Here is a 288358-nt window from a genome sequence, read left to right on the forward strand (position 1 = left end):
TATGTTACTTTTTAAAGGATAAAGGGTAACTTAAGTCCTTATTGTTTTGGAAATGAACTTGCAGTATACAGTATACCACAGTATATTTTCATGTGTTGACTCAGTGTTTGTGTTGCAGCACTCATGGTACTTCTTTGAAGCTCTGGTGAAATCAATGGCTCAACATCTGATAGAGAGTGGAAAGGTCAAGGTAGGGCTTGTTTTGCTCTCTCCTCTCCTCCCCTCCCCTCCCCTCTCCTCCCCTCTCCTCCTTTCTCCTCTCCTCTCCTCTCCTCCCCTCCTCTCCCATCCCCTCCCCTCTCCTCTCCTCTCCTCTCCTCTCCTCTCCTCTCCTCTCCTCTCCTCTCCTCCCCTCTCCTCTCCTCCTTTCTCCTCTCCTCTCCTCCTCCTTTCTCCTCTCCTCTCCTCCCCTCCCCTCCCCTCTCCTCTCCTCTCCTCTCCTCTCCTCCCCTCATCTCTCCTCTCCTCTCCTCTCCTCTCCTCCTTTCCCCTCTCCTCCCCTCTCCTCCCCTCTCCTCTCCTCTCCTCTCCTCTCCTCTCCTCCAAGCTTTAATCCTCTCTTCCCCTTTTCTCTTTTCTCGCCCAGCTCTCGAGGAACCAGCGTTTTTCAGCATCGTTCTACCATGCAGTGGAGACCTTGGTCAATATGCTGATGCCACACATCACTCAGAAATACAAGGACAACCTGGATGCGGCTCGCAATGCCAACCACAGCCTGGCAGTTTTCATTAAGGTTGGCACTCCTCCCAGTACCTGCAATGCAGTATTGTGCTTTAATATTTAGATGAGCTTGAAAAATTGCTCTGTGGTCTGGGCAAACGTGAAAATGTGAAACATTATGGTGTTAGGAATAAACCATCTCTACAACAGATTGAATACGATTAAAAAAAACAATAATTCAGTTAAATTCTTTAATTTCCCACAAGCATAATTTGGTTTGCAGACTGGGTTTAAAAATAAATCACCACATCTGTTATGTTAGATTTATAATGCTGTTGTTCTGTATCTGTCCACTCACTACATTTGTTCACTTTTCACCCAGCGCTGCTTCACCTTCATGGACAGAGGCTTCGTCTTCAAACAGATCAACAACTATATGAACTGCTTTGTACCCGGAGACCCCAAGGTGAACAGGCTGAAGTTAAAGCTAATTTAAAGCCGTATACTGTACTTTAAGCCTCTTACGGGTTACACAGCACTTAATTTGTCAATGGAGATAGGTGGAGAAAAGGTATTACAGTAATGTTGGTTTTTCATAGTTTTTTGTGTTTTCTTTTCTTCCAGACTCTGTATGAGTTTAAGTTTGAGTTCCTGCGGGTCGTATGCAACCATGAACACTATGTCCCTCTCAATCTGCCCATGCCCTTCGGAAAAGGCAGAATCCAGAGGTTCCAAGGTAAAACTGCAGAACGTCACTTTTCATCTAAGCGGAGCACATCTCATATTCTCTGCATCCCATTCTCTTATCCCCTCTGCTTTGATGGCGTCCTATCTTTAATACAATGTTAATCCTATTGATTGATTGATTGATGCCCGCTACAGATCTTCAGCTGGACTATTCTCTGACGGATGACTTCTGTCGAAACCACTTCTTGGTGGGGCTGCTGCTGAGGGAGGTGGGCGGGGCTCTCCAGGAGTTCAGAGAGATCCGCCAGATCGCCATTCAGGTGCTCAAGAGCCTGATGATCAAACACACTTTCGACGACCGCTACGCTGCTAAAGTGAGTTTCTTCAGCTCCCAGCCGCCCTACTGTTCTGTTAAAGTCCTTTCTTTTTTATCAGAGCATATGTCAGATGTAGTATACATGGGAAGAGAAAGCCATTTGGCACATCATAGCTCATTCCTTGGCAGCCTTGTATATGCCACGGCCCAACGGGTATTTTCATATGGCACAGGTTTTGGATCAGTCTCTCTGAGTTTAAAAGGAATTGAGCCTGGTAAATTCTTTATTGGTTGGATTTAAGTTTGAAATCTATCTGAATTTCATAGTTTTATGACTCTATGACTCATGAACACCTATGTAATTCCAGAGCCAGCAGGCCAGACTTGCCACCCTCTACCTCCCGCTGTTCGGCCTGCTCCAGGAGAATGTCTACAGGCTCAACGTCAAGGAGTCCGCCCCCCTCGGCAACCACAGTGTAAGCCTGACACCTAGTGGTTCAATACTGAATAGCAGCTTGCATTCCTGGTGCCTGCGTAGTTAAACAAAATGACCTGCTGCCTCTCTGAATCTGTAATTATGTCCTGTACTGGATTAATCTGCCAGCTTGACTTGCCACTCTCTTTAATGTTTGCCAAGCACTATTAGCATCCTCACTTGAACTGGAAACCTGAATACTTTCTCACTCATACCTTGTTGCTGCCGCTTGCTTTCCGTCACCAGAACACCAGGGAAGACTCTCTGGTGCCGAACTCCATGGTGACTCCTCAGAAACCCGGGAGCTGCCTAGAAAACGCTCTTCACAAAGATGTGTTTGGGGTCATCTCCGGAACAGGTACAACCCCTCTCCTCTACCTCCACACAGAGACGGTACTTTAACCTCACTGGAGACCTTATGCCTCATCCTTACCTTGAAGGTGACCAAACGCCGTGAACCCAAGCTTATTTAACTTTAGAGGGGACTCATTTTACGAAAAATGTTCAACCAAAATGCACTTTTTGATTCAATAATTAATAATTGAGATACTACTACTACTACTACTAATGTTAGGTCACAAATGATAAATAAATAATTTCAAACATAGAGCAGGTGCGCCTCCTCTTGTGGCCCTTTTGGCTGGGTGCTCTGCTATCACTAAAACTAATAAATAATGAATAAATCATTTTTGCCATTACATAGGAACTTTTGACTAAACCCACACTTTATCGAACGTGTTAATATTGCATGTACTGAATGTGTTTTGTTCCATGTATGCTTGTGCTCTGTAGATTCTCCCTTGAGAGCGGTGAGTGATTCAGTTGTGTATGTCCTCCCCTGCGCTGACCTACAACAATGTGTGTGTTTGGTTATGCGTCCCTCTGTCCCTGCAGCCTCCCCCCACACTTCCACTCCCAACGTCAGCTCGGTTCACCACGCCGACTCCAGAGGCTCCCTGGTCTCCACCGACTCCGGCAACAGCCTGCTGGACAAGAGCAGCGACAAGACCAACTCCCTGGAGAAGGTAGAAGGACGGATGGATGGCTGGCTGAGTGACTGCTTCATTTACAATATTAATGAATCACTCCATTATTTAATAAAGGGTGTCTAAAGATGGTTGCACTCAGAGGAAATATAGAGTGTGTGGAATATTAAAATGTATGACTGGACTTCATGTTGCCTGCTCTTATAAGGTATTGCATCATTTCTGAGATACTGGAGGAAATGTGTATGTTTGTGTTCATTCTGTATGCGTCCATGTATCTGCTGCTGAGTTACTGTATGGTTTGTTACTGTTTGGTTTCATATCTGAGTTTCTCTACGCTAAAGGTTGAGAGTGTGTGACAGAGGCGTGACCAAGTCAACTTTGCTCGAGTCCCAAGTCAGTCTCAAGTCTTGAGGCACAAGTCTCAAATCAAGTCTCAAGTCTAAATGTAGATTACCAAGTCAACACCAAGTCAAGTCCAGTCCAGTATCAATTTAATATCTTAAAGAAAACTAAATATCTCGGATTTTTCAATGCAATATGGTTTTAATAGGATAAAAACTTGGTAAGAGCATCATGAGTTTGATTTCTATAATCAGTTTCAACTTCAATAAACTCAATCATTCCATACAAAATCAGAAAACAGAATTTAAATTCAGTCGTCTGGAACAAATCTCATCACTTTCAATCTAAGTCATTTACACAAACACAAGATCTTTTGTCAAGACTTTAGAAACCTTTTCAAGTCATCAAAGTACAAGTCAGAGTCAAGTCCCAAGTCACCAGAACCCAAGTCAAGTCAAGTCTCAAATATTCTCTTCATGCATCAAGTCAAGTCTCAAGCAATTAAAACTGTGACTCGAGTCTGACTTGAGTCCCCATCTCTGGTGTGTGAGTGAATCAAGTTTGCTCTCGAGGTTAAACGTTATTGAGGTAGTATGATTGCACAGCACACCCACCGACTTTCATCCTAAGTGTTTCCATTAACTGCACCCTCGGGAACCCATCCTCTCCTCCCACACCCCTCCTCCCTGCTCTATAACTCCCAACCCCAGCCGAGGGAGAGGTTTACCAGGAGGCACTCGGTCAACGTGCCCCCCCTCCCCCTGGACCCCGAGGAGCGAGGCCCACCTCTGAACCGCGCCGCCAAGCGGGTCACCATGGACTTCTCCCTCCTCACCGTGCCGCTGCCTGACCTGCCGCAGGACACTGACAATGATAACGACAAGCCAGCTGCGGGCCAGGCTGCTCCAGCTGTAGGGGTGGATGGAAATAATGAGGAAAACATTCCTATCCAAGTATTCTGTTTGACCCCCAACCCCTCCATCCCACTCTGACCACCTTTCCCGGAATTGTACAGAGTTCAGCAAACTGCCCTTTAGAATATTCAGGAAAACAGTCTATATGCAAATATTGGCTGCTGTTTACCTCATAAGACAATACAGTAAGTGCCAGAAAGCTTAGACAATCACAGGAAAGTGTTTGAAAGTTAATGTGGTATCATTTTCTGTGATTGAAAACCTTCCTGGCTTTATGAGAATGATCAAGATTCAGTAAACCCCACCCGTCTGGTGCTCCAAGCAGTTTCAAACAAATGCAAAGACACATTTTTACTTTTTTTTTTTTTACCCAGGTTGGATTCATTGGCTGTGGTCACTTTGTTTGTTTGAATGGAAGCTGAAGGGGGTTTTGTTGGATTCAAATTTGCGGTCGGGACATAAAGTACACTGTGGTTTGCAGATATCTGTACAGTACATCCAAAATCCAACTCCTCCTCTCCAGAGTGAGTGTCCCACATGAGGGAGTGTGTGTGTGCTGTGCTCTCCTGTTTTTTTTTTACTGATGGGTCTTTCCCATTTACTGTATCTCCTGTAATGTAACTGTAAATGTGTTTCTTCAAAGCTGCTATAGATGTTGCAGTCTCAAAGCACAGAGCTGCTGCAACAACTGTACTTTTTTTTTTTTTGTCTCTTGTGCGCATTCCCCAAAGAAAATACTTGACATTTCTCATCTCTGAAGTTTGGGTTTTGCAGTGATGTTTTTTGATGTTTGGATTCTGGGTTTTTCTATGACTCTTCTATGCCAGCCACTTCGGGTGACTCATCCTGTTTCTCTTTCATTTGTTCTCTCTCTCTTCGTCTCCCTCTCTACCTCCCATCACCAGAACCAGTGCGCATCGGCTCTGGGCAGCACTGTACTGCGCTGTGACAAACTGGACCGGGACGAGATCAAGAACCTGCTCATGTGCTTTCTGCATATCCTCAAGAGCATGTCAGAGGGTAAGACAGCCTGTCTCACTCTCTGCGTTTAGGAGTCTATCCCAGTTTAAGAAGGAAAATAAGTAAATGTACAAAACAGAATTATGGTTTTAGAGCCTTAAAAAGAAGGTTCAAAATGTTTTGATTTTTAGAGGCATGTCCCATTGATCTGAAAAGCTTTCACTCATGCCACAGTTTTATGTCTGAGAAATGGATGGAATTCGTGAGCAATGCTAGTGCAAGTCAATGGAGAATTGAACCATTACTCTCAATATTTCATACATGCTGTCACACAATTTAGTTACTTTTTCTTACTATTGCTATCATGTCTTATTTTTTTGTTTATTTCCCTCAGAGGCCCTGTTCACATACTGGAACAAAGCAGCTCCCACTGAACTAATGGACTTTTTCACATTAATAGAGTAAGTACATAGCTATACAGCATTTTTGTGAATAGATATGCATATGGTTCAGACCTGGGTCAAATCATAACTAGAAATAATTCTTAGCATTTGTTTTAACCCACTTAGAGTACCAGATGGGTAGAGTGTGTCACCTAAAAATACAATGAATGCCAAAAGGTGTGGAGTATTCGGTAACATTTATTTCACTCTTTTAAGAGAGATGAAGAGTGTTCAGCTAGCTCTTTTTCTATAGTCTATCATTGCCAATAGTCGGCACCTCTTTGGGTGTGCGTTCTACTATTTTTTGATGATACACCAATACCTCTAAGACTAATTTTTTTGTGGTTTTTCGTAGTTTTTAGTAGTTTAACAACTTTAAAACAACTAATAAGGTGCACAGAGAATGAATAAATAAGGAATAAAAAATACTAATGGTGATTGGTATGGTTGTAGTAATAGCTAAGTTTGAACTGAATGTAAGGTGATGAGTCTAGTGATGTTCTCTTGCTGAGCTCCACTTGTTGTGTTTGTCCCACAGAGTCTGCCTTCATCAGTTCAGATACATGGGGAAGAGATTCATCGCCAGGTACAGTGAATGTTGCTCTGTTGAAGGAAATATTGTAGCTTGAAGTGAGATGTCATCTCATATCTCCAATTTCCAATCTATATATTAATTCTTGAACTGAAACTAACCGTGTTGATAATCTGCATTGAAGAACTGACTCACACCCACGCACAGACTCACAAACACCGGATCCTTACTGAGTCTTTTAACCCTTGCTTTTGGTGTGTTCTCTTGGCTGTAATGCTGCTGGCAAGTTGTTTTGTGGTTAATGCCGCGGCCCCAGGCCCCTCCTGCATGGGTAAGAGCTTTCTCTCTCCCTCACTTTGCTGCCATTTTTCCCTCATTACCACGGCCCAGACTTTCTCAGTGTGTCCCCGGCCATTCATTTGTCTGCTCTGTGTTTTGTCTGACTTCTTTCCGTTTTCGTTTGATCCATACATCCCCAGTGAGGCATCATTATATTGCCCTAAACCCTTTGCAGTGTCATCTTGAATGATATTTGAAAAGTGCGTTAAAGTTTTCCACGGATGACGGTGTTGTTGATCAAAGTGTTCATCCGATCCTTTTGTGTTTTTTCATAAACATCCTGTCCTGTGACGATAGTTCAGTTGACATACCAGTAACTGTGTCTTCTGTTTCTCCTTGCCCAACAGGAGCCAAGAGGGGGCGGGGCCTGTGGCTCCAGACAGGAAGTCTCTGACTCTGCCTGTGTCTCGTAACAGGGCGGGGATCCTGCATGCCCGCCTGCAGCAGCTGGGCACTCTGGAGAACGCTCACACCTTCAACAACAGTAAGCCCCTTTGTGGTTACTGATGACTTTCATATGACAAATAGTGGAATCATTTCAGTTTCCTCAAGTGTTTTCTTGAGCCTGTACCTGGAATGTGAGATGAGCTGGATCGACTCAGTTTCCCCCCCTTGTTCCAGGCAAAATGAATCACAGAGGCACATTGGGAGGATTTTAAATGCTCTTATAAGTCTAGTTTTGTTACATAGTAAAGAATGAACAGCATTTCTAAAGCCAAAGATTTTATGTATGAGCACTGAGCACTGAGGGCTTATACGTGGTGTTTCAATCTAAAATTAGATTTGTAAAAAAAAAATACATCTCCTCTTGCTGGCATGGCAATTAAAACTCATTTTGTAAAAACATTTACATTTTAAAGCCTTTGCCTACTAAATTCTAATATTTTGAGGATATAATCATCTATATTTTTGAATGACTGAGTTCCCTCATTTGCCAACTTTTTCTTTATTTGCATGCATAGTTGTTTTTGTAATGAAGCCCTTAAAAGGGGAATTAGGTAATCTGTGACCTTAACAACCTCTACTGGCAGCCAGTAGGAACTGCAACAACATTGACTGGGCTGGAAAGTAAGTTTTGAAAGCCAGAAATCTCAGCAAAAAAACGAACTTATTGCCCCTTTAAATTGATATCAATAACATGGAGCTTGTGTGTGTGCTTTATGTGCAGTGTACTCTCATACGGACGCAGACGTGAGCAGCCAGTGTCTGCTGGAGGCCAACGTGGCGACAGAGGTCTGTCTGACTGTGCTGGACACACTCAGCATCTTCATCATGGGATTCAAGGTATTGCTCTAACAGCCCGCAATTGATTCACAGTATGGATTTGGCGTGTTGCAGTTTGATGTCTGTCTGTCTCTTTCTTTAACTGTTGTTCATGCTCGGTAGTTTTCCTCCATAGTGATGTGTGCTTGTTGACATCCTCCTGTGTCCTCAGACCCAGTTGAGTTCGGACCTGGGCCACAACCCCCTGATGAAGAAGGTTTTCCAGGTGCACCTGTGCTTCCTGCAGATCCCCCAGTCTGAGGCCGCCCTCAAACAGGTCTTCACCTCGCTCAGGACCTTCATCTACAAGGTGAAAGGATCGTGAAGAAGTGATTTTACTTAAGGAGTTGCTAGAGAAATTAGGATTGGGATTTTGTGATGAATTCATAAGATGTTCATACATATCTTGTCTTCTTAGCTTTTACTTGATTACCTCTTCTCTTCTTGACATTGTCTTTGTTGTTTTGCCCCATGCTCTATTTCCTTATTTCCCATGTCCTGATCATATTTCCCTTACACCTCTCATTTCCCTCTATCATCCACCTCACCCTGTCTCTCTCCATGTTTCCCTCCAGTTCCCCTGTACGTTCTTTGACGGCCGTGCAGACATGTGTGCCTCTCTGTGCTATGAAATCCTGAAGTGCTGTAACTCCAAGCTGAGCTCCATCCGCAATGACGCAGCCCACCTTCTCTACTTCCTCATGAAGAGCAACTTCGACTGCACCGGCCGCAAGTCTTTCGTACGAACACACCTGCAGGTGTGTGTGTGTGTGTGTGTGTGTGTGTCTGTTTGAGTGTGTCTAAAGATGTGTACATGTTTTTTTTTCTCTGTTTGCATGTAGCGTGTGTCTATGTGTCTCTGACTGTGTTTGTCTGTGTATGTAACCATGTCCTTGTGTGTTGTAAGTCATAGATTAGTGCAGTGTTGATTCTGTGTGTCCCTCTTCTCCACCCATCCAGGTGGTAATTGCTGTCAGTCAGCTGATTGCTGATGTCATCGGCATCGGAGGAACCCGTTTCCAGCAGTCCCTCTCCATCATCAACAACTGTGCCAACAGCGACAAGAACATCAAGGTGAGAGGAGGCCACCGCCTCGCAGTGAAAGCAAATACACTTGATCAGGCCATTAGCTTTCCCAGTTTTGCTACTCTCTATCACTGATAGTGATTCAACTTATACCCTGTTCCTCAGTAACTAAAAAACAAGATGAATCCTACATTAATACAAGCCTCAGTACTTTTTGAGTTCATAAAATTATGACTGTGACCATTTCCACCTGTCTCTCCGTAGCACACGGCGTTTCCCTCGGATGTGAAGGACCTGATGAAGCGCATCAGGACGGTGCTGATGGCCACGGAGCAGATGAAGGAGCACGAGAACGACCCGGAGATGCTGGTGGACCTGCAGTACAGCCTGGCCAAGTCCTACACCAGCACCCCCGAGCTCCGCAAGACCTGGCTGGACAGCATGGCGCGCATCCACAACAAGAACGGAGATCTGTCAGAGGTTAGCGGCAGGAACGCGGTCAACAGCTTAACTTTCAATTGGATGGAAGTCAAAATATAAAGTGAAAACTGCTACTGAATGGTCAACGATAAAGAATCCAGTCCAAATTATTTAATTCAAGATACTATGTTTAATCCTCTTTGAAAATTACGTTTTTGCATTTAAAAAAGAATCAAAGAATCAACTGGGAACAAGTCAACCTAAACAGTGAGGCAATGTCTTTAAGATAGCCAGTTTTTAAAGGAACATTTCACTTGATAAGGCATTGTCATGCTAACCATCTGAATTGTCTATTTTATCTGCAGGCAGCCATGTGCTATGTGCATGTTGCTGCTCTGGTGGCTGAGTACCTGTGGAGAAAAGGTGAGTTTGAGGATAGAGGAGTGTCTGTGTGTGTGTGTGTGTGTGTGTGTGGGGGGGGGGGTGTCCACTGGTAGCAGTATGCTGCCTCTACAAAAATAGCTACTGAACATTTGACCTCTGTTCCAACACTTTTTATGATCCTCATTAACAGACATCATATAACAAGTTACTGGGAAAGGTTTACACAGTTGGCATAAGATGAGCTCAGAATAATCGTTTAATGAACTAAGTGAAGACTGATTTGACTGATTTGTGGTGTATAATGCAATATTCTGGGCAATAAAATAAGATATATGTGAAAGTTATTGATCCTACATCTTATGAAAGTATAGATTTTCCCTTACAGTTTGATGATTTATTGTATTCTCTTGTAAAGCGTAATCTGAAATATTTCCTGGCTTTTATGACTCTTTTAGTTTGTTTTCCCATACTGCTCAGTTCATTGAGTGGGAATAATTAAGTGAGCACATCCACACATTTTGCTGTGGCCATATTCCACTCTCTCTCTCTCTCTCTCTGTCTCTCTCTCACACACACACACACACCCACACACACACCCCTAATGCCACCTAAGCACTTGTCCAAGGGTCATCTGTTCATTTCGATATTGAAGACACACTGCATTCTCTAGATAAGATCCCTTGTTAGGTTTCTTCACACATTAATACTGTGGAGCTGGACAGGACGTGGAGGTTATGTGACAGGCTTTTATGATATCTAGTCTCAGCCAACAGTTCAGCACTTCATTGTCAGGATAGAGTGTTAAGAGTGGGTTGAGCTCCCTCTTACATCCCTACTTTAAAGCCTATGGCATAACACAGGGCATATGAGGCATCTTACCTGACTTTATAGCCCTTACTGTTATCCTTATAGTGAATTGTTGGTGGGTGTGGTGTTGGCAGGCATCACATGTTGGAGTTTAAGGGTTTAATATGCAATATAATATAATAGATTGCTATTTTCCTCCCAATCTCTAAGAGCAACAGACATTCCAGCAGATCCCAACAGTCTCAAACACAGTGTGGTTCTCCAAGCACAGTGTCATCCTTCTTGTTACATAGAACTACTCTTATTTATTCTAATAAGAGTGGGTGCTAGCTTTTTTTTTCTTTATGAATTATCAAGCACCAAATAGTCAAGATAGGGGTGATCTGCAAAAGTGCATCAGATAAAACTTATACTGTGGGTTTTTAATCAAAGATCACCCCTATTTTATACATTTAAGGGTAAAAATGTAAAGGCATAGCAAACATGGATGTGTGATTTCTTAATTTTTTTGTTTTTTTGTTACTTTTAGGGGCAAAATAAACATCTTTTTCACTGTTTTTTTTCCACTCATGCTGTGTCTGTGTCCCTCTGCTTGCGTATGTTAGGTATGTTCAGGCAGGGCTGCTCGGCTTTCCGTGTCATCACTCCAAACATCGACGAGGAGGCGGCCATGATGGAGGATGTAGGAATGCAGGATGTTCACTTCAATGAGGTAAGGCCTTCTATTCTATTCTATTCTATTCTGTTGTATCTGTTAACCCAGCTGCATTGAACAAGCATTTAGGATGGCATTTTGATTTCCTCATTGGGATCATGCGCAACACATAATGACTGTCAAGGAGAGCTCTTATCTCTGTAATGAGTATCAATTGCTCTTTACAGTTAGAAAATGAACTAAAAAATATTGCATACTCTAGACTTTGGCATGGGGCTTGGCACATCTGTTGTTTCTGTAGAAAATAACTGAGCCAGCAGCAGTAAAAACTTGAGAAATCCGGCAGGGGTTCAGTGTCTTGCTCAGCGACACTTCAGCAGGTGCAGATATTTGCCAACACAGAGGCTTGAGTCCAGGTACTCTTTCAAAATTTCAGCCATCAAAGATAACCCCATGAAATTGAAAGTGAGCAACAGAAGAAGCTGTAACTTGTAAGCTTTTATGAGTTGGTCAACAGATCTTTAGGCAGCGCGATACGCTTTTACCCTCCATCTGTTCTGAACACCTTTCGTTTTTATGAGCCACACTCGGTGTCATCCCCTCGTAAAAGGGAGGAACATGACAGGTCCATTTCCTCCCCCCATCTGCTGTCTCTGCCGGAAGCTGTATTTACAGTTCAACATCACTAAAGCAAGTGAAATGTCCCTCTTTGGGTCCGTTCAGTTCTCTAAGCTGAGGCTGCAAAGGAGAGAGGAGGGGAAAGTTTAATGAGGTTTATGGAGTTTAATAGGTTCACCGTTATTGTGTGTGTGTGTGTGTGTGTGTGTGTGTGTGTGTTCAGGAGGTGCTGATGGAGCTGCTGGAGGAGTGTGCTGATGGCCTGTGGAAGGCGGAGCGGTACGAGCTCATCGCTGATGTCTACCGGCTCATCATTCCCATCTACGAACAGCGCAGGGACTTTGAGGTAAAAACTGTGGACTGGAAATGGGTCATGGGATGATTTATGAGGTGTCTCTACATGACAAGAGTGGTGTTATCATTATAGCAGCCTGCCAGGAAAATTTGGCGTGTATCCCAGATTGACAAAGTTATAAGAATCGCTCCAATAGATTATACAGTACATGATATCTATCCAACATATCACTGTTGTGGGATGAAAACCAAAATGTCAGCTTTTCAGGACCTAAGAAAAGCAGCTTTTAGCTTCACCACCATGCATTTTTCAGTTTATCTAATTGGTTTTGAAAAGGTTTCATGAACCAAAGGGTTATAGAAATTTCTCAACCCATAGAGCAGCATGTAATCCTTCATCTGTTAGTTCAGTCGCTAACATTACTGTATTCTTCATAGAAAATATGAAGGCAGCTGATCAACTAGGGAGCCAGAGAACTGAGATCACATTCAAATAAACTGATCATTCATTAGATCTATACATCATCGCCACAAATACACCATAAATTGTCCAGAATCTGTACTTGTTCCTGTCCTATAACTTTGTTATGAGTTTGATGGTACTTACTATGATGTATACTATGAATTTACATTACATTATGATTCATGCCAGTCTAAAAAGTGGGTAACCTGGGTTTAGGTGAGTTTACCCTATCTCAAAGTGATTAAAAACACTTCTTAGATCTTCTAATCTCTTGTATATCTGTGTTTTTTGTGTACCAGAAACTGACCCATCTGTATGATACGCTGCACCGTGCCTACACTAAAGTGATGGAGGTGATGCATTCTGGCAAGAGACTGCTGGGCACATACTTCAGAGTGGCCTTCTTTGGACAGGTAAGGTGACAAGGCTCCCACATTGATGTCCACTCCTCCCACTGTGACACCAGTGCAACACAACACATTGTTATTATGTCTTCATTAATGCAGTAGAGGTAACTAACAGTTTTTGCATAACATGAATGCTAATTCAATCCATAATGTTGATAAAAGCATGATTGTCATCTTAACTCGCCTCTTGCATGCATGCATATACACACTACCTCTCTCACACACATACATACATATATCAGAACTCTCTTTTTTAATATTCATTTCTCTGCTTCTCTCTTCCCCCTCCAAGGCTGCGGTAAGTGTGTGCAGGTTCTGGCTGTGTGTGTGTTGGTCTGACATGCTCTTCCCTGTCCTTAACATTTTGCACTACTTTGAGCTTGACAATAAAGCTAGAATTTGCTGGTGTCTTTAATTTTGCTTCAAAAGCTGCTCCCATAATTCCAGTCTTGGGGACCTACTGAGTGGCAAATTTTTCCTCTAGCATCCTTGATTCAACCAATCAATGGCTTGATGATTAGTTGAACTATGTACAGCAGGTGGGAAGAATTTGGGTCCCCAAGATGGCAGAATAAAAATAGTTTTACTCTGCATACTCTGCATACTCTGCATAGATTGTTGTGTTTCACTAAAAAGTGAAACACAACAATCTGCAGTCTTGGACCAGCTGTATTTTATGCATCATTACTCCTCTTCTTTGCTGCTTTTGACTTTTTTTCTTCTAGCCAAGGCAGTTGCCAAAGGCTTCTCTGTATAAAGTGTGTTACCATTCGCAAATGCAGATGCCAAAGACAAAGAGCTGCAGCTTACTAAGAATAGCACAGGCTGGCACATACGGTAGATGTTATTTTTCACTGTGACCATATGTGTTGCTCTTGTTAACCTGCCCATTAACCTTTCCCTTAATCAGCCATTTTACCTCTGGGATCTCCTTTTAATGATCATGCTGCCTGTCAGTTTCCACCCACACACTCGTCCCTGCACCTTTCCGCACATACTTCCGGGCATCTGCCATTTTCATTTGGTATGACTGATTAGCTGTTACGTATGCTCGAATATCAATCTATAGGTTGATATTCAAGCATACATAACAGCATGTTTGAAGTATACTTGATACTTTCTTTCCCTCTTTGCTGCATTGTATAAAGTTGTTTTTAACCACATTAGCTTATATATGATTATAGTTTATCCAACGTCATATCCCTAAGTTCTTCTCTTCCTTTTGATTGGTTTCCTTTTCAGGAGCTTTTGCTTTAAGTAGCTTACTCAAATCTCTCACACAGTATGTGTTCTCTTTGACAAATTATGGATAATAATTACCAGATAATGTGTAATTTTTCCATATGCCGAGGCTGCACATACTGTGTAAGACACTCGCAATCGCATTTTTAGCTCTATAGGGATTATCAGTCAAAACTTGAAAAAGAATTCCCTTTGCACACTAATGTTGCTTATTTTCAGCACTATGGGTTTTGGCTTTTAAATACATTGGCACAAAATGAACAATGTAGCAGGTGTAAAGCATCTTTTTCAAGGTCTGACTTCTGTCTTACTCTGAGAACCTAAAGCTCAAAGCTCAAGATGTGAAAAGAGCTTTTTTTTTTAAAATAGCTACAGATTGCAGCGCAGCTCAGAATGAAAGAGTTAATTGTTATCGCTCTCGTCTCTGACCGCTCTCCTCTCCTCTCTTCTCCTCTGCAGGGGTTCTTTGAGGATGAGGACGGGAAGGAGTACATCTACAAGGAGCCAAAGTTCACTCCGCTGTCTGAGATTTCCCAGAGGCTCCTGAAGCTCTACTCCGACAAGTTTGGTCAGGAGAACGTCAAGATGATTCAGGACTCTGGCAGGGTGGGGTCGAATTTGTGTGTGTGTGTGTGTGTGTGTGTGTGTGTGTGCATACGTGTTTATATGGCAACGGCAGACCCTGTCAGTTGTGCAATGCTCTTGAAAACATGTTATTGTAGGTTTGTAGTGCAGAGTTCAGGGACAGCGTGCAGAACCTCACGGTTATGTAGAAGCGTGGAAAAGTACGCTTCTACTGTTACAACATTTTCCGCTGTGATAAAATTCCTTTTAAGTTAATCTTTATGTGTTAAATTGTTTCCTAGTAGTACTTTATTATAGTCCTTTATTATAGTAGCTAGCTGAAAACTTCCTGCATGGATTTACTTGTAGATTTATACACTTTGAGGCACAATTAGAGGCAGAGTCACTTTAAATGCATACAATAAATATAAAGGAAATTTACATAGAATACGCATACAGTAGGCAGTAGACTACACATATCACAACAAAAAAGCATTACTTCTATCACTATCACTATATGCATTGTTGCATACACTCAGCATATACTTTCATGTACTTGTTGTATAATGACTCCACACATATCATAAAAAGGTTGGGTGGAAACATGGAAACAACATGGAAATATCTCCAGAATATCAACATTTCAGGAACTAAGTAAAGCAGCCTTAATTTAAGCTTGACCAATGTGCAATTTAGAGTTTGTCCAATGGGGTTTGGAAAGGGTTGAAAGGTTGAAAATGTAAAATCTAAACTGAAGTTGCAAGGTTTTCACACGACAACAACAATATCTTGATACTGTCCATGTTTGGGTCAAACCAAAGCATCTTTGTTTCCTCTGCACCCGCAGGTGAACCCGAAGGACCTGGACTCGAAGTACGCCTACATCCAGGTGACCCACGTCACGCCCTACCTGGAGGACAAGGAGCTGGAGGACCGGAAGACCGACTTCGAGAAGAGCCACAACATCCGGCGCTTCGTGTTCGAGACGCCCTTCACCGTGTCGGGCAAGAAGCAGGGAGGGGTGGAGGAGCAGTGCAAACGGAGAACAGTTCTCACCAGTAGGTCTCACAGCGCCGGCAGTGATTTGTTATGAGAGCAGTTTAGACTCCTTCTCAGCGGGAGGTTTTATAGTCGTGTTCCTCTACCAGTGAATACCACCCTGCATCAAGGAGCTGCTACCCTGCCTGAAGCAATTTCACTCATAGAGGGAGGAGAGGGAAAAAGTACTGCAGACATACAGTAGACTTAATGAAATGAATAACAGCCATTTTCAAGCCAAGTGTGGACACATGGTGATGTGAGCTCATAAAACCAGAATCAGATCTAAAGAATCAGATCAAAATGACAAGAATAACCATAGCCTTGTGTTCATTGAGGAGTTTTAGTGTCACATGGTCTGTATGCTGTTTCAGCGATCTATCCGCCCCAAAAACAATTCTGAGGGGAAAACATGCTACATAGGGCTCAAATTTTGGGAAATAAATGTTATTTAGGCCTACAATCTTTACTCATGCATTTTGAAAGGTTGCTTTACTCTGTTTTACTCAGTCCCACATGACGCAGGTGTTTATCAGTGAACCCACTCAAGTCTAGTCAGCCAGTCTTATCTTATCAGTTGCAATATCAGGAAACACAGAACAAAAATATCTTCCTGTCAGAAAAATCTTCCTGGTAGCTGTCTGTTATTGTTGATTAGAATGACCTTCCATAGGTGTCTCTCTTTAATGTTAGTGAGCTGAAGTGTTAATCAGCTCAGCCTTAACAAGGCGGGGTTTATTACCGTCCCGTCCACCTCATCCCAAAGTTCAGCCGTTATCTTGCCTTGTTAATAATCATGCTGACTGATAGTGACTTGGCTGTATGACAGAAGGACTCACTCATTGATTGTGTTTAAATGTCCTGGATAAGGTATTATTTGCAGTAAGCAAATACGCATTGGCATATTTTCTAAATATCTCTGTATACATGAAAAAACAGAATATTCTGAAGATTACCATGGAAACAGAACTCACATAGACCACAAAACCAGCAGTAAACAGGAAAAGATGTTTACATGCCTCAGTATGCAAGCTAATACCAGCATATTCCTGCTATCATATTTTGTGTTTTGCATTATTGGGATGTGTGTTTATCTGCCTATCGTGAACAAGCTATAGTGTTTGTAAGCATTAGTTCTTAAATGATTGAATATCCTGAATAACATAATACAGAGTATCCTTCATATCTGAATATTAATGTGCATGTAAAACCACTCATTATTCCATCATTTCTTGCAGGATTGTCTCTTGCAGGATTTTCCACATTTGTATAAGGTTTTTCCCAAGGTTTACATATTTGTTGTTGATTTCACTGTCCTTTTTCTGCAACATTTTCCTTCTGCTCCATTTTTCTCTCCTTTACCCCTCTGATACAATTTCTCTTCACTCTCTCTCCTCTACTTTCTCCAATTCCTACCTTTGACCCCGTTGACCACACCCTGTTCCTCTCTGTCCTCCCCTTCCTCCTTTTCTCTCCCCATCTCCCTCCAGCCACCCACTGTTTCCCGTACGTGAAGAAGCGCATAGCGGTGATGTACCAGCACCAGACGGACCTGAGCCCCATAGAGGTGGCCATAGACGAGATGAGCGCCAAGGTGGCCGAGCTGCGGCTGCTGTGTTCGGCCTCTGAGGTGGACATGATCCGTCTGCAGCTCAAACTGCAAGGGAGCATCAGTGTTCAGGTACAGATGACCAGGTTATACTCCATCCAGTCAGAATAGAGTCCTCCTGACCCAATAAAATATCACATTGTTATTTAAAGGGTTGCAAATCTTATATACATTAAGGACTCATTACATGCATTTTTGGCAATAATATCATCCTCAACAAGTACAACAAACAAACCTCCAAACTATGTATTTCCTCCTATAGTGAAAAGGTATCCGAATGTATTCATGATAACTTGTCATGTTTGAATCATTTCAATGCTTATAAACCAATGTGTTGCATGATCTTTGACCTCCATTGTCTTCCAGGTGAATGCCGGTCCGCTAGCCTATGCCAGAGCCTTCCTAGACGACAGCAGTGCCAAGAAATACCCCGACAACAAGGTCAAACAGCTCAAAGAGGTCTTCAGGTACTGATCATGGACGGAAGCATCCGCATATAAAAAAACCTCCTTCCTTCCACTCCACATCAGCTTTGCCTCTTCCTTTGTCTAACAGAGACCTGAAATCAATTTGAGTCCAATGTAGTTGTCATAGCCTCCCATTCTAAACTATGATGCTGATGCTTGTTTTTTTGTTTTGACCTACATGTATCGATTGTACATGTAACAGAGACTTGCTGTTTTGAATTTAGAAGTTGTTTCATTGCCTGTCAGTGTAGTGTCTATGGAGATCTGCACTTGCAGATCTACTTCAGTTACATTACACGTGGTTTATGAGCTCTCCTACCACTTTATCTCCCTGTTGACTGTATATTGCTCCAGATACGCTTTTACTTAAAGGTCCAGTGCAATGAGAATTGCATTTCTCTATTTCATGGTATAATTTAATAAAGAATCTGTTAATGTGAAGTTACCCAAATTATTTTATCTGTCAGCATTGTGGAAATTTGACTAACAGCCTTTTGAAAATATCACCATCTGGTTGTCAACAGAATCAAACAGATTTAGAATTCCAATCTTCTTCCTGGTGTAAATGATGTCACCTACACCCAGGTTTTGATGAATGCTGTGATTGGTCAACAGTATGCATAGTTAATCAGGTGTCCCATAGTCTGTCTGACAATATCCAGTCAGCTACTTGCCAAAGTAGCCAAAATCGCTGTGCCTCCATTGAGACTCTCTCACTCAGTCCTGCAAGCTTTCTACCATCTAACCATCAAAACCTGAAAAAAATTATGCTCAATGTGTTAGAAATCAACATCAAACTTTTCCTGACTGAGTTGAAATCATTGCACTGGATCTTAAATAATATTCTAATATTAAAATGTTTGTGTATTTCTCTTTAGACAGTTTGTGGACGCCTGCGGCCAGGCGCTGGGGGTGAATGAGCGGCTGATCAAGGAGGACCAGCAGGAGTATCATGATGAGATGAAGGCCAACTACAGGGACCTGGCCAGGGAGCTGTCCAACATCATGCATGAACAGGTGGGGCAACAAGCAAGGCAACATACAGGACCATAACCTGCTTTGAGTACCAGGTGAATGTGGTTTAACACATCTGCGCTATTCAGATAGTGTCAGGTAAGTTTTCAGTCACAGAAAAGTCACAGAAAAGTATGCTAAGTTATCTGGTTTCTGACACACATTGTATAAGCCCCGCCCACCTGGCACCTAGGTAGGCTAAAACAAGCTATAAAAATATATAGTATTTGAACCAGGTCTGATGTGAATATATAGAGCTTTTTAAGTCCTCAAAAGAATTTGTGTAGCTTTGTTATAACACACCTCTGCTAGTATATCTAGCTGCCAAGTGATACTCAGACTAAGCCTGAGCAAGACTTACTAACATTACACACAAACATGCTGGGCAGGATGGTGCCCAAACAGATGGAATCCTGTCTAACCGATTCAACTAATAATTTGAATCACTGAGAGCTTACATTCATGTGAATGTGAATGCCTACAAAAAGTAAAACTAACCTTGCTCTCCCACACCAGTAAATCATCTTGTCTATGTGAGACACCCGTATGCTACAAAATAGAACAAAAAACACAGGACAGGAATACATTTAGGAGCATCATACTTTGAATTTTGTCACATATAGCTCATAACACTGCCAGGATTAGGGGTTTGGTTCCTTCGGGGACCATCCAGGCTGGAAATGCATGCTCTCATGTTCCTGTAAGGTGCTTTGGATATGCCACATGTTTAAAAAAAATGCTGTTTTTCAGTATTTTTGGTGGCATAATTCTTCTTTTAGGAAATGGTAGCACTGTAGGAAACTGTACTCTACTGTAATCCTCTACATGTTGTCACTAACCACCTTGTCGTCTCCTGCTCTCTTTGTGCTGGCCTGAGCAGATCGGATGGTAATGCTGCTTTTGTCCACTTTTGGTCATACTTTACATAGAAACAGAAATAGTAAACTTAAATTAACATGTATGTGTGCATTTCACTTTTAGAGAGGATACATATCTTTCCTAATCTTTCTAACGTCCCTTTCTCATCATCTTTTTTTGTATAGATTAACCCAGTGGAAGACGGCACAAGGAGCTCTCTGTCCGACTCTATGGGCATCTTTAATGCCATCAGCGGCACGCCGACCAGTGCCAACCCACATGGCTCGACCACCATACTCTGATCCGGACCCTTCACCCCTGACTCACCCCCTTGACCACAAAGAATTGGCTAAATTACCTGCCAGTCAAGGGCTTTGCATCAGTCTGGACATATTTCATGTACCTTAACATAAACTGAAGCCATCAACCACTGGCATTTTTTTCTCCTGCTACTTCCATACATCCTATGCTCATTGAGACAGTTGGAAAATGTGATATTCACCCCCTGTATCAGTTGGCCCATTGCTCTTGTTTCCTATGGAGACTCCAGTGAATACTATTGACTTTAAAGACTTTGAGAACAGTACAGGCATGACACCATAGGCTTATTGTCAGACTTGGGTCAAGTAATATTTGCATATCCTTTTTTATCGTTTGTTTTATCCTATTTAGCTATCAGATGGTTTAACACACAGGATGAGTCAATATTAATGAGTGGCAGAAAAATAAGACAATCACAGGAAAATAACTGAAAGTGAACTTAGTATACTAGTATCCTATACTGTGATTGACAACTTACCTGACATTATCTGAATCGTCCTGGTGCGTTAAACCCCACCCATCTGATGCTCCCTGTAGGTTAAAACAAACATGAGGAGTTCCAGTATTTGCAAATCCTATTTGACCCAAGTCTGCTCTTTACAGGGATCCTACCCCTCCTTCCTTTTATCTTTTTTTACTGTAGGGCTCCCATCCATGTACAGTGTTTGTCAGAGAGTGTTTCAAGAAGGCAGAAGTTTTTATTGGAAATAAATGCCACCACTGTAACCACAGATACATTCTTCTGCTGAGGCACAGTATTTTTTCATCTCATTTTTCTATTGCTATCCACTGAGGCCGTGTTACAGCAGATGCATTTTTTTATGTGCAGTATAAGCATCAGATTTAGTCTTTTCTGTTCCCTTGGATGTGGACATTTTAAAGAAATATTCACTCTATTTTAGACCGATGGACTTAAGGCGACATGTTTAGGAACTGACTAAGGCCAAGTGAACCACAATGTTCTAACCTTTTTTTCTGTAAAGAAAAGTGTGTGCAATATTTTCTATTGTTACCAAGGCTACCTACTACACAGAAAACCACTCTTGCCAAAGACATAAAAGAGAGACTGTGCAATGCAAGACAAGGGTGTGACAATGTGTGTTTTCTACCCCTTTGTTTCTTTGTCTGTCCAGTAGATGCCTTTTTATTATCTCTGAGGTAAAAAAACAAAAACATTTTTATCTAATAACTGCTCTTGTAAATATGTTCGAAACTTTTAAATAAATAAAATCTGTGATAATGTCTCGTTCCTTATACCTCATTTTAGTTTTTTCATGTATGAAACATTGACACAGATCTACATATCCAGACACAAATAAGAAAAGAAAACTTGAGAAAATCATTTCCTACAAATCATCTCTGTATATCTGATTTTCAGCCAATTTAAAATTTACTTGAATTGTGTTGCTGGAGTGTGGTGACCCAAAAACATCTAAATACAAATATCATCGTTTTGGCTGGTGCAGTTTTTAATTTTGTCACAGCCATTGCTATTACCATTGCTATTTTTCACTCTTAATATTTTCACTTTCCTGTATTTTTCCTTTTGAAATTGTAGATGCCCTAGGCGTCATTTCTTAAGCAGTTCATCAGGACCAAAAGTTAAGGGCCCACTTGTGGTGGCTCCCCACTTGATGTCTCATAGTATCATTATGTTATGGGACCCCAGGGTGAGCCGACACAAATGCTGAACTAAAAAAAGTTAACAGATCTTAAGGAAATGGGGAAAAAATCTAATTGTCTTGAAAAATTTAACTGAAGTATCACTTTGCTGAGCTTTTGGGAAGCCCATTCTGGAAGTTTGCAATGTGAAGAAGGGTAAAAGCGTTTGTCTCCTTAGTTGGGTTTTGCAGAGCAGATGGGATTGTAGCCCCCTAAGCCCCTGTCTTGTTTCAGATCCAGCCTGAGACGTCTCTTATCTATGAGGCAGCAGCTACCGATCCCAACTGTCACTCTAAATAAGGCCTACAGCAAGTCCTGCTGGAGCACTGCAAGAGAGGAGTGTAGATAAAAACCCTCTAACAGTCAGAGGAGCACTTCTGTTTAGTCCTGAAAATGATTGACTCATGATGGACATGGATGGAGGGGCAGTATGTGTTATTATTGGTAAGCTGAAAATATTGGGTGCATGTTGAAATTGTTTGGAAAGCTAACTGATATACTGCGATAGATTTTGTTCTCTTTTCAGCAACCTCAGCAGAAGAAGGCAACCAGTTGTTTGAGCGACACAAATGCAGTATGTGTTACAATATGCCCTCTCATCTCCTGTTAACAGTGAGTGATGAAAGGCTCTGGTAGCCACTGCAGCACAAATAGAGTGTAGATGCAGGACATAAGGGAACTCAATGGTTTCTAGTGTGGAGGAAACACAGCAATGGACAGTTAAGAAAGAGGCATCTGCTAGTATCTGCTAGTGAAGGTCGGCTGAAGAAGCCGGTAACAGCGGATAATGTGATAACTTATCAAAAAGTAATAAAAACGTCCCTTTAAATGTGCCGAAAATATAATAAAACCTGTTAGTGATTAAATTACAATACATTATTACTTCAGCTGATGATTATCACTTCAAAAGGGGTGTAACATATTTCTAACCGATGATGCAATAATGATATTGACTAATAATTTAACATCTTGGGTGATGACATTGCATTATTCTCTATTCTATTACGAGGCATTATATTAATAGTCATCATCATCAGTTAAAAATTAATAGTAGATAAAATAGTTTTGAACTGCTGCCCCAGAGCCTTATCAGCTCTATGAGTGAACACTTTATACTGTTTATTTGATGTGTCTCGCTTCTTATAAATATATATATGTCTTATATTGTATGTATGTTGTGTGCATATGCTTTGTTTTACACCTTGCTGCACACAAGTTTCCCATCTGGGACAAACAAATCCTTGAAATTGTACTTTGTTGCACCATCAGGCTCTTTGTTGCAGCCTGAAGCTGAGCAGAGGGCGATGATGTGCTTGTATTGCAGATACAGTGACTTTAATCTTTTACAATGGTCAAGCATTAAGGTTTTATTGCTGTCCTCTGCTGTTCTGATCTGAATTATGATTAATAACCTCTTGACAGCATAGAATATTTGCGAGTGTGTGTACGTGTGCAAGTGCCCCTTTGTGTCTGTGTGTTTGATTTATGTGTGAATGACAGAACTGAGCTTGGCACTGTAGATCGCACTGAGCCGCACACTTGTTGTTGTTGTTAATAACATGCAGACTTGTGTGTGCGGTGGAGGCCCAGAGAAAGACGGGCGTGAAAGCGGGATGCTGACTCCTATAAAAATCCGCACAGCGCTCTGTGTCATGTAAAACAGCAGCTAATCCCCAGGACCACCCCACACCCCCACCCCACCTTGGGGTGCTCATCCTGTTGGTCCCTGTGTCATTTTGGCTGCTAAACATCATGTATCTGATGTGAGTGCCGCCGGTGTTTCATGCTGTGTGCTTTGTGTGTGTTGTGTGTCTTTATCAGGTGTGATGTAGCACACCGAGAGGCTTATGTTTATGGTTTATGTGATTGGAGGCTTTACAGTTTTGATGGAAAAGTATTTTACTTTGCTTTCATTGTGGTCACTGGTGTTAACATGTGTTTTACTGTCAGCATTTGAATGTTAATATGTGTTTGGTACATGTACAGTTCAAGCAATGTGAAAATAATGGCACTGTAACATTAACATTGACTGTAGAACTGCCAAACAAAGATTGAGGACACACATACGGACACATAGACAAATGGACACACACACTCACATGTATATATACACGTGTTATAATCTAAATTCTCACAGCCATGTCACTATTATCTGCTAATTGATAAATCATCTACTAGATGTGCGTGTCGCAGGGAGTCTGTAGCTTGAGTTTGCACTTTCAGTTTGAACAAAACAAATAGAAGAAAGTTCTGAGGACTGCGTTAGTTAACTCCATTAGCAGCCAGTGTGTTCATGGATTTTGGATCCAGTGCAGTAGTACAAACACACACACACACACACACACACACACACACACACCCATATACAGAGAGAGAGAGAGAGAGAGAGAGAGAGAGAGAGAGAGAGAGAGATATGCATGCATGTGTATATATACCAAAAGTAGGCATACAATTTTTAATAACAATAATAATAATAGTAATAATAATAATGATGAAAAACAAAGCTGTATAATTTTCATACATTTTAATGTATTTCGACAAAATAATTCAGCATTCAATCTAAGCCTTTATTAATACTACAAATTACACTTATAGAACTTTAACACTAGAAAATAACACATTAGTAAGACTTCTGTCCTCACTTGTGTTCAGATTGTTTCCCATCGTTGTTAACACATTCTTCCATTCTCTCTGCATAGCTGTCACACACTGTCTTGCGAATACACACAAAAATATTAAAATAATTTCTGAAATTAATTATTAATTGAAAAGCAATAGGAAATATATCACTGTCATAGCAACTTGTTGGCAAGGGTCCTTTATCAACTAACCTTAACAATCCTCTCTCTTTATCTGTAAGACAAGACCCTTTCATTTCCCTTGACTTCCCTGAGTCATAAAGTAATCACTGACTGACACACACACACACACACACACACACACATGCAACAGGCCCATTCACCTGTGTTTATGATGCAGAAAATGTGCTGGGAGGTAGGAATGGTGAGCTGCAGGCTGGGAGGTGTGTGCAATTTTGTTGCCAATTATGCATGTTTGTGCTTGAGTGTGTGTGAGTGCGTGCACATGTGCGTGTGTGTGTGTGTGCAGCCCAGCATCCATGGGCATTGTGGGAGGTGTAGTGAGACCTGCGGCCTGGTGGCAGGCTATATAAGAAGCTTGGGATGGATTGAGCTCGGTCTCAGTGTTTTAGTCTCTGTCTCTTTGCTGAAGGATTCAGGTGAAGAAAGGACCGGAGGTCGACACACACAGCAGCCATGGCAGGTGGGTCCCGCTCTGGATGGGGGTCCTGGGAACGGGTGGCTCCTGGTCGGCAGTAGCACACATCCAGGAACCCCTCTTCACATTGGATTGGACTGGAATCTGACATATAACTTTGCCAATCCAGATATATTGAAGTTATTCCATGCATTACAGTTTCTTGATGTTCACATACAGTCTAAAAGTTACTCAAGGGAGACTATAAGTGACTTGCTCAATCCTCTAATGCACAAAGTACTATTTATTTATTTGTAATATTTGAAAAGAAAACATTTGTACTAAAACAGTGTAATTTATCCTTTGCACAGTGATTATTGCATTTGTTCACTTGATTATTGGCTATTATTATTGGCTATTATAAGTTTTAAAAGGCAAACTGCAATGTTAATATATGATATGTGACTCATGGATATTTATGTCTGCAGACAAAGACGAGTTGAAGAAGCCCAAGAAAATGGTGAGTCCAAACACATGCTAAATAGTTTTGTGTTGTTGCTGTTATTTCTTATTGATTTGACTGTTTTATGGCAAGCTTTATGACAGTTATTGTATTATCTGTAGTATTTGCTCTGCTTCCGTGAAACAAAACCACAGGTCTAGCAGCATGTGCTGAACAAACACACCACCAGTCATTGTACCCTGAGGAGTTAGCAGTGTAATACCTCTTACTGTCCTTTTCCTCTCACAGGCAACTGTCTGTGGCTACCCAATAAGTATATTTTTCATTGTGGTCAATGAGTTCTGCGAGCGTTTCTCCTACTATGGCATGCGAGGTGAGTTGGTCTTAATCCACCATATAAGAATTCCTTTTTTAGTAATGAATATTGTTTCCTTTTTTTTGCCATTTTATTAGAGGTCGTACTGTTCAGTCTTTTTACTTCACCTCCACCTCTCCTTTCTCTCTGCATCCCTCTCCATTCTCTCCCCTATCTTTCTCCCTTTTTCTTTCCCCTATCCTTTCCCCCCCTCTCACCTCCCTCTCTCCAGCTGTACTGGTGTTGTACTTCAGGTACTTCCTCAGGTGGGACGATGACATGGCCACCTCCATCTACCATACCTTTGTGGCTCTCTGCTACCTGACACCCATCCTGGGAGCCATTGTGGCTGACTCATGGCTTGGCAAGTACAAGTGAGTTGCCAAATCAATTTGAAAAATAGGGAATTCAAGTCCTTTTGCCAACGACAGAATAAAAATGTATTTTTTCTTGTGACTTGTTTATATAAAGACAAAACCCTTCAACTGTAACTGCAGTAATTTACTGTACTTATTGTAGTCGTAACAGTGCTATAATATGTTGCTTTTATTGAAAACAGCAATCAGACCACAACTAAATTAACATAAGTAGATGAAATTCTGAGTTTGTCTATCTTTGGCTAGATAGACAAAAGGATCTTTGAACCATGTCTATCTTATCTCTATTTGTACCTGAGGTAAACCTGTCCCCCCCCCCCGCCCCCCTCATCCTCCTCCTCCTCCTCCTCCTCCCTCCTCTCTACAGGACCATCGTCTACCTGTCCATCGTTTACACGTTGGGGCAGGTCGTCATGGCGATAAGCGCTATCCATGACATCACGGACACAAACAGGGACGGGACCCCCGACAACATGACCTTCCATGTGTGAGCTGAACACACTCTGTACTGTACAACAGCAACACAACTGATACATACACACAAACACACACTCACAGACACAGACCTCCGTTCATTTTGTTGTGTTCTGCCCACAGTGCCTTGTCCATGGTGGGTCTGGCCCTCATTGCCTTGGGAACAGGAGGCATCAAACCCTGCGTGGCTGCCTTTGGTGGAGACCAGTTTGAAGAGCATCAGGTTAGATGAGGCACAAGCACACACACATACATGTAGAATACATGCATACATATATACTAAACACACATATTTGCACACATAATTATACACGTACCAATATAAACACATACATGCATTATACACAAATACGTACACGTATACAAACACATATGCACTAACATATACACACACACGCACGCACACACACACACACTTTCACAGATGCCTCGTTCAGCTATCAGTGTCCTCTTGTCTGAATTAGCAGATCTTGTATCTCAGTTTCATTCCAAGCAGTTGTTTATTAACTATTAACCACAGGAACATCTGTCTTAGTGTCTTTATTACACTGTTCAAGGTCTGGCACAAAGATTACTCCATAATATTGATGACTCTGGGGAAACATGGTGTTATATAAGAAACAGCTAGTGTGTGGAAAAAATGCTCTGGTCTAATCTAATCTAATTGGAAAAAACTGCCTGTTTGCTACAGTTAAACACAGTGCATATAGTAAGTAGTAAACACACAAGAATATGCGTCAGTGCTTCTTGTCTAAGGCTTGTTGTTTAACCTCCTGTGTCCAACAGGAGAAGCAGAGAAGCACCTTCTTCTCCATCTTCTACCTGTCCATCAACGCTGGCAGTCTGCTGTCCACTGTCATCACCCCCATCCTCAGAGGTACGGCTGGACACTGCAGCAGAGCACACAGCATCACTGAATATTAGCTCTTTTTAGCCATGGATGGATAAATACCTTTCAGTCTGTCAGATGGCTCAGTGCACCAAGCAAAACAATAACAACTGCATGAATGACTGACAAACTCAATTAAAAATGTGTGTGTGTGCGTTCTGGTCTCCAGCCCAGGATTGTGGCATTCACACCCAGCAGAAGTGTTACCCGCTGGCCTTCGGTGTCCCTGCCGCCCTCATGGTGGTCGCTCTGCGTAAGAACTGCTGTTCTCATTTTATTTCTCTGTTAATTCACTGCAGAACACAAAAGCATGGCACAAAATGTTGGCATTTCTTAGAATAACTACACACACACACTGCAAAAAACGGTCCATCTTAAGTCATGTAGTCTCTATTCAGTTTTATTTTTCTTAAAACAACAAAAATTCTGCCTATAGGGATGAGATAATTCCACTTGTTTTCAATGCATTGTCACTTGTTTAATTTTCTAGTGTCAAAAACAGGCAGAATAAAGCAGGTTGCTCCACTAGTGTGAAGAAAATTATCCTTCTTGATAGAAGTTGCTTTGCATTGGAAACAAGACTCAATACTAAATCGAATGACTTAAGACAAACATTTTTGCAGTGTCTATAAGATAATTTTAATATAGCATTGACCTCCTTCGCTTCCTCTGCAATTATCTGATGCTCTCGTGAAAAATGGAAATGTTGATAATTTGTGTGTGTGTGTGTCTACAGTTGTGTTCATTGTTGGGAGCGGCATGTACGTCAAGGCTGACCCTAAAGGCAACATCACACTGGAGGTCTGCAAGTGCATCTGGGTAAGAGGCTCCTCACAGACGTCCCTTTGACCCAACAGGTCACAGGAGTTCTGCAAATTAACATATAAATCACCGCTGTTGGATGAAAACCTTGTTTCTCCAAAAAGTCAGTTCTGAAATTAGGAAAAACAGCCTTAATTTCAGAGGGATGCTGTTTTGAAAGTCTACAAAGGGATTTCTATAGCTTTAAATAGACCATCAAACTTACTCAAACCCTAAGGGGCTTTGCAATTCAGGTAAAAAAACAAAACAAAATGCAACCTAATTACAGGTATGAGGTTTTCCCCTGACAGCAGCAAAACATAGATTGCCACAGTAGAATTTCCCACAATGATAAAATGCGTATGTGAATGTTGTCTCTACCCTCTGTAGTTTGCTATCAAAAATCGCTTCAGACATCGTAGCTCTGCGTACCCCAAGAAGGCTCACTGGATGGACTGGGCTGAGGACAAATATGATGTAAGAACAGGACACACACACACACACACACACACAAACACACCAAGAAACATGCATGCACACAAAGAAAAAAAAACATGCACATGCAAATACAAAGCCCTCACAGACATAACAAGCCTAATTCTTCGCTTTGTTTCGGTCCAGAAACTTCTGATCGCCCAGGTGAAGATGGTGGTGAAGGTGCTGTTCCTCTACATCCCTCTGCCCATGTTCTGGGCTCTCTTTGACCAGCAGGTAACAAACACATTTCTCCTCCACAGATAGGTGTGACACTGCCTGTGATATTGTACCCCTAAATATCTACCATGGCCACTGATAGATGATTCATTTCTTAAGCGAAGGAGCTGGGTTTCCATCTGGGTTGTGATACTTAAACAGACAGACAATGAACAGAATATGAATCAGAAAACTTTTTTATTGTTATTGTTATTACTCTTCAAAAAAACAAATGATGGTACTTTTTAAAGGATAGTAAGTAACTACATTCCTTGGCTGACAAATTGATTTTCCCCCCAAAATGGATACAATTTTGGAACAGAACTCTTTTATTCACAATAATAGATCATAAAGCACTGTGTAAAACAGATGGAAAATGCATATGCAGAACAGCACTGATGTGATATAAAGACAGTGTAAAAAAGAGCTGTGTCTCCTCCACAGGGATCAAGATGGACCCTGCAGGCGACCACCATGGACGGCAACTTTGTAAGTGTGTTGTGGATTCACCCATTGAATTGGCCATGCATACACACTATGGGCCTCTTTTATGAACGTGCTCTTAGGCGATTCATTGTACAACGATTTCAAAGACTACGATAAAAGAAAACAAAAGTCAATTGTATCTATAGAATGTATACTTGGATAATGATAGAAAATAGTGTTATCTTTTGGTATGTAAGCACAGATTTTGTTCTTAAGACTGTTTTAGAAATGAGATCCTATGTTTTTTTCTTCTTCACAGGGAGCCCTGACAATCCAGCCCGATCAAATGCAGGTGAGACCCTTGTGTTGCTTTTACATTCCAAGACGTAAACCTATCAAACACAAACGTCACATACTTTGTCACTGTGTTGATGATGTGGCGTCAGTGAACAGAAATTGATAGAATAGACTTTAGGAGAGAGATACTAATACTTTTCTTCTCCCCACCAGACTGTCAACCCCATCTTGATCCTGATTTTGGTGCCAATAGTGGATAGCGTTATCTACCCACTGATTGCCAAGTGCATCAAATTCACGTGAGTTCTCGTCCTTGTTCTGTTTTGGGACTGTAGACTGGGGAACATGTTTTGACCTACTGGGAAAGCAATTGTTCCATGCTATTGACCTGTGTGTGTGTGTGTGTGTGTGTGTGTGTGTGTGTGTGTGTGTGTGTGTGTTGCAGTCCCTTAAAGAGGATGACCGTGGGGATGTTCATGGCTGCTCTCGCTTTCATTGCTGCTGGCCTGGTCCAGCTACAGATCGATGTGAGTGTAACACACACACACACACACAAAATTCACACTTGCTTTCCTTTTTGCCACCTAACCCCTCTCTGCCCTCTCCTCCCTCTTCTAGGAAACACTTCCCAAGTTCCCATCTAGCACCCAAGGCCAAGTGAAGTTCATCAACATGATCAATGCACAGATGAACATCACGGCCGGGCCTGAGAGCTTGACCATGGAACCTTTCTTGGTACTCCATCACCCAATATAAGCCGCAGCGCAGATACACAAACCAAGTAGACAGCCAGTAGAAGCATTAGAAATGGTTGTGAATATATGAAGATAATCATACTGATATTGACAATTCTGGCAATCCTTTTCTCCCATAGTCCTCTGGGGAATACCTGACATTTGATGGACCGTTTGATCTGACTCTGGGACCTAGCATGACTAACAGAGTGGAGCTGGAGAAAGGCAATCGGAGCACCAAAATCATCTATAACGATGGGGCCGGTGTCACCACCAGAACGGTAAGCGAACGGTAACCAGATATGGTTCCTTCAGAATGTGTTCCATTGATTTTAACGATTTTGGAGAGCAAGGCTTTGAAGTATCTTTTCTTTGCTTTCTATCTCCAGTTCCTTGACATCACATCAAAGCCGGAGCAGGGCGCTAATGCTATCAGGCAAGTTACAAATAGTCTCAGTGTTACCAGAGGCTGTTCAAATGCCTGAAAAATGAAATCAAATTTGACTAGTAACTCTTTTAGATATCAAACAATTTCAAGTAGTTTTGCAAAGTTTGATTCTCAGTTAAGAGCTGTCATTGGGTTTGGCAAATAGTCTTGATACAGCAAGCGTATGGAATATGAGCTGTTGGTTTACTTACTGTACATATTGTGTGTTGAATGCTCTTTTCCCAGATTTGTGAATGGCTTTGCTGCAGATTTGAATGTGACAGTGGGAGGGCTGGACTTTGGGAGCATTGAAACGTACAACATGTCAGGCTATGAACTGGTACCACAGGGCAAGTAAGTTTGATGTTTCATTGTTTATGTGAGCTTCAACCATAATGCTGTATATGAGAGAGAGGCAGACAGACAGACAAATTGGTGTAATACTGGTCATTTTCTTGTGTCTGTCAGTGCGCAGTTCATTATCAGTGATGGAAGTGATCAGTGTGTCTACACCCAGAAGCTGGGCTTTGGCAGCTCGTACACCTTGATCATCCCCACAAATTTCATATTTGGACCAAATGTGAGTCAACTACCTGACTTTATTCTATGATAGACTTCATTTGTGTCACTTCACTTGACAAGACATGGACATGCGTTTGTTTGATTTAAAGGGAAGTGGCCATTTTGATCAACACAACAGATGTATATAACCATAACTGGTGCTGTCCTAGAAATTTGGAGATGCATATCACATGTACACAATGAGTCCCAGTGTTGCTTGAATTGAACATTTTCATTGCCCCTACATTATGTTTGACACATCTGGGTTCCTGTCTGTGTCCTTCAGTGCGAGCAGAGCATTCGGGCAGTGTTGGACATCAACCCTAACACCATCCACATGGCCTGGCAGATTCCTCAGTACTTCCTCATTACAGCAGGGGAGGTGGTCTTCTCCGTCACCGGCCTGGAGTTCTCCTACTCACAGGTGGGGGGCATCACACTTTATACCCTCTGTCTCTCTCTCTTGTCTTGTACTTCAAACAATATTGTAAAAGCAGTTTGGAAGTGGATCATCCATTATACTCAACTCTCTCCTAAAGTCAGATGGGCAATTTCTGATTCAGATAGATCCGTCTTTGTTTAATTCACAGTGGTATGAATTGATCTCTTTCAGAATTTGATACAGTATATGTAGTTGTATCAAATTATCAATGATACTACTAATACATATGGTGTGTGTATATATATAATATATATGATATAACATATATATATAACTCTCTCTGTTCTCCAGGCACCTAGCAACATGAAGTCTGTGCTGCAGGCTGGTTGGCTGTTAACCGTTGCTGTGGGTAACATCATTGTACTCATTGTCGCTGAGGCAGCGCAGCTCCCAGATCAGGTTGGTGGATTACATCTGACCACAAGTAGACACATACTACAGTGTCCTCACTGGAATTTGACCAGTTCATATGTGATATAATTACTAAAACATACTTATGAATCTGGAATTCATATTTGTATAACATAACAAAGGCCATTTGGTGGAGGCTTTTATCCAAACACCTTACAGTATTTTTTTAGCACGGGCGGCCCAAGTGGGAACTGAACTAATAACTGTAGTGTTAGTTGGACATCAAATTCAAGGACCTTTCAATGGCTATCAAAGTTTTGTTTGGTGAAATTCAAGGACTCAAAGTTTCTATGGGGTAAGAAATGACTTTGGCCAAAAATAGACATCACAGAGGCCTCATTTTGTACTTCTGAACTTGTGAAGTCAAGAAATCATGGTGAAATCACTGATTTGCACAAGTGTTGATCCTAGTACAGAGAGAGGTGAGGCATACTGATGAATTTGGGTGTGATTTTTAAATTTTAAAAAGTACTTCAGCCATGGATGGCCTTAAAAGCCATCCATTCAAGAGCTTTTAAGGCCTTATTTTATTTTTCTCAAATCCAGAAGCTTTCAAGGATTGTCAAGGCCTCTGAGCTCTAAAGTAACAGTGTGTGTGTCTCTGCTCACCAGTGGGCCGAGTACATCCTCTTCGCCTCTCTGCTGGTGGTAGTGTGCGTCATCTTCGCCATCATGGCCTACTTCTACACCTACGTGGACCCGGCCCAGATAGAGGCCCAGTTTGCCCAGCATGAGCCCGAGGACAAGGAGAGGAAGAAGAGTTTGGAGATGCAGAAGAAGGTCTCAGTCGAGCACCACGACGAGAAGAGGAGGGGCTCCATTTCCAGCTCCGGTTCCAGCTCCGACGACGAGGAAGTCAAGACCAAGATGTAAAGAGACCCTTCTTCACCGCTCTTCGGTCTTTCTTATACGACTGCTGCTTGGTTCTGTGTTTCATGTCTGAGGGTGTCGGTGCCATTAGGATGAGAATTCGGTGGTCGTTCTGAAGTTGGAGGAACACAGAAATAGGGCTTAGATGGCTAAGCTCTTGAGGGACAGTATTAGTGAAGGATCTTGGCAGGGATAAACCTTCAAACTTACCCGAGAGAACATTGTATATTTCAGCCATTTCGGCTCAGAATCTTGAGAGAATATCCTTTTTTTTTAGTCATCAAAAAATTAGAATCCCTGGATCCAGCTTTATTGGTTAGTAATTTGTTCCTTCGATATTGTAAATGTATTTTTTTACAATGATTTATTTTTTTGCACTGTGTAGCAAAAGAAACATCTTTATGCATTTTTTTTTGTTTTGTAATGTACAGGAGTACACAAACAAAGAAACCATTCCAGGATTTGTATTTATTTCCAAGCACAGTGTTGTATGTATTGTAATATAGATATTGTCTGTTTTATACATGATGTTGTCATCTGTTCCAGGATAAAATGTAACACCAAGTGCTGGTTTTTCAGACATAAAACATGTAACTCATGATCCACATTAAAGCTCAGATAGAGTTCATTTTGGGAGAATCCTGCCCTATGTAAGTGCCCGTTCATCAAGTTCTTCAGTTCAATAAAGAGACTAGCAATGTGTGGGCTACTGTTCGAGTCGTAACTATAAGATACACATGAGGCATTGTCAGGAAACATGTGACCTTTTAACCTTCATAAACATGGGCATATATTTAAATGAACTGCACATTTCTGAAAAAAGTCCTTACCGGCTTCGCCAAGTGTACAAAATATTAGCAACATCTATTCTTTCAATGAAATACACTCATCAGGTGAAAGCTATGATCCTTTAATAATTTCACCCATTAACTCCAGTTTAGCCATGAAGGGGAAATACAGATCAAATGGAAGAGACGGGTTAAAGAGCCATTTTTAAGCCGTCAGACAATTAAGATGAGGATTGTGCAAGAGGGCTCAATCTAATCTTTGGTGGGTGTTCCTAACATTTTGTACATTCAGTGTATTCTTATCGAATCGAAACCATCATCAACAACTGATAATGATTTGGCAGCTTATACAGCTTGTTTCCACACATGCATCCATGCATGACACAAAGACAAAGTCGTCAGTTAGCATTAGATCTTTATTTCTCATGTCACTTTGAAAGCTTACAAGGAGCTTACATTTAACTTGGGAATTCTCAAATGACACAAGCAAAGATTATATACAGTACTATAAACTGTCAGCTATGATAAAGGAGACCAAATGTACACATTTTGTAGTTCTTTCCGTAGCATATGTTTTCTGTAAGGTATAGTTTTTTTTGCCGGAGGCAGGTGCCCATATCCATAAAGCATTCCTTATTTCCATACTTAACTCTTTGCAATTACAAAAATATCAGATATTTCTTAATTCTTTCAATCCCTGTGTTGACAAGTGCGTCTTGATGCAACTCCTCAACATTATTGCTGCATTAGCACAGTAGTAAATTCTGGAACTCTTAAGTAAACATATATAGTAAAACATGGCTATTAGCGACTTTTTTCTTTTGTTTTTTTCCTCTTACAGGTTCTTTAAATACTCAACACACTTTCAAAGTGCAAAAAACAGATCCGAAATTAGAAAAAAGGTGCAAATCATACTACAAAAATCTGGTGAGAGCATAAAAGAGGACATGGCACTTCTAGCATGGTGTGGAAGTGTGAACAGAAATGTCTGGAGTGAGGAAAGAAGAATGGCATTTATTTCTGCCCAATGTGTCACGGTAAAGAGTCAACATGAGCTTGGCTTGTCCTGATCTACGGTGCTAATTTGGCCTTGGTTTTGTCAATGCATTGAGCAAGTGTCAGGATTCGATTGCCTACAATGGTTCATCCCTTGTTTTTTTTCCTTGCCTCCACTTAAGTCTCTAAGTAATGCTAAGGATAAATTACAAGCGAAGGAATAATTGTTCGCAAGATATCAGCATTCAATTGCCCGCAATGGTCCCCCCTTGTAATTTTCCTTGCCTCCACTTCATTTCATAAATTATGTTTGGGGTAAATCACAAGTAAATTAATAAGGTTGCATTTTCTAGACAATCTGAGAGCCACCACTGACACAGAATCTGATCTCCCTTCATTCTTGGCCTTGACCACATCTAAACAAAATGTAAAAACTGACTTAATAAGTTGTCTAAACATAAGTAAAGGTAGGAGTTTTTCCTCTGACTACAAAAACAAAGGAAAAGCTTCTGCCCCTAAACAAAGTAGCTTAGTATCATCCCAGTTAGTTAAATGATTCAGCAGGGACACTGTGATTGAAATGGAAGATTGGAACTCAGTCACTTAGAAAGGAGAGAAAATATTGATGAATACTGAATTGAATTTCACTCACTGAGGGGTAACAAAAAAAACTAGGAACAAAATCTGATGAAATGAAAGATGCCAGAACATAAACGTATGCATCTCAAAAAGGCAAGGCATTTTCAGTTCTTTCTGTTGGAGTGACTTTTGAATCTTTAAATATCTACTTTTTGTTTTAAACATCATCAATATCTACAAAATGCGCATGACCATTTTGTACACAGTGATTCATTTTCCGCAACGTCAATGACAACTTGTAATCATGTACAGCATGGCGCCCCCCCCACTGCCTCGGAGGACAAAGTCCACTTAAAGCACTTTACCTGAGGTTTCATTTAAGAATGCTGCAATTTGCCTAAACAGGGAGTCGTAGAACATACGCGAGAGCACACGTGCACGCACACAAACACACTCGCAGGTGCCCGCACACATGTTGTGCGGATAAGCACGCATACACGCAGCGTACACGCTTGCACACAAAGATATATCCCCGCAGGTTCATCAAGCATGCTTTCAGAGGTTCTGGGGATATGACGCCTGCATTAAGTGGGGGGATAGAAAAGTCTCGTCTGGATTGGGGAGGATTTTCGGCTCCTCTTCTAGCGGACGCCGTGTAGAGACTCCGTGGTGTGAGGCCGGGGGAGTCCCACGCACAGAGAGCCCAGAGTCTGACGAGGCTGCTGCTGTTTTTCTGGTGGGCTGCTCTGCTTTAGTGAGTCTTGCCCGGCGCTTTAGGGGTTTTTTGCCCCCTGCCAGAGTCAACACCAGACGTTTCAATGGGTTCTGCTGCCCCCCGATGTTCTCCACTGGTAAGTGACTAAAAGAGGCTCTCCAGAGTGTCTCTCTCTCTTCCTCCACAGAGCGTTTGGAGTTCAGTGATTTTTTTTTTTTTTTTTACAGGCTAGGTAAGCCCCCCCCCCCCGCCCCCAGGGGAGGTCAAATGTGGTCAGCTGGTGTTGAATGACTTGACCCCTGACTTTTAACCCTCTGACCTGGCTGTGGTGTTGGAGGGGGGGGGGAGTGGGGCCTGGGAGAGCAGGGCCGGGGCAGGCAGCCAATCACTAGGGGGATGAGGAGGAAGATGTCCTGCCTGTGGAGAAACTGTAAAAGAGAGGAGACAACAATAAGAGATCAACTCTGGCTTTTCTGGCATCTACTGCACAAAATTGGAAAAAATAATAACGTTTATAAACTGCTTTAATATTGAATAAAAGCAGACATCATACTCATAAAATAAATTAAAACAAGTAAACACAACAAGGCACTGCAAGATAACAAGATAAGAATGAATCATAAAACAGTAATAATAATACTAGAATAAAAGACATCACATAAAAGCAAGACTATAAATATAACTTTTAGGAAGTGATAAAAGATGATAGTTATTCTGCTAGCCTAAGCTAAAGCTTAAATAAATGTAACCCGATGATTATGGCATCAGATCAACTTTTCATAATTTACAACTTCGCCGTGGATTCTGTTGCGCATAAAATCGGTGTGTCTAAGAAGCCTTTGTGAATTTGGCCCCAGGGCCGAGACCTTACCTCTGCAGCCTGTGGACCATGTGAGCCACCAGGGAGTCGGAGATGCCGGGGTAGGCCTCCTCGGCCAGCAGGATGGCCGTCCTCAGCTCGTCCAGGGCCATGGGGTTCCCGTTCACCTGCTCCTGCCTCGCCTTCAGCTGGGAGCGAGGAAGGAAGGAGAGGGTGAAGGTGAGAGTGGCGGTGAGTGAGGGGGCCGATTTTTAGTCATGGATTTGAGAGACGGGTTCCCAAACGAGCTCCAAATAGATACGCATTAGACCACAGACCCCCCATTTGATAACATGGTGTCCCAAGTAACTCATCTGAGAATAGTTTTGGCATTTGATTTGACTCAGAACAGACCTACATAACTGTCTGTACTGTAGAAACCTCTGATCAGAATAGTCATCCTTTTGGGTCTTATACACTCTCATTGTTCTGACCTCTAGGGAGAGAAATAATGGTGAAACTAAACCAGTCCACTAACCCTAACCCTTTTGTTGGGGGCCACCTGGACTCCTCTTAAGGACCCCAGGTGGTCCCTGGACACCACTTTGACAACCACTGCTTTGGCTATCTGGTTATTTCTGCAAGTTGCAAGATGGGGAACTTTCTGTGGAATAGTACCTACTGGAACTGATCTTGGGCCCAAGGGTGAACCTGGGTCTCAGAACCAAAATGTCCCCCTACATCTACAAAACATTCAGCCAGAAACACATAACATAATATATTACAAGTAGGCCAATTAAGCGAGTGAGGGAGAGGATTTTGTGGCCAACCTGTCCTTTGGTTATCCAGAGGGAGCTTCTTACCTCAGCCAGTGCAGGAGAGATGACTGTGGCCAGGCTCTGTGAATAAGGCCTCTTTGGAATGTCTTTTGTCTGCAGAAAGATACAGAGATCTGAGAACGGGGGCTGAGGGAAATAAAAGTAGCACAGCTTTGCCTTGGGGGGGATTTTTAAATCACCGCGGCATGCATATTTCCCAAATAACATCACACCTTTTTATCATGGATTACGTCTTGCATAACGGTCCGCATTATTGGCACACAAAACCTGTTCTATCAGAGTAGGGTGCAGAAGCCAAAAGGAGCTGATAGTGGGTCGGTTTTAGCAACTGTTAAGGTCAGGATTCAGGGAGGGAATCGGATCCCACGTTGTGCTGAGGACCGCATTAGCCAGGAACACAACAAAGCAGGAAAACAGCAGTCTCCCATTTGAAATGAATAGGAAGCTGTATGCTAAAAGAATCCTGCAACATCTCACCTGCTCTGTCGCCCCTGACTGTCCCTCCCCGTTCTGCAGCTTCTTGGGGTCTTTCTCTCGGATGGTGAAGATCCAGTCGTCGCTGCCAAAGTCGTTCCCGCCCGACGCCTGGCCATCTTGCTCTCTGATTGGACAGATATTACAGAGGCTTTTAATATTTATTGGGCCGAGTAATTAAGTCATGCATATTAAGTGCTTAACAACTGCGAATAAGTAAATTTGTGCTGATCATAATAAACGTGGGAGGACAAGTGGGACAGAGTGAAGCCAGAGAGAGAGAGAGATTTTTCTCCCCCTCAGTAGGATCTGGTATAAACTTAATAAAATTCTAGATAGCATAAAATAGCATTAAAAAGTGCTTTAGGCGAAATAAAATAGTATAAAAGCAAACAGATAAGCAATAAATATACCAGACATGGCTTACAAACAGGGTTACAGAAGAAATATAAGCACAGTGTACATTTTCACAAGACAACAGAAAAAAACAGAATAACCATTGTTAGGCAGACGGCAACAGATCTTTGTAATAGTTCAGACTTACGAGTCTGACTCGTCAGAACTGGACTCTGTGGTTCTAGACTGTTCTGCCTTCCACCGCTTGTACTTGTCCACCAGTTCAGTCAGGTAGGAGGTCTTCTTCGCGTGGCGAACGATCAGCTTATGCTTCAACAGCTCTTTGGCAGTGGGCCTCTGTGGTGATGAGGGATGACAAAAGGGAGAAGGAGGTGAGATGAAATGAGAGAAAACGAAACCAGTCTTTACAAGCCTGAGAGAGTTATCTGTAGAAACACAAACAAACAAATCTTCAAATACAATCCTCAGTGCTCACCTTAGTCTGGTTGAATTTGACAGGTGAAATAAACCTTTCTGCAAATATATGTATCTACGCATAAGAATATCAAAATCGCCACCTGTTGAGGTGCAACATACTTACAAAACTGGGCTCTTTGTTGAGGCAGGCCTCGACAAACTCCTTGAGTGGTTTGCTGTAGTTGCCCTCCAGCGTGGGCGGGTTGTTCTTTGGGATGAGGAATAAAACCTTCATGGGATGGAGCTCTGAGTGGGGCGGCTCGCCTTTAGCCAGCTCGATGGCTGTGATGCCCAGAGACCAGATATCAGCCTGGAACGCACATGGAGACACAGAAAGAACTATGCATAACGCTGATACAAGTGCAAAGCAAAGGCTAACCAATAATCAGTGCTGCCAAGAATTTAAGCTTATTCTGTTCTGTTGCAGTCATTGTAAATCGCTCCAGATAAGAGATTCAGCTAAATGCCTAGAAGGTGAAATGAAAATGCAATTCATGCCTTTCAAGGAACCAACATAACTAACCTCTACCAGGCTCAATTTACTACTTTCATGCTTCCTTTGAACCTCAGCACAGATAACGAGACACACTAGCAACCTCTGCAGATATCCTTGACCTTTGACCTCACCTTAGAGTCGTAGGCCGACTGTTTGATGACCTCGGGGGCCATCCAGAAGGGCGTGCCAACAAAGGTGTTGCGTTTGATCTGGGTGTCGGTGAGCTGGCCGGCCACGCCGAAGTCTGCCAGCTTCACCTCTCCTTGCTCGGACAGCAGCACGTTGGCAGCTGGGGAGGACAGATGAAAGGTTGATGTGATCCAGCTCGGGGCTTAGGAAATCTCGTAACACACACACACACAGTGAGTAAGAGTCCATCTCTTCAGGCACTTCTAAAGCATTTGTCAGTGCCATCTATCTGAGCTGCCAATGCATTTGATAAAGGGGAAACAACTGTCAGAAGCCTTTTAGCGAACCGCCGCATGCATTCGCCTCAATTCCCCGATGAGATACAAACTATATAATGAATGAATCCAGAAGTGGATGTCAATACCATTAACGTGTTATATGATCTTAGTGTGTGCTCACTGATGCCATTTAGTCAACTGAAACCCAAGTGTTCTCTAATAGCGGCACTGTCAATCAGTACCTTTGATGTCCCTGTGGATCTTCTTCTCAGAGTGCAGGTACTCCAGGCCCTTGAGGATCTCTCTCAGGATTGTGGCGATCTGAGTCTCGTCCAGAGCGCCGGGCTCCAACTACAGGAAAGAAGAAAAAAAAATACAACAACCATGAGTCGTGGTTAGCCTAGAGACAGAGAGGCAGAGAGTCTGACTGATAAAAGTTGTTGATTCAATTCCTGGCACTGACAGGAAGAAGTATTTTCGGTGGATGGTATGACATCTATAGGGCGGTCAGCTGAACAGTAGCCTTGAGAAACTTCCATCTAGCCATAAATATAGCTTTTATTCAGTTTAAAATATGCCATAAGGGATACTCAGAATGCAGAACAACCCAAAAACATTGGCAACAATTTTTGGTGTAAGATTTTGGGAAAAATAACATCTAGGAATCTGTCAGCGCAGCATGTTTGTTAATACAAAGAGGCACCGATCACAAGTACAGAGCTCAATGCAGCAGTGATGGGCAGGCATGAATCACTTACCAAATCTAATGCTGAGCCTCCACCTAAATACTCCATGATGATCCATAACTTTGTGTCCTGGAACAGTGTTGAAAGACAGAGAAGAGAATGAGCTGCTGGTGGTGAGAATAAGGGGTCATTAAGTACTTAGCGAGTTATATTCTGGATAAATATTCACAGCTCACTTATTAAGCTGGGTACTGGCTTATTGCGAGGTGTCAAGAGTCTGGCGCATTCCTAAACAAGCCATGATGACACTAATAAGCACTTGGTGGGTGTCTGAAGTCCTCTCAGGCTAATCCCCATTTAATTTGGGATTTCAGGGAAAAAGTGGGTAGAGGAAGAGAAATCCTTTTATGTCTCATCCCATTTGCTCAGCTGGAGGTTTGACTTATGGCGAAAACAGATGCAAAAAACATTCAAGTAAACAAAATTAAAGATGAGAGCCTGCCGTTACCGTCACCCTAGGAATTCTCAATGCATATTATATTCACTGGCACCTTGTCCTGTATGATATTAAAGCAACAATCAAGTGCATGCTTACATTTACATAGTGGAATAAAACACATATGCCTGTGTATTTGAAATGGATCAACTGAGTCGCATTTAAGTCAATGGCCTATACTGACTCAGAGTTCTATTGCAGTAGGACAATAGAGACCATTTACTTGATGGTGATAATCTGCTGTGTGTGTATGTATGAGTGTGTGTGTGTGTGTGTGTAACCAGTGTCACCTTCAGGTATGAGCCGTAGTACTTGGTGACAAAGGGGCTGTCACACTGGCTCAGCACTGTGATCTCTTGCTGAATGTCTTCGATCTCGTCCTCGGCTTCCTCCAGGTCTATGATCTTGATGGCCACTACCTTCTGGGTGCGATTGTCGATGCCTTTGAACACCTCGCCAAACGAACCCTTGCCAATCCGCTCCAGCTTGGTGAACAGCTCCTCCGGATCCGCTTTGACATTCTGGCAGGGAGGGGGGGGAACAAAGCAGGGGAGGAAAGGGAAGGCCGGGAGAGAAAAAGGAATGTTTGAAAAGAACAAAACGTCGGGGAGTAAAACAAAACACCAGCAGGGTGCCATTCTTAGAGGATGGCGCTGCTAAATGCGCGCTCCATTGCAAATAAGTCCTTTATACTGAACGATTTATTCACCTCTAAAGGCTTGGATTTTCTGTTTCTGACCGAGACTTGGCAGAGGAGCATGGAATACGGCCCCCTAATCGAACTGTGCCCACCGGATTGTTCTTTCATCAGCACTCCCAGGGCCTCGGGCTGGGGTGGGGGACTCGCAGTGATTTTCAGGAACTGCTTTCCAAATCGGACGGTGAGCACTGGGGCTTTCTCCTCCTTTGAACTGCAGATAACCAAAGTTGGTCGTTCAAGTCCGTTTTATTGTATTTTAGTTTACCGTCCCCCTGGTTCTAATAGCTCGTTTTTGCTTGAATTCAGTGACTTTTTATCCTCTATTATTGGCTTGGACAGAGTTATTATGGTTGGTGATTTTAATATTCACGTCGATAACGTCTCTTGCAGCAACACGTGTCTGGTCCCACACACATTAGGGGTCATACCCTGGACCTTGTTTTTACGCTTGGTTTAAATATTGATTGTATTTGCTCTGAGGAGCTACATGTTACTGACCATGAATGTGTTTTATTCAACTTGTCTTTTAATTTAGATTCTCTGCCCAGTAAACGTGTAAGTTGCTCTCGCATCATAAATCGCCTCTCAGCTGAGAAGTTCTCTGCAGCTTTTGACCCAAGCGCAGTGTTGTCTTCTCATGCTGACGTTAATAGTCTGGTCCACTCCTTTAATACACAGTGCTCCGCCGTTTTGGATAAAGTGGCTCCTAGTAAAATGAGACTTGTTCCCTCCGTAAATTCATCCCCCTGGTTAAATGACGATATTCGTTGTTGCCCGCGTAAATGTCGGAGGGCGGAGCGACTGTGGAAATCCACCAAGCTCAATGTTCATCGTCTTTATTACAAAGACCTTATAACTGAGTTTAACAACATGGTTAAGGATGCAAGGGCTTCTTACTTTGCTAAACTAATTTCCTCCAGTAAACGCAACCCTAAAGTCCTGTTTGACACCATAAACAACATTGTCACTCCTGCACCTCCTGATGTGCCTGTCATTTCAAATAAGGATTGCAGTAACTTTCTCTTTTTGGGAAATTCCCTTTTCACCAGCCTCAGCAAGTCGTCTCTGGACCGTCTACAAATGGTCCAGAATGCCGCTGCAAGGCTGTTGACCAGGTCCAGCAGGATGACTCACATCACACCCATCTTAGTTTCATTACATTGGCTTCCCATCAAGTTCAGGATTCATTTTAAGGTTCTTGTTTTCACATATAGAGCCCTGCATGGTCAGGCACTGGTGTACATTTCTGACCTGCTCCATCCTTATATTACCAGTAGGTCACTTAGGTCCTCTGACCAGGTCTTACTGGCTGTCCCTCGCGCCCGGCTGAAAACAAAAGGTGATCGTGCCTTTGAAGTGGTGGCTCCGACACTGTGGAACGCTCTTCCTATAGACATACGATCTGAGGTCTCTGTTGATGCCTTTAAAAAGCAGCTGAAGACTCATTTATTCAAACTGGCCTTTGTCTCGCCTCGTGCTGTCTAGTGTTTGTATTTTGTGTGTTAAAGTCGAGATGAAACGGCATTTCGAGAGTATCTAACTTCCGTATTGTGACGTATTTCCGAGTGAAACAGGAAAGACAGGCGGGACATAACGTTGGGAGGAATTTGATTTGAACGTTGAAAAGTGGGTGTGTCATAACACCCGAAGACACACCGAAGTACCATGCTGTTGCTAGCTAGCTAACTAATGAATCTTAGCCTCTTAGCTCTGTGCGCTAAAAGTTGAAGATTGATTGATGGGTGGATGTCATGATATTATTGGTTGAAATTAGTTACGGGCATGCTTACGTAAGCACACGGCATGTTTTGTTTTACAGGAAGAAAACATGATTGAATTTTGATATAAGAATACAATGAAATTGATTTTTGGTATTTTTTTTGGCATATATTGTTAAATAGGTGCACAGTATGACCGGGGATGTGATCTAAAAGGGTTAAAAAGGCATTTTTCATTTCATCTCGTCTTTAAGTTTTATTGTTCGTTTCTTTTTACTGTATTTATGGTCTTATTTTTATTTTTTAACAATTTTACTCTTGTGAAGCACTTTGTGACCTTGCTCTGTGAAAGGTGCTATACTAAATAAACTTTTACTTACTTACTTATCATTAATTCACCCAATGCCACTCTTTGTATGTGTCTGAGTGTGTGTGTGTGGATACAGAAAGAGAGACTTAGTGCAAGGGAATTAGTGTAAACATTGGATAATAGGCACATCAATTAAAGAATAATAATAATTTAAATAACACAAAACATGGGCCTAGCTTACATTTTATTTCTCACAATAAAATGTCTACAATTTACAAGTCCTTTCAAGACACAGCTGCACCTTAAGGGATAATTATTGTTATGTTATTGTTATTATTATGTGATATCCATTTTGCAGTGTCAATGTGATACTTTTTTTTTATTTATCTGAAATTCATCTATGGACTTTGCCTAGAACCATTTACATATGACCTGATAAGAACGAAAATCATCCTTTAGAATGTTTTCACCTATACATGATTTCCAGATTTTCTGGCTTTTGGACAGACTTAGTTGCTATAGCTGTCAGATGAGTTGTTTTGTGCTGATTACCTAAGATCATACAACAACCTTTATGGGCAAAAATGACAATGTTGACACAATTCGAACTCATTCTGAGGCCATAAGGAAAGCAAAGACACAAGGTATTCTGCATGAGCTGTGTTCGGGTGGTCGGAAAAAAAAGCTTAGGTGGGCCTCCCAAAAGTTAATTAGTCAGGCAGAACCCTGTATTTGGTCGGCGATTCCAATGACAAGGCAAACGTCCAATAATTCCAGGGCTGCATGTCTATCTGAGGGTGGAATGAATAACCTACTTGAACGCCACAGGAAGTGGACTAAAATGACTGAATTCTCCGGCTGTTATGTGGGAAACACAAGAGCAGGCGCTGACAAAAACAACTTCCTTTTATGACCTCTTTTGAGCAGAGAAAGGGTCAATATGTTCGTTTTGAGACAGCTAAAAATGAAACAGCTGCCTTCCGTAATTAGGGATCCTTTTGGCTTAAGCTGGCCGCCCTTAAAGAGATTTATCCAAGAAACCAAACATTGGTTTCGCTAATGGATATTAGTGCAGTGCAGAACTGATGGAAAAGTGGTTAAGTGACAATGTTATTTTTGAATAAAACAAGATGTTTTTATTTGGGATGGGCTTCAAATTGGAACAACAGCCTCCAGTCAAAATGGTGGCTAACTGTGAATGTGGCTGCCAAGTTTACAATTTACTTTGGCGGGTAACAAACCTGTGTTAAATCACTCCTTTCAATTTTTAACATTACAGCTAAGAAATTAAATTGGCAAGGTAAACACTGATTCCACTTGCCACTGTGTCCTGTAGTTTCATGCCCTGGTTGGAACAATCCTCACCTGACAGACAGCAAAACCTGCCTTATAACCTAGGATGAGTTATCATGTTCTTAATTGACTAAAGCATTTATTGTAGCCGAGTCCCAGCGGGTTGTATATCTCTAATGCATCCTCCCCCATATTCTGCATTCCATTTCTTCACAGCCAGCTATGAATCCAGACCATGGAAATCTGCTAACAAGCCTGTACAGGGAATATAATCTGGTGCATGAGGTAGTTGACATCACGAACAGTTATCTACTCAAGTTATCTACTCAACACAATTATCCCCCATAGGCAGAATCCTAAAGATAGTAGCAGTACCACGAACAAGGCTCGTGCGTGCATGACAGTCACTTTGCACAGGGAGGCTGGATGTGCCTGCAACATGCCTACAGCACTGAGGAGTCGGGTCAGTGTGCTGTACACGGTGCTGTGCAAACCCACAGCAGGGAGTGAGCACTGGGTTGCAGTGTGTACATTTTGTTCCAGCAATGACTAAAAACAGTTAATTACGGAACAAATTCAAAAGACAACTAGCTTACCTGCATCCCCGGCAGGTTACCCTGAACAGGAGAATGGGCCATGATGTTGACTAGATTTGCGCCTCGTCCAACAACGCAGTGTTGTGTTCTCCTTGGCTTGGCTTATGTTTACACTCCGGCTGAGGTAACGTTAACAATCCTTCTGGACACCTATCCGCCCAGCCGTACTGTAAAGTCTCACTGTCTCGGTAACGTTACTTTAATGAAGAGAGAAAAACGTCCTTCCTACACGCGCTGGTATACCTTTCCTGTATCGGAACAACCCCAAGTCTCCCAAACAGCTGAGCAAGCTAACAGACGTTTGCTAATGCTAACTCTGAAGCTGGGGAAATCTCCTGCAACTGCAAGCCAGAATTCCGCAATGTTAGCTTGCTAGCCAGTTGGCTAAGCGTTAACTAGCAAATCCGATTTCCTCCGCAGTCGAGCTACGCTGCTACGACAAATTTGAGTTCCAGGAGATGAAGAAGAATTTAGCAATATATTTCACCGTTTACTTACTGACACTTTCTGAAACCGTATTCTCTCGCTAACGGTGTTGTCAGCTAGCTAACATGGTTAGCTTGCTAGCCAACGCAGACGACCTGACGAACGTTCTGTCAGCAAGCTGGCTAGGAGCACATTTGTCTGCATACCGCAAATGTCGCCCACAGAGGAGTCTTGAATAAACCGATTACCCAGCTCTTATCTTTTTACTACTTGTTTTCCGGAGCTCTAAAGGTCTGCCATTTGTGGAAATGATCAGCTCGCCAATATTTTTGTTTTCTCCCTCACTTTCGTCCCGTACTCTCGGCCATCTTGTCGGTGCTGTGACGCCTGGGCGGATCCGGATCCGGATCAACAACAACATCCTCACCGCGACTCTCCACCACCTACAGCCCAGGTGATGCTACCAGGTGGGTGGACCAGGGGCTCCCAAACTTTTTCAAGTCAAAGACACCTAAATAGATCTACATTAAACCACGGCCCCCTGTTTGGCATAACTGTGCCCCAAGGAACCCCATCAGATTCAGGAGGTATGATTTAGTCCAGAACTTCATAGCTATCTGTAGCCTACTGTAGGTAGGTGGGGTGATGCACAGTCGGGGGGAGCGAAACCCATTATCAAAACAGTCATCCTTACACATGTTCTTATTGTGTACTGAATGAAATAATAGTGAAATTAAACTATTTCTCATTTTGCTGGGGGTGGCCGTGGAATCCCCTCAGGGATCCCCGGAGGTCCCCGGACCAGACTTTGTGAACACTGCTCTAAACATCATAAATAGTACACTAAAATGCACTTTACATCATTTTACATAAATTTAGCATAGGCTATGTGTGTATGTGTATGTTTTTGCAAATTGCAAAATACTTGCCAAACATTATCCTTGGCCGTTTAGATCCATAGTGCCAGATTAGATATTAATTTAAAAGCACTTCAGTAGGCCTATGAATTCAGGCAAGCTTTTTGCATTAACAATAAATCAAAATCTAATAATTTCCGACCAATGATTTGCGCTGCAGCGACACCTACCAACGCTAATTGGACTATAGGCCTAATTGGCATTGTATAGATTCCACCAGATGAGGGCGCCAGTGTATAAATTTCATGACAACAGCAGTCTTGTATAAGCTGGATGCTGCTGCCGGTGCATCAATGCGTGCTGAAACTGGAAACAATGATGGGATGGACAAAGCTTTTCTGCAGCTGACATTTTTGTTGTTCGGGATATAGTCGTTATGAAAATCTTGTAGGTTCAATAAGAACTGAAGCGGCCAGAATCTGACCATAACAAGACGATACGGTCTTACTGCGTTGGTTTCTACCAATCATACCGTCTTCTAGCCTAATTGGAGGAACATAGGCCGTATGGCGCAGGCCAGTGCTTGAGCAAATCCACGTGTAACCTCAACAATACACTGCCTACATTAAACTGAGATGAATGCAGCCTATATCCTGGATTTTATTGTCAAGAGGGAAGGGTTTGGCCTCTGTTACAATAAATGCCCAAGGAGACCATCTAGCGAATATTGTCCTTACTAATCTTACCATACATTATAGAAGGATAGCCTACTATACAACTATAACAGCAAAAGCCCAAATCCCTATAGGAGTGTAATAGGAATATTATAGGGATACCATAGGCGATAGAAACGTCATTTATTACGATAAAGCCACTACAAACTCACTATTAAGTCCTACCACTATACTGCAAGTCCCTGTTGGAGCATTATAGGAATATTATAGGAATATTATAGTGATTTTCCGTTAGGGAGCCTCCACTCATTTAGGCTGCTGTGGAATCAAATATTTATTCTTTGTAAGCCTGTTGGTAATGGGCTGTATGAAGGAGGAATTGCCCTCACAAATTAATTCCTGGATGAAAGTACACGCGCAGTGCAGCGGCTCCGCGTCTCACATGTGCGCCTCGTCCTCGCCGCGTCCAGGCTTTAACGCGTCTGTTGGGAAGCACTACCTCCCCCCTCCACGCGTAAATTATGTAGGGCAGAACGGGAATGCTTACCTCCATTTGAGAAAACCCGGCCGGTGTATGAGAGAAAAAGATCACAAAAATCACCCTCGTTTCCAGCCAGAATTTGACAGAAGCAGAGCACAGTAGTAGCGCATCACGACTTGCCTATTGTGAAACCAAGGAGAAGAAAAGATGGACATCACGGATCAAGGGGCTCAAATGGAGCCGCTATTACCAACGGTAAGAATAAATACACACGCTATCACTATTTCTGTGAAATTTAATGTAGCTATGAATATTCAATATGTACCCAAGCATGTGGATTGTTGGTTCTCAGCTTGCTTTATTTCTCTTTAGAATAAAGCAGGCATAGTCATGATAAAACGTCCTATCAATGTAGGAATTGCATTAAATGCCTGGTGTTTCAAATGACCTATATTTTTCCAGTTTTATTGGTTGTGTGTCGCCTGACAATCATAACAACGTTTTTTTTTCATTGAAACAAAAAAATATTGCGCAGTCTAGACGGACCAAATACATAATTCCATCCTGTGCACAATTCATATTCGAGCAGATGATTATATATGCTTTATATAGTTATAGCCTATGCAGTACACACAGCTGGCGTCTGTGATGTTGGACATGTTGTAAAAATGTTACAGAAGCTGCAGTTAAGATTAATTTGTATTATCCAAATGGAAAAGCGCCAAATAATCTTGCCTCTCAACTAAATCATATGGTTTACCCCGTCGACCCAATTTTTTGCGACTCTTTATGAAACCTGCTATCAAGCTGTTGCTTTAAGTATACTGCGGTTCCAAGATGCTACAGTGAGATGTGTCACTTCAGCTGGAAAGCCTAGAGTACTATTTGATCTCAGACACATCCGAACAGTAAAGAGACAGAGGGGGTTATGTGCCTCATCAGTGGTATTTAATGAGCTCCCTTTCTCTCCATCTCTCCATGTGGGTAATTACCAACTGCTGCATAACCCACTGTTCCTGATCTATTTGAGTAAACCCCACACAGAAAAGCATGAAAAAAGTCCTTTCTCATCTGTATATGAAGGTCTTATGAACTCAAGACACTCAGTTATCCCTCCCCTCTGATGAATTCACCATCCACTGACCTGAGAGGAGGAAGAGACAGAATAGCCTATTGTGTACTGAAAGCTGTCCTGACGTGTTATTTTTTTCAATGAGAAATCATCAATACTCTCCCCTGGTAGGCTACAGTGTGGGGTGAGATTGTGTCATGTGTTAGTGGAATACCAAACAGCGGACATACAGGCAGAACCTCAGCCCACTGAGGTCAGAACCCTTTGAGCCCACTGGCAAAATATCAAGTGAGCAGCAGGTCATCGAACCACCTCTGTTACATGAAGGCAGAGCTTACACATCTGCGGTCAGCTTCAGCCTCATTAGCATTCAGGTGAGACTCCGCTGAGAAGAAAAAAAATATGTCCGCTGCTCCAGATCCTTTCTCAAGGCTAGTGGAGAGAGAAGAAGAAGAAATATTGCTTTTTGTTTCACTTAAAAACAACAGTTGCTCTTGAGAGAAATCAATATTTCCCATGTTTGAGCTGATCAGATATACGCCCAGTTTTATTTATAGATGTATAGCGTGGTCTTGATTTCCCGGGGCTGTGCAGTGTACAGTGGAGCCAGGCAGGACTGATGTGGAGTGGGATGGCTGCTCTGTTTCCCCTGCAGTCTCAATGCAGTGTGGTTCCCTGTCATCGTAACTCACTGCTGCTTCCTCTGGCCCTCCTCCTACACGCTGCATGCCAATGCGTTGTCATGGTTGCGAAAGGATGTGTATGGGTATGTGAGGTGTTAGCATGGTGAGAATCCCTGGGACTCCTCGGTATATGACAAAACAGGATAGCTACCCATTGAAAAAACACAGAAGAAGAAGGAGGGACTCTATTCTATCCTATTAAGAGGTTACCAGGTTTCCAAGGTCAGGCAAGGGGGTATGTTTGATTTACAGTGCCATGTTGCACCTGACTGCAGCATCGCTGATACCGTAATTCTCAGCTGACATTTTCTTAGTGAATGAGTGCTGTTGTCATTGAACTGAGGTGACAATTTCTTTACACACAGATAGCGCATCTGGCATGACATAATATACTGAACCCGCATGCTGTGCTTTTGTCCTATTTTGTGGCAGTGTTCTGCAGATTGATTTATTGCTGTTCTTCTCTGACTTTGTTTTTGCAGGAACAAAGTTCCCAAGAAAGCAAAGATGTGGTGAGTACATCTTCTCATTCTCTTCATTTGACCTACAAAACATATAATTTTTGCCCAATAATAACTACTATTACTACTACTACTACCACTAATAATAATCTTTATGTATGTAGCACTGGTCAAAACATAGTTACAAAGTGCTTTACAAAGGATAAAAACACATAAAATCAACAGCAAAAGCAGTACAACTGTAAAATAAAATATAAGGGCAAGATAAGAGTCATAAAAGGGAGGTCAAAACAATATATTAAAGGTCATTACATAAAAGCAAGTCTATAAAAATGTTTTTTAAAAGGTGTATTAGAAGATGATACAGATTTATCCAGCTCCTCAGGCAGGTCGGTCTAAAGTCTTGGAGCACTGATGGCAAAAGTCTGATCACCTCTTGTTTTTACATACATTTTCTGTATCTACAGTAATATGGGGCATCTTTTTTGGTTTATATTTTTAATTAGCCAGCTTGTTTAGCAGATGTCTGGTATATTTTTAGACCACAATGATCACTGAGAATTCATCTGGTGACCACGCAAGGCCGAGAACATGCTGGGTGAATGCAAAGGGTTTTTTCATAGTAGATAATGGCAACTAAGTGGAGTTAAGGCTTTCAACATGTGGAATGGCTCTGAGAGCTTGTAAAGAGAATAAATGAGTGAAGCCGACAATGGAGTCAGCCATACAGAGTTTTGATGCAGTCATGGCATCTGTTCTGACAAAGTATTGCTTATGCAACCATGGATACTGGCCACTGGCAGACACTTTGTGCTCAGTCTTGTCCTCAGTCTCGCTCAAATTGTGAATCCTCCGCTCACTTGCACCAATTGGTCACTAAATATTTTTTAATACACTCTGTCACTTGAAAGGGGTCCATATCAAATGCAAAGCAGGTGTATTTTTTACTAGAATTTAATACGGTCACACAGTATTAACTATGTTACACTTACAAAAGCACGGACAGACATACACAGGGTGACTTATAGTGCGATTCATGATAAAGGACAGGAATGACCTGGTGGCAGGTATTGATGAGTTCCTGGACCAAGTGACAGTCTTGTCCCCTTGGGAGTGGGACCCCTCCATCAGAATATAGAACTGCCTAAAAACATCTCAGGTAACTCCCTATATACATACAAAAAAAGAGAGAAAAAACCTGCCTGGCTTTTATTTCTTTCCCTCAGACTTCTCCATTATTAATAAATATTCTAAGGATGCAGGGATATTTGTCACCTCTATTGTTTGAGCACTGTGGTGTTGACCTTTGTACCCTTTAATATTGGTTACTTTTACTCTCACTCTGGGTAAGAGTGAGAGTAGATGTGCGTGTGTGCATAGACACACATAGGGTGATGTATTGAGCAATTTGTGATAAATCGTGACTAGTAATGAGCATGATAGACAATTACACAGGGGACAAAAAGGAGGAAAGCCTGATGTCACTGTTTTGGAAGTAGTTGGAGGTGGAATGTCTCAAATCTCCTTGTTTCCAGGATCAGATCTTCTTGTGGGTCGGATCATAGCTCCCATTACAATCTCAGAGCTGACTTTGTAAATCAATGGAACAAACATTATCTTGGAGCGGAATTGGTTGGCTCGTGAGCGTCTCTTGAACATCCCTATAGCACAGTGTAAAGTGCAGTGTTAACATAATAGAATCATTACCTTGTATGGCTCTGGATTATACAAGACTAGTGGTGATAATGATGGAAAATATGGATGTGGTAAATGATCATTGGTTATCTACATCATTGTTTTATAGGCTATAAAGCTGCTTATCAGCAGCATTATTCTGCCTACTTTCTTAGTTAGGACTATATAGCATCACAATAGAGAGAAAATTGAAAGTGACCTTTAGCAGTTTTAGTCAAAGAGGAATATTTTGATACCAGTTTTTCCAGAATTATTTGTGGACCCCTTTTATAGCTCCCTAATGACCCACCTTTGGGTCCAGACCAAGACTTGGCAAAACACTGGTTCAGATGGGTAGACACAGCGCTTTAGTGCTGGAGTCTGATCTTGGTCTTGAGTCCGATCACAAGAATGCTTTCACTTCTCGTGCCTATTTTGGCTCTGACTTTTCTTGGTCTCGGCCATTATTGGAATTTGACTTGACTTTTTCCTGCCTATCTAAAAATGGGTAATTTTATTGATGTTCGGTTTCATTTCGCCCCAACACTACAAACAGTTTAAGGGATTTAACCAGTAGGAACCTGTGTATGTAATGGACCTCAAACTTTTATGCATTGACTAGTCAAAATCCTATGCTTTAATTTGTTGGATGTTGAAGGGTATAGTAGAGAGCAGATCTACAGATAGACCTTGGTCCTTTCAACCTAATCTTGATTGGAACCCAAACCCGACTGGACCTGGTCTTGGACTTGACTTGGACTTGTCTAAGGTGGTCTTGCCTACAGTCCTGGGTAGACATGGTAGGGGTCTCTCTGCCAAGCTGGTTGATTGGCCAGGCTAAAGAGGATCAGAGGGAACAGACGGGGGAAGTCTACTGAAGTTGCCTGGGCTTGTTCTTTTGAACATGCTGTTCTTGGATCAGTATGAAATCTCTGTATGACTTGGTGATCCAACTGTGTAAAGCTGGCAGGCAGGCAGGCAGGCAGGAAGCCTCCCCACCGCAGCTAGGAGCCCACGCCGGCTGTGCTCCTTTCTACGTTTAATTATAGCAGTGGTAGTGGAAGGCAGGGTGAAGAGGGCATTGAGGGAGATGGAGGGAGAGGGTGCAGAGATAGATGGAGAACGTGAGATGGAGCGATGGTGAGGTGAAGATGAGGAAAGAGAGACATGGAGAAAGCAAGATTAAGTGTCTTGTTCAAAGCATGATTTGGGAGGCTATGAACAATCAGGTGCAACTGAAAGAGATATCTTCTGCTGTGAGCAATGCAAGTGCCGTCTTTACTAATGAGAACTTCAAGGAATATCAGATGACATAAACCGCAGAGAGAGCATTATTACAATTTAACATTGTCATCACAGGCAGAGCAGCAGTGATAGTTGCTTGTTACACTGGATCTATTTCTAGTGCACTATGCCTCGATCACAGTTTCGCTGACAATGCACTACAGCCAGAGAGCAGCTTCTTTGCCTCAGGTAGGGTGTGCAAGCACTCGCACACACACAGAGATGTACAGATACAGTATAACTGCAATCCCAGCCCTGCTCGCTGCCTCTCCCACTTGAGGTGTGTGACGACCATGGCACGTGAAGTTGTGAGGAGTACCGGGTCTTTGCTCACTGGATGGAGCCCCTCATACAGAATGTTGCTGTTTGGCTCGCCATGACTTAAGCCAAGCCTCTCTTAGGTAACAGGGCTACAGGGCTTGGCGGCTCAGCAGAGCACAACTGTGCACAGCACAGCATTGGTGATGTCAGCGCGCTAATCTCTCTGGGGGGATTGGCGGATGGACGCTTGTCAGAAACATTTGATGCTACCTCTGGATGAAAGCCGTTGGAGGCAGAAGCAGAGTCAGAGCCGGAGCTGAGCTGAGCTCCCTGTTTTTGTTTTATGTTGTGTTCACGGGGCTTTCGGAGGGAGCTTGCTGCCATATTCTGGCATGGGAAGAGCGGGTGAGAAGAGTGGCTGAGGAGAGGAGAGTGTGGGTACGACCAGGCTCCCAACAGACAAGCTGACTCTCTCTCTCTCTCTCTTTCGCTCCCATTCTCTCTCTCTCACTCTCATACACAATCACAAACACACGCTCAGCCCTCAGCGGGGCTCGGGCCCTGAGCCTTAGCCTCTCATCTTTCAACTGCCGCAAGCACAAGGGGAGTTAGCGGGCATCCTGCCCCAACCTTATAGGAGTCAAGCCATGCTCTCAGTGGACCACAATAATGGATTTATTTACCAGGTAAGTTACTCTGACTTTGCTCTTGGGCTCGAAAAGGTTCATACAGTAAGATGGGCGTGCATTTTTTTATATTTTCATAGTTCAAACTATAATTCCTCAGTTTTGGGGTTGGTCAACACTGTTTTGTTGCTTTCAGCATCATGCATTAGTCTCCGATCAAACTTAAGGTTGATTCTGGGAGCTCTCTTGTCGTGACATTAAGTTTATACAGTGGTTAGATTGATGCTGGACAGTATCAGCTGGAGGCATCATCCCTGTTAAGCCTGCTTGTGATCTTCTTACTCTTTGACTTGAGTGAATGAACACTGATACCATTACAGGATAGTGTTAGTTGCAATCAGAGTCCTGCTACCAACTGCACAGGGTTAATGTATGTATAGTTAATGGGCTGCGGGAGGCTCGCCTCCTGTGCTGCAGAGAGGGCCAGTTGTGCTGATCTGCATGTGAAAGGCCCTGAGGATGCTGCCTGACAGATGGGACTGTCATTCTGGGGAGAGAGAGGAGCTTATACCCGCTGTACTGACCCCAGTGATCTCTGAGGGAAGCCATGGTGAACAAAAGCCAGAATCAGTGCATTTGTTTGTGTGTGAGCACTTTGTCAGGTGTATCCCATAGCTGGAAAATTTTTCAGGACTCTTCCTCTTGATCGTTAACCAAGGCTCCCTTCAGGACACGCACAAAGTTTTTCTGCCAGCGTTTTTGTTTTGGGGTAATTACCTGTCACCTCCTGGAAGTTTTGTCAGTTTTTGTCAGCAGGAGTTTTAGTTAGTGGTCAGTACGGCAGGTTTTTTAAAAAAATGTTGAACCTACCTGCTGTTTGTGAGAGGCACTGTACGCACTTTGAGTCTGTCCATGTTACACAAGGTTAGGGAGAGGTGATGATGTAGAGATGCCCACGGTGTACTTAGCATATTCTTCCCTGTGATGCTGCTGATGCTGTTCCTGCTTCCATTGCCACGGTAACCGTGGCCATCTGTAGGGCTCAGAGCCACGACAACAGAAGCTGTCAGCCAATCACAGGGCTTGTACAGCCACTGTTAATCCACCTCCCCTCTTAGCTAGCCACAAGCTATAGAATCATCCTGGCTCTGAGCGCATGTAGAAAGTCCACTCCACTAAAGCAGATTGAAAGTAAATAGACAGATTTACATTAAGACCCAACCTTATGGATTTTGCTTGAAACGCCACCTGCTTGGCTGTTTTTCTGGGCTTACTGTGGAGCATGAATGTATTCTGCAAACCTTTTCTTTATTTACTAGGTCTAATTTTTAATGTACAACTCCTGGCCTAGATATCAAGCTAATGTAAACATCCATCATACCTGCTGTTCTGTGCGTCACCGAAACCCTCAGGAGAGATCATCGAGGAACGTGGAAATGAGGTCGCATATCTGCTTCCCAGAGAGCGGTGCGATAATGTACACAGTTTCCTGAAAAGGGGCTTGTGTGAATCAATAGATCTGTGATTTGTACTGGCTAAGAAAGTGGAACATGAGCCCTCAGGCAAATCTTGTGTCGACACGTGAAGACATCTTCTGTGTTGTTTTATAACGAGTTACCCCTGAAGGATAACATCACTGGATAGCTAATATGCCCTGCTAGTGTTACAATTACTCATGTTATTGTTTCCATCACCTCCTGTGATATCATTCTCATGTGCTGGGGGAAAACAAGTTGTGAGAAGATGAAGAGAATTTAACTTTCACTTTCATTTTTGTCTTGCAGACTAATCCTTAATCCAAATGTAATGAAAACAGTGCTTCTGACACCATTAGATTGGAGGCGTTTTTCATCCTCGTGTCAATTGCTCAAGCTCTTGTAAAATGAATGTGTAGTAGCTGAGAGCTAAATCTGAAGCTGTAATGTTTGTCTCTGGGAAAGTAGTGAGAGGATTATCTTTGTGAAAGTTATGTTTGGCAAAAGTTTATGTGAGCAGCCATAATTGGAATACGCAAAATGATCTTAGAATAGGGCTTCATACTCTGTCTTAACATAATACTGTTGCCTCTTCCATAACTAGTAATGAAGATACTTTTTTGTCCAACTCCTGCTCCTACTTAGTGAAGACTAAATGTGGTTTAGCCATCTTTTCTTATTGGTCAGATAGGGTTTACCCACTTTTATAAACTAATATAAATCTCTGTGATGTCAATCCAGAGTGTACAATCTTGTAAATAGTATCAGACTGATGTCACATGAAAATAGGATCTTTATAACAAAATAAAACAAATAAATGAAGATATAATTGCTTCTCTTTTTTCATATATTGGTAGTTGTTTGCCTTATCACACACTGGAGTTCATAGAGTTTGCCCACTTGTTAATCTACCACTATATCACTGGCCATATCAATAGATAGGTCAACATAAAGTTAATACAGATGATCATGATAATACCAAAATAATATTCTGAGGATAAGGTTGCACTCACTCAAACAATGTGAGTCGACGATGTCAGTCTCCCATTAATGTACTGTACACTGGTATGACATGCCACATTAGAGTCATACAGTCATTCTCTGGTTTATATCTTTGGTTGACAGGTCTTCATGTTAACGAATGCTGACTGGGCTGTCATAAGAGAGCATGTGTGAAAGTTTAAATTGAGTGGCATTTCCCTTAACTGCACTATCAAAGCTCAGACTCAGAAAATTCGGAACACCTTGTATAGTAATAATTATGCTTCATACAGCATTTAAATCAGTAGTAATATATGTAAAGGATTTGGATTTGTAAATGCATCAGTAAGGTGAAATCACTGTGGAAAATGTTAATTAAGCATTGCTAGACTGGACTTTTCTTTTGGAGGGCAATTTTCGGGAAGCATCCTATGAGCTAGAGAGACACATTTCAGGTCACTTTCACTGTTGGCTGTGTTTATTTTTGGATTGTATCAGTTGAAAATACACCACAGCAACCCAAGGGCAAACACAAGATGCTGCGTACCGGGTTGCGTTGAAAGTACAGCAAAAGTTTTTGTCATGCTTTGTCCCATTCCAGATCAAAAGGGTTACACTGAACATTCAGCAGAATTGTTGGCATTATTGTTGTTAAGATTATAATCCAGTGGGTGACTGTGCATAAATGTGCGTGTGTGTGTGCATGTGCGTGTGTGTACATGTGTAGGTGTCTTCAGGCATAGAAGGAAAGGTTGTCCTATTTGAGCATTTTTTTCCGTGCTTGGTTTCCCAGGCTGTTGGTTCTTTTTGTACTTACCTAGTGGCCGCCAGATGTGATTACCAAATCTAGGGCAGTGGCTGCCTGGTGGTCCCCAGCACACACTGGCTTTGTGGCCCTCTTGGGTCAAACACTCGATCCTCTTGGGGCACCGTTAAACAATGTCAGACATGAAACTCATTAGAAAGAGTGGTCGGGACACAGACAGCACGTGTTTCAGCCTGGGGTGCAGAATCAGGACTTGATATGGGGCAATGGTGCACAGATGGTGATTGGTTTAGAAACGCATCACCTGCCCGGAAAACTGTAATTCTAGATTCAGTACTTTCAGGGACACCTGCTGTTCAGAGGGGAAAATTGTTGGTAATCCTGTGAGGGATTTTGATTCTCAGGCTATTGTTGTGATTCTTTTGTCATTTGTTATGCATTGTGGCTGCCAAGGGATGAAATGGAGGGTTTTGTAGGTGATAGATTGGAGAGTTAGGTCAAAGTGCCCCTAGGAAAATTGCCTTAAATGTTTGTAAGGCTGAAATAACTGACTGCCGTTATTTGGACAATGGGACTGGGCATATGTATGTTTTCATTTGAAGCAACAGTTTTATACATTTTGGACAATTGGAACTGACTTTTCAAGTAAAATCCACTCTATATAACCTATATAGCAAGTCCTACTTGTGCTGTGACTTGAACCATTTATGATATTTCCCCCACCTCTATTATTCCACAAATAATATCTGCAGAACATGGAATTAGATTTACACCACATTAAAAGTCAATAGTCCTTTAAGCTTAAGAGATCATGCTGTGATGAGTTGCGAATGTATAGTTTGCGCTTGTGTGTCTGCATGCATTAATGCCTGTGTGCGACAACCAAACACTGATTGCCAACTGTAGATTGTACAGTGAGAATATCCATGATAGTGCCAGATATTGACTAGGAAGCTCTACTACATCTACAGAATGTGTGTATTGCATCGAAATCAGATGGAGCCCAATGTCAAGCCTGTCTCATCAAGGTCATGATGCTCTACTTAGCATCTCTACACAGATGCTTGCAGTACGCGCATGCACACACACACACATACACACTCACACACAGAATACTATATGACACCAGAACATCCTCTGATCCCCTGTTCGTGTCCCGGCCTGAAGCCTTATGCCCTCTTCCCCTATGTGTTGCTCATTCATCCACACTGCTCATCCCCTTCACACCACCGCCTGCAGAGGATCTGTATGCATTTGTTGGCATATGTATGGTGTGCGGTCATGTGTGTACAGTACATGTGTGGCATGTGCTTGTCTGAATCTGTACATGGTATTTGCCATATTTGTATATGGATTAGCATGTGTTTTTCATTTTTTTCATGATATTATTATTTTTTCAATAACCTACTTATGATGGATCTGTGCTGGTGTGTTTAGATAGTTTATGCTTATTTTATGTCCGCGTGTATAGGCCTGTGTACATATCAAAAGAAAAATGAACCTGCATACTGTAAAAAAAATCTCCACACAGAGGCTTATGATTGGAAAAAAAACCTAGGAAATAAGTACAAAAAATAATGCATCAATTGCCAAGGCGAACAAAAGTGTGTGTGAATGTACACATCATATATGCTGATGTGTTTGCGTGTGTGCCTGCTCATGATGCCTGGTCACGTGCCGGTGCGTGGGAGTGTACCACCCCTCCTCCCTCTCTCCCATCCCAACTCCCCTTGAGTCTTGGTCACGTGATTTCTGCTCCGGTCCCCCCGAAGCCTTCCTCACCAACCAACACACCAACCGACTGAGAGACGGTTGATTTAACTGTCTTCACCATACAGGTCCTCCTATCACTAATCCCACCGTGAGAGACAAGGTTTTATCCTGCCATAAAGGCTGGGAGATTAATCTAAACCTGGATTGGTAAACGGGGATGCGACTCTCTCTCTGGGCTGATCTGGGGTCAGCATGCCTGAGGTAGAGAAACCAGTGGCTATAAATAGAAGCAGGGACCTGCAGGTGGGAGATTCTGGCTCATCTGTCTTACTGAGCTGGGTAAGATTGGATTGGGACAGAACAAGGTATCAGGCTTAGATATATCAGATATGAGATATATCAGATAAATTGTTGTCACTGGGGAAATAGTAATAGATACTTAGGCTTCCCTTTTGTTTCAAGCACCTGGAGATGCATACACTCCCTCCTTGCTATATTAATATTATTATTATTAAACAACTCCATAGCTAACAGTGAATAGTTCTCAGTATAGAAGAATATGGAATGTATATGGTAGAAAGAAATAATCCCCAATAATACTCTTCTTTTCAGCCTTTATTTTATTGGCTAATGCATAGGCTGGGATGAAAAAGCACACCAACGTGTTGCAGTACAGACAGCATTTCCTGAGGGTGCAAACAGTGCAAAATCACAACTTACAATTTGATTCGATATTTGTAACACATAGTTATCCCGTGCTAGATATTAACCTTGAAAATAAAGGCTGCATAGATTTTTTTTCTATCATGTATTGACCCCCCCAGTGTAAAATGAGCACCTCTCTATGAGATGCTGAAGCCGAAGCAATGTTCTTCCTCTGCTAATTTATAGAATGGAATAATATATGGATGCTATATCTGGCGCTGGCCGTGGTATTGCAAAAATGGGCAGTGTGAATGTATGAAGAGAATAGTTTCCAATGTAAAGAATCTCAAAGATGTTGAGAATGACTTCAATTTCCGTTTTATTGAACCTTATATGAATAGAGAGTGCCTTTATGTAATGAAATGCAAATACAGTTGTTGGAAGGGTGATGGTGTAAAACTAGATTGGGTATTTAGTAATGCTGTGTTTGAGTAAGCAACTTACATTTCTAAGGTTTGGTCTAGAAGTCCAGCAGAATTGTTTCATATTCATGTTCTAGTTATGCATTTGTGTTCTGCTAGTATACAGTATAATATAAAAAAAATTGTTTCCAAATGCCCCATTTGCGACAAATGCTTCTCATATAGTGTGGTGTTTTGTAAGCCTACCAATAATGCATGGCACTTTGGAACAAATCTACAATCAATTGATCAGTCAATCATCAATCACTACATTGCTGAGGGTTATTTTGCTGTTTCTCAGCAGCAAGCATAATCAGATGTAGCGATTGTTGAAGTCTGACTTTTTCTGCATGTAATAGTGAACAACTGCTGCACTATTTCTCTTCCTCAGAGAGGGAAATCAGAAAATGTGTTATAGTCTGCCTATTATGTGCTGCAGTGGCCACTGCAGTGCTAATGCAGTGCAGATGCAGGATAGATAGACTTGAGCGATGGCGACCACAGGAGGTGTTAGACATGAATTGGATATATGGAACAGGTCTGAAGCAGTTAGTTTTATTTGATATAAACCAAGAGTGATTTTAAATCCTCATCCTATTGCCATCAGGCTTCAGTGTTTCCTCTAGGATTTTTTTTAGCAGCGGGGGGAAAGGGTTTTGTTGTACCTGGGTGGTGCGCGCGCGTAGTACGCCGGCGGTCAGAGTGAATATCAATAGGTAATTAAAAAATATGAAATAAAGTGACACTTGACTGCAAAACAAACTTTAGAACATACTCTCCTCACTTTCTGCCCTCTCTCCTGCTTCACTCTGCTCTCCTGCTCCACTACTCCTGCCTGCCTGTCTATTTGTCTAATAAGGTTACATTTGAGAATGAGTAACGTTAGATAATTCTCTCACATCAAAAATATTTGATCACGCAACCAGTAAGAACATAAAAATATTGTAGTAGCCACCACTAACGTTACATATTTTAGAACCAGAAGGCATTTCTTTCCCTTCAAAACTTCGGGGCAGAGCTAAGAACCTTGAGCCCCTCCCTAGCTAAAGTAACGTTACCTGACTATCTTCCTCATAGACATCAGGCATCTTTCTCTTCTTGGAGAAATATTTTAACAAACTCATCTGAAAATGCAATCAAGAATATTTTAATACATAGCTTATATAAACATCGTTGGCAATTATTTTACCGACGTTTATTGAAGTAAGTCTGCGTTCACACACAGCGTTTTTTCCCCAACTGCCAGCGCCCTTTTCTCATTAAAAGTAATGGGAAGCGGCCGCAAGGCGCACAAAAGGCCCACCGCTGCAAAAATTTTGCAGCGGTGGGCCGCCGCTGCAAAATGTATATAACGGAAACTCTGGGCTTTATTGATGCTGGGGCTCTGAACTCTAAAATGACACCAGCCTGATTTAGATGTATGCGGTTCTCATGGGTTGGGGACAGGGAGAGGGAGCACGTTAGACTGAGGGAGTTTCCCAGGGGGCCGTTCTCCAGGGGACCTGTCTGGCCAGCCAGCAGTGCCAGCCTCAAGTCAACCCCCTGCTCCTCTCCCAGGCTTGTCACTAACACTTACATCTCTGCTGCCGTCACTGCCATGAGCACAGATATCAAGAGCAGAGTGTTTTAAAATGACTACTAGGGTAAAGGCTGTTAGTAGGTTACTCTGTCTGTTCTGTCTTTCTTTCTTTCTCTTTTTTGCAGCTCTGAAATGTTGATATTACTTCTCTGCTCCGCGTTAGAGTAGTGCTGATTATGTCCGATTCCTTTCACAGTAGTGTGTGCAGTGGTCAGTCTAAATCTGCGGAGGGCCGGATCAGAGTGAATTGAAATGCAGAGGCATGGACATTCACAAAATTAATACATTAGGAAAATGTCAAAGTCTTTCAGATTACCATTAACCATCTGCCAGGGGAAATCTGGGGAAGTCTGAAGTCTGTCCAGTGGGACTTGCTAATGAATCCTCATCTGGGCCCTTCTGTGTGTGTGTGTGTGTGTGTGTGTGTGTGTGTGTGTGTGTGTGTGTGTGTGTGTGTGTGTGTGCATGTGTGTATGTGCTTGTATGTCTATGAGTATGTGAGCGAGAGAGCTTGCTATGTGCATGTCCCACCAACCCAACTCTCAGCATCTGTCCACCACACTCCCTTGATGCCTTGGGTTGTCTCACATGGCTGTCCATGTGTGTGTGTGTGTGAGTGTGTGTGTGAGAGAGAGAGAGAGAGAGAGTGTCTGCACACCACCAGCACACTTGCTTAATCTCTTCAGGATCAGTGACCAAAGACCAGCATCAGCCCCCTTTGACTTGACTGGCCACCGGTCACAGTATGCCACATGGCCACCTGTGCAAAACAGAGCTGCTGCGTGGTTTACACACACTAAAACCACAATGTCATATGATTAAAACATAGTTTGATGAAGTTAGTCATTTACAGTGTAGCCCTCAGTTCTTGAGGGACAGAATTATCTTAATGCCATTTTTTAAACCACTATTTGCTGCAGCGATGAGTTTAGAGAAGAATGCTGTTGACTGGAAGGCTGCTGGGTTGGGAAAGTGAATTAAAACTGCTTTCTCCTCCATCAGCCACTACCACTGAACTGCCCCGGAGCTGCTCAGTGGCAAACCAGCGGAGGACTCTGGTTGAACTGGGCAGCTGGGTGTGAATGTGTGGAGCAATATGAATATGAATGAGAGTGGTGCCGAAAAAGAGCATGGTGCTCAGTCAACTTTTCCTGCATAGATAAAAGGTTAAAAGAAAATCAGATAACCTCATTGAGATTGTAAATGTTTGTATGAAGCCTGCAGCATTATTTGATTATTATTTGGATCGCTTTTCATCTTCATTAGCAAAGCAATACATGCACATCCTAATTTCTAACTGAATGTTTTTATACCTGGTTCACAAAAACTAAATATGTTCTGCCTTTTCTCATTTTAAACTAATGCTATGGGCCCACCGTTTTACGTCTTCTTCTTCCTATGCACTGTTTGTGTTTTTCAATCATATTAAGTGCTGAGGACATCCTAGTCGGATTATGCAGCCATGCAATATGGGAAAAAATCAGCGGTTCTCTGAACATATGTAGCACGGCAGACATTGAGTTTATGTTTATTGCAGCTTATTGTGAGTGTGAAAGTGTGTTTGTGTGAAAAGGTTTCAGTTCATTTTAGGTGTTTGCCAAGAGCATGGTGCCAAGGCTGGCTTTAACCAGTATTAAGAGGGCACTGTAGCATGGCCGGGACAGTTATCTCTCTTAAGCTTACTACTGACCACTCACCACCACATATACTGTATGTACATTACATTTTAGGAGTTCAGCTGACTCTGAGCAGTATCTGTAACAGTAACAGTAGAATAAGCTTCAGTTCAGTATAATATAACAGTGTAACAAAAACCAGCCGCAAAGAATACAAGGGTAAATAGCACTGCATCGACAGAATAGATGTAACAAATCTCTCTGTGTCCCTAAAATATTAATGTATAATAAACAGGTGCAAGGAAAGTTTTTCTCTTCACAAGACAGGAGCACGATCCTGTGCAAATAGAGGAGAACGATAGGGGGGAGCGGAGTGTGAAGTGTTTGTTGAAGAGATGAATTTTCAATTTAAACTGGAAGTTAGGGAGTAAGCGACTCTCCTGTCCACTAATGGAGAGCCAGGAGGGAGTCGAACCGAGGCTGGGTAGCTTTTGAGGTGAGATGTTTTTATAAGCACCTTGGGTTTTTTTTAAAACTCACCTATACACACATCACTGATTGCATCTCTTCTTTTTATGTTTTCTTTTATCATTGTGTTTTATCACTTTTTTTTACTACTCTGCTGCTATGTTTTATCACTTTGTAACTCAAAACCAGTAGCAGGTATTGGAGTACAGCTCCCTTGGTGGCAAATTACATCAGTACCACGGTTTTGAATTTGATACCAACAACCACAGGGAGCCACCTCCCCATAAGAGAAACCGTCTATATCACTATCCATTGGCTGCAGTGGTTATGACTGGGCTACATGCTGTATCATGTTGTTACACAGCAAATCCTCCAGTCTTAATAAGTGTTGATTTTCAGTGACAGTAACTTTGAGTTGATAAGAGTTGACTAGAGAGTTGTTTGTCCTCTCATAGAGCTGATATGGCTTTGGGGTGGGTGTTCAAAACTATCTAAAAGTATTAAATTAACTTTAATGGGTGTGGGCTGATAGAAAAACTGCCATAGTGTTGATTTTTACACTCTCAGAGCGGAAGATTTTGCTGTGTAGCAGCGTTTCCTGTAGAACTCTCTGTACATTTTGGGAGTGGGTGTCATTTTTGTTCTGAGACCTGAGTTCGCTTGTGGGCCCATTCCAGGATCAATTGTAGTCGGTGTTGCAGTTTAAGAATGGCTTCTACTTGGATAGCATATTTATATGATGATATATGAACAATTGTCCTGTAATTGCAGTTTTTGAGGTCAGGCTGAACAATAAGGCCAGATGAATGCTTCATTGTATTTACATGTTTCAAACTGTGGGAGCAATTTCCAGCTGTGGGCGGTCACCACAGCTAAATGAATGTAAAGGAAACTAATAGTCATTAATATTGTAATATCTATAAAAAGACTTTTTAGGTACTGTTTGTTCTGAAATACATCTGCTATATGAGCACTCCGTGGAGGTGGTGCTGATTCATCTTCAAAAGGCATTTTTTTCAAGTCGTGAAGTTATCATCCTTGTGAAAAACAACGGAAAACAACATGAATAACAATCCAACCTTTTCATTAAATATTCACGGGCAGAGTAAGCATTCAAAGACCCCTCCCTCCTCCGTTTTTCGAGGTCAGCGCTATTTATAGCAAGAAATAACCAGAAAAGAGCTATGTTGCATCCTTCAGCACCAGTCCCTCTCCTCTGTACTCTAGGCAACCGCTTCAAGCGTCTGCGGTCGCTCTAGTTCACGAGGAGTTCGTCTTGCCAGAGGTGTGGGTGGTGATGCATTTATATGATTTAAGGCTTACGCACAATGAAGCATTCTTGTTAAAACCATGACTCAAAAAAATGGTGTAATCTGGCACTCAGGAGATGAGCGTGGCTCTTTCAAATTGCGATTGGCTGCCTTTTGTTGCCATGGCGACTGTCGGTGGAAGTTAGCCTTATAATGCTGAGTTTCTGTGTGTGTGTGTGTGTGTGTGTGTGTGTGTGTGTGTCTGTCTGTGAGTCTGTGTATTTATTTCGGGACACATCCTCCCACTAGGCAGGGGGGCAGTGTGCTCTTACGTAACAACTTGTAGCATTTGGATGAAATGTGGATTTTGCCTTAACATGGACAAAAAGGCTTCTGTTAAGTGAAATTATGGTGGTATGATGGATGTTTGCCAGGAGGCCGGTCTGGTCATGACATGGCATTGGGGATCCTCACTGTAAAATCTACTTAGAGTATTATAAACCCTTATTTATTACTGTATTAGGCTATGTTGTTTCTTATGTACTGAATATTTATGTTATTCTGTGTGTGTGCATGTGTTATATGTGTATGTGTGTGCCTGTATAAGGATAATAGGTGTATTGTAAATATGGGTGTGTAAGTGAAATTTACATACACTGAACTAAGAGTGTTACACCTGAATGTGTGAGTGTGTGTGTTGTGCCCAGTGAGTAACAAGGCTCTTCTGTGTGTGTGTCTCTTGTAGAGAACTGATGAGGAGGCGGTGGTGGACCGCGGCGGCACGCGCTCCATGCTCAACACCAACTTTGAGAAGGAGGAGCTAGAAGGTAACACCGGTGATATTCAATGTGTATTGTGTATTTTATCTGAGATCAGTGGTTCACAGTGAGTAAGTGTAACGTTGTGGCAGCACTCCACATTTCCAACACAGAGGATTAAAGGAAAAATCCACCCTAAAACACTTTAACACTGTTTTATAAAACAGCTATTGGGGTTGTACCTTGCATTTCTGGGGTAGTTTTCTTATTCCTGTGGATAACTGGCCAAATATAGACAACATGACATCAGGTTGAGGTATTTCCAGAGCAGCTACAATGGAGTTTGATAGCAGAAAAAATTACAACAATCTAAAACACATCAACGTTGACCTTCAGGTTTTGGGGTCAGTCCCTCAGAATCAAAGGGCTTCTTTCTAGACTCACCATTTTGCCCCGACATTCAACAATCATACAGGGAGAAATCCATCATAGAAGAGGCAGGGAGACCAATTTCTCCACCGACAGAAGCCTCAATAGACCACAGTGCATTGCAGCCATAGGCATGTTGTGTTTTGAGTAAGGGGCGAAACTCTCGTTCTTAGTATCGAAACTGCTATCAGCTGCACGTAACCCACAGCTGAATGGAACAAGTTCAGGCACGTTTTCTGGGTGTTGCTGCAAGGCATTCTGGGAAATGTACCACCACTGGGTTCTCTTTCACAAATTCCCAGTCCACATACAGAAAGAAGGTTCCCACACACACACATAAACACACCCCTTGTCTTTTATTGTGTTCTCAACGTTTCAGTCAAGGATCATTCTCAGGACAAACACACCCATTATTGATTGAGTCTAGATTGGTCATCACTTGCACTTGTGAGGAGTGTGGAATGGATCTAGACAATCAAAAAATAGACTGTGTTGGGCTCAATTGAGCAACACAACACAGAAAAAAAAATATTTACAAATACACAAAATGTGTAAATGAATACCAAGATACCAATTTCAACAAATTACATAGGTAAAGCTGTTAGTAGGCCTACTTAAAGGGAAATAGTACTGGCAAAATATAAGAAATCAAAAGCAATAACGAACAAAAATGAACACATACACATACAAAAATCTGGTCAAAAGGTGAATTAAACTAGAACCACAATTTTTGCACTCCATTGTTACGTTATTTCCTGAAAGTATTTGTTGTTGCCGGGCAACGTTCACCTAGGCCGCCCACAGAGATGTCACTCTTTGATTGTGACACTCTGTGGGAGAGATAGCGCTTCCATCTCAAGGACCCCCATCCTCGGATGATGGTTGTTATAATGGTTGTCTCTCTGTCTGGTGCCGTGGTAACGCTGACACTGCGTCAGCACAGCGCAGGAGGGGGAAATCCTCTGATCCTCTCATTATTGCCCCTCCTCTCTCTCTTCACACTTGCACATCCACACACACTTTACTCCCTTGCAGATGCATGGGGAAAAGGAAAAGGGTCAGCATGATGTGACCTTTTTCTGTTGTGATTCCACAGAGATTAAAGCATTGTAGTGCACGCACGCACACACACACGCACACACACACACACGCACACACACACACACACACACACACACACACACACACACGCGCGCGCGCATGCGCGTGAGCACAGTCACACACCATTGCGTGTATTCAAGCGTTAAATGACTGAATGCCGCCGAGACATGGCGAAGTAAGAGAGGAGAAAGGAAAAGACACTCTGTGACATCAGCAGCAGCTCAGGCCTGGGGGAGGCGAGCTATTTTTGTAAAGACCTCCCCTCATCTCAGCTCGCAAACTTTAAAGCTCTATTGCTGTGTCCTTACGTTTTCCAAACTGGCATTACCCCAGCTGCCCTGTTGTTGCTGTCTGCTCCGATATGCTGTTTATTGTACAATTTGCAGTATTAGCAAAATCAGTCCCAACACCCTGCTTCTTTCCACTGCATTGGATACATAATTTACACGTTGCTAACTGTAATTTACTGTGGATGAATGCGTCTGCATCAGGACTTGCTTTCACAGCAGAGTAATATTTACTCCCAAACTGCAAATACATTTTGACATATAGTTCGTTTTCTCATTATATTTTCTGAGACCTCAATTAACCTCTCTCCTGGATTCCTGTTGATGGTGGTGATGGTGGGAGGCGGGGGGGTTTGGGTTTATTGTGAACGGGCCTATCCAAACGCAGTGACATCAGCGTTGTTGTGAGGTGATTCAGGGCGGTTCATGTTATGACTGCATTGCTGAAATCAGATTAGTGCGCCATGATGTGATTAATCATGTCTCAAAGCAAGTGAAAACAATTCAGGACACTCATTTGAGATATTTTCCCCTCAGGCTAAATATTGCTGACAAAATATATAGAGATATTGCTCACGGCAACTCTCACCCTCATAAACAGAATAAGCAGTTTTCTGTCTCACCCTGCACTTGAGCCAAGATTTAACTTTGTGGGTTGACACAAGGTTTCCCAAACATATCACAAACCTCCAAATAAATGGTCCAAATAAACGGCTCTCCAAATATTTTTTTTTGTTGTTACAGCAGATATTACTTGGTACAGAGTGATATACCTGTCTATACTGTAGATGGGGTGATAGCAGCAGTGGGGAGAATGAAACTTATGATCAAAACAATTATCCTTGTGCAATCTCTCATTGTAATATCCTCTAGTTAGTGAAATAGTAGGTAAACTAAAGCATTTCTCCTTTCCACTGGTGGTCCACAGACCCCACTTTGTGAACCACTGACCTACCAAAGTCCTGAGCCTCAGATTGCCCAGGGTATGGATCCATTTGGTGTTGCATTACGCTGGACGCTGTGCCCCCTCATATGGTGTAAGAGGCAGATGTAGAGAACAGGGTGTCCGGTAGTCTTGTCTGTGTCCGGCCACTGAGCCGAGGGCCGGCGGGAAGGAAGCAGCGGCCGGACAGCTCGACCGCAATGAAAGAGGAGAACGTCAGCTTGGATTATCTTCATGCTGACCCTGTGGACACACATGCTCACACACACGCTCATGCTCATGCACGCACTCACACAGAAACATAAGGGAAAATGAGAAGGGAAAGGCCTTGTGCGGATGTTGTATAATATCACTGCAGAATCCTTGTCTCATTACATATCCTCTATTGGTTTAACAAAATGACCCTGATCATTAAAATTAACACTCAATTTCAACATCCCCTAAGACGACAATTCCCTATTCCTAGTACGTTGACCTCTTGGAACATTGCATTGTGGGTATTGTAGAACCATGCACTACATCTTCCCCAGTTCACTGGCCAAAAACATTTTCTATGGAAATACTCCATAATATCCTAACTAAATCAAGTGCCTTTGCTTCGTATATGTCATACAATAATGCTTTGGGTATTAATACTAACTATAATTAACTTTATATACCATATATAGCAATTATCTAAATGCAGAGTTAACAAGTGCTTTAGAGGAAGACACAAAAACAAGAAAAGTACATAATGAGGAGATAAAAGAAGCATAAGCAAGAGAAAATACATTAAAAGAAGAATACAAATATAAAATGAAATCAGGTAAAAGAAAAGATGAGATTGTGAAAAGTGGGAAAGATCAAAAGCAATTACATAAAAAGTGTATAAAAGTGCGTTTTAAGAAAATATTTAAGATATTTAAGAGAATATTTAAGATCAGCCTGAGGAGCTGAGATATTAGATATTGAGTTTCATGGATTAATGTTGTCTCCATGTTGTCTGCAGGTCACCGCACACTCTACATCGGGGTTCACGTTCCCCTGGGCAGGAAGTCGCACCGACGTCACCGTCACCATGGACACAGACACAGGAAGAGGTCCAAGGAGAGGGACTCTGGGGCGGAAGATGGACGAGAATCCCCCTCGCACAGTAGGTCTCCAAGGTGTACTGAGACGAAATGTGGCAAGTTACACACGGTCGAACGATATTAGAAAGCAAGTAGAGCTGCATTTTCACGGAGGATCCTGATGTGTAGGAGTGCGCCACACAGAAAATCTCTTTCTCTTTTATTACCAAACCTCTTCTACCAATGTACATCACTGTCACCTACCTTAATGTTTCACATCTTTCCACTCCATTACATTTATTTGTTCCTTCTCTCCTCTTCTCTCCACACGCCCCTCCGCCTCGCCCTCTCGCTGCAGCAGACACGCCGGCCCAGAGGGTGCAGTTCCTCCTGGGGACAGAGGATGGTGACGAGGAGCACATCCCCCACGCCCTTTTCACCGAGCTGGATGAGATCTGCCTCAGGGAGGGAGAGGACGCCGAATGGAAAGAGACAGCCAGGTACACAGCTGCAGTCGGCCACATGGGCCGCTCCTCCACAGCAAGCTGTTCCCAGCTGTGCTGTTGTTCTTTGTTGCACCTGATAGGTTGATCCTGTTAGTGTGTGAATGCGATTTTTTCTTTTTTTTACCATGCTGCTATTGCTATGGCGCCATGCTCATCCAGAGAGACACTTAACTTTATACCATATGCTATCAAACTTCATCATGGTTTACAGCTGTTCTTTATTGAGCAGTATCTCATTACAAAAAGGAATAAAAACAAACTTAACCTCTGAATCTTCACACCTTGCTGCAAATTTTCACACAACTCCCACATTTCATGTGTTCAGAATGAACTACATGTCATCACCACAAAGAATCAGAGAAACAGAGAATCACAACTTGGTTTTGTGTTTACATCTCGTCTACAAATGCACATGTATCGTATCTGTGTGTTTTATGCATTTTTGTGGGGGTGTGTGTGCTTGCAAATCCATTGTATGTTTATTCATGTATTTTTTTTGTCTTTTGTGTAGGTGGCTGAAGTTTGAGGAGGATGTGGAGGACGGTGGGGAGCGGTGGAGTAAGCCCTACGTAGCCACGCTTTCCCTACACAGTCTGTTTGAGCTTCGCAGCTGCATCATGAACGGCACGGTGATGCTGGACATGAGGGCCAACTCTCTGGAGGAGATCGCAGGTAGAGGTCCCGGGCTGGGCCGGCGTCCTGTGGTCCTGTATAGGTCAATGGGTAGAGCTACAGTATGTCTCTCCCGGTCCCTCTCTATGCCTGTTAGCGTTATAAAGATTGATTCTTACTGTGTCACATCCTGGTGGGGCAGAGACCAGATATGTAAAAGTCAATATAGCTAACATTTGAATTTGGTTCACTGGCAATCAATAATTTCAGGGATGGGGACGGCTTTTATACTCTGTCACTATGCTTTTCCTGTTTTGCCTTGCCCTTTCATATATATCCATAGACTTAGAATGGGATTGTTTGACCTGGTTCGGGAAGGAATAATGCAACCGTATTTTATCTGGGATATTTTTGGAGAAAGGAAAGAGAGCGTGTATCTGGTTGGGTAAAAAAATTGCGCTGCTGGGGAGATCTGGTGAACTTAACCTGGTTTTGGGTGATTTAATCGGCAGCAGTGGGTGGGTTTTTGTTGGAATAATCAGCTTAGCATCACTGGCTTCTACACAGGGACAGACGTTACCGAGGGTAAAGCCTCTGTGAGTTTGAAGTGAATTGTTCGAAGACGGTCAGCAGTAAATGTCTAAACCTGCATTTGTGTCTTTGTGTGTTGTGTTCCTCAGAGATGGTCCTGGATCAGCACGAGCTGTCGGGCCCAGTGGGTCAGGATGCCAGGAAGAGGATCCGCGAGGCCCTGCTCAAACAGCACCACCACCAGAACCATAAGAAGCTGGCCAACCGCATCCCCATCGTACGCTCCTTCGCTGATATTGGCAAGAAGCAGTCCGAGCCCCACTCTATGGACAAGAATGGTGAGCGAATGGTCCGAAGACACACACACACACACACACACACACACACACACACACACCAGTCTGTCCAATTGCCCAGCTGTGGTCTTGTCCACATCTTGTATTCCTCTCTACTTTTTTCCATGGTGGCCATACACTTTATTGTATGTAAATATCTTATTATTTGCAATTTTGTAAATCCTTTGCATGCTTTTTTCAGTGTCAAGTTTCTTGTGCCCATTTGTGACTTGCTGTTTTACTGCTGTTTGATATCTCCTTTTTCTCCTCTTGTTTGTGTTTCTCCATGTTTGTACGTATGTGTTTGTCCTTGTCTAACATGTGCTTTGTGTGTGCGTGTGCGTGTATGTGTGCGTGCGTGTGTGTGCGTGTATGTGCCATTCACTTATCCAGTAAATGGCATCCTCTATCATAGCATAAAATCTCCCGGCCATTCGTCTAAGAAAACAGTCCCTGAGAACGCCCCACCCAGAAAGGTCTTTTCCTGTGCGGCGTGGCCGCGGTGTGTGTGTTGCCCATCATGCGTGTCCACCCCTCCGTCACCTTTGAGCCCCTCCAAGAGCCGTGGCCACTTGTCCCCAGACACGCCCCTTGGCGAAACCAAGACCAAACGTCTTAGTTTCCATCAGGCGGTAGCGCAAGGCTACTCTCCCATCCCACAGCAAGACACAGAACAGGAAATCTGTACAGGCAACTAGACAGGACTAAACTGATGCTAAACACTAAAAGTAGTGGTAGTAGTGGTAATTGTATAGAATAGTATAGATTATGAGGGGAGAGTATCATCATGAGGAGTCAGAAATGGAGTTACCATACATGTGCGGTGAGGTATTCAAAACTATATGGCCAATCTTTTTTATCACAGAAAAATACTTCTCGCAGTCAAGAACCTTGTTTGCTTCAATTATAAGGTTATACTGCATTCCAAAAGGCTTAAATACAACTAAATAAAAATTTGGAAGAACACACTAAGGCTTCAAGTAGATTCTCACTTGTTACATTTATTTAAAGCCACAAAACCAGCCACCACCCAACGGTTTGACCGCAGTCTTCTTCAGGATTGTGCTGGTGTAAATAAATGTAAAGAGTGAGAATCTACTCTGAAGCCTTAGTGTGTTCTTCCAATCTTAGATTTAGCAATCTATTTTATCAAACGTGGGCAGAGAGAAGAGAAATCCTCTGCATTCTTAGATTCATGCAGCTTTGATTTTTGCAAAGCTTGCAGTCAAGAAGACCTTCAAGGCGTTCTCTCATGAATGTAAATGTTAAAGTGTAGCAATAAAATGAAAACTGCATGGCTCAAAGTATGCAGAGGTTTTCTCTGCAGAATCATTTTACACAGGTAAACTGGGCATGTGTCGTTTCCCCAATTTCCATGATGATACTCTCCGCTTTATGTCATTCTCAACAGTCTGTTCAATCGCTAGAGCGATCATAGGGGCTTTATGACTCCGATTCTAAACTGATAACAGTCACTAATCACTAATGATGACAGCTAACTGCCTCATAATCATAACATAACTTAATAACACGAAACGTAATCTCCATTCAGTTGCCTTCAGGATCCTTATTTTATGGTAGTATCACACCCTCACTAAAACAGCTGGTCTTTTTGAGCAAGCCACATTTCTTAATGGGGAATACTGTAAGTCCCTACAAATGCTGTGATTTGCTCAAACAGCTGCACTGGTGCATTCACATCACAAAATGCTCGGGATTGAGGTTTTAAAGGAGCAATCTTTTACTTTCTTAACTCTCGTTACAACATTAAAATTCATTGAAGAAACCATTTATTCAAACCAGTCATCAGTGGATATATTTTAATCTGAAATGAAAGTTAAAGATTGCACCTCACTGAGATATAAGCTTACAAAACTGGTCTTCTGAGAAAGATTGAGCCTAATATTTGACTAAAATCATAATCTCCAATGCACCCAATTCTAATGATCTGAGTATTAAGCTTCATCAGAGACCAGGTACACTCTGAAAAAAGGTACAATATTGTATCTTTTGTCACTGGGGCTGAACCTTTTTGCCCAAAAAAGGTGCAGCGCAAATAACAAAATGGTCCACTGTTGTATCTTCTTTTTCAGAGAATGTAACTGTACCCTGCAGTTGTTCACTGTAGACCTTTGTCTTTGTGTGGGAAAGTGCTGTTGTGATAGGATGAGCCTCAGTGAGATTGACATGATGTTGGTTTTCTGCTCTGCCCGCCAGGCCAAACGGTCTCACCCCAGTCCCAGCCAGCTAACAATGAGGGCAAACAGGACGTTAGCCGAGAAAACAGCGCTGTCGACTTCAGCAAGGTGAGCGCCCGGACCCACCGCTGATCTGCTGTTTGTCTATGGGTACCGATAGCTGGACACACAACTAGCGCTGTATATTTAACCAAGGTAGGGTTACGTGTGAAATGGTCACCGCGAGCCTCTTGTTCTGGGAAACTGGATGGAATTTAACAGGAGTAAAGATTGTGTTCTTTAGTTGAGTGGTTCATCAAGTTCAGATACAGCCATCATTTGGGATTATTATTTACTTACCTCTTCAAACGCTACTGTGACATAACATCTCTTTGACCAGTGGATACACTTGCATTAATGCTGACATCAGTATGTGTTTTGTCTCACAGATTGACCTCCACTTCATGAAGAAGATCCCTCCTGGTGCCGAGGCGTCCAATGTCCTGGTGGGGGAGCTGGAATTCCTAGAGCGCCCTGTGGTGGCCTTTGTCCGCCTGGCGCCTGCTGTGCTGCTCAACGGCCTGGCTGAGGTTCCCATCACCACCAGGTTATACACCAAATGCAGGAAACCCCCCCTGCCCCCCTCTCTCACTCTCTCTCTTTGTATCCTGTATCAAGTCTGGTTAGGTGAGAATATTCTCTAAATGCCTCAAGAGGAAAGTGTTTGACTTTGACCCAAAATGGCTGTCCTCTGTGTTGCACAGGTTTCTTTTCATCCTGCTCGGCCCCCTGGGAAAAGGCCCGCAGTACCACGAAATCGGCCGGTCCATCGCTACACTGATGACTGACGAGGTGAGGTCTGAGCCCAGGAGTATCCACGTTAAAACCCCGGTTTTGGTGTGAAGGCCATTCCCTAAAAATAGGCTGCAACCATTATTTTTCGAAAGAGAGGGCATTTTTGCCTTTATTAGGTAGATAGAATCCCTACCAGCTCCGGGGCTGCTGTTCTTCAGCTGACCCTGGGAGTTTCTTTTTATCACATAAAACCCCCTACAGGATTGTCTGTTTCCCACGGTGCAGTGCAGAGCCAGTGTTGCTGACCATCATTAGAGCCAGATGTCGTCTTTTTCACTTTTACATCCCAGCGCTCCTCTGGGATGTATCAAAATAGAAGCATATGGATGTCAAATTACTTCATCATATGTGGGAAGGAATCGTACCTCTGTTTTTGAACCAGTCGGTATGCATAATCCAACACTAATGTGCTATTAACATATGGAATACTACAGTATAATCATATTCTGTATACAATATACCCGTTAAGCTCTTATCCCAATTATGAGAAACAAATACCTGAGATAGAGATTTGCTGAGAAACTGGGGCGTGTATACACTTCATCCCATTTGGTATTGTTTTTGTGGTCTGTGTAAATTCACTTTGTATGATAATATTCTGAATATTTTGTCTACTCATTTATGGGGATGGGGATAATTCTTTGTGGGATATGAAATACATAATAAAGAGCTTATGCTGGATAAGCCCTTACTGTAGCTGGAATACTATATGCAAGGAAATGCAGTCGATGATTTATTAATGCAAAAGAATGGAACAGACTCTTAAAGCAATAATTAATAAACATGAAACTATATTTACGACAGATGTATTTTTATTAGATTTAATACGCAACCTCCGTGAAGATTCACACAGGACACATCACTGTAAAGCTGCATTTTCTAAGTATGTTTCTGAAGTCTTATTGAATGTCTCTCCTCACCTCCTCCACAGGTTTTCCATGATGTGGCGTACAAGGCCAAGGACAGGAATGACCTGGTGGCAGGTATTGATGAGTTCCTGGACCAGGTGACAGTCCTGCCCCCTGGGGAGTGGGACCCCTCCATCAGAATAGAGCCGCCTAAAAACGTGCCCTCTCAGGTAACTCCCTATGTACAGAAAAGACAAAAAAGTCTCTTTATCTTATTTTGTTCTCTGGCACAGTGTTTAGACACTGTGTACTGCTTGATATTGGTTGCTTGTAATGCTAGAAATTTAGGATAAATTGGGTAAATTATTGAAGGGGTCAGCATCGTTTCTGCCACTCAAAGGGCTCAGCCACATATTTGACCATTGAAAAGGCTTTTTAGAATTTGATTCTTTGTATATTGTCATTGTTGGATGAAACCTTCTCAAAATTAATTGGAAAAACTAAAACATGCATGGTCATTAAAGCTGAAAATAAGGCTGTTTTTCTTGGTTCCTGAAAAGTTGACATTTTGGAGATATGAGCTTTTCACCGGACAACAGCGATATATTACTGCTTTGCCTTTGATTCCATCCTGCTACATATTTTTTTGCTGAGAAACAGTGAAACATCTGCGTACTCCTCTAATCTCAACTGTGTTGTACTTTGCGCTTTGATGGCGCTCCCGGGGGTTCTGCTCTCAATCCTCTCCAAAACATTTGTTGTTTTTCCTCCATTAGTTATTTTGGTCTGTGACGACTTTACAGCTGAAAGGCGATCGGCCATCTTGTTGCGGAGAGTAATTCTGTTATCCGACAGAAAGCTGACCCAGATGATTGAAAAAGTACTGAGGTTGTTTTAGGACTTCATTCCATTTGTGATGAGAATCCTTTGGTAAATACCATACCATTATGCAATTAGATTGTTATAATGCTATTGAATTGTGCCACAATCAGAAATAAATGGCATAAGAGATCAATCATTTGGCATTTATGCTTGGTTAAATGTCACAAGATTACGTATAACATCTTGTGTCTGCAAATGTTTGAGTCAGTGGAGCATTAAGCGCAACTGACGGCAGTTGTTGTCCTCAAAACGACGACCGCCGACCGACAGCTAACTGACAGTGATCTTAACCACACAGGAAAAGCGGAAGGTTCCCCCTGTTCCCAACGGAGTGACAGATCTTGGAGAGGCAGAGGACCATGGAGGCCACGGGGGTCCTGAGCTACAGCGCACTGGGAAGTAGGTGTTTGTGTGAGAGAGAGAGAGAAAGCGTGCAACCTTCGGCATTACTCGCGTGATCTACAGCCCTGAGCTGTCGGAGCGCTTCTTCGTCCCCCGTCTCCCTGTCGCCTGTTTGCCACCCCTGCTAGTCGCCTCTCTGTCCCCAAACTATAAATCCAGCTCTCTTAAGAAGCAGACTGCCCTAATGGCTCATTACCATTCCTCACACTTCAACTCCACAAACACCTTTCATTATAAGGCTAGAATCAGCCAAGCATACTGTCCCACATAAATTTACATGCTTCAATATTGCAGTGTCGTTATATTATTTAAGAACACAGAGACATGTGAGTGTACTGGCTGACAAATAATGCACAAAGTGCTCCTCACAGTCATTGCTTTCACTGGATTCATTTGCTATAATGAAATGAAATGCATTTTGTTTAATCACGACACATAACAGTATTATCACTGTGTGTTGTCTGTTTGCAACGTCTCACTTCATTTCTCCAGCTTTCCTCATCATCCTCATCATGTCACCAATGATAATCACGGGGCAATTACTGTGCTCAGAAATATAATCTTCAAACCATTATCATCAGTAAATAAGCAGTTGGTTTCACTTCATTCACTCACGTTCATTCAGAACAAAAGAGCCATGATGAGGCTATAGCAGTGGCTCCCAACTTATTTTACTTGCAACATGAACCTAAAACCTCAAAGCGAAGAGATGCCCATGATCCCCTGACGACGGCGCACATCAATAGAATTGAGACATCAAATAAAATGTTAATTTTCAAGCTGTTAATTAATTTGAGGGAGCAAAGAGGCAGTACATATTCATTATTTGACAAGGCAAAAATTCAGATTTGCCAGAAGGATTAAAGATAATATATTTGATTGTAGAAATGGATCATCAAAAATCATCTCACAACCACTAGGAGGTTCCCAAAGCCGGGCTTGAGACAATGGGAGTGTAACAGGGTGCAGAGGGGTTATTTATATCTCAGGGACAGTGGTTTCATAGCAGAGTGAGTGATGCGCTGCTGGTGAGCTCCGGTATGCTGCGGTAGGCTCTTATCCCGGCTCAGATTGGCTGGAAGCCCAGTCTCAGTTATCATCATCTCCCTACCCCCCCCCATCCCCCCCGGGACGTGGCATCGCTGCCTACCACTCAGACTGAAATAAGCATAGAGTCCCGCCCTCTGTTGCCATAGCAACCACCTCCAGCTAGTTCGCCATGGTCCCGGCTTGCTGCGGCAGGAGAGCCTGCTCTCTGGCCGACAGTCATACAAAGAGAGACGCATGGATGGACAAATACACACACACACACATACAGTGCTGTACTAGTGCTGCCATGCACACACACTGTACATGCTTACTGACGTGAAATTAAGATGTAGTAAATATTCCTATCGGAGTGTATCTCTCTGCTTCTTTCATTATTAATGTCAGTTAAGGGAATTTTTGTGTGTGTGTTTGTATTTTTGTGAGAGAGAGAGAGAGAGAGAGAGAGTGTGTTGTGCTGTGTTGCTTCACAGGTGTGTGTGTGTGTTTGATCTTTGCAAGTCAACTTTGGATGTCTTTCTATGTGATGGATGCCTCTCTCTTTCTCTGTGTGTGTATGTGTCGTTGTGTATGCGTATGCGTATACCGTATGTGTTCACTTGCACATTATTTTCTCATAGAGTCATAGTCATAAAGAGTATTTCCCCACAGGTTTTTTGGAGGTTTTGTCCTGGACATCAAGCGGAAGGCTCCTCACTACATTTCCGACTACACAGATGCCATCAGTCTGCAGTGTCTGGCCTCCTTCCTCTTCCTCTACTGCGCCTGCATGTCCCCCGTCATCACCTTCGGGGGACTGCTGGGGGAGGCCACAGAGGGGCGTGTGGTAAGAAACCACCATCTTCATTGCTCCAAATTTAGGTTTTGTCTGAAGTTATTGTACTGCAGCTGTTCCTTCCATGGAAACATATTTATGACAGTAGCTTTATACTGTTTAGGAAGATATAACTTAGAACACAGGCTCTTTTTCAACAACATCCTGCATCACACTGACAGTTACATACATTCAGAAAATGAATGAACACACTTTCCCTTCCCATATTTTCCCAGCCAGTTCAGGATTCAATGTTCTGTCAAGCCTGCTTCACTAATTTCTAGTCTTCCGCCAGCTGTCTGCATAGAACCTAGATTCTGTTACACCTGATGTTGTTGTACATGCGTAGCACGCACTGTCTTTTTACAATGACATTTATTGATGAACTGTGATAAGAGAAATTGAGAGAAGTTGAAATATTGCCTAGAACGTCAGATAAAACGTCAGATAAAATCAGCCCAACACTCGCTGAACACTATATTCAAAGCAACATGTGATTGACTGGAAAATAAGAGCGTTATTTCCTTGGTTTCCAGAGTGCTATTGAGTCCCTGTTTGGGGCGTCCATGACTGGTATAGCCTACTCTCTGTTTGCTGGGCAGCCGCTCACCATATTGGGCAGCACAGGGCCTGTGCTCGTCTTTGAGAAGATCCTCTTCAAGTTCTGCAAGTATGTTTCTCCCTTTGTGATTCAATTTTAAAACTACTATTACCTTGTTGATATGCATTTTTGCCTGCTTTTAGGTGCAAGAATGTGTGCCTTTGCTTACCTGTCTGAGAGTCGATGGTGGATGTGTGTCGGTCAATGTGCATGCGCTTGTGTGTGCTTCAATAGGGATGTCATATCTAATTATCTAACCTTGCCTTCCACTCTTCTGTGTGTGTGTCCTGTCCTCTCTCTCAGGGAGTACGGCCTCTCCTACCTCTCCCTGAGGGCCTGTATCGGCCTCTGGACGGCCTTCCTGTGTCTCCTGCTGGTGGCTACGGACGCCAGCTCGCTTGTCTGTTACATCACACGCTTCACTGAGGAGGCCTTTGCCGCCCTGATCTGTATCATCTTCATCTACGAAGCCCTGGAGAAGCTGCTCCACCTGGGGGAGCACTACCCCATCAACAAAAACAATAACCTTCAGAAACTCACACAGTACTCGTAAGTGCTTTTTGAATTCATATTTGATAAGGCAAGATGGCTAAGAATACGTTTTTATGACTGGTGACCTGGGACTGGAAAATCTTCTCTCTGACACAAGCATCTGTTAAAGATTCATAGTTATGTTTCCAGCTTGCAAAGGATTTGCAAACTGCTATTATCTTTGGTCCCCTATGTCATGGATTCTTTTATTTTATTTCATCAGACCACAAATCTCAATTTGATAAGATTGTGTATTAAGGAACCCCATTGAAGAAGATTTTTGTTGTTAGACATGAGTTGAAATTCCCAGTTTCCACTTTACCAACCACTGCTCTAAATCAGCAGCACTGTTGTTGTTTTTGTTGTTGCGGCATGTAATTTACAGTATTGCATGCGCATGTATGAGCAGATTTGCATGCACGTGCCAAAGGGACTAGTGTTTGCCTCACCATGAAAGGGCAGATGGTGCAGTACTGTAGACACTATCCAGTGTTTCAGTAATGGATTTTGCTTTATGGTGAATAATCCCACGTTGTCTGTGTTTCAAGAGCATTACCGCAGCACATAAGCTGGCCGTGTCAATACGCAGTCAGGCTAGGAGTTTCTCTTGTGTGGGTTTTCTGTGCTTGTGTAGTGGACAGCAGGGGACGCTGACATTTAGAGTTTAGTAAAATGCCATCAGAAAATGTTTTTCATTATCCTGGAAGTGGTGTATCACAATCTAATTAATCTCCTAGTGGTACAGGATGTAGAGTAGACTGGAACAGTTTGTGGGTAAGCGATTGTTGCTAATTGTTAAATTGACCCTCAAACGTTCAAAAGTTTCAGGCAAAGTGTGTACAGTGAGGAGGTATGCGTTGTGTTTGTATTCTTCGTGTACTTAAGGTCGTATGTGTGTATCCATGCCTGCGTGTGTGTGTGCTCCCCTCCATAGGTGTGCATGTGTGGAGCCCCGGGACCCCAGCAACGAGACTCTGCGGTACTGGGAGGAGAGAAACATCACGGCCTCCCAGGTCAACTGGACCATGCTGGAGGTCAATGTAAGGAGCCCTAGACATGTGCAGGGAACCAGCAAAAATACATAGGATGCATAAAAACAGGGGTTATCTATGGCTTAGAGATACATAGGCGGAACAGGCTTTCTCAGTTCAGCTAGACTTCTAATCTGAAGAAGTGTTGCTCTGGATCTGTAAGCTGTAAAGACTTCAGAAACATCAGCCAAGTTGTGATCCCGAGGAGAGGAGAAGGGAGGATAACACACGAGACAAATAGAAGAAAAGTGTTAACATGAGATGGCATATTAGCTCACCTACAATTGCTTATCCATGTAGGAAACAAGATACATCGAGTGTTAAGGATATTGTTTACAGTCTCTAGCGGTGTGTTGCGTCTCCCTTCGTCCACACTTTGCTTTATCAAGTAGCAGCTAAAGACTACGGGGGGATTAGGAACATGTGGGCAGGATTTCACAGGATTTAGCTGTGCAGAATCAGCATGGAGAGGCGCTGTGACGGGTGGATTCTCCCACTGTCAGCCGTAAGTAAGTCATGCCACTGGAAGCGTGCTGTGTCACTCCTACACAATGCTCGTTAGGCATTCGGCGGCAAATATTTTGGGAGGGAAGGTCATGCGAGGGTGCAAACACCTCTGCAAAGTCACAGACACACAGATACTAATTATACTGCATGCTCGGAGAATCCATGAGCATGAGGTAGCAGCTAATCTGGTAGAAGTGATATGTTATGAAAAGCAATAACGAATGTACCTGAGGAAGAGTAAGTGGCAGCAAACACTTTGGTAGTCGGACTTTACAGATTCGTCATTGCCATCCACTATAATCATTATTATCCTCATCCTCCTCATCATCGCCATCATCATCATCATCATCATCATCATCATGTCTTTCCGGTGCCTGCAGGACTGTGAGATGCTGCATGGGGAGTTTGAGGGCAGCGCCTGCGGCCCCCACGGCCCCTACATCCCCGACGTCCTCTTCTGGTGCGTGGTCCTCTTCTTTTCCACCGTCTTCATGTCCGCCTTCCTCAAGGAGTTCAAGACTAGCCGCTACTTCCCCACCAAGGTCCGTGTCCCACACAGGCTCACGTTCTCACATACACACCCTTTCTCTCTCTCACTTTTTCTCTTTCTATCGACCTCTCTGTCTTTTTAAAGTGCAGTAGTTGTACGTTTTAAAGTGCCTGTTTGACATTGTCTCTAGGTGCATGGTAGTGGCCATATTGACTGTGCTGCTTTAATTTTACAGTAGTCAATCTAATTGTTATTTTGTCACGTGACTGTGAAATTAAATTGAAATTGATCTGCCTGCCAAGTATGGTTTTCTCTCTGTCTGTGACATTTTAAGAAGAAACTTGATTATGCTGCCATCTATTGGGTGTTTCATCTGAAATAGCAAAGAATCCTGCAGTCTGTGTGGCCATTCTATTTGAGCAATTTCTATGATTTATCATTGAGAGGACACTCATGAGCTGCTTGATGTGTGGTGTGATGCTGACACACCAATCTATAGTATACCAACGCCTCCTTGTGGTGGTGAAGGAGTACTACACTGTAGTCTGACTGGCATTTGGATGAAATGTGGATTTTGCCTGAAGAACATGTCTGTTTGTTCCCTCTGAAGGTGCGGGCCATCATCAGTGACTTTGCTGTCTTCATCACCATCCTGACTATGGTTTTGGTAGATTATGCCCTGGGCATCCCCTCACCAAAGCTACAGGTCCCCAGCAATTTCAAAGTAAGTCCAAATGAAAGCCTCCATTCCACAAGGCTTCTGTATATATCCACTTTGTATAAAACGATACATGACCTCAAGTTCTTTTAATATTCCAAAGTACAAATACTTGCATCCTCTAAAATGTAACTAATTTATAATCAAAGATCTTAAAATAGTTAATAAGTTAAGAAGTAAGATACATCTACGACAAGAATGAGATTGCTTGATTAAGATTTGATATGAGCCAATGTTTGTTATTATTGCAAGAAATTGTGTACTTTACATTGATTAAAAGAGCTGATATATTTCCGATATTTTAATCTAAAGTGTCCTTGTTTAATTTCCTTACATTCAATTTGGAAACACAGCGATCCCTGTCATCCTACTCACCACCTTCCTTTTTGCTCTCCCCAGCCAACCAGAGATGACCGTGGCTGGGTTATAAACCCAGTGGGGCCCAACCCCTGGTGGACCACCATCGTCACCTTCCTCCCTGCTCTGCTCTGCACCATCCTCATCTTCATGGACCAGCAGATCACGGCTGTCATTATCAACAGGAAGGAGCACAAACTGAAGGTGCTTTTTTAAAATCCTCCTTGAAATCCTAGCCACAAAAATAATGGGATTAAAGCTTCTTTTAAGAACAGCGGCTTCGTAATTACGCCCTTTCAATTACCTATTTTTTAGTGATGTAAGGAATTGGCTGTAAATAGAATAGAGTTCAACCTGTGCTACAGTGCTACAGTGTTTATGAAATTAGCTACAGAATGAAGGCCAAATTGGTCCTCTTCTTCCTCTACCTCTTGTGATTCTTCTTCTTCATCCTCTACCTCTTGTGATTCTTCTTCTTCATCCTCTACCTCTTGTGATTCTTCTTCTTCTTCCTCCTCTACCTCTTGTAATTCTTCTTCTTCTTCCTCCTCTACCGCTTGTGATTCTTCTTCTTCCTCTACCTCTTGTGATTCTTCTTCTTCTTCTTCCGCTACTTCTTGTGATTCTTCTTCTTCTTCTTCATCCTCTACCTCTTGTGATTCTTCATCTTCCTCTGCCTCTTGTGATTCTTCTAAGATGAAACACATATTATGCCATATTAGTAGTAGTATATCCACCCTGCTGAAGTGTCCTTGAGCAAGACACTGAATCCCTATCAGCTCGAGGGTCGCTGTTGTGTAGCTGACCCTGACCTTCCTGAAGGGGGACCAGCAAAAAAAGAAAGCTTCCCTACGGGATCAATAAAGTACCACATTATCATTATTACTACTCTAAACACCAGTGTCCCTTGTCTGGCTCGTGCAGAAAGGCTGTGGCTACCACCTGGACCTGTTTGTGGTGGGGGTGATGCTGGGCGTGTGCTCGGTGATGGGCCTGCCGTGGTTCGTGGCGGCCACCGTTCTCTCCATCTCCCACGTGAACAGCCTGAAGCTGGAGTCCGAGTGCTCGGCCCCCGGAGAGCAGCCCAAGTTCCTGGGGATCCGAGAGCAGCGCTTCACCGGCCTCATGATCTTCACCCTGATGGGCTGCTCCGTCTTCATGACCTCCGTGCTAAAGGTCAGGGGTCAAAGGTCATGTCGTGGAGGAACGACGACACACAAACCACTCACATCCTAATCAGTAACAAATGTTTGAGCGGATTTAGCACCTGCATCTGTATTTCATGTCTAAAAACTTGTTTAATTCATGTACATCACAATTATCTTCAAGAATGCCTAATTACAGCTTAATATCTGCACACTGATATTAAACTGGATGATGTTGTGCTGCTGGGAGTGGCATTACATAGGTCAATACATTTAGTGCCAGACTCAATTTAGTGTTTTCTCTTATGACTGATCACTTACCTGACACTATCTGACTTCTCCTGATGCTGTAAACTCCACCCATCTAGTACATCTTGGGAGGTTAAAACAAACACTAAGAATTATTTGCAAATAGTTTTTGTCTCATGCCTGATGTTGAATATCTTTCTCTGTCTCCAGTTCATCCCCATGCCAGTGCTGTACGGAGTGTTTTTATACATGGGGGCTTCCTCACTCAGAGGCATTCAGGTGAGCTCTTAAGACTAGAAGAAGTAGTAGCGGTAGTAGTAGTCACAGTAATAGAAGCACTAGTAGTAGTAGTAGTAGTAGTAGTAGTAGTAGTAGTAGTAGTAGTAGCAGCAGTAGTAGTAGTCACAGTAATAGAAGCACTAGTAGTAGTAGTAGTAGTAGTAGTAGTAGTAGTAGTAGTAATATTAGTTGCAGTTATAGTAGCACAAAAGATGATTCATTATATCAATTACAAATAGTAAGTAATGCACTACACTATTGAGCAATGTGAATAATCATATTCATATGTACCTCCAAATTTGATATCTGATTCAGCTAAAATAATTTGGGTGATTTATCTGTATCTGTTTCATAGATATATTTCAGTTTATTCAACAGTTTGTTTTAAAGCTCAATGGGAAACAAATGTGCCATAATGAGGCGCTCTCTTTCCCCTCACGCAGCCTCATGCTGTTGATATTAGCTGGATGCTGTCCAAGAACTGTGCACTGTACTTGTAGTTACTGAAGTCCTTCCACATGTACAGATGACAGATACAGTCGATATTGAACACCCACTTTTTGCTGCATGCTTGCTAAAAAGCTGCTGAACATTGGCTCAATCCCCAAAAAGAATCTATTTGAAAATGTTTCTCTTTTTTTAAGCCACTGGAAGTTAGAAGGAATGGTTTCAAAACTAGTTGGTTGAGAGACACTACAGTTTTGTGTAACAAAACATGAATGTTTCTACTGCATAACATTCAAGTAAGTATTTTTATTAGCAGTACTAACCCAGGATAAATGCTTTTAGTGAGACTCGTACAATGGCTACCACTGTAAATGATCCACGGCTGTCTGTGTCCATACAGTTCTTTGACCGTCTGAGGCTGTTCGGCATGCCGGCAAAGCATCAGCCAGACTTCATCTACCTTCGTCACGTCCCGCTGAGGAAGGTGCACCTCTTCACCATCATCCAGCTCACCTGCCTGGCCCTGCTCTGGATCATCAAGACCTCAAAGGCTGCCATTGTCTTCCCTATGATGGTAAGCTGTGTGTGTGTGTGTTAGTGTGTGTGCCTGCATGTTTTGTGCACATGTGTGGTTAATATCTGTCCGTTTGTGGTGCTCCAGGTCTTGGCCCTGGTGTTCATTCGTAAGCTGCTTGACTTCATCTTCACCAAGAGAGAACTGAGCTGGCTGGACGACCTGATGCCTGAATGGAAGAAGAAGAAACTAGAAGATGCAGAGCAAGAGGTACAGAAATAGATCAACATTAGGCTGATTGCCATATTGCAATCATTGGGTGGCGTTAACCCAAGTTAACAAAGACAGAATATAAAAATATGTAAATACAAAAATGCAAAAATACAAAACACAAGTCACTCCAAATTAGGGAAATAAACACACAAAATGAAAAGCATGCAAAACCCATACAAAATAAAGTCACTCCAAGTTAAGGAAATAACACAAAATGAAAAGAAAAAAAAGAAAAGAAAAAGTAGCCACCTTACATTATTATCATAGTAGTTTAATCCTAAAACTAACCCTAACCCTAAGGCGGACAAAAAGTTCAACCCAGTTGAACTTTTTCTGGATTCATCACCATCCGTTTAACCAATCAGAGGCATTCCTACATTTGTTTTGGAAAAAATAGCAGCGATCACAGAAACAACGGTACGACCAAAACAAAGATAAAACGGAGAAAGCCTGGTATAACGTTGGGATGACTGTAGGTTTTCCAGGTCAGTTTCTTATTTAATTCATACGGTATAGTCTGCGTCTTCTTTTTTCTTGTGATACCGTTATGAGCAAAGCTGTATTTCTGCCTCTCCCACCTTGTCAATGTTCCAAAAAAGCCCAACGGACAGAAATCTATCCGTCAATAATTCTGTCTGTTTTCCGACGGATCAGTACAGCCGCAGCTTAACCCTAACCCTAACCCTGACCCTTCTCTCCCTGCAACAACCAGTGTGTCCATCAACAGCCAAGTGTCCTTGAGCAAGACACTGAACCTCAGTGTAAATCGCTCTGCATCAGAGCATCAGCTGAGTGCCTAAATGTAACGGGGAAGGCACATCTGAGCTCTATTGATGAACATATAACAGGCTGTCTGCTCTAGCTTAGTTGGTTGACTAGGTTTCACATCAGCATGACCAAAAGGTTAATGCATAAAGAGGCAGTCACAAAGATGACAGCTTTGCTTGTGCACTTTTTGTTTTTTTCCCCACATCTTTCAGTTTTCACCACTGCAGCAGTAATGTTGCTATCTCTGTAGTGTCTTTTCAGATTCTTTATGAGTTGTATTTTTCTCTCTCTTCAGGAAGAGCACAGCATTATTGCAGAAGAAGAAGGCATTGTACAAATGCCACTGGAGGGACACTTCAAGTAAGTCATTTTAATCAGTATGGTATTGGTATTTTGAGTGTCCAACAAAGTCCCCATGGCAGCCATTTTTAACTTATATCACAGAGTGGGAAATTCTACCTGGAAGATATATATGTAAAACTAGTTTTACTTGCAATGACGTGTTCTAACCATACTGATAATTCCCATAAAACAAGCCTAGGTGCTTTGTTGGTTGCTGTTCCAGTTATCAATCTTTCTTCTTTTTCTGTCTCCTCTGTTATATTCTTATACATGTACACTACTTTGGAGAAAACCTTCCAGACAGTTCCCATTCTCTAAAGTAGCAGACTTTGGATTGCTAGTTCCACTGACGACACACGTCTTCTCTCTAATGTGTCTGAAGGAGTGACCCTGCCACAGTGAACATCACTGATGAGATGTCCAAAGGCTCTTTCGGCAGTGTGTGGAAGAGCGTCAACCCCGAGAGCACTAAGAAGGAGCCCAGCGCTAAAAGGTCAGCTTCTTTCACCACGCCACTCTCAGATATCCAAATAAATATCATCGATAGATCAGATGATCTGAACAGCAAATACTGCATAGAAATCCCCTTACCTTTTATTATTAGTTTGTCTGTCTGTCAGCAGGATAGCTCAAAAACCTATGATTTTGATAAAATTTGGTGGACAGATAGGCCTTGGGCAAAGCAACAACTGATTAGTTTTTGATGGTGATCTTTGCCTTTAGACATTTAACGTTTTTAGCCATATGAAACTAACAGAGATAGAGACTTATTTCCAAACCATAAGGGTATGTTTGCAGGGTCAAGGGACCATTTTCACAAGTCATAGGAATGATGCTTTGGGATGTAACCGCAATTTGGGGAATGGTTCAGCGTTGGCAGAAGTTTGCACTGTACCTTCTAGTTAGTTATTGGACCATTTGCTTTTGACATAAATCATATTATTTTCCAGGAAACCAAGGAGCTAGTATGTTTAGATGAAAGGGATTTTCTAAGAGCAGCTCTTCCCTCACAAATTTCCCACAGAATCTGTAGTCTAACATAGTGTCTCCTACCTGCCTCTCTCATTCCACTCCAACCCTAAGCTCCCCCTCCTAACCTCTCAGAAGCTGAGATCCCAAAGGTAAGTCGCTCCCAAATCCCCCGTCGGCATGGAGAGTCTTGTCCTGTGTCTTCTGTTTGCTGCTACCGACCGTTTATTGTTGCATGTGCTGATGGTAAAATGGTGTTGATCTGTGCTGCAAGTTATGATTCGGTGCTGGGACTAGACTCTAAATTCACATATGCACATGCAGTATCTAAGCACTAGTCTTTTGTGTCGGATTGGTATGAATAAATGGAATGATGCTCTTGTGGATTGCAACACAGCATGGCCTGGATGTGCATGTTACTGCCAGGTTTTTTATGGTGCAACACTGCACTACACACTTTGCATGTTGTAAAAGTTGTAAAATTAATAGCACTATATCTCACTATAAGACATTGAATTGCGAGGCACTTAAGGTTTATGAGACATATTTGCATGCTATGTAATCTGGATTTATAAAGCTTTACATTTCTGTCCAATACACCTCTCAGTTGGCCAACTGTTGGACAATGCACAATACACTTGACTGTTAGATTCACTTTTTATTGAGGAATATAAAGTAAAAAAAAAAAAAGCCATTCCTGGTATCCGAGACTTTTCCAAATTTTCACAACAATTTACAATTTTCAGAGCAATTATCCCAAGCATAGAAGGAAAAAAAAACAGAGGAATACCCTAATGTTCCCCTCATTTCTACAGACTCACTTTTTAAAGATCAATCCCAATACAGAAAAACAAACACAACAATACATGAATTGCATGAACTTGTTTCAAGTGCTTCCGCTGGTCAACTCAGTGCTAAATGTCTGTTCCCTTTCTGACATTTTGCTCGGCTTCTTTTCCCGCGCAGCTTTTCCAGTGGCGGCGAGAAGCGACACAAGCGGAGGAGACACGAGAAGAGCTTGGACCGGGAGACAAGTTTGTGATGACACGTACTGGCTGTGCCACTGTGCTGTCAATCAAAAAATAGATCAAAAAACTATACCGTGCCACACTCGACCACCTTTGTACTGTGCTACACTGTGCGTTTTTGTCATGTAAGTCTGTGTGCAAGTTGTGTAAAAAAAAAAAAAAAGAAAAATTTGTTAGAAACAGTATTAACACGAGGAACCGAGAAACATTTGTGTTCTTTTTCTATGTATTTCAATGTGTGGTGATACCAGCAACAGAAGGAGCAAAGCAAGAATTACATGACACGTAATTGCTGTGTCGACGGGCCAATTCAGTAAACATTTTAACAATTTTTAAATCTACTTTATTTGTATTTTGTATGTTTTTATATTTTTTCAACAGCAACCGCGAGTTGTCCTTTTGAAAACCTGTCACAGCAAACCTCCAATTTGTGGAATTTGTGTGTAATATTTAATGCCACTACTGAATAGGTGCACCTCACAATAGAAAAACGTAAGACCGAATAGATATTTGCCAATACTAATCTACTTCACTGGTATCTAAAACAGTTGGCTATATAGAAAATCTAGTAGATTTTTTGAAAGTATTAAATATACATTTTATATATTCTGTATATCTAAATGTTTTTGTGACAGTGACAGCTCATTGTATCCTCTATCACTCCAGGTTCTTATCCATTGCCATTTTACAAATAAATGTCTATCCTCCAGAATAGCATTTCTCCAATGAGTTATGGACGGTATTTTTTTCTTTTGGGCAGCTCATCGGAAACTGACATATTTAGGCTAGCATGGCAGCATAGTCTGGGAACTTCCTGTGTCTCTAGCTATTTGGCCTTGGCTTTTTAAATCATCAAATTTGCAATTGCTGAATTTTAGGGTGACTGTGTAGAAAGCTATATGTTTTCCACCCACATACTCTTTTTGTCATCTTGTCAGTAAGTGTCATCCATGGACATGTGATCTCCCCTCCAAATGACCCTCAATGTGTTGACATCTAAAGTTAATTGTTTTAAAAAAATAATACACCTGCACAAAGGTGAAGAAAACTTGACTGTCTCACTGCAGGACCATGGTTACTTCTAGAGATGCAATAATACCTTTTTCTGAGAAGGGCAACATGTAATAAATGGTAAAGACTTAACAATGTACAAACATAGTATATTTTATTCATGTAAAATGTTACTAATATATTACTAACTTGGAATCAGTGTTGAAGGCAAGTTTTTGTTGTAGATGTTCTTTTCCCATTGTACTGTCTAATTGATGGTTCTTAGTTGAGTAGAGAAACTAATAATGGGTCAAAATTATATCAATATCAAATATTTTGACCACTTATGTGTGGAATTCTGCCTTAAATTTGGTAGTGATAGCTGTATACTTATGTTTAATAATTTAAGTCATCTGTATAGAAAAATATCAATTCAGATCTGTTGTTAAATTGTGATTTGTTACATGAGAGTGAGAGAGCGAGCGAGCGAGCGAGTAAATAAAGAGATATTAAACAAACTCTGCCTCATAGAATTGAATTTAAAAATTGAAATAATAAATAAATGATGTGATACTATGTCGATACCCGTAGGGAAATCTTCTCACCCCACCCCACCCCCTCAGGTCAGAGGTCAGAGCAGCAGCCGCCCCGGAGCGGGTCGGGATGGAGGAAAGTCTCCACACTCCCCATGCTGCTAAATTGATTTTCCCAGTGTTGCACTCTCCTGCACTGTCCCACAGCTATTCTGTAGATCTCCCAAGATGCACGGTGTGTGGTTATTGTCTTCCTTGTCTCCACCTTTGACTTCAGGAGGGGGATGGAGAACGCTGTGCGGCGGCTGCCCCTCAGGCTGAAGCTCTGCAGGGCGTTGGGGCCGAGCCTCGGCTCCTCTGGCAGTGACTTTGCACCTTGGCCCATGATGCTGAGGGTCCCGCAGAGAGGTCCTGCAATAAGTTAATTCGGCCACTATCCCTACATCCAACAACTGCAGAATTTATATGATCAAAGGTCAGTTATAGGAATAGGAGCCTATAAAAATTCTTGCACCCGGGCATGTTGTGACCTTTTTCCCATGATTCCTGTCAGACTATCTTCAGGTTGGAGACTACCAATGAGTGCCAATAGAAAGGAAAGGTATCATCTCACATTTGCTTATATTCATTGGAATAAAATGTAGTTATTGCAGGTAGACTTTAAAGCATAACTCTATAACCCTATTTTCCCTTAATTTTCCATCATGCCGATTGATTCTGACCAAAGTTTCATCAATTGCTTCACTATTGAGTTACTTACATGTCTTTTACAGCATGTTGGTAAAAAGATGTAAATGAAAATTATCTTAAATAAGACAATGAAACTGACAATGAAAAACTTTATTTTGCAGAGCGGGTTATCAATACGCAATGAAAGCTAATTACATTTCTAGAGTTTTGCATATAGGCGTACCTGAGTTTTTTAAAGTTTTGTGTTCTTTTCACATTAAAAATATAGAAAATAATTTAAATTTGTAGACAAAAAAAATATTTCCTCAATTTCATAACTCCTCTGGTGCACCATAAAACTGTGGAAGAGTAGCTTTTGTATCTTTGTATGGCATAGTGTAAAAAGATTCACAATTTCAAACATGTCAAAGACAACGTTATAACATGCAAAGCAGTATGGCTTTCTATTCCGTTACATTGTGCAGCATAGAGGGATTTCCTGAAGAGTCTTTCAGTGATCGACTTGCCTTTTCTTACTGCAAAAGAAAGAAAATCACAGTCAAGCCATGACACAGCAGACTGACAATTAAAAACAAAAAATCTAGCATGTATCTGTGTCTATTAAACTGTGTAACTTTGTGTTACCTTTCCCCTGAGGGCTTGGAGGTCATGACCCAGAGTAAATATTCCTTGGCAGCCATGGAGTCCAGCACCTTGTTCACATCGCTGGTGAAGCTCCCATCTACATGCCTCCTGCTGAACGCTCCACCCCTCCTGTCCATCTCAGATCTGGATATGTACACAGGCACACAGGACAAACAGCGCTCAGTCAGGGTCAGTAGCTCTGTAATGCGTAAAACCTGCCATTTGCAGTCAGTTGTGTGATCTACAGTGTAGTGTCCGCCACACAGTAAGCATCATTAGTGTACCATTTGTCTAGATTTGTGTGCTAAATGAAGAGACTGTGTCGCTGTGATCATTTCATGATTGGTTCATTGTTTTGTGTGAAAGTAATCATCACTGATAATCATTCCTCCAGTCACAATCAACACGCATACTTTCAGTGTAGGCACATATCAATCAACGCAGGGCAAAGGTTCAGGTGATTTATTTTTGGCGACCACATGGAACATCAGCACAGGCCTTGAGAAAAGAAAAGACATGGAAGGGAAAGGGGCGAAGGGGAACGACGAGGATTATGCAAGCAGTTGATTAGCTTCTCTATCTGTCTCTCTCTCTCTCTCTCTCTCTCGCTCTTCTTCTTCGTGGCGTCAGACAACAGGGAGGACATTAGGCGGTGGGTGCTGTAGGAGAAGGAAGGAGGGAGGGCCTACTCTCTTCTGACTTGTCCGGACTTCAGCCTGTCGACGAAGTCCTTGACTGCCTGGTCCTGGAGGAAGGAGCTCACATCGCTGGTGTAGGTCCCGTCCGCATGGCGCTTTGTTGCAGCACTGCAGAAAGATAACGATGTTCAGTGAGGAGGACTAGGATATTTGAACTTATTTTTAACAGTTTAACCAGTCAAAAGTTTGGACACACCTGATTGAACGTACTATGTTTTTCATCATCTTAAAGCCATTTTGATCTAAAGGCTTATGCTGAAATGCTTGAAATTTGTTCCTTAGACAAATATAAATAGTGAAGTTGATGCCTATGTATGAATTTCTTTCCAAAGCCTTTGCCTTTCCATCAAGGCAAAGGGCGGCTACTTTAAAGAATCTAAAATAGAAGATAGTTTTGATTTGTTTCACACTTTTTTGGTCACTGCATAATTCCATTTGTGTTATTTCATAGTTATGATGTCTTTACTATTATTCTAAAATATGGAAAATAGTAAAAATAAGGAAAAATGCATGTGTCCAAACTTTTGACTCTTAGTGTAAAAAATGTGATAATTCTTCTTAATTCTAAGGAGAGAATTAGAGAGCCACATCAGTGTAGCCCCTTAAAAGCTGATTTTACTCCATAACTGAGCTTGAATATCTTTTCATTGTTCAAGAAATACAGCCAAATAGTGCTATCCTACTCTAAAAGTACCTCACCTACAATGATAACCTTTTTGATTCTTGTGATAATATAACATGTTGCGTGGATCGCACAGACACACTAACCCGCTCCTCTTGCTGTTCATCAGCCACCAAACAAAGTCCTTCGCTCTCCTGTCCTCCAGGTACTTGCTGTAGTCGTTGGAGAAAGTTCCCTCCGAATGTCTCTTCACGTTGGACAGCTCAGCTGCTGCGTCTTCTGCCTCTAAACTGCAGGAGGGAGAAAACATCATCTAGAATCACACTCTTACTTTGAGATGAGAAACGCTGTCTTTGATTAGATATGCACTTTTAACTTCAAATAGGTGCCGTACTTTTTTTTAAAAACTATTTGCAAGAGTACCCAGCTATATCTGCTCACAGTTACACATATTCACACGTGGGAATATGGGACACTGACAGAACTGTGAAGCACTGACATTTTCCACATTGCTCATTAGATGCCAATCGTGTTTCTCCATCTCCAGGCTGTTCCTTGTGCTGGTTATGGAGTGTAGAAATAGGCTATTATCTTGCTTATAAAGTTATCAGTCTTAATACAATGCAAGGTAACCCTAACCCCAACCCTAACCCTAACCCCAACCCTAACCCTAGCAATACCACTGCCTGATGGTCCCTTAAACAAAAAGATAGCCATCTCAGTGTATTTACAATAAGAATACATGTGGTTTATCTTTAGGCTTTGAGTGTACCTCGAGCTGTCATCAGCCTCAAGCAGAGGAACTTGCCAGCTGCTCTGGACAAAGCAGAGGACCAGAAGGATACCAGCCAGGGAACGGATGCTTTTCATTGTTATAACCTACGCATCACACACAGAAACACACACACATACAACCAAGAGATGGTTACAGTTGATTCTTAAAAAAAAAGAAATGCATTTTGGATGAGATAGCTGTATATTTTCAAGCTGAATAAAAGGAGCAGAGTTTGAGGCAAGTCTTGACAAAAAACAACTCACCTTGTCTTGTTGTTTCCCAGCAGATAGAAAGACTGATGCTGCAGTTGAGCTGTTAGTTCCTCTGCTTGGTTCCTGGTATCTGTATCTGTCCTGTCCTGCTCCAGGCTCTTTATATATAGTAGGAGGAGGAGGAGGCCCAATTTTACCTTTACCTTTTTACCTCTGCCAAGTCCACCTGTTACTCTCAACCCATTAGACACGGGCCTCGTCGCACCGGCCACATCAACCAGGAAAGACGCTATTCATGCGTGACGCCAGCTGTCACTTAGGTGTTAGGCTCATCCTGTCAAACAAGATGCTTTAATGTGCTACTGTGTCATCATGATATCTGTGCCGTCACATCTGCAGGGTGAGTCAGTATTTGTGGATTTATTCCGATCAAATCTCAAATATGGGAAACATCGACAGCGGAAGTCATCTCCGTTTTACAATGGTCGTTCAATAAAGAGTGATGCTCTACTAAAATTAATGTTCATGCAATTCTGCTACTATATGACACTGACTTATAGTACCGAGCCAACATTGAACTGCTTTGGTTATGAACTGAGAAATCACAGTTGCATTGTGTTATTTTTTGCAGTATTAGGTTCTAAACCTCAAATATATAGTCATAGGACTTTATATATGTTATGTCCCATGGTCCCACAAAGACATTATTAAAAAAAGACAGAGATATTTCAAACAAAAAAGCTCTCATTTAATTCTGTATTATTTTAGAAAATAATTATTACAACAAAAAGTCATAATATAATAGATTTAGTTTAACATGTATAAATTACTGTGGTGCAATATGTTTCTGTGCGTAATTCAGTACAATAAAAAAACTCTTGATGTCTGAGTTGGGTATTCAGTCACAAAGTTTCACTTTAGTAGAACATTTTCACTTTTCAGCATGCACATCTCCATAGAAGTTCAGGATTTTTCCCCAGCTCAAGCAAAATGAAACGTTGAAAAGTTAAATCCAGGAACCAAAATGAAAAAAATATTACCTGGGTCAAATTTGTATTGTTTGTAAAGTGTGACTTTTAGACTTTGTATATGCACTACAAAATGTAAACGCTCTACCAAAGTGAAATATCACTTTCAGAAATGTATAAATCTGACACAGATTGGAGGACTTGGAATATGGACCACTTTGTACTCATCAAGCTGAAGCTCATCACTGACTTCAGCGACTTTGCACCAAAAAGAAAAAAAAACACCAAGAAGACTTTTTCTTGACATTTTCAACACTGACAATCAAGCTTTGCATTTACAATTAAATCTCAGAAATGATTCCTTGTTCACATGACGCAACACAGACACAGATCCTTATGATCCGGTGCAGCTCATGCAAAGCACCTCTGCAGGAAGTGACTCATGTGGGTGTAGACGTGTGGATAGGCTGAGCCGCCAAGGCCGTGATCTTTGTCCGTATACCACTGGAAAAAACAGACGACAAAATATTTAGTCACGTTTATTACTAACTTACTAACTAACCTTTACTCCAGTCCACATGCAATATGCAACTAGGAATGGACACACAAGTCCCTCAGAAAGCAGCGAGTTTTCCATTGATTTCAAATCTGATACTAAACACTCACCATCGCCTCAAAGTCCACATGTTCATCAACCAGGGCTTTGGAGATCTGGGCGGCCTGCTGGAAATGAACATTGTCTGGAAATACACAACGAACGAATAATTAGATAAACAAAAGATATAGAGACACCAGACATCTTTCCATAATGTGATGTTTAAATAAGTCAGTGAGAGAGAAACTATACATAAGTGTCTAATCATAAACTTTGCACAAAAATCTTAATAATCAATTTAACTGTTGATATAAAAAAAACAAACAAACAATTTGTCCACTTGAAAAAAACGTTATACAACCACATAGTGGTTGGAATATAAAAAAATCAATGTCTTAAAAATTCACGCAGACATCACTTTTGACTATTAGTCAAAAAGCAAAGTATATGTTTTATTGTCATGAGTGTTTTGCTACATAAGCTGAAAGAAAATAAAATGCATTTAGGAAAGATTTCTAGGTTTAATCAGTACTTGTTGAGAACATAAGAACAATGCACAATACTGTATGCTGGAGGGCAATTTGGGTTTTTGGCTGAAAATTGTATAAATGCTTATAATAATTCCAATGGGGTTTATAATAATCCCAATGAGGATTATTGTGCCAAAGAAATACACAAAAAAAGTAAAAATGCTTTAGTGTGAAATACTTTATAACTCACCATCAGCTGTTCCATGGACCAGAAGGTATTGCACTGAATGGAAATTCTTAGCCCTCTCAGTTACTGTTGAGTTCTGCATAATACGAATCAAATTGTGTTATTTGTGCAAATTATTACCACAGACAGTGACTAAACACTGGCAGAGAGCAGCTGAATGACTGGCCTGTGTGTCACACTTACACTGTAGCCGAGTTGGTTCTCTGACGGCTGCTTCATGTAGCGCTCTGTGTAGATGGAGTCTGGAATACAGGTCGGTGAAACAAAAACGGACACATAAATCCTGTATCTCATTATAAAGTGGTTCTGGATTCTGTTGTTAGCACTGAAAATGCTGGTAAAACAGAAAAAACATACCATAATAATCCCATTTAGAGACTGGAGCGACTGCCATTCCACATTTGAAAACTCCACTTCCAGCTCCCAGTGCCATGGATGTTACATAGCCACCATAGGACTGTGAAAATAAATTGCCTATTAGCTGCTGTCTTATGCAGCATCCAAACATATGCATGGGTAAGACATTCACTTTTTTCAGAGGGCATTTCTTGCCCCTTGATCTGATTTTTAGAGGCATCTTGCTCCTTTTCTGGGGCAATTTTATTGAACTATGAAATAATACATTTGCGTTGCATATTGGCAAAGAAACACTCAATTTGTACCTCTAAGATTTGCTTTATTTCAAATCATAATGTTTATTTTAATACACTGCATCACCTCATTTTTAATTTCAGGGGCATTTTATGAACTTTTAAGGGCATTTTTTGCCACAAGGCCTCATTACTTCCACTGGTCATTTCAGTAACTCTTTTGGGAAACTTACCCAGCCCCAGATTGCAATTCTGTCTTTATCAATGAAGCCCATTTTGGTGAATTCCCTGAAAAGCAAAAAAGAAATGACGCTGTTATTTTAGATGAGGGCAGGAGATAACAAAGACATAAACTGCACCTACAACAGCCTTATAATCTTTACTGTTCCTCAGTGACTAAGCCTCTCTGCCATCAGATAAACAAGTCATCAGTGTTTAAAGCTCATAACGTGTCCTATATTTAAACCAAGCTCTACATTAGAGAAGTAAGTGAGTGAGTAAGTCCCGTTGAGCCAAACAAGACGAGCGGGAGATGCATTGACTTGTCTAAACTGCTTCTCCCTTTCCCCCCTTACCTGGCTGCCGTTATCTGATCTTCCACCTCATAGGTTCCCAGACGTGTGTAGATTTGGTGCATTATCTCATCGCCTTGGTAACCGCTTCCTCTCCCGTCAAAGCTGGCGACGATGACTTTCTCGGTGCTGGCCAGGTAGGTGGCCCAGTTCACGCTGTAGCTGAAGTCTGCTTTCTGACTGCAGGGCCCAGCGTAACTGGAAGGTGGGGAGAATATCTGTTTATGAGGTGAAAAGTACCATCTTTTTTTTGATCAGGAGAGATCTGAGGTGTGTGAAAGCATATCCTGAATGCATTTTAAGTAGAAATCTTACACGTCTATCAGTAAGGGGTACTTCTTGGATTCATCAAAGCCTGGAGGCAAAGTCATCTGGTACCAAAGAGCTGTCAAAAAATATGAATATCCATACAAAGATATCAATAAATCGTGCTCTATGGTTAAATTACTTGTCATTTATGTTATTTAAATTATTAAATTGTTGATTTTGCTTACTGAATTCTCCAATTTTGATGGTGGCACGACGCATGCTGGGCATTTGGACGTCAGATATCAAGCTGGTAAACACACTATTATCCTCCAGAACTTTCACCTCTAAAAATGTAAAAATTGAGAACGCTTGTCAATATAAACGACTGTGTTTTCCCAATACAGTATATCTTTAGATTCAAATAGATTTGTTTAGTTTAGTTCATTTTAGTGTCTCACCTGTCTCTTCCCTGTTATCCCTGAGAGAATAGTGAGGAATACCAGGACCTTTAAATACAAAACAATATTGATCAGTGTATAGAAGGAGGGAAAGAAAGAAAAAGAAAGAAAGGAGACATTTGATAACTGACCATAGCAGCCCATGCGGTAGAAAGAGGCGTTGTGGCTAAAGTAGGCCGAGTTGTACTGGCAGTTTTCCCCACGCAATCCACAAGTTAGACATTTGTTTCCTTGGGTGGTCGACCTGACACACACACACACACACACACACACACACACACACACACACAGGCACTGTAAATCTAAAGGTACTCTCAAGAAAAATTATGCCTTGAAATGAAATATAAATATAAAGCCCTTACTTGTAAACATTCCTTCCTCCTGGCCTGCCGCCATCTTGGTTACTTGAATAATATCTGTGGAATAATGTGTTTGACAGCGGTATGAATGAGTGGTGAAGGAGACCTCTTACTGTAGCAAGGGTGGAATTCAGGTCATGGGACATCACTGAAGTGTGTGTGTGTGTGTGTGTGTGTGTGTGTGTGTGTGTGCATTTCTCTATGTGGATGTGTTTAAATGTAAGAATGGAGGAAAAAAAAGAAACGGTGAGCCAGTCAGGCCTAGGTGTGTATGCATTTAATGTAAGGCATATTTATTAATTTATATGAATGAATTATAAATTAGTACAATCAATTATTAATTATGATTAAGTTCACTGTGCATGTGGGCGATGAATCCAACTTACACACTGTCTGCTGTGACTTTCAGGATGTCAATGACTTCCCATCGTCCGGAGGTGATCGGCGTAGCTTTGCCCTGCAAGTCATAAAAGTCGTAAAAATGTTCCACCTTCATTTATTCAGGGGAGTTTCACTGAGAGCAATGCTCTCTTTTTCAGGAACGCCCTGATCACATTCACACCTGGAAGCTGATCAGTACAACCACAGTCTGATCTGCTGGCCACTGAGCAGCTCCACTGGAGCGGTTGGGGTTAAGGGCCTTGCTCAAGGGCACCTCAGTGGTGGTAATGAGGGAGGGGCAAGCGCTGCTTTTCACTTTCCCCACCCAGATTTATCCTGCCGGTCCGGGGGATTGAACCGACGACCTTCCGCACAATAAACTGTTAATGAAGGATCTTGTGGTAGAATCAGTAAGGTGTCATTGCTTTTAGTTACAAGATTTAAACAGGTTTGGCTCCTGAACCTGCTGGTTTGATACTGGATTACAGCCTAAAGCAGAACGCTTATATAGATTATTAATTACTACTTTGCTATCCCTTCTATATTTTATTGTATTTTGCTTTGTTACATTGCTGTATACTGTTTCCATGCAATTATTATGTTTGTCTTGATGCTGCTCTCTTGGCCAGGTCTCTCTTGAAGTTCTTCATCTCAGTGGGACTACTTGGTTAAATAAAGAGTAAATAAAACTAAATTAAAGCGAGGTGTGTAAGATGAAATGTGCAGGAGCTTTAGAGATACGTACCCCAACCACATGATGGATGTGCTTGTACCTATCGGTGTCGCTCATCACCAGGTAATAACTGCTCTTGTCTGCAGCAAAAACTGGTTCTGGTGGTGAAAACTAGGAAGTACATGTATATTAGTACAGTGTGTACCTTTAGTATAATCAATTCGTACTTTACAGTATACCGGGCTTACCCGTCCAATCCAACCGGTGGAACTTTTCCGCTCCAGAAACTGGAAAGAAACAGATGTTCATATAGAGTTAATTGGTGTTTGAAACTGCACTAGACGATAGATAGATAGATAGATAGATAGATAGATAGATAGATAGATAGATAGATTATACATGATGATATATTGTACCTCGCCAGCATTCCAGTTGTTTCCATCAAAGTTGTAGATCTGAAGGATGAGGTGGTTTTGCAATCTCTTCAGCCATTGGACAGCCAGACGCTCATCTGTCACCCAGGTAACTGTGGCCAAGTAGTGTTCACTGAGGGAAATAAATAGATATGAAAATGTGGTAATTGTGGGCTAAACTCCTTTCATTTATGTCTGCCACAAATCTTTACAGCATGCTGGGAGAACTTTGCTTCGTTACCCAGAGCCGAATGAGGGTGGAGCCACGACTTGAGCGATCTTTGTTGTGTTGGCGGCGTCCACCACAAACAATTTCACCACAGGGTTGGGAGTACCTGACTGCACAACAAGACAACATGACATACGCCCAAACAAAACGCTCGATTACGCAAAAAGATCTCAATGAATTGTGACATAATCGGCCTGATTGCCCAGACCTCAACCCATAGTCCACAGTTCATTCACATACAGCACTATAATGATCCCAGTACAAGCTACTTAAAGGCATACTGAGTAGGATTTTGCTGGTTGTGGCTTGTAAACCCAACTTTCAACGTTGACCCCTCTTCCCTAGCTCAAGCACGCCCCCTTAACACGGTTGCCAGAATGGTAAAAAACAGTAAAAAAGTACAGCGAGGCGAAACACCAAGCAGACAAGACTTGTTCCAAGACGAGAATGAATCTGGGGTTGGATTTCACCCGTTGGCGAGTATTGAAGGAGAGGATGGGGATGAAGAGCGAGGCGGAGTCGGCCTGTTTTCTGTTGGACAGGTAGGTGCCGGTTAGCTTAGCTATCAGCTTTTCTACTACAACGAAGCTACGCTAACAACGGTAGCTAGCTGCCAACTCACGACACACACTCGCCCTGACCAGAACTCCAGTTGCTCTGTGTTTGAGTTCAGGACCGCTACCGCAGCCAGCGTGGCTTTTAGATATAAAACGATGCAGCAGTGGTTTTGGTTGCAGGCGGACATACCTGCTGCCAAAAGGTTGACGCCCAGAAATGTCCCGAACATTCAGAAATAAGAAAATCCAGGCAGAAGACAGGCTCTCTGCAAACACAGACTGTCAGACTACTAATGGCCCTTAAGTAATGATTGAGTAGGATCATTTTGTGAGTTTATGCTATTTCAAGGGGGAAAATCCTGCTCAGTATGCCTTTAACGTGCTGTGTGCACTGCATATTGCACCTATATACCGCATCTGAATGGAAGTCCCACCTTTGGATATGGAATGGCAACAGTGCGTGGGTACTGGTCCTTGCCGTACCAGGAGTACTCTATAGTGTGGACCTCCGTGTCGTTGAACTCAGCATAAGCCACGTACTTCCCTCCAGGCGACCACCACAGGCCCTGGGTGGACGAGAACATCTCCTCTGAAAGCAGGAGGGGGGACAGGACAGCTGCATTAGGATTCAGGACTTCACACTCATGGGGAGATCGTGGCACTAACGGGGTCGAGGGTTAGGGGTTCAATTCCCACCAGATCACCCGTGCTAAAAAATGCATGTACTGATAGCAGCTGGGTGTATAAGCTTCCACACGGCATATCGCTGCTGTGTGAATGAATCATTCCTCCAATGTGGTTGATTTTCATGGTTTCACTTCAACTGAAGGATTTCGTGGTTCCTCTATCTGCGGAGTGTGTATTCTATGTGTATTCTCCCACCTCTTGAGCTTACGTAACCCTTTCAAAACCCACTGGATAAACCTACAAATGAATTGTCACCAAGCTAAAAACAAGGCTGTTTTTTTCCTGAAAAGTTGACATTTTGGAGATACAAGGTTTTCACCAGACAGTGATGATGTGTTATTTTAATCCAGAGGTGTTTGGCTCCTAAACAGTTCCAAATAATTCTTAATTGGCCTAGTCTTGCTTTAATTAAGTCACTCATGTACTAGATTTGTCTATTGACATTACTGTTTCTTATTTTGTAAATTCATGCTTTCTTAATGTGTAAATGTGTGTTTCTCCGTAAATGCTTGTGGTCAATTCATAGTAACTGAGTTGATTTATAGTTTCACAGGAATTCTGTACAAAATGTGTCACTTACCCTCATACACCCAGTCTGGGATGCCATTGAAAATTTGGTTCTCTTTTCCATTGAAAGTGACTTGCTCTGGTCGGGAAGTAGGGCTGGTCTTCACATACACATTATTTCCCCAAACATATGCCTATAAAGATGGTTTAAAGATAGATAGGTTCAGTTTAGAGAGTCCTCACTGTGTTGACAATGAGTGAAATAACCTAAAGATTGGAATGAACCCAAGATGATGTTATGCAATGGTATTCACAAACACCATCTCCACTACATTACAATGTGTACTACAGCAGAACATGCATGGTGTAACTTCAACTCCTTTACATTTTTTACTCTATTACATCTTTGACGTGTGACCTTTGTAATGTGAAGAAAACTGGAGCTTTTGGCATTCCAGCTCTGAACCCTCAACAATCCACACTGTTTGTTATCCCCCATTTCGCCCCGGTCCAACTTATACAAGTGTTTGGGAAAGGTGTTGTTTGACAGCCTCATCTATCATCCACTTAAAAGCAGAACTGTCACTAAGAGTTAGTATGTACGTATCACCAAGCTTTTGCATCTGTCCGAGCTCACCAGCTTGTTCCCCTCAGGAGCCCATGCAAAATATTGGGTTTCATGTTGAATGTCATGTGGTGAAATAAAATCCCTGTAATGAAGTGAAAAAGAAAGATATTATTCACAGATTGTTGGGATGCACTTTATTTTTCCAGCTGCAGAAGATAGCTTTTCCACCAGGCTCTACTAAAGTCAACTGCCTTATTATTGTTTTATTATATTTGAAGTAGTTTTGCAGGCATAGCATAGGCCATTTGGTGCAAACATTTTTATCATAGGTGACCCAGGGGGAATCCTTAACCCTGGCAGAGTTACTGCCATGCTCTACCCTTTATGTTATACAGCACCATTTGTTTTTTTGTATGGATCTTAGGTGAAAATAAAGGAATGAAAATGAATATCGTGCATAAACTGTATAGTTTGGGTACGTACAGTTTTTCCAGGTCATAAAGCGAATATGACGCTGTGAACGAATGCCTCCACAGCTAATGGGACAAGAAAAAACAAAACATAAGGGATGATCACGCAGGAAATTTGAGGAACAGATTTCATCAGTGAATAAAAGTCTGACGTACCTTGGAGTAGTTGCTCATGAAAGCAACATATTTCTGGTCCGCAGACAGCTGGTAGTCATAGGCGTTGACTCTTTCCTGTGTTGGAAAAGCAGACAACTGATGTGAAGGGTCTGCTGCCTCCCCAGCCGCCTCGCTAACAACACTGCACTTGTTTATATTTGGTTTCCTACCAATGTCATATGGTTTATCTTACTTGTACAAAGAAACACACACACACACACACGCACACGCACACACACACACACACACACACACACAAGTAGGATGACTTAAGTAGGATGACTTACAAATGTCATGCTGCTTAAGAATTCTGAGGAGTTTCCTGTTTTCACGTTGTGAAGGAAGACTGAGCCTTGTGTCTTATGCAGATACTCATGATCTATAGGGGAGGATGAGAAGACACTGATTAGAATAGAATAGAATAGAATAGAATAGAATAGAATAGAATAGAATCATTCTCCTAGACTAACTCAACCAGGGAGAACAAACATGCAAATTCCTAAAGGTTGAATAAGACATTAAGTAGCATATTTGATTTGAACACCATTTCATGTACACTTCACACACACACACACACACACACACACACACACACACACACACACACACACACACAGTATTTATAAGAATTGATGAGAATTGGTAACTAGAGCACTAGCACTATTAGTAACAATACTGTAATAGATGAATGGAGATAAAGCACACACACACACACACACACACACACCCACACCGTGACTTCTCACAGTATTCAGTATCCTCCCACCCCACCCTGCCATGGCTGCCTTTTGCAGGTTAAATTCTGATAATGATGGGTGTGTAGGTGTGTCCCACCTGAGATCCATCTCATGTTGTAGGACTTGGGTTTCAGTGAATTGTTGAACACATCATCCAGGGTGAAAGATCTCTGGGTTTTGCCGCCCTCATCCTCTAAAACACAAAGCCAAAGTCAGAACTTGGCAGCATCAGTGAAGTGAAGGTGATGGTTGGTAGATATGATATCATGCACACACATCATGATCGTCATCATAAAAGAAGGTGAGCGGACATGTGTTGTAAAGGCTGTAACTGATAAGGACAAAAGGAATACTTTTTGCTTCATGCATGTTTGGACGGTGCATTTATCGGGTAATTATGGGAATTGACACGGTGAACAGCGACTGGATATGAAGCTATTTAAACCCATGCATGTGTCGCAGAGACACTGATTTTCCATTTCCACTGTGCGGAGTAAAGCACGCCCTGTCTGTGTCTAAATGGAAAGGAATTAAAAATAGATATATATTCCCCATCTAGACGTTTGTTCCGCTCTGTTCCTAATACTTGGATGGAAATGTACTGTTGGATTGCTTCACATTTCCTATCAGCAAGTTGAAACGGTGCCATTTCACACCCAACTGTCCAAATGGACCATGCGTAATGACGCGTGCGTAATTTACTTTGTGTCGGATGTGTTTTATGGTGCAGCGGACCATAGATGAACAAAAATGCATTTCCCCCCATATAGCAAGATGCGAATCATTAAATCACAAAGACTCACCATTCAAAAATATCGCCGTGGGCACCGCTATCAAAATGACGACGACCGCTAGCCCAAAGACTCCAAGGAGCACCTTGGCAATGGGAACCTGTTAAAAGTTAAATGGCCAAAAGTCAGAAAAGTCAGAAAAGTCAGAAAATTGCGCATGGTACAAGGAAGCCCCTGTTGGAAGCCCCATGTTGAAGCACAACAGCATAACATCGGTATGTGAGTATTAACAAACCACCACGAACCATTGTTTCTGCGCGTAGATGACGAGTAGCCTGTCCGTCCAACTCACAACGCCATGGACAGTCACCCAACTCGGCTGCACGCGGAGGAAAAGAAAGTTATCCGACACCCGCTTTTCTGTTAAATATTATCCCAACTTCGGCTTCAAAGGTGGGACAATAAATGTCCACCGAGAGTAAAGTTCGTCAGCTTTGATCAAGTTGTGGTGTTCCTATGTTTTGAGGAAGTATGCAGCTGCTTGCCTTGGCTTTTCCTCCCAGCTCTCAACTATGCAAAACATTTATAAGTCATTCATTCATTCGTTCATGCAGTAAATCGCCGCCATCTCTTTGAGAATAGCGGCCAAGTTCACTTTTATTTAGATGGACTAGAAATTGGTTTGGACAGAGTGTCAGAGGTACTCACCAATATTATATATAAAGGAAAATGTCTTATTATTCAGAATGGCTGCAGGTATACAAGGAAGCGCAGTGAGTGTGAAGTGGTTATCTTAGCACGGACATATGGCTGTACAGTGTGCCAAGTCTAAAGTGAAACCAGGTTATGCAGTAACTCGTATACTCTGCCGTTCTCTCTCTATTATATAGCCTGGAATACTGGCACTCCATGTTCTGCTAAATACCGCCAAGGTAAATGTGGAGCTATCAAAGTAAATGACAAAATGAATGACAAAAAATTGGTGACCAGAAAAGTTATAGATATTATAGTTATATTTATACAGAAAATATCATCCAAAACACAGAAAATACATCTTTGAAACACACTGCAAAATATTAGGGACTTTCCTCCTGATGTTGAGTTGCAGCTCCTTTTACACAAATCCACATCTCACTTGTCTCAAAGCTTAAAAATCCTTCTCTACCTCTCTTTTTCTACTCTTCTTTGTGATCGGTATAGATTTAATAATGGAAATCAGTAAGGAATAATGGCTTTTACCTGGATTCACCTCATCGTGTAGTTCATGAAAAGAGAAAGTGTCCATAATGTTTGGTAGGCCTAGATTCAGTGTAGTGACATGTTAGCAGTTACAGTATGAAATGAAAAAATGCCATCCAACAGGCCAGCCGGTACACATGAGATGAGTTTCAAGACCTTGCTTGACTGGTTTTCACAGGCAGTAGTGTTTTTGTATTGTACATCATGCTGGCCCTTCCAAATTAGTTTGTTCTGTCTTCGTTTACTTCAGAGTAAACCTCCAACGCAGAATACAGCAGGTCCTGGAGGATGCCTTGATAATTTACATGTAAATACTATGTATCTTGCACAATAAACTGTGGTATTAATTATATTACAACTCTGCACTGAGAAATATAGATATTCTCTAGATATTCTCTCTAATTTTTGTCAGCAAACATACATGCTGTCCTCAGAAGTCGCTTTTTTTTACAAGTACTTGCAGTCTTTGCAGTCAGTAAATGGATTAGATTATGATGCCAGAAGATTAACAATCACAGTTTGGAAGAATGTGTCTTGTGGTCCTGATTTTCCTTCAGGCGCAGCCCCTCGTCTGCTCAGATGACTCTACAGACGTGTTGCATGGCTGATTCCACAGCACTTCACCGAACAAAGGCTAACAGACTGGGTGTCATAAATGTCATACACTGCATACATTGTATTTGCAGACCCATTAATAGCCTTGATCATTCAGTCTAGTTCCTGTAGGCAGCGTGAGAACTCCGTTATCTGGATCTGGGACACAAGGGCGGAGGAATTTCAGGGGAAAATCCACTCTAAAACTGAATCCATGTGTTAATAAGAATAATGTGATACTTTGATCGATATCTGTAGGGAAATTCTCTCTTTTGCGTCTCTGTTCTGGCCCTGCAGGGAGGTCAAAGGTCAGGGTCAGATAGAACAATGCTCCTGGAGCTGGGAGCGATTCAGTGTCTTGCTCAAGGACACTTCAGCAGGGTGGAACTCCAACCTCCAACACGGAAAAACCTCTATTTTTTTTTAACCAGAGGAAAGCGGTCCTTGGTGGGGTGGAAAGGCCTGTAAACATGACAATAGATACAAGTCTCCACTGAGATTTGTTTCGACAGTCGGGCAATTCACAAATTCCAGGAAGCCCATGAAGCAAAAATAGTTTCAAATAGTTTTTAATCATTCCAGTTAGCTCTTGTAGAGATTGACCAGATTAAGATAAAAGTCTATTTCAGTCCGCGTTGCTGCAGCCTGTGGAAGATTCCCTCTGGGTACATACTGTAAGTGCAGATCAGTCGAAGTAAATGCTAAAAGCCTGTTAAAAGCTTAACAAATATGAGGCTCTGCCTTGATGGGGTATAGACATCATATTCTGCACTTGTTCCCCTTAGACCGGACATCCTCTGCAAACAAATAGACAGTGGTTTTCTTCCCTAATGTAGCACAGCTTGTTTGAAGAGCGTTACTTCATGGATGCCTCCATTTGCCTACACTAAGCTTGACTAAAATCGTTTATAGGTGTCACTTTGAGCGCATTTTGCCTTATTGGACAGATACAGTGTTGGTGTGTGTGTGTGTGAGTGTGAGAGAGGGCGGGGGGGGGGGGGGGTTAAAGGAGAAAGCATGAATGAATATATATGCATGAGAGAGTGTGAGTGGCTACTTCTCAGGTACTGAATGATCATTAAATGTTGTGTATAAAATGGTTTATCACTGTAAGTGTTATTTCTCATATGGAAATAATCAAACTCATTTTGCTTTTACGGGTATATCAGTATGTCAAGATGTTTGCTAAGTCTGTTGTGCAATGACTGCCTATCTAACGTTAAGAATCAATATTAATACTACTGATCACTCAAAAGCATAATGAAAGCTTGTCATGCTTATGTGAAAATATTGTATGGACAAACCAAAATAACTCAATATCAGGTGCAGGGTAAAAACTAAGGACAATATTGAATAAATGGCAATCTTGTTCCAATTAGGGTTTTTTTGTGCAACATTTCTACCCAATAATTTCCTGACGAAGAACCACATTGATTAAAATGTTACACAACCTTAGTAGAAATTACATTCATTATACAGACATTAAGCTATCATCGCTACAGCACATATGGTACTGTATGCAGCAAGGCATATTTGGCATTTGCATTTGTAACCACTTGAAAACCCACCTTCTAACCTTTCTCCAAGGGGAAGCACCCGGTGTTTATTCACATTGCTAAACAGAGAGGCAGGGTTTTGATTCCAACAGATATGATGTAAGTGAGATTACTATAATGGCATTCTTGGCTCCAAGTTGAATAGCTGTGAAGTTTGGCAGTTAAGGCCGTTGTTTGAGAAAACTGTGAGGGAATCACTGGTGTTTGAAATGGGTCAGTGGAGCCTCCATAAGCAGCAGTGACAGGCCTCACTGCTGTCTGTGTCTGCTTAATGTAGCAGCACCACTCTGTCTACCTCTGGACAAAGATACCACTAATACTACTGCTACTACTACTACTACTACTACTACTACTGCTACTGCTACTACTACTACTGCTACTACTACTGCTACTGCTACTACCACCACTACTGCTACTACTGCTACTACTACTGCTACTGCTACTACTGCTACTACTACTAGTAGTAGTAGTTCTACAATTAATGCTATTACTACTGCTACTACTATTGTTAATGCTACTACCGCTATTACTATTAAAAAACTACTATTAATATGACTACTACTATTATTTATGTTACTACTACTATAACTACTACTATTATTAATGCTACTTCTACTACAAGAACTACTACTACTACTGCTATCAATACTACTACTACCATTAATACCACTACCACTACTACTACTGCTACTGCTGCTACTACTAATATTTAGCACTTATCAGACAGGCAGCACCATTCACCAGCCTCCTAATCTAAATGTTACAGGGTTGAGTGTGTGAGTGCGGATCTGTCACTGGGGTTATCAAGTGGGCGCCTCCCATCACAGACGTTTCGCTGAATTACCACCCCAGTCTCACAAATGTGTATATGTTTCATTTGTAATGCTGAGTGTATCAGTGAGTTTGCTCTGCCTTTTCTGCCTGTCTGCGCTCTAAGGATCACAACAGAGACTATACAATGTATACTATACTATGTATACTAGACAATGTTTTTGTTGCATTGGTTGCATGGTAACTATACAGCTACATGTATATGCCTGTTGGGATATTGCATTTGAATTTATCAAAATCAATCAATCAATCTACATAAGTAGAAGTAGACATGCCCTAATAGAACTTTATTCACTACTTCATTTCACTGCTAAAAGTTATATTTGTTGCATGAAATATTCTACAGAACTTTAGGATTTTAAGTATTTGCTATTAAATGAACAGCATCAACAGTAACAGGCCCATTCAATGTAACATTCATGTATTGCAATTTTTGCTAGTGTTCAATCTTCAATCTGTCCATTACCTCTGAGGTTTATTTTGGGGCATTGGTGTCCTGCTCCACTCATATTGGATCTGATTGCTTCCTGCAGCTGGCTGGTTTGAACTTAGGAATTGCGTCATGTTTGTGAACTCACCACATCTGTGAATTCACTTCTTTTGTGTCCACAGCTTCTTTTCTTCAGGGCCGGTACATGCAGACAACACATAGATAACATGGGACGAAAAGTAGGATTTTTCCATTGAAATGTAGTTGAAAAATGTGCAGCCTAATGTTGCCTGAAATTAAAATACTCACTTTAAAAACAGATGAGAAGTTTCATGCACCTCTGGCCATACAGGCTGCAAAAGCAGACTGATGCTCTAAGAGTAGATCAGTCATGTAGAGCCAGTCTAAAGTACAGGCACCTCAAAATTGTATTCCAGTACGGTACTTAAGTAAATATACTTTGTTACTCTGTCATTGCCTACCTCACCTCCTGACCTGCCTCCCTACTTCCTCTTCATCCTCACCCCCTACCCCTCTCTGTTCCTTTTGTTGGCTGTGTGTGTCTTGTCTATGTGTTGTGTTTCTAGGTCCTGCTGTTACACACCTGTATCAGATCTTCAATCAACCCAGTCTCCTTCCTGCACCAGCTGTCCTTCATTCACTAATTAGTCAGAGTAATATATTTACCAGTCACTTTCCCCTTAGTCTTTGCCACATTGTCCAGTGTGTTTGTGCCTAGCTTTCCTGCGTTATGTTATGTTCCTGTCTGTATCTGCCGCTTATCTGAACTCTGCCCTGTCTGATCCCTGCTTTGTTCGCTTGTATTTATTGCTTTACTGACAGTAAAGTATTTACACCGTTGACCTGCCTCAGCGTGAAAACATTTTGGAAACATTTTCTGAATGTAGTGGACAGTGCCAGATGTCAATCACAGTAGAAAACAAACAAAAATGTCTGAATTTTAGACATTTCTTAGACATAGTTATATTTGACATGGGACCTATATTTCTTTGATGACATACTGACTTTTAAGGTTTTCAAAAGCACTATATGCACAGTAGTCTCGTATATAAATAGTGTCATGTACATTGCCCATCTAGCATATAGCCTAGATACATCACCAGTTTTTACCAGGAAACATTTACCAGCATTTAGCTTGGTAAATGGCCTCAAAAGCGTCATCTAGTGGTGACTGGGGGACGTGCAGGGAAGGCGAAATCTCTCCTAAGGTGAAAAAAGCTTTAGAAACCTTTTTTTTAGATCCCCCATGCAAAACATGAATGTTGCAATAACATGAATGTTGCAATATCTCAGTTTCCTGCCATCTCTGATTTAATGAGTAGACCTATCTTCTATCAATCCGTAGATATGGCAACAAACCGCCATCACTATTTGTATGTGTTTCTTTAGGCCTGTGCAAGTAATTCGTCTCCAAAATAAAGTTACATTATCTTATCTGTACAGTATGTTCTGTTGCTGATGCTACCTTCATGTACGGTCGGAAATATCGCAAATACGTGTTGCACGCCCATAAACGACCCCACAAAGTGATAAGAACGACTGTGAAACAATTTCATCATGAGATGTAATAGTGGGAAAGTGCAGGCTGTAACTTAATGGGAAATAGACATCTATGGAACTGCTAAAATGTGACTTTCAGGGGATGGAGAGCGTGGAAGCTTTGTCAACAGCTGTGATAGTCATTGATTGTCGTTTTATGTATAGGATTAGTACCGTATATTCAAATTTTCAATATTTGTTTAACTTTTAGTTGCGATGCGTTTTTTGTTTTTGATAAATTCATTTAAAAAACAATCTTCGTATTTCTCCTCTTCCCTCTGCCACTGCAGCACAAAGTAACTCTGTGCCGCTTGATTTCACAGCCACCGAAATCACTTTCGATTTGACAATGATTTCAAAAGTCGTATGTACTTCGGAACGGGGAAGAACGAGTTTACGAGGAGCTCTTGAAGGCAGCACGGTACTGAGGATTCTGGTGGGCGGGTCTTCACGCCTCGTCCTCACCATTGGCTATCTGCGCTATCAGTCAATGCACTTCCGACAGCTTTCAACAACTCGGATGTGATGTAGAAACGGTACAGGCTTATAGGAAGTTAACGTTACTGACCGTGTACCACTTGGTATATTCACTGCCAGTCAAACTTTTAGATATTAAACAGTGTGTTGCACCAATCCACCAGTGACAGTTTGACCTGTTTCTCGCAAATGGCTTATCCAGGATACGGCGGGGTGAGTAAAAGGGTTTCCACGGTGTTTTCACACTGATTACATAACAACACCAGAACTGGGGGCCTGGGGCTCCGCTCTGTTTCCAATGAATCTCCGATCATTTGTCACAGGATAACTTGCACGGTTACGGTCTTTGCTAGCTTCCTGTAATAAGGTCGGTACCCAAAAGTCTACTTCATCCATCCCAGGCTACTTTTTAACGCTCCAGCTGTAAGTTAGTGTTGTTTTTTTTTAATGTTTCAGCTGCCAGTTAGTGAGATTTTTAATGTTTCAGCTGTAAGTTCGTGGGCTTGTAGGTATCTTGAAATTGTGACAGTCGATTAGAAATTCACTTGGCTTGCGGAAGTGTCCACCCTATGATGGAAATACCTTTTGTATCCAGGAGCATTAATCACAACTTTTAGCCCAACCCTAACCTTTAGGCACCTTTACTCTATAAATAGCAGCTTATATGGCAGGAAGCTGGTCTGTCTGTGGCATGCAAGGCAGCTCAACTCTCTGGTACTGCTGGTCAACACTCTCATGTAAGCCTATGAGGAAGTGGCCTATTGAACAATGTGCATAAACTCACAGGAACCTTATGACCACATGTTTGAGGTACTGAATACACAAATACTTTGTTAAGGTCACTGTACAAACCCGGAAATCCCCTTGAATCATAGAGACCACAGACACACACTATTCTATTTTATTCTACTAACTGGAGAGCCACTTTAATAACTGGGACTCTTTCCACTGTTCTCCTTTCTGTGTCAGTATGGGGGACAGATGCCAGGCATGCCGCCTCAGGGGATGCCACCCCAAGGAATGCCCATGAGAGGCCCCATGGGTGGCCCCATGGGAGGCCCCATGGGTGGGCCTATGGGGCCAATGGGAGGTGCCCCAGCCCAGGGAGGGTATCCTTCATATGGAGGGGGCTATCCAGCGACCTACGGCGCCCCGCCTGTCCCTGCCAATGATCCCATGTGGAGTTACTTTACAGCAATAGCAGGCCAGGTAAGTGTGCATAAACTGTAACTGATAACATGACATGTTCCTGACAGCCTAACACATACAGTAGAAAACATTTACATATTTTCTTAGTGACGCTCCATGATGCTGGGTACATTCATGGAGGCTTTTCTTAAACTGACAGAGTGCATAATACAGATGTAGCCTTTGTAAAGTCCCTCTTTTCACTGCATGAAGGGTGCAGCCAAGGCTGCCCTTTTGCTCCATTCCTAAGAGGAATTGCTTGGAAAAGAACAAGTTAGTACAAGCTATGCTGCCTTTGCAGCTGAATTACAAGCAATGGTCGTAGGGTTGAGAGACATTAGAGCTTTATGTTACAATATACTAATTTGGTTCTACTGTGCTTCAGTTGACATAATTGTCAGCAGTACTTTTACTGTATAGATGCCTGGATAAATGCATAAAACGTGACTTCTACAATGGCTGCCACTGTATTGTTTGCACTGTTATACAGAACACATTTAAAAGCAGGGATGTGATATTCATTTATTTTTTCAGGATCTCAGTTTTTGAGCATCCAACTTCCATTCATTTCTAATGAGAGATAACTGTTTTCCTCCTTTTTTACCTCCTGCTTCTTGTGCTTCTGATCCTAACTTTACTAGGAAAGTAGCGTGTTAACTGTTTGAACATCACATGTTAAAGGCTCATAGGCCTTTAAAGGAATACACCAAGTTATTGGGAATTTGGCCCTATTGGTCAACTTACCTGTTAAGTAATGAGAACATAGACACCAAAATCATCCGTGTGTCCCTGGTCGATCGTTTGCTCTGGCGCTGTCGTAGTTCAAAACAGTATGTTATTCTTGTTCCATATTTTGCATATTATTACTAATCTCCTACACAAAACTGCCAGACTTATCATTTTGGATTAGATCTCACTTTTAAGATAATGCTAGTCATCTGCTATCACTCAACATAGTGTATTCTAAAGTGGGACACATGGATGATTTTGGTGTCTACGTTCTCATCACTTCTCCCCGAATCTCGCAAATCCCCTCGAAGCTTGGTGTATTCCTTTAAGATACACAGATGACTGAATCCCTCTGCCTGGTCTGTGCAGGACGGTGAGGTCGACGCAGAGGAGCTTCAGAGGTGTCTGACCCAGACTGGCATCGGCGGCAGCTACACTCGTAAGTCCACTACTCTCCCTTCTACTAGAGCCCAAAGTAAAACAGGAAGCCTGACTCTAGTCACATGATTCCCGTTTATCAGGTTACTGTACGGTGTTGTTGCTCAATGCAGTTCAATTCAATCAACTATTTTACAGGACGATTTACATGGCAGGCATGAAAGATATATTAAAATCAAACACTTATACCTATAAACAACAACCAGAACATACAGTATATTATAAACTCTGGAGATTATAATCTTAGTAGATAGTGCAGTGGAAAGGGAAAATGCGTTATGGTCATTGCGAAATCCTGATGGCCCAATAGAAACTTATGGTACGAATGAATGGTACTATTTCACTGTGAACTCTAGAGTGAACTACATTTACTGTTAATTGTTCACGTAATTTACTGTCAACTTGTGTGATTTCTCCCCTATCTTTGCAGCATTCAGCATGGAGACATGCAGGATCATGATTGCTATGCTGGATGTATCCTTTCTACACCACTCTGCTCACACACTGTGTTCCCAGTTGGAAATAGTTTTTCCGTGTTGGTCAATTGTAGTGTGGGACAGCTGATATGGGCACTTCACAGAAAAAAAAGACTTATAGTCTGTACATAATCTTAAACAAGCCCCAAAACTGCAGTATTGTCTTTGGTTTGAGGGTCATTGAGTTTGTTTGCTACTGAATTTGCCGGCTAAGTGATTTCACATGGAAGGCAGTGAGCTCTTTTTGTAATTATGATTTGAATTAAATAATTTATGTGCAAAAATAGCACCAAGAGATACTAATAGGATCATAATGAGTGGTATAGGGGGTGTAATCTTCCTGGAGTGATTTTTAGAAAACAAAATAAAATTCAGATGCTGTTACCAGCGGTGAAATCTTAATGATGTCAGTGATGACCAGCATGTGAACCTCTCCCATTTCCTAAAAGCGTGCATTCATAATTTATCATAAGTTAATATACTGTAACTGGGGCGTGTGCATGATTCACACTTGAGCACGACCCAGCCTGGCTTCTCCCTCTTTACATGAGCGCTTTTGAGTTTGTACCCAGTGCTCTTTGATTTAGCAGTTATTAAACCTTAATCAAACTGCCGCCAGAGGGATTACACAGGCAAGATGGGTTTCAATGAGTTCAAGGAGCTGTTCACGGCTCTGAACGGCTGGAAGCAGAACTTCATGATGTTTGACCAGGACAGGAGCGGGACTGTTGAACCTCATGAGATGTCGCAGGCAGTCAACGCCATGGGTGAGTGTTCAAACGCTTTCACACGATGGATACTTAATGACTTGTAATAACACATCTAATGGCATTTGGAATATTTAATGACACTTAATTAGACTCAAACACAACTCGAGTAGGGTTTAATCTGTGCTGATTGGACTGATTTGTCTCAAACTTTATCATCCTTTGTATCACAGCTGATGGAGCAGTGAGAGACAGATATTTTTTCCATACATCATATCAGCGGAGGAATCAGTAGAGGAAAATGATGCATACACATTACTGCACATGTCCCATATTTTAGTCTAGAGTATAGAATTGCATCAGATTGTGATTTTAGTGAAATATATTGTGAGCTATGAAATATGACACTTAAAAGTCCCCATGAAATGAACTCCCATTTCTTTTACTTCCTGGAAAACAGAGTATCTTTCATGGTGACCTCATGCTGCACTAGTAGGTGTAAAGATTGATATTCCATTGGTTTACACTTTTGAATGATCCCTCACTGCCTTATGTCCCGCCCCAACAGCCTGTTTCAATAGGAAACGCGTCAAATCAAGGAAGTAAAGACGCCATTTCATGGGGTCTTTAATGTTCTCCATGTTGCCATTTCTGTTTAATACGCAAGGGTGAATAAACTCCATTAACTTAGTTTGCCTTGTGTTTAAAAAGTCGGATCCACTTACTCGTAGGCTAACGAAGTATAGCGGTAAATGCAGTGAGGAAGTCCTGCGGTTTGACACATGTAGACTGTTTCTCCCTCTCTCACTGCGCTGTAACAGGCTACAGAATCAGTCCACAGGCTCTGAATGGAATCATCAAGCGCTACAGCAAAAGCGGGCGCGTCTTCTTCGACGACTACGTGGCCTGCTGCGTGAAGCTCCGGGCGCTCACAGGTACGAGGCCGCTCCCCCCCCCCCCCCCCCCCCTCTGCTTTCCTGCCTCCGTTAGAAACCACCTGACACGTTCAATGAGCCAGGCACTTAATGTAGAGACGCACGCTTTTAATGCGGAGTGACACTCTTAGGTTTCCGTGCCATTTATGAAATGAAATTGCATTCCGTTCCCGTTCAACCTCTTTATTCCCTTGACTCGCTACCCGTTTCTGTTGTTATCTGTAAAGTGCTGTGACATTCTCCGTTGGCTTTCATCAGATTGCTCGGCTTGGTGAATAAAACGGCCTCGCGAGGTGTTCTTGGTTAATAAGCGTTACTGAAATCCTGACCCCCTCAGTGCCATGACCGTTTGCTCTTCCTCACACAGACAACTTCAGACGGAGAGATACTATGCAACAGGGAAGTGTCACCTTCCCATATGATGATGTAAGTATCTCTCTCTCCATCTCTCACACACACGGCCTCATTTTCTTTTTTCTAGCGCTCATTCCTTCAGAGAGTTTTCAATTTAAGGCTACACTAGGCAAGATTTTTATGTAAAAAAAACCCACCTGTTTTCTCAGCCTAAATCACAAAGTGGGGCTGAAACAGAGAAGAGCGTCCGATTCCCACTAATTGAGCCCCTGTAGATTTGCCCTGTTTGCCCAAATGAAGCTGGACTCATCAACGTTAGATCTTTTCCTCTCTCTCTCTCTCTCTCTCTCTCTCTCTCTCTCTCTCTCTCTCTCTCTCTCTCTCTCTCTCTCTCTCTCTCTCTCTCTCTCTCTCTCTCTCTCTCTCTCTCTCTCTCTCTCTCTCTCTCTCCCCCTCCCTCCCTCCCTCCCTCTCCCTTTGGTACAAAGCATCACAGACTGGCCGGGTCGGTAAACATGAACTTACTGTGTGCAGTCACATGATTTCAGTCAGTTGCCACTGAGATGTTGGGCTGCCAACATGTGAAATTGCCTAATGTGGCTTTAAAGGAGTTTCCCTGTCATCCAAGGTCCTGTGGTTGATTTATAAAAAGAATATGTGGTTGATACTTTCTCTCTCTATCTTCCTCTTTCCCTCCCTAACAGTTCATCCTGTGCACAATGTCCATCTAAGTGCTGCTGTCTATCCTACACCATGAGGTCGGAGCATTTAAGGAACCAATCAGTGGATTCTGGACCGCTGCCTCACAGGAACGCAAAAAGGGAGGCCAGAATATTTTACCGAGTGACGATGAGCCGCAACAGGAAAGTACCCATTGCTTGCTTGCTTGCTGTAACGCTTTATTCTTGTATGCCGCACAAGGATGTGCTGAAGATGTGTTGGGTGTAGACACAACACCGCTAGAAGTACCTGCTTGCATAAATAAAGAGCTTTATTCCAAAATGCCAAAAAAAATCATTACCTGAAGTTCATCATTCCATATCTCTAAAATAAACGGGATCAGGGTTATTAAATGTGTCAGCCAAGGACTTAAGTTACCAACTATCCTTTAAAAAGTGTCAGAATTTGTTGTGATACTGTGCTTTCAGTCGTTCTGTAAGAGCAGTCAACACTTCAGATGGTGGATATCTCATTTTGGAATGAAACTCTCCCAATGCTAGTGCCAAGTGAACCGCTGTGTTAAGGATATAGAGGATTATTAGGAGGATGTTCTGATCTGTGAGACGCCTGTTGTGCCATTATAATCTCTGAATGTATGGTCTATATATATTAAATCCACTGATATTTAACTTAATACTAATGACAGCATCACATCTACAGATAACATTATGTTATTTTACACTGAACGCCTGAGGAGTTGATATATAAAGACTGCATTTTCTCATGTGCATTAATTATGTGATCATGATCATATTTTCTTGTACAGGAAATAAAGTGCACCTCTTTGTCTTATAAAACGTATAACATGTAAAACAAATGATTAGATTCTAGATATGCATATTAACTTGATGTTTAACTTGATAACAAGTTATTCAGCCAAAGTGACACTGTGCTGAAATGAACATGCACTGATAACCATTATTAATATACTGAGGCCTGGAAGCATGTTGTCATCAAGCTACATTCATATGATTTTGCAATCTACCGGTCAGATAAACATTTGTTTCTATAATTAAAATGTTTTCATGTTTGAGTACAAACACGGCCAAGATTTTTTAACTGTATAGGTTGCAATGAGTTCAACTTCTATATGTGCTCAATGTTGTAGGAAAGATTGTATTTTGTTATTCACAATAAACTCATTTTTGTATTCAGTATGCATTCTGTTTATTAATTTATACAATTGCGCAAATTTTTCAGTCTATTTACACAATATATTTCATTTCTTTAAATATAGTTAAGAACAGAAACATTCAAATTAGCTGTTAAGTGTTGCATTGTATAAAATACAGTGGCAAACATTTAAAAAATGCATAAAAACAATTGTGAACAGCACTAGATTTAAAAAGTGACATTTATATCCAGTACAGCAAGTTTTCTAATCTCTGTGCAAAAGTTTGCAAATCCCATGAAAGTTCAGTAGACAACTCTTCAGGCATCGGACACGTCAAGTTAGGCTTTAGCAACTTTTGATCTACATCTGTGCTCAAGAAAGAAAGCTTATCAAAGAAACACCCCGCGTTTTGCTGGAACCAACCCATTTGTATTGTCCTGGTACAGTTAAAGGTTTCTGGGACGCTTTGTCTGGTCCATCTTAACCATACAATGCATTTAAAACTAAGATTTTCCATTGTATCTGACTTCTAAATTTGTCTGGAAGTTTAGGAAATGTATAAATAAATGGAATTGTCTTCTTCTGATAAGCTGGGCAGACATTTCATCATCCCTCTTACACTTTACAAACCAGTTCATCAGTTCTGCATGTTATCGCTAAGGGGTGAGGAGCGAGGCGGTCTCCAGTCAAGGGGTTGGAGTCGGGGGACAATAAGGAAATCAAACGTGCTTTAGATGGCAGTAAAGTGGTCGCCTCTTTCAATTCACCGCATACTCCACTATTCAGCTGAGAGTCAACACTGGGAAAGTCTGTATGCTCTGTAGAGACGACATGAAAATCAATGTGCAATATCAATTCAAACCAAACTATTTGAAACAACACAAATGCAACACCCAGCTTCAACTTTTCTTCGTCACTGAAATCTTTTGCTTGCTACATTTGGAGGATATGCATCGCATTTATCATCATCATCATCATCATCATCATCATCATCATACCATTACCAGTTCACACCATTCTAACATCAGGGGTTTTTAAAAACACGGTTTAAATAAGGTACATAGAAAAATAATGGCAAATTAAATATTCTATTTTAGAAAAATAGGTATAACCATTATTTCTAAATCTCTCTTGATGAGTTATGCGCTGCACCTTACATATCAATACATGTCACACACAGTTGATTGAGACTTTTTATAATTTTTGTCAAGTGCAGTCTCCATGCAATACATGAGTTCGTGTTGGAATTTATGTAGGTATGTTATAAAACTAAAATGACTAATTCGTTTTCATCATGCAGTTCACCCTTTATAAAGTTTAAAATGGTTCAATACATTTACATCTCTGACTGTAGAAAAGCTTATTATTTTCTTGCATTGGATGTACTTTAGGATTTATATGTCATTTGTAAAGGCTAGAGCAGGCTAATAAAGCTAAGGCTATTGAAGGCTGAGCTTCTTGCTCAGCCCAAAACATGAGCATTTTTTTGGACTTTTTTTTCTGATGTTACCGTGTTAGTGATGCGTTTTTTTTCTTTTCTTTACAAAATTGTATTTTTCAAGAAGATAATGGAAGACCTAAAGCATGCGTACACAACAGAATTGAGCCAAAAACTATCGTGTGTGGTAGTCGTAGTTCGCTCCAGCTATGAAGTGTCCAGGAGGTTCGCTTCATGTCCAGCAGTCTTAAACACCCCACGGCCATGCTTACATAAAGTTGATACAATGCAGTTGGTTACATGGTAATTATATGTTTTGGTCTCATTATGTTTTCAAAACTACACTAAATACACAACTTGCTTAAGCATGATTTTTCAATTTGTCTTTTGTCTCCAACATTTACCGTTAGCAAATGAAACGTCTTGTGTGAGAAAGTCGAAGAGTGTGGAAAAGTACACATACGAATCAGCTTAAACAGCATTGCGTCTGACATTTGCAAGCAAATTAATTCACAACATAAATCTCGTAGGCAGTTGTTCTCTTTTTTTTTCTTTTTTTTTTTTAGCTCAGGTTGTATAAAAGTATTTCCGGAGCGTATTAACCTCTAGAAATATACCGTGATTTTCAGTTCATTTCCTGTATTGTGTCGTCATTATTGCTTTCGTAGACTGTTAAAAGTCTTGGTTGTGCTATGGGATGTTCACACAGCCTCTACACATGTTAGTATTATTACTTTGTGTCCTGTATTTAGAATTGAATAAGAAGTGATTCTGATTTTAAATATCTCTTAGCAGTTGTGGCAATGTGGTGTACTAACAGTAGGCACACAAAATATATAGCGTGATGCTCTTGTCAGCCGGTTTGTTCGCCGCTGAACGCGTTGCATGGGGTCTTCTGGAGGTGCTGAAAAGATGAACTTCAAAAGCTGTGTGAAGTCAAGGTGTTTTAGGAGTGACAGAAATGCCTTGGAAAGAGGTTTTCAAGTAGCTTTGTCCCTTTGAAGCGGGAAGAGTTATATAAAAGGAGACTGGTTAGCTACAGTAGTCTGTAAGCATGCCAAGATCACACCTGATTGCCCGATGAGTTGCAATGTGTGTGTGGAACATGCAACAGAAAAGGAAAAAACGTGAAAAAAAAAAAAAAAAATTACATGCATATCTCTTTTAGAAAGAGCACGTTAGGTGCCTTGTGTTGCTGGCAGTGTTCTATTTGAAATATGTACACGGTAAATGATTACTATACATATGTTAATAATATAGCGTATAAATACCTCTGTATAAATGGACTTTATACATCTAAATCAGATGGTTGGAGGGGCCGGGGCTGAGAGATATTCCCAAAAGGAATGGAAGAAAGTCTACAGTTTTTTTTTTTTTTTCCTTTGCATATTCAGTCTCTTTCTTAGACCCTGAGTCAAACTTGAGAGAGAAGACCTCCAGTCATCGTCAAAAGGGGGAAGGGAGGGTGGGTGGGTGGGTGGGGGGTTTGGGGTGTGGGACTGGTGAGGACTGGAGAGGCCTATTTCCCTGGAAGCCCCGGGTCAGAAACTGGCCTGTGAAGTCCCAACATTCCTGAGCTGCTGGGCGGGACGTCAGGGAGCGAGGCTTGTCGGACTGAAGGGAAGAGGGACCTAGGTGGCTGTTGGTGTTGTTGTTGTTGTTGTTGTTGCTGCTGCTGCTCTAGAGAGTCCATGTTGTTTTGTTTGTGTCTCTGCTCTATGTCCTCGTCCCTCTCTAGCAGTCCGGCAAAGTTCCCATCTGGAAGAGTCTCTGTGTGGAGGAGGACCGGGGAGGATTCTTTGGATTTGTTCTGTGCCTTTTCTGGGTCAGGGCTCTGAGAGACAGAAAGTACAATGGGCATCCACCAATGAGTTGGCATAGAAAGAGAGGACAGGCATATCAAAGGAAACAGTGCAGACAGCTGCCATGGAAGTGTGTGTGCACTGTTTAGACAAAACCAGGTTGGCAAATCTATCAGAAGTATAATCAGAAACTTTGCTGACAATTAAGTCTGTGTGTGATATGAATAAAATGCATTCTAGTGTGTGATATGACTAAAATGTATTCTAGTGTAGAATACACCAGACAGTTGCTTTGCCAGCAGCTGAGGTTTCTGGCTTTCAAAACTCACTTTCTGGCCCGTACTCTGTTTTGGAACAAAAACTCACTGCCCATTGGAATTTCAAAACACTCCCCCTAACTTGCAAGCGGGTGCACCTGCCGAACATTTTTCAATGTGACTGTATTGTTTGTGGTTACAATGCACCATAATTCAAGGGAATGGGAGGGGGCTGTACCAGAGACTGTACCAGAGATCTATCAACGGCTGAATCTCATTTGTGTTTTTACGTTCCCTCCTCACTCAGGGGAATCCCCTGCAGCACCCAGTCGGTACATTTCATTTTTTTTACAGAATGGACTTTTAGTCAAATTGCTGACTTTTATAGTGTTCTCCATGGCAACAGAACATGATGTGGTGAAGGTATGATGCTGTTCCATCCCTGTTTTCATCCCTGTTCTTCCTTGTTCTCTTTCGCTCTGTGCGAGTGTGTCATGATACACATAACACATCATACAGGCTGCCTCTCAGAGTAGAGTGAGGGCTTGGAGTTTACACACTCCTCAAATGAGATTCAGCAGCTGTTGCAATTCCTACAGCTTGCCAATAGAGGCCGATAAAGGTCGTAGGTCACTTAATGCCCCAGTAAGGCTCTCCCCTCTCCCTGTAGTCTCTGGTGTACCTGGGGCTGGGGCGGTGCAGGGCCGAGGCTGAGATCTGTCTGGATGGCCGACACCGGCTGGACCCTGATGGCCGGCCTCTGGTACTCGGGGCTGGAGGTGACGGTGCTGTAGGCCGGCGGCCCGGAGGTGGTTTGCCTCTGGAGCAACTGCAGGATGGCCTGGATGTCCGCTGTCATCTGGGACTCCAGTCTGTGGCGGTCGGAGGAAGCAAAAAAGATGGTACGCAGTGAAAAATAAACACCATGAACCCAGGCTCAATTAACTTTACACAAGACCCATTTTACATCAGAAAACTTTTCTGATGAATCAAATTGCACCTGCTTGATTCAATAACCAATAATTCAAAGCAAATAATGTATTGACCACCATAATGTAATACACCATTATAAGAGTATGAACGCAAAAATACCAAAACAAACAAACCTGCCTGTTTCTCTAGATTGGGTCACATATTTACAAAAAGTTTTGAGGCTTGCTTAATTTCAGCGTATTCTATTGTTTGGGGAACCGAAGGCCATTCAAGTACGTTCAAATCCCTGCAAATTCCTATGGCACTTGCAATTTATATACGGAAGTTGCATGTGTATTCAGTTGTATTTTTTAGTTGAAGGTGAACTTTAGGTATGTTTCTATGAAAGATGCATCAAGGCTTTCATGGTGTTTGCCACATGCAGAATACCGGATGCCGGTACGTCACACTCGTACCAAACTGAAAGATCTTATCCTGTGTGATGACGTCTCACTGCTGATCTACATGTGTGATGACAGACAGGTACGGAGCCCCAGCAGCATGACAACAACCAATCAGCTGACTGCTCTCCAGACTGTCAAGTGACTCAGAGAAACATGTGGTGGTTTAGCGGAGAAGAACAAACGATCAGGAGAGAGTTGTAGCTTTCTGCTCCGGTCACCTCACAGGGGAGCGGCTCTTGTGCGGTCCGGTGGCAAAAGCCGACATAAACCAAAAACTAGTTGACATGGCAGAAGTTGTTTTGAGTTATAAATGGTCTTGAGGCTTTATTGGGGAAATAATTATCGTTGCTAATCAGGACTGATTTACATACTGAAGACAAACAGGTGATGAGCCTCCTGCTGGCCTGCTGATGTTTCCTCCCCATGTATATCTGGAGCGCAAATCTCTCACCATCGCCGCCGGCACATCAGTCCTCCACACCCGTCTGCTGTCAGATATGTAAATCAGCAGTGTGCCATCATCACATAGAATAATCCTGTTTGGCCTGATGGTAAATGTCATTATGTATTTGTGAGGAAGAAATTAATTAGAAGACCTTTCTTTAAACGAGGCCCCTTGTGTGATCCTTGTGGTCATACTAATGATGTTCGTTGTTTTTCAGTTTGTTAGTGTTGCTGTAGTAATTACCATGATGATTAAAGGCCTAATGATCATAATCACCACCACTCATGATGAAACTGGTCCTGGTCCTAATATGCCAGAGGCCTTTCTGTCATGTTATGAACGTTACATCTTCAAGTGTGGCGTGTTTTCATTTAAGTGTTTAAATTGTCACCTGCATATGCTTCGATTCTGTTTTATTGCTTTTATTGTTTGTGTTTTTATTATTTCTGTTTTCCATTGCTTATTTCATATCTTTTTTTGTGCTTCTGTTCTATTTTTCTTTTCCCCCCTGCCAAATCCTATTACTTTTGCTGCTGCAATGACCTAATTTCCCCATAGGGATCAATACAGTTTCATCTTGTCTTCATCTTCAAGAATAGGTTTATTTTACTGTCATCCCTATAACTGATGATCTGATAACTGATATTATCTTTTGCCCTACTTTTCTCTATTGAGGCAAAAACAAGAAAAGTCTGACCATCCAGATATGACCAAATACCAGAAACCATACATATCAGATTTTAAATGCATACAAATCTGATTCCGGAAACATACTGTATTCCATCGATTTAAACACTTTTTCCTGAAGTCTAATCTGTGCAATGTATGGTATGAAAATTGGATATTTTTATGTTAATCCATCCAGATACCTGGATTTCTATCACAATAGGTTTTAAATGTGCACTGACTGAGGAGAAAAAGAGAAAGACAGAAGGGTGATGTTTCTTGTAGAGTATACAGTGCCACAGTGTTATCATTATAGATCAGTGGAGGTTTGATCAATACTCATTTCAAACACTAGGGGGAGACTCAAACCATAACACCTCAGATGGTTATATTGTAATGCTTGTGATTCTCAAAGTGGTGTCCATCCAGGAAAGGGTTCAGTCAAAATTAATTTACATTTAACATTTACTGTGATTACAATCTCCCCACGTAAAACATAAACAGTTCTGCAATTCTATATGAAATCTTGCCAAATGAATCATAAATTAAATTATGAATCTAAGATAAGGATCCCTGCGGCTCAGTGAGTAACGACTGGAGGTTTGAGAATCGCTGGTTAGTTGCTGTATATTTTCCACTGACAGAACATGAAATATATTTTTGCATACAGCTCGTACGGCAGGTGTCAAAATGCCTAGCACCTGCACTGTATATCATCACCTTATGCAGCAAGTTACATCATAGCACGGATGCCAGAGACAGCGGATCAGCTCTCCCACCCTCAGCAAAAACAAAGGAAACACAGAAATGGCAAATAAACAGAGTCAGCAGAGGCTTTCCAAGTGTGGAGGGGGATTGCCTCCCTGTCCCTCTGCCAGTCGCTGGTGTAGCTCTTTAGAGAACAATCAGGGCAAATCAACTCTTTGGCGAGAGCCTGTTTCAGTAAAATGAGGCTTGGCGGTGCAGTGGCCATGTCCGCTGCCTCAAGCCATTACCTCTGCAGGCCCTCGCCCTAACCAGGATAAATGAACAGAAGATGACCGGCTGTGGGAGGCTCGCAACCTTCTGCCGGTCGATTCCGCATTTCCACTGGGAAGCAAATGGCGGGTCAGTGAATGGGGGGGGGGCGGGGAGAGAGGGGTGGTATCATGAAAAAACCTGTTTTACCAATTATTTCTTTAACGTGTATCAATACAGTCAATTGACCTGACTGGATTGAATGGGGAGGGAGAACATTTTTGAGCAAACTCACTTTTTTCTTTTTCATAAATGTACCAAAACTCTCTGGCTCCGGCACGGCGACTTCTCCATGACACCCACCATCCCAAGCCCACGGGTGACGTCAGGAGACTTTGCAATGCGTCTGCATCTCGTGGCTGCATGCTATAAATAGACAGCCTCTGTCTGTCTGCCTCCCCCTCATCTGTATCAGTGCACCAGCCGAGAATCACACGCACCGCTCACACGGTCCGCTCTCTGCCTTAATACGCCTCTGATGGTTTTCTAGGCAAAAATTTTGTCTGTGCAACTTTTCATCCAATTATGGGCGGAATCACATGGTTTGTATTGCACGCTCTGATCGATTACATTGTTGAAACGAGCTGCAAGTTGGCGGCTTGGAGCGTAAGACTTCTGGAAAATACAGAGCGTTACTGCCTTTGGATGAAAACCTCGTACTGAATATCAAATGCTTATTTTGTCATTGACACACATGAATTTTTTAAATTATACTATAGGCTATCAACCAGGGCCCATGAAACTCACTCAACACATAAATGACTAATTATACTTTCAGTTCAAGTAAGAAAAAGAAAAGCAACAAATAACAGGATGTGTTTTTTCCATAAAAGCAACGTGTGTTGAGCATAGACTGTATCCCATTCATAGGAGCACGATCCTAAACATCTAAAACTAACATGTGCATTGTTACCTTTTATGTTCCCTGGTATTTTGACTCGAGGTATTTTGAAGGTGGCTTTGGGGGATATCTAGAGGCTCATCTATAGTGTAACACATTCTTATGCACACATTTTGTGCTTAAGACTTAATTCAAGTCAAATTTGCAATTTTTGAAAAATGTATGTTCATGTCAAATTAATTTTATCCAGGTTTATGTGATATACCAAAATCTAAAACAATTTTCTATCATTATCCAAGGTTTGGATGTAAATAATTGTCATTTTTCATCATATTGAAACAATCATATGATGGAATCTGAGATAGAGTCAAAGAGTGTTTCTCTAAATGAGGCCACAGACCAGCAGCCTCCCCATCCTCACTCCTAAAGGGCATATGGGAAAACGTCATCCGTATATTTTTCACTCCCGGAGTATCAGATGAGTCCCTGGATGTTAATGAGCCAAGGAGCAATTCACACTTGAGGAGTGTGAACTAAGTAGTCTATGGTGTTTTCCCCAGCCGCTGAATAGTCAAAGTGCTCCTCACTGCCTAGAGCAGCTGCCACTCTGCCAAAAACAATTTCTTCAGTGTGGGTTTCAGAGGAGCGTTTTAATGTTTCATGGCCTAAATGCTGCTTCAGAGTCCCTTCCATGACAAAATGGCTTATGGGAAACACCGGCACTGACACCCAGCGCCCCGCTCCCCCACCTGTTGAGGTGCTCCTGCAGCAGGTCCAGCCGTTGCTCCACCTCTCCGTAGGTGAGGTCCGTGTCGCTGTCCTCCTCCCCGGCCGCGGGCTCCTGACTCTGGGCTGACTCCTCCGCACCCTCCTTGGGACGCTCACATGCCCACTCCTCTGTATGGAGATCTGGGGAGAGAGGTGCGCACACACACACGCGCACACACACACACACGTAAATGATCTGGGTTATTAGAACAGTGCCTTGGGGGAGCCATCTTCGTCTATTGTGCCTACTCATCATCGAGCTTCCAGAGCGTCGGCTTACCTCCTCCTGAATCCTAACCTCTATCATACAGAGGAAAACACACATCTGACTCCGGTTGAGAATCATGATCTCAGTGGCATTTTTGCAACCCCCCACCCTCCCTTCCTCCCCTTGGGTCTTCTGTGGGTGCGGAAGAACAGCGACTGGCCTCTGGAGATGAAATTGACATTTCCTCTGCGTTGCTCCTGCTGCGCTGATTATAAGAATCAATATCACTTTGCTCTCTACTCGGGCAGAAATCCTCTTACGGCTGCAACAGCTGAATTATAGGATATTACTGTCAAATCAACACACACTGACACAGCTTCCCATCTCAGAGCAGACCGTGTTGAGTTAAACGTGCCGGTTAAAATGCTGTTGCAAAGTTTATTTCACCAATCTACTGTCAGGATAATAATGTTGTGTTACTGTTTATGTGCCCATGTGTGTGTGCAGCAGCTTGAAAGAGAGTCTAAGCCCCTGCGACACAGTTGCCTCTTTCAACAGAAGGTCACATTAGGCCAAGCCGCAGACACAAACTGGCCCCGAGTGTGTTTGGTCAACATGTAGCAGCAGCCAGACAGTGAAAGTGAGGATTTCTCCTAAAGCTCGCCTGAGATCTACATCCTAAACTGCAGCCTTATGTGCGGAAGCTGCCCAGCCGAGCCTGCAGCCCCGCCACACTCAGACAGTCTAAACTGTACTGGGATCCGCAGGAGGACTTAACCGCTCTCTTACAGCTCTTTATTGCACACGGAGTCCTTTACTTGTGCTGTCTGGCTGCCAGACAGTGTATTTACCCCATATAGTACCACACACCTGCACTGTACTGTTTTGTGCTGATGTGCCTAAGTGCTGTGCTGCATCTGGTATTCAAGGCAGCTGAAAAAGGGAAAAAAAATCCCTCCCGACGACACAATTGCGCTTATCTCTCATATTTTATAAAAAGATTCAAATGTGACTAAACTTACCACATACAGTGATGCAGACAACACGATTTTGCCTAATGTTTCCTGTAAATCCTTTATTTGGTCATGGCCTGTGATCAAAAGGGGTGACCCCGGTCGCTGAACATAATCCTCTTAAGTTTTATTACTGAGTGGGTTTTAGGTTTCATCATAATGACACATAATCCTTGTTTGGATTTTTAATAGGTGTGACATTCCACTTCTGGGGCTTAGGGATATTTGGGTTTTTCTAAATTAACTTCTGAGCCAATTACCCTTTTGGAGTAAAACTTTAGAGGACAATCATTGCACTGTGGTTTATATTCATTTAAACTCAATTCAAGCTTCCCGAGAGTCAGGCTAAAGTGAAATATCCTGCAGATTTACAGAAAATGTCATATCCATTTAGAGAAGACAGTGATTTGCCTACTCTGTATATGTAATTGAAACAGTTATGCCTGTCTCCCTGCTGTTCTTTTGATTTGGATTGTGTCTTTAGCTTTGATTGTTCTGTTGTTTGATGTTTGGGCAAAAATAGAAAAAATCAGTTCAGGGGAAAAAATCGGTTGAATGACAGGGAGGAAAAAATAGGCTTTGTGCTGCTTGTCTGTTTTCCAAGTCAAAAATAACTCCCTTGTTACTAAGTAAATAAACAGAAGGAGCAGGAATGAAAAAGCGGCGGCTGCTTCTAACGGCGAGATCGTCTCACCTTTATACGGCTGGCTCTGTGCGCCGTCCTCAGCCTGCGCGTCCGGAGCGCTGCTCAGCCCGAGGCCCAGGGTGTGGTCCCGAACCACCGGGTATCCCAGCACGCCCGAGCACAGCGGCCTCTGCTCCTCCTCCTCCTCCCTGCCCTCCTCCTCCTCCTCCTCCTCCCCTTCCTCTGTGGAGTCTCTCTCTCTCCTCCCCTCCGCTGCCGAGGAGGCGTACAGCTGCCTCTCCCGCTTGGTGTCGCAGTACGTGGCCGCCGGGTCCTTGTTGTGGCCGCCTGGAAGAGGGGTGGAGGTGGCGATCACTAAATATGTTGGGGGTGGGGGGTTGCTGAGACTTCCTCTTGGGGGGGTTCGGTTTGTCATACAGCCTCATTATCTTTGACAACAGGTGGAAGTGCGATTTGCTTTGGGGTTGAGATGAGTCCAAACAACGCTACAGGCCGAATTTATCATTTATCAGCCAGACTTTTATGTACCGTAATTAAAAACTGCTTGAGATTTATCGTGTTGTGCAAGTGATAATCACTTTTTATGCGCGATTAAATGAACAGTAAATCAATGCGCGTGCTCATCTGCTTGCACTTTCATCGATCTGAAGCAGAAATATGCACACCTGATGAATTTGGGCAGGATATGCCGGCTGCTGTGCTGTGAAATGGATTGTTAAGTACATTCTCTGTCTTCGCTTGTGTTATATTGGGAAGTGGTGATACTGTATTCTGAGGGCCCGTATCCATGGTGACCAATTAGATTTGCCTGAATCGATGCCAAACTGCTGAGTGCTGCTGTGTGGAGGCTCTGTCTCCAAGTCCCAACTCTCCTAGCTGTTAGAACTCAAATTACAACTGCTCCCACGGTGCGAGCGGCTCTCGCTCAAACACGGCGAATTCTGCCGTTTTGAAAGCTGCCCTACAGTCTGGAGGCAGGGAGGCTGCTGTGTTTATCTAAAGTGTAACTGATTTGAATATACATATTTCCTTACCAAAATAAGCAGGGCCTGATGCAACTATCCCTTGTACTACTAAGCTAGGGTGAGCACCTACATAGCTGGCTTAGATGTTAGAGGGAAGGGAATGGGTTGAGTGTGGCTGTGCTATTGGGGTTTTTAAGTGGGCACATCCCATTATAGATATTTCAATGTTATAAGGCCCACAACACCGCCAGGAGGCATCGCAGTACAGCCTGGTTTCTTAAACTACTGATTGGGACTCAAAATAGGCTGTGGGAAAAATTCTGGCACCGGATCCCCACATGATAAGACTCACAATATGTTTGACACTGTGTCCTGGGATGAGAGACTAACATTTTTAATTTCCCAGAAAGAAAAGTTCCCTGCAATAGAGAAAGAGAGTGTAGGGAGCACTGACGCGATTGTTAGTCCTATCTTTGTTTTGAACATTGAGGTAACCAAGTGAGCACCAAATGTGCCAGAATCCTGAAATTTATCATAGTTGGGAGCTCCCAGATGTGAATTCATCCCAGCACACGGCTAACAGTACTAGATCTTACAATTCAGGAAGCCCTGTAACAGCAGTACTCATTGTGGTCTTGGAAGGGATTCTGTCTCAACCTGACCTGTGGAGGATTTCCTTTTGTAGGACGCCCGTCTTCGACACTTGACTTCATCCATGTCAGAATTATTGGCTTGTGGGTAGGTGGCCTATAAACAAGGGACAGAACAGAGTGTATGACCAGACTGAGCCATGTGAGACAGCTATATAATGACACAGTAGATACACACATGCAGGCACTAACACACATGTACTTGAAAAAACACTGTGTTAAATGTGACCCTATTGGCCTAGGATCGAATCCTAGATGTACAAAATATATGGAAGCCACACACTGTCCATTAAAATCTATATTTATTTAACTAGAGAATATCAAAAACATGATGTGTTGTTGTTGGAGCCCAAGTTCCTCCCCTGTCTTTGACTGAATCCCGCCGGAACTTTTTCTCCTGTGCCGTCCCAACTCCAACTCAATGAAATAAATAAAAATGCCAACATTAAAGGAATAGTTAATCTAGTTTTGGTAGCCAGAGTTTGGTAGCACTGTTCTGTATCAGCCAAAAGAACTAAAGTGGCTGGGTCCTGGTCCTTCAGAGTTCCAAGAAGAGAGAAAAGAGAGAAAAAATGACCATAAAATTATTCCAAACAGCTTGTGCAGCATAGTCCTAATAATAATTATAAAAATAAGTGTTCTGAAGCCAAGAGTCCAATATTTACCTCATTATCTCCTAGAATTTCTGCTCCTACTTCCGAGTCGTAAATACAACTCCTTGTCTATTCAAGTACTTTTTAGTCAGAAATAACATAACAATATTAAGTATATTGGCTAAAGGTTGTTGCTATGTGTGACACCTAAGAGTGAGAATGTCTTTCTGTTCTATTTTTTCCCATTTTCTTTTATTAGACAGACGAAAGAGGAAAGAGTCTTCATGCACCTGAGACCACTGAGCCACCAGGAAGCGCCAGAATGTCACATCTTGGCATCTTGGGTATCATGTAAAATCTGACCTTCCCATTTGTATTTACCACTTTATTGGGTCGTTCAAGCTCGCTCTACCCGTAGCAACAATATTTCTGACAGCATTTGAAGGCAGCATCTGCTTGCTGCTGTTGTGACGGTTGGCGCGGTGCAGAACAAGTGCAGAAAATCTAGGAGATAATGAGGTAAATATTGGACTTTTGGCTTCAGAACACTTGGATTATGCTGCATGAGCTGTTTGGAGTAATTTTATGGTCATGTTTTCCTGTTTTTTTTCTCTAAAGAGCCAGGACCCAGCCACTTTAGTTCTTTTGGAGAAAGCTCATACAGAGCAGCACTACCAAACTCGCTGTGTGTTATATTGACACACAAGCTTCACCAGTGTTTTCAGATAATGACAGAATTTTCATTTTTGGGTGAACTATTCCTTTAACTGGCTTGCCCTGTGTCTTTAAACAAATATAAATAAATAAAACAAGCACTCACTAACATTTGGATTCCCTTTCATATAATGCCACAGGCCTCACGCATCTCTCAATTTCACTCAATTCATCATAATTACAGCCTACATCAAGTCTGTCTGTAATATCCGCCCCACCCTAAGTACTTGACTAAGACTCACTATCTCTCATTCTTGTCCGCCAGCAAATGGCAGTTTAAAGGAAAATGCCTAAATCAGCCATTACTCTTTCATTCATACAGCCATTTCTGGACAAATTGAAGCACTAAAGAGAATGAATTGAAAGGGCATTCATCCAATTTAGATGGGCAAGTCATGGCGGAGATACGATACAAGGAAGACACTGTATAACTTAAGTTAATGGGTACTGCAAAGACCATCCTCACTAAGAAGTAGCAGTATCAAGATTCATTTTGAATAAGGGCCTCAGTAATAAATCCATTTCATAGATAGAAATACCCAACGGTGCAGCCTAAATATCCTCGTTATAATCTGAGAGGGGAAAGTGTTTTGAAGGCCCAGTGCCGATTTACCTTGGTGTTGTCATCGCGGAGGTCAAAGGTCAGCTCCAGGTTGGTGAGGAAGTGGTCGGCGAACTCGGGATACATGTCCAGCACCTCCAGGATCTCCTCCCTCTGGATGGTGTGGAGGTCGCAGTAGCTCAGCGCCCGCACGTCCGCAATGGACTTCCCCGGCTTGGCGTACAGGTGGATCATCTCGCCGAAGATGTCGTTCTTACCTGAGGGAGAAGAGGGCGGAGGGGGGGGAGCGGGGGGGGAGGTGAGAGGTGAGCAATCAATTCGAAGTAACTATCTCCTCCCAGATAATTAATCCCATAAGCCTTTCTGTGCTTATCTATTCTTGGCATTCTTATCGAGGAACAATGGGACATCTACAGTGGGGGGAAAAAAGCAACCTTACCCGCTGTTCATTAGGTTTCTGGTCGAACATGTAATTAGACGGTACAGTATGCAATGACCTATAAAGAGGCGGGCCAGCTGGCATAAAGCGCTCGAATGCAAAAGAGGCTAAAGGGCAGCAGAGTCATCTAAAAAAGGATTTACAGGAGGCCAGTAGGTCTGCATGGAAGTCACACTGTCCATACATTCCTTCCTCTCTTTAGTCAGAAATGACCTACATGGAATGACCACAGGGTTTACCGTGCTCCCTTTAGTCTGAATTCAGCAGAAGAGTGAGTGTGTGTGTGTGTGTGTGTGTGTGTGTAGGAAGAGGAGGAGGGCAGGGGTGGTAGTGTGTCTTTGTGTGGTAAAGCCAGGAATGACTCTCCACTAGCTTTTATTAAATCTTATTAAGCCTTATGCATTATGAAAATCTGCACATTCTGCTAAAGTATCTATTCAGTGTGTTATTGATGTGTGCAGAGGAGAAAATTGATCCTTTTTCCTCGGTTTTGCAAATTGAGCCATTTGATGATAATCCATCATTTCCATTTCCTACTTATACATTCATGGTTTCGACTGGTAGCATTGCATATGCTGAAGTAATAGCAGTTTGATGATTATCCGAACAGTGGAAGCAACAGCGTGTGCATATTAGCGTGATACACGACCGTATGGAAATGGTAGTAGAGGCATGATAGTGTGGAAATGTGGAAATTCTGCAGCCATAGTGGAGTAAATGTGCTGAGTTGCTATGTAACCTACTCCTTCAACACCCATGCTTCTTACTCATCGTGACCCTATTGTGTCATCGGTTTTTTGCCAAACCTTATTGGCTGGGTGAAAAACAGACATGTTAAAAAAAAAAAAAAAAAAGGCTTAGCCTGGTGCACCTGCCTGTGGCGGCTAGGATGAGAGGGAAAGACAGAAGCATGGAGAGAGAGATAGATAGAGAGAGAGAAAGAGAGAGAGAGGTGGGGAGAGGAAGAGAAACAGGAGATGAGGAGATTTACTCTGATTACATTTGGAGGCTGTCAATAATGCCATGCGGCTCAGTGGCTCCTATCATCAAGCACTCCATCACAGCGAGCTGACAATCAGATAGCATAATAAACCATCCTATAAAACTCTCCCTGCCTCCCTCTCGCTCTCCGAGGCTCTCTTTCCCCCCTCTGTCACTTACCTTCTCTCCTGAATTCCTCGATCCGCCCCCTCTTTTTCTCTTCTTACATCTTTTTTTCTCTCTCTCTCTACTCCACCCACCTGCTCCTCTCTCTCTCCCGTCCCTATTTCTATTGTAATCCATCTCTATTTGCAAGCCATCATGCTCTCCTTTCTTCATTAACACATATCCTCTCTTGCCCTCATCCCACCACATGTCCTCCTCCACTCGCTCCTGTCCTCTCCCTCTCATCTGAGGCCCGACGGTGAGGCGGCAGCAATCGCAATGTTCTTTGAAGTAAGTCATTAGAACATAACCAATAGAGATCTCAGCTGCCAACCCAGCCATATCGCAACAGAGCGGAGCCATCTTCGTTCAGACGGCCCACCCGCGTCTACCCTAATGGAGGTGAGCTCGGGCAAAGCTAACTAGGCTGCGTAATGACACGACTATTAAGACTTGTAACGCTGTGGTTCCTTAGAAGCGTTTTCGAACTTCTCACTAGTTCACTCAGATGAACAACAGAATTCACTAGGCTCGTTAGAAACGCTTGGCTGTCTTGGGAACATGGGTGCTGAGTGGATGTCACTAGGTTTCTACTATCAGGAGAGTGCGCACGTGTTTAAGAACGCCGTTTTTTAATATCAAGCTCACCACAGGCATAATGACAACTCCTTCCATCACAATAAAGCACAGAAAACCTCATATCACGCATGAAGAAATCATTTAAGATGGCTCCGCAATTCATACGATTTTTACTGCCCCATAGCACTAAATTACCATAATATATCTGCGGGAAGTTGATAAGATTGTTGATCAGTGGCAATGACTCAATGATTACTTTGCCAGGTGCTGAGATTTCTGGCTTTCAAAAGTCACGTTTCAGCCTGCACTTTACTTTTCCCCGCTCATTGGAATTTCAAAGCACTCCCAACCCCCTCCGCCTACACACATTTTCAAGTGATGATCGATGGAGGACGGTGCCACGAGCGAGCAACCGGTGTCGCAAGGTATTTTAGCTGCGAAGGCCGAAAAGCCTCGTTATCAAGCCAAAGACAAAGCTGTATTCTTATAGTATTTTGCATCATGATATATTAGCTCTTCACTAGACGTTTCTGTTGGAGCTCTGCTCTAAAAAGCTGGCTTGCTCACCTCTATTGTGAAAATTTGACTTGTTTGTGTCAATTACAGGCCACCATAACTCATAAGGTCAGATTACTTAATATCCCAATAAGCGCCGACGCCAACCCAGTGGATCAGATAACAAGTAATACAAAGGTCACTCCTATACAGAGCAGTGTACTGAATCTCCTCAATGAAACACACAAACACGGTTCATCTTGATGTGTACAGCAGACCCACCCAGGATGGCCACTACGACGTCATCCTTGAGGATCTCGATGGAGCCGCGGGAGATGAAGTAGAGCGCGGTGAGCACGTCTCCGGAGTGGACGAGCGTGTCTCCGGGCGGTGCGTGGGTGGTCTTGAACCTCATGGCCAGGGCTCGGAGGCAACCCTTGGTGGCTCCGCGAAACGCCTTGCAGCCCTGCAGGAGGTTCTTGTTGAGGTGGAGGCAAATATCCGCCTGCAGGCACTCTGGGAAACCCTTCAGGACCTGGGTGTGAAGTCAAAGCAGACAGGAACACGGTCAGACAGGATGGGGAAGGAGCGTGTTCAAAAGATGTCAGTGCTGTGATGTGCAGAAGCTTTAAAAGTGTGTTGTTGGGCCGAGCGGGTCAGATTGACTGGATTTCCAGAGAATTTTGATACAATTGCCATCTGTGGTTTTTCCTTCATCTCAAAACCTAAACCCTGCAGTAGAAATGGACTGCGCTGTCTATCTACAAAAAATACTATTTACTGTTTTGCTGAGCCTCTTGGCAGCTTTAGATGAGAGACAAGACAGAACATTTAGGGATTGCAGCTCCTGCAGATTAACGACACCACAAACTCAAAACACAGATTTGATATTTGGTATAAAATATGTTTTCTCTCTTGTTTGTAAATGGTTGGACATATTTCTTGGGGAGTCTCAGAGCCTTCATGTGCTGCGATGATAAAACTACACTCTCAACCATGATATATTATGTAACAACAAAAAGTTAAAAAAATATATATTCAATCTTGTCTCAAAGAATGTCGGTTTATTCAAACATTCCTCAATACTCTGACCCATGATCTGCTATGTAATGTCAAAAAACCAACAAATATTCAAGCTTGACTCAACCTGATCAGGTTAGTCAAGCATCACTAACCATACACAGGACTTACCTCAAAACTGAGTTAGCCTGAGAGATCATTGAAAATATAATGAAAAATATTCATGAAAGTGTTTTAGCCTTTTTAACATTTAACATTAAATTTAACATTTAACATGTTTAATATCAAAACCATGACTTTTATGAGAGGGCTTTCTAATGCATATTTATGGATTTATAATATCATACACTTACCCTTTACAGACAAAGATATAGTGACCACTGACAAAACAACTAATGTTACTTGGACAATGTGAACTGACTGTTTTTTATCTCTGACACCATAACAGACACTGGAAGGCAAGGAGAGGGCTTCAAGGACACAAAAGGGACAGCTGAACAAGAAAACACATTTCTTATCCTTTGTCATCTTCACATAAAACACAATGTGCTAATGACACAAGCACAGCAGAAATGTAGCCTGAACTGGTTTTCTGGCTCTGACAGGCTTTTTTTGTTGCTTAGTAGAACAAAAACTGGTCAGTAGATTTGGAAAGGAAAGATTGAACAACATTTGGCAAGTGCAGGTGCCACCGCGGAGCATAGAGCCAAGCCTCCCACAGTGGGAGGGAAACCTGGCAGTGCCCGGCGAGGCTGTGCCCACTTCCACAGGCGTGATTCACTGTCTCTGGTACCAGATGAATATCATGGGGTTGTGTTTGAATACACAGATTTCATGCAAAAAACGACCTTGAGGCAGGCCACATGCAAGTCTATCGGTGATAGACAACCGTGGCCTGCAAGAAACATCCAGTGTTATTGACCTGCTGGACTAACCGGCATGCACTAAGTAGATACTGTAAATCCATCTATGATGTGGCATCACAAGGGCTTTTTACAGTATGGTTGTGTGTTTATGTACAGTATGATTATGTGCAGAAAGTTAGGTAACATCTCAGAAGAAACTGAGGGAGCATAGCCTCAAATAACATGCACTCATTGGACTATAATGACACAGTGATCTACTCAAACCTTTAAGAGTAATGCTACGTTTTATCTGTAATGTACACAGTATGACTAAGGGCTACAGCTCACAGCATTCCACTACTAGCATCAGACACAGCTAGATGAGGCTGGACTACTGAGGCACATTCATATCAACATTAGTTCTGTGAACACATGTACCTCCTGCTCTTACCAGAGTGGTGCGGTCATTCCATTTGACATGAGGCAGACATGGAAAAGACAAATTTATATAAGTACCATGAACAGGATCATGATGAGGAAAGCCAGCGTTACTGCGCTGCGTGTGCAAAAGCAGCAACTGTGGCTTTCGTTCAATTAGCGGCTATGATTAAACATTGCACAGTATAATCATGATGAAAACATTATATTATGGCAACGACGAAGCGAGATCGTCGATGTGGTTAAGAGCGTTTTTGGGGACAAGAGAGTTCAAACTCAGTGAAAACAACAAATGAAAAGTACATCAGGAAAGAAAAGCGGCAGAAAAAAACAAGATTTAACTAACTTTTTTGTTTCATTTTTTTGTTATTGTGAAAGGAGGCTTCCAAATAAAGAACCCCCCCTCCCAACTAAGCACACCCTGGTACACACACACCCTCTCGTACCATGTTCATGTCAATGCCGTTGGTGTACGACCAGGCATGTTGGAAGTACTCCTCCAGCCTCTGCCGCAGTGGGTTGGGGATCTGGTGGAAGCGGATGAATTCTTTGACCCGCAGCATCTGGAGGTGGTATCTGGCCGTACCCGAATACAACCTCTGGATGATGGCCGACACGTTCCCAAAGATACTGGCGTACATGAGAGCTGGGAGAGAAGCCATACAGGTGAACATCTACCAGTCCTGCAGTGTGCATTATTCCTGCCTTTGCAAAATGCCTGATAAAGACACGGACCGATCACAACTACTCTGACTACTCCTGTAGTCAGAGTAGTTTGGACAGGATAAATGTTTTAACATCCTGTAGAGGCAAAAAACTGTAGCATTGAAGTTGCACGATATATAGCCAGCCTAAAAGCTTTCATGAACTGGGTATAGGTTGAATCAGAATTGTGTTATATCAACCGGCTATAGAGAGTAGCAAGATGGACATTTATTTGTATGAAATGCTAGAATGAGCATGTTGTACCACCTTAAATAAACATTCTCAAAAATCTATGTTCAGTCACATGTAAAGATCTGGTTGTAGAGTTGCATTATATAACAGATTTTTTTATTTTTTGCACCAAAATGTCAACTCTGCAATTCAAAGGTCATGAGATGTCATAGAAATGGCAGTGTTATGAACAATGGAGGTAGTATAACTAGCAACCCAGAATTAACTCACACATGTCACCAAATTAAGAATAATAGGCAAATTCATCTCTGTTCAGAAAGACAGAAGTGGGTCACAAATGCAGCAATGCAAAACAAAAAACAAAACAACAACTATGTGTTGCAGTTTCCTCTGTTTCCAGTTAAAAGCAACTGAAAGCATTTTGTGCTGCAAATATAAAGAGCTAGTCAGCAACTACATGTATGCACATTACATATTTAAAATAACCTGGTTGCTGATTATTATCAACACATTTAACTTTCACTATAGGCAGGTCTCAACCAGGTTTAAAATAAATAAATAAATAAATAAAAAAGCCTGCAGCGTGCAGGAGGATGATTGACGACCTCGGGCTACACCCTCCGGCTTCACAGTTTGCCTTGTCTCATGCTTGAGGCTCTAAATTTATTTTAAAAAGCAAATAGCCGAGCAGTGGCACTATTAATATTGCTGAGATTTTGAAATAGTAGTATTCGCATACTTAAAAATGTCCTCTCATTATGGGGATTACTTTTGCTCAATTCCAACAAGATGAGAAATCCTGCCTACCGCGGCTTTAAGTGTTCTGAGCCTTCTTCTCTTACTCGCCCCTGATTATGGACCGTTTCAGACAAACAAGGTTACACTGTACTTCAAAATATGCACTCTGGCTCAGATGTCACTCACATCCGATGAGCATGACGCAGATGGAGAAGATCTTCTCAGAGTTGGTGTTGGGGGAGACGTTCCCAAAGCCCACGCTGGTCAAACTGCTGAAGGTGAAGTAGAGCGCTGTGACGTACTTATCTTTGATGGATGGGCCCGAGCTGGGGTCGCTGTAGTTGTACTTTTTTCCTGTAAATATCCCAACAGTAATACAGCATATTCTGAATTAAACAATAATGATGTTCTACCTTTGTGTGTTTGGCATCAAAATGACTCTCAACAAGGCTCCTTAATGTATTTCCAGTGTATTTAGTTAAAACCTTTGTTTGAGCATGCTAAAATAGCAGATAACTGACACAATGAACTACCATGATCAAACAATAAAAGGCGTCACCTATGGACACGCCCAGGTTGTCCAACCAGCCAATCTTGTGCTCCAGGTAAGGTTTCTCCACGTTGCCGATGGCGTACCAGATACAGGCCAGCCAATGGGCGATGAGGGCAAAGATACACATGAGCAGCATGAGGACGGCGGCCCCGTACTCCGAATAGCGGTCCAGCTTACGGGCGACGCGCACCAGCCGCAGGAGGCGGGCCGTCTTCAGCAGACCAATCAGAGTGGTGGTCTAGGGTGGAAAACACACAAACAGAAATACAGCATACAAGATCCAGTCAACTATGGTCACTTGTAACTGTAAACAAGGAAACATGTCATCCCCCATGAATGATGCAGGCAGCTCTAGACATCGTAAACAACCTTTTCCCGGCATTCGAGCAAAGTGAACAAGCTGTTTGTCTTCTTTCAGTGCCAAAGGTTAAGGGTCGGGGTCAAGAGGCAGTTCAGCTCAGGATTAGCGACTGAAAAACATATGTAGATGGGAAATGCTTAATCTTATTCACAAGCCACATGTCCTACACAGTTGCGGGAGACACAGACCGGATAGTGGATCCTTCCTGCAGGCGTAAACAGATCTCAAAGCGTCAACCCAACTTGACTGACTAAGCCGCTGCCGCCCGTGGCTCTGTGAAACATGAAAGTCACTATGGAACTGGCTTCTGGCGGAACAGATTGGCATGCAAATAAGCGTATGAGAGAGAGGCAGCGTGCGGTGATTCATCTATTGGCTAATCATGAAGGGCTATTGAAAGACGGTAAATGACGACGGCAAAATTAGCTCTAAAAAAGCCAAAATACCAGTGACTTGGAAACTTTGTCAAAGCCTCGCAGAGCTCACAGCCAGTCAGTGGGAAGAAAAACACAGCATCTAAGCAGACCCTCAAAATGCATGCGCACACACACACACACGCACAGACGCACACACAACCACAAAGACACAAACACAGACCCGCGTGTATACAATATACACACACCGCCTTCTGTTCTGTTTAATTCACAGCACTTTAATCCTCCCGTCTCCATTTTCGAGCCTGACTAAATTAACACGCAGACTGAGGGAGGGGAGGTGGGGAGGGGAGAGCAGCGTACAGCCATATACAAGTCCTGATCTATTAGTGTCGCACAATCTGTAAACACAATAAGTGAGACTTAGGGAATGCTAATAGGTCCTTCCACTCCCCATCGCGCCTGACAATTATCCTAATATCCTTGGGGGAAATCATTACCCGCCACCTCCTACAGCAGTTGTGGGTCCTCACGTCTCTACTTGCTTATTTACGCCAACGCCTCGTTTACAGGTGAGAGTAAATATGACATTACTTATTCCAGGTATTAAAAGCAGGAAAGGGGGCTTGGGGATGTTTTTTTGGAAGACGGATGATTTATGAGCCACAGTGTGTCTCCGTCATGGTAGTGAGGAGTGCTGTAGCTCCTTCTGATGGGTCCATTAAAGAGCCTCCATCCTTCCAATCTCTCCCCTAAATCACCGCAATCATTCACAGCTGAGCTCTCAGCCGGCGCCCTTACAGTGAGAACTGAGGATGAATCATATAGAAACAGAAAAAATGATCTCATGAACGTATTTTGAGAGCTGCCTTAGGTGTAGCGCTGCTGACTCTCATTGCGTGACCTGCAAAGATGACACAACACATACACTGTATGGAGGCTGTATGATGAAGCCCACACAATGTAATGTTGATTAAAATCTGGGCTTACAGTAAGTCGGAGGGGTTTGGGGCTGAGGAGCGTAGCTAAAGCCTCCATTAGCAGCCAGCTGTATAAAACGTATCCACCAGATATCTCTCCCGCCATCTGCCCACATGGCTTCCCCGGCTTGTCTGGCCACTTTACAACATCAAAAGCCAAACAAAGTTGTGAACTAACCTTCTGATACTGGAGACTTTAAGGCACACCAAGATATTAAATATTCAGGCTGTTCTCATATGAAATTCCCACTGATAGTCGTAGTTACAAAAAGTTCTGCACTGTAATTTAGTATGATATTCTAGAATTGAGTGAAACAGGAGGGAGGCCTCATGTGACTGAAACAGGCAGTAGTTTGATGTTGAAATAGCATTTACATGGACAGCATAAGCTTTCTGCAGTGAGTTAAGTTTAATTTTCAGTAGAAGGTTTTAGATGCAAAGCACCTCACGAATCCAGAAAGTAACTCACTCACATACATATTCATATATACATATGACACATTGAACCAGGATCATTCATGATAAAAACCTTACCTTAACCAAATTGTTTTATAGGTACCTAAACCTAACCTTAACCTATGTTGTTTTAGTTGCCTCATCTTAACCCTAACCTTAACTGTAGTGATGAGGCTGGCCATGCGTGGGTATTGTACAAAATCAAATACATAGGTATAGTACGAATCAAATGTGTAGACGTAGTACGAATCAAGAGTGCATAACTTTTCATAAGCTATCATACATCAACATTGTATGAGAACATGCTGAAATATTCCTGACTCATCCTTTACTGGCCCAATCCAGTGCTAAATATGGCATAAATAGCACAATAATGCCATAGATAGAACATCACAAGATAGGGTTTAAGTAATAACAATATAAAATTGTATTAATCCATCTAGGGAACCCAGCTGCTGTCAATACCACACATCACAAGTTTTCATATTCCTGCTGCACACTGTAGGTGCACAGTTCCACAACATTTGTTGGCTTGTTCATCAGACCCGAAAGACAACAAACAGATTGCACACACCTAAAATCACTCGAACATTATCTTCTGAGTGAGTAGTTGTACGAGGCTTTACAAAACAACTCTGCGTGTCTATTCTCGCCGGGCTCACAGTTACAGCAGGGCAGAAGTGAGTTTGAGGGGGCTGCTTGTTACACTGAATCTGCCTCCTCTTTCTTCTTTGTTTAGCACAGCCGTTGCTGCAGGTAGTGTAGCATAATCGAGTCGGAGTGCAATTCTGCACACAGTCTGCTTCGACCAAAGGCAAAACAATGCATATTTTACTCTCTGCTGATGAGACAAAGAGAAAGTTTGAACGTGAGGAAAAATTTGAATAAAGCTCGGTTCATTTGCATGAAAATGCATAAGGAAAATCCAGCATAAAAGAGAATTTGTGCATGTGGTTCTTTTGTTCTTTAATATACATGTGAACAAAACAACTCTCTCCCAAGGTTAGGATCTAATCAATACCAATCTTTGATATTATCAAGAGATACTTCCTGAAAATGCTTCACTGACAACAAATGGGAGCCTGACGTCAAACTCAGAGAATGTTTGCGTTGTTAATTTATTACTGTGCACCAAATGAGCTTTATGTCATGTGAGTGTTTAGGAGTACTGAACCAGAAAATTCATATCCAAAGGAAAATCACCCTGGGTATACAGTGTCCATAAAGTTGATGACTAACTTAATGACATCTTGGATTGGGAGTCTTGGCTTAGTTAAAGTCACAATGAAACCACATTTTGTGAGCATCTTGCTTCCTTAGTGTGATGTACAGTATTTCCCATTGAAACAGTTTGTTGGGGCGGGACATAATGCGGGGAGGGATCTTTCAAAAGCGTAAACCAATGGGAGAGAAACACAGTTCTATTTGATGGGAGGGGCGGAGGGTTGTTCCAAAATCTCTGATGGTTTTATTGGTTGGAAGTAAAAGTAATGACATTTTGATATATAAAAAAAATACAATAGAATACATTTTTTTAAATTTTTTTTGGCAGAAATTGTCACATAGGTGTATGGTATCAAAAAGTCATTTTTAATTTCAGTGTGACTTTAAAAGCTTTCGGTTTTACTTGTTCATGTACACAAGTCTAGACTAACCTGCCCAAGACCCAAGGAACATATTTAGATTCTGGTTTAGGGTAGATTTTTAAACCTCCATAATTTGCAATTACCTCAGAGGGGGGCGAGTCAGATTCGAACAGTGCGTACAAGTGGATGTGGACAAACAGTAGGCAAATAATCTCTTATCATAACAAGACATTGACATGAAAATGACTAGGAGCTCAAATGACTTTAGGTAAATTCAGCACCACAACATTTCTTTTTGCTTGCCAGCCAACAATGCTGAAATTCTACACTGACTAAAAAATTAAAAGAATCTCCCTGGGGAGGTTTCAACGTGCCACGTTTCTAATGACATCAGCAAAATCTTAACATATTGTCGAAGATGGTTTCCAGGCAACAAAGGTGCACGAGATAATGTCTAAAAATAGTCCCTGTCTCTGCACAAAAAGAGCTAAAATAATGCACCCAAAAGACAAGAGCTAAAACCGTACCTGGCTCTGTCATTTCAACTTGAGAGGAGGAGCCAAAAATAAAACATTTTGTCACTTTACGAAGTTCTGCTCATCCTGATGCTGATGTGCTTTGGACACATGCTGTTACGAGAACACACATTCTGTCGCTACACCGCTCATCTGGTTGCATGACGAGGACATACATCGTGCCGTGGCGTCGCTCAGCTGTCTGCTCTTTTTTCTCCACCTGCCACTCACTGCCAGCCTCTCGCCCTGGGCTCCCTCACAGGACCACACACCTAATGGTAAATAATGACTCTGCAAACCAACAGACTGACATTGGGGCCTCGCCCTCAACACACACAATCGTCTGTCATTTTTGGCAAAAGCTGTTTTTTTTTCTAGGGGAATGTTACATCATGCATCCTGGCATCTGGCATTTTCACACGTTTTGGTAGCTCGGTTGCTCCTTCTCTCGTTTTGGTTCCACCGTTCTTAATTTAAAGAGAAAATCGAGCAAGTAGGTGTCAGACCTGGATAAAACAGTATTTGCTAAGTAATTCATTCATTACTCATAAATTAACTGATTCGTTTTTGCTAACTTGCACCAGAAAGTTTAGACAATCAGATGGAAGTATTTGAAAGTCGATTTAGTGTATTTTAGTGTTCTGTGATTGACAACTTGCCTGACACGTTAAAACAAACGTAAACGATTATTTGCAAACACTGTTTGACCCAGGTCTGTATGCAGAAGCTCAGCACACAAAAGCATTCCAGCTTACTTTTGTTCTGAGTTTCTGTGTCCTTTGTTGCTCACTTCTCCTTGCACTCTCTAAACCCCTCTCTCCGAGCATTAGATAACTTGGTAAGCCATCTCCCTCAGACGTACGAGAACAAAATAGTTTCTCGCAGGCAGAGTGGTTAGGGAGGCTGAGACCTTTTAACTGATTTGGATTGCCCGAGGCCTTCCAGTCTGGCTGTGATGAAGAGAGGGAGGAGGGAAACAGATGTGACAACCCAGCGTCAGTTTGGGTTAGTAAGTCTAAACACTCCAGGAAACAGCGCAGGAAAACTACTGCTGGAGCTGCGGCCTCACGTCATGACACAGGAGTAACCGAGCAGGCATTGATTCTCTGCAGCTTTGTTGTGTAACAATGTGTACCAACAATTGAGATGGACATTTTCATTTATATCAGGTAGCCTAAACGTGTTCTGGAAGCAGAAATAATCTCATTGGATGAGTTAAACCTCGATGTGCAGAGGCAAAGAACCGCAGATTTTAGACTGAAAAAGGCAAAGGGTAAGAGAGGAGGTAGAAATCTGGTGCTCTTAATTGGTATTAACTGGAAAAATACAATCTAGCCATATGAAGTTATCTAGGTTAGCTAGTTAGCCTAGCTGACCTTCCAAGTTCCAACTAGCCATACTAGCCTATAGCTATCTAGGTAAGCTAGTTAGCTAGCTGCTGACCTTCCAACGTCATGATCATGGTCATGAATGAATAAAAAAAATAAGTCATTATGTTTTATATTGTTTATTTATATTTTGGCCAGAGTTTCTTCTTTAACATTGAAGTTTACCAGTTAGCTAACTCCAAAAAAACACTGTGGTTCTTTGGCTCTGCCCACTGAGGTTTAACTCAACTAATGAAATTATTTCTGCCTCCAAGAAATGTTTGTATAACTGAAACTCCAATCTGCTAAATGATGGTATGATAAACCTGTCAAAGTTGATTGACTGATTCATTGATTCATTGATTGATTCTGAGATAATTGTGACATTTACTGCATCATTATACCCATACCCCATATTGACTGTTTAACTGAATAATTGATTCCCCCATCTTACCTCATCGGATCCTGAGCCGAAGATGAGCAGGTCGAAGGGGATGGCGGCCACCATGTCGATGAGGAACCAGCCTTTAAAGTAGTGGATGGCAATCTTGGCCGGGTGGCTGACCACCTCTTCATTGACGTTGACGTAGGTGGTCCTGAAGTTGATGAGGATGTCCACGATGAACATGATGTCCACTATCAGGTCCACCACGTTGAGCGGCGAGCAGGAGTAGCCGCACTCGCGCCTCCTCTGCTCCTCGATGTCGTTGAGGAGGAAGGCGGCGGAGTAGGGCGTGAAGATGGCCGTGTAGATGACCAGCAGCAGGATCAGCCAGTCCCATACAGCTTTGAAGGGGCTGTAGTGGAGGATGGTCCACTTGTCAATGCGTGGAGTCTGGAGCTTGTACTCAGGCAGCACGTCTGCTCCCAGCGAAAGAACCTGGAGAGGAAGACAGAGAATGAATCAATTTACTACAATGAAGTGAAGTCGAAGAAAAAGAGGATTCATTTTACTGGCGCTAGTTCAATTTGCCATTTGCACTGCTCTCAACCACCCAAAATATGACATATTGAAGTAAGCAGTGCAAAAGCATGGTGTTTGCTACAGGATCATGTTTAGAGAGCTAAGTGCCTTGGTTGACGGTGCAATGTTGGTGTTGTTAGGGAAGCGAAACTGTGCCGAGATTCTCTGTCTGCATAAAAGACCTCCTCTTAGATTGAATAGTACACAAACAGAAAATTCCATTTAGATGATGTTAGTATGTTGAACAGCAAGGGAACCTTAAAAATACTCCATGGTTCAAGAAAATGGGGTTAAAGTCAATAAGATTATAAGATGATATGATAAGAAAATATGGTATTCACTAGAAGGAAAAGTGCTCATTAGCATATCATTGCCTTTAAGTTCTATTGGACATTAGTAAATGGAATTAAATTATGGTATATGACTAAAGATTAGGCTTAGTAAAGGTCATGTTTGTTAAACTGTGATGAATAATCTTGCTGAAGGGGCTGAACTTCAGTATTAGGATTGTACACTATGTGCAATCCTCTGCTAACTAAGTGAAAACCTGAAAACAAGCAGATTACTGAAGGCATAAGTTTCCCATTCCCCAAAAGAAATCATTCATGCAGTAAGTGAAGGATGAAACAAAATGAAAAAACTGCTTCTAGCATAATCATTTGAATTCTAACTATGCATAAAACATTTTTTGCACATAGCCCACACTAGAAGACTGTTTCAGGCCAGTGATCTTGTCTCATAACCTTGAGAAAATCCTTAGATTATAGCTCCTGTTGTGGGAATACTGAAACTTTGTGTGATGATCAGTTGTGTGACAGAAATATCTTGGAAGTCGTGCAGAATTTGCCTTAAAAACATTGGACAGAACATAAAACAGTTGCAGGTAAAAAAACACAGTGTGGATTGTACCAAGGGAAAACTCACACAGTGTTTTGCATCAACGATCGTGGCATAATCCATTCCTGCGATCCTGGGTGTCATCATCACTATCCATGTTATTCCAGTTACCATATATACCCGGATAACTTTTAACATCAATATTACAGCAGAGTAATGGACCATTTCGGATGAGCGTCTCAATGACACAGAGGTAATTATAGCGCGGGCGGCCGCTACATCCATTCATTTGAGTGTCTAACACTTCAGTAGCCGTGAATTTTCAGGTTGTGGCTCTTTCACTACTGATTATCATAGCTCCAAGGAGAAAGGCGCGGGGAGAGGGATAGGTAAAATGCATAAACCTCAAGGGCAGAGAGGCAATTACTATGTGGTCCTGTGTCAGCGAGCGAGAGTATGAAAGCGAGGAGAAGAGCCTTAAATGAAGGCTCTATTTTGACATCCATCACCAATTGCATGCCCCCTTATCTCTGCCCTGGTCACCTGCATAACCCCTGTGATTGAGAGGAGAGCATGGAGGGATAGAGGGATGATATATAGGGAGGCAAGAATGAAGGAACAGCAGGACGAAAAGGCTGAAGTGTTAATAATTGAATCGGTTATTAGAAACTCCTGCCCTCTGCGTGATGACGGGTCAAACACTGTGACCCTCCGATATGGGATAACCTTTTAAATCGATCAGAAGCCAAAGGACAGACAGAGAGAAAGTGTTCTATTATTCATCAGGCTGGCTACGCCATTAAAAGCGGGTGTTTCAAGCAGTTATTTCATTATGGTTGCATCCTAATGTGTAAGGTGCTGCTGACTTTCACAGATTTCCGATTTCTGAAATGGATTCCTGGTAGAGGCGAGCGTGAAAGCGGTAACGGACACTGAAACACACATATGAACAAACGAGCAGACAAACCTACACATACCTAGGTTTCCGTTTGGGATTAATAAAGCAAATCTCCTCTCATCTTATCTCATTAGGTTATACATGCACAAATACAGAGAGTCACAGTTCCACTTCCATGCATCACACAGTCTATGATCAATAATGATGATACAAACAAGATGGTAACCCTGCACTAGACCAACAGCTCTCGGCATGCATGGATACATTACCCCAAGGCCTGCTAGGAAGCCTGGGAGGAGTCAGTTGGTTGGCAGAATGACAGTTCTGGCTTAACGTGTTGTAGCCAATCTGTTTCTAAATAAAAGATCCCATCTTAATTATTTAACACACCTACTGTAGTTATCTGCGCTTGGCGCAAATGAACTCTCTCTTGTGGGATAATGGAAGGCTCATTCCATGTTTGGCGTGGGTTCAAAAGCTATGCAAATGAGCATTAGCTTTCTCTCTTCTGCGGTTCTTGTTGGTCTGCACCGTCAGACCCGGAGTATTATTTATAAGAGTGGAGTGTTCTTTCATGTTTCTGTGGCTAATCACGTGGCCTCCTGCATAACATGCCTCCTGCATAACATGCCACTTGACGTTCACAACCATGCTAACAGATGCTAACAGATGCTACCAGATGCACACGCCACTGGCTTGATTCAACATTCATAAAGTGGAAGTACTTCAATCGCGTTCTTTTCCAACGGCAACAAACGAGGTATCTCAAACTGAAGCTGCGGGTAACCCCAGCAAGTTTGAATTTAGACACTGCACATGTAAGTGAAAGTAGTAGGCATCTGAGATATTCAAATAGGTACATGTACTAAGGCATTCAAGATGTAAGAAACAGCATGTGAGCTGTGAGGCTGCTCTGCCTCCTCAGTTGACCAGCTTCCTGGGTCAACCCTCCATCTGCCTGTGGTAGCTGTGAGGCAGCCAAGGCCAGGGGAGAACGTGTCTGTTCTCCCGCCTTGATCACGGCTTCAAACTGACTCAGAGGAGAGAGAGTTGGTTCCTAGACATCTGCTGCTGCATTGTGATCCTCACAGTCAGATGTCTAGAGAATTGTTCAGAGACCTAAACTGTGGATAATGGGGATGCAGCGCAACCTCCTTCTGCCTTATTTATCTATTTGTTACCATGATAATTGTGATGTTTAGCAGCATGCGGCGAGAAAAAACAGGAAGAATAGTCTGAGTTGAAAGCCATATGCTCAGTAATAGGCAGTGGGGGAAGACGGTCGGGGGTGTTGCGGCCACAAAAGCACAAGACAAGCTACTGATGTATCAGCAGCGGCTTGCATTTTTACAGCTTATTTTCGGGCAGGGCAATAATTTTATACTGAAGGTAGGAGGAGGGCATTAAGTATTAACATTGTGACAATACAGTATGTAGCGTATCTATTAACTGGATGATTAGGACTGTATCTTCGAATGTCTAAAAGGCACAAATCAGGTCATTTCTCTATCAAACACTTTGACTTTCAAAAACATTTGATTTCATTCAAGGTACTGCTAGGGTGCACTTAAGTGTGTGTGTATACACGCACACACTCTCACACACACACAAGCACACACACATCACCCAATTACAAAGCAGAGGATGCACTTAGTTTCTGTGACAACACCAATTGGTTTTTAAGGAAGAGTCCTCTAGTCTAGCCCGTGTTACAAAACTCCATTAGAGCCACATAACAAGCCCGGCCCGTCTTCTACTTGAGAGCTACAGGACCCTATCAGAGGACAGAGAGGTCAGCGTGATGCACTGGTGGTCTGCTGTGTCCCGGCCCCTGGGTCCAACTCTAAGGCCTTTGGGTGAAGCTGTCCTTGAGTGAGAATTGGGGTCAATTTCCGCGCCCTCTATCCGTTACACCGTTAATGGGGAAAATGCAAAACTGAGACCCGATCGGTGGTTTGGGGCAACTTCGGCCCACTCCTGGGAATACATTAACTACAGTCCTTGCCTTCTCTCTGGTGTTTCTCAGCACTGGCGGGGAAGGTGAGAATGACCTCTAACCCTGTCCGTAACTCTAGAGATGTGGCTCGAGCTCTGGACACTGTCTGGCAGCGGTAAGAGTATCCTTGATTATCAACCGCACCGGTGATAGACACCTCGGCTGTTTTACGTATTCAGACCCCTTGAGTTTCAATTAATCATCCTGGGGCCGGACGCAGCAGAGGGCAGGTGGTGGGAGGGGTGCAATGCGGGTGCAATCTGCTGAGTTGATTGGCTACTCGATCTGTGAAAGTGTGATGTGTGATGATAATGAATGATATTTTGATGAATATGACTATTGAATTCCGATGACTCTCCACTGCAGTCTGCACGACTTCAATCACTGGCGATGATTTGGCAGGAATTGATCAGTGGAATGAATAATTTAGACATGCAAACTAATGTAATAATTGCTCATTACCAAGTTTCAGTCCATTCACTGTTCTTAATTGATAATTTCCCCTATGCCAGTCAGTGGCCAAGAACACTTTAGCAGCACCAAAATACCCATAAAAGAACTTACTCATCATAAAAGAACTCACAGATATTATGGCTTTTATACAACAGTTACCAACACACGTGGGCTGTCTGAAAGGTTTTCTTCAAAGCAGTAAAATGTCCTGTACATAAGAAAAAACAGGGGAGAACAGGAAGGATTGCTAATTACCTCACTAATTACCAAAGAGTTACACGTGTTTTATGAGAATTTGAACGTGGTTGGAACAGGTTGGAAAGATTGCTTGGCTGAAACGACCTGTTGTATGAAGCAACATAAATGTTCTATGTAGATCATTTGAGCATGGTCCTATAGCCATATGTAGTCGTGGCACTAGTGTATTGTAGAGCAGACAAGTCCATTGGTAGATATTTAAGTGTTAAGTACTAGTAAGGGCCTAAGCAACTAAAAAGGGTTCAAAATCAAGTGGTCTTTGTAAATCACACACACACATATCAGCTGTATTTCCCATTTGAAACTCATTTGGTTAATGTAGGATCTTCGTGTGTCCCCAAATTGACATTGGATTACTTGTAAAGTAGTTCCAACAGTACATTTTGTACTGTACACTGCGAGAAACAGGCAATATGCTACCATGATTGTTCCCAAAATGTGTTATACTTGAAAAGAGATAGGAGTAGGGCATCTGTAAGGACTGTGATTTTTCATATGAATTCAAGTAGAGGGTTAGGCTACAGTATCCAAAAACGCTCGCAAATTCAGAGTTTTTTCCTTGATTTTGAAGGGGATCACTTGCGTGGTTGTCCTCTCACCTGCGTGACCTTGTCGGTGACGTTGTGTGTGCGGTCTTTGACTTTGGGGGCGATGATGGTTTTCTCAGAGGACGGAGGGGAGGGGCACTTCTTCTCGTTGTTGGCCTCGGAGAAGTTGAGCGTGATGAGGGGGATCTTGTTGATGGTGCTGTACTTGTTGAGGTTGGAGTCGGAGGTGGAGCCGAGCAAGCTGGACTTGATCTGGTTGAGCGGTCCTGAGAGGGAGAGGGAGAGAGAGGGAGAGAGAGAGAGAGAGAGAGAGAGAGAAAGGGAGAAAGAGACAGAGAGTGAATGTCATCATTGGGAGTTGCTGCCGTCTAAGTACTAAGGTTGGGTTATTGTTGATCTAATGTGAGTGTTCCGAATCGACAGCAGAGAAGTCTAGTGCTCATTTGTGATTGTTGTGACATGGGTAGTGAGCATGGAGTGGCCCTTACTTTGGAGTGAGTTCAACCACAACACAACACCGGGAATACAACAGATACTGAAACACAAACTCTACACCCTCTGCTTGACCCCTCTAGGATGAACAGGCCTTTCAAAGTTTCTCATTAAAAGGTAATGAAGAACACTGTTGGTGAAAGAAAAGAATGACTCAATGCACAATCAAAGAATGCAACTTTACACAGTTAGTCAATCCATTCATCTATCTTGTGGAGAATGAGCCGGGACACAACCAGTGTGTTACTGAATAAACAAAACGTTCACTTGTCATACTATGCAAAGTTCCCTACATTGCATAATTACAAACAGGGATTCTCAGAAATGAACCCCCTGGTTCTCGTGAATACATCCAACACTGCGACAATACATGTGACAGCACTACACACACCGACACGTTGCCTGATGAGAGTGATTAAAAGTGAAAAAGAGAGAATCGCTGATTCAGCCGCGTGAGCCAGCGGAGGAAGGTGGCACTATTTTTCCCCCTTTTCACAAAGTACAGTACAGTGATTGAGAGTCAAGGACAGAGAAACAGACAGCTGAGGATGAGAGATTGCATGCGCAGCTTCAAGGCATGCCACAGTAAGGATACATCATTGCAGTCATAAACAGTAACTTAAAGGAAAAGCTGAAGCCATACCCCCAGCCATCCAGGAGCGAGACACTAGCAAATCAGGAGAGAGAGGAAATAGGAAGTAAAGAGGAAGTGGAATTATGGGAGGGTGGGAGGTGGCAGGGTCAGTAGTCAAGTAAAAACTTTATGGGCACAAACAACATTACTTGAAATATCACATTGCAGCACTTATCAGCAAATAGAGTACAAGCTCTGTGGGGAGTAAACATATTTGTAGAATGACATCCTGCATACATATTGTGATGCTGATGTGATGACAAATCTGCCAGCATAAATTTTGACCACAACATTTGTCCAGATGTCAGACAAATGTTTAATTTTGTCAGTTATACTATAACTTTGGGGACTCTTCATTTGACATTAATCACAGTTAAATATTTATTCATCAAATCAAACACAAATCAAAGTTTTTAAAGAAACAGTGACTATAATTTGGTGTTGAGAAAGACTCTTCTTTTAAGTGTTTAGTGATATTATGATGTGTAAAGCATGCAGAATAAGCATAAGCTACAGTTCGAGTGCAACTGAAATTATTCTGAACTAGAACGAGGGTGAGCAAATATCGTTTGAGCAAACAGTCACGGAAACACAGTCACGTTTTTCTCATTCACTAAGACATGGCAAAGAGGAAATCGAGGTTGCATAGAACAAACAGAGGTTATAGACAGTGGGAGGTATCATCTTGTAAAGCATTGATTTTCTTCAATGGACAAAAGCGGGAGAGAGATTTAATGTGTTGCTTCATGCAAGCGTGTGCAGAGGTCAGCATGGTTTTCACTGAGCGTTCCCCGGGGGGACCGGCTAGGGTTCAACAGGTCAGGTGCACTGAGACTGAGTCATTTAATACTGTGCCAGTATTTTAAGGCTCCGGCCCAAGCATTTGCAAACACACAGTCAGTCATCCACCACCACGGCATTTGCATTCGACATAAATCTCAGTCATGTGAGCGCTGGGAGGAAAACTCATGCAACAAGCAGGCTGCGTACAGAATACAGTGTGTGTATAATCCAATAGACGTGCCAAATTATCACGATGCAGCAGGCTACTATTTGTTACCTTTGATATTGCGACCGTTGTCTGCGATTGCAGCAACACAGCATTGGGGAAGAAAGAAAGAGGGGAATGGAGGTGAGAGAGGAATTTCTGGTTTTCTATGATGATGAATGGGGACCGGCGCTAAACCCCCACCGCCGTCCCCATGAACGATTCATTATCGTGAAGTAGACATATTACTGTGTCACCCACTGGGAGCTTTTTGAATGAAAATGGTAGATAAGAGGATGTGGGGAGAGACTGATTGGCTTGGTGGAGACGGGGCCAGTCTGGGGCGCTTCTACCCCCAGACCAAATGGGGGGCGAAAGGCTAATAAGTGAATTAAACTCGGGGAAGATCAATAGCACAGAGAGTATAGATGGTGGCTCAGTATAATACTGATTAAGAGACCGGTAGGCCAGATACTGTATCTCCTATGGGACCAAAGGGAGTTTGAATATCAACATAACTTACATGTAATTAATACAGTCAAAGTATAATTAGTGCTTGTTTTACGAGTAGAAAAATACCCTTATAAACCCCTTAATGTCAATTACAACATTTGGGAATTGACATCACACCTCACTTTTTGGTATTAGCTCACATTACCTGGATATTAGTCTTGTCTAGTGGTGTTTCTGCTAGAGCAGTGGAGTAGCAAGAGTACCGAGAGAAACAATACCAAGATATACAGGTTTTCATTCCAACCCACACTACACTAGCTGATTTCACTAAATAGCACAACTTCAACCAGAAAGAGGGGAACTAAGTAGTTTAATTCGTTGGATGTAGTGTTTGTTTGGAATGAAAACCTGCATATCCTTGTCCCTCGATGGCTGATGACTGGGGACTACTAGGGATGGGGCGAAATTCAATATGTCGATAGATGTAAAAATGTGACAATGCATATTGTGGGGCAGAAAAATTAATTGTGATATTATAATTTCACAAGCTCTCCATTGAAATTATATTATTTGCACTTTGTAATGACATTTTTAAATTGTTAAATACATTCTAGCAAGCCAATGCTATTGCTAAAAAGATCTGTGGCTCAGAAATAAACAATATAATTCTGCACAGTCAGACTTTGTTGTCATTAAACTTTTATTTATTACATCGTATCGTGGTTGTATCAAACCGTGAACCCCATATCGCGTATCAAATCGTATTGCGAGCTAAGCATATCGTCCCATCCTTAGGGACTACTGCTCTACAGCCTCAGAATAGTACCTGCAGAGCAGAATAAGGGATCCCTACCTTCACTGGCATGCCGGTCCCTGAAGGCCATCTTGGAGTTGCAACCAAAGCCTTCCATATCGTGTACAGAGGAAGCCCTGCGAATACTGCACACGCTCTCCCTGGAGGCCGTGGGAGTGAGGCCCGGGATTGAGGGCGCCGGAACGAGCGTGTCCCCCTGGCTCTGGTGCTTGGTCTGGGCGTTGGCCTGGTCCGGGTACATCCGGTCCCAGGGACCCTTGGGCGAGGAGTGGTCCAAGGGCCCGGACACAGGGGTGGAGCAGTGGCTGGGGCCGATGAGGGCGCGGGTGTCGTTGGCGTAGGAGGGACTGCAGCTCTCGCGGGTGGTGGGCAGTTGGTAGTCGCGCGTAGCCACCGAGCCGTCGCTGTGGCGAGGGGAGTCCACCATGACGGCGTCGGGGTCCTCCTGGGGCAGGGACTGCTTACTGATGCCCAGGAGAGGTAAGGCCGGGAAACGGAAACGGAAGAATCTCCCTTTCCCTGGTGGAGAGAGAGAGAGAGAGACAGGGAGAGAGGATGAGGCAAAGAAGGCTAGAAAGATAGATAGATAGATAGATAGATAGATAGATAGATAGATGTATTTATTGGTCCTTTCGGAAATTCGTTGTGTGCCATACAGCACAAGAGCGGGAGTCACACCACTGCTTCTATCTCAATGTCATATTATTCCATATTAATGCCGTATATCTAGCATTAGAGCAATTGCTATCATGTACTGACATGAATTCTGAGGAGAAAGTATTCACCCATTCTTCCTTCGGCAGTGGATTGCTAGGTCAGTCTAACATGGCGGAGAGTCTAGTTTATTTGACCCCCCTGAGACCACCAACAGCATAAAAACAGAGTTCGCTGTGGTTTATAATGAGCCAGCAGGATTGACGTAACCCTCGCTGACCTTGTGTTGTGTTTTCATGGTGTGTTAGTAACAGAACTTGCTCGCAGTCTTCAACATCCCTGCTGATATCTCATACTTGTTTGCCAATAGCGCTGAAAAGCCTGCCAATGCGGCTATCTTAAAAAGACCCAAGCAGATCAAAACAAATGCCCCTTCTCCCTCAGGCAATGCTTCAATCTTCAGCTTCCTTCAATTATTCATGGAGGAAGACATTTGCTGAATTATTATAATGGCAGTAGTGCGTTGAGGAGTCAACCCTATAAAAGATTATGTGCAGGTTTTAATGACTGATGGATAGCTCCTGGGGAGATGAAGGCGAAGTTAACGTAGAGAAAGTGAGAAATTTAGGATGCTGCTGTCATAACGGTAGGTGGTTCTGAAGGAATATTAACCAGGAAAAGTTTAAGAAAAATAAGAATATACTTAAAAGTTTAGTCTAAAGTCCCTGTAAAAAAGTGTGTATATAGACGCACACATACTCACACACTCATACAAATATGCGCTTTTAGTTGCATCTTACAGTATCTGCAGACGTATCACCATAGAGACAGGCATGCTCACAGCTTTCACATAAGGACGGCAGGCAAATACTCCATGTTGTGAATCATTTAGTGCCCTGAACATATGCCATACATATCAGAATGCTTTCTCAGACCTTCGAAAACAAGCCTTGCTGCCATGAGGCACAGCGAAAATATAGATTCCCTCTTGATGTGCGGAATTCATAAGGTGAAGGACAAGGGAAAAATAAACCGCGAAACAACCTCTTCACACAACATCATAACATCCCCCTTGTAGATTTGTCTGAGCTAGCTGGACTGTATTAGACATGCCATATACCACTCCAGTTTTTTTGCAAAAGAGTGAAATAGTGTATGGCTGCATTGGGGGACATAACGGGTGGTGAAACAAAAAGGAATTGATGTTTGACTCCACTCAGCAGGGAGTGGCACTGCATCTTTATCTCCCTCATGGCTCTTTTTACTCGGGTGACACTGACAGGGAGGAGAGAGAGAGAGAAACTAATTTTAGACACTGCTACATCTCTTCTTGGGTCAGTGCAGTGTGTTTAAATTAACTCTCCAGCCAGATGCTGACAATGCCGGAAACGACAATTTGCATTTAATTGGTGATTCAGTGCAGGATCTGAAGCTGCCTGTGCTCGAATCTACTGTATGATTAAACAAGTCATTCATCTTGATGAAGATGAAATAAAGTTAAATTGGCTGTTCTCATTTGTGGAAGAGAATCGTGTACAACCTTCTGAGTTTCATCTGAGCTCGTTGCTATGGAGCCGATGAGGAAGCTGATCAAGGATACCTGACGCCATCTGATTCATTACAGTCTGTATCGTTACAAACTGATCCCAGACCAGCATTCTGAAACAAAAAACCCTCTAACTTTTGCAGATTACTGTGATCACTATATTGACTGTGACATACTTGGACACAGCATTTTGTACTTTCTTTGTAGTTTCTTTTTCAGTGCTTTTTTTTTTTTTAGGGCGGGTGCTAAAGCTTAGAATTTGCTGTTTTACTAAATAAAACATGAAACTTGATTTGTAAGGCAGGGAATCTACACAACACAGCAATACCTTGTTTAGAGGGACTGCCTGAAGCGCCTTTCCCTTCAAAACGCTGTCTTTTGTGATTTAAAAATTACAACAGACAATATTGAGAATTTGTTTTTTTCCCAACTAATTGTACAACCCCACAGCATTCCCAGCTTTCAACAGCTTGATTTAAACACCAGCCTTGACTGCTAAAAAGACACCTCAACAGAATAATGAATGGTAGCTCATCAGCCATTCACATGCTCAGAGCTGTGTTTCTAATTACTGTGCCTAGAGGCTAAACGTAGATGCCATAAATCTTTTAATTAGCTCATAATTCAGTCACGCTTTTACAAATGGTGTGTGAGCAGAGAACCTTGTATGTTGCTATTTTTAATGGTGATATTGAAAGTGATAGAACCTTGCAGGGCTATGCTGCCCTTTAAGCGCAGTTACTAGGTGGTGGTGGTGTGTGTGTGTGTGTGTGTGTGTGTGTGTGACTGGCTACGCTCGTGCTCTCTCTCTCTCTCTCTCACCGTCTCTCTCCATCCCTCTCATTCTTTCTCTGCAAACACTCGCCAGCGGCTTTGCACAACCAACGGACGCACAGTGGCCCTTGTTGCTATGATACCAGATAGTAATATTTGCATTGAATATTAATTGGACCCTCAGATCCCAGTGAAATGTGTTTCTGTAATGCGAGCGTGATTCAGAAGTCAAGGGAGGAGCAGCAAAAGAACAATATACCTCCATCCTCTGGTAAAAGCAAGACAAAAGGGGCTTTTTCCCCCCTTTTGTTTCTGTCTCTTGTTCTTTTAAAGTGATTTTTGCTGATGTTGAGTGACAAATAAAGTGCAGTGGTGCAGTTAATGTGCTTACTAGCTTATTTGCATGCAGTATTCCTGTACCTTAAGGAGCATTGACCTGGGCTGCCAGTACTCACCAGCTATAATTCACCAGCTCTACAGAATAGCACGCTTATTTTCTGCAGCGTCCCCACTTCGCCCTGCACTCATTTATATAGTGAGAAAATTAAAGTGTGCGGTTACAAAGAGCTACAGTGTTGCTACAGACAATCAGACAATCATAATCATTCAAGGTATTTTGTTTTTGCCAGCATCATATCTCAATGCTCATCAAGAAATACATTAACACATTGATCTAAACAAAGAGACAAAGTGATAATTTGTGCCACCATCTGTCTTGGTGCGTTGCTCAACATATTTGAGTGGATCTGTATAAAACCTATTTGAATATCTCACATTATATGTATTATGGAAATATGAAATGCATCAGAAGCTATTTCCTTTGTCAGTACAATGTTTCCTCTGAATGCATATTCTGCTCATTTTGTTCCTTCTGTGTGGCTCGAGTCTGTTATTGGACGCCTACAAATTGCACTACTTCTGTCTTCTGTGGCAATAACATTGATGAATCACCTAATGTAGGCTAGTGTACCTGTGTATATCTAAATCAGCAATAGAGACATTTCTTGGACCTTTCCCCCTTTTGGCCACAAGTCCACAGAGACTGATAGCCAATAGCATAAAATGCCTCTTGGCTTTTTTCCCCTCATTTGTGGCTCTATGGAAGCGTTCCCGGCAAAGCCAGATCAAAGGAAAATGGGAAAATTCAAGACGGTTGTAGGATGGATGGATATTCGCTGAGCCGCAAAGGCAATCGATAGAAGCAGCACCTAATGCATGGCTGCCCGTTTCCCAGAGGGACTCCAGCTAATGCAACACATGGATCATCACCACACACCATTTCAATACAGCCGCTCCGCCGCATGGAGCTGTTGTCTCTCTTGTTGCTTGATGCTCTCTCACCGGTGCTCGGTGAAATCATGGTTTTCACCGGGTTCAATTTACATCTGTGGCAGTGTGTGCTTCTAGAATGTTCCCTTAAATTATGCAGCGGTAGAAGCTGTGACCTCTGTCCATCTGCTAGTGGAGGGTGGAGTGTGTGCGTGTGGAGGGGTGTAGTTGAGGAAAAAATGGCAAGAAATGCAATGCTAGGCCTCTAGAGTTAATTGAGGCAGGGCGCTGTTGAAATAAGGCCGACAGATACAAAATCTCTCAAGTATTTTCCCTGCGACGGCACAGAGTTTGTGTGTAGGCAGAGAGAGATGGTGTCCAGGCCCGAGACTCGACCTTGTAAACAAATCTGGACCCGACAGGCAGATTTGCAACGACATCCGATTAGATATTCAGATAGGCGTGAATAGTCTTTTATTCATAGAGCCCTGCTCCATTAGGGGATTGCCCTAGTGCTTTGGCACAGCAGTGAGCTGCATAGAAAAGTGAAAGAAGGGGCCCTTATCAGTGACACACACACACACACACACACACACACACAAACAAGCACACAAATTGAAAAGCTCATATGTTCATGCATAGGTTCGCAACAGTCACACACACACACACACAAACAAGTACACAAATTGAAAAGCTCATATGTTCATGCATAGGTTCACAACAGTCACACACACACACACACACACACACACACACACACAAAGCATGTTTATATACCTAATACACGCACCCTCGCTCCCCTAAAACACACTCCCTTCCACAACACACCCCACGAGGCACCGCAGCCTGTTAGGGGCCTCATCCAATTACAGTCATCTAGAGGCTGACCTCTGGTGCTCCGTGCTGCTGTTTTATATGTCACCGCCAGAAAACAGAGAGAGGCAGAGACAGAAAGAGACAGACAGAAGAGAGCAGATAGAGAGAATGCACTGAGAGCATGTTCAAGAGCACCGCTGGGGAATGGCATTACACACTATTACACCGACAGCTCTGGGAAGCGGAGTGCTCTCCAGCGCTGCTCCAGTAGTTCATCAGGCCATCCTGGCAGGCTACGAGCCATAATTGGGCCAGACCTTTGAGATGATGGCAGGCTAACGCATCAGTGTCTGCTAAACGCTGGTGTCAACATGCCAAAGGAGCTGTCTAGCAGGGAATTCCTGCAGCTCCACTCGTGATTACTGGAGAATGCCGTGTAGGAGCGTCTGATAGTGAATGCAAGCTGGAGAGCGCTACAAGATATGCCAGGGTTTCAGCGCCGGAAGACATGTAAGCGTCGTAGCAAATGGCAGCATTTCCAACATTAATGTTAGGGTCATTTCAAATGCTTAAAATAGAATAAGAGCAATGGGTAAAGGCACAGGGCGATGCGGTTGTGGGAAAAGGCTATGAATGAAAGGTCATGGCTGGCTACAACCATTACTGTCACTCCTCCTCCTCCCTTTCCTCCTCCTTCCTATTCCATCCTCATTCTTTGACTCTAATCTCTCCAACCTCTTCCTTCTCCCATTTCAATTCATTTAGTAGAGCCTATCTCTTCTGTGTGTGCCAAGGAGAAATCGATTTTTCTGCTGTTAGGTCAGGTAAGGTCTGGATGTATTTTCTGATTACTTTTAATTATTTCTGATAAACATTTCAAGCAGACTTTTGTTGATGTTTTGTTTGTTGTTTGTTGTTGATTTCTTGTTGTTGATGTATAGAAAATGGTTTTATATATGACTGTCTAACTAACTGCCTAACTGACTGTCTTTCCACCTTTTTAAGTGTAGTATTAGCGAGTTTTCTCTTCTAAAAATGTCTCCCACTGGAGCCAATCATGCTAAAAAAGAATGCTCTACAGTTATGCACTTTGAATAAAAGCGCCCACCAAATGGCATATATCATGTTATTTTGCACCAAACTACATTCTGTCCAACCCCTTTTGCGGTCTGTTTCCATTTCTACTCACGTGGTTCAGCTTTGGACGGTGATGTGTGGTTGAGTCTCTCCAGCGAGTCGCTGCTGCCCTCCTCCAGGATGTAGTCGAAGTTAAGGATGAACATCATGACCACGCCCTCCTCGTTCTTCACCGGGATGATGTGGGTGGCGCACAGGAAGTCCGAACCTAACCAACAGGAAATTAAATCAGGGTTAGGGTACGGCTGATAAACTTTAATATTCTGTGTTTGCATGACTTAGCGCCTCACCCCTTGCAATCAATCACACTGTGCCGAAACTATGAGTCACATCCATCTGGAAGGCACGCCGGTCTGATTTAAAATTCACAACCTAATTATTTTCTGTTCGCTAAAAGGGAAAACCAAATGGTAGAACCAGATCAAATGCTCAAAGTAACATAACAGTATTTCCGATACAGTTTGACTCAGGCCTCTGAGGCATTCCATTTGCACTCTTTGACATTCAAACATCTTATTCCTGATAAGACTGTGTGTGTGAGTGTGTGTGTGTGTGTGTGTGCAGAGCTGGCAGAGACAGGAGGGAGAAAAGGTCAAGAGGTCCGCTGAGAGGAAAGCCTCTGGAGCTGAATGATTTCCTACAGATATCCGGGCATGTCCTCATTCTGTCCAGTAACTGCTGTACAGTACAGTACAGTACAATACAGTACAGTACAGTACAGTACAGTACAATACAGTACAGTACAGTACAGTACAGTACAATACAGTACAGTGAAATACAGTGCAACAGACCTCCACTGACCTCATGTTAAAGCAATGCATTCTCTGATTTTACATTAAATTCAATACAGTATCAGCCCTGATCTTCAATATCGACACAACCAATTCCGCTCTCTGTATTGCTAATACAAATAATAATGTACTGACAGTATGTATTTGTAATGCATTTTCCCAAAACATCACAATACAAAACTGTGTTAACTGTTTCTAAATTTGCATAATTGCCGCTAATTTGTTATCTCTGTGCAACGTTCACTTGCCTTAATGAAAATATCATTTTTTTTATGAACAGCATTCAGTTCTCAACCCCCAATTATTGCAGTCGCTGGCGGCTCCGCAGCAGGAGGTGAATTTAATGTGAACCTGCTCCCTGCTAATACCTCACGTCTAAATGTTCCTCATTCATCAAACGGCAGACAGGAGGATAACAGAGCTGACACCTTCCAGGGAGTGTGATGGACGCTGGATGGTTGAATCAGCCTCAGCCACATGGCTTTGTATTTGTCTTTCCTTGCAATGGTGAGAACATAAACTGTCCTGTGTTATATAGCCTCAGGTGAAATAATATCATCCACAAAAATGAAAAACAGAGTTGGAATGCTTAAAGTAAATGCAAAGTTAAGATATTTTAGATTGACTTCATTGACTCTTGACTCTCTTTCATTGACTCTCATCTGTATTTGCTAAACGCGACGCACACAAGCTATCATCAGGACTAGAGTTGTAAAATCTCAATGTATATGAAGTTTTATATAATGAGCAGAGACATCGCTGGAAGAGCCTCTCCCTCACATTGGGCTCTAAGTCCTGCTGTCACCAGGAGGCTATTTATAGCTCGCCCAGCAGGCACCCAGCCCACAGCGCTTCTTTTCTGGGGAAACACAGACACACAGACACACTCCCGCACAAACACACTCATGTACAAGATTCTACTCACAAAATGTGTTTTGTACACACAAATATGCTCATGCACACAACACACACACACACACAAAAAGAGAATCGTACAATGCCAGTTACTTTCCCACCATTTCCTCGCGCTGTATCCTATGGCTCCAAAATAACAAAGAGCACCCTATTGTGCAACATTACAAACCAATGGCTTCACCAGACTGGGGTTTGATTTATGTATTGGGAAGCCCTGATTCCGCTGGGCTAAGCAGGATGCTGCCCCTAATAGTACATCAGTGTCACCATCAGTGGACGGAGCCATTAATTTTAGTTGGGGGAGGAGTGGGGGGCTCAAGCGGCATCGCACCTCCTCTCCCTTCACATTCCTCTGTGGTAGGGTGACAGTATGCGAAGCAAGCCTCTGTTCCAAAGGGGCTGCTGCTTTGCTTTCGTGGTTTTCAGGAGCCAGCTACAGTCTGAATGTAGCTAGAGAGCCAGCACATGCACTGCAAAAAACAAGCCACAACATCTGCTGTGGCGAGTTAACAAGTCATTTCATCTACAGGGTTCCCACGGGCCTTGGAAATCCTTGAAAGTTTGCGGATTTGAGAAAAATGAAACAAGCCTAATAGTTAGTGGATGAAAGATCTTTGGATGGCTGTGTACTTGTACTTGAGTTTTTTATTAATATATAGCACCCAAATTCATCAGTATGCTTCACCTCTCTCCGTCCTAGTATCAGCACTTCACATCCTGAGGAAAACCGTGATGGAGATCTGTGTTTTTTTTTGCACAGATTGAACTTTATTGTTATCATTCTAGCAAAGTGATTTCAAATTTTATTTGATTTTTCTCTATTTTTGAAAAAGCACACAGATTGATGGAGCAATCTAGTGAACTTTATTGTTATCGTTCTAGCAAAGTGATTACAAATTTTATTAGATTTTTCTCTATTTTTGAAAAAGCACACAGACTGATGGAGCAATCTAGTGAACTTTATTGTTATCGTTCTAGCAAAGTGATTGCAAATTTTATTAGATTTTTCTCTATTTTTGAAAAAGCACACAGACTGATGGAGCAATCTAGTGAACTTTATTGTTATCGTTCTAGCAAAGTGATTGCAAATTTTATTAGATTTTTCTCTATTTTTGAAAAAGCACACAGACTGATGGAGCAATCTAGTGACAAATGTCACAAAAAGTGGTTTGATAAAGTTGAAGTGGAAGTTGCTTTTTTTATTTGCACAACATAAATTACTGAAAGAGAGGTGAAAGGAATGTTCATGATCTTGATGTTATTTCAATAAAGTTAAACTTGGTCCATTTTGTCACCATTCTGTTGGGGCGGGGGGCATGAAAATTTTTCTTCCTCCAAAGGGGGGCATGACAGAAAAAGTTTGAGAACCACTGGTCTAGTGCGTGCTATTATTCCGGCATTCTGAACTCTTTGAAGAGCAGTAATTGAGTTCTTGGGTAATCCAGATAGGAGGGAATTACAGTAGTCTAGCCTGGTTGTCACAAAAGCATGCACAAGTTTTTCACAGTCAGCAGTGGAAAGCATGTCACGGACTTTAGAAATATTACGTAAATGATAAAAGGCCGTTTTGCACACGTTAATGATATGGTTCTTAAAACAAAGATCACTGTCAAAAATTACACCAAGATTTCTGACATGATCCTTGGCCTTCAGGGATAGGAAGTCAAGATGAGGCAGAATGTCACCTCTCTGTGCTTCATTACCAATGATCAGAACCTCTGTTTTGTCTTTGTTCAGTTGTAAGAAGTTCTGAGACATCCACAAGTTGACATGATTTACACACTGCAGCAGGGAGTTAATGGACTTGTGAGAATCAGGTGCTATAGATAGGTATAACTGTGTGTCGTCAGCAAATTGATGATAGCAAATGTTATAATTCTTAATGATATCAGCAAGAGGAAGCATGTAAAGGCTAAATAACATTGGCCCCAAAATTGAGCCTTGGGGAACAACACAAGATAAAGCATGATGCTTGGAGACGAAGGTATCCAGCACAACATAATATTCACGATCTGTGAGATAGGATCTGAACACTGAGCCGGAGAGTCCAACCCAGTGTTCAAGCCGGTGAAGTAAAATCTCATGATCGACCGTATCAAATGCAGCACTGAGATCAAGAAGAATTAAAATAGACAGGTTGCCTGAGTCTTTGTTCACTTTTAAATCATTTAAAACCTTTACAAGTGCTGTTTCGGTGCTGTGGTGGGCCTGAAAGCCAGACTGAAACAAATCATAAATATTATGTGTTGAGGTAGTCATTTAGCTGAATGGACACTACTTTCTCGATTATTTTGCCGAGGAAAGGAAGATTAGAAATAGGTCGGTAATTACTAAGCACATTGGAATCAAGATTCCTTTTCTTTAGCAAGGGTTTAACAATAGCTGTTTTAAGACTATGAGAGTACACACCATGCTGCAGTGTTAGATTGACAATATTTACAACATCGGCTGAGAGGGAACTAAAAACTTGTTTAAAAAAGCTAGTGGGGATAGGGTCAAGAGCACAGCTAGAGGAATTCATCAGTGATATCACCTTGATAAGTGTGTTTAAATCAATTTGAGAAAAGGAGGACAAATTACAAAGTGCATTATGGTGTGGTGGGAGAGTGACCATACAATGAGGGCCAGAGTTTGCAATGTTATCTCTAATAGCAGTGGTTTTCTCAATGAAGAATGTAGCAAACTCATTGCATTTTTCTACCAAAAAGAGTTCAGGTGATGTGCGACGAGGGGGGTTAATTAAACTGTCAATAGTGGAAAAAAGGAATTTGGGGTTATCAAGTTGACCATCAATCAGGTTTGAGAAGTATGACCTCCTAGCAAGCTTCATTTCCCTGTTGAGCATTTTCAAATTATTTTTATAAATATCCTTATGAACTAGTAGTTTCGTACGCCTCCATTTTCTTTCAGCTCTTCTGCATTCTCTTTTTACATTTAAAATAGCAGTAGTGTTTCTCCAAGGGGCTTTCACCTTGCCAGAGATTGTCTTAGTTTTTAGAGGTGCAATGGAATTAATACAATCAGTCAATCTGGAGTTGAATTTCTCAACTAAAATATCGCAGGATTCAGCAGTGAGAGGAGGCAGAGAGCATATGAGATGTGTAAAAATTGCAGCAGAATCATCTTTAAGATAGCGCCTAGTGATTGTCCTAGTATCCCTCTTAGTACTGGTACAGACAGACATTTCAAAGAAAATACAGTAGTGGTCTGAGATAGCCAAATCTAGAATTTGTGGAACTCTGACATGTAGGCCATGTGAAATAACCAAGTCCAGGGTATGGCCATGTCTGTGAGTGGGGCCTGACACATATTGCATTAAATCAAAAGAGTTAAGTAGCAAAATAAATTCAGCAGTTACAGGATCAGTGGACATATCCATGTGAATGTTAAAATTGCCAGTTAATAAAACATGATCAAATTCAGTAAAAATCCTAGAGAATAGTTCTGCAGACTCATCAAGAAAACCTGCATCCAGCCTACAGTAGGTGGGTGATAGATAACCAGTATAAGGACAGATTGATCACTCTTGAGATGTAAAGCAAGATATTAAAAAGTAGAAAAATCCCAGAGAGAGACTTGTTTGCAGTGTAGGGTGTCGCGATAGAGACAGGCCACGCCGCCACCCTTCTTATTTACTCTAAAAACACTAAAAGAACTAAAATGTGGGGGGGAGGCTTCATTTAGGACAACAGTCCCATTACTATCAAGCCATGTTTCAGTAAGAAAAAGAAAGTCAAGATCATGGTTCTCAATTAGCTGGCTAATAACAAAGGACTTATTTCCTAGTGATCGTACATTCCAAACAGCACACTTGAGAATTTGGGAATATGGTTGTTTAGCAACACTTTCCACATCACTACTATAAGTCACCATGATTAAATTATGCTTGTCAGATCTATTTGTCACTTTCTTACAGAGGCGGCCATGCCACCGGCTATTCGAGATGACAGGTATGTTCTGCAAAGTAGCAGTTGGAAAAGATGACAGAGAAGACAGAGACAGTCCAGGCCCTACAGTGGGTGTGGTGTTGACAATAATGCAATTAGGTTTAGAGCTGGTAATAATCGGTGAGGGGCAGACAGGGTTGGGGTGGGATAGGGGTTTAATAAGAGAGGTAGGGGACAGAGAGCTATTATGACCTATCCCCCCAACAGGTCAAACATCTTCCAAATGGCAAATGAGGTTTGAGGTTAGCATTTCTGTTCCCTTGTGGTTAAGATGCAGATTGTCACGCTTATATAAGTCCTTCCTCCAAAAATAATCAAAGTGACTAACAAAACCATAGCCAGTTGCTACACAGAAGTTAAAAATCCATTGATGCATACTAAAAAGACGACTAAAATGTTCACAGCTTTTCCTCAGCGTGGGAATGGGGCCAGATAAAATACAGAGCTTTCCCAGGCTCTCAATAGTCTCTGCCAGTATCTCGAAGTCCTGCTGGATCTTGATTGACTGCTTGAGCCAACATGGACAATAATGGTGTGGGCAGTCGTGTAGAGGTCAGTGAGAGCTGGAATCAGTTCAACTATGTCCAGAATTTTGGCACCAGATAGACAGAAAGTTATACCATTGGGAAGTTCAACAAATCTGCTCAGGGAATTGCCAATCAGAAGGAACTGTGGGTCATCGTTAGCACATCCCCCACTGTACGCGGCAAGGTTTGCAGGTGCACCATTAAGACAGGGTACAGTTTTTTCCGTGACACCAGCCGTATTGACCACACAAGCGTCCGTAGTGGCCACAGACACCCGGGGGCAAGCAGCAGCAGCAACAGAGGTGGTAGAGCCGGTGGAAGGTGCTGGTAAGCGGGGACGCTTGCTAACAGGAGAGGTAGCACAGGAACTTGCTGAACTCATCGGGGAATTGGGACGAGTCGCCGCACGTTTCCTGACCCGTCGCGAAGCCCCACGTTCGGGTATGGGCATGGAGGGGGCCAAGTTATCTGCTAACTCAGCAAGCGGTGCAAAAAAGTTTGTGAGAGGCAAAGCATCCTCATCTCCGTTGGGATCGAAGAGTGGGAGAGAAATCCTTCTTCTACCTTTCACAACCGAAGCCCAGGAAGAGTCATCGCAGGCTGAAACAAGGTTGTCACCGTTGGAGTGCACCGACTCCCGGCTGGAAGGACCGCCGGGGGAGGGAGGCTCCAAGGCGGCCAGCCTGGCGTTGAGCTGCGTCTGCCGCTGAAGAAGGTCATTTATGAGACTTTCAATGGAAATAAGCTCAGATTTGATGCAGGACAGCTCAGCAGAGACCATCTCTTGTCGAGACGCAGGTTCTCTCCCATTGAGGGCCAACCAGGTGAGAAAGTATATACGGTTCGGTCCAAGACAAGACTGGGCCCGCTGCGGTCGGTCGATCTCCGGTAAGCAGGTAGCTAGTTTACCGTAGTCCCTTCCCGGAGGTTGGCAACCAGCTAGCTAGCGTAGTGGCCGATACAAATTCACGTAAAACACAGAAGTCCTCGGCGATCGGGTTGAATAAAAAGAGTACTGTTAAGAGCTGTCTAAAATCAATAAAGTGTAAGAACCAGTAAGATTGGTTTAAAAACAATAGACAAAAAAGTAAGAAAATTGCTAAAAGCACTCCCGTAAACTCAGCAGAATGCCCAAGAATTATAGAGAAGTTTTGTTTCACTTGTTTAAAGAAAACATACAGTTTTAAGACTCTATGCAAGATTAAATGACATGTAAAGTTTAACACACTCCAACATTTTTTGCAGTGTGTCCAACACCATACAGCACTATAAGGGTCTATTTTCCCCTGTAGCGTTGCTAGCAGGTACACAGTAAGAAAAGCTTTGGCTAAGGCGAAGCTAAGCTCATATAGTGATTGAATGCCTCCCCAGTGGTTGAATTTCATGCCTGTGTGTGACGCCAAACACACACACACACACACACACACACACACACACACACACACACACACACACACACACACGTAGCCATGCACACTTGCATACTTACACACACCCATGCATGCACTCACATACCTAGACACACCCAAGCACACATACACACACACACACACACACCTTCACACTTGCATTCACATTTGCATTCATCATTCACGCAAACCCATTCACATCAACATACTGTACATGCATGCACAAACATGAGCACACACACATAAACTCGGACACACACACGTGCACACACACACTGACTACATAGCGCTTACTATAACCTCTGCATGCCTCATGAAGGGACATAACCCCAGCTCTGAAAAGCTGTGTGTGTGTGTGTGTGTGTGTGTGTGTGTGTGTGTGTGTGTGTGTATGCAGGCATGCATGTGTGCACCCTAAAAATAAGCCGCTTGGAATCCATAGGCATTTATAATTCATAGGAGCTAAGTATTATGTTCTAGAAAGCATAATGGTTGGACTTGTTTAGGCAATATAGGAATGAGAGTAGACTAGATGGTGTGTGTGTTTTCCACGTGTGTGTGGGTGTGTGTGAAAGAGAGAGAGAAAGACAGAGGTAGAGAGAGAGAGAGAGTGAGAGAGGGAGGGAGAGAGAGGGAGGTGTGGGTTTCGACAATACACAGATGAGAGGGGACTAGGTGGTGTGTGTGTGTGTGTGTGTGTGTGTGTGGCGATATAGGAATGAGTGGAGACTAGATTGCTTATCACAACTGTGAGCAGTGATCTCTGTAGTAACCTCTGGCTCGTCTTGCACGTCTGTCTATTGCCTGTTTTTGAATCCGCATCCAAACACGACAGTGATGATATCGGTGCAATTGTTGCCGTTTACTGTAAGAGAGGCGGGATGAGCTGCAATTCATTTCTCCATCACTCTCAAGCATAAGCGTGTCATGAGGCACAACAGAATCAACCCGTTTTGAAATGAAATCAATCTGTTAATACGATTTATTCTCCATTTCCATCTCTTTCCCCTCCATTTCCCATTATCGCCTCTCTTTTCTCTCTCTCTCTCTCTGCCTTTCTCCCTCCCTATGTCCTTCTCTGTCTCTCCCTCATCCTTTCTCCTTCACTCTTACCGTCTCCCTCCTCTTCCTGATCTGTTTTCCCTTTCCGATATCCTCTATATGTCTCTCTCTCTTTCTCCCTCTCTCTTTTTGTTTGTCACTCTCCCTCCTCCCTCTCTCTCTCTCTCCCTCTCTTTCTCTCTCTCTCAGAAATGAGATGGCTGCCCAGGCTCTCTGCAGGAAGGCCACCTGATGTGTTATAAGTGGACAGATCAAACAGATCCCCGGCGCTGCTGCCGATGCAAATTTCTGCCTGTCCGCCTGCATATCCCGCCTCAGCGGAGGGTCAAAGACAAACACACAGGCGCACCAACACGGGCACACACACACACACACACACACACACACACACACACACACACACAAACAGAAATAACATTTACATTTCTCAGTTGAACACAGGCATAGAAAGAGACGCAGACAGACGACCACGCACGCGCGCACAAACACAAACGAGGCTCACAGTTCTCAGTTGAACACACACAGACACTGGCTCACACACACATGCACACAGACACAAGCGCACACACACAGCCTGCCAGCAGCTTTAATTAGCAGAATGTTCCCTGTCCAACTAAATCTAATAAGCAGGCAATGGAGCTAGTTTACATTGTGCAGTGTAATGAGAGAACGCACCTTTGAAAGGCACTAAAACAACTTTAGCGAAAGCGTCTGACCTGAATATTTAGAGGTAGCTGCAAGGAGCAAAACACAGTAAAGCACCCTCACTTGATACATCCGGTGCTATCTCCCCCTCTTTAGAAACAAATAAAAAAACCCAAAAGAATCAGTTCCGTCTTTAAAAAAATAATTGGAAAATAGAATGACTCAGCGATCTCCCTCCCCGATTCATCTCTACTGTGATGGACGGATGGAGTGACGGACAAAAACAGAAACAGAAACACAATCTGTTCTTTTCTGGTTTCTAATCCTTGGCGGGCGCCGGAGGGAGGAAAAGTGCTGACTTGCAGCGAGCGAGGAAAGCAAAGGAATCTCAAAGTTTGGCAAGGTGAAAGTGACTTGAGTTGATAAGCACAGAACTGCCAAAACCTCCACATAAACATCCTAAGACATCCTTGAGCCGAACCGGAGCAAATCCTATATATTACAATACAAGCGGGGCCAGTGAGCCTCCTGTGTTGCTACTGCATAGCTTGGCGTGTCAAAGTCAAGCCACAAGACATAAGCCTGAGTGGATAGGTGGGTCTTATCGATTTAAACATTTTCCACTCGGCTTCATTTCCTCCCCGACGCGCCGCGGCCTACCTGGATTAATGGGCCTACCTGGTAATCTGTTGCTACACAGATGGCCTGGCAGGACGACAGCACAGTGTGGCGTGACTTCATGATGCCAAGCGCACAGACAGAATGCGCCGCATGACAATATGCCGAGGGGTGCTTTAACGTTTTCAGCCCAGAGCGAGGCGGTTTGGGTTTGTCCCGGCGTCCGGGCTCTTGTGAACACAGTAGTTCTCTTGTAATGAGGGGGGGGGGTTCGATTTAAACCCTGATAAACCAAAAGACAGAACGGACAGTCCCGCACACACAAAGTCACCTTCGCACCAATTTGTTTTGGCATGGATGTGTCTGCAATAAACTGATGACCGGTCCAACCACAGGCGTGAGTCATGGAGTAAACACGATGTATTTGTACAGATGGACGGATGAATGTGCCTTACGCATCCAAAACTTATCTTGAGAGAAAGGCCTTTATTATTTTTTTGTGCGTGACGCTTCTTCTTCATCATTTGGATAATTTGACCTTGGGGTTTGGACTGCCAGCAGCAGCACCGCTCTTGGAGTTCATGCCGAAAGTTCAGGGAGAAAGACTGTCATATTCCACTGATCCACTGACCAACTGTTCCCGCAGTGGCGCGCCTCCATTACACGCAGCTATCCAAATCCTAGCCCTAGGAAAATTAAACGCGTCCAACTTCCAACACAATCGCTGCGCTCCCCATTTGGCATATCAGCAACTATGAAGCGCCGTACCTCTTCACCTCAGTTCGCTTGTCCTGTGCGTCCCGCCGCCTCTCCCTAAAGTTATATTAAGTACAGTATATCAGGGTTGTGTCAGTTCAACCTTGATCCAAGCTCGAGGGCTCACTACTCCACTGTATTAAAAGGTGTTGAACAAGCATTCCCTTTCACTACTTTCCACCACATATTCTTCTCGCTTCCATTCCACTCCAAGTAAAGCAGTGATGAGCATTTTCTAGTCATGGATGTGTATTTTGATGACCCATAGGTTACCAATTAATACAACATGCACTGGGAGACGGTATAGAATAAAAAACATCCTCACTAACCTTAAAATGTATAGGTTTGCTGCACACTTAATCACTCACAGTCCAAGATGTCTCAATTAATCTATTTTTTTCCCTTTTTTGTCATAATGCAAATACTCCCACGTCCTCACCACCTACAAGTTCTGCAAAAAAAACATGCATTTTAACAAATCAGTTAGTCTCACATTCAGTTATAAAAATGGTATTTTTCTCAAAAGTGGATAAGTGGGAAATTCTTCCAGTTGGGTGATATTTTAGAGTAAATACCTGTTTTGGGTGGAGGAGAGTCCACCATGTTTGGTGCTAAGGACAGTTAGATTACATACTGTGCATATGCATTTTGAACATTTTGGGTAACCTATCCCTTTAACTGAAGTTCTGTTTCATTGTGCCGAGTGGGTGACAGCTGCTGAAATCTTAAACATGATGTTATATCGTTGTATCACAGCGGAGCCGTACTTCTGACCACGGGGAATCCTTGTATGTTACGACAACTAACATTTTGCACACTCCGAGGATAATTTAAATAATTGAACAAATAGGAATTGTCGAGTGTGAGAGTGTGCACTTATAAATAGGCAGTGCAGTGAGAGGAGTTCTAGTTTCAAGAAGCTGGAAATTTCATTAGATTCTATTTCCACTATCAATAATTAAGACAATGCAGCTCAATGTGCTCATTCAGAGTAGCAGGGTAGCTTAAGCGCACACACACATACACATTGATCAGCAGGAGGATTCAAATGCATCCAGTCAAGTTCTCTCTCTCTCTCTCACACACACACACACACACTGGTTCAACATCTGCCTGCTGGTTGTGTCTGACAGTGATTGTGGAATAGTGGCATATGGGATTCTTGATAGCCCTCATTTGGAGAAACCACTGCCAAGAGTATCTCGGACAGTTGAAATAATTTTAAATTGCAGCCTGGCTTAATAGACATAGTGTGTACGTGTGTGTGTGTGTGTGTGTGTGTGTGTGTGTGTGTGTGTGTGTGTGTGAGAGAGAGCATGAGTGAGTGACACTGATGTGAGCTGAGCTTCCAGCAGCAGGGAGCTGTTGGTTGGTGCTGCACTGCTAGAGGGGTTAAGATAGCATCTCTCTCTATCTCTCTCTCTCTCTCTCCCCCTCCATCCATCTCTGCATCTCTCTCTCTCTCTCTCTCCTCACGTTTCGCTGCCTCTCTCTCCCTCTCTTCATCTCTGTCTCCCAATCTCTCTCCCCATCTGTCTCCATCTCTCATTGTCTCTCTCTCCATCTCTCTATCCCTCTCTCTCTCCCTCCATCTCTGTCAAAAGCTCAGGAGGGAACTTCTTCAGCTTGACACCGCTAATTGTCATCAAATCAACTTATCCTGGTGCTCTGACCCCGTGTCCGCACGTCAGCCTGCCTGACTCATTCACTGCTGTACTATTATGCTTATCTGCTCTTCGTTTGACCCGACGCCAGAGGGTCAGGGCAACTACATCATTTCACGTTTCTTTATAACTAGCTCGCTACACAGTGCGAAAATGTTCATGTTCATCTTAACAAGTCACTCAATCTGGAAGTGAGTCCTGAAAAGATGAGGTGAGATAATGTCACTTGTTTCCAATGAGAAGCAGATTTTTAAAAAAAATTTACTTCACTTATCTTGACACTAGTGGAATGATATGACTTGTTCCAAGATACTGTCACTTGGTTTGAGAAAATTGTACACATTGGATTTGAAACAGGTGAAATAAGTCTTTCCACCTATTTTAAGAAATATACAATTTTAAGATTTGATACAGGATTGTTAGGATGGAACAGCTGGGATACTAAGTCATACTAAGTGGTTTTCTCTTCAGAGGGAGGAGGGCTTCTTTTTCGACTAACATTCTGGGGAAATGCGATCCCTTCCCCTTCTCCCCCGGGGACGTTCAGGTATACTAAGAGCTGTTTAACTCTAATGTTGGCTCCCTAATCCAGGAGGGAGAGCGCTACCTTATCCCTGGGGTTACCGTATCCTCAGTGCCAGCAGGGTGGCCTAATGGTTCATGAGACTGTCCCGCAACCAAACGCTCACAGGTTAAATCCCTGCAGCAGCCAAGTGTGTCCATCAGCACAGATACTGTATCCTGTCGCAGTGTCCTTGAGCAAGACACCAAACCCCTACCTGCTCACTTTTTATAAATCCCCCTTGAGAACAGAGTTAGACCTCTACCATCAACTGTAGAAAGTAGTAACCTCCTATTTAGGGACACATAGTATACACACTGCTAATTTTTAGCCCAAAAATGAAACCAAAATACCAGATTTCAGCTTGGCAAAGGAAAATAACTTGTTTCACTATCAGATGTTGAAACAATATTTTCAACAGCAAAAGACCTTGATGTTGTGATATATTGTTTCTGCTGGGCAAAAGAAACAACATTGTTTTACTACCAGTGGTTAATTATTATTTCCAACTAAAAAGATCTTGAAGTTGTTACTGGATCCATGGCAAGGCATTTTGCTCTTCTATAATCTCATTGCTCAATATGTTACTCTCATTCAATATCTCTCTGTTGACCAATTAACACAAGCCATAGGAGGTGATACATTGGAAAATAAAGCAATGAACAAATAACTTAATCATTCTTTTGACAATCCTTCTCTCTAAAATGTGGATGTTGCTTCCCTTGAGCTAGTTCCAAATACAAATAAGTAAGAAAATGTAAGATATTGGCTGTTCTGTTGGTACAGGCTACAAGAAATATGAATTATAGGAAATCAGTAATGGGTCAAAAATCCATATCAGTGCATTACTACTCGCATGTGCCAGTGTGCAATTGTCTTCACTGACCTGACAGGACCGATGGGTGTTAAGGCAATAATACATGGCATCGTTTTGAGGACATGGAGGCGGCCAATATTGCCTGCAACAGGACTGGGGATTGGAAAACTAGATGGACAAAATCAATGTGGATGGTATGCTATGAGAAAAATGTCTGTGCATCGGAGCCCGTATAGATTGCTACAAAATGTCAGTGCATAACGACTTTTAACAGGAGCTGATAGTGGAGGCAGGGCGGCCTACTGGTGAGGGAGACAGTCCTGTGAGTGGAAGATCACGGGTTTGATCCCCACAAAAAGACACTGCCTCCTGCTCCAGCATCCGTCAGCAAGACTCTGAACCGCTGCCTGCTCACTCACTGTAAGTCACCCTGGATGAGAGTGCCAGATAAATCACACTATGCCTAATAATGTGATGTAAAATGTGAGCGTACTCTATATTGACATGCTGGGAGCTGGGAAAGGCTTACATATCCAGCCACGTCAGATTTGTGGTGGTGAGTGAGAGATAATGTAAGGTCACGGAGCAAGGCCTAAGCAATTCACGGAATACAACAAAGCCATGCATAGCAGCATTAACAGGAATAATCTGTCTGAAGCTTTGGGCACCATGCGGTGTCGCTGCAAAAGGTTATCTGGGAGATCGTGGTGGGTGATTGAAGGCACTGCGGACTCTGTCAAGCAGCAAGCTGCGAATAGTGCTATAAATATACTGTTTATTATTATTGATATGAAAAAAATACAGACTGGATAGATGTTGAAGCAGCCAAGACACCTCACAGCCGGCTTCTAAAGAGGGACTTTCTTAGACCTGCGACAAAATAATAATAGACCTGTTTATTATTATTATTATTGATATGAAAAAAATACAGTCTGGATAGATGTTGATGCAGCCAAGACACCTCACAGCCGGCTTCTAAAGAGGGACTTTCTTAGACCTGCGACGAAATAAAGCCCATTTTCACAGAACTATGGCTATTCGGTTACTTGTTAATTCTTACAACCTGGATATTCTTGCCATCAACTACACTATCTGTGTAATTAGTTTGGAAATAAAAGATGTAGTCTATATAATTCAAATTGCCGAGACCACGCTGAAGGATCCTGGGCTGACAAGAGGGCATGGCACAAGTCATACAAGTAAAAGCAATTACAACATTTACCAAAATGTGATAGCTCCTGTAGACATTCAAACAAATGCAATTAAAGAGCACTGTTGAAGCTTGAAAAGCTCCAATTCCTGTCACACTTGTCTGATTGCAGCGCTGTAATGATTAATTCATTTTGTCAAAAACTTCAAGGAATCAGCATTTCAATATCTCCGCAGCAAAGGAATGAGGAGAACGCAAACAATATCAGTCCTGGTCCGTCTCCGCTGGACGGAATGCGTGAAGAGGACTCAAATGGACAGTGAGAACCCACAGAGAGATGTCAGAGCTGGACCAACGTGGCCCTGCCTTGATAATCTGGGGATGTCAGCTTTTGTTGAGAGTAAGAGTAGCAATGATGAAACAGGCCAGTGGCCGTAGGCTGTCCCCTCTGACTCTAAAGGCTTGCTGATTCAATCTCCATCAAAGTGACTCCGCGGGCATCGCAAAGTGCTGATCCCAGCCTGGCATTTAGTGTTGGGGCTCTAAAACTGGGGCAATTCATGAATGCACACTTTCACCTAATTCAGCCTGTAGAAACAATGTTTGAGTCAGCTGATTTTTAAAGGGTCAGACACCGAGCGCTGTCGGGTCCGGACATGAAGGTCCTAACATCGACATATAAATGACCTTGCCGAGCGTCGGCCCTGCCCTTACAAATCATCCCAGAACGCCTCAGAGGGATGGAGAACTCTTTGAAAATCCCAGCAACATCTCGGTGAGAAAAGCGCACTCAGAGGAAAACTCGCTAATACTTTAAATCCCGCAAATACATCTAGAAATTGATTAAATGTTAAACAAACCCCACATGAATGAAAACGATCAGGCCAACGCATAATCTAATGAATGGAATTGCCTGACAGAAAAGAAAAAAAAATCTGAATGGCTGTTCATTCACAGATGTGCTCTCTGCATATCTAATCTATGAATGGGAGAAAAGCAGGGATCAAGGTCTGAAATCACGCACTGACAGCAGCGATTGTGTGACGGAGGGAGTGAATCACCACGCTTATCAATAAAGCTTTTAACCGCACTCACGTGGGACACTCTGAAACCAGGATTTCCTAACGTTTATGTGCACGTATGTGTGTTTAAATGTATACAAACACATATAATCTGGGGAAATCTTCCTCCACGCCGACATCCAGCCAGCTCTCATTTATCTCCCAGATACCGGCTGCATGAATGGCATCTCCCATGCACGGGGGCTGCCTGGTGCACAGCTGTGGAAGGTGGGTGGGGGTTGGGGGTGTGGGGGTGTGGGGGGGCGGGGGTGAGCCCCTCGATAAGGATGAGGAGAGACAAGGGGGAGGGGGATCTGCAAGGCGAGGGGGTTGGAGGTGTTGGAGCAGGAGCGGGGATGGGGGAGGGGGCTGTCAGACTAACCCTTTGTTTGCTGCATGTCTGGATGTGGTACTGCCATCGCACCATGGCAGCGCGTGCCGCCTTAATCCAGAGCCATGCAACGCCACCATGGCCTACATACAGTATATTCACTGACACAGCACCTGCAAAATAGTTTGATTTCATTAACAAACTTGGGTTAGACTGGTTTATCAGGCAGATATTGGCCTCATATCAGATATCGCCCATTCATGTTGTCCACCGCTGATATGATGGAGGTTCCTCCCTGACCACAGCTATATAAAAACAGTCTGTAAAGCCTGCAGAGACATCACCTTCTTTGAACATTTTATAAATTAATTTAATACAGCTAACCCTAAAAGAATTTCATTAATCTCTGAAATGGTCTAAATGCCATTTCAGAGGCTTTTCCACCCAGGTAAACTGAATACTTGGAATTTTTATCGCATGACAATGGTGAAATTTAAAGATATTACATGTCAGCACAAAATCGGCAATTTCATTCTAAAAAATATCAGTATCGGCTTTCAAAATCCCATATTGGTCAAAACCTAGAAAGGGTTAAGGTTAATGGGTTTGGGTTTAGGGTTAAGAAACTGATTATTTGTATTCTTTTGCCATGGAAAAGCTCAAATTTAAAGATATTGAATATCGGCACAAAATATCAGCTACTGGTGACTTCAGTCTAAAAATATCTGTATCCGTTTTCAAATCCCATATCCGCTGAACCCTGGTACAAACTGACAGGACATTACAACCACAGAAAGAAAAGGTGATTTGTGTTAAAAAAAAAAACAAGGCGTTTGCTTAAAAATGGATTTTGTTAATGCTTGTGTGAGTGTTATTCTGATGAAGTAACGCTCCAGTCTTGTCACACAGGTAACGACCAGGTGCAGCTGGCCTTGCAGCTCATTTGACTGGTCAGGATGACCTTCGAGAAGGGGCTGATGTCAAGATCTATGACTGTAAAGAATAACCCATCAGGAAAACAGTGGAAAGGGGAACGGCCACCCAAGGAATTGGTTATTGATCTGAATGTCCTTGCTACGAACTAAACGCAAGGTGAAGGTGAAGGTGGAGAAACAGTAAATATATAAATTTGTCCGCTAATGTACATATTTACTATTTTTCTCAATTTAAGGCCACTGCAGGTATATCTTGTTTTCTTCTTTTACCTAAAAAAACTGTGATATTATGTATTCCTGTTACTACTTGCGCACTGAAAATATGGTATATCATGAAAATTCAACACTGGTGAGTTGTTTTTTTTTTTTTATTTGCAGGAGTTTGCCTTTTTCTGTCAAGTATTTTCTGCAAATGTTGAATGCTAATGTTTGAATTAATCCCCTTTTCATTCAGAATGAAATGTGTAATGACCTTTACTGTGATTTATGCAGCAGAATTATATTATATTATATGGTGTGGAATTATATTAATGAGTAATGATACATGCAGTGGAGAGCCTATATCTAGAAAATATGTTGAATAATTTAGGCATTGGCTTATCCTCTGACCTGAGCTGTATAAGGAAACTAGACTTCTTACTGCATGTACAGAAGACGTCAGATGACTCATAACATACATAAAGAGCATGGAAATAGTTTACTATCTATCTAGAAACCAGTGTACTTCTTTTTTTACAAAGTCATCATCTATACCTGTTTTATCAAGCTATACATTGATGCAGTATGGATCCTTTAAAACAGAGATAAACGCCAAAATGATGGTGTAATGGTTTTAGTCCCATTCACTATAAAACACATGACATTTTATGCTGCTCTATCTAACATTGTTTACTTGTATGCTAATGAATTTTAAGTGTTCTGAAACTTAATCATCATGTCTATTCGTAGCTTGCAAAGTGATCTGAATTAAAGAAAGTCAGTTTGAATAAAGCCATTTGTCAGTAAATGAGGAATGCGTATATGCAGAGTGAGTTTACTGTTCTGTATGCCTTGCACTTTCTTTGTATTTTGTGAGATCCTGTTGTCTTTATGTGCGTCAGAATGTACAATGAAGCTGTGGCAGTCAATATGTTTCTACACCAACGTCACCAAGGCAAATTCCTTTACATTAACTATACTTGGCAATTTGAACCGACTCTGATTCTGCTTTTAATGGCGACACCAGGATCCTGTGACTGGGTCCCAGTAGTCTCTTCTGTTCTCCAGCTTTGCACCCTATAGGCAGACATGCCAAGATGAATTTGAGAGTTACAATGATATATCATGCCTCCTCCAACGGTTGCCAGGACAACACTATGCTGTACTGCACAGACAGACTATTTTCTTCCAGGGATGGGGAAGTGAGAGCGTGATAGGCAAGAGGAAAATCATCTGAACGGTTCAAAAATTTGTAGGTGGTGACAGTGAGGTACATTTGAAATGCGGCTGGAAAACCACAGCGTCTCTACACTGATTCTGTGTTTAAAACCTCATGCTTACAATGGCTTCTTCAAAAATCAACAGCCAGGGAGACTAACTTAAAATCCCCTCTTCCTTTAAATGACCGATCTGTAATTCTGTAGCCTCTCCTCCTCGCCGACGGCCCGGGAAAGCCATCGAAGAGACTCATTATAAACGAGACCCGCTGTGAGGCATGAATGTAGAGGAAATCGAAGGCTTTGCCGCAAACACATATCTGTCCATGTCACCTGCTATCTATTACCTTTAGATGGAGAGAGGGGGGCTCGTTCATTACGGCTGCGTTGCTCTCTCTCAGGCTCATGAGAACAAATGAGGGCGGCTGGACAGACAGACAGATAGTCAAATACTACTTGCCAGTAATTCTTAGCATTTATTTTAACCTGGTGGAAGTACAAGATAGGTGGGACGTTACAACGAATGCCAAAATGTTTAGACTAGTCAATTGAGTATATTTTTATGTGTCTATCTGCTCTCTCCTGATGTGGAAACCCCCTCTTCTGGAGAGAGAGAGACAGACACTCTCTGGATGGCTGCTAGACCTCGCCTTGCAGAACTAGGGCCATCTATAATTGAACCAGCTCTCAAGCTGCTGGATTGGATTCAAGAGGGCGTTCCTGGAATGGAAGCAGCCATCCGATATTCAGCTGCACCTGAATTTTTTTTTCTCTCTCTCTCTCTCTCTCTGACTCCCTCATTCACTCACTCTCTCTCTTGCTTGCTCACTCACTCCGTCACTCTCTGTCACACACACACAAATACACATATTTTTGCTCGATCACTCCTTTCCACCTCCCCCACCTCATGTCTCTAATGTTGTTGCCGCTCTCTCTTTGTTGTCACCGTTACTCTCTCTGCGTCTACTCTGCTCCTTTCTTCCTCTACCTCTCCGTTTCTCTCTCTTTCTCTCCCTCAGTCCCTCGTTCTACCTCCCTTCGTGCATATGTCTCTCACAGACACAAGCTGTATGCTCTCAAAGACAGCTAAACCTGGGGATGTGGAAGAGAGACTGCAGGCGAAACGGCATAAAAGCTTATCTTGTTTGCACAGCAGCGAATCTACAAGAATTGGTTTCCATTCTCTGTGCTCCGGAGTCATTCAATCAAACTCAGGCCGCTTCAGGCAAATAACCCAAGTCATATCGTCATCCCTCATCGTGTCCGTGTTGCTCTGAGGCTACGGAGCCTCACACATTGGCTTCAGTTGTTACTTGTTATTATAAAGACTGGTTCAAGGTAGGTGGAGTTGATGTAGGCTACATAACACCTACTGTACACTGCAAAAAATGTCCATCGTGGCAAGTTCATATTCCATCTTAAATCTTTTTCTTTTCTTAAAACAATTTAACATTTCTGCCAATAAGGGTGAGATAATTCCACTTGTGTCCAATGCAGTTTCACTTGTTTCAGTTCAGTGTCATATCTTCTATCAAGGCAGACTAAGGCTGACCACTCCACTAATATCAAGAAAATTGGAAACAACTATCTCAACACATTTGCGGGTTTTTCCACTTGTTTAAAGGAAAATAACATTTTAAGATTCAATACTACATTGAATGACTTGTTAAGGTGGATGGTTTTTGTAGTGGTAAATCCATATCAAGCGGCTGAATGTGGCATTTATGCAACTGATCTCTGTGAGAAGCATGGAGTTGTATTTGTACCATCAAATGTAAAAAGGCTGCTGTATAGACGTAGCCATGGTAAAATATTACATTTAAAATAACACATTTTACATTTTTGCTACACAGCTGCGGCACTGTTACTCCACCGCTGCCAAGAACTATTTTTGAATTTCTTTAATGACTGTCCAATTTAATCCGCTATTTGCATACTCACTGCCTCCCATAGTTTGCAGTGTGTTGATGTTTGCTGCCAGTTCGACCCCTAGAGATCCGGTATTGAATTTTCTAATGTATACAAACCACCTACGCTGCCCTGCATACAATCACTTATTTTCCCAACGATTACTAAGCAATTTGACAGCAAAGCAAGGTCTGATGATGCCGTTTCCATTACACACGTATTATGTTTTCGCAGTGTAACATCTCAGTCCCCAAGGTGAGGTATTCTTGCTCTTTTGTTTGGATAGCAAACAAAAGATGATACCAAACATAATGACACCAATGATACCAAACACTAGGCAAGATTTCAAGTTGCTAAACTGATATGAGGCATTTTAAAGGTGAGCAGAAAACCTTGATGACTCAGCGAGCATCAATGTGAAACACAACCAACTTTAATCCAATTACAGCTTGACATTCTCTGTCTCGTTTGTTATTTATGAGTGAGAGCTTTTACTGCGCACTGAGCTTATGGATTTCCTGATAGACCAAGGACCCGGAGAGTGCGCTGTTCAGTACAGAAACCAACACGCTGTGATTATTCCATTTGAATACTTGAATGGAGAGGCAAATAGAGCAATTGTTGCTGCATAAATATGTGTTGCGTTGGTTAGAACTGTTTTTTATTTATTTATTTATTTTTACCCAAGTGATTTCCGGATGCAGCTGTATTTCGACAATAGACAAGCAGAGTTACAGGCTAAATCTGCAACCTGGGCAATTTATTTGTAAAGCTGAAGTATGGGGCGTGACGACAATGCATCCATTCACATATCAAACACAGCAGACTAAGAAGCATTGATTGTTAGCATTATCTAAGCGCAGTACATTGTCATTATGTAAGATCTGAAACAGATGGGGGCTTGAGCAATCTTGGCCATGGTCATTGTTTTGCCATTTGCATTTGTTTTTGATGAGGACAGATCATCACTAGCAAATCCAGCTCCTTACTAATGTCATGTCTAATTGCACTGAGAAGCATGTTCCCAATATCTCTATGCATGTTCCTTTCCTTTATACACCAGTGCCAGAGGGAAGTGAACCCTAAACTCCAAACCCTGGCAGTGGTCCAGAATTTACTGTATGCCCACAGAATGGAGTGACGGCTTTGTCGATGCTTGTCATGCTCTGTCATGTGTTATTTCCTGGGGCTGCTCTCTGCTCACACCTGTAGCTGGAGCAAATGATGCTCTATATGAGGCTCCTTCAACGCTTTCAAAATATCTAAAGGGATACACATATTAATTTAAAGTGACAATCTGCAGCATTATTATTATTTTTATTTTATTTTGTGGACATCTTTGTTGCTAAGCGCTCATTGCTGTGGTGTGGTCATTGCTTCTATTTATTCCAAACAAACTGCTGCTGCTTCAGATAATGTAAAACGCATCATTTCCTGTGCACCAGCTGATATATTTTCTGTTCTACACGCCGGGTAGCTCTTTCCCGGTGTTGTGCCAAAATGTGTATAGCCTAAGTAAATTATTGTGGAGGAAATGTGGTTAATAAATGATAAGCACACTAAAATATAGCCTGACAACTTCCTTGTAAAGTCAATGGATGCTTATGGGAGGCAACTATACTTTCAGTAGGCTACTTATTCTTTGCAATCCCATGAAATGTTTTTAAAACGTTGTTTTACGGTTTGAAAAGCCAGTGATAGAAAAACAATCCACAAAAACTGAAATGATGCGGTTATTTTCTTGCCTGGTGTGAAATTGAAGCAAAGACACACCACCAGAGGAAACACATTTTTTCTGGTGAAACAAATTTTGACACAACACTGGAACACAGCTACACAGAGTGTAGAACAGCAAACGAAAAAGCCAGGCCATAAAAATGTCATGGAGTATTACTTTAAGGGGTTAGATATCTGCAAAACCAGATCTAAAGCACTGATAGGCTAACTACAAATAGCTGTCCTCAAAAAGACTTTTCAGGTTGTTAGAATCTAGTCGAACTGCCGAGATTTGCAAGCCCACATTAGAAGAATGAAAAAGTTTGTACTTGTAACGATTACTAGCTAATTTGTTTGTCCATGGTTTGTGAATCAATTCTTTTATCTGGCAAGTGCTTGGCTCGAGTTTGCACTTCATTAGGTGAAATTCGAAATTGGCTGGCTGAGTGGGGTACAGGTGGTGGAGAGATCTGCATTGTCTAATCTACAAAAACTCAGACAGACAAAGACACAGAGAAAGACACAGACGTGCGCACACACACACATACACACACAGGCACAAGCACTCCTCTGTCTTGAGGAGACACATAGACACACACAAGTACACAACTACACACATACATGCATGCGAGAGCACACAAACAAACAAACAAACAAACAAACAAACACACGTACACAAACACACACTCACACAAACACCTACACACACCTGTCTGAATGTCTTACACACACACACACACACACACACACACACACAACATACACACACACTACATTATGCATAATGATTACCGCAGGATTCTCTTGTTCTCTTGCACTGGCACAGGTTTGTTTTCCATTGCTTAAGAATGGAAACAACAACTAAAACGCAGCAATATGGGGGAAAATGGCAGCAAAGCACACCACAGAATAGCAGAAACGCGTCACTGTGTAATTCAGATGATATAACTACATTAATTATATAACAATTTCTCTTGATTCACATTACATTGGCCTAATGCTAGGCAACGGAGTTGTGAGTTACATGTTCAGAATTCCCTATAAGTAGACTTACAGCAAACCCATTAAACTCATAACCGTTAACAAATTAACATCTGTCAGCACACAACAGTAATTCTTAAGGTGGTAAATTAAAAGTATAGGATGGCACTTTAAGGAAAGAAGGGAAATTGAGAGGGGTGGCCTTGGACAAAATCAGAATGGCAAAGCCCACACTGAGAAAAGCTAGTTTGTCCGGAGTTTAAGAGATTAGACTCGAAGCAAGCGCAGCGAACAACTCAGCATCTAAATGTCATGTAAAGGGGTTTTAAATAAACTTCTGCCACCAAAATGACACACACAGCTACTTCTATTGTAGAGGTCACAGAGATGCGTGCGCTAAGAGGCAAAAGGACCAGAGGTTCACCAGAGGCACAAATCATAAAGCATTAAGAATCTGCCATAGATTCTGCTGACGAGCAGAATCTCCTTCATGGACTGTAAAGGACGGCGGGCGATGCGTTTCTCTGGACCCTGGGTCACAGGATTAAAACGAAGAAGATTGCCTTGCAGAAACCCCAGTGGTCCACCACGAGAAGAGCAATCAGCCTGCCGCAATCACATTTCCCCTGGAATTCCAATGCAGGAGACAATAGAGATGGGGACTGAGGTGTGTGTGTGTGTGTGTGTGTGTGTGTGTGTGTGTGTGTGTGTGTGTGGTGGGGGGAGGTAGGAGATAGGAAGGAGAATGAGGTCTGACTGAGGCTCTGGATCAGTGCCAAACTGTAGGTCTAGGTTGCTTCAAAATGTAATAAAAAAGGAATCTATGCTCGCTTACAGTGCTACAATTTATGGCAAAAATTATAATACCAATTATTTTGCTAAATATTGTGATCAGGATTATTAATCACAATTATTTGTCTCACTTTCCTGAATTTATTGCACTTTTGCACCTTAACATCCATTTTCACTTTTTTTTCAGTGCACTATTCCTCAAAGTAGCAACTGCTAGAAAGCCTTGTTTTCATCCTTACTGTCTTACAAAATTCAAATAAATAATAACTACGTTATTGCTTTGGGGCACAGTTACAACCCTAAGGCAAACTTTGCACAGAATCTGCACTTGTTTGTCATCTGGTTTAAAACCAGTGTATCTCCAAAAAACAGATGATGATCCACTTTTAGGTATTTTGCACTTTGCTTTTGGCTGTGTTTTTCCAAGGATGCTCTATGCAAGGTTTCTCTCTTCCTTTCCCACCGAAGCTGCCTGCTTCTCCATCTGAACTTTGGTTTTTGGTCACATGGGTGCATGTTGCACATTGAAAGGTTATGATTGGTCATGCATAATGTATATGCTTGATATACCACACCGGGAATTGAAAATATAACACTTCGATATTGCCGAATTACATGATTATTAATTGTGGAAACAAAAAATTGCAATATCCGATTATCTGTGATTAATTGTGCAGCCCTACTTGCTTGTTATTAAAAGGAGGATTATAAGAGCAGTTTGCCTGGTTGAAAGAGGTGTATGACCCTCCCTGGAGAAGGCACCGAGTCAGGTGAGAGGAAAACACTGAGGTAATTAGAGACACGGGATTCAGAATGGTAATGAGGCCTGTTCCTCCGCTGCAGGTCCGACAGCCAGAAGCCCTCCAGCTCTTTTTATCCAAGTCTCCCGGGGGCCAGCCGGTGCAGGGAGGGCGTTCGGCCGTCATTGATTTCCCCTCTCCAACACACCGGTTTTGAAGATCAATGCAACATGAAGGTATTTGTGTCCTCATTAATGCTGTTTGCTCAGCAGATCAATGCAGATGGAACCCCCAGCTTGGCTCAGATGAGAATACACTATCCTAGAGAGGCATCACACGTGTTATGGTCGGATGTGATGTGAAACTTGTTGCAGGGCGGTTGATTCCCCCCAAGCACAAAAGCACACTCTCCTCTCAAGCACTGGGAACTGACAGGGGGAGTGTTGCGTCCATAGGCTATAGGTAACATATTGACAGTCTCAAGGATAGACGCTTGCATGGACGTTTAAAAAAACATAAGCAGACATCGTTACTTGACTAGGCCTACTCCCTCAAGTATTATTCTGTAGCTCCATCTCACTCTTTTGACCTTTGCCCCTCACACAGCTTTCTCTCCAAGGATGCCATCATTCCTAACTGTTCTGTAAACCATCTTCAACCTAATCTACGCCACAGTTTCATCTCTCCCACTAGGTTTTCTTATACCTGCATGAGTGTGAATTACACACACAAGAATAGTCGATCTTTAAAGACCACATGTCGCCATCACTGCTGACCCAGAGCTCCTTTCACACATCAAATGCCAAAGCAATCCCATACTACTCCTGGATGCCATCTTGTTTCTCTATCCAACCATGGGAAATCCAACTGTTTGTAACCTGACACAAACTTTAACTCTTCCTCCAGATCAGGAGCCTTATTTCACAGTTCTTCTCTTATACCATAGTTTAAATGATTGCGTGACCTGACCAATGGTGATCCCCAGCCAGGTCTTATAAAACTATTAAGCCCTATCTCTGCCATAGTCAAACTTCACCAAGCCCAATGATTACACCTTAACTGTTACGCAAGGAGGCTTAATCATCTGGATACATATGTCATTGTTAGAGGTCACCGCATGAACTCCGCCTGAACCAGGATAGTTGATACGACTGGTTTAAACTTTCACTCGGGAGCTCGACTTGTAACTCATCAAAACAATACCAGCTGTCATGCCAAGTCATGATCTGCGTGCAGTATTCATAAGCAACATATGCCAGCCCATAGATTATACTAAGCTATGGGTGGGCAGTACAGATTCAGCCAGCTACAGAGGATAGTCACATCAGTTAGTGCTAACAATGTACCTGACTGTGCTTTTAAAGGCTTCAATCAGAAGATTTAAGTTAGGTGCATGAAGGCAGTATGACTGTGGAATACAGTATATAGTGGCTACGATATTTTTTTTGGAAATGATGAGAACAAAAACAGAGGAGAAGCCAAACAGTGAAACCAAACACCTCAGTCTCTTGACGTTATTCTACAGGGAAGTGAGCTACATCCTACCCAGGCTTCACTCTGCGGTGCAGCCTAATGAACAGCTTTCCCAGCCACCCAGCGTTTGCATCACTTCAAAACTGGACTTTACAGCGAAGGAAACATTCACAGCTGCTATTCCACCCTCGGGCTTCCAAACGGGTGAACTCAGTGATGCCGGGCTGCTGCAAAATGCTCCACATAGAGCCGACTCGGTACTAAAAATGACCCACTGCATACCTGGAGTAGCAGACATTGTAAAAGTCACCCTTCACACATTCATCCTGCATCTATCCTGCAGGGAATTCTTTCCTGAATGGTACACAGCAGAACCAAAGTCATACACTGCAACACAAAACTTAACTGTCTCTCAACCAGCTAATTAACAGGCCATTCCTAGCAATTGTGATGGTGGAAAACAGAACAAAACATGACTTTTCCAAACAATTCCCTCCTTGGGGATGTTCAGCAAGCATACAGAGAAAAGTGTGACTTCTACAACGGCTGCATCTGCGGTGCCGTACACTCCAGCCAAGCCCACACAAGAGCGGCCGCTGCCCACAGCACTCACCATCCTTGCGGTGGTAGGTGATCTCCACCTTGCGCTCCTCGGAGCCCAGCAGCGCCTGGGCCACCTGGGCCACGGCGTGCCGGCTGGTGAACTCGCCGTGCAGGAAGTCACACGTGCACGGCTTCTGCATGACGTCCGGCCTGGAGAAGCCCGTCATCTCACAGAAGCCGTCGTTACAGTAGATAATAGCGCAGTTCTGCACCCGGGCATTGGCTATGATGAATTTCTTATCTGTGGAGGGGTAGAGGGGAAAATCGTATTAAATGGAGGATTGGGGGAGGGAGAGGGTTAATTTGTTCATGAGCAGAATATCATGTAAACAAGAACACCATGCAAAGAAGACATATTGTAGCCTATGATGTAGTGGTAAGTAAACATCTGGGTATATCAATAAATATTAAATGAATACATACATAAATAAAATGGGTATACAAATAAAAAAAAAAAAAATCAAACATACATAGGATGCTATTATTCTCTATTTTTTTTAATCTTTATTTCACAAACAAAAAGGTGGGTATACTGAGTTTACATGGGATTACCCTCCACTACACCCCTAAATATAGGTGCTCAGCTGTTCCCATGGATATGTAAAATGAAACTTCATAAGCAGGCTGAATTGCTTTGTGAGAGCTGCTCAATAGCTGTTGTGGGAATTTACAATTATATTGATGATACAAGCTAAATTATTGCACCGTCTATGTTTAGGGAGCTATTTGAGATTAATACACAGACAATACAGGAATTAAAATGTGAGGGAAAACCTATTTTTTACATTTCCAGCTGCAAAAACAGATTTATAGGTAGATTGCCCGACTGAGGTTGGTTACTCCTTTGCTTTATCCAATAGGCCTCCAGCGAGGTGTGGAGCGACACAGCGCTGCTTATGAATAATCTATGAAAACAAAACATAACTGGGGGATTTAATTAATAAGGGTAATGTAGGTATTTCTGGGTTATGGTCTGGAAGTAATTAAATCACTTAATCCTTGTTTCTCACATGCACCTTTTTTAACTACACCAATTTCCATTGGAGCAAGAGGGCACTATGAAGAGGCACTCCAGCGCTAAAACAGACCTGCTGCTTAATATGGGAACAGGCTATTTAACTTATTATGACCTTTTCCTGGACGTCTGACTCATAACTTCACGCACACAGTTAATATCGAGATTACTGGAAATATCAGAATTAGTCTACTATATTATGTCCATCATGATCCATCAACTAAAATCGGGTTTGACAATGAAAAAGAAGGCCTAACATTGTTTCCTAACGATTAAATACTTGTTCTCTGGATGCAGCAGGACACAAAGCCAAACAAGGCAGCGCAACGCACCCACACAACACTGTACAGAAGGGAAATATACTCACTTTGTCCTTCGAATTTCCGAATAATTATTCCCAAAAATGTGTTTTGTGGCGCAACATGACCCCTCCGGACAGGCATGGTTCCCCTCCAAAAATAATAAAAAAAAATCTTTGGCTGTCCAAATAAGAGCAAGCCAGTCCCCCCCCAAAAAAACGCCTTCTATCAAGTTCTAGCGGGTGACAGCCGAAGCCAGAGGGGCTCCCCGTTTTCTTTGTCACCAGTCAGTCATCCTCACAAAAATCTCCCCCCTTCTGCTTTTTTCCGACCCCCCCTTATTCCCTTATTTCAACTCCGATGCGTCCCCGGGCGAGCGCATATCAGAGGCTTCACCGCGCTCCTCGCCGACGTGAAGCTGGAGAGAAAGGAGTCGGTAAGCCGCAGTTTAACCAACATTTCACCGTCGCTCCTCGAAAGCACTGCGCGTGTTTTGTGTGTGGGTGCGTGTGTGTATGTGTGGGTGCGTGTGTGTGTGTGTCTGTGTGCGTGTGAGGGTCTATTGTTGTGAAGGGAAGACTGATGGTCTCTGAGGCCAATGGCTGTGAGGCTGGCAGAGCGGAGAGGCTCAACACCGACACTGCGAAGGGAAAAACCACATGGATGCGTATAGACAAAGCGCCAGACGGAGAGACGGTGGAGGCAGAGCTGGGTGGTAACGGATTACTTAAGTAACGCGTTACCGTGATGATATTAGGCTACACTCCCGGTGACGAACAGTGGAAGGAATTACCGTTCTGTTTCCATTTTTGTCGTAACATTACAGTCTCCAGTTCTACACAGGCTATCAGCTTTAAGTTAAATTATCCAAAAACTACACCTCTCCGATTCATTCTCCCCATATTTAGCTGTCGTCCACGCACACATTAAGCTAGTTTAGCTGGGAAAAAAATGGCAGAAAAGTTTACTTTCCCCCGGTTGAAATATCCTAATTTCTTTGATTTTATGATGTCAACGACATTGGACATCAACGCAGGTTGCTGCGTATCTGAGTTATCGCGAGTTTGTTAAAGTAACGGGGTGCAACCGCCAATTTTGGAGTTTTAACGGTAAAGCAGTAGCCATAAATGCAACGGCTGCTGTTCTCGGGGAGTAATACCTAAAGTAGGCTAATAGTAGGCTAATACTTTTGAAATAACGAACGATTCATGAGTAGCCTATTAACTTTTTGTAATCTACTTTTTACATTGCTTTTTTGACTCACGTGCCCAGCAGTGGAGGCAGGGGTGACGTCAGGGCAAAAAAACACAGGTGTATCGCATATCTCGTTAATGGAAAACCCGTGGCAACGATTAGGTTGAATGGCCGTGTGTTTTAAATGTCGTCTCCAGCAGCCTCGAATTTCCCCTTTACTTTCCACACATCGTTTGCATAAAATGTGACAAGAGCTCCACTTTCAGCCTGTGAGAAATGCCCCGTACCACGGTATAGAGAGGCGCTGGCCATGGTGCTGGAGCTTTTTCTCCCATTAACTTTTCCTCCCACTGGTATGGTATTACTATTACAACTCAGGCATTTTGCTGAAGCACTCATCCAGAACGACTTACAAGGAGTGAGAAGGTAGGCTGGGGGAAGTTCAGGGGCTCAGTGTCTTGCTCAAGGACACGTCAGCAGGACAAATGGCTGATAAACACAATTTTGGTTGGGTGGACCTTCTGGTTACAGGATGATCTAACTAGCCATTAGGGCTATCTCTGCTTCTGTTGGATGTTTGGAAAGTGAGAGATACAGCCTAAGCTTTTTTTTCCTTATCACAGGTGAAAACCTCGTACCTCCAAAATATCAACTTTTCAGGAACCAAGAAAACAGCTATCTTTTAGCTTGATGGCCACGCATTTTTCAGTTATCCAATTTGTTTTGAATGTGTTTTTATAAACCCAAGGGATGTAGAATTTTCTCAAAACCCACAGAGGACCATGTAATCCTTCAATTGAACACATGAAACTCGCCAAATTGGATTCATGAGGTTTTCACCTGACAACAGCGATATTAAAAATACCCGATTATTATAATATTTCACTGATCCCTATTGGGAAATTCTCTTTTTGCTTTCCAGTGAGGTCGGGGCTACAAAGCAACATCCCTGGAGCTGGTAGGGATGCAGTGCCTTGCTCAAAGACACTTCAGCAGCCCCCTGTTTCCTGACATGAGGCTTGAACCCCGGTCATCCGGTTGAACCATCGTCTCAATAAACCAGTATAGGCTTGGAAATGCTCATCTTGAAATTGTGTAAAGACAATCATGTCACCGTGTTGAAGGAACGGTAGGTAATCTGGATTGAAGGTTTAAACTCTTTTAATACCCTCTCCTCTCCCCACCTCTCAATTTATTTCTCGTTCCACTTTCCTTTTTGGATTAAATTTATTTCTCTCTCTGTCTCTCTTTCACTCTCTCTCTCTCAGACACACATACAAACAAACACATGAATACACACCCAGAGCCTACTGGAACATCTGTCTGGGTCTCACACTAGCTCCCCCTCCATCTGGTCCATTGAGAAAACTACGCACAATATACCGACAGGAGGGGTGGCAGGGAAGGCGGCATATGCTGCCGTTACGACCTTTGGTTTTAACAATGACTACCCCACGGAGGATCCAGTCTGTGTGAAGGCAGCCTTTGTTCACCACACCTCTCCTTGTCCTACACAGACAGCCGTCTTCGGGTGCAGTATGTGCTGTTTTCCGCCTGCGGCTTGTGGCCTTTCCTTTGTAAAAAAAAAAAAAAATTCAATTTAAAATGAGTCTGTTCTAGCATCATATTCATCCTTATTGGTCAGCATTTTGTTGCCCACATCCAATTTCCCATCACAATTAACGTTAATATGATCCAACCCCTACTGAATTTCTCTTCCTCTCTCTCTCTCTCTCTCTCTCTCTCTCTCTCAGCAAACACGACTCACCGACTCGCAGCAGTGGAACAGTAAAGGGTAGGCCTGCCCTTGAGTCATATTCGCATTAAAGGGAGTGACAACATTAATTAACTGTGTTTAGTTCATAATATGCTCACTGAATGGACAGCTGGTAGCAAAGCCTAACCCACTCCATGTGCCATAACACTGGTTTTACAGTAAGCAGAATGTCATTTGTAAGAAGAGAGAGTGGCTCCTGCACATAGATATCAAAATCAGAGTCTCTTTATTCACTCAGTAAAATAGATGTACAGTACATATATATATATTTTGTGATATTGCACATAAGGAAACAGTATGTACTGAGATACATGGTGCAAGGACAGCAGGATCTCACCTACTTGCATACACATGCAAGGTCACTATATATCTTCAATATGACTGTAAATATCACTTCTGCACCTCCGCCTTTTGATGTTTACGTCAAGATTTCAGTCAAAGTGCGTTTGATCAAAATGTTGACCGACACAACCTTCAGTGAAAACAATCCAAAAGGAGATCTAGAGGTGATGTGTTTGTCTTCAAAGGTGTTTCTACTTTGATTTTAGACTTTGTGGTTTCACTCCTTGCACCACAAAGGCTGAGGCAAACTGGAGGAACAGCTGAATGGAGGAAACCTCTACCTGCAGGGCGTCTTCAGCACCAGGGACAGCTCCCCAGGTTTCATCCAGTCCAAGTGCTGCAGCCAGTTGGCACTTGGAACCTGGACACACCTGAGGCGCATCAATTAATCTGTGTGGCATTAAATCACCCGGTGCTTCCCAAAGCTTTTTCACCACTCCTCACTACCACTCCTCTCCAACCAGGAAGAGGCTTGGAGGAGATGAGGGGAGGAAGGGAGTGGTGGAGGGGAGGGGAGGGAGCGAGGGGAAGTACGGACCATTTGGGACAGTTTATTTGCTGCTCCATCATTAAAAATTGACGTCTGCTATTGATGAATTGGCCCTATCAAGCCCACAATACGCCTCATAGCTTATCAAGGTTTTTATGCACACCCAGCACAAAATATGTGCACATGAAGCTGCTGACGTTAACTAGTAACATTACCATTTAGTAAATGGCACTGACTGTCACATTAACTGTAAGTTATGTGACCTATCATACTGCCGTTTTTGAGCTGGTGATTCCCCAGCCATGTTTTTTCAAGCTTTGTCAATTATGTCATATCATCCCCCCCAAAATTGAAAAGATTTTGCCGAAGGAGTGGCTTCTCTTGTCTCCTCCACTAGTGGGACAGGAAGAAACATGGTGGAACAAACATCAATTTCCAATCATGAAGGAAAGGAGGAGTGATTTTTGGAGCTTTGGGATCCACCTCTGGTCTCTTTCTCTCTCTCACTCTTGTCTCTAACTAATCTGTGGATATTTCCTGAAAAGTGACAAAAATAGCAGCGTGCTCGAGTCTTGTCTTGTTTCACTGTGTTCCTTGAATATCTTTTACCGGATGCCATCGGCCATGAGGCTCAGTGGTTTAGGGGAATAGATGGCTATAAATAGACAGAAACTGTATTTACTTTCCATTTATTTAGAACATCACTTATCTGTTTATTGAGCTTTATGAGATTGCATCCTGCAGGCCAGTTTTTATGACTCATGGTAAGAGACGGAAATTAGATTTTATCCCAAAGAAGCTGTTAAATGTTTAATGAATATTTAAGTGGAAATTAAACAATGCAAGCGGGATGCAGGCCTTAGTGGTAACACGTGAGGGAATTCTAAAGCACAAAGCTACTGTAGAGGGTTTGAGAATATTTCAGAAGAGATATTTGCTGTGGTTATGAGTTCAACTTTATTCCATTAAGTGCGACAAAGTGATCATTTCTATCATATTGAAACACTAAGGCCTTTTGCCTCCTAGGAAATATTGTCTGTCAAGTGAGTCACTTTATTCAGCAATTTTATGGTCAAATGAATCTATGTGTCCGGTGATTGAATTCCTCTACTCTGTAACATTGAATGAGTCACACAAGATAATAATTAGAGGGTAAAGGGACAAAAAAAACGTATATAGCTTATCTCAAGCACTGGTTATTCAATCAGAAGGAAATAATTGGTGGGTGGGCAGGGACGGACAGCAGTGTCCGGCTTTTGGTAGCTTTGTTCATGGAGGACGTGTCCGAGTTGAAAAAGGAGAAAGCTGAAACAGCCTCTTTATAATTGGCACTGAGTCAGCAGGTGAATGATTAGGACTTTGCCCTGTGGGATCATCACCATCATTATGATGTATTGGAGAAAGAAAAACTGGTCATTATTGTAGAGTGTAACCTTGCCTAGGGCCTCGCTAATTAGATGGACGAATACCAAGCGCTGCAAGCTTGTGACAGGCTGTCATTCTTATGGCAAGGAGATCCAGAGTCATTGCATTGTATGTGGTCCAGTGATACAGTGGCTATGGGTAGTAAGCAGGGAGACTGTCCTTCAACCCAGGTTCAAGCCCCATTGACAGCAAGCATCCATCCTGCTGAAGTGTCCTAGAGCAAGAGCAAGCACTGCATCCCCAGCAGCTCCAGGGATGTTGTTTTGTCTAACTGCATTCTGTCCAACGAAAAGAGAATTTTCCTCTTTAATCAATAGAAAGTCACAACACCACTTTACCCGACACTACACTACCATCAATACTGCCAAGTTGGCATTGTAATTTGAAGAACAAGTACAATTTAGTGATGCTGTCTGCTGTCAAATGGCCTCCATCTAGATTATGTGACACAGGCTCTAGAGCAAAGGTTAGGACCTACAAGGGTCTTATTTTCTAGCTTTGTGGAGTGTAAGAAAGCTAACATGGTTAATTACATAGCCTGCCAACAAACCAGCAGCGATTTCCCCTGGCAGTTGTAAAGGATCTCTATTACTATGAGGCATTTTCTCTGACCCCGGCCCATGAGAGGAGGCTCAGCGTACTGTAGCCTGTGCAGCACTCATTAAATAAAGCCAGCGCCGCTTAATCCACTCACCATCAAGTCATTCATGACTGCAGAGAACACAGAATAGTAGGTGTATGAGTTGTGTTGATAGTTGTGTGTGTGTGTGTGTTTGTGTGTGGTGTGCGTGTGTGTGTTTGTGTGTGGTGTGCGTGTGTGAGGGGGATCTGAATGTGGGTAATTGTATATGAGAAAGATAGACAGTGAGAGAGAGGAGAGGATTAAGGATGATGCAATATTTATTTGTACAAAACGGAGAGAAAGAGCAAAGATTTATACAACTGAGGCTAGCTGAATTGTTTTTTTGGTAATGGCTTCTTTATGAGCGGTGATTGAATTCTATAACATTATGGTAATGATGACGATAAAAATGATAATGATATGAAAATAATGATGACGGTAATGGTGGTCATGATGATGATGATGACAATTAAAACGGCAATGATGATGATTATTAAAATAGTAATGATGATGGTAACAGTGATGGCAAGCTTGACTGATGATGACATTGGTCATCTTGATGGTGATGATGATGATGATGATGATGATATGACAACAATAGCAGCAACAACGATATACCGATGCCGGTCCCGACAGTGTGTTCCTTCGCGAGAAAATAAATTCCCCTCTACATTAATCTCCCAACTGGCATGGGCATTTAGCCTCCTTGCTGCTGCTGCTGGGATTGTTTTTGAGAGGAGAATATCCCCCTATAAGCCTGACTCTATCAGCTCGGTTGGTCCATTCATTTTTAGCTTAATCTGTTCAGTATGTGGAGCAATTTAGATCGGGCAGCCAGGCCTTGGCCCCTAATCCACGGATCACTCTAGGGCAAATGGCTGCCTACACCCAGGAATGACCCTCTCGCTCTCTCTATTCTCCCTCTGTTTATCTCTGCCTGTTCTTGTTATTGTTGGCCCTCGATCTCTATTCTGGCTGGGAGCCAGGAAAGACAACGTGACAGCGCTGACCATCAAATAGATCACAGTTGAATGAATACAGACAAAGTAAGGCAGAAAGGAGAAATATCAGAAAAAGGAGTAGACAGTGTTCAAATAAAAGAAAGGCGGGCGCAGATGACGGAGAATGACAGGAAAGTTATCGGAGGTTGCTGGTGGGCCTTATTGTTTTCACCGCAGTCACCCATCCACCTTTTGTCCCCAGACTTTTTCCACAGCCGGCCCCTGCCACAGATAAATGTCTCACCTTTTTTCATCTGCTGTCTTGCTATCTTTTGGGAGCCGGGCAGTTCAGCTCGGCGGTTCATGGGAAATACGTGGCGGGGACGTGGTGTTGGCGTGCCGACGATAGCCTGTGCTGTCACCTCAAGATACCGCCGGCGGCTCTCCGTAAAGCCGCGGCTTTGTCTTCTGTCACTGTCGCCGTCACAGCTAACCGCCTGTGACTGCACAGCTCATCGCCAAAGAGAGGTGTCATCCCAGAGATGTATCACCCTGCACATGTCCCTGTCTTTAATAGTCCACTCGAGGTGCCAAAATGGACTGACTCTGACTCTGGCTGGTGTGTGCGTATGTGTTTGTGTGCGTGTGTTTATTTGTTTTGCTATCCTTGTGAGAACCAGTTTGAGTTGCAGACCTTCAGAGTGAGGCCGTTGAAGAGAGGCCATTTTGGCCGGTCTTTGCTTCTTCATGGGGCAAGTTTAGGGTCAGGGCTTAGGTGTAACTTTAGTAGGGTAACGGTTAGAGTTAGACTGATGTATTGGTGTGCTTATATATCACACCAATATATCACAAGGCTGATAATGGCCTTTTATTAAATATCAGATGAGCCTGTCATGTCGTCCACCGCCAGTGTGATAGAGGTTCCTCCCTGACCGCAGCTCCATTAAAGCCTGCAAACAAATTTCTTTCCGCATTTTCTTTATTCATTCAATTGTTCAATTAAGTTAATGATGTCAATTGGTATTTAATTGAAAGCATTGATGTATCCCATAGTTTTCCCTACCATTGAATAGGAAGGGAGGGTCACCCTGTTGACCCACCTAAAATAATTTAATTGCTGTGGGTTTCAATATTTTAGTGTCAGATAATGGCCTAAATGTTACTTTAGAGGCATTTCCACCCAGACAAGAATACAATTTTGAATACTTGGTGGCATGAAAATGGGATGAACAATTTTAAGATATTAAATATTAGCACAAAATATCTTGTAGTGTGTGGTAGAAAGTCTATTGGCCTTCAAGGTATAATTATAGAAGTTCAGAACAGTATATGTTTGCAACAGGTATTGTGTAATACAAACAATACATCATTAATTCTGTTTCAATTTGAAATACATCTTCAACTAACTTAAAGTTGAGACCACTTGGTTTCATGCTGCAAAAATGAAATGCACTAGCAGTCTGAATTCAGACCATTAAGTTTAAAGCCTTGAACAAATTAATAAAAAAACGGGACAGAACAACAATCCACAAAATGTGGACAAAAAATACAAAAATCTGTGTGTAGAAGTGAGAAAGAGAGAATCCCAGATGACAAACTGAAAACTGTCCTCACACTCCAGTGCAAAGTTATGCGCAAATTGTCTTAACAGTCCACAAAATGATGAGATGTACAGAAATCTGCACTTAAAACTAAAAACATTTCACATTTTAATTTAATTTTAGTTACACAAGATAGTTTCAGTTCAGTTTTAGTTTTTTCACAAAGTCTACTTTCATTATTTTTTTTTATTTCAGTTTAGGTTTAGTTTTGTTCTATGATAATAACCTTACAACCTACAGACAAAACACAGAATGATACTGAACAGGTCATACAGCAACCTACACAGTAAGTTAAGGTACTATATTTTTTATTTAAATACGGTATCTGACTTACAATAAAGGAGGAAGGAGTGTGAGCCTAAAGGTTAGAAAAGTAGAGTCGTGACCAGAAAGTCGCCGGTTCGAATCCCTTGTGAGGGAAATCTCTGCTGAAAAAGACGACACATCCCCAGCAAGCCTTCCCTCCCTGGATAAATACCAGTTACAAAGGGTTTAGACAGCAGAGGGTTACTTTCCAGACCGTCATTAGTACAAATCCCAAGCCGGGCCTCTTCTGTAGATTGAGGTAAACTGATTCTTATGCCAGTTCCTACCACCGAACCCATGAGCATAGCACTCGGTCCTGTTTCTGCATTTAGCATTCAATTGCCCTACAATGACTCCTGCCGAGAGACCTCATTGAAATTCTTTGTCACTTGTAAAATTACAGCTGCGGTGCCAAGCTTCATTGTCAGAGCTCCTTCTTCTGCGTATTCGAGTCATGCACGGCTCACCTTGTAAACACGTGTAAACACCTGAGATCTGCACTCACACACCTACAAGCGTAATTAAATAGAGCAGTGATTGCCATTACAGATGGTGACAATTCCGTCTATTTATGAGAGCAGCTGGATATTCCCCAGCTACGCAAGTCATCTATTGGCAACTTATAATGTGTTTTCACTCTCATTTGGCAGCGAAACTAGTTTGGGCCGTAAAACATTTTAAATACACTTGTGCCTGTAAGAACTGGCAAAACTAAACAGATTCCAGATTAATAAGAACAAAAAAACTGTAATTAAAGAGTACAAAAGTTTCATACAGTTGAGTGAGATAGTAACTTGAGACAAATAATCCATTGCAAATCAAAAGAATGTGGTATCCAGTGTAGTATTTATAGTTTATATATGTCAGATTTTAATTTACCTCACATTATATTTTGTTACTGACTAATAACACTGTAATTACCAATATCAGGAAATGCAGAAGCTCTTATTTAAAGGGTTTAAACATTTAAAACAGTTACTAATTTTACTTTTTGCTAGTGGAGTGTTTGAAAAACAGAGACAGACAGACAGACCAAGAAAAAAAAAAAAAAAAAAAAAAATCACCATCATGTAACTGTAAAAGTATTTGTCTGTCAATGTAAAAGTATTTGTACAATCCAAAATCATTATTCTATGGCAGGATTTTCTCAGCAGTACAAACAAAATAAAATTCTCAATTGGATCTAAGTCAGAGATTGTTCAAAACAAAGAAAACTCTATTGCTGCGTATTCTTCTTACTATGCATAATACACGAAGACGAGCAGACCAACGTTCTGATATATTGCGATTAGTGTTGACAGAGCACACAGGGACTGAGGTATTTTTAGACTTTGTTTACATATTGAATTACTTTCAATCCTGGTAATCCCTTGTCATTTTTTTTCCTGGTGATTTGTAGGGAGCACAGTAGTTACTCCAGATCCATTCCTGCTATTCAGAAATATACTATATCTGACAGCTTCGAGGTTTGATCCTTTTTCAATGAAATAAACATTTTTAGCCCTTAGCCATGTAGTAGATTTGGTTTAATATCCTGTACAAACTTTTGCTGTTGACTAGTGACAACTAGATACACTCCAGTATCTTCCTGAGTGAAGACTTCATTAAACAGACAATGTCCTACAGTATTTTTCTGTACTTTTAGCTAATCCAAATGTAAGTTTCTCTAAGCTAGTAAACAGATAACTGATCGATCTTAAGTCTTAGATATATATGATATGCTTAACTGAATGTCATGTGTCTCTCAGTGATCACGATCGCTGACTCATGACTGTGTTGTGTGTATGTCTGTATGTGTGTGTGTGTGTGTGTGTGTATGTGTGTGTGTGTGCACATATGCGAGAATGCTTCCATTGTGTGCATGCATGTTTTGAGCTTGTTTGTGTGTGTGCAAGTGTTTAACTGTGCAGTATGTTCACGTACACAGTGTGAATCTGTGTCCTGTGAATGTGTGTATCTGCCTGTGTGTGTGTGTGTGTGTGTGTTCCTGTCTTGTCAGTGCATGAAGGGTTGGTGTTTTCAGAGGGCCTAACTATTAGGAGGTTTTTCCTCTGGAGACTGTCTTGTCAAGCCTTCCTATCCAATGGCTCCATCCCTCCTGTTCATTACCGTACTGTTGTCAAAACCTCTGGCAGCACTCCAGCCGACTGGAGCGATCTCCATTCCCCCCCCCCCCCCTCCCCCCCCCCCCTCTCTCTTGCTGGCTTCTCTCATTGTATGCCAGCTCCAGCCGGTCTGGGGGATCAGGAGCCGAGGTTGCCGTGGCAACTTGTCCTATCCCTATCGCTGGATCATCCCTGGATTCTGTTCCCCGCCACCTCCAGCTCCCCACAATGCACACACAGACACACACAATGCACAGACACACACACACACACACACACACACAAATGCAAATACAAACACACACACACACACACACACACACCTCGTCCCCTTTCAGCACAGCGCAATAAGACTGTTCCTCCAAGAGACTTATGCTTTTTGATTTCTCCTTCGCTTTTCATGTTATTCTCTTTCTCTCTCTCTCTCTCTCTCTCTCTCTCCCTCTCTCTCTCTCTCTCCCTCTCTCTCTCTCTCAGTCAGTGGTAGGAGTCAGGCTAGGTTGGAGAGCTGATGTTTGTGCGGTCTGACCCTGGCAGCCGGAGTCGCAGGACATAAGCCTTTATCAATGGCTGTTAAAGTGGAGCTATAGGGTCAGCCATGACACTCCACTCTGGGATTTCCCATCATGCCTCCTCCTCCGGTGAGGCATTAGTCTGAAGTCATTGGCTGGCAAGGATCGGATTCTCCAGGGAAGGATTGGATGTCTGTGACAGTCCTACAGGTTGCAAAGAGAGGAAGCTTTCAGCACTGATACCTGTGCTGTGGGGCTGTGACAGTGACAGGTGAAGGTCAACAACGTACGTAGGAAGTATTACGCAGATGTACGCCCACACATCCATGCATGCATGCACACAGATAAAAATGAACCTGTTTGGATAACTAATACACACAGAGATAAAAACTCCCGTACTCAATACACATTAGCACAGAGACTGGAGTTTTAGACATTTCTCAGAGGCAGAGCTGCTCTGGAGGCAGAAATAAGTTAAATTGAGTTAACTATTGAGTTAAAGCTCAATGGTTGGAGCCAAAAGGCCATTTATTTTTCTGAAAAAGTAACATTAGTCTGAAGCAGGGGTAAGAGAGGAGGTAACTAATATTATGAAGCCTAGTGCTCTGCTACTAACTGAAAAAATGCAAACTAGCCATACTAAGTTATCTAGGTTAGCTAGTTAGCCTAGCTGACCTTCAAGTTCAAACTACCCATGGACAATAGCTATCTAGGTATCTATCATTCATGAATGAATGAATGAATGAATGTCAATGAATGAAGTCATTAACTGACATTTACATTTTTTTTTTACCACAGCTCCTTCGTTGCCATTCAAGTTTGCCAGTTAGCATGTTGCGCTCTAAAAATCTGTAGTTCTTTAGCTCTACTCATTGAGGTTTAACTCAACCAGTAAGATTATCTCTGTTCACAGAGCAGTGTTGCCAACTCTCTACCAAGGAAAAAAGCTATTGGCTGCTCAAAAAGTTGCTAGAAGTTGCCAGATGATGTTAGATGTTCATTTGCATATGAATATTACTACATTGCTACGCTGTGTATGGGAAGTGCTGTGATCATCAGACCTCTTGGGAAAAGTAAGCAGCACAAATATACGTGCATCGGCATCAGCCATATCAATTTATTGCCAAATGCTTTGGGAGTCAACACATTAACACTGTTCTCCATGGATGGAAAAAGATGGTACATTTGTCGCAAGTCGCTTTTGACAAATTAAGTCGTCAGGAGGGTCTGAAAAATTAAAATGAATGACAAAGTCGTCAAGTTGGCAACAGTGTTCACACACACACACACATACACACACACACACACACACATACACCATCGACCTTCTGTAACTAATATCTTGAAAGGATAATCCATTTAAAAGATGTCATACAAGGTGGAGTTGCCTACAGATCCATTTCTTCCATTGATTTATGGCTAATGACATTGAGAGATGACTGCGACCAGCTCCTACATTTAGCTTATTGACACACTCTATCGAGTGACACACTACTGACTCCCAATCATTTTCTTGGATGCTAAGCTGCCAAAGCAAACTAATTGACAATACAAAGGGATAAATCTAGGTCATCATTTAAATCTCCAAGGATACTTATGCTATCGGTTATGTAATCAGCGATTGAATTCAGTGATTCATTATCGTCAAAAGCAAGCGGTGGCAGAGACTGTCCTTCCGCTGGAGGACTTGGTTTCAAACCCCTGTGTTGGCGAGCGTCCACCCTGCTAAAGTGTCCTTGAGCAAGACACTGAATCCCTTCCAGCTCCAGGCATGCTGACCTCCGTGGAGGAGGGAAAGCAAAAAGAGAACTTCCAGTAAACGATCACATTATTATTATGAGGTACTTTGCGTGATCAGTTTCTCTTACTTCCATCTGTAGGACAGTTCTCAATGTCCTAACATTGCATGTTCATTTTCTTTCACAATGAAATGTATCCATGGGAAAGCCTCTAGTCATGTTTTCCTAAATGTCCACCCTATATACCAGGGTGGCAATAGAAAAGTGAGCTTGTGAACAGAAAGGTCACTGGGTAAAATCTTCAAACCAGCTGAGAAAATGTGATGGGTGTGATTGAGACACTTCCTCCTCTCCTCCAACATCTGTAGTTGTACTGGGCAGCTTCTACACTGCAAAATTGTCAGTGTTAATTTAACTCTGAGAGTGTAAAAATCAACGCCATGCCCATCAGAGTTGATTTAACACTTTTAGATAGTTTTGAGCAGCAGCCCCAGAGCCATATCATCTCCATGAGTGGACAAACGACTCTCCAATCAACACTTGTCAACTCCAAATAAGCGTCACTGAAAAACCAACACTTATTAACTCAGTCAGGATGCCAAAACGTGTCTGTAATCAGCCTAAATATCACATATGAATATTTATATGTGTATATGTGACTCTTCCCCTGCAACTACTCCTCTGCCTGGCTATTGCTGTAAATAAGAATGCATCCGTAGTGAACTGTGAACTGGTCTGGTTAAATAAGGGTTAAAAATAAACGGTAATCTGTAACCAAAGGCATCCACACCGAGGCTTAGTTTACTATAGTTATATTGATGTCATTAAATAGAATTAATTAAAGCTGTCACCAGCTGATGGTGTGACGCCATTGGTACACCTTATATGGCCCGGGTGTAACAGGAGCCTGTGCCTCAGCCACCGGCTATCGAGGGCAAAGGAAACTATAGAAGCGTCCTATAAACTTACACAATGACTTCTACAGCGGCAGAAGGATTCAGTTTCTCTTATAGGGCACCTCCGCTAGCAGCTGGCCTCATTTGATGCAACAAAGTCATGCAGAGGTATGGAGAGGAGAGACACCTCGCATTTGGACAATAGGACATAACTGCAATTTTGTTTTTTTGACATGTCATACCTTCTTAAAAGCCCTTGCTCTCGTAATAAAAGGCACCATGGCTTTGCATTGATGTGAGCTGCACTAACATCAGTCTGTATAGAAGTGACTAGGTGGTACTATAGGTGGCACATACTGTTATCCCCACTTTAAATATTTTATGAACTGGTTGCCCTTCTATATATCAAGAAGAAGCAAGAGGTGTGTAACAGTGGAACCTATGGCAAGTTTAGAATATATACTGCAATTCAGCTGGGAAGGATCAGTGTAAATGTTAAATGTAAAAGATAAATGCAAATGTTAAATTTCACAGCGACCCTTCACCTTTCAGGTTGCTTTGGTCCAAAATAAGTGTAAGTGACTCTTGCTTATGCTATGCTGTTATGTCTCACTTCACAGTAAAACAACAAAGTTTATATCGCCCTCTGTTGGCGATATTATTTAAACACACCTGTGATGTATGTGATATCACACTGTTACATGCATATTCACTATTTCCTCTGTCTTAGAAATTAGAAATCAATTATTTATGAAGCAATAAAACTATATGACCAACAAAGGTGTTGGTCAAACTACTGTAGATGTAGTCTGTATGCACTGGGGCTCCATTGACTTAGATCTCTCTCTCTCTCTCTCTCTCTCTCTCTCTCTCTTTCTCTCTGCATCAACTTTTCTCCCTGGGTCAATTCACATCTCGATCATAAATGATGATATAGGAATATTTGCGGCATCAATTATCAGGCTGCTGTATCTCTGACCCTTGCTTTCCTTTACTGTTGGGGCTGCTTGTAATATCGTTGACCTCAGAACTTAAAATTAGTCTACTGTTGCTCTCATTATGAGTCAGTCTGGATGAGAGCATCAGCTAAATGCCTTAAATATGAGTGGAAATGGTTAATGGTTGTTGAAGATGGCGGGTGTTTTCTTCTTTAACTCAACTAAATGATAGATGGCAAAAGGAGAGTTTTTTCTTTCAGAGGTTGAATTAACTTTTCAATCTGCCCATTCCTTTAATCATATACAAAATAAAACTGTATCAATATACTTGATTGATGCCCAGAGGAAGAAGAAGTTCCCTCTTTGCTTGCCCCGTCCACAGGGAGGTCAAAGGTCAGGCTCAGCTACAGAGCAGCACCCTTGGAGCTGGAAGGGATTCAGTAACTTGCTCAATGACACTTAAACACAGTGGATTCTTGCTCTGGATGCCTTTAATCATGACTACAGCAGCTCAGCAGACACCAAGTAGCATCTTGGAAAAAAGTTTCTGAAAGCAGTGAAACACATCCGGCCCCGGTCTTCACCAGAATGAAGGGCTAATTTGATTAATTGCGATCATTTACAAAGTCTTGTTTTCAAGGGGGAACACAATAAGCAATTATACGCCCCATCTGAAAGGGGATCCATGACTTTAAATGTCGTCTAAAAGGGCTCAGCTCAGGGAATACACGATCACAGGTGTCAGTTGACCTCGGCTGTAAGGTCGCCGCCCGGAGCCTGCTTGATTTCCTGATAGGACTTGTGTCCCGATCAATCATTTACCGCGCCTCGTCAAATTAAACTTGGTGTCGGACGGGGATCGCTGTCAGTGTGGCTGAGTATCACTTGCTGTCATTAGTTATATAACAACCAAAGTTAACTCGCGGGGTGAAATCGGAGGAGTCGACTTCTTCAACGAGAACTAATATAGACAGTTTATCTACCTGCCCATCTGTCGGGCTACCTGTCTCTGTCTCTCTGGTTCCTCCGTCGCTCCGGATCCTATTCTCCATTACTCAGCCCCAATCGAGCGTCTTGGTGTGTGTGTCTGCACTGTAGACCCCGACCGAGACCCAGTCGAGATGAGAGCCTTGTCATGTCTGGAGAGATCTAACCCACTTAGAGGATGAGCAGCGGTCTGAGCTCCCTTCAGACATCCCAGCGCTGCATTCTGCTGAGAGGAAGATCCTGGAGGAGCCCTGTTTGGCCACAGATAGCAGCTAAGTGCCCTGTTAGTTCACTCTATCTCCAGCCCTTCAAGCTCGATTCCCAAGAGCCTCTTAAGAGACGCTGTGCAGCTTTTCCTCTCCTCAAAAGCAGCTGAGCTCAGAAAAACACATTTGTCACACCAGGGAGCTTTACAGGTATCAACGCCTGTTACACTGTTACAGTGCATCGGCCTCCTCTTACAGTATGGGTTTATAGAGATAGACTGTATTTGAGAAGCTATTAAATGCCAAGTATTTGCTTTTCCTTCTCTCTCTCCCTCCCTCCCTCTCCCTCTCTCTCTCCCTCCCTCTCTCTCGCTCTCTCACCTGACCAATTCTGAGCTCACTGTTCACATGTAACAGTGTCAGTGTATAAACGAAAGTCATTTCAACACAAGTTTATGATGAGTTTATTCATATATAGTTAACCAACAGTCAGTGGTGTTGCATCACGGCCAATTAATATCACAATGAAACTGCAGTTGCATTGCTTCCTTAATGTGATGTATGTCCTGTTGAAAGAGGATATTGGGATGGAACATAACATGGGGAGGGATCATTCAGAAGTGTAAACCAATGGGATATGAATTAGGGAGAGAAACACAGTTTTATTTGATGGGAGGGGCGGGATTGTGCAAAAATCTGTGATGGTTAGAATTTTTAGGTACGCCTCTGAAATTTTCCGTTTTCCAGGAAGAAACAGTAATGAGATTTTGAGTGGAAGACCCCTATTTGAGGCAGTTGAGACTTTCAAAAGCCACTCCCACCGATATTACAGCACCTTTCACTTGGAAAGTGAACAGACTGTCCTAGTTGGGTGCTACAGGACCCTGTCTCCCCATGTGGGATAACCCTATATGGGCTATAGGCTTACAGACACTAATATCCCAAGGTTGTGTCTAGGTGGCCAGGGGTTAAAGATTGCAAGAAGAATACTTACTGTACTGTGCTTTGCAACATCTCTGTTTTCAGGCCAGGCTGGATTTAAAGAAAGGCATTGAGCACCTGTCAATCAAACTCTCACATGGACGCTCTCTTTCCATTGAACTGGGTGACAGGAGTCACTTTCAGGCAAATGGAGCAGAGTCTGGGTTGGAGACGCAGGTGAAAGGCAACCCAAGCTGTTTTCCGGCTGGTCACATGGTATTGTTTGGGTTGCCGCTGCTGTTAGGATTCTCCTAATGAGACTCCGGCTAATGAGAAATGTGAAGTGAACAGAGCTCAAAACTCTTCAGTCTGAACAGCAGGGGGGGAAGGCTCAACACTCAGTTCAATATTTAAACAACCGGACAGACATGAGAAGTGCTTATTTCATTATTAACTTGTCTGTCTTGTCTGACTTTGAGATTTTGCATTTGGGTCCAGTGTCAGACCGGTATTTAACTCCTGCTTCATGACGGATAGTGGTGAAATTATTAAAGTCTCAGGATGTGGAGGAGAATTTCTCGTACATGGTCCACACTCTTTGTTCCACTGGTTTTCAAATATTCATGCTGTCCACAGTTCTTCAGAAACTCTATAAGGAGAGAATGGCCAAGTTTCCTTTCAGCCTGTCTCACTTTATCAATTAAACACCCCCATTCATCAAATTACAACCCCCACTTAGCTAGAGTACAGTACACGATAAAGTATTATACAGTTGCATTAACCCTTTGTCTGACTGTTGCATCAACCAGGCTCACTTTCAATCTTAGCTTATTTGTATATTGATAAATCATAGAGGCAGTGATAGAAAGAGTGATAAAATATGATGGTAAAAACACACAAGAAATGCAAAATGCTATTTTGTGGGCTCATAAAAACATCCCACCCATCCCAATAATTAAGATCACGAGCTACGACATTGTACTGCATCTAATATAAATAATTCTCTGTAATATCTCTCTTTACTTTTGTCCTTTTACATAACTGTAAATGGGCACTGTATTTATATTAATATCTCTCATACTGCCAATCAGTCAATATGTGCATCCTCAGTAGTGATAAGTAGTGTATGGGGACTGTAGGTATAATGGCCTGCTCCTCTTGTTTTAAACATGAGACGGTCCTTTGCATTGAATACCAGCAGATGGCAGTCCTTTTGCATAAATGATGCAAGTTACTCCCAGAACAGATAATCCCATTTTGTAACAAACCAGCTAGAGAATCAACACCCCAGTTTTTAATTTTGTCTGATTCTGCCTAAACTGGTCAACTACTAAAGGAAGGGAAAGTTATTGCACTGATTTTCTTGCTATCAAACCTAACTCAAATGTTATATTACTAACAAACTGCACAGATAATTCGTTATTCTACTGTAGGCATCAACATTCAGAGCGTTTCTGTTGCAGACAAGAAATGGCTAAGTCATCAAAATGTAATAACTGTTATACCTTTACTAATGTCCACTATAATCTGATGGGAAGTATACAGGGAAAGGGTATTAGTATATATTTGTCAACTAACTCTCAGAATAAGTTACTAAAAGGGCTTTACCTGCATCTTTTCTTATAAACCCCCCCCCCAAAAAACATTAATAGTCCATTGATGCACCTTGGAGTAATAAATGATTTGTGCCCTGTTAGACCAAAATCTATCTCTGTGATGCCAATTATTCTAACATGGGAGGAATGGCTGGTTATCTGCTCTGTTCAGCTTGCTTGTCTGTCTGTAATGCATTTTTGAGGAGTAGTAACACTCTGTGCAGCATTTTGAACATCTAAAATGTTATCTTAACCCGGCACCAGTGACAAAGTTGGATGTGCGCCTAACTTCTTTTTTTTGACAAATGGGTACCTGCATAACCCTGCATTTCTCTGTGTGGAACGACCCTGTTTTTGTGTGGAATAAGCCTTTTCTAGCAGAGTTCAGATCTTACCCAGTACGCCCTCAAGGTGGCGACAGACATCAGGAAACAAAGTCCACATCACCACACCGAATAAAGCTGCTTCATATGAGAAAAACAGATGAAAAATCTTTCTCAGGAAAAAAAAAAAGAAAAAACTTGCCTGATCTCTCTTCCTTTGCGATTAAGGAGTGGATGAAATAAGGAGCTGTTAATGCTTCGGGTAAATGATACCTTTTTAATACCTCCTTAAACCATACCCAGGTGAGAGAGAGATGCCTTTATAAGTACGAAAAGGCCAGCAAATCCAACTGCGGTTACCATTTGAATTATAAAACAGGACGAAGAACAGATGATTTCCCAAGCTGATGAATATTTAACCAGCAGAGTTTACAGACTTGAACACTAACAGTGTGAAAACGCTGGTTTTACTCGGCGGTTTTCTGATGGGACACTTAACCGGACTAGGAACGGTACAGTACAGTCTAACCTGTTAACATTATTCCACACATCCCAAGGAGTCACTCACCTCTTTTTTTTTTTTCATCTCACAAGTGTTGACACTGAAGTACAGCATGGAATGTTAAATGATGACTATCACCGTGGCACAAGTACAATTATCATCACCCTAATGATGGTTTGGAATGATCCACTTATTCAGTCATTTTCCTGTACGCCTCTCCTTGATGGTGTCAGTATCCAAACAGGTGCAATTTCAAGAATCCTCATATTTGTTCGAGGTAATCAAGCTGATTGCAGCCTCTCTCTCTCTCTCTCTACGTCTCTCTTTCTTTGTGTGTGTCTGCACATGTATCAGTAAGGGCAGGCGTTAGAGTGCTCTGTGTGTATGTGTGTGTGTGTGTGTGTGTGACCCCAGCCCTGGCTGCGCCGCTGTGTCCTGCATCAGCGGGGAGGCAGAGCCTACAGGTGGGCATTTTCTCTCCCGGGGCGTGGGAGGAGAGGAGTAAGTAAGGTAACTAAATCAATATCATGTGAATTATTAAGAGCTTCCTCCACTGTCACGCACCATGGATTGGTTCTCAGGCTTGGAGAGGGGAGGGATACATTCTCTCCCTCTCTCTCTCTCCCTCATTTTGTTTCCCGTTCTCTTTCTTTTTCTCACTCTCTCTTGTTGTTCTCTTCCTCTCTCCCCTTCTCCCTTCCTTGGTTTCCCTTTGTAAGTTACACTTCCTCCTTTACCATCACACACACCCATGAACACGCGTACGCACACATTTTCACGCACGCCCCGAGTACAAACACACGTACGCATACACACACACGCCGACCCCCCCCTGCCACGCACACGCACACGCACACACGCGTACACCCTGACCACACACACACACACGCACACGGACACACACACACACGCACTGGTCTTTAAGCTCACCCTTGTTGGAGTGCTCATTAGTCAGTGCAGTGATGCAGAGTAGCCCTGTCATTAGCTGAGAGCTCTGTGTCCTCCACTCCCATCCCTCTGTTTTATTCTTCTTCCTCTACTAAGGAATCGTCTTCATTTTATCCCGGACGCCGGGGGCATTCCAAAGATCTACATGACAAAGATCTCCCTAATCCCACTGAAGTCTAAATACCCTCTGCAGACCATCTTTATTAGCAGAATTGAGATCAGGTATCCTAATTGCCTTTGCCTATGTGTCACTTGTTACTGCACAGCTGAAACTGTTCAGGGAGGAGTTTGTTACACCGCACCTTACTTGCTTTCTCTTCTCTGGATAGTCAGAAATTCAAACATTATCCGCTTACGTCTAAATGGTTCTCTTATCATTTGACGCTGCATAGAGGTTATATAAGACTAACCTGTGTGTTGCCAACACTCTCCTCCACACCAGAGGCAGGCTGGTGTGGAGTTTTAAAGGTGATGTGCACTCAGAACCGGTGCGTACTGACCAAAAATGGGAGGCTGGGATGTAATGAACAATGCGGTCCGCACTCATAAGGCGGGAAGTGTGTTGTTTTGGTAGGCGTAAGTATTTCAGGGCGCAGCAGAGAAGATAGATGTTTCGGGACCAGGTCATCATCTGTATCTTCTCTCCCCTGGATGAATTAAAGGGAAAAATCCACCCTGAAGCACTATTGCTATTGGTGATGCACCTTGCATTTCTGGGTCCATTTTGTTGTTTAGTGGTGTATTTTTCTTATTCATGTGGATAACTGGCCAAACATAGACAACGTGACATCACGCCAAGATATTTCCAGTGCAGCTACAAAGGAGTTTGATAAGGGAACAATTTTCAGCTATCTAAAAAATCAGCTTTTGGTGTCAGTCCCTAAGAATCAAAGAGCAAGGGCTTCTTTCTAGACTCACCATTTTGCACCGACGTTCAACAATCATACAGGGAGAAATCCATCGTAGAAGAAATATCAGAAATACCAATTTCTTTACCGACAGCAGCCTCAATAGACTAGATCTAGAATAGATTTTGAGTAAAGGGTGCAACTCTCACTTTTTCTTGACTAGAAAACCGCCACATATATGCATATAACCCACGGCTGGATGCGACAAGTTCACACCCATTCTATCGGGGTTGTTCAAAGGCATTCTGGGAAATGAGTAGAAGTAGACAACGCAGGTTGAGGGAAAGTGGGTACACCAAAAAAGTAAATGACACTTCAAATAACTTCAAATAATCTCCTTTAATGGCGACATCATCACCCCATTAAAATAATTTCCAAACTTCTCTGAGAAGAATCCATCTGAAAAGGTAATGTGTGATTATCTCCACCGGCCGCAATATAGTGGAAATGAGTTTGACGTGTGCAGCAGGTGAATGTTCGGCTCTGCCTTCTTCAATCAGCAGGAATCAGCCGGTGCCTTGTAACCTAATGATTTGCTTGCACAATTTTCCTACCAAACTATTCACCTGAGTGGAATAAGTATTCATGGTGATTGCAGCATATCAGGGAATCCCTAACCTAATAAGAAGCGCCCCCCTCCTCCCCAGCATCACCCAGACACACACACACACACACACTCCGAAACACATACACAGAGCAGCCACACACAATCCTCCATCACTCTTTCTCCCCCCTCTTTCTCCCCCATCCCTCCTTTGGCTTTCTGCAGCTAGCGTGACACTAATGCTTGTTAGTCATGTTTAGCCCAGTGGGTGATGAATCCTTTAGTATGAGAAGATATATTTATTCTCTCGTCGGGACGCCCACCCGCCACCCAAATGCTAATTTGTCTGAGAGGAGACGGGTCCGACAAACAGACTGATGGGACGGCCTGTTGTACTCGTGTCGTCCTATCAGTCTTCCCCTTGCTCCCTGGCTGTTGTTTCTTATCTCTGAGTTGTCCTCCGTTTACTGAAGCAATCAGTTAAACACAACATCCCCTAATATCTGTACAACTAATGACTGTCGAAAGCGACGCTTTGTACAAACTATCAATCTACATCAGTGCAGACGCCATGGGAGATGGTGAGGAAGAAAAGTGTTTGCTGGGTAAGAGATGAATGTTTTCATCTATCGGCCACCATGGCTGGAGGATTTAAAAAATTCATCTAGTATTTTTAGGATTGAGAAGAACCAACAAATGATGGCTGTTTACCTGCTGAAGTGGCTGGTGGAGTCGGCAAACACGCCAGGCAAATTTCCCACTCAGATTTTTTGGATTCTTATCTGGTATGACTGATCTCCCAAATTCGGACAAAACCAAATCTTTATTTGTCAGACGTGTGTGCTATTTCTGTCGCGTAAACACTCATCGCATCCAGCCCGCTGTGCTGCTAACTACCATCCACAGTGCAATTAATGAACACAATGATGAAAGAACCAGGAGGACGTTCCACTTTGCTCATCGTGCATTCCGCACTGCATGCTATTACAAATGACCAAACACTCCATATAATAGCACATCATTTAGCCGATGTCCTCCGCTGGCTTGGCTCCCCACACACTCCACATTGGCCATCGAAATCTCTGTGATAGAGCACATTAATTACACCCGTCCAGAGACAGCTATGATTACAATTTCACACGTTTGAATGGACCACAGCCATTTGCCACAAAGCTGCAGAGGCAGAGCGATGACTTTGGGGGGGGGGCGGGGTCTGGGGAGGGGGGCTTCGTAATTCTCCAGAGAACTGCAGATGCAGGATATGTGGACGCATGGATGCTGACAGCTCTGGCGTTTAAGCAATGTGCTGTAATTGCATGCAAATGGACCTGAATCTGTATCTTCACACATCTTCATTAGCCGGTTCACAAGTGTCTGCGGCTTAGATGGAGGGACAATGGAGGGTTGAAGTTAATTCTTAGTAGGCTGGTTCTGTTTTCATATTGGACAACTTTAATTAAGCGATAGATTAAGTTTTGAAGGGATGGTTTAATGCGTTGAGTCCCATGAGTGCTCTAATAAACAGCAGAATAGAATCAGTCAGTGGATATCTAATGGGGTTGAAAATAGACACAGACGTCTATATTTCCACCACTAACTTTGAGCACAGTTAGGAGCATTGTACTGAATGCCTTGTACAGTTTGTTGTATTTCCATAGAATTTGCTATTGCTTGAATAGGTAATCATGCAGGTAAACATAATGCATATTGCATTAATTGGTGTAATCATGTTTGATAATTACAGGAGTCCATATATGTGGAGACTGAGTCGTGTTGATTGAGGTCATGTATTTTTTCTTTAATTGTACGCTTCTGTGTGAGAAATACTGTTTTTCATTCACTTTAAGAGTTGCTGTGTGTAGATAAGGTGCATAACAAGGGCACTGATATTTTTGTTATCTATTTTATAATCTGTCTTAACCATGCACAATGGCCTCAGGAAGTAATAATCATTAATTGGGATGAAGTATGTGGCAGCACACATTATATTCATTGTCTGTAGTGGCTAAACTAGAGTTTTTCTTGTGTCTGGAATCGTTTTGACCTGTAATCCCCAAGATTATAGTGGCTAAACTGCCCACTGTGTGTTTTCGGGCTCTTTATCAACCCCTGGTATGCTAGGCTGAGAGACTGCTGGCCTCTGGATGCCCTTAGCCTGATATTCAGGGATCACAGGGGTAGCTAGCTGTGCGCGCGTGTGTATGTGTGTGTGTGTATGTTTGTGTGTGTGTGTCTCTGTGAACGCATGTGTCTCCACTGCCCTTGTGGCAGAGAGCAACTCCTAGGAGGTAACAGTAGGTCAGGGTGCACAGCAATTAGGAAGCAGTTGGAACCATTAATTAGCAGATATATCACTTATAGTATTGTTGATGTGGACCGTGTGCATCGAAAATAACCTTTGGACAACTTTCCTTTCTCATCATGTTCCAGTTAGGGATGAGTCGTGCTAATAATGATCGCCACCCATGTTTTCAGTCCCATCTTACGTCACCGGAGAGCCGGACAAAACTGACACGACATCCCCAGCCCTTAGAAATGATAATGGCAGAAAATAACAACTGAGGAACCGAGCCTCGGAGACAAGCCTCGCCTTGAGAAACACTCTTTCAACTCTGTGCCCCGTCTTCAGGCAGCGTGTCTCCTGAATTCACATCAGGAACTTTTTTTTTTTTTTTTTTTCGCAGGGTTTCACCTGTGATCCGAGCCCGCCTTGAGCAGTTTGATTTTCCTCCCTGTGCCTCCGAGCCAGGCTGTGAACTTTCAAAGGCTGCGAGTAAAGCCGCGGTGAAACTCGGAGAGGGGATCTAAGCCTGCGAGCTCGGGAGCTCTGGGGCTGGAAGGGAAGGTGGGCGGGTGGGGGGGGGGGGGGGGGGGTGATGGCTGGGATACTTGGCGGGGGTTGTTTAGAAACCATAGAATTATGGGTAGTAATGGGGATTGACAAGGCCACCCACGAGGGAACGAGAGTCCGCGCACAGAGGGACGAGTGCCGCTGAACGAGAAGGACGCGGCGTGCGCGCGTTTCGGGTTGAGACCTCTTCGTATACGCGTCATCTGGACACATCATCAAAACCCGCTGCGTGCGGTAAGTAGGGGCGATATCCTTGTGCGCAACACTCCCTCGACCCCTTCAGCTCGACGATAAGGCCGCACCTGCCGCCGCTGTACCTCGCTAACCCGCAACCAAGCGGATAAGCGACAACACGGCGGCGCTTCCTCGGCAGCAGCAGAGGCCATTTTGCCCGGGCCGCCGCCGTGATTGACAGGAGCTGACGATAAAGGGAGCGAGGAGCAGCGTTGAAGGATAGCGGCCTCGGTGATGGAGTGCTCATGGGGAAGAGTAGCTATTGAATCCTCTTTTTAATCTGTCTGTCAAGGTTATTGAAAGTGCTGTCTTCGTTATTGCGTGCCAGCCTTGGACTTGGAGGGGCCATAAGTATGAGAACACACCCTCCAGTGCGGGCAGATGTACAAGCTGTAAACACACACACACACACACACAGGTACGCACGTGCACCCACATAAACATATACGACACACACACACATGCACTCGTATAAAGACAGTGACGCAAATGCACATTTCAGTTCAGGATATTTTTGCATGAAGAAATTGCTCATGACACTTGTTTTTTTCTCAAATAAGACACCAAAAACAATCCAGACTGTAGGCCAGTAAAGGGGAATCTGTATTGAATTCGTAAATGTTGCGGGGCGGACGGACCATTGATCCTATCAAACCCCGGTTCTTACACAGTGAGGATTTGCGACGCACTGTTCCACTGTATTGATGGCTGTTTCTCTTTGCCCTCAGACAATCTGCTTCTCCCCTGCTGTCGTTTCAGCTTAGGTTCAACCCAGGGACTCCACTCAGAGACGGACCCCGTTCAATCGATGTTCATCAGCGGGTCCAGCAATAAGTTGTCAATGAGATTCTCATTAGGATTCAAGTACACTTTTGAATAATATTGTATAGTACTGAATCACATTGACAGATGACTGGGTGAGTGGCAGTTGAGAGCTTGTCATGGTGTGAATTTTAATCAAAAGAGGGGAGAGTGTCAGGCAGAAATTGATGCTTTGGTATCAAACCACCCCTATGTTCCTGTTTTGTCAAATAATCTTTGGAGCCTGAGTAGTTTATCATGCCACGGATATGATTTGAGTTTGAGATCATCAATTTTGTTTTATCACTTTCTCTAATCCTTTAGGAGATTTGAGGACAAGTTCACATAATGACGGAGTCTGGAAGAAAAAAGCCCTCGTTTACGGAGTGGCAAGTGGCAAACTTCCTGGAGGAAAAAAAAAAAAAAAAATCTAAACCCTGTCCATTTGTAATATCCCGAGCCATATGAATTGCATGACCAACCAAATGGAACTAAATGTAATTAAGATCTACTCAAGGTTAATTTAATGGTATTAAGTATGTATGGAGTAGCCCTTTTTCTAAATACCAATCCATTAAATCTGTGTTATTAAAAGATGATACTCAAATTAGACCAAGCATATACACATTAAAAATAATTAGTTTGTTCTGTGTATTTTTCTTAGCAGAGCTGGAGACGAGAGTAACCAAGGTGAATTTGAATGTTTATTGTCACTAATTGTCTCTTCAAAAACATGTTTTTCTCAGGATCTTTTTTTCCATCCTTCTGTGTGTAGCCAGTTATTAATGTGCTTTGGTTAAAATCGATTGGTCGACGTCCACTCATTCAAACTCCTATTCAAATTACAAATAAAAGACGATCTTTTAGAATTGAGCTTTGGTAAGCAAGCAGTGCTACTTGAAATCTGGCACTTATCCAAGAGAAATAACCTTCTATTCTCTTATTCATTTGGTTTGAAAACTTGGTCAGAGATTGCCCTTAAACAGAATGATTTTCATATGCCAAAAGCGTTGCTTTGTTATCCCTCGCAAGGCTAGCTTCTATCAACAGAGTTGTCTGAAATTAACAAATAATGCATCAAGCACCAACGCTTTTCAGAGAGTTCTACCTTCTATCAAAGACTTACCTTACCTTGTATTCAAATTTTCTTGCATTATTAATTGACCATTCATTTCTTTAGAATAATGAAACCTCTGGAAGATGTAAAATCTTTGAAAGATGTATTTTATGACAGCAAAAAAAATCAATTTACATGCCACTATTTCAGATTATGTCCCTGAACTATCAATGGCTATCTAAAAAACATTACAAAACCTATAAGAATAGACTCTTTTCAAGTCTTTCAATGTCTTTTATTAGTATACCATATTAATCTCTTGTTGACTGTTTTTGATGCAGAATGCCTTGTTAACCATGCAGTGGCCACTAGCTACTGTGTGTGTGTGTGTGTGTGCGTGTGTGTGTGTGAGCGTGCACATGCATGTGTATGTGTTTGCTTAGGAGAGATTGTTATAGCTGTAATGTTCTCAGCAACCGTTTACACTCCAGTGGCAATTAAAATGCTGTGTGTGTGTGTGTGTGTGTGTGTGTGAGTACATACATATGTGCTTGTGTGTATGTGCCTGCGTACATACATGTGTTTGTGTGTGTGTGTGTGTGTGTGTGTGTGTGTGTGTGTGTGTGTTGTGTGCACACTCACAGACATATGCTTGAGTCAGTGGGGAATATTTTCCCCAGAGAGTATTCCACACAACCCTCCAGTCAGTGTCTCAAATTAGAGAGAGCCCCAGCATAGCTGTGCCTCATCCTCTTTAATAGCATTTTAACTGTTATTGGAGCTCTTATATATGAGCATTCAGTGATGCTGGTCATGCCGGCGCGGCTATGAAAAGGACAGTGCCACAATAGCCTCCAACTGGACTGTGACAGGCCAATTAATGAGCCTTCATTGGGAAACAGTCGTTACATAGGTCACCTAAGAAGTGTAATTAGAATGCATTGTAGATTCTTATTTTTATTGAGAGCGTTAAATTGAAAGAGGGAATGCAATCAATGGCAAGTCGTTATAACGATGTAGGTTGATAGATTTGGGTAAAAAAAGGTGACTGTTTATTGTAGAGATGCAAAGCAGCTAACATGCAAGAGTGAGCGTGGCGTGCGTTCGTGACCACATGTGTACGCACACGCATGCATACATACACAGATTCGCACACACGCGCGCACACACACAACACGCATAAATGTCACCCATGAGGCTTGATAGATGTGTCACATTGGGGATGTGAATGGGAGCCAATTACATTTATAATGTCAAACGTGGTGCAGAAATTAGCTTCAGTGTTATTATGTGAAAGCTAATTGCAAGGAAATGCTAAAATGATTTAAATCACCAGGGCTATTTCAAGACATTAGGACATTTTGAAGATAGCTACAGCACTAACAATTTGTACCACCCATTTTATAATTACATTTAATAGGTTGTCTTATCAGCACTCTAAAAGTGGATTCGGATTATCGCTGGCTGGACCAGACCGACAGAACAAAATTGTATTTTTTTTTTCTTGAGTGATGAGTGCCGGCCATTCTGCTCATAGGAGAAGGGGAGAGAGATAATATTCTGGGGGTTAAACTCTTGGATTGCCTCTTCAAAAGGTAAAATGGAGCAGAACGCCATTGGCGGGGCCATGCTTTGTATTTTCAAGAAGGCAGTCTGGAAGGTCTACTATTGGCATTCACTGCCACTTAACTTCCCAGCGCAATAGATTTCCTACAGTATGCAAAGACACATACAGAGCGTGTTGCCGGGCCGTCCTCAGAATTGACCCCATCCAGCGGCATTGACCTCACCATTGTTGGTGCTCTCAGCATTCAAATTGTATGCTAATAAGGGCAGGGGATGGAGGGAAGGGGAGCCGGAGACATGCTTTGCTATTAAGTGTACGCAACACTTGAGTTGCCGCTGCTTATTAATGTTCAGGCTCCAACACTTCAACACTGCTATGAATTGTTGGATTTGCAGAAAGATACAGAATGAATGCATTGTGTTCTCCACAATGGCTGATTGTAAAAAAGGTTATAGGAACTGAATATACTCTTTAGGACAATCTTGACTTATGTTCTTCTGCTCTATATGACGGAGAAGTTTTACTCATCGCCAAATGAGTTTCAGATCAATGAGAAGGACACTGCAAGATGGCGAGTTCTGCCAGCAGGTTTGGTTCAAGTATGAACCGGTGAACACGGAGCGGCAAAAAGAGAGGTACAAAGAGTGAAAGAAAGAGAGAGAGAGATGGCGATGATGAGGGAGAATGAAAAAGAGAGAGATGATGACGAGTGAAAGAGACATACAGCATGAGAGTGTGTGTCCGTTTGAAAGGAAACCGGAGGGGAGGGGATCTATATTCTGTGAGCGTCGGCCGGCGAGGGCTTAGGGCTCCCTGTCCGCAGCACCTGAAAGCCTTATCCACAGGTGTACAATCAGCAACATAAGCAATAGGCCCTTTACCCTAAGACCACATCATCCTGCAGGCCAGCCATGCAGACCCGGGGTGCCGCTCTGAGCTTAGAAGGAGATTACCGTCTGGATCTCGTGGAGGAGGAAATGTATCATTCATACAGCAACATCTCCTAATGGTGTATAATGTCTACAGTATGTCTTAACTGTTTAACCTCTGCCTGAAATTAATTCCCCTGCAAGTTTCCCTGTGAAGACGCTACAGCATGTGTGGGATTTTCTCAAAATTGTCAAACAAACTGCCTTTTTTTTTTTACCATATTTTCAATTCAAATAACCATACAGTTATATCTCCACTTATCTCCAAATATAAGCTGTTGTTGGTTTGTGTCTTTGGCAGGCAATATTGTTTCTGTTCACCAGTCATGCCGATAAAGCAAATTGAATAGTGATAACTGCTGACAGTATTATGTTCTGTACCCTCTTTGAGATGCTATCTACCAGCAGATTTCATTATTCATCTTCCTGCTGCTTTTGATGCTTTAATTACAAGACTACCAGTAAGAGAGGGATTCTTATGATCTCGTGGTTAACATAACCATGTTGTCCCAAATGGAAACAAGAAGTCAAACAGCCTCTAAAACACATATTCATGAACATTTTCTAATAGTGTATAATGTGTACAGTATTAAAGAAATTCCCCCTTACAACCCCCTTGATTTCTTTGTTTTATCACCAATGACAAGCTATAGGTTTGAAAGAGAAGGAGAAAAGTGTTTTTTTTATTTACCACAAAATCCATTTTTCCACATTGTATGATAGCATGGTATGAGTCTTCATGCCATCATGAAACCAACAACTGAAGTGTGATCCAAGTTTGTGTTTCACTGACAGTTGGCTGGAGCGAGTGTGTTTTGTGGTGAAAACCAGGGTTGGTAATGAGTTGGCCTTGATTTCAAAGTGGCAGTAATCAAGCTCTGTGTGCAGTTAATTCTATGTTCCATTATGTGCTTACATGCATAGGCACACACACACACGCACACACACACACACACACACACACACACACTCAAAAAAGCAAGCACACATGCCTCTGCCACTCACCTCGGTCTTGTGCACACACATGTACACACACACAAACACATATCAGCCTAACAGATAGAGCTCAGTATGAGAAGCGTCTCTCTCTCTCCCTCTCTCCCTCTCTCCCTCTCTCTCTCTCTCTCTGAGTCATTAGCCATTCCAGACGCAGGGTGATCAGCAGAGCCAGCCTGGCCTGAGACAATTAGAGACCCCAGAGGTGGCCGCACATCACAATGAGCCCTGCGGCCATGATTAAAACATCAGCCGCTCTCTATGCACTGGTGACGGGAGAGAGGAGGGGAAAAAGAGAGCAGAAAAAAAAAAAAAAAAGATGAAGGCAATCAGAGTTTAGTTCTATCAGCCGCCTATGTTAGTGATTAAAGGGGTTTTGTTCATCATGCTATGAGAGAAGTTCGTCAAAGGGCGGCTGGGCTGTATTTATTCTGACTGTATTGTACATGCGTACTCACATGCATGCAAACATGTCCCACCCACACACACACACACACACACACACATTTCCATTCTGTATCTTGCAGTTCACTTTGAATACTGTCACATTCAAATTTCCAATACAGAATATAGACCTACAGTATGTGCACAGATTTTCCTCCACAACAGTTATCTCAGCTTATTATTTTACCTGATCTGATATTGCACTCTAGTCACCCTGCATTTTCAAAAAGAAATGTGAAATTATTCAAAGAGCTAAAACCCAAAGACGCACTTGCTTAAGACTACAACAGCCAGTGGATTACCACTGCTGCAATGTTGCTATCTCCTTTGACATTTGTGGCTTTGATATGTATCTCAGTGAAGGGAGATTTAGATAGCAAATCCCTAAAGTACTTTATTGTGCCTAGGTGCAAACCATTCCAAACCATATGGGGGTGGACAAAATAGCTGAAACACCACATGAAATAGGACTTCAGCTTTGAAGTCAACAAATCACAATTGCAAAGGAAGTTACTCCGGCAAGTGATATTAAGTTTAATGCCAGATATCAGTAAGTATGTGTCGGCTTTAAAGGAAGTCTGACCATCACCACTTTGATATGGGAGTTTTCAAAGCAGCACGAGGCAACTAACAGAGTTCCAAAGGGCCAAATAGTTGGTGTCCAACTTGCAGGTGTATTAGTCACAAAATCTGCTGAATGATTTCATGTGGCAAGGGGAACAGTCTTGAAAATCATGACAACATACGCTGGACACAGTCACACTGGACACATTGGAAAAGGGGAACAATGGAGCTCATTTATCAATACTTTCATAAATTTGTGTGTACACTTCCACATAAAATAATACAAACTAAAAACTCACGCATTCATCAAACGTTCGGAAGCACCTGTTTTCAGTCGTTTTCACACGCAAATTTTGATGAATCCCGGTAACTCATGAATGTAAAGATCACGGGACCTTAATTATCATGAATTTACATAATGGCACCGCCTCAAAAAAGCAATATAAGGCAAAGGAGAACACCCACAAGCATAATCTTCCGGACCAAAATGGCATCAAAGAAAGTGAAAAAGAACTGAGGTAATACTCAGTGCTGTTGCAAAAAAACAAACGCTCTTCTGCAGCAGGAGCAGTGGGATTACGGCCCCGCAAAAAACTGACATATGAAAGGAGATCACAAAGCACTCGAATGCCGTTACATCCTCACAGGGAAGCGTAAAAGAAAGTGGTTTGATTTAAAGCTGTTCACTACAAAGCGCGTCGCAGCCAACCAAAGGAACATCAAGGCCAGGAGACCAGGGAACAACTGCTGGTGCACTGGTGCGCTCTCCCAAACCGATGAGGTTCCATCACTGGAGATCAGTGGATCATCATTGGAGTCTGCCTGGCATTATTCCAGAAGGGGACAGTGATATCATGCCCAGCGCTGAAACGATTCACTGTTCGACAGGCTCAAGGGAACAGACCTCATCAGACTTTGGGTTATAGGCAAATGTCTCAAATGTCCCCACTTCTCACTTCCCGAGTCCAGATCATTTGGGACTGTTTCTTAAAAATTTTGTTTTCTTCATGCTAGGTAATAATTTGAGGAAAAGTAGACGTTTAATGTCCAGTTTTATCAATGAAAGTGAAAGACTTGATGTAAAAGACGAACTGTGGAGTTTATACACGCTTTACACATGCTCTGAGTCAGGTATAAATTTTGTTTGGACATACAAACAATTCAGACATACAAAAACGTTCATAAATCCCGATTTTCATGCGTAAGCGTAAAATCAGATTTCCGAACAAATCCATATGTAAATTGCTTGATAAATGAGCCCCAATGGTCACAAGTTGAAGCTCACTGAGAGGGATAGACAGGATAATTACTTGACACCACAAAACTGCAGCTTCAAAAATGAGCGCAAAATACCGCTGTGACACAATCTCATCAAAAACTGTTTGTTCTGAGCTTCACACAAAATGGCCAGTGCACAAATATGCATTACGTGGTGTAAGGAGCGCAAAAACTGAACCCCTGTGCAATGGATGGTCTATTGAGTCATCTTCCACCATTTTCCTACATATGGACGGGTTTACGTTTGGACAAAGCCAAAAGATTCCTTCAACCCAAAATGTCTGTTGTCAACTATTAAACATGGTGGTGGATCTGTCATGGCATGAGCAGCCATCTTGTGGGAGTCATTAGGTCTGCATGGTTGTATAATGGCCAAGGAATATAGGGTCATCTTTTAGGACCAGTTGCAACCCAGGGTACAAACACTGTTCCCTCAAGATGTTCCCATTATTGTAAGATGATAATGAAATTCAGGATGAAGTCAAATGCCTTCCATGGCCTCCCCAACCGCCAGATCTAAATATCATTGAACATTTATTGGAAGTTCTGGAGCGCAGAGTGTGAAATAGATGTCCACCTCCTTCGTCCCTCGAAGAACTGGAGGCTTTCCTTCTTCCTTCTTGAAGAAAGGTCCATGGTCCACCACTACACACTTTCCAGTTCTCGTACGACAGCATTTGTAGGACTGAAGCTGTTCTGAAAGCCAAAGGGCGGCCCTGCTCCTTCTGAGATACTTGATATTCAAATATTGTTAGGTGTTTCCATGATTCTGTCCGCCGCCTGCACCTGTATCAGTCTTGGTGTTGGAATCTCTAAGAGGAAGGAAATGTTTGACATGACATTTGAAAAGTAAATCCTACATCAGAGGCAGGTCATCACCACATTCAATTATTGTTGCCTCGCTCACACACACATGCATAATGTTTAGACAAAAACCTCCCCGATGCCAGTCTCTCACTACAGTATTATCAGCCGGCTTGAGCCGTGCGTGAACTCCAGTCAAAGAAAAACCCCCAGCCTGTTCGCCGGTATTCCCATTGTGATTTACCCTTGTATTCCCTGTCCTCACCGCCTCGGCCGACCCTCATCTCCCCCCTGCCTCCCCTCCAACTCGCCTCACCCCAACCCCGCCTCCCCTCAAGAGCCTCGGTGTCCTCTGATCTGGAGCGACACCACCACTTACCCAACACGCCGGTCCTCCCAGAGAAGGTTGAGCTATCCCAGAGTCCCCGTGGTGCGCAGCCCTCTGTCCCTCTGTTCTTATGGTTCAGTCACCATTGAGCAAAGCCTCATGGGAGCTCCCACTTGAGTGCCTGCCGGGGCCCACACTAGTCCCAGAGAATCTCCCTGTACGCGCAGCATACGGTAGTTCTTGCTCTTGTGAGTCTATCAAAAACTAGGAGAGCACGGTTGAGCCAGAGAACACAAACGCATGCCACGTTTCTACTTGATTGAACGTTTGCAATCAAAAATTCAACCATATCACCTTTTTCAGATGGGTGAAAAAAAGTCTGAATCACCCAGTCAAAGTTCACCAGTGCAAATTCTTGTGTGACAGGAATGGCAAAACAGATGCATTAAATACGCTGCTTTTTGTGAAATTGTTCATTTTGACAATAATTGACTTCATTTTAATGAGACTTCACTTTTGAAAACAACAAATCCCAATTAAGGAAAAGCATAAGATGTTTGATGATTGAGGTACATAATGAGACACTAGAACTTTCCTGGTAAAACCTAAATGAAGGGAAAATAACACTTGTCCAACGCAATATCGTGTCTAATGTGGTCTGATGAAGTTGTGGCTGCCGATGCTGTCTCGTTGAATTCGAGGTGTTGCCGCATTCTCTCCTGTTCTGACACATGCTATAACAGCTAATTAAATGTGATGGCTGGTATTATTCAATTCGGAACAGTCGTACCTCAAAGAGCAAAGAAAATTACAAAATTGATTTGATGACAGCTAAATTGCAAGAGAAGGCCTTGATTTAACCAGCCAATGTAAATGAGTCCAATTTAGAATCGTGTAATGCGGCCGGGAGAACGCTGCGGAAAATGATCAGGCCAGCCAGTCACAGATATTAAAATGAATTATATCTAATCGGAATTTTAGTCACGCTACATTAACTAATAGAAAGTTATTAACATTTCAAGAGCGAGAAAAAAAGCTTTTGCCTGCAAAATTAACAGTGGCTGGGCTGACCCGTGGGCCCGCGAGTCTGAACACTGTAATGACGGCATAATGGCATATTTACATTTAAAACCTCACTGGCTAATATTCAGATTCAGAATTAGACGTTAAGTCAAGGAATATTTGGTTTGCCCTCCTGGCCTCTCTGCCAGCGTTTTTTTCTGATTTCAATAGAACAGTCCAACTTTTAATTTCCATCACTATATATATATATATACATGTACCTAATCTCTGCGGTCTTTGTCTTCCCCTCCTCACTTCTCACTGCTGTCTTTGATATGGTTGCAGTATCTTTAGTCTTTCATCTAACATATTACAGTAATGTGTCATGTCTTTCCCTTGTACTTTGCTTCTTTCTTGCTTACTTGCTTTCTTCCCTATCTATCTATCTATCTATCTATCTATCTATCTAGCTATCTATCTATCTATCTATCTATCTATCTATCTATATAAATTTAGTATCTCGCTGTCTTTGTCTCTCTACTCTCTGATGATGAACCCAGTCTGTCATTAGGGTAGAAGGCCACCCCCGACAGCTATTTTACCCCTGGCAGCAGAGTTTTGTATTTTAAGTGTTTTACTTTCATATTAATTTTCTTTGCTCACCAATATCACTTCAGTCTCTTATGCTTCTTCAATCCACTCAGTTTTTAAGTTCAAGGGCTGCGAAGAACACAGAGAAGTGCTTAAAGACAGGCTTTTGAGGCTGTTCATACCTGCCAGTTTTTGCTAATTTTCAAAGTATGGTGAATATCCATAATGAAACAGCACGCATCAGTCAGCCAAGGACAGAGCAGCATTCAAAGACGTTTCATCACTTATCACACACTGCCCACTGAGCCATTAGTATTCACAACATATTAGAAGTTTCATGGACATCATACAAGACGATTCAGATGAACTCAAAGCATAGTCAATCCTTAATAAAGGCATCAAAATCTTTCAGTATTCACAAAGTTTGTTTTCATGACCGGGGGTTATTCAGATTCCAGTGTTTTTCAGTAAGGGAATAGAACAATTTACAAGCTACACAATGTGAATATGAGTGCAAGCGTGTGTGTGTGTCTGTATTTGTCTGTGTCTGTGTGTTGTGCGTGCGTGTGCGTGTGTTTCAGTGTGCGATTCAGTGTGTGTGTGTGTGTTTGTGTGTGTGCGTGTTATTGTTTCTGGGTTTCGCCAGAGTTGGGCTGACCTCTGGCCCAACACGTTCAGCGCCAGACATCACCGTTCCTCTCCTCTCCTCATTTCCACTCCTCCGCTTGTCTGCAACCGCTCTGTTCATCCGCAGCAAGCAATGAAATTTTTACATAGGACAGACTGCCTTTTTATTATTTAACGTGGTATGGGGAAGAGCAGGAATGGATAGCCGGTAGTATAGCGTAGTGATGTATTTAATGTTAGATAAAAGACCTTACTGCACTCCGTGGGGTTGTCGTTTCGGTTTTAAAAGCATTTGGGTTTCAGTAGGGGTTAGCGTGTACGTGTGTGTGTGTGTTAGGGAGAGACAGAGAGAGACAATACGTGGGTTCATGTGTATCAGGGTCGAATCATAAAATGTTCCCTTTGCAAAATGTACGATGGTATTTGAGGAAAACGTGAAGGCTTGCTTCTCTGTGTCCTTTTAGGTTGACACTTTTAGCTTTTGACATTCATGTGGTCCGTGCGCGCGTGTGTGTGTGCGCGTGTCTGCGGGTGTGTGTCACTGTACAGTAGGTGTCTACATGTGTATATGCCTTGGCTGCACCAGTGATGGTCTGTTTTTGTTAAGAATAAAAAGTGACAAAAGCGTCTTCGTCTGTCTGTCCGGCCGGCAGACCTTCCCCTCAGCCCACCATCTGCTCCCCAGGTCACCAGCTCCCTCCTGCTGCCTGCCAGCTTAGCACGCCATAGGTAACCCCTTTAAACCCTTGTTTCTCTACTTGCGTGGCAACTACACAGTAACAAGACATAGGCCTAGTGCGATATGCATTAACGAATGAATTTCTAAGAGGCTTGAGTGCTGGTTTTCTGTCTCTAGACAGAATGCAGCTATATACTGTATGAAACTCTAGTCCAGAGGGATATACAGTATGTTCACATTTTAAGGTAATATATTTGTCTCACTATAGCTAGCTACCTGAATCTAGCCTAAGTAGCTAGCTAGTAGCTAACTAGCTAATGAGCTAACTGACCTCCCTGCTAAATTCAAGCAGTTGTTGAGATAGCTGGCTAATTTGATAGCTGTTATGGCTATCTGAAGTCCTCACTCATGTGTTGAAGTGACACTAGTTTTATTATATGCCAATCTTCCGGTACAGTTTGCCACCCCAAATATTCCAAATGGCTGCTGTGGGAATAAAGTCAATTAGAAAAGGTTTGTTTTCAGTTCCTCAGTTCTGACTGTCTGAGTCACGTTCGAAGCCGTTGCAAAATAGCTGATAAATTCTGACCTGTGACCACATAACATTTCATATGAATAATAATGTGCTAACCGAATATGACTGCTCATACTGGTACTTATTTAATGTCACTTAGCAACAACTTAGGTACTGTTCAAGAGCTATATTGCTTGGCATAAGAATACCATTTAATTAGGACTATTATTAAAGTAGAATTCATTTAAAATAAAAGATTTATTGAACATTTGCAGTTTTTTTTTTATAAAGTGGTGTTACCTCTGTTTTCTACAAGCAAAAAGACACTTATGTGAAGATTACGTTCCTCCACCAGGTAGGCAACTAAAACAATTTGGTAAAGGTTAGGGAAATGCTTTGACCACGGTTAAATAAGAAAAACTTTAGCTAAAAATTAAAAATACACTCACAGTAGAAATCTTTTTGGTATGAGTTGGGAACCCGGGTTGTCGGAGTTGAAGGCAAATGTATAATAAATGTACACGTATTTCTCTTACTTGTTGTGCATGGAGCAGTTTATTTGCATTTTACATCGTGCTCATTTCACAAATGATAAACGAATGATAAACCAATAGGTAGAAAACAGAAGAAGTTGTCGTCGTCTGTCATAAAGGAAAAAAGGATAGCTGAAATGTAAAGGGTTAGGCTACTGCAGTCTGAATTCACCTCCAAACATCTCTATGTGAGGAAGTGTTTCTGGATTGATAGATTCTATTGTCTCCAAGGTACACTAAACAATTTAATTGTTGCATTTTTGATATTCACTTTCCTTCACCTTGTAAAAGCCCCCTGCCTTCTCGCATACCAATTTTCATCGGTTTACCTCGCTGAGACGGGGAAAATAGTCTGAGAATGAATGTAGCGGGTTCTAATGTTGTAGTAATTTTATATAATTTGACTCGCCGTAATGGAGCGGCGAGGCTATCGAGCAGCGAGACAGAGGGGACCGGGGAGTGAAAGTGAAAGTTAGCGAGAGTGTGGGCATCTGCCTGCTGATCCGTCCATTTTTTATGCGTGTGTGTACCTGTGTATGCAGGAGACCAAGGTGAGTGGCAGGGCATGCATATGTGCGCGCGCTTGTTTGTGTGTTTTTGTGTGTGTGTGAGTGTCTGTCCGCATGTGTCTGCATCACTGTGACTACGTCTGTTAGCACCCTGTGGAAAAAAAAAAAGAAAAAGGAAAAAAAAACACACAGTTTGTCTCCCCCCACCACTTTACAAATGAAATCAGTGCTGCGAGGTGGTGGATTAATATCATAAGGAAGGCCAGAGTGGGCCATTAGAGTGGTGTAATGTTGCTCCGGGGCCTTGTGATGGATGGCCATCGGCGCTACGGCCCTATTTGCACACAGTCACCTCTGTGGTGGCCGCCATTAGCAGGACATGGGAGGTAAGGGCTAAGGGATGGTGGCGAGGTGGCCGGACCAAGGTTTTATTAGAGAGGTGTGCATTTGTATTTTTCCTGTATATGCGTGTCTATGTGTGTGTGTGCATGCCGCATTTGTGTATCTGCGAACACGTGTTTCTGCAATTATATGTGTGTGTGCGCGCATGTGTGTGTGTGCGCCTCGCCTCCTCAACAGACAGATGTTGCGCTCCCCGCCCTCCACTCTATCTAACGTGTCTGTCTCTCTCAGTGGACGGGGGCTGTAGGCAGCAAACACACTCACTGTAATTAAGACAAATTAGCCCGGATGGCAGCTTGCAATAACAGCAACATATGTTGGGAGGTTTGTGTACAGAAGAATACGAGGCATTATCAAAATCATCATTAGCAAATCACTTATCGTAAATAGAATCACATTATCCACTCTGGAGCTCAGATGGACTGATAAGACAGCTCCTTTTCTCTCCTTTCTTTTAGTTTATCTCATTTATCTCTCCTTTTTCCCCCCCACTTTGTTCATTGTGTTTGCCGTCCACATCCCCTATCCTCTATTCTCTTGCCACTTTCTCTCTTTAATTCACTCTCTTGTCGTTTCTCTCCTTCTCCCTCGCTTCCTGTCTTTCTCCATCGCTCTGCCTTGCTCTATCACTCTCCATGTCGCTCCCTCTCTCCCCACTTCTCTCTCGCTCTCCTTCAAAATTTCAAAAGAATGAATTACTTTGGGCTGTCACTTGGCCCTGGCCAAGAATTCATTTTTGTGGGTCAAGTGTTTCAAACTGTCATCTTTGACAGGAACCATCTCATACAATAACTACATGGATGGACCTTGGCTTTGAGTGCTTTCGTTTTTTTCACTCTCTTCATATGCATGCTAAAAAGATCTTGGCTATTGTTGGTACAGATCGAGGGAGGGAGGGAGGGACGGAGAGATGGAGAGTGAGATAGAGAGAGGGGGGGGGGGGTGTAAGATGGAGAGCGTAGCCATGAAAAGGGCGGCAAAGAAAAGAGATCAATACTGGATTAATATAGTCAACGCGGCCACATGCAAAGTTATATCAGGAGTGAAAACATCAAGGGCTCCAGCCAAGTAGGTGACATTCTATTGAAATGTTACAGTAAGAGGATAAAGGAATTCACACACTGGCAGCTAGCACTGCAACATTTAACCACGCCAAGGTCTTTAAGATAACTAATTCGCTAATGAAAATGATACTATAAAACATGGTGTTCCAGCGCAATGTGGGAGCTAAAGACCGCATTGGGTTGACAGGTCTGAACATAAAGCGTGTGTATGTGTGTGTGTGTGTGTTTGCTGTGTTGCTGGGGACAGCAGGGCTTCAATGGCATTGGACTTGAGCAGACAATCTATTTACAGTGTGCTCAGGGGAGCTTATAAACAAATGTTGAGTAATTTCAGCCAGGAGTAATTACCCTTGCCGCTGACAAGGAGAGTGTGTTAGCACTCCCCTTCACCCTCGGCCCTGTCCAGAAGGCTTCTGGTGTGCGCAAACACACACGCGCACACACACATGGATGCACAGACACACACAAGAGCAACAATGCACTTCCTTGCGTACGTGTGGCTTGTGTCCAGCAGTCGATACCACAACACCACCTTTCCACCCTCTCTCTCTCACCCTCATATTTGGGAACGTGCAGGCTAAATATTCCTGCCTGCTGAGAATAATGCATTGTTTTACCTAACACACTGGCAGCGGACAGAAACCTGGACTTTTCTTTAAACCTTTATTTATTCAGGGGAGGTTGACTATAAACACTTTCAGTCTCTTTTTCCAGCGTAGCCCTGCTTCACACTTACAAACTTGTACCATTTCCCACTGTGCAGCTCCATTGAAACAGTCGGGGGGTTGCAGGAAGTGCCTTGCTTAAGGGTAGCTTGGTAGTTGTTGGAGGTTGGGGTTGGGTTAGTGTTTCCACAATCCAGGTTTTGAACCAGCAAATCTTCCAGTCTTAATCTGACTTCTCCACTGCCACCCAGTAGCATGAGCAGTGTGACTTCTTAAATGTTGAATCTGCAGCTGTAATAGAAAAGTGAGGCTGAGCAATGCTGGTTTATGAGTAGATTATGTCATCATAGTGCAATCAAAAATTAGATTTCTTTGGTACACAGTAATGGTCCTGTTATCCCTGTACCATGTGTATCATTATGTACTATAATGTTTTTTGAGACCAATAGCAATACTGATATTTAGCCAATATTTTGTGCCAATATTCAATGCTTAAATTTGACAATTTCATTCTAAAAAATGAGTATTTAATGTATCCCCAAGCATTATTTTTCTTGCCAGGGTGGAAAAGCTTCTGAAACAGCATGTAGACCATCATGAGAAACTAAAGCTCTCTATTGAAACCCAGGCTAATGAAATTCTTTTAGGGTTAGCAGCTCTTTAAGGCAGCGTGACCCGCCACACCTATTCAATAGCAGGGAAACTCTGGGATACATTAGGCTTTTCAATGAAGGATTCATTTACAAAAGAAAAAACATAACCAAATAATTTAAATGAATTAATAAAATGTGCAAATAAAATTTAATTGCAGGTTTACAGGTTTTATGCAGCTGTGGTCAAGGAGGAACCTTCATCATATGAGAGGTGGACGACATGGCAGGCCAAAATCTGATGTTTTATAAAATTGTTTTTTACAAAATTGGTCTGATATATTGGTCTAACCCTAGTATGTACCGTGTTATTATGTTAGTTGTCAATGTGTTTCTGCACAAGTGTCACCGAGGCAAATTCCTGTACATTTCTTGTACTTGATGAATGAGCTGATCCTGATTCCATATTCTCAACCAATATTAAAAGCCTATACCTCATTTGTATATTCAAAAAAAGTCTTGTTCTATTCAAATTGTGTGAAAAAACCTCTGGGTCTGACAGAACATTTTCCTGGTCAAATTTCACCATGAGGTTAAAATTTGAGAAAAAAGAGATTAAAAACAATAAATAAATAAATAAAAAAGCATAGAAGTTAAATGTCTGTATCTTTCTGTAAGGCGCCAATACCTCTTATTCACCTTCATTAGGATTCTGTAAGCACAGTCATCAGGCCAACAGATCATGTTATTGAATAAAAAAAACCAAGCAATCAAAGTCACATTCACTGCTCCATTGTTTTACATTTTAATCATTCGGGAGACTAATTGCAAGATTGAAATGTAACTAACAAACAAGCAAATTAATTTTCACCTTAACCTTTGAAAGGCAAGCAGGCCAGATACAGGCTTTATCCCATCTGATCGATTATGATCTCTCTCTCGGCTCGCGCAGAATGGATTCCCATGCAAATTCGGCCGGATCAATCCGCATTCCCGGGGAATCGATGGAACAGCTTTTCTGGACCTTCCAGAGGCAATTGTATGATTAGGAGATGAGATGATAATGACTGGAGAAATAACACAGGATCAGAACAGATTATATTTAATCAAAACAAAAGGAACTGGGAGACTCTATATGGCCCAGAAGCGAGCATACAAGTATCTACACAATAGAGAACACTAAAGAAAGAAAGACATACTTAGCGCTAATAGTACAGCATCTCAAGACAGAGCCAAGAGTGTGTGAAAGCAGAAGAAAGGTTAACTTGGCAAATTCAGCTCTGCCTTATAATTCCAAATCAAATAGTGGAGCTTTAAATGCCACAGTGGAGACTTTCTCCTCACTCATCCCTGTCCCCGCTCTCCCTCTCTGGGCCCGGCAGCTCCCTTTGACTCCTGACAACTGGGTGTCACGTGGCACTAGCATTTTAGCTAATAAACAGTAAGGGAGGGGTTGTGTTTGTTAATTTTAAGGATGGAAGGATTATGTGACAATAGCACAAACTGGACACGGCATTTCCCCGTGTTTGTCACATGGAAAGGTTAGCTAAGGGGAAGGTTTTGGTCATGGTTAAATAAGAAAAACTTTTGCTGAAAAAAAAAAAAAGTCCCTCACAACAGATCATTTACTTGCATGAATTGGGAATAAAACCCTAGTTGTTGGAGTTGAAGTCACATCTTTACTTTCCACCGCACTATTTCAATGTCAAACTATACGGCCTGTCTCTAGTCGTAATCCTCATATGGTGGGGAACATACTGTGTATCTTCCACTTTTCATGCACAGTGCACGTTATTTGCATTTATGTGCTCATTTCACAAAATTCCGTGAGACCAAGCTGGTGTGTGTGTGTGTGTGTGTGTGTGTGTGTGTTCATGCATGCCTCTTTGTGTCTCTGTGGTCTCTGTGCTTGCGTATACGTTTCTGTTGCAGTGCTCGCTTCTTTGTCCTCCCTTTGAAAAAGTTTTTTCCCCACCTGATATAATATGCTGGGAGGGTGGTGGGCTACTTTAAGCGTCATTGTGTTGCCTTGGTGGAGGACTGCAGGAAGTTGTGCTTGGCACGAGGCCCAGAAGCAAGGTGAGGACAAACAGTCGCAACAAACACTCACTGACGTCCACAAATCTACAAACGCATATCCGCTACATACACAGCAGTAGTGTGGGTGGGTGGGTAGTGGGGATGAGTGCTAGTGTGTGAGTACATGTATGTGCGCAGGTCTTTGTGTGTGTGTGTGTGTGTGTGTGTGTGTGTGTGTGTGTACGTGTGGACATGTATGAGCAAGTATACCTTTCATCTGTGCTGAGATTTGGAAAGGCTTCACTTTGCACAGGCTCCTTAATTCTCCCTTAATTCGTTTGTGCTCCAGATTCACTTGGCTGGTGGGATAACCTGGGAATGATAATGAAGTGGGGGAAAGGAGAGAGAGAGAGAGAGACAGAGAGAGAGAGAGAGAGAGAGAGAGAGAGACGTGAAAACATCACAGCACATGGCTCCTTCTCCTCTCTCCCCTTTGAATGTGCTCAGAATGGATTTAGGGCTTTTCAGGGAGTCTTTTAAGAGAAGATGGATCTTATTAGCGCTGATTGCTAGTCACAGGACGTTTTCTGCCTCAGATCCCACCTTACTTAACCTTTTCACGCATGCACAGGGACTCTGGCATGACCGAGAGTAAGTGCTTCTATGGATGTGATCCTTAACGTATGTCTGATATGGATAAAGCAAATAGATCCGCTCAATCCACTCACGTCCCTCCATGATTTAGTGTGTACACACCATGTACGCATTAAAATGATTGTGCTGTATATGTTCTATGCCAAAACACTCTGTATCTTCATTTTGGAAAAAAACAAAAATCAATTAATCAAATTAAGAGGGGGAGAGAGAGTGTGTTATCTTTTTGTCAGCCTTAAATGACTTACTATCTTTTAAAAAGCACCACAATTAGTTTTAATGTTATGTGATCCATCATTCTGTGAGAGTGGGTGTCACTGCTGTCCAATGGCTGATGTCTCATTTTGGCATGAATCTCTTCATATGCACACATCACCTTCAAATTCCTGTATTTGCTTAATTGAGCTGTATGCATGCCTCGGTTAAGTAAGTATTGAGAATGTTCAATTAGGTTCAATTACTTCTCTGTGACTAATTGATCTTGCCTGAAACAATGGCACCGATAGAGTAGCCTAATCCCAGAAGGGTACGAGCTGCCCCTCCAGGAAGGCAAAAGCAAACGCTCCCACTAATTGAAAGCATTTCGATTAATATGGAGTTTAATCAAGGCTAACTATACGGCATTGCGGCGGGCCACAGTGCAGTCCAAGCGTATTCCTGCTCCCTCCGTCTCCTCTGTTTCTTCTGACCCAGCGCCTCTGTGTTTTGACAATCTCGCCCTCCTCAATACACAAAGCAACAATTCATCCCGCGGAGAAGAACGGAGCAGACGCGAAAAAAGGGCCGGGAGCGGGGCCGATCGATAAACAGAGTCGGAGCTGTGATTTATTTACCGCTGCGTGTTATGTAGAGGGAAGAGGGGGAGAAGAAAAGCCTCCTGATATGGCCACAGGCAGCCGACATAATGGGGCCCTCTCAATCTTCTGTGAGTGGCTTGTTGGATTGTCAGGCCGGTTTCCGCCGGTGTTCAAAAGCGCTATCCGATCAAGCCCCCGAGACGCAAGCGACTAGACAGATGATTACTCACTGTAAACGATCCAGGAGGGGGGGAGAAAAAAGAAAAATAACTACAGCGGATATTGATGACTCAATAGACTCAGTGACAGACGATTCCATTTGTGTCTAGATAAAGTGTTGGCTGTCTCGGATCAATCATAATATAGGCCTATTATTGGGCATAAAAACCATGTTTAATGTCATTAAATCCAGATCTAGCTCGCTGCTCCCCCCCTCACTCTCCTCTTCCTCCTCCTCCTCCTCCTCCTCGTCCTTTCCTTCCTTCCTAGAAGCTTGCACATATCTGGCAGCCTGCCTTCTGTGTGTATGTGTGCGCTTGAGTATAAGAGAGAGAGAAAGACAGTGGGGGATGGGGATATGAGTTGTGCTGGTGGGGTGGGGAGGAGGCAAGGCATGGGTGAGCAAGGGGAGATGGGAGGAGAAAGGGAAAAAAAAAAACCTTGGAGGCAATCATTTCTGGCAGAGCGGTGGCAGTTTGGGTGTTTTTTATAATTTCAGACGGTTTGGAGGTAGCTGGCGCTCAGCTAGGGGCAATAACAGTTTACAGACTGCTTATGTCATCACATTTTGACAAACTTCTCAATCTGGAGTGACCTTCGTGGTGCCGACGCAGGCTCACCTCTCCTCTGCATCTGCTCTCCTCTCTCCCCCTCTCTGTGCTGGAGAAGGAGCCAATAGCAGGGCCGGTTTGGCTTTATTACAGGCATTTGACTACGAGAAATGTACAATCTACATAATAGCCTGCTTTTTACAATAATGAGGAACAGCGAGACCTTGGCTGTCAGAGATGATGTGAAATGATAAACAAGACCAAAAAAGAAGCTTATATTCGCATCAAATGGGTGGTCGTCAGATTAGATGATGTCACTTTATTGATAATTCTGTATAGTGAGGAGTTAAAAAAATCAGCATCATCACAACATGAGCGACCTGTGTGAGCTGCAGGCTGCCTGGAGATGATGTGATAAATCTGTGGAGGAATCCAGGGGTGACAATCGCCTCATCGCCCCCCCCCCCCCAGATCTCCCCCTCTTTCCGAGGCCGCCTCCCACCCCTCCAGCCCCAGCCCCACCCCCACCCCCACCGCCGGAGGCCTTCGCCCTGGGGCCCACCTGACTGACAGCTGTTGATTTGGATCTCTCCATCGCGCGCAAGATAAAAAGAGGGATTCAGGACTCATTCCCGTTCTCCCTGCCGCTCCATTCCTCCCTCCAATCCCCGGCACAAACGCAATTCCCAGGCACCGGAGTTCTACAGGCCCTCCTAATGAAGTCATTCCCAGCACACATGATTGGGTGAGATTGCCACCCCACCACCACCACCACCACCACCGCCGCCGCCGCCACCGCGATCCCTGCTCTCCTCTCACAGATCTCCCATCCCCCCCCCCCCTCACATCTCCTCATAGCTCCCCGCTAAAGCTGCAGCCACAGGGTGTACTCATGTGGAAACGGAAAAGTGGTTGTGTGCATTTCTGTGCGCATCCATTCTCTCCCCGTGTGTGGGTGTGTGTGTGTGTGTGTGTGTGTGTGTTTGTGCATCTGCGACACGTGTGAAGTGCGTGTGTGTGTGTGTGTGTGTGTGTGTAGGTGTGTGTTCTTAACTAAGCTAACACAGCCTGACTGGCTACTAATTGGATGTCTCCATCGGCAGTTATACACGGCGTGGCATTGTAGCCGGGAGAAAATCACATAGGAAACTACACCTCCAACACCATATATTGTCGAGTCCTCGGAGAAACTAGCACAAGTCCCTGTTGTACAGTCTGGAGGGATTCTCCTTGGGGTTTGCAGTACAGGAAAATATCAGATGATGGGGATTGTACAGTATGTGCGGTGGTAGAATCAATCAGAGAAGTTGAAATTGAGTTATTTAAACCCTTCCATCACTGTCTGAAAGCCTTTGATGAGTAATGATGTGAAAAAAAAAAAGGCAGACAGCTGAGTGAATCTCTCAAAACTGCATCCATACACTGAGAGGTGTGTTTGTAAAACAGATTCCCCCCCACCCCCCTTTCAAAACCAGCAAACTGTCTATGTCGGGGTCCCTTGCACAGCACTAATGCACATCACAGTCCCTGATAGTTCAGTCAGCGACACCTCCTCAGTAGGAATCCTCCAGAGACGAGCGGCGCTGGCTGTCAGTCGGTCGGTCTGTCACTCTGTCAGCGCTAACGCGACAGCCCGTCCCCGAGTGCCTGTGAACGCTCCGCGAGCACCGCGAAAGTGACAACACAAAAAAAAAAAAAAAAAAAAAGCCAGAGAGTGTTTCTGAAGGTACCCTCCTGTGACGCCGGAAAAGGCTAGTTTTTAAGTTCCGCCGAGGGGTGGGCAGCGGAGTGAGGATGACTCACGCCTGACTCCCTGTTAGCGAGGGGGCCGCGCGATCAAACGGAGCTGGTTTTTGGCGCCTTTGAACGTCGACGATCGGCGGCTCAGGAGCCTCGGAAGAGATTGAGAGCCGGATTGATAAGAGCCGGCTGTTAAACCTAAAGAATATAATCATCTCTGATCTCGAATGTGTGACTGATATGCTGCGGATAAGACAGACAGGCCTGAATGACTTCTGCTGTATCTCTGCTCATCTGAACATTTGGTAATGTGCGACACAGATTTATTTTCTTAGGAGTAGGAATATGGTGGATATTTGTTATTTAATTGGAAGTTTACTACATGATTATGTGTTTTTTTCAATCAAATAATTTCCAATTTTGATCGAGCATCTCTTAAAAGTATCAATAAACTCTTGACATATAGGATTTGCATGACAATAAATGCAATGTATTATCAATATGCCAACATCATGCATTATTAAAGATGAACACCATTAACATAATAATATATTAGCATAATCAAGCCCATCATTTGCATGGGAAATGTTCGTGTAAACCTCACAGGATAGCCATGCATCAGCAGAAGGTGAAGCCAATCCAGTCTCCGCTACATCTTCAGTCAGTTTTAATGTCAGAGCTTCATGGAATCTCACATTAGTTCCAATCACATCAGTGGCCGTCATTATGCTAATTCTATGAAGCCAGCATTGACCCCGCACCCGAAGTGGTTTTAGTTTGAAAGATACCTGGCTGCACTTAAGCGGCGTTCTGTGGGCAGTGCGGCCGGGAATGAAAGCATGAAATCTTGCATCTCGTACCATTGTTGCTTGCATTCCTCTTTGAAAGGAGATATTTCTAGAGTAACTGCAAGCGTAAAGGTTGATGAGTCTGAATGGAGGCCATTGGAAAAGGAGACGCTACTACACTCTCGTTCTATAATATCTCCACTGAATTGTCATCATTTCACTTTCTATGACAGCTATGGTGACAGCTTTCGATTTATAAATATAGGTAATGAACTATTCTGGTACACTGTCCGGGTTTATAACTCACACCATTGTCCAGGACAGGCAGATGTTAAAAACATGTGATAGAAAATAGACAGTGAGATGAATTTAAATTGCATGTTAGAATGCAGGGTTTTCACATGGGGATAGTTTTTCTTTAAATCAAAAGTATGGGTTTTCAAGTTATATTCAAAGTGAAGCAATGTGCCCCTGATAAAACAAAGCAAAGGCACTTAGCATGTGTTCTCCTAGTTAAGATTCCCTCTCAGCAGTAATACAATGTTTCTGAGTGTCTGCTGGAAAACAAGTGGAAGGTCAAGAACACGAACAATACATGTTGATTCCAATTATGTGTAAAGCATTGAACAAGATGCGCTAATGATGGCGTTGTCGGTAGAAAAAAGGTGTTTATGCGCTACTCTCCCAAAGCCTGTGGAACAGTTTATTAAGCAAAGGCTTTATTTCCATAAAGGCTGATAAGACTTCAAATGATTCACTGAAAAACAGTCCTGGCATCAGCGCAGCAAAGCAGCGTGTGTATTTATCTCTCCCGACGCTGGGAGACAATCAAGACAAAGATGATAGCACATTTTGAAATGCAGTACAGAGGCATAATGAGATTGCAGCTACTTCAGGAACAAAACCAGACAAAATGCTTTTTTTCATAAATGGCTCCTTGTTTTATTCACTCACACCAAAAAAGGCCATCGTTTTCAATTAATGAAGCAGGGAATTGAGTCCGAGGTCCTGCGGGATATGGATTAACCACGATGGCTTGAGGGCCCAATCTCACACTGAGCCTGCGCTGCGGACCGCATGGAGGAATTTCTCATTCAGGGCCTCCTACCTCCAGCTCCTCATCCATCCATTGCTCATCCGGAGGTGAGCTGCTTCAGTGCAGACCGCTATTAGTGGTGGGGGGAGATAAAACTGTAAGTGTTGCTCCCAATTAGTGCATCAGTGACCGCTCTGTGGTCTCCTCCACGGCGCGGCCCGGCAAAACGGGGGGTGGGGGTGGGGGGGTGGAGGAGGGGCTGCACAGAGTGAGAGATTGGAGCGGGGATGACAGGGAAGGAGAGAGAACGGTATGGAGTCGATGGCTTCGGAAGAGAATAAAAAGGGAGAGGGTTAGAGAGGTAGGTAGATAAAGGGAAGAGATGACAGAGGAGGAGAAAGAGAGAGTTCTGGTATAAGCTGAAAAGAAAGAGGGAGGAGGGACAGAGAGAGAGAGAGAGAAGAAAAAATGGTTTAAGCATTCATTTTGAGTGGCGAGACAGGTCCTATTAACATTTAACAGCGTTTGCGCAACTTGGTGTGGAGGTTAGGATGCAAATGAGGAGGAATTAAAACCGGCCAGAGGTTTGTCATTGATGGATTGCAGTCTGGCGGTACTCACCACTTCCTAGTGTCCATCACAGACGATTACTGTATAATTAAACCTTATTTCTGGACTCTCCGACGCATAATTACTTGTGTGGGAATGTAACCATCATCTAAAAGCTCCGGCAAAATGCTTTAGCATTTAGTCTGGCAGGCTGCAGTCATTTCACAGACCAGTGACAGATAGAGCCATCTGACGATCGGCAAAAGAACAGTCACTTTTAATAAGAGGCGGGAAAAAAATATTAGGCGACAGTATGCTGATTATAGGAAAATTAGGCTTTCAAGTGGTAAAGTCCTTTGTGTTATTTGCATAATTTATTCCGGCTTTCCCCCCTTTTTTCAACCACCTCTGGTTTTTTGCGAGCTGTGGGCAATTTCCTCTCATATTTGAATAGATTGCACATTTAAGACTACTTAAGGAAAATGATCACTTAGCATATTTTAATTGTCGTGCAGGGAGTGAACGGAGGTGTGAGGCGCAGCCTATAGAATGAGGTCCCTGCTAAGTGAAGAGTACACAGCAATGTTGTGGCAGATAACCTTTCAGTTCACACACACAGACACATACGTGCACACACACACACACACACACCCACCCACACATACATAGACTCATCCAAACCTAGACATCTTAAGCACACACGTTCACTTCACTTAACACTTGGCAAGAATGCAATGTAAAGCTTTAAAAGCCTGACAAAAAAAGCTCTACTAAAAATATGTAACAAACTGTAACTAACACTGATGCAGAAAAAATCACAGTATTTACATATCACATTTGGCCTTGGCCTCACCAGACTTTTCCAAGTGCCGAGTCTGGAAGACTTTGATGTAGCTGATATCTGAGTCAGTGATGGGGAAGCTGCTTTGGTTCAAACTGCAGCAACCCATTTTGAATAAAATCTTGCAAGTCAGTTTGTCGATAATTTTCTGTGTGTCACTCTGTGTGTCCTGCTGAGCAGGGCCAACGGCAGCCACAACTTTATGAATTCAAATTATTCACCAGCCAGTTTGGTGGTGCCGCTCCAGTTTAGAGCAGAAATGATTGGGCAAAACGACCGAATCCCTTCTTGCTAGTTGGCTCAAAATCTGTGGAATCCCTGTGAAAACATCAAATGTAGAAGTTTTAAATGTGCGTATAATTGACGGACCAGAACAAGCTCGTGACACAAAGTATTCCTGATCGTACTTCATGGATGTAGTATGTTACAAACTAGGACACAAAGGAAACAGCGGCCCCCTCGCTGCACTCTAACCTCTTGTGAAGTGTTTGAGTTTTCACAGATAATTATACAGAGGCTATACAGCAGCTTCCCACGCCTCGCCACCAGCCATATAATGATACCTTGGAAAAGTAGTGGGCAAAAGCACATAATTTTCATTAAGAGTACTCACATAATCCAAATTCTTTGTGATGGAGAAAGATAATTAATGCCTTAATGTTTTGGTCTTGCCACTCTTACCACAGCAAGAGAAATGAATTGTTACATTTTAATGAGAGGAGCGACAGCGCTGGTTTCCTTTGCAACATGGATGATTTTATAATTGCACACAAGGGTGACTAACTCAAGGCTCATTAAGGCGATTTTTCAGCTGGGCTATTTCTTGGCAGGACAATGCATTTATTTTTTCCCCATTCTATTGATAAATAAATTCTATTATTAATCTGTCCTCACGCTTCCCTCAGAGCCATAATGCGACGAGTGACATAAAAATGAGATGAACAAGGTATAATCTCCCAAGAAAACGTCTTTAATGAATCGTTTGTTGCTGCTTGTACCTCAGATTACATGAAAATACATTTAAGTTGACTGCAAGTATGGCAACATATTCACACATATAAACAAGTGGTGCATTTGTATTGTATGTATAGGTATGTACAACAGAAACACGTTACACTCTGTTTTAAGTTTGTGCAAGTGTGTTATATATACTAACAATTTATAAAATTCAACACACTAAATCAAAAAAAAAAGAAAAAAAAAAGTGTGCCCACGTATATACACATTCACACGCGCACAACCACAGTAGTTCACAAAAGATTAAAGCAAATGTATTGGATTATACATTTCCAGGGCAACTTTAGGTCGACCCAGACTGTCCACTGTTCCTTCCTCACAAACACGCTTGCTTGTGAGTGTGTTTCAGACGTCGTGTATCAGGTGTGTGTGTGTGTTTTCATTTCGGCTATAGCTCAGGTCCGACACACAGTGACAGAGACGCACACACACACACACACACACACACACACACGAGGCTATGCCGCAGCCTGCGGTTGCACCATCAGCTAAATGTTTTTAAGTACAGTCATCTTGAGGTAGACTGCGCAAACTTCATGGTGTCATTCTCTCCTCTTCGTTTGTTCAGTGTATTTTTCACAAATGTCTGACATTCGGAAAAGACGTAAATCAAATACTACGTGTGTTTTGTAGCCATGAGGTAGAAATGCTTTAAAGAAGAACTCTTGGGTCCAAAAACTCGATGGACATTTGAAGAAAGATGTAAAAAAAAAAACAACCAAAAGCTAGTTTTAAACATCATGTAGAAAAAGACAAAGAAATAAAAGGAGGACTGTAAAACACGTAACAAACAAGCGTAGCATTGACCAGCGTGTTTCAAGTCATTTGTTGGGCTGTGGAGAACGGGAGAGAATGACTGTGCTGTTGTTGTGTGCTCTGAGGTGCATTAGTAGGTTTTCTGTCCAAAGGGACTCTCTCTCCAGAGGATTTGCTGACAGAAGGAATTCTGGTACAGATTGTTTTGAGGGTGGTTTTCTGACGGACCACTCTGCTTTCCCCTTGTGCTGCTGCCACACTGCCTGGCTGTCTTGCCATCAATTTTGCTGATGCTCAGCAGAAGTTTTTTTTTTTTTTTTTTTCTCCCAAATCAGGTATTGCACTGATGGCGCCTACACCGGTTTAATGTAGAAACAGAGATATCAACACAGAGTGCGTGTAGTTCCTACTTTCATATTGATACGATGGAAAAATTCAAAACCGAGACATAAAAGGAGAAATACAAAACTGCAAAATAATATTCACTACACCTTAAAATAAAGAGGCTTTAAGTGTGTATGATATCCCACATCTGACTGACGTATTTGATCATCGGTTGAGCAGATAATTGGAGTCTCATCCAGGATAAATATCAGACCGACAAATAAAAACAAAGCAAGCACTGGCAATGGCATTGAGACATTTCAGTGACAAAACCATATTACACACAAGAATGCTTTAGTGCACATACAGTAAACTATCTTAAGTACTTCCATGCCACAATTGTAGAGCTAAGCGACAGCCTCTCACACGGCGACAAGGAAGAAGATACAAAAATACATTCAAATGCAATACTGTGGGCATTTGAGAGATGAAGGACTTTAAGACTAGTTCCATAATTCTCGACTCATTTTACAAAGCTTTTCTGTGAACCAAAGTATGTATCCAAATGCACTTAGATCATGTGCTTCATATTGTCCGATCACCTTGTAAATATAGTGGACAGGATTGACAATACCCTATAATACCAGACAACAAAAATGTCTGAAAAAACCCATTTGAACTGGATTCGTTTTACTAGGGGGACGACTTGCAGTGTCATTTTTCTGTGCTATGTGAATAATTCCAGAGGATCATTCTTACAGGATAAAGGATCTTTGTGGTTTCCCTCAAATTTTTGCTTGTGCCTCGGATGCAAAATGGCATGATTTACAGTTTCACTTACTGTGTATGTGCACTCTATTCTAACAGTCTCCTGGCCAAAAATATCATAATGCGTATTACATTACAGAGATGTAAATTCAAACTGAATTGCTGTTATCAGAAGACCGAAAAACATTAATTTACTCCGGATTTTTTACTTTCCAGACATGAGATCTGTACTGAATTAAAATGATGGATGCCCTTCTTAAAAAATACAATTACAGAAGCCCCCCCCCCTCAGTAAAACGAATCCAGTTCAAATAGAGCTAGTGTGTGTGAGTAATTACAGGGCAACTCTGCAAAATTCCACATTGCTGTATCTATGTTCTGATACCTATCAAATCCAAGTTACAAACTAGGACAAAATCTGGAATTAGGTCCCTTGATGGTAGTGTTGACTGAATGAGCTGCTTGTTCTGTGAGGAGTTTGAATGTGATTATGTTCGGAAATACAGCATCTCAGGCTGAAACCAACTGGGGTAAACTAGACCAGAGGACACAAACGACATGAAGTAAAACACTTAGTTTAAGACCCGCACAAAGAGGTACAGTAAATAGTCTTTGATATCATTGTGATCTCACTTATTTGGAGGTGTTTTTAGCGTCAAGTGCATCCATGGCAGAGAAAATGGCTTCCTTTGATAAGCATTATAATGACAAACGAGCCGCTACTCTGCGCAGAGGTTGGCTGACGAACTGATGGAGCCTCCATGCAGCCTACCCATATAGCCTAGATTGCATGATATAAAAGATTATGGTTGTTTTTATAAATATACAACTCATGAACCCCGCCGCACCCCCACCCCAACTCCTGTCCATCCCTTAAACCCCCGAAACAACAAAGCCGGGCAACACATTGTTGAATTTTTCGAAGAGCAATGGAAATAAGCTTCAGAATTGGTCAAGTAGACGCAGGTTAACTAAAGCACCTGCTGTGGAAAAAAGAAAACAAAAAGAAAGAGTGTTTTTTTTTAATTCTCACTATTGATTTTGTTCCATCATCCAGAACATATCTGGTACATTCATTGTCACCTCTTTGCTATTTACCCTAGCCAGTTGAGGTAAACCTAACACTGCTTAGCTAGACATAAATTTGCCAAACCGCCTCGAATTCTCCTCTCAGATCTTAGTGCTTTTCGTCAAGATATCTTGAGGTACTGTACAATTCACAAACGCTTTCCTGAGTTTTGTTTGTTACGTTTGTTTGTTTGTTTGTTTTGCAGACAGAGGATCAGAAGAGATGAGTGTGAGTCAGGGCCCAGACTACTGCCGCCCCGATGGATTACTGCTCTTAGCGAGACAATAAAGAACGACTGACCACCTGCGATGGCGACTGTCAATCTCTATTTTTCAGACTCACCGCTGAAGTTTTAAAGCTCTTAATAATCATCAGCTCATGCCATGAATGTAGATTGTGAGGCAAATAAACATTAAAAAAAAAAGAAAATCAGAAAGCACCACTTCAGGCACTTGGATAGCCAACTAAATCTCAGGAACAAGAACATAACGGTATATACAGACACTGGGGCGTCTCTTCTGAAGCCAACCTGCTCGCAATGTGTAAACAATGCCTGGCTTTCCGGAGCGTCAAGCATTCGAATTAAAACTCTGCTCGTTAACTGCAAAACTGCCAGTTATCTCATCAAACCAGGTCTCTCGGTGCGTTTAAACCCTGCTTGTGAGAACTCAGTGGGCTTGCATTGGCCTTTTGTGTGCCTTTCCCTCCAGCACAATACTTCTGCCCTGAGGGGAGGAATTGTGGGTGCCTCTTTTTCTCAAGGGCGGAATCTATCTTTTCACTGGCTGCAGCCGAACATTTTGTTCCACTCAGTGTACGTGTCAATCTCTTTCTGCGATATACTGGCTTGGAATTTACAAAAGACACTGTCAAAGTCCTGGTAGGTGAGGGGCCTGATCTGTCCCCTGGGCATCATACCCGTCATGTCCATGCCCTGTGCGGAGGCGTGCAGCAGACCTACCAGCGCCTCCTGGCAGAGTCTGGCCAGGTCCAGGCCGGAGAAACCCTCGGTACGCTGGACCAGCAGCGCCAGCTCCTCGTCGCTCAGGCAGTATTTGTGCTGAGACTGGGCCAGGAGCTGGCTCACGATCTGGTGTCGGGCCGCGCCGTCCGGCAGGGGCACCAGCACCCGCCGGGCAAAGTACCTGCGGAGCCCCTCGTCCATGTCCTGGGGCCTGCTGGTGGAGCAGACCACCAGCACTTGGTTGCCCCCGTCCTCGCCCGAGCCCAGGAGAAGCGAGTCCAGCTGGGCGAGTAGCTCGCCCTTCAGTCGGTTAACGGGACTCTCTTCGCTGAGGTGGGCTGACAGCAGCATGTCCACCTCACTAATGAACAGTACCGAGGGCTGCCGGCAGCGGGCCACCAGGAAAGACGCTTGTAGAATCTTCTCGCCCTCCGCCAGCCACTTTGTGGCCAATGTGGAGCCACTGAGCTGGAGGAATGGCGCCCCCAGCTGGCTGGCCAGGCAGCGTCCCAGCAACGTCCTGCCGCTGCCCCTGGGGCCAAACAGCAACACACAACGCGGGGCTGGTCCTAGACTACTGAACATGTCCGGGCGCAGCATGGGCCACAGCACCTCCTCCTTCAGGGCGGCCTTGGCCAGTTCCAGACCTGCAATGTCACTCCAATCCACCGGGGGGCCCTGCTGGAGGATCTCAGAGGTAACCATGTCCAGGAGGTGAGGGTCGCTGCTCTTTAGCTGCTCCTCGGCGGGCCGGGAGGAGGAGGTGGAGGAGGAGGAGGTAGGCCCTGGCACGGAGTGGGAGAGGTGGAGGCGGTGGTCATCGGCACCCTGCTCGCTCAGGGAGGGGGAGGTGAAGCTGGCGAGGGAGTCTGCCGAGCGGGAGCCCCCCAGGGTGGAGGAGACGTAGGATGGAGGAGTCAGCGGCCCACCTGCTGCCTGGCTGCTGTACTTCCTCTGCTGCTGTTCCGAGGGCATAGCTGACTGCTTCTGAGGATTAAAGGGTAAAGACGACTTCTCAGCGCTCCTGTCAAATCCACCACCGCCACTGTTGGAGCCCCCGTTTGAGCCGCTGCTGTCTGCTACCCTGTACATGGGGCTCTCCGCCGAGCTCCGGGCCTGGCCGTAGCCAAAATTACCATAAGTGGAGTCTATCTCTCCTTGGCCTGTCATGTAGAAGGCTTTCCTCTTCAGCGAGTTGGAGGAGCTACTGTTGAGAGGGGTGGGGGCGATCGGGGTCAGGTTGTGGCTCTGGTACGGGTATCCGGGTAAAGTAGAGGAGGGGGGCAGGGGTGTGGGTGCGGCGATGCCCGAGGGGAGGTACGAGGAAGGAGGGGGCGCTCCCCCGGGGCTGTACCCAGGCCCCACTGAGCTCTGAGCCGGGTAGCCCGCTGGAGGGTAATTATAACTGGACAGGCTGGGGGAGCCTCCGTTGTAAGCTGGGACCAAAGTTGGGTGGGACTGCGGCGGAGGAGGGGGTTGCAGGAGGCCGGAGCTGTGCAGGGGGGAGGGCAGCGCCGCGGCAGAGGCGGCCTGGGAGCCGTAGCTGCTGTGCAGGTAGGAGCCGCTGTAGGCCGGGCCGTATTCCTGAGAGGCCATGGAGGAGGAGTGGAGGGCGGTGGCCGTGTGGCTCCCGCAGCTGCTGCTGGAGTAGCTGGGCTCGCTCAGGGTGCTGGAGGCCAGGCCCGGGGAGCTGCACAGGCCGGACACCACCTCCGAGGCCGCCGCCACCCCTCCCTTTCTGACCGACACCCCCTCGGGGATGCAGCTCATGGGGTAGACCCCGTCCTGCCAGGGCTCCGATTCACCCTTCCGTCCGTTCATCACCCCGGGGGCCTCGGAGTAGGCGCCCGGCATCTCCAGGATGCCGGAGTACTTCTCTGCGTACTTCTTGAGCAGGTTGGAGGCGGTGAGGGCGGAGATATCGTCATTGGCCCAGGCATACTGGTAGGAGGCGGAGCGCTGCAGGTGGCCGGGCACCGCCCTGTAGGCCTCGGCCTTGTGGGCCGGTGAGCGCGTGGTGGAGGAGATGTCGAAATGCTGTTCGGCCCACTGGCTGTGCTCGGGGGTCCACTGCATCTTTAAGCCTGGCAGAGAAACAGAGACACATAAACACACACACTGACATGTTAAAATAATGTTTTGCAATGATGAAAGCGAGAGCTAGGACAGAGGCTGCTCATGTGACAAAGGTGAGCACATTTTCCCTATAGATACACATCTGGGAGCTTATTGGGAACAGTACAACTAACTCTTAATGCCTGCTAGCTTTAAAATGCATTAATTATTAGCATTCCACGGTCTGCTATCAAAGTCATTATGTTATATAATACAATTACAGGCGTAAAACAACACAAAAACACAAAAGAGATGTTTAGAATTGGTTCCACAATCACAATAAAACATTTAGATAGGACTCCATACATGCGGGAAGAGCGTACGCCTATCCGGTGGCGTACGCTCTTCTGTTGTTTTTTTTTTTTGCTTCCCCATATGCATCTATACCATGCGTGGGTTTTGTGTTCTACTACACATGAATTGTAAATTTCTACAGATCATAAGAAGGACACAGTGTGTCTGTCGGCAGGCACAGTGCGGTACGGAGGGATGGCTGGTTACGGCAGCCTAATGCACCCTGGCCAGACCAATAAGACAGAGGCATGGAGGGTCACTCTATAATCCCCGGCTCATCTGAGGCGGCTGGAGATGGGTTTGAAAATGTGCCTCGCCGAGTGCCACAAAGCAACACACACACACACACACACACACACATCCACCCCCCTCTGCTCATGGTGCTTTCATCAAATACACACACACACAAACACACAGAACCATGCTCAGACACACAGGCGTTCAAAAAGACTATAGTGCACGCACAAATCTACGCCTGCACTCAAGCATGCTCGCGCACACACACACACACACACACACACACACACACACACACACACATGCTCACATCCACTGACCCAGACGGACACACACAGGAGCTGTAGCCGGCTATGAATTACAACACATTGTGTCTCAAGCTTAGTTCCTGTCTGCACAGCTCCACCTTGACCTCCCCTCTCTCTTCCGTTCTCTTTACCTTTCTGTCTGCCTCCCTTTTTCATGCCTCCCTGCCGCTTTGTCTTCCCTCTCAGTCTCTCCTCTTTGCTTTTTTGCCGTCCATTTTCCCACCTCCCCTCCCGCCAGATCGTTCCTGATTTCTCTTCACCTCCTTTTATTCTCACTCCATCTCTTTCGATATATCTTTTCTTTTCATTCTCTCTCTCCCGTGGCCGCCCCTCCTCTTATTTACTCGCTCAGTGCTCGCTTCGCCGACCTACCCCCCCCCCCCCCCCCCCCCACACACACACACACACGCACACCCCCCCCCCTCCTCCTCCTCCCTCCTTCCTCGCTCCATCTCATCTCAGACACACACTCACCTGGCTCTCCCCTTTATTGCCTCAGGAGGCTGGAGAGCCACTGTTTCCTTTAATCCCAGCCAATGCCATCTGCAAACACTGACAGTCACACAGCGACTCCATCGTTGTCTCACTATCAAAGCCGTGGCGCTATCAAAGGCTGGACGGGGCGTAATCACAGCAGCCGCACGGCAGATTGAACCCTGTTTGATTTGACTTAGTGCACACAAATAAAGGATAATATCAGTGTCATTTAGGCTGCTTCCTCCGACTTATTGACTGGCGGCAGTTGCATGTAGAGAACCACGGTTGGGGGCCTGGTGAGCAATGCCTGCTTTAGAATTGGTTTGTATGTGTGTTTTTGTGTGCGTGTGTGTGAGTAAAGCAGCCACGCACAATAAAATCCATTCATGGAGGAGCAAATCCATCCTTCCCCCTATCCATTTAAGTTGGTGCGAGCGTGGACACACACATACGCAAAAAAAAAACAAAAACAAAAAAAAAGCACACAGGCACAAACACGTACACACACACACACACACACGTTCACACTCTCTCGCTCTCTTTTCCGAGGCCCCGTGTTTGTTTGGTAACAGCACAGGGGGGGGAATCCCCAGACTCCTATTTCCTCTCTGATTCTCCTTTCCAGCCGTCTCTCGGCAGACGCCAGCGGCTAATTAGCAGAATGGCGATCTGCTAATTGTGTTAATTTACAACGTTTTAGCCGAGGGGAGTCTAGCAGGGGCTGGCAAGCCTGTCACCCTCCCAGTGTACCGGCTAGGGAACGCCTCAGACAAAGAGCTGAGTGGAGGAAAGTTTTGCATTAGCTGGGAGGCTCCTTTAATATTGCAAATATATTTAAATAAGGGGAAGCAACACCATAAACAGGGCTATTTCAAGGAAAAAATTGCAAGAGTCAGGAAAAAGGAACAAAATGGAATGATGCTTTAGGCCATATGTTTCTACAGCAGGACATACAGGTTTGTATGTTCCAAAAGCATATACCATTATACTGTTGTGTGCTTATTTTTATAACAAAATAATTCAATAGTTAAAATGCCTCTCTAATAATAAAAACAGACTGAATATTTACTGAGCACTAGGCATTTCATATGTAAGAAAAAAATAATGCAAAAGCCTAAGTATAATATATTATTTGCACAGACAGAATGCTACTTAGTCTTTGTATTTGTCAGTGATGACTGCTCTCAGTACCAAGCAGCAATGAATCCACTGATTTCAATCTCACTGACTAAAAGAGACCAAAAAGAGCTCATGGAGAAACTTCTCTCTGTGGTCCTGTAACCACATTTCACATGACTAGTTTGTGTGTTATTGCATTAGTTTGTATTGTATTAGTTTGTGTTAGTGTCTCTCCAGCATCCACAAAAGAATGTGGTTTGTTGTTTTATCAGTACAGCACATACTGTCAAATATTTAGAGATAATAAAACAAAATTTGTAATGTTTTATCAACTTAAGCAGCATAGTATCAGGCAATAGTACGGACATTTTTTCCTAGGCATTGTGAGTAAAAACAATTAGAGGAATAAATAAATAAATAAATACGTTAATGAACTGTTGTCTTGTGGAAGTATACAGTAAATCAATAAACAATTTTAGGACTTTCAGGCCTCTATGCTTGTTCAGTATGCTTGATCTGCAGCCAGAGGTAAATTGTTATCTTGGCAGTACGCAGGCAATCTCTTATTCCTACATAAGTTCTTCTGCTTTACTAGATAGCACACAGTCGATAGGGAAGAAAGCTAGGACAGATAGGGGATGACGACACGTGGCAAAGGTTGTTCACCAGATTCAACCACGTCAGGAGCTTTTGATGTGTGCCTTCAATTCTGGAACTACCTCCTTGATGCCTGAGCTGCGGAGGGCAATCTACAGCGCATCTCCCGCTTCGGCTAAAAATATCCACCTTAACAAGTCATTTAAAGGGTATTAAGTCATCTATTACTTTTATCGACCTCTACTGGCGACCACAGAATTGCAATAACATCGACAAGTCTCTGGCGCAGATTACGGTGGCCTGTAATTGACACAAATAACGACAAAATTGCAGTCATCGGTATTGATCAACAACCCTATCAACACCCTGCAGATATATTATGGTCATTTCTCGCTATGGGACAGTAAAAAACGTACTTATCGCACCTTTAATCTCGTATTCCACCCTGCAATTTGAATTTTATTTTTAGAAGAAAGTGAAAAATCTTCTTGACTCAGTTTTTGCCAGTGCAGTTTCATCTTTTTCAATGATTTTAGGCTTGAGTTTCTTTAAGTAAGTGACTATATCTTGAAATAAGGCAGCTGACTTGTTTCAAGACAATTAGCTGATTTAAGAAAATTCTTTGCACTGGAACCAAGTGAAATTGTTAAGACGTGTAAAGATGGATTTTTTTTTTTTTAGCTCTGTCGTGATGAATCGGCTGCTCGGGCTTCATTTTAAGCACCACGCTCTGGTTCAACTTTTCAACGCAGGGAAGCGTACAGAGGAAGGGATGGAGAGAGAAATAAAAGGAGCGATGGGGGGAGGTGAAGAGAGGAGACGGAGATCTGTGCGGAGGGAGAAAGGGATGACGAGCAGGGAGAGGAAGCAAGCGCTGGGGGAAGACGGGGGCAAAAAAAAAAAAAAAAAACAGGAAGGAGGAAAGGGAGCGGAAAAATAATCAAAGGCAATACAAACTCCGATCAAAATAAAACCGGCCTTGTGAATCGCACGAACATACAGCGTACGCACAGACCATTATTTGCTACTCATTCAAGACTCGGATGTGTCCTCCGCTTAAAGAAACATGAATCTTTCTAATTCCGTCATTAATAAAGATAACATATATAAAAGAGTGTGTCAGGCTCCATCAGAGCTTTCATCTCCTCTATAATGAGGTTAATGCAGAGAAGCAGTGATTACCCCGGCGATGCAAATGAAGGCCAAATGATAACTTGCACTATTTAAATAAGGTAATAGCGATTACTCTACGTTATTCAAATGAGGGCAGATGCTTTGAACTGAGCGCTTTGAACTCGCTGCTCCTTCCCCAAAACATATGGAGGAGCCGGAGCGGGATTGACTTTGGTATCATCCGTCGTGTAGCCTCTAATTCAATGTGATGTAAACCAAGGGCAATGAGCGAAGCAAAGTCGCTTTAAGATGTGGTGGTGCAGGGTGTGTGTGTGTGTGTGTGTGTGTGTGGGATGGGTGTCTATCCATATATGAGAAGTAAAGGCAAAATTCTCCAAGGTGGCTCCACAAAAATGCAAAAATGTTTCCCACACCCACTCGGATATCAAATTCAAGGACTTTTCATAGACTCTCAAGGTGTTTGGAGAAATTCAAGCACTCAAAATTGGCATTGTTTGGGGGTGGGGGGGGGTGGGGTAAGAGGTGACTGGTGAAAATTAGACATCATATAGAGGCCTCATGTTTTACTTATGATCGTGTCAAGTCAAGAAATCCTTCTGAAATGTTTCATTTTAAAACCGCTGCTGTATCAGCACAAATGTCCACTGTATAGGGTTTTTCTCAGGGTGTGAAATGTTGATGCTAGGACTGAGAGAGGTGAGGCATATGGATGAATGAGGGTGCTATATATTAATTAAAAAAAAAAAATCAAGGCAATGTCCAACAACTTTCAAGGCCTTATTTTATTTCCCTCAAATCCACAAACTTTCACGGATTTTTTTGGGGAAACCTGTGCAGAAAAACTCCAGATGGAAGCAGGCAGCATTTACACTTGCAATGCCGACTGCAGTAATGTATGTGTGTGTGTGTGCATCAAAGTAATAAAAAGCAAGAGGAATGTGTGTGTGTATTTGTGTTGCAGAGAGAGAGAGAGAGAAAGAGAGAGAGAGAGAGATCGTGCACTCAGCTGAAACAACATCCAACGGAAATCTTCTCTACCTTCTAAAGCGTCGAGACTGCCGGCGCTTTTTTTTTTTTTTTTTTCCCTCTTCCCCTCCTCCAGTCTCCACATAGAGAAGCCTAATCATTCTCATTACACTCGGCGTCCATCTGCATCAACAGAGCTGCCTATTACTGTGCATGTGTGTATGTGCAGTAAACAGCTCTTTAGAGAGAGCTAATGAGCTCTTTTAAGTCTGTCCGCTGTGTGATTCCGCAAGCGGGGTGTCAGAGCAAACTACCCATTTTAGTAACGTCATAATTAAGCTGTGTGTGCGCGGTAAAGTCGGGGCGACACACACACACACACACACACACACACACACACATGTGGATGCAAATCATGCCCACACACACTCACACTCACAGAGACAAACTGAGGCGAGATGTACAAACGTGCGCGCGCTCTTCTCTCTCTTTCTCGCGTAAACAGACTCCAAAGACCTTGAAAAACAAACTATCACATAATATTTGACCAAAAAAAAAAGAGAAAAAATGTATATCTGTTTCAAATATCTCCAGTTGGATGTAACAAAAAGGCTGGAGAAGCGGAAGGAGCTGCTTGACAAGCGATAACTTCATCAGGAGAAACACGTTTTTTTTTCATATTCCCCCGGGGAAATCTAATCAGCCAGTTATTCAAATCCTTATCAAATACACCAGAGGGCATCTTTTAACCTCTAAATCACTGCGTGTATGTGTGTGTGTGTGTGTGTGTGTCAAATACGGATAGAGACAGACAGATTCAGATGTATCTGAATGTGCATGTGTGTGTACTGTACATCCACGTGTGTGTGTGTGTGTGTGTGTATTCTCATGCGGCCTTGTGTGTGTTTGACAACCTCAGGACCACCTTGTTAATGAGTCCAGTACACTGTGACTAAGCCACAGGCTACGCTGTATTGGCACGCAACCTACAGTAGAGAGTCAAATAATGTGATTAAGTCCTCCAAAAGGCAATTAATTATGAAATTAGTCATGAGCTGGTGTCACACGCCGCAATCAAAAATCGTTCGCTGTGTTGATGAATTGGCTGAACTCGTCGGTTCGGTCCACAATGGCTGGCCGCAGAGCGATTGTTTCCGAGACAAAAGGATCGTCGAAATGAAAACCTCATATTCAAAAGATCAAAATATCGACACCATTTGTTCTGTTGCCGTGTAGAATGAGTCAAAACTGAATAAAACGACTAAAAAACTCCAATTTCAACCCGAATTCTAACTGGATTCAAACAGAAATGAGCAAAATTTGACACTGAAAAGATCAACATATTCACACCATTCACTCTGTTGCCATGTAGAATGACTCAAACCCGAATAAAACGACTCAAAAGCCCGATTTCAACCCGAATTCTAACTATTAAACCCCGAGACGAGCGAGACTTCTCTCCCAGCCCCGGCGACAGATGACAAAACTCTCCTCCACGCCAGTCGTTCCCTCTGAAAAAGAACCAAGAAGCCCGCATCCGCGTCTTTGAAGCCCGCGATTCAAGCTCAGCCACAGCTTACCATTACAACGACTAGTCTGTCGGAAAGGCAACGACAATAACAACAACAACAACAACAACAACAACAACGACGACGACGACGACGACAGATACGGGAGTAAACAGAGCGAGTTCAAAGTCTAGACGGCGAGCAGTGACCGGGAGAGATGAGCTGTCAGTAACTCAAAGACAGTAAGGGGGGGGTGGGGGGGGGAAGATTGCTGTAAAGATGACAGCTCTGAGACTGGAAATTTAAGCAATATAAGGATATGTGACAAATGACGGCGTCTTTAAAAAAAAATCGAATATTCATTGTAAGCGGCGATCTTTGACCTCGCGCTACTACAAAGTTTCCGCAGCTTTCGACCATCGCACTTTGAAACCGGCGCGCCGTCTTTGTTCGGGCTCCTCAAATATTTGGGTGGGATCTGAACAACAGCTCCGTCTGGAGATCTCGCTTTTAGAGACGCGCTGTAGCATGTAAATGTTGAGGCTTTTTCAAATATTAGGGTGTGATCTCGCTGTATTTAACAATGGCTCTAAATTTAGCTTGCAGAAATCAGACTTAACCGCTGTAAATCTCTAACTAAATTCCAGAGGCGTATCATCGCCGCCCCTGCCCGGCTGTATCAGATCCTCCTTTAGAGCTGTATAAATTGACACTGTCTAAATTTCCTTTTACTAGACAGACTATTGAATGGGTGGGTTAAATGGGTAGGGCGCAGTTAAACAAATGCTCCGGATCAAGGAAATTGTGCGTGGCTTCTTTTGTCATTCAGAGAGGAAATTGAGAGATATTCGGCGGGGGCTCGGAGCCGCTAACGCATGGCATTCATCTATAATGCACTCGGCCTGTCCGTCAGCTACTCCATTTCCTGTGACTAGCGCAGCGTGCCTAATCACCCGGCTCCACGCGGGGTTCCTTCCTCAAAGACAGCCCCGCGCGCACGCACACACACACACACAAAGATGAAGACGGCACACACATACATGCAGGAAAACCGTCAGGCCCGCTGAGGCAAAACATCAGATTATTCTTATCTGCTGAACAAAACGTCTGTAAAGACTCTCAGCACCACTGTGCTCTAACAGCATCACGACCCCCCCCCCCCGCCCGTCCCCCCACATCCCCTCTTTCATCAATTGGCACTAAATCCCTCATCTGCAGACGGCGAGCGACAAATAAATTCTTTATCACGTACACATCACCGCTGAAGGAAACATGTTCGCCTCGGACTCGGCTCAGTGCACGTCTGTCAGCGCGCTCAGACGGGTTTTTTGTGGTGACTAGTAACATAACAAGTTCATTTTTGAATTCTGGCAATCTATTTTTAGTTACTTTTTAGAATTTGAATATTGGTACTATTATTTTTCTTTCATATTGTTTCATTTTTGTTAGTGCAAATTTTAAAAAAAATCCTGGATATCAACATGCAATCTAAGTATGCTTGACTTAAATGAGATTGGCTTATACTGTTTTAATAATTAAGTCTTAAATTGCAAAAAAACAATGATTGACAACACACTTGGCAGTACAAGCCTTATTGCTAAAGCTTGTTAGAGTTGAAGTGAGTAACAAAAGTACTCTAACCTTTGATAAAAGTAACTTTGTAACACAACTAGTTAGTTAGTTTTAAGGTAAGCAAACTAATTACTTTCAAAACTAACTTTCTCTTACACTGATGTCTGTTGCCCCCGTACTGTACATGTCTGGGGTCTGTTTCAGGTGACGAGGGACAACAACATGTCAGATGTAAATCCAGCACTAGTCCTACGCACATCGGCATTCCCTCCCAACAGCTCTCAGCAGCCGGGACGCGCCTCTCCCTGAGGTGCAGTCAACAGGATCTTTCGCCGCGCCCCGGGGGTTAACATGGGGCCACATACTATCAATACTCCTCTGACGCCCGGATCCATACCTGCGAACCACCACCACTTTGTTTACCTGTGTGTTCAGTAATTAAAATAGATTTCTGAGAGGAGGCCTAATCCTTTTAGAAATGACATCGATCCGGCTACCGATGCAAGAGACCCGTGGTGCAATTTTGTCGTTTTTTTGTTGTTTTTTTTCCCTTCTACCCTCTTTACATACAAGCGGCGTTGAGGACGGACGCCTTCTCCACCCCCCTCATCCTCGATGGAAACTTTGGAAAGTCCTCGACGTGAAGGACGTCATTTAGGGCTGGGCGGAGGGGGGGCAAGGGGGGGAGTGGGGAGGGGTGGAGGGTGGAGATAATAGAGAGGAAGCCTCTAACCTCGTCTAAAGCTGTCTGTCTTCGTAAATAAAATGAGATAATTATTGAGTGAACAACATTATACGCCGACGACGCACTCTTTCTCCCCCCGCACCGCCCCTCCCGCCGGCGCAGTTGTAAATCTCAACAAACACGGTGCTTTTGGACATTAAGTGCTCGCTAAGCACAGTGGATGCATCATATTTCAAGAGCAGGCGTTGTGTGGGTGAGGAGCTGGGGAAAATGGAGTGTAATGGTTATCCATTATCTTATACGGCGCGGCGACGGTGATCATTTTCAAGTGACTCATTTCTGGAAGTACCTATCTATTGGCCACTCCGAGGGAAGACTTTGATGGCTAATCCAAAACAACTATTCAGAGGTCATTTACCGCGGCAGCGCCGAGACACTCTGCACAAGAGAACGCTCTAGCCTCCCTCATTATTCAAATACGATCCTCAGGAAGATCCACATCACAAACAGCGGCGCGGCAGCCCGGAGTGGGCGATTACCTACACAGCACACTCCGCTCCACAGAGAAAAACATTAACAATGCATCAACAAATGAATATATCGCAATCCAAATAAGAGTTTGAAAGCATACAAGAGATATTTGTCAGGGGAATTAAGCGGTGATAGCCGAGCATATTAACATATCAATGATCCCACGGCTACTGGAATAGCCTGACAGTCAATATCGTCTAGATACATTGCCTTGTCTGCGAGACAGAGTGAGGGAACTTTCATAATATCCAATCATATCATATTATTCCAGTGAGGCGGTTTTATTTTTAGAAGTGTAGGTGTGATGTTTGTTTGTGTGTGGTCTCGGCTCCACATGAATGGTTACTTAACACCATACTGATTTCCCCTCAGCAGTTAGAGAAAAACCAGCCGATGCTCAATGATGCATCACTGTGTTTGTTGCCGCCAGGCTGTGTGAGCGCGCGCGTGCATGTGTGTGTGTGTGTCTGCGTGTGTGTGCATGCATATATGTGTGTGTACGTCTGTGTGTGTGTGTCTTCTCATCACTGGCACGTAGACAGACAGCCCAGGAGTGACTGCCGGAGTGTCACCATCTGTGAATGCATTTATGTCTGTCTGTGCCGTTGGTGTGTGCGTGTGTCTGTGTGTGTGTACGAGTGTGTGTGTGTGTGTGTGTGTCTGTGTGTGGGTGGGTGGGGTTGGGGGGGGCTGTGTGCACTCAGCCAGACAGTAGACTGGACAGTTCCATAGTTTGCTAGTTCTAACAACAGCCGGCCAACTATATGCCAAATACTAACTGCACTGCAAAAAATATCCATCTTAACAAGCCTGTTAGTCTCACATTCATATCATATTCATAAAATCTTATCTTTACTAAAACAAGTGAAAGATTCTGCCAATGGGGTGAGAAAATTACACTTGCTTCCAATGCAGATTCACCTCATTTGGATTTTCAAAAAATGTCAGTATCTTGAAACAAGGCAAATCACTCCACTAGTATCAATAAAATGAAATAAATCCAAGAAAATTCTTGAAACAATTTGATTTGCATTAGAAACCAATTATGTCACCCCATTAGCAGATTTTTTTTTTCACTTGTTTTAAGAAAAATAAGATTTGAAGACTCGATACTAGATTAAATGACTTGTTAAGATGGATTTTTGCAGTGTATGAAAAGCTTGGCGAGCAATTGAGATTAGAGTTCAACAGCAGTTGGTGGAGATTAAAGCCTGCCATGAGCAGTGTGTGTGTGTGTGTGTGTGTGTGTGTGTGTGTGTGAGTGTGTGCACGCCTGTGGGGTGTGTGTGGATTACTGAAGAGGCCCTGGCTGGGATAACCTCTACCCTCATCCTGTGAATTCACAGGATCCTTTATAGTGCATGTTTGAAGTGTCAAGTCCTGCACGCTTCATATAGATTATAGCCAGATCTGCCAACTCACGTCTTCTCCCACCGTGTCCAGCTAAATGACAGGAAATACTCTTTATATGAAATGTGAGTCCTCACTCCGATTTTTATTGTTTTAAAGATTCTATTTTATGGCATTTTAGCTTTATTGTCCCCCATGCGATGAAATCGGGGACTATGGATCGGTCTGTGACAAACATATCTCAGGCACCACTGCTCTGATTTTAACAAAACTTGACAAAATAACGACGCTTTGTTCTGCCGTTTAAAGAATTGGCCTAGTGAGGGCGCTATAATTAAAGGTAAAAATGTAAAAATGTAAAATCTCAGACACCACTGGTGCAATTTGGCAAAACTTGGGAGGAATGATGCATTTTGGCACTGTGTTCTGGCTTTTAAAACCATTACACTGATTGGCCTGATGGAGGCGCTATAATTAAAGGTCAAAATTTCAAAATTTGAAAGGCCGTAACTGCTCCACCACTGGTCCAATTTTGATAAAATTTGGAGGGACGATGCATCTTGTTACTGATTGGTCCAAGGGGTGCCAGCGGCATTCATAGGGGACAACATGTTTGTGTGTTTGATGTATATATAGATATATATATATATCTATATATATATATGTGTTGATGCGGACATAAAGCATACTGCTCTACAAAGGCAAGCAGCTGTAACAATTTTATGTTTTGTGTGTTTTAAATGGTGTTAGATTTCCATGTAAAAAAAAGTCATGAATGCCATTAAATGCTATGCTGTCCACTTCTCCAACAACAATCCCTTTTTTTTTTTCAGGGCAGGAAAAAAAAAAATGGAGGTCATTTTTCTTGGTTTCACAGCTGGCAGTGTTCAGCTTTGTGCGGCAGTAAGAGTAGATAGAGGACACAGTGGCGAGTGGCAGGATAGGTGAGAGGGGAAAGGGAGGACATGTCACCGAAGGTTGAGGAGCTGGACTCAAAACTCCCGGCATCACCAATAACCGGCGCGAGCCCCCGGCCCACCGAGTCATCGGGGAGTCAGCGGGGCGCCGGGTCGGGTCTGCGGCTGCCTCTCCTCTATCCAAACGAGCTCGAAAAACAGGCTCAGACGTCGGGAGGAACGGGCGTGCGATAGCGGCGCGGGCGGAGAGCGTGCAAGCTGCTCTTTAAATCCAGTCTGGCTTGCATTATGCTGGAATTCACACAGGTTGTCTAAACAGTCAAACAGCGGATCAATACGCCCATCGATCGGTGGCATTGAGACTGAACTGGTCGTGTCGAGGGGGCAGGAGATTCTCACTAGAGCTCTCTGCATGCTGCCGGCTGGAGGACGCACGCACGCACACACACACACACACACACACACACCCTGCACACCTGCCTGGAGCGTACACTCACACACAGATTGCCTAAAGCTCTGGTGTACTTGCACATGTAAACCACGAATACGCGTAAACTCACGTATATAGATGTTCGCACAGGCATGGGGCGCACATACACACACACATACAAAATGAGGACTCACTTGGGTATCACACACACACACACACACACAGACATAGACACACACGAATAGAGCACACAAATAGAGATGTGAGCACACACATTTGCGCTATTGTACACACTTTATTTCTGTCTGTCTTTATCTCTCTCTCTCTCTCTGTCTCTCTCTCTCTCACACACACACACACACGCGCTCAAACAACTCAGATGTGCCTCCCTGCCCACTCGAACACATCCAAACCACAACCCGCAGACACACACCGGCAGACTTCCTCGGGACAGCGCGCCCCGAACACAGACTACCTCCGCGGCACAACGGCGCTCATCTCATGAGCGGATTCAGGTCCTGTCTGTTGGAGTCGGAGCAGTCTGCCAGCAGTTTGTCTCAAAGTGAGGGCATCCAGTCAGCTTCAGCAGCTGAATATCAAGCTGGCTGCCGCGGCGTCTCCCCGCGCCGAACTGACACAGTCGATAGCTCTGCATTATTCATGGGGACGGCGGGGCCGACGGGATGGCCTCTCGCTGAGGGCTGGATTTCAAGAGTCCCAAACTTTACAGCGACCGGCGGACGCGTGACACCTCCAACAACTGTTTATCGTCAGCGAAAATGACAACGCGGCACGCGAGAAAGGGCACGGGACTTTAAAGGGGAGGGAAGGGGAAGAATTTGAATTTTGCAAGCAGCGAGGCAAATTTGTGTTTTTTTCTGGGCGAGTGAATGAGACTGTAGGTTTGACAGGAGATGGTTTGAAAACAAGCAGCCTCTCACAAACGGGATTTAATCCGTGGAAGAGAATAAAACGGAGCCTAGCCGAAGAAGCCGCACTCGGAAAAAAAACAAAACAAACACATTATGACTCTGTTGTCTTGTTCTCTTGTTTCCTATCAAATCAATAAACACAGATCACAAAGTAAACACGGAAACTTGAATCATCTCTTTGCGCCGATGAAAAAAAAGAGAAAACAAATCATAATTTCAAATGTTGCTCATTCGTGTTCGCTGATTTCCATTACACAGACTAAAGACATCAATTAGCTAAACTGCGTCCGTTCAAAAAAAAAGAGGGGGGAAAAAAAAACACACACAACAACCCAGACAGCTATTTGGAGTGAATCAAACAAGACGCAAAAAGAGAACCAGAGGCGATAACAAAACGTCGAGCTGCTTGATATCAGATCTCGGAGGAGAAATTTGATGGGCACCGATGAGCAGAAGGCATCTCAGGAGAGTTGGACAGAGGAGAGATTTAATGTGATCATAGGGGACGCTCATCTTTCAGGGAACGGGGTAATAATGAGCAATCAATAACGTCCTTAACAGAGTTAGAGCGAGTGGCTGACAGCAGATGTAAGGCTCCGGCTAACAGGCTACGTCTGATCTCACGTTACCAGACACACACACACACACATGCACCCACGCATATGTATGTACACGTACATATGGACACACACCAGCATATGGGCGAACACGCACCAACATATGGACACACACACACTTGCGCCTTTGGACACACGCACTTCTCTGTCGACCCGTCTCTCCCGCTCTCTGTCACCCACCCACACACACACACACACACACACACACACACACACACTCCTCAGGTGACATGCACCAGCATCGTGTCATTGTGTATCGATCAATAGCTGTAATCACATTCACAGGCGATGAACACGGCGCCTCGCAGTAGGCTCCGCGCCGCGAACAGGCCCCCCTATTATAGATCCTATCTGCAATAACCATCGCATCCTTCCACTCCAAACATCCGGAGGAACGGCTCTCTAGCATCTCCCGCTCGGAGTCGCTTAACGCCCCTCCGCTCGCCGCTCTGCATTTTGCCCCGCAGCTTCGCCTGATGGGGAAGTGGGGAAAAAGAACAGCAGCTCTGTCATTTCGGGGGTGTGGGAGCGGGGAGTTCATGATTCAGACAGGGGGGGGGGGGGAGTGGGGAAAATGTAACAGAGCTCCCAAACTGTCCTGTTTCACTTCTGATGTGAAAAGAAGAAGAACTCCATGTCTTTATATTAGGTGTGGTCCTACATACTGTATATACAGTTTTGTTCAATTCCTATATCACCAGCATTACCAGTAACCATTAATAGGGCTGCACGATTATGGCAAAAATTATAATCCCAATTATTTTGCTAAATATTGTGATCATGATTATTAGTCACAATTATTTCTCTCGAACACTTTTTCTCCTTAACATATTTTTTCCAGTGCATTATTTCTCAAAGAGAAACCTCTTGTTTTCACTCTCTTTAAACAAGAAATGATTATTCCTTTATTACTTTATTACTTAATGTTTTCACATGGCTGACCCATTCATTTCCACTTGGCTCATTGCCATGATTTTCCAAAGAAGGTCTATGTAAGATTTCTCTGCCTGCTTCTCCATCTGAACTGTCATTTTGGTCACATGGTTGCACATTCAAAGGTTGTGATTGGTCAGGCTTGATGTACTCCACCAGGACTTTCAGGGGAAATGAAAATAAAACCAACACTTAAATATCGCCGAACTACAGGATTATTAATTGTAGAAACCTAAAATTGCGATATACTATTATCTACGATTAGAGTCAAAGCCACAGTGCCCGAACAACAGATGAAGTTCTGCCAAGTTGCACGACAGGAACGTGATCAGGTGTGGGTAGAAGAAGAGGAGTGACGAGGCAGGCATGGTGAGAGGGAGGTGAAGTATTTCTTGGAAGAGATGATTTGTCAGGTTGTGACGGAAGATAAGGAGCGACTCTGCTGTCCTGCCGGAGCGGGAAGGTCATTCCTCCAGCCGGGAGGGAGGAGAGTCGAGGCTGCGGCCGAGGAGCGATCGGGTCAAGATCAGGAAGGAGAGCTGGAGCCCATGAAACTAATGGTGGGCGATATGGCTGGCGTTTTATATCACAATATTTATGGATCACGGTATAGTCATTTTTCTGGCAATTTGTATTATGACGTTTTTATTTGCACGTATACTTTTGGATAAAACAAACAAAAAAGGCAACATTCGTACTCATGCACACGTTTCGTCTTCAAGTAGTAAAACATGTTGCTGGTGTTTCCCCCCTGGCTTTGACAGTCAAAGTCAAAAATTGCAAATGATAAGTGTTCTGCTGTATGACCAACCACGTCCACAGGATGGAGGATTTGTTTAGTCCAGCTCTTCTTCATCTTGGTTCTGTTGGCTTTCGTTCGGTCAGAGATTCGGAGGTGCGTTCGTTTCCCTCAAGCTTTACTCTAACGAAAACTATACCCATAAGTTTTCAGCAAATTTTGCAACTAATGACAAACTTACTTGACATTAAGTCTGTAGAAATGCATGAAGATTGTTCGCCTCTAGCCTTTCCGACTCATCCGGTAGAAACGGTACGGGTGAATCTAAACCTTAGCACAGATTTGCACCGGTGTATCGTTTCTACAAACTGCCCGGCACTACATCAAACCCATTCAAAACCCAAGACAGCATCTCCAAAACAGCTGAATAGAAGGCTGTCTTCCCAAATTCCCCAAAAAGTTTACTGAAGTTTTCTTTTAATCCGACAGCAGCGGCGCGGTCTCACTCTGCGTGTGTCGCACCTTGTCAGAGGGCCCAGATTTCTCCTGGCAGAGCCCCTCCACCTCCACCTACCCCCCCCCACCCCCCCTCCACCACCACCACCACCACCACCACCCACCGCCGCCCCTTAATCACGGATCACGGCTGCGTCGGTACTGTATTACACCGTTCATCAGGTTGTTAGTTGTGTTGGAGGCTCTCAGACGTGGCTGCGGGCCTCTTATCTTATCAGTCAATCGGCGACAGCGCGCAGGAAATGAGACACACAACGGTGATACTGCCAACGACGCTCATCTGTCAAGACGCGCCGGCTCAATTACCATACCGCCGCACATAAGACTCGCACACAACAGGATGCGCGGCGGAGTGGCGGCGAAGTGGATAAATTGAATTGCGGACGTTATACAAGCAAAGTCATTAGTCGTACCCATATAGGGAAACCAAAAGCTTCGGCGGAACAGAGAGGACGGAGGTGTTGTTTTATTTGGTGTAAAAGAAGAAGTGGTAAACTTCTTGCAGCCCGGACATAAATCTGCATTTTTCTAATCATGAGCGTGGTGTGTGTTTGTTTATGATGCAGGCTGGCCCCCCTCATATTAGTGGACCCGTTTGCTGGCTCTGTCTGAGGAGAGAGGGAGAGAGAGGGAGGTAAAGAGAGAGAGAGAGAGAGAGGGAGGGAGGGGGGGAAGAAATACATAAAGAGAGACAGAGAATACAGAGAGAAGGCAGAAAATGAGACACAGAAACAGACAGAGGGACAGAGAGAGGAACAGACAGATATACAAAGAGAGAAACAGAGAGACAGATAGAGAAGTAGAGAGAAAAAGGGGAGACAGAATGAAACAGATAGATAGATAAACCCAGAGAGGAATAGATAGAGAGAAACAGGGAGAGATGCTGGATGTGTGTACTGCATCCCAAGGGATCACTTACTCAGTATAGACACAGCACTGGAGGATAGAGCAAAACAAGGGTTCATTGGCCAAAATCTCTTCCCTTTACACACACACACACACACACAGACACACACACGCGCACACACACAATCCCTCCAAGCAATATTCCTGTAAGCACTCGTCCACCGAGAATAACCACATTGACTGAAGTGGAGAGGAGGAAGGAATGAAAGAGGAAGATAGGACGAAAGAGGGGAGAAAAAAAATACAGGAGGAAGGAGGAGGAGGAGGAGTGTCCACCTGGCCGGTGTCCAGGGGAATTAAACAGTCTGTTTACCTCTCTCTCTCTCTCTCTCTCTCTCTCTCTCTCTCTCTCTCTCCGCTCCTCGCCGCCTCAGCAGCGCCATGTTAGCCTAATGGCACGGACATGAAGCCAATTGATTTGTAGACCAATAGACCTGTCCCACAGCACAGGCAGATTACCTAGATCACTGGCTCGGCATCGAGTAGACATCGCTTCTCATTCGCGCCCCACAGGCACTGGAATGTGAATAGGGTTTAGTGTGTGTGTCTGTGTGTGTGTGCGCTTACATACTTGCATATCGTTGCTGTCGGAAAAAACCTCGGATCTCCGGTTTTGGTGCTTTTCATGAAGTTCAATTGAAGGATTACACGCTCCTCTATAGGCTGACAAAATGGGTTTATGAAACCTTTTAAAAACTAATTAGATAAAGTGAAAAATGCATGGCGGTCAAGCTAAAAACAAGGCTTAGTTCCTGAAAAGTTGACATTTTGGAGGTGTGAGGTTTTCACCCAGCAACAGCGATACACAAGTGTAGCTGAGGTTAAAATGTGAAAGTGAAGAGAGTGTGGTATGCGTTCTGTGTACGTGTGTAAATCTAAACCTTAGCTCTGTCTGCAATATAACAGCAACAAATAAAGAGGCAGGAATTTCAGCACAAGAGTGAAAAAAGACGGGTCTTTTTTCTTTTCAGCATACAGTAAAGCAACGTTTTGCCAGAAGGATACAGTTGGCGCCACGCAGGAGACAGATTTGTGGCATTAGCAGTGCATATTCTTGCAAATTGAATGTTACACCCCAAAAAAAAAAAAAAAAAAAAAACCTCACTGCAGGACAATGAAAGACCACACACACTTGAAGCTACAGTTGTCCGTGCGTACAGCCGAGGAGTGAGAATAATTCCGCATTCTCCACAGTTTTCACTCATGTCAGTGTCCAAGTTGATAAGCATGAAAATCCATTTATCTACAAAGGAACTGTATGGTCCATATTGGACAATGTCTCTTTCATGGTCTCTTACGGGCCCTATCGTCCTACAAAGCCGCCCAACTGACTCCGCCACGTCTGTAATAGACCACATTCATTTGATATGGATACATCAAGGGAGATATTGCAGTGGATTTTGCCGTGCATCAAGGGAAGGGGAGCTATTTCACAGGAGCGGCAATATGCTCAGAACATAAAAGAACAATGGAGGCGAGGCAGATGCAGTTGAGGGGGGAAAAAAAGAAAAAAAAAAAGAGTAGGGGAAACGATACGGTGCGGTGCGCGGACTCGCACGGCAGAAGACTGCGTCCAGACACACAGTGAGCTTCATTGTCGCGATCGCTCGGCCTCCCAAGCCTTTTTCCCTTCTTTTGAGGCTTGTTCTGGACATACAGAATGAGGCCTCAGAGGAGGAGGAGGAGGAGGAGGAGGAGGAGGAGGAGGAGGAGGAGGAGGAGGAGGAGGAGCAGTCAGATTACAGATTAGAAGGTGGGGAAGTGGCGGGATTAAACATGCGGTCTAGATGGTTGACTGACTAAGACAGCTCACAGCTTACTGCACTGTCGAATTTAGTTCTCTGGATTATACCGTCGTTAGTCCATTGACTAGGAGGGAAATGTTTAGATAAAAAACACCCGACTCCACTGAACGCTTCTCGCTGAGTTTCCACAGCGGTCAATATTATTTATTGCTCGTCTAATCCATATTTGTGTAAATGAGGTGCGCGGAGCTTTACAACACAAGGCAGCCACAAAAACCTTGGAGACGGTGGTATTAACCGTGATGCTGCGTCTTAACCACCCTCTGGCTAATGCAGCTAATGAATGAGAAAGCGCTAGCAGGCTAACGGCTCTAATTCTCCTTCACAGGCTATCATGTTGCAGCCCGGAGACAGATCAATACCATTTGCTCAACACACAGGAGGCCCGGGAATCTATAAAAGGGCTTTTATTGAGTAATTAAACACCCATTACTGTCCCGTGCAGCCAAACAATAAATTTGATCAGCCTCTCAGGCGCAGATCCAGCCGTGATTAATACTCAGTGCATGCATGACATAAAAGACCGGGATGACATTTTGCTAAGTCCCGTCTAAGACCCGTCGACGGCGCGGGGGGGACAGGAGTTCTGCTGCCGCTGCCGCTGCTTACGGCGGCAGTTTCAAGGTTGTCGTGTGCTGCCGGACCTTCAGAGGGCTGCGATTTAGTGATTTAGCGGTCCGGCCCCGGCGCTTCAGCGGACTGTCCTGTGCTGTCCTGTTCACCCCTGCTGCTGTGGGATCCAGGCCCAACTACTGCCTGCTGTCCCGAGGCCGCCGCACCGAGCGGCACGCCCTACTTTCCCTCAAGAGACAAGACAACCGATGTTTAACAGCCTTCCACTGATGAGTTTAAGAGAAAAACAAAGCCAGGGCCGCTCAGATGAAATCCTAAATTCTTTATGGGGCAATCAGGTTGAAATGAATGCATTAAGTTTTACATTTAAGCAAAGCAATTACTTCATAAGTTTGTTTATGATAGTCAAAAACAAGTGAAACTAAAGGCATTATAGGATCAGCATTGTGAATTATTATTTTAATTTTTTTATTACTAACATTCAAAATTGCTGCTACATATTGGACATTCATCATTAATTGGTATTGGCTGAAAATAAATTACATTCATCACAGTTTTGGCTGCTGCTTTGTTTTATAATGAGAATATTCAAAATGGATATAAGAATTTTATGAAAAAAGCATACAATACCAAGTTATGCCAAGGTTTTACTTTATTTGAGTTGCAATTATGTTTTCACTTTTAAAAATGTAATAATTGACAGATATTTCAGCCTCAGACTACTTAAAGTCGGAGGTGTGATCTTTTGTAAAGAACAAAACAGAGCTGCACTACATTGTGCTGCACTGAGAAAGGAATGTGACTTACAAACACAAAATCTTGCATGGTCACCGAAAAACATGTTCAACAAAATGGGAAAACCATCTATCACTTCACTGTTCCGCTCTTGTCTCTGCTTTGCTAGTCACCCTTTTTCACCACACAAGGAGAGCGACTGAAGGCTGGACACTTTTTCTAATTTCCAACGTCCTTTACTACACTCGCACAATTCAAAAACCTGTTACAATCCCATCCTTGTTGGAGAATATTTAGCGTTGTTGAGCCAACAATATGGCATCTGGGTGATTCTCCTAAATATGAATGGCCCATTCAGGGAGCTCAATGGAGTCGCTTGGCAATGGCCCTTCTTCCCCTCCCTCCTCCATACTCAAAACAATATTCAGCGCAGCAGTCTTGGCACTTTTCCCTGAAATCAACAAAAGAGGAACTCGAAGCTGTCCCTGAAACCCTCAAAGCATTAAGCCTCTGTGAGACGCAAGTACTTGGCGCAAGCAAAGCGATTTAGCGACAATGGGCAAATCATACAGTGCTTTGTGAGATTTAGGGGATACAATAGCACTCCGTTTCCAAAGCACACATTAGTAAGCATGTCATTGGGACCCCCTGGGGGATTTGAGCAGCCTAGAGGATTGTGTAGCGAAGAGGATAAATATATGTTACTGGGCAAGGAGATGGACCATTGCCAAGTGTCTCCCTCCTTCACACACAACACACACACACACACACACAGCGGATTATGAGGACGTGGGGTACATTAATAGAATAATCTTGTGAACACGTATGGATCGTGTTGTAATAATGCTCACTAACCCACAAACAAAGGCCAAAGGGGCGCGTTAAGCCTAACAGATCCACAATCAATTTACAAAAAATTCTGGCAGAGCTCAAGAGGTGTGGATGAGGAGAGATTCTTGCCTTATGAAAATGAGCTTCAAGCATAAAAAAAAACCACACTTGTTATAGATGTGCGGCGCTTGCAGTCATGCTGACCTCCGAGAGCTAAACAAAACCAACAACGGCCGAGCAGACACCCACTCAAAAGTCAATACCATGCGTGCCTCCTCTTCCTCTTGTATGGTTAATGCATGATGCCAGGTAGGGGAGACAGACGGAGAGTAGGATCTCATTATACGCTGCATGCTATCATTAGCTATCTACCACATGTGTCCATCCTGCCAACCAAGTCGTACAACCAACATCCTAATGCTCTCACCTGGCTCCAGTGGGGAAACTCGGCCCGCACACACACACACGCACACACACACACAGACAGGCGAGTGTACAAGCACACACATGCCTGTACACACACACACACACAGGCCTGGATGCACACAAACACACACGCACACACATAGGTCAATGCTGATGTTGATTCACAGCGCAAAAGCATCCAGACACATGGATGCACAACATGCCTGCACGACCACGTCCAAAAACATAAACACACACACATGCACACACACAAAGGGCAGACATAACACACACACACACACACACACACACACACACACAGGATGCAGCACTTGACACACTTCACTTAAGCACAGATGCAAGTTAGACAATAGACGTTGCAGTGTTGAAGCTATTTAGCAATAACTCTGTTTTCCCTCTGTCTCTCTCTCGTTCTCCCTCTCTCTCTCTTTCTCTCTCTCTCTTTCCCCCTCTCTCTCTCTCTCCCTCCCTCCCAGTTGGTGTGTCCGTCTCCCAGAGGCCACAGGCAGCTCAGTGATGCTGTGCCACACGCCCAGCCACTCAACATCCTTTGTGTCCATCCCCTGGCAGCCTGCCAAGCTCAAACACACACACACACACACACACACACACACACACACACACACACTCACACACAGATCCTCTCTCACACCCAATGAGCCGTCGTTCATTAACACACACACACACACACACACACGTGCGCGCACACCTTTCGCCGCCTCGCGCGAACAAAAGCGGCCGACTTACTTGCCGGAAGATAGCGCGCCTCTCTCCCACAGATGCCCCCCCCCCCCCCACCCCCACCCCCCCACCCCGCTAATCAAGACGTTCAAACTGAGGAGCCGCAGACGGCAGAGAAGCCGCAGACGGCCGCTATCTGGCCGCCGCTCGCCGTTAGCACAATCAGATCATCCAGCCAGAGCCGCAGAGAGAGGAGCAAGCGGCGAGAGATTACAGTGAGATCCTTCCTCTCTCTCTCTCTCTCTCTCTCTCTCTCTCCCAGCTGTCATTTTCTTTGGCCCTGTGAAAAAGGCAGCGTGGCTCTCCTCCATCGCCGGAGCAAACGAGTGGCGAGCCTCTCCGCATATCAATGCACAATTTAACTTAAGACTTCCATGGCAATAACCTAATTAGAAACGGCGCCTTCTCGTTTGAAGGCACAATGTAAAGGATAAGCTGCCGGGCCGCCATGTCTATTGAGGTCTAATGGCGCGGAATATTCCAGAGTGGAAGTTAGCTTTTTTTTTTTTCTTCTTTTTTTTTTTTTAATAAGTCCTTAGCATATTTAACGCTTCCGCACGCTGAATGTTTTAATATCTGCTGGAGGATCCGGGCCATGGGTGGTGGAGATTGCGGGTGGAGAGTAAAAGGGAGGTGAGCGGGTGTCTGTTTAAAATTCAGAAAGGGGGCAGCGGATTGCAAAGGAGGTAGGGGGAGAAAAAAATCTGCAGCTTTGATTTGATTAAACCTATGAAAATGACGCATTACATAAAAAGAGGAAACTTCAAACATTTGGGGGGGGGGGGGGGATTCTGAGTTCAAAGAAAGTGAGATAATGCGTTTAATGCTGGAATTAACATGGAAATGAATTTAGCAGAATGTCTCCTCCAGGAAGGAAAATAAGTGCTGCGGGTCTGGAAAAGTCCGGAAAATTTCGTGCCGCCGATCTTAGATCCGCTTTTGCCCTTATGGGGCCTTAAAGGCTCCCGGCCGTTTTCTGGACCTTAACTGACCCTGGATCTGCTGTAGTCCGCCTCTCCGGAGCAAATAAACCCTGTGAGTGCGGAGGTGACACACTTCTAAAACTGTGTAATCTGTTTTCATCGTGTATTCAGACTTCACACTTCAATTTCATTTCTTTTCTTGGCTTTTTTTTCTTATGTGAACGTGTTGTTACATAATTTAACATGGATTTAAGAATGTGACTGCAGAACTGCACTTATTTAAACATATTTTAACGTGGATATTTTATGATATCTTATCTTAACATATCATTGGATATCTATCAGTCCAGTTTATGTCCCATCACATCCTGTGTACTGATAAATTCTCATGGGAAAATAGATATCCACACAAACCTTATCAAACACAACTGATTTTTCAAGTGTCACGTATTATCATGGTGCCATAATACATAAAAACCATTATGGTGGTATTAAGTATCACAGGTTACAGCAGGGTCTCCAGTTGTAAGCTGTAACTCTAAGTACTATTCCGCCCCGGAGTCAGTCTTCTATGGATACTCCTCGCCTTAAGTACACCCATCAGATTTTGACTGGATAATAACCAGTCAGCACTGGGAGAGAGACATGAGGGCAGACAAGAATGAATATAAATCGGTGTGTGTGTGTGTGTGTGTGTGTGAGGGTTTGAGAGAAAGGTTGACTTCAATTGCAACACGGATCTGTGCTGTGCGCTTTGAAAAGGGAAGCAAAAAAAATTAAATAAAAAATTAAATAAAAAAAACCCCATCAGCCAGCAACTGTCAGTCACAACAGCAATGGTCAAAAAAAGAAAAGAAAAAAAAAAAAACACACATTTGAAAAAATAAAAATAAAAAACAGCCAGTGAGCTTCCTCCAATTCTGAAAGAGGGAGGGAGGGGGGGTAAAGGGGGAAGAGAAAGAGGAGGGAAAAGGGGAGTGTGTGTGTGTTGGGGGGGATAGAGGGGGTGGAGTGTGTGTAGCAGAGCAAGGGGTGTCAAGGATTTTAAGGATTGGCGTCCGCTCATCTACGGTGAAACGCGTCTCGCGGGCCCGGCGCACGCGGCTACCGACAGCTGCCTGCCGTCTCCGGGAAGAGGAAACTTAGATCAGCGAGGAGGGGCTGTCAGCGAGCATGCAGAGAAACACACAAAGACTACACAGCCTCGCTACAGTTAGCTGACACACGGCCCGAGAGGGAGAGAGAGGGAGAGAGGGAGAGAGAGGAGGGGAAGAAGGAGGGTGCAGGGAGAAATAAGTGGACAAAGAGTGAAATAGATGAGAGGGAGCGAGGAGACAAGACAGGCTGACGTACTGTCGAGCAAACGTGGAAAAAGGGGAGGAAGGGAGGAGGGGGGGAGAGAAAGATGAGAAGACAGAGAGAGAGAGAGAGAGAGAGAGAGGGAGAGAGAGAGTGAAACAGACAGACAGGTCCGAGAGGGATTTGTTCTATTTGCATGCGCCGGGCTCCCATGGGGTCTCGCGCCGCTCCGCGAGCCGAGAGCACAAAAGACAACACTTAACATATTTGCTAAAAGATGACAACCCTGCCTGCATCTCGTTTTTTGAAGGGGCCCCTTTGTCAGGACGCGCCGACAGGAGAAATCCACTGATACGGACGCGCCGGAGACTAACAAATGTCTCTCTCTCTCAGTATCTAAAAAAGCACAATATTCCCTCTCCCCATCGCCTTACATCTGCGTCTTGGCACAAGTCCCGTGGGGCGGGCTGGATGGTGCGCCGGTGGCTCCGGGGATGGTAAAACAGCCTTTAATGGTAAACATTACAGACTGATAGAAAGTGTCAGGATAATTTATTTATACGGTCCCACTGGGACTAGCTTAGCCACCCTCGCGCCACGCCGGCTCTCTCTATTCATTTGCGCGTCTGAGGGAAAGTCGGTATTTAGATAAATAAAGGGAGAGGAGAAGGCAGTGTAAAGGGGTCCCTGTTTGTAAAGCAGTTTTTCTTCTATTCCTATTATCTCTCCTCTCTCTGTCCCTATTAGCTCTATACCGGGGGGCTGGCGGAGATGTGAGGCGATACGTTACGTGTATAATGAGGGGGATTATTGCTACTGTCACTGCAACACGCACAGACAGGGGCTGCAGAGGACAGATCTTAAACCGAGTACTGTAGCAAACAAGCAGACTTGGAGAAATAAACACACCGCCGAGGATTTACATTATTTACATTGCACACAGAACCTATGGAGGGACGGTTAGGCGTTCATACACACACACACACACACACACACACACACACACATATACACACTCACACGTGCACGCGCATACACAAACTTGCACCTCCCAGATCATGCATGCCATCCATCCCAACATCTTCAACTAGAATGTCAACGCTTATTTTTCACAATGTTCTTATTTCACCAAAAAATCATAACAGCAATGAAGCAAACACATGATTGCAGAATACTTCCTGGTGTGTCCTTCAATATCTCTAAGGTGGCCAATAAAGTCACAAATCAGAATCACAAATAGAATCTGCAGTCAGTCAGTTATAGTCATACACAAGTTATAAACAAATAAAAATGGACAAGTTGCTGAAAAACAATGGATTTCACATCTAAATTATCTACTATTTAAATATACGCTCATCTATATATCGTTATATTAGTATACAAAATAATAAGTATTTCAACAATAAAATAACACTTGATATTCAAAAATGAAGTGTTGTCATTCTAAGTTATATTTTTCATTAAATCTCAGGTTTGTGAATGCACACACACGCAGACATGCACACACACACACATCTATAAACAGAAATGTGCATGCAAACATATATAATGCAATAAATACGTGTATAGTATGTGTAAAAGCAATGTACGCACAAACAAGCACATCAGCAGGAGAGATAGTGAGAAAACAGCAAAGTAAAGGAAATAGCCGTGTGTGTGTGTGTGAGACTTGAATGAGAGACATAGAGAGAGAGACAGAGAGAGAGAGAGAGAGAGAGAGAGAGAGAGAGGTCAAAGGTGAAAGGTTGAGTCCTCACTAATAATTGATACAAAAACCGAGAATGTGCAATCGTGGAACTTATACCCTAGACACAGAGAAAGTTCACTGTATGTGGTTTATAATGTGATTATTCATTAGGAAACTATCTGCAGCCATTTGCACTTGCATCAGGGTGGGATGGCTATTTTGAATTTCAACAATCCGCCATTGTTCTAAATGAATGTGAAGGGCTGACTTGAGAAATTCACCGCACAGTTCCAGTAATGACACCCTGCTTCGTAAAAAACAACTCACAACCTAAATAAAATCATTTTTAAAATACAAATCACACTTTAAATTTTGATTTTATCCCTCACTGTCCCACATCCCTATATCAAAACTAACACATTTTGAATCATATCCTCTGCATGCACGATGCAAAATGTATTTTTCTAGCAAATCAGGAAGCATAATGTTAATGTTCACTCGTGTTGTTAATGTTAATTCTTGATTCCCTCACAGCATCGTTTTAATAACTATTAGTGACTGCACCTTCAGTGTAAAGCACAATGTAATGCAATGAGGCACAACTAATAAAAATCATGATCATAAATATGCATTTTCACTTTACACTGATTGAGGCCTAATTCACTGTGACTCCTGATGAAGCCCACAACCAATCACATTACATTCACATGATACTTGTTTCATTAAGTGATTAGTGAATTTGGCTGAATGCATTTTTTATGTTTGAATCAATAAACTCTGCAGTGCATTATATGTATTATATGTGTGTGTGCGTGTGTGTGTGCGTGTGTGTGTGTTAAAACACAAACCAAATGAGCAAACAATAGTCAACTGCTGTCACATCCTCCTATCCATTTTATTAATCCATATAGGCCTGCTTTTTAAAACAATCTGGTAAAATATTTCATAAGACTTGCAACTTTAATTCAAGTTTTTATAAAAATCTGTGGGCTATTTAGAGCTGCAAGTGAAACCCTGTATAATCTAAAACTATACTGTGAACAGCACATTATGGTCACCATTAAGTTATAATGATAAAGTCATAATAAGTAATAATAAGTAGGCATGTTAGTGGGGCTGTTGCAGGTGCACTGAGGCAGTCAGTTGTGTAAATATGTTTGGTCTATGAAAGGTGCACAACTGCATGACAACTGCGCAGCAACTGCGTTGTTTTTCTCTGAATATGAGGAAAATATAAAGACAAAAAAAACATAACCATGGCAGCTGCAATTCTATATAATACTTATATTAAAAAATAGCCCATATAATAATAATAATAAAAGAAAATAATTAATTTAAGCTGACATTGTTAATATAAAATCATTTTTCTTGTCAATTTGAGTAAAAAATGACTCACAAATGCAGATTTTTGTTTGCTTGTTTTACAGATAAATACAACAGCAGGCAGTGTGCGGCATGCCGACCATCATCTCTCCCTAACCAGCTACTGAAACTCACCTATGCAGTTTTTACAGCTCACAATATACCAATAAAAACCCCAGAAAGGGCAGAAGTTGATGGAAAAATAACCTACCATAGACGCTGCTGCTGCTGATCATGTCGTGCTGTAACGGGGAGAGGAAGAGGAGAGGAGAGCATTGGAATTAACTGCTGGTAGCAAAAAAAAGAGGAGGAATCCCCCCCAAAAAAACAGACAGCTTGCTTTACATTACAGATAGGCACACTTTTTCCCTTCCAGCACTCCTCGGATTTCAGCCTCGTCTGAAATGCGGGCCCTTCAAGTCGAGCAACTCAATAGGATAGGCTGCCTCTATCTAACCTACATGCATATCATTAGAAAGTGGATGTCAGTGGCGGCGGGGAGGAGGAGGAAGATGAGGAGGAGGGGGGGTCCAGGCAAAAATCAACTGGTGTGGCGTGTGTGGTCAGTGCGGAGAGGGGCTGTTTGGGAAATGACGCCCGCAGTGTCGCGTGAAGTTATATGTGTTGATGATAACGCCCTCAAATGTCCAAGCAGCGCTTTTAAAAAATACATGGTGCGGCGGCTGAGGCGCTGTGACATTGTATCCGCTCTTACCAAGCATGCATAGGGCAACTTGTTGTAACCGTATCACCACAGCCGACTGACTGACTGCGAGGCGGCTGGGGAAGAAAAAAACGCTCCCCTATACATGCAAGTTGAGCATTTATTCCTATGTAGTTCTATAGCGCTGCACAGCCGACGCACAGAACCGGGGAACCATACAGTGCAGCCTACGTGCCCATGCTGCTGCGATTTAACCGAGGCGCAGGTGCGCTCTTTCAAAATCACATAAGAAAAAACGGAGTAATTCGCACTCAGGTATCGTTTGCATTTCAGGGAACTTGTGAAATGAGAAACTGCACATGCACAACGCCTAAATAGAGCGCCGGAGCCTTTCTGTGCTCGTGATGGTCTCCTCCGTACAGACGCGCTGCTTTGACCACTCCGTCTAATTGCAGACGCAGCGGATCCCAGGACTATCCTTCCTTCCTTACCTGTTTTTGTTGCGACAGGTCGACCTCTCTGGGGGGGGCTTTAGGGTAGCATCGATCCCGACGAGGGCTTTTGCCGATGAATGCGGTGTTGAGGTTAAGCCGGGTTGCGTGCGATCTGAAACCATCCCAAGTTAACGCAGGAAACACTGACCACAGCCACTGCCATGTTGGAATTTCACCAACCCTGAACAGCTGCTTCACAGACTGACCAGTACGCTCCCCACTGCGCATGCGTCCAACGGAGGAAAAAAAAAAAAAAAAGAAAAAGAAAAAGAAGAAAAAAAGAAAGACTTAAAAAAATTCCCCAATCCCAATTATTGCCCATAAGGTTATTATGGGCGTCAATTGGGGATGGCCAGGCTGGCAGAGTGGGCACCGCGGCCATGGCTTAGTCTAAGTGAGTTCAAATTTGATTTTGTAGTTTTTTTTATTAGTAGGCTATAGGCTAATGGAGAGCTAAGATCAAGGACAAAATTGCCAGAAATCAATTTGGAAGCCATGGCTATATAAAGTCACATCAGCAAGCATTCAGGACCAGTGACCAGGGCAAAAAATACCCATCTTTATCTGTTACTGTCATGAATCCTGACTTTCTTTACATAAGTGTGCCAAAGAGGTAAGATAGTCTCATTTGTTTCCAATGCATATCAACTTTAAGCAAACTGTCAAAACAGGTGAAACTGCGAGAAAGACTAAATAGTAATTGACTTGTTAAGATTGATATTTTTGCAGTATCCAAGATAGTTTAAAGACTTATGTCTAGTTATTTATCACTTTAAGCAAATAATAATACAACAAACAACAAACATACTGTGAGTCATCAGTCATCGCCCAATTTCGTCCCTGGAAAGTTAGTCGATATAAGCAGGTTTGGAAGTTGGCAAATGATATTAGATGCAGGGACTTTGCCATACCTTACTGTAGTTTTTACAATGTTTATTACCATGTTGTTGACATGTTGATTAGACAAAAGACTAATGGATATTTCACCACCACAGTCAGTTGTATAGCCTAGACCAGCGGTTCCCTAACTTTTTCCTATTAAGGACCCCCAAATACATTAGACCCCAGACCCCCATCTGACTGAGAAGACTTTTGTGGTTAGATATGATTTTGTAGAGAATTATTTAAACGTGTACTGCAAATGAGGAGGAGGGGAGGGGTCAGTGAAACCTCTGATGAAAACATCCCTCTCTGTACTTGCTCTAGTGAAGCCTAGTAACATTAAACTATTCCCCATTTTCCCTGTCGGCCCCCTGCAGCCCACTGAAGGACCCCTGGAGGTCCCCGGACCCCACTGGGGGACTCCTCAATGAAGTAAACACGGGGGGGGGGGGGGGGGGGAATGGGGGGCAATGGAGGGGCAGTAGGGCATTAATACCCCCTCCCTCCCTCCTCCTCCGTGCGCGCGCGGCGGCGACATTTCAGCGCGCGCCGCCCATCCGCTGGCTGTATCTCCCAGTGATAATTATAGCACCAATGTGGAATTAGCAATTGGAGCCCTAATTAGAATGAAAATGTCCCAGTTAGCGCGTTATCAAAGCATCAGCGGGGAGACCATATTTAAACAAGACATCAAAGATGGAATAACTGTCAGTTCATTGTGTCTAATCACCCCCAGACGCTGGATACTTTGATAACACACGCCGTATTATTTATCTTTATCGAAATTAGTGTCATTCATTTGAGCTGAACAGGAAGATATCTGTGTCTTTTATTAATAGGGTAAATAAAATTCAGGGTAGAATTGATAAAAGAGAGCAAAATGTGATTTGAGAAGGCATGAAAAAGTAATTGGTGTGTGTGTGTTCTCTCTCTCTCTCTCTCTCTCTCTCTCTCTCTCTCTCCATCTCTATCTCTCTCACCCACCTCTCCCTTACACACACCTAGGGGGTCAACTGATTGCATCCTGCCACGAGGCAATGTGGTTTCATGAGGTCCAGTTGCAGTGCTGCTTAGAGGTCAGTCATCTATAGGTGCACGCACACACACACACGCACGCACACACACACACATACACACACACACACACACACACACACACCTACACACACTTCTTGAGTCAAACACGACGTCCTTGAGTAAACAATCAGGATATGTATAAAATGTGTATTTTCTCCTTCCTCCTACCTGCAGTTATTATCTCAGTCTGTGTTTATTATAATACTGGATACAGGAGTAAATAGACTATGCATTATGTATTCTCCATTGTAAAGGGCTACAAGCTAGCATGCATTAGCTAAACTCCACTTTTCACTCTCAATTGTCTATAATTAATTGTCTTTCTTTACAATTCCATCAATTCATTAAATTTGTCAAGGCTGCAATGCAATCAAGAGTTTGTTAGCATAATTAAAATTGATTGAAAAATCAACTAATCACAATGTAATAGCTCTATAAAAGAATTGTTGTTCTTTTTGTTGTGCGGTGTCAATTATTAGTTAGTAATTAGAGAAAACCTTAAATTAGTGTTTAAGGTTAGGTAATGAAAACAGAGCTTTGTGATAAGCTACATATTAGTAAGCATGCTCTTTTAGTATCTGATTTGCATACTGAAGGCAAAGGGATAATTCAGGTGTGTTGAATATGCAACGTTACTATAAAAGGCTTTCACATTGATATGTAAAATGAAATCTTGTGTAGATGCACAGAATACAAGTGATGCTTCCACTTTCAAATGAATTTTTAGCTTAATTCTATAACAACGTTTATCTGATTTGTGCCCGCCACAGTTTGTGTGTGTGTGTGTGTGTGTGTGTGAATGGTAGAAGTGATTTAACGGCAACATAAATCTAAATAGATTTTAACTCATTAGCCATTGGAGAGGTAATGATGTAAGTCTGCCACTAATGAGCTTAAGCTCTTAATTGAATAGGAGGGGGGTGGAGGAAGACTGGGCCTGCAAACAGTGCACACACACACGCGCGCACACACACACACACACGCACACACACACACACACTGCATGCACACCCACAGTACCTCAATGCACACAAGCATGTACACACATACGCACAAGGACACGATCACAAACACACACACACACACACACACATACACCTACAAATACAATCCCGCCTCCTGTGTGGGTATGAGGTGTTTTTTTCTCCCTCCTCTCTCAGGGTCAGGGTGTGTGTGTGTGTGTGTGTGTGTGTGTGGGGGGGGGGGGGGGGGGGGAGTCTCAGTCACATGACCAGCTGGATTTCAACTCCACTGCCTGCGGACTTCAGTGTCGCCCCTCATCACTTCACCACTGCACTTTTTTTTTTTTGCAGTTTTTTTTTAATGCACCAAAAAAGAAAATAACTGCTCCTATTCATCAAAAAGGGGAGAAAACAAACCTGCTTTAATGTTACTGCTTCATGTGTTATTTATTCAATTACTGGAGCTCTGATATTCAAAAAAAATGAAATATGAGGGAAGAATTTGCACAAAAACAAAGAAATGTTTCACTAATCAAACAAATTCATTTGTGTAAAGAGAAAGGACTTTCATTGAATGTCACGCTAATCAAACCTCTAAATGAGCGTGTTCCATATTCGCAATATAAGAGGAAAAACATGCAACAAATCCCTCGCTTTGATGTCCCTCCTTCCAGACGCATTTTGTATTTTTTATTCATCCCTTACAAATAATTATCAACACTTAACCTGCGATGCCTACAAAGACGCAAAAATGTCAGATGCAATTTGAATAAAGCAGGAAGCTTATAGGATAAAATATCCATTCTTTAAAGTGTACAATACATTTAGAATAGGCCCCACTCCCTTGGTAATAGTGTCTATGAAAGTGATGATAGCGTATTTCTTGGTGTCTTCTGTATCAAATGCTGCCGTGATATAAACAAAGCCCCAGTGAATGGGGAACAATGGTGGGAAAATCTCAAAGCGGGAAATCCAGGGGGAGAAAAATGAGAGATTATAGAAGCCCAGCCTGTGTTTCGAGGTGCGCGGCGTTCAGATAAAGACTGGAGAAAATAATAAAGGAAACTAGAGGACCAGATGAGTCGTCTTTGCTGTGTCTCAGAGGCTAGTGTGTGGCCAATCCTCCTTTATGAGCCCAGACTAACGCCCTGATGGGACACGCCGCGGATTTGAACGGAGCCTATTGAGCATAAGCTGCTAAATTTGGCAATAAAGGGAATGTGATTTACTGTAAGCTCCACTGGGCCGAGCGCGACGCAGCCGACGGCGTGTGTACGGGCCCGCGCGCGCACGCACACACACACACACACACACGACTGGAAGCATAAGAACACACAGCTAGAGAGACATACACACAGAAGCATACTCACTAACAATAACTCTCACTCTGCTTCTGTATCTCTCTCCCTCTTTCTCTCTTTCTCTCTCTCTTATACACACACGCACACACGCACACACACACTGTGCACGCCTGGCCGGCTTGCCTCCGAGCCCCACACACTCGCGCAGCCACTCATGCGGCTCAGCGGCAGTGACTTTGACAAATAACCAGGAAGTCCCGGTGTTGGCTTAAAAACTCCAACTTGTTCAGTTGCAATTCTGCATTTGTCCTGCTTTAATGGCTGTGGAAGTGGCTTTGGAGGTAATCTGTCAGTGATTGATTAGGCCCCGGCCAAATCCCCTCACTGAACGCATTGGTAGGCTGGAGGCCCGCCTGCTACTGCGAGAGTGAGAGGGAGAGAGAGAGGGAGAGAGAGGGAGAGAGAGGGAGAGAGAGGGAATCACAGAGAAACAGAGAGTGGTAACATTCTTCTGTGTGTGTGAGTGCATGCACAAGTGTGTCTGTACAGTATGTGTGTGTATATGTGCTCATGCATGTGTGTGTGTGTGTGTGTGTGTGATGCATGTGTATATCTGTTACATCAACTCAGTCCACTCAAGTGGCGAGGTTCACCCTTGCTGAAAACTACTTCTACTTCCAATAGGTAATTTGTATCGGATAAATCCCAAAATGAAGTACAATCCAATTGGAATTCCTCATATTGTTTGCACCAATTATTGTTCAGATTAAAGTTTTGCAGAATTTGACATGACTTAAAACAGATCAACAGATGCACATGGAGAGGAGGGAAACACTCATTCCCCGGTTGGAGATTCCCATCCAAACCGCAAATTTTCACATCATCGGACAACTAAATCTAAGCATCTAATTATTTGTTTTCTAATTAGTCAGTCATGATGTATGCTGTAATTTTCATTTATTTTCAACCAGGAAGTCACAACCACACAGCTGCACACATTCACCCCCCCAGAACTGACCAGTACACAGCTGTAATGTAATTTAATGAGATGAAATGTAGTGAAATTGTAAGGATTAATTGTAAGGATTAATAAGATCTAATAACTATGTAATGCTAACAGGCATAAAGAGAGACTAGCAGCGTTGGCAGTGATGGATCCTGTTTGTATATGATCCCAAATAATTGGTTCCAAACTACATCTGATTCCCATTGGACTCATATGTCATATGTTGGAGCCTTCAGGTTTTTCCTATTAGATCCAGAAAGGAAATACTGATGATGGGATGAGTCTCTTAATACCTTCCATCTTCCAATAAAAGGCCTTTTGATGATCTTTTTAATGTCTGCGCACATTAAATCAATTCTTAAATTTAACATGCTGTAAGTGAAATATACCGCTGATTACCCATGATGTAATGTTTTCACATGCATTTCATATGAGCTGATGACCGCATTTGATTTTTCCATGTGGCCAATTGAAACTGATGGTTATGTGGATTATCAGTAAGCTTTTATGTTTAAGTTTAAGTCACAACAATAATGCACTTCATTCAGATTCTTGTTAAATGGACACTTTCTGATGTGTAATATTCACACTCATACCAAAGTTGATTATAAAAAATGGAAGTAAAGGCTGTTTAACAATATTTAAAATGGTCTTACATCCCACTGGTCCCTTTTATAATATGCCAGAACTAATTCCAACTACAGCCAAAGAACATTCACTTTCTTCTTCTTCTTTTATTTCTTTTTCAAATCAAAGACGAGCATGTCCTTTTGCAAAGCCTGCAGAGGGTCTGACCATGAAAATGTTCCGCGCGAATCTTAATATCACTTAAGTGATAATTATTCCACTCGCCACAAACCTGACTAACAAAATGGAATTCAATCAGGAGCCCGCGCATAATGACAGTCATTATGAAAATAATGAATAAAAAAGTAATAATGACATCCCTATCTGTATTCAGACCTCTTTCTCTCGCACATCTCCATGGTGATCGGAATTATTTTTTCAACTCTGCATTCTGGCTGGCCCGTGACTGCTTTAACCACATTGTTTATGGTAAACCAAGCGTTGTGTGGTAGCTGTGTGCCTGGACTCATTTAATTAACCACTTGAGAGGTGTAGCCGAGCTACAGTGTGCAGTCCAGCGCTGTCTCGTGCAGTGGGGGGCGGAGGAGGGTTATTGTTGCTGACCGGTCCGTCTCTCTCTCTCTCCCCAGCTCTCTCTGCCTCTGTCTCTGCTGCTTCTTTGAAACCAGGGAAAAAATCTCTCTCTCGGAGTCAGAATCTGTTTTTTTTTTCTCTCTACAGTTAATGTTTACAATGAGGAATCCATACCTGACTGTGATTATGAGAAAACATCTCACCAGGGTTTTGAGTAACAGATTATATACGCTGGGATTATATGATCATCATCCATCACTGGCCACTGTACTCTATTACAGCTTCCATTAAATATACTAAAATGTGTATTTACAGATTTAGGAAATTACATTATGCAATCATAATAATTCAGTGGATTATGTTAAACAGAGAGTCAGTAATCTGCAACTGATTACATTTTTAAAAGTAATATTTTCATCCCTGCATTTTTTCAACTCCACATCTGCATATAGACTAATATGAATGAATGGGTCTGTATAATTAATGTTATTATTTTTATTACTACTATTATTATGTGTGTATGTGGAGGTGTGTGTGTGTGTGTGTGTGTGTGTGTGTATGTTTTCTGTGTGCATCTTTGTATGTTTATGTGTGCATATGAGGGAGAGTTTGTGCGCGCCGCCGTTTGCATGTGTGAGCACTTTTTTTTTTTTTTTTTTTTTTTTTATGAGCCTCCTCACGGTAGATGTGTGTGTGGTGGACCATGTCCTTGAGGTTTACTCTTTTGATTCAATAGCGCTCCACATGGATGGACTCAATCAGATACCTCAAACCCACTGAAGGGTGATGTTCAACGGAGCTGAAGTTACACTACAGCAGCTCCTCAGAGAAAAGCAGCCTGGTTCTCAGATGATGTTTACATGTAAAGACACTACTTACCACTGTAAAAAAAAACACAAAAAAAACACTTAAGCTGCTGCAGCACTTGAATTTCAAGTAAGTAAACAAAATCATTTTGTCTCACTGACATGGAGCAGCGTTAGGAAATTGCCAAAATGTTGTTGTGACACTGGCAGGAAAAAAAAGTCTGTTTTATCTGATTTATTCTTGATGGAAATTGTTTCTAAGTAGGGAAAAACAAAGTGTTTGTATTCATTTTCCTTCTTATTGGTTTTACTGGCTTATGAGCGAATATGGAAGATTTGTTGCATGGTCAGAGCATGTGAGATTCAAGGCTACACAAAAATAATTCCTCTTTGGCTTTTTTTTTACTTTTGTACTGTAAAACCAATTTCAGAGCAAAAGATTAAAATGAGTATTGTAATCATCACATCATCACATCATGTGTATCAGTGTAAAATATTATCATTAAATCAGTTAAATCAGTTTCGGAGCAGATGACAACAAATATGCCTCAGCAGCTCCAGCTATCTGTACAAATCATTGCAGGATTCCAGCTCATCTCGCACCGCACTTCTTGAACAATAACAACGCGGGGCCCGGCCAAAGAACTTGAAATGGCCAATAGGTTTCTGGCCCTAGAAGCCATTACTTCTTGAATACCTTGAGGATAATGAAACTGGGCCGGGGGAGAGCGGAGATGGAAAACTGTGCTGTTGGAGTGCACTCAGCCATTGCAAATTTCTGTTTGAACCCATAACACCGCCGCCATGTGACAAATGACGGCTAACACCGAGCCTGGGCCACTTGGAGAAGATTATAGTCAGCTGAGTTGAAGCTAAAACTGAAAAAAAAAAAAAAAAGAACCATTTTCCTGGAGGCTTTCACTGTCCGTGGCATGTTTGCAATCATTATTTAGCCCCAGTTCAGTTGACAAGAACCTATTTGTATTACCGTAATAACCTGTCAAAGCACGTAACCATAAGAGACAGCTTCAAATGATTCACTTTATGAGTGTGCGACTCAAGCCGTGAGCGTGTTGTTAGTATTTTGATTCCTTGTCAGCGGAGGAATCTGTCACTGAATATGTTTCTGCATGTTAGAGCACATCGTACCGACTGTAATCCATTTTCCTCAAAGCACCCCGCCGCTAAAATCGTATCATCTATCGCCTCAGAATAGAAAAATAGAGAATTAAGGACTACCCAGGCTATTTCTGCTGCGAGTCACATGTCAATTTGTACCGGTTCTATCTGAGAAGTAAACATTGGCTGGGAGCAGACTTCCTGATTGGTCATTTTGAAGCAGAGGAGTGCGTCTGCATGGCCTGACCTCTGCCCAGCGTTTCTTCATGCTCCGCTGTATAACAAGACCATCACACAGCACCGACGGGAGACAGGTCTCAGCTGCTCGCACTCTTATCGGAATGGGCTGCGTGGAGTGAGACGCCTCGAGGAAGTATCAGTAAACAACGCTATAGGGTTCCCAGCCGCTATACGCTCAGGCGCTCATGCAAAATTCAGCGCTTTTTGTGTAGATTGAGCCTGAGCCAAAGCAAAAGGCGAGGGGTTATGTTTTAACTGCTGAACCTTCAGAACTCGACAATTCCCCCTCTAATTCTGACAGAAATGTTTTGGAGTTTGACCCGAGAGCGCAAAACACAAGTATTAATTGCTGCAGTTGTACATAAGGAAATTCGCGCTCTAGCTCAATCCAGTTCTCTCTCTCTCTCTCTCTCGCAGTCTCTCTCTCTCTGTCTCTCTCTTCTTCCCCAGTCCTTTAATGGTGCGATCGCCCTTAACTCCACTGTAAATCTCTCCCCAACGGCTTATGGTTCAAATTAATGGCCCTGCCATAAGTGTTTGAATTTCATGAATTGTAATAATACTTACATCACAAGACACATGAAGTCATGTCTCCCTCTCCACAGTGGAGATATGATACATTTTAGAGGGATGCACAAAGTGGTCCCCTGGTAGAGCAGTGATGTATTCTAATAGACTGCGCTGGCCAACCCCCGAGTGCAGATATTCATGATTCATATTTGAAGGCTGCAGAACATTTAAATGGGACATTAAGTGGCGGAGAAGATTAAAACACTGTTGGCTTTGCGGAATAACTGGGACGTTCACTGGTGGGATATTATGCCTTTTTTTTTCCTTTTTTTTTTTACAGATAGCTGTCTTCGTTCAAAGCAGTCATTCTGCAATAGTCAAAATAGTATCCAACCTCCTCAGCAGTGTTTCCATTGACTGTGTAGCTAGTAATAATAGGTTATGAGAGGTTATAAAATGGACAGAAATGTCATAATGATCCGAGTGTGCGCACGAGTTTATCTAGCCATAATAGGTGCATCGTGTGCGCATGTTTGTACCTATGCGTGTGTCTGAGAGAGTGAGTGCATAAGCGTGTGTGACATCGCTCTGTGTGTGTGTGTGTGTGTGTGTGTGTGTGTGTGGAGCAGGAGGACAGACTTGATGATCCCCCGTCTCCTGGTGACTGTGTGGAGCCAGCCAGCCGTGGCGAGGCTGCCATAACTACCAGTTGAGCTCTGTCAGGGAGATGACCCACTCTCTATTCAACAAGACCTGCCTCCCTGACAGACAGACAGACAGAATGACAGACAGACCGTGAGACAGACAGACAGACAGGCAGACAGACAGACAAACGACACGGCATGTGAATATCTTAACGCAACACTCGACTGAATCCGAGGACTGACCGTTTGAACCAACCGCTTGAACTAATCACTCAAAACAATTGGAAACAGGAAAAAGCCGTAGGCGTAATTGGACAGCGGCAGCATAGGTTAAGAGTCAATGGTCTTATTTGAGGGCTAACACCATTTAAGACTAATTTGAGACTACGTGTTATTGTGCCGTTAACTAAGTTTCTAACCTGATCTGTACAGAGGTTCATTGTGCTTTTAAAAAAGACCTGGTGCCCTGCAAAAGGCCATCTAATGGTTTTTCAGACCCACAGTACTACTTTAATGCACTGTAGATCAAAGGATAAAACGGCCATATCTACAGACGGGAAGAAAAAAAAAATCAGTGCTGAGAACATTTTAGATTTTGCTTGCTATCATGTCTGGAGACCAGACTGTTAACAAACGCTGTAAAATCTTTATGAGAAGTACATTTAGGTTCTCACTGTTAGAAATGATTACAGTCTTTTAAGGGATTAAAGGGGCACTTAAAGGGCCGCTCATTTATTATGTATCTCATCTTGCACATTTCCCCAAACTATCAGCATATATTTTTGCACAAATTCATTTGGTTGTAGAGTCATTATGTTATTAAGGAGTTTGAATTTGTCCTCCAGTGATGTTATGGACAACCATGAAACACAATAAATGTAAATTATAAAGACAAAAACAACCTCAAGTTTCAGTAAAGGACTTTTGGGAAAAACAGTTTCCAATAAGTTTTTTATGCACTTTGCACAGTGAATGGGGCAAAACAAAGCATCACAACCAAATTAACAAAATAAAGACCAGAAACAAATGTGATATGATGCAGTAGAGATAACAGAAAGCTTTTTTTTTTTTAAGTCTGCATATTTTCACTTTATCATTATCTCTTAAACTATGGGATTTGTCTAATGTGACTTTCCAGTGGGCATAACAATCGATCTATGCACACGGTATTAAAGGTGCTATGTGTAGCATTTTTAAACATCAATATATTTGTCATATTAATTGGGATGCCTTGGTATAATTACTGTAAACAAATGAGACCATGGTCGGGACGATCGATTCTCAAAATTAAGACCACATTTCCCATCAATCCTGTCGCAAAGAGGATGTTGCTACTTACTCCCTTTGCACTGGAAGAACAGCACTCTCTTCCTGTATTGTGCCGTAAAGCAATATCCGTTTGTGCCATAAAGCAATCCAGCAGATTTCCCATGAAATCCAACCTGGTGGCACACAATGTAAAATGCAGTGTAGAGGCTGCCAATCTTCTCAGCGATGGTCTTGTTTGTTTATGGTGATTATACTAATGTCTCAAAATTAACGTGGTAGTCATTTATTGATAATGAAATGCTAGATATAGAACCTTTAAGATGAATTGGCAAAGATATTGATGACTGAAAATAAACACTTTTCACAGTCACATAATACAACCTTGTTAACAGGCAGCTCAGTGTTAATATCCAACTCCGTTCCCTTCATTCCCAGCTCTGCTACATATCTGTTCGTCTTTGTTAATTGGGGTTCACATTACAAACCGGAAGCCATTGATATGTACCTCGGCAGAAACCCCCATGTACTGTATGCGTGGATGTGTGTGTGTGTGTGTGTGTGTGTGTCGGTGTTTGTGTGTGTATTCAGGCATTCTTGCTTCAGTGTGCCTGCGCGCGGGTGTGTGCATTAGTGTGTTCATTTTGTCGTGGGTGTTTGTGTGCAGGGATGTGTGTAAGCAGAGAGGTCAGGACCTGGGCTGGAGGCCTGTCCCTGGAGAGCTAGCCTCCAGCGTGGCCAACTAACACTACAAACAATTAAAAACCACTGCTGCTTCCCCCTGGGCGTTCGGCTTTATCCAGCTCCGGTCTGAGAAATCGCTGCTCCGCGCTGCACAGGATTCCAAGCCGAGCCCGTGGTATCTGGCCTATAACGATGCTGGGGAACGCAGAAGATGGAGAGGCAGAATCGATACCGCTACAGCCTGTGGACCAGTTGGAGACAGGGGGCTATTATTAGGACGTCCTTTCTTTACCACCTGAGCCACTTACACACTTAGGACAGTCACACACACACACACATGCACGCTCACACACAAAAACACACACATATACAGTATATAAACCCCTCCTCAGGTATACAGTGGTCAGTCGAATATTGCTTATGTGTAAGAGCAAATTGTGCTTATGGGAGAATAGTGTTGTTATTCATCTAAGGAATTATTTGTGCAGACAGTTCTCATTTTGCAGCAGCAGTTCCAAATATCCACATTACAAAATCAACAACATGCACTCACGCTCTCTCTCTCTCTTTGAATTCAGTTGAATAGGGGCAAGATTGCTGCAATATTAATCACAACTTTGAGAGTAAACAAATAATTCACACTTGCGGTCCTGCCTGATGCAATACAGCCAAGTCTCCTGCACACAGCAGGCCTTATATCCAATGCTAAGCCTGGTCGAGTTGAGGAATCTGGAGTTATCGCTGGAGTGGAAGCAGTAAGGACAGACAGGCAGTCAGCAGACAACCAGCCAGCCAGCAAACCAGCTAACCAAGCAACTAACCAGCTAATCAGCCAACCAACCAGCCCATCAAACAGCCAGTTAGCCAACCAACCAGCCAGCCAGTTACTGATGTACCAGCCAACCAATCAACAACCAACCAGCCAGCCAATCAGCCCATCAAACCACTAGCCAGCCAACCAGCCAGTCAGCCAAACAAACAACCAGCCAGTAAGCAGACCAGCTATCTCCCTGGGCATATGCAGTGTCCATCGCTCCAGAGCCCCGCTGTCAAAGCCATTGTGAATCCTAATGATCACGGTGCATCCCAGCCGCTCCACATACACACACACACACACACAGACACACACACACACGCACACACAGCACACTCCCCGGTCTCCGCTCCAGGGGTCCTGACAAAACAGGAGACGGCGGGGACTCGTCAGAAGACAGCGCTGCTGGTGCGCTCCACCTGCTCACTGATTCTTACGCCTGGAGGAGCCTGAAGGCACTGCCATCACACTCCCTCCCTGTCCATCGCACACACACGCACACACACACACACACACACACTGACACAAATCGATACACACACAGATGCCCACATACTTATACACATATGAACAAACCCCCTCACACAATGCACATGTACACACGCACACACACTTGCGCACATGCACACACACACACACACACACACACACACACACAGCTCCCCTCGTCTCCTACTTACTTGCCTCCCACCTCTTTTCTTCCTAGCATCCTTTCCCTCGCGCCCCCATCTCTCTCCGGTTCGACCCTATCCACATCCTGTTGTTTTTTCTCCTCCTCCCTCTTCACCCCCCCTCCCCCTCCTCCACCTCTCCCCCACTGCAGAATGTATGAAACAATACACACACACACACACACACACACACACACACTCATCTGTCAGGTAACATCAGAGAGGGGGAGAGTTGAGGAGACGTGACAGCGTGCTGAAGGAATCGTGTGCCAGGAACACAGACCTCTCTCCATTCACCTCTGCGGCGCTGGAACACAACGAGTTGCAGCCCTCACCTTTGGAACGGATCAGACCTGTTTGGAGAGTGTTGGAGCACCTCCAACAGTCAGAGGGGTGAAGCAGGTAATATATCCAAGTGTTGTGAGGAAGTTCTGATAATCAATAGACAGAGGGAGAGAGTAAGTTAGCGCGAAAGAAAGAAACAAAACAACGAAGGACCAACAGGAAGAAAGCATGGGGTAGAGAGAGGGCCAACATGCAGCCTGGAGGCCTTTTCACTATCCATCAAATTCAACAAGTTGGCCCTAAAGCTTGCAGCCGCCATATGTGGTGAAACATTTACACAATGAAGTCCAACAAGTCAGCCCCATCCCGGCAGAAGGTTTGTTAGAGGGAAAATCCACCCTGCAACACTTCAACACTGTTCAAAAAAACAGCTATTGGCGATGGAGCGTGATTTTCTGGGCCCGTTTTGTTGTTTGGTGGTGTAGTTTTCTTATTCCCGCGGATAACTGGCCGAACGCAGATAAGGTGACATCAACGTTGAGATATTTCCAGCACGGCAAAAATGGAGTTTGATAGCAGAAAATGTTTCAAAACATCAACGGTAAACATCAGGTTTTGAGTCCCTCAGCATCAAAAAGCGAGGGCTTCTTTTTAGACTCGCCATTTTGCACCGACGTTCAACAATCTTAGAGGGAGAAATCGCTCTCTCCACCTACGGGTATCACCCTCAGCTGAATGCAACAAGTTCAGGCCCGTTCTCTGGGGGTTGTCGAAAGGCATTCTGGGAAATGTAGGAAATCACTATGTGAAGTAGACGAGGCAGGTTGAGGGAAAGTGGGTTCACCGAAAAAGAA

General features: G+C 43.0%; 8 protein-coding genes and 1 pseudogene across 10 annotated transcripts in view; 4 read left to right on the forward strand and 5 right to left on the reverse strand.

The window, feature by feature from the left end:
• The window catches only part of dock9b (dedicator of cytokinesis 9b), a 50415-nt gene extending 29077 nt beyond the window's left edge, over positions 1-21338 (forward strand). The window contains exons 26-52 of the mRNA XM_078290986.1: positions 119-190; positions 587-733; positions 1043-1126; positions 1285-1396; positions 1543-1721; positions 2032-2139; positions 2385-2496; positions 3033-3163; positions 5289-5403; positions 5738-5804; positions 6325-6372; positions 7005-7141; positions 7826-7941; positions 8093-8230; positions 8496-8678; positions 8881-8994; positions 9211-9426; positions 9732-9789; positions 11163-11269; positions 12054-12176; positions 12887-13000; positions 14696-14842; positions 15648-15858; positions 17329-17519; positions 17814-17914; positions 18793-18931; positions 19972-21338. Coding sequence (XP_078147112.1) covers positions 119-190; positions 587-733; positions 1043-1126; positions 1285-1396; positions 1543-1721; positions 2032-2139; positions 2385-2496; positions 3033-3163; positions 5289-5403; positions 5738-5804; positions 6325-6372; positions 7005-7141; positions 7826-7941; positions 8093-8230; positions 8496-8678; positions 8881-8994; positions 9211-9426; positions 9732-9789; positions 11163-11269; positions 12054-12176; positions 12887-13000; positions 14696-14842; positions 15648-15858; positions 17329-17519; positions 17814-17914; positions 18793-18931; positions 19972-20088 — 3387 coding nt within the window. The 3' untranslated portion in view covers positions 20089-21338. The remainder of the gene's footprint in view (positions 1-118; positions 191-586; positions 734-1042; positions 1127-1284; positions 1397-1542; positions 1722-2031; positions 2140-2384; positions 2497-3032; positions 3164-5288; positions 5404-5737; positions 5805-6324; positions 6373-7004; positions 7142-7825; positions 7942-8092; positions 8231-8495; positions 8679-8880; positions 8995-9210; positions 9427-9731; positions 9790-11162; positions 11270-12053; positions 12177-12886; positions 13001-14695; positions 14843-15647; positions 15859-17328; positions 17520-17813; positions 17915-18792; positions 18932-19971) is intronic.
• Positions 21339-25463: 4125 nt separating this feature from the next.
• Positions 25464-33208, forward strand: slc15a1b (solute carrier family 15 member 1b). The gene is made up of 22 exons (XM_071906863.1): positions 25464-25505; positions 25737-25821; positions 26036-26177; positions 26548-26667; positions 26778-26877; positions 27441-27531; positions 27713-27796; positions 28280-28362; positions 28735-28821; positions 28966-29055; positions 29482-29526; positions 29783-29815; positions 29974-30059; positions 30206-30287; positions 30379-30495; positions 30635-30775; positions 30884-30930; positions 31168-31275; positions 31390-31501; positions 31769-31906; positions 32216-32323; positions 32948-33208. Exons 1-22 carry the CDS (start codon positions 25464-25466, stop codon positions 33206-33208), a joined length of 2202 nt encoding a protein of 733 aa, XP_071762964.1.
• Positions 33209-33658: 450 nt separating this feature from the next.
• Positions 33659-46704, reverse strand: stk24b (serine/threonine kinase 24b (STE20 homolog, yeast)). Of its 2 annotated transcripts, XM_071906877.2 has the most exons (11): positions 45911-46704; positions 41584-41814; positions 40870-40926; positions 40354-40462; positions 39836-39993; positions 39333-39518; positions 38940-39088; positions 38399-38522; positions 37946-38014; positions 37155-37291; positions 33659-36711 (listed from the first exon to the last, which is right to left on the reverse strand). In XM_071906877.2, the coding sequence occupies exons 1-11, from the start codon at positions 45950-45952 to the stop codon at positions 36672-36674; spliced, it is 1302 nt and encodes a 433-aa protein (XP_071762978.1). In that variant the 5' UTR covers positions 45953-46704; the 3' UTR covers positions 33659-36671. The 2 variants fall into 2 exon arrangements, with proteins under 2 accessions (XP_071762978.1, XP_071762979.1); XM_071906878.2 differs by lacking the exon at positions 33659-36711 and having other exon boundaries at positions 37151-37291.
• Positions 46705-70962: 24258 nt separating this feature from the next.
• LOC139917697 (sodium-driven chloride bicarbonate exchanger-like) lies at positions 70963-89202 on the forward strand. Its single transcript, XM_071906873.2, has 21 exons — positions 70963-71108; positions 71729-71917; positions 74132-74220; positions 74541-74698; positions 74856-74943; positions 75878-76024; positions 76975-77075; positions 78777-78951; positions 79476-79609; positions 79844-80089; positions 81006-81111; positions 81990-82151; positions 82710-82823; positions 83217-83378; positions 84099-84350; positions 84779-84847; positions 85695-85868; positions 85956-86078; positions 87145-87209; positions 87574-87684; positions 89136-89202. The coding sequence occupies exons 1-21, from the start codon at positions 71054-71056 to the stop codon at positions 89200-89202; spliced, it is 2787 nt and encodes a 928-aa protein (XP_071762974.2). The 5' UTR covers positions 70963-71053.
• A 2624-nt stretch (positions 89203-91826) lies between these two features.
• Positions 91827-94471, reverse strand: LOC139917705 (glucagon-1-like). The gene is made up of 6 exons (XM_071906884.2): positions 94384-94471; positions 94118-94224; positions 93492-93635; positions 92715-92831; positions 92026-92169; positions 91827-91916 (listed from the first exon to the last, which is right to left on the reverse strand). The coding sequence occupies exons 2-6, from the start codon at positions 94213-94215 to the stop codon at positions 91892-91894; spliced, it is 528 nt and encodes a 175-aa protein (XP_071762985.2). The 5' UTR covers positions 94216-94224; positions 94384-94471; the 3' UTR covers positions 91827-91891.
• Positions 94472-95298: 827 nt separating this feature from the next.
• On the reverse strand, positions 95299-106287 carry LOC139917698 (dipeptidyl peptidase 4-like). 2 transcript variants are annotated; one of them, XM_071906874.2, is made up of 27 exons: positions 106189-106287; positions 105255-105328; positions 105022-105109; positions 104316-104411; positions 103769-103860; positions 103482-103556; positions 103339-103391; positions 102925-102997; positions 102361-102481; positions 101528-101682; positions 100549-100646; positions 100311-100440; positions 100143-100181; positions 99967-100065; positions 99227-99297; positions 98844-98897; positions 98613-98725; positions 98482-98529; positions 98269-98367; positions 98090-98159; positions 97778-97972; positions 97436-97490; positions 96970-97069; positions 96796-96854; positions 96616-96688; positions 95967-96040; positions 95299-95804 (listed from the first exon to the last, which is right to left on the reverse strand). In XM_071906874.2, exons 1-27 carry the CDS (start codon positions 106232-106234, stop codon positions 95712-95714), a joined length of 2343 nt encoding a protein of 780 aa, XP_071762975.2. In that variant the 5' UTR covers positions 106235-106287; the 3' UTR covers positions 95299-95711. The 2 variants fall into 2 exon arrangements, with proteins under 2 accessions (XP_071762975.2, XP_078147267.1); XM_078291141.1 differs by lacking the exon at positions 106189-106287 and adding an exon at positions 105658-105708.
• A 5390-nt stretch (positions 106288-111677) lies between these two features.
• gca (grancalcin) lies at positions 111678-118337 on the forward strand. Its single transcript, XM_071906875.2, has 8 exons — positions 111678-111849; positions 112606-112845; positions 113923-113992; positions 114422-114465; positions 115087-115234; positions 115996-116109; positions 116477-116535; positions 117168-118337. Exons 1-8 carry the CDS (start codon positions 111826-111828, stop codon positions 117192-117194), a joined length of 726 nt encoding a protein of 241 aa, XP_071762976.1. The 5' UTR covers positions 111678-111825; the 3' UTR covers positions 117195-118337.
• A 2917-nt stretch (positions 118338-121254) lies between these two features.
• On the reverse strand, positions 121255-188927 carry LOC139917692 (voltage-gated inwardly rectifying potassium channel KCNH7-like). The gene is made up of 18 exons (XM_071906864.2): positions 188779-188927; positions 187407-187637; positions 160631-160786; positions 154422-154901; positions 153188-153208; positions 152137-152160; positions 151053-151267; positions 145502-145927; positions 139415-139646; positions 139042-139209; positions 137667-137866; positions 135200-135452; positions 132310-132515; positions 130402-130486; positions 128823-129101; positions 126889-127048; positions 122477-122666; positions 121255-121569 (listed from the first exon to the last, which is right to left on the reverse strand). Exons 1-18 carry the CDS (start codon positions 188852-188854, stop codon positions 121255-121257), a joined length of 3717 nt encoding a protein of 1238 aa, XP_071762965.1. The 5' UTR covers positions 188855-188927.
• A 54540-nt stretch (positions 188928-243467) lies between these two features.
• LOC139917707 (fidgetin-like) lies at positions 243468-274198 on the reverse strand (annotated as a pseudogene).
• Between the last annotated feature and the right edge of the window lie 14160 nt (positions 274199-288358).

Source organism: Centroberyx gerrardi, chromosome 21 (genome assembly GCF_048128805.1).
Source record: "Centroberyx gerrardi isolate f3 chromosome 21, fCenGer3.hap1.cur.20231027, whole genome shotgun sequence".
NCBI lineage: Eukaryota > Metazoa > Chordata > Actinopteri > Beryciformes > Berycidae > Centroberyx > Centroberyx gerrardi.

Bases quoted from the DNA above. Each gene is read 5' to 3' on its own strand.
- slc15a1b (XM_071906863.1), top strand. From the start codon at position 25,464: ATGTCTGCAGACAAAGACGAGTTGAAGAAGCCCAAGAAAATG. The intron at 26,878-27,440 runs GTTAGATGAGGC...TGTGTCCAACAG, and splicing joins ACCAGTTTGAAGAGCATCAG to GAGAAGCAGAGAAGCACCTT. The intron at 30,060-30,205 runs GTGAGTTCTCGT...TGTGTGTTGCAG, and splicing joins GCCAAGTGCATCAAATTCAC to TCCCTTAAAGAGGATGACCG.
- stk24b (XM_071906877.2), bottom strand. From the start codon at position 45,952: ATGGCCCATTCTCCTGTTCAGGGTAACCTGCCGGGGATGCAG. The intron at 38,015-38,398 runs GTGAGATGTTGC...ATCTTTCTGCAG, and splicing joins AGTCAGGGGCGACAGAGCAG to ACAAAAGACATTCCAAAGAG. The intron at 37,292-37,945 runs GTAAGAAGCTCC...CCTCGCTCCCAG, and splicing joins TCTCTCCTGCACTGGCTGAG to CTGAAGGCGAGGCAGGAGCA.
- LOC139917697 (XM_071906873.2), top strand. From the start codon at position 71,054: ATGAACGGCACGGTGATGCTGGACATGAGGGCCAACTCTCTGGAGGAG. The intron at 74,944-75,877 runs GTGAGGTCTGAG...CCTCCTCCACAG, and splicing joins CTACACTGATGACTGACGAG to GTTTTCCATGATGTGGCGTA. The intron at 84,351-84,778 runs GTCAGGGGTCAA...CTCTGTCTCCAG, and splicing joins TCATGACCTCCGTGCTAAAG to TTCATCCCCATGCCAGTGCT.
- LOC139917705 (XM_071906884.2), bottom strand. From the start codon at position 94,215: ATGAAAAGCATCCGTTCCCTGGCTGGTATCCTTCTGGTCCTCTGCTTT. The intron at 93,636-94,117 runs GTACACTCAAAG...TCCCTCCTGCAG, and splicing joins GAGGCTGATGACAGCTCGAG to TTTAGAGGCAGAAGACGCAG. The intron at 92,170-92,714 runs GTAGGCCCTCCC...GTACATATCCAG, and splicing joins TCCGGACAAGTCAGAAGAGA to ATCTGAGATGGACAGGAGGG.
- LOC139917698 (XM_071906874.2), bottom strand. From the start codon at position 106,234: ATGGACACTTTCTCTTTTCATGAACTACACGATGAGGTGAATCCAG. The intron at 98,368-98,481 runs GTGAGACACTAA...TTACATTTTTAG, and splicing joins GGATAACAGGGAAGAGACAG to AGGTGAAAGTTCTGGAGGAT. The intron at 98,160-98,268 runs GTAAGCAAAATC...ATTTTTTGACAG, and splicing joins CATCAAAATTGGAGAATTCA to CTCTTTGGTACCAGATGACT.
- gca (XM_071906875.2), top strand. From the start codon at position 111,826: ATGGCTTATCCAGGATACGGCGGG. The intron at 112,846-113,922 runs GTAAGTGTGCAT...TGGTCTGTGCAG, and splicing joins TTACAGCAATAGCAGGCCAG to GACGGTGAGGTCGACGCAGA. The intron at 116,536-117,167 runs GTAAGTATCTCT...CCTCCCTAACAG, and splicing joins TCACCTTCCCATATGATGAT to TTCATCCTGTGCACAATGTC.
- LOC139917692 (XM_071906864.2), bottom strand. From the start codon at position 188,854: ATGCCTGTCCGGAGGGGTCATGTTGCGCCACAAAACACATTTTTGGGA. The intron at 154,902-160,630 runs GTGAGTAGAAAT...TCTCTCCACCAG, and splicing joins ACCGTCCAAAGCTGAACCAC to GGAAAGGGAGATTCTTCCGT. The intron at 152,161-153,187 runs GTAACAAATAGT...CTGATTTGCTAG, and splicing joins CAACGGTCGCAATATCAAAG to TGTCTCGCTCCTGGATGGCT.